General features: G+C 40.0%; 2 protein-coding genes across 4 annotated transcripts; one reads left to right on the forward strand and one right to left on the reverse strand.

Annotated features, from left to right (window-relative positions):
• Positions 1-45,135: 45,135 nt before the first annotated feature.
• PSME3IP1 (proteasome activator subunit 3 interacting protein 1) lies at positions 45,136-83,699 on the reverse strand. Of its 3 annotated transcripts, none has more exons than XM_053700246.1 (7): positions 83,514-83,699; positions 81,458-81,591; positions 62,884-62,982; positions 57,520-57,642; positions 53,671-53,809; positions 51,401-51,462; positions 45,136-46,369 (listed from the first exon to the last, which is right to left on the reverse strand). In XM_053700246.1, exons 2-7 carry the CDS (start codon positions 81,579-81,581, stop codon positions 46,155-46,157), a joined length of 762 nt encoding a protein of 253 aa, XP_053556221.1. In that variant the 5' UTR covers positions 81,582-81,591; positions 83,514-83,699; the 3' UTR covers positions 45,136-46,154. The 3 variants fall into 3 exon arrangements, with proteins under 3 accessions (XP_053556221.1, XP_053556220.1, XP_053556218.1); XM_053700245.1 differs by having other exon boundaries at positions 83,545-83,697; XM_053700243.1 differs by having other exon boundaries at positions 83,447-83,697.
• A 55-nt stretch (positions 83,700-83,754) lies between these two features.
• On the forward strand, positions 83,755-215,965 carry RSPRY1 (ring finger and SPRY domain containing 1). Its single transcript, XM_053700252.1, has 15 exons — positions 83,755-83,884; positions 93,399-93,876; positions 95,896-95,948; positions 96,724-96,836; positions 107,569-107,695; positions 108,120-108,178; positions 116,841-116,907; positions 122,648-122,779; positions 123,239-123,354; positions 125,664-125,807; positions 139,577-139,688; positions 168,942-169,044; positions 170,371-170,523; positions 188,689-188,793; positions 214,611-215,965. The coding sequence occupies exons 2-15, from the start codon at positions 93,530-93,532 to the stop codon at positions 214,705-214,707; spliced, it is 1,728 nt and encodes a 575-aa protein (XP_053556227.1). The 5' UTR covers positions 83,755-83,884; positions 93,399-93,529; the 3' UTR covers positions 214,708-215,965.
• Positions 215,966-288,358: the final 72,393 nt, after the last annotated feature.

Raw genomic sequence — 288,358 nt, forward strand, 5'->3', positions numbered from 1 at the left:
CTAAACCGTCGCTCCCGTACCCCGCCGCCAGCTATATTATATCTATAACCCCCTAAAGTGAGCCCCTAACACCGCCGCCATCTATATTAAAATTATTAACCCCTAATGTAAGCCCCTTACACCGCCGCCATCTCTATTAAAATGATTAACCCCTAATTTAATCTACCTACCCCGCCGCCAGCTATATTATCTATATTAACCCTAAGTATATTATAGTTAATATAGGTATTACATTATATATATTAACTATATTAACCCTAATTATATTAGGGTTAATATAGTTAATATAGTTACTATAGTATTTATATTAACTATATTAACTCTATCTAACCCTAACACCCCTAACTAAATTTATATTAAATTAATCTAATTCATTTATAAACTAAAATATTCCTATTTAAATCTAAATACTTACCGATAAAATAAACCCTAAGATAGCTACAATATAATTAATAATTACATTGTAGCTATGTTAGGGTTAATATTTATTTTACAGGTAAATTGTTAATTATTTTAACTAGGTATAATAGCTATTAAATAGTTATTAACTATTTAATATCTACCTAGTTAAAATAATTACCCAATTACCTGTAAAATAAATCCTAACCTAAGTTACAAATACACCTACACTATCAATAAATTAAATAAACTACAAACATCTATCTAAAAATACAATTAAATTAACTAAACTAAATTACAAAAACAAACAAACACTAAATTACAAAAAATAAAAAAAGATTACAAGATTTTTAAGCTAATTACACCTATTCTAAGCCCCCTAATAAAATAATAAACCCCCAAAATAAAAAAAATTCCCTGCCCTATTCTAAATTAAAAAAATTTAAAAGCTCTTTACCTTACCAGCCCTTAAAAGGGCCTTTTGTGGGGCATTCCCCAAAGAATTCAGCTCTTTTGCATACAAATACAATACCCCCCCCCCATTACAACCCACCACCCACATACCCCTATTCTAAAACCACCCAAACCCCCCTTAAAAAAGCCTAACACTACCCCCCTGAATATCTCCCTACCTTGTCTTCACCACACCGGGCCGAACTCCTGATCCAATCCGGGCGATGTCTTCCTCCAAGCGGGCAAAGAAGAATTCTTCCTCCGGCGATGTCTTCATCCAAGCGGCAAAGAATAATTCTTCCTCCGGCGACGTCTTCCTCCAAGCGGCAGCAAAGTCTTCATTCTTCCGGCGGCATCTTCAATCTTTTTTCTTCGCTCCGCCGCCGCGGAGCATCCATCCCGGCCGACTACTGAACTACGAATGAGGTACCTTTAAATGACGTCATCCAAGATGGCGTCCGCCGAATTCCGATTGGCTGATAGGATTCTATCAGCCAATCGGAATTAAGTTAGAAAAATCTGATTGGCTGATTGAATCAGCCAATCAGATTCAAGTTCAATCCGATTGGCTGATCCAATCAGCCAATCAGATTGAGCTCGCATTCTATTGGCTGTTCCGATCAGCACTAGGGTAGAGACCCTAGAAGAACAAAAAGACACTCTTGTGGAAGATATAGAGATGCAAACACATCAAGTCTCCCATCAACAAACAATAACAGATATTCTAGATAAAATGGAAGACCTGAAAAACAGGAGTAGAAGGTGCAACATACGATTTAAAGGCATCGCAGAGTCTGTATAACTAACTACCTGCAACAACTATTTACTGCTATAACTGGTGACTCCACAGATGAAAAATACTACATTGAGAGAGTTCATAGAGCCCTAAGAGCCTAGCCAAAATCAGATGGACCTCCAAGAGATGTCATTACATAACTTCTTAGATTTCAGGACAAAGAAAAAATAATAAAAGGTGCAATGAAGCACCCTATCTTTAAATTCCAGGGATTTGTGATCCAGTTTTTCCAAGACTTAAGTCTCCGTACGCTACAAAGACGAAGCATACTTCGCCCAATAACCACTTTGCTGCGCAAACACAAGATCCCTTATCGCTGGGGATTCCCATTTGCTCTCTATATCAGTAAAGATGGTAAATCTTATCTCATTAAGGATATCAATGAAGTACCAGGATTTGCCTTGCTTTAGGATTAGACACTCCTGAATTACCAACCACAGCTCCTCAGCAAGAACCACCACCTTCAGAACAGATTTCTATCAAGCCACAAAAATCTAATTGGTCTTCAGTACTAAAGAAAAAACTGAAAAAATAAAAGGGGATCATCCTAGTACCAAAACGACACGATATACTACCAAAGAACTTAAGCTAAGGCTGAATTATATTATATAGTGGCAAATACCACTACCCATTAAAGATCTCTGATATTGCATTAGGAGGATGATATTTCAACCTTTATCAGAAGGACTCTCTGCAAATGTATGGTATCCTGTAGAATACTAAATGATTTATTTTGTTTAACATGTAAAAAAAAATTTTAAAGTTAGGTTTTTCCCTTTGCTCCATTCACAATGCCCATTATAGTGGTAGATAGCATCCCTAATAGATTTTCCTATAGTTGAAAATGACATTCTAGTTTTTACCTTATAGGGGGCCCTCTTCCAGAGACAGAAAAGAAAAAAAGAGAGCCATAGAGAAATGACCCCTAATTAGATATAAAACTAAGAAAAGGTATATGATTGAATTCATATATTTTTGTCCTACTTCGTTAATTTTTCCTATAAAGGGGGCCACTTAGTGGACCACAAGTACAACTCCCTCACAAGAGAAAATGTATTACTCTTTTGTAATGTGTTTATATGTAAATTTACACCTTGATTTTTATTATTTGTTACAGATTTTCTTCTCTCTTTCCTTTCCCTTCTTTAGCCCTGGATTTTTGCTTTTGCCGGATTCCAACATCTTGACGAAGAAACTAAATTTACAAACCAATATGAGATGAATATTGGGAAACAATCAATCAAGAAAACAGCATATGTAAGGTATCTAGGGCTGACCTCACAAGTGGATAACAGACAAGCAATAACTAACATGCATACCCGCAAAATTGCATACACCACACATTAGACTGATCTCTCACAATGTGAGAGGCCTCAACACCAACATGAAAAGTCTTAAAGCAATATCCCAATACACTCACTTAGGAGCTAATTTCTTTTTACAGGAAACACAATTTACTAATAGTGATGTCGCAAACTGTTTGAAGGAGAACAGTTCCCGGCGATCTTAGCTTGTTCGCATTCGCCGCGGCGGGCGAACATATGCAATGTTCGATCCGCCCCCTATTCGTCATCATTGAGGAAACTTTGACCCTGTATCTCACAGCCTGCAGACACATTTGAGCCAATCAGCAGCAGACACTCCCTCACAGACCCTCCCAGCTCCTGGGCAGCAGCCATTTTAGATAAGTGAGAGGAGGGTTAGTGCTGCTGCTGGTGATTTTATAGGGAAATTGATAGCTAGGCTAGTGTATTTAGTGTCCACTACAGTCCTGAAGGACTCATCTAATCTCTGCTGTAAGGACAGCACCCCAAAAAGCCCTTTTTAGGACTAGAACTTCAGCCCAAAAAGCCCTTTTTAGGGCTAGAACGTCAGTTGTTTTTTTTGTTTTTTTTGTTTTTTTTAATTTGTAATTTTATTTGCATTTGCCTGGCTGTCAGCCTGTGTGTGAGGCTCACAGCATATATTGTGATTAGTGCCACCACTGATATCTGCTTAACATTATTGTAAATTTAAAAAAAAAAACTTTTACATCATTTTGCTAGTGTAATCTAATTTCATTTTCTATCAGACCTGTGTGTCAGGCCCACATCATATACTGTGATTAATTGCTCTGTGCCACCACTGATATCTGGTGTAACATTAGTGTAAAATTTTAAAAAAAAAAACTTTTACATCATTTTGCTAGTGTAATCTAATTTCATTTTCTATCAGGCCTGTGTGTCAGGCTCACAGCATATACTGTGGTTAATTGCTCTGTGCCACCACTAATATCTGCTTAACAATCATTAGTTTAAATTTAAAAAAAAAAACTTTTACATAATTTTGCTAGTGTAATCTAATTTCATTTTCTATCAGGCCTGTGTGTCAGGCCCACATCATATACTGTGATAAATTGCTCTGTGCCACCAGTACCACTGATATCTGGTGTAACAGTGTAAAATAAAAAAAATAAAACTTTTACATCATTTTGCTAGTGTAATCTAATTTCATTTTCTATCAGGCCTGTGTGTCAGGCTCACAGCATATACTGTGGTTAATTGCTCTGTGCCACCACTGATATCTGCTTAACAACATTAGTGTAAATTTAAAAAAAAAAAAACGTTTACATCATTTTGCTAGTGTAATCTAATTTCATTTTCTATCAGGCCTTTGTATCAGGCGCACATCATATACTGTGATTAATTGCTCTCTGGCCCCACTGATATCTGGTGTAACATTAGTATAAAATTAAAAAAAAAAAACTTTTACATCATTTTGCTAGTGTAATCTAATTTCATTTTCTATCAGGCCTGTGTGTCAGACTTACAGCATATACTGTGGTTAATTGCTCTGTGCCACCACGGATATCTGCTTAACATTAGTGTAAATTAAAAAAAAAAAAACTTTTACATCATTTTGCTAGTGTAATCTAATTTCATTTTCTATCAGGCCTGTGTGTCAGGCCCACATCATATACTGTGATTCATTGCTCTGTGCCACCACTGATACCTGGTGTAACATTAGTGTAAAATTAAAAAAAAAAAAAAATTACATCATTTTGCTAGTGTAATCTAATTTCATTTTCTATCAGGCTTGTGTGTCAGGCCCACATCATATACTGTTATTAATTCTTCTGTGCCACCACTGATATCTGGTTAACTAGTGTAATCTAATTTCATTTTCTATCAGGCTTGTGTGTCAGGCCCACATCATATACTGTGATAAATTGCTCTGTGCCACCAGTACCACTGATATCTGGGGCGCGATCCAATATTGATCGCAGTTTGCGGCGCAAGCGAGGGAACCGGCGTCGCCCGCAGTTTCAGCTCGCAACTCGAGCTATCCTATATAAGTCGCCGTCAGATGCTAACGTGCCGTAAGTCTGACAAACCAGCGATGTCCAGAAATCTGCGCAAGTACAAATTTCTGGCGTCGCCAGTGACTTGCGGCACGTTAGAAACTGCCGGCGCCTATAAAACCTGACTTAAGTCTAAAACACCCGCACTGTCTAACACGCCTAACAATAAAAAAGCTATTAACCCCTAAACCGCCGCTCCCGTACCCCGCCGCAACCTAATAAAGTTATTAACCCCTAAACCATCGCTCCCGTACCCCGCCGCCAGCTATATTATATCTATAACCCCCTAAAGTGAGCCCCTAACACCGCCGCCATCTATATTAAAATTATTAACCCCTAATGTAAGCCCCTTACACCGCCGCCATCTCTATTAAAATGATTAACCCCTAATTTAATCTACCTACCCCGCCGCCAGCTATATTATCTATATTAACCCTAAGTATATTATAGTTAATATAGGTATTACATTATATATATTAACTATATTAACCCTAATTATATTAGGGTTAATATAGTTAATATAGTTACTATAGTATTTATATTAACTATATTAACTCTATCTAACCCTAACACCCCTAACTAAATTTATATTAAATTAATCTAATTCATTTATAAACTAAAATATTCCTATTTAAATCTAAATACTTACCGATAAAATAAACCCTAAGATAGCTACAATATAATTAATAATTACATTGTAGCTATGTTAGGGTTAATATTTATTTTACAGGTAAATTGTTAATTATTTTAACTAGGTATAATAGCTATTAAATAGTTGTTAACTATTTAATATCTACCTAGTTAAAATAATTACCCAATTACCTGTAAAATAAATCCTAACCTAAGTTACAAATACACCTACACTATCAATAAATTAAATAAACTACAAACATCTATCTAAAAATACAATTAAATTAACTAAACTAAATTACAAAAACAAACAAACACTAAATTACAAAAAATAAAAAAAGATTACAAGATTTTTAAGCTAATTACACCTATTCTAAGCCCCCTAATAAAATAATAAACCCCCAAAATAAAAAAAATTCCCTGCCCTATTCTAAATTAAAATTTTTTAAAAGCTCTTTACCTTACCAGCCCTTAAAAGGGCCTTTTGTGGGGCATTCCCCAAAGAATTCAGCTCTTTTGCATACAAATACAATACCCCCCCCCCATTACAACCCACCACCCACATACCCCTATTCTAAAACCACCCAAACCCCCCTTAAAAAAGCCTAACACTACCCCCCTGAAGATCTCCCTACCTTGTCTTCACCACACCGGGCCGAACTCCTGATCCGATCCGGGCGATGTCTTCCTCCAAGCGGGCAAAGAAGAATTCTTCCTCCGGCGATGTCTTCCTCCAAGCGGCAAAGAATAATTCTTCCTCCGGCGACGTCTTCCTCCAAGCGGCAGCAAAGTCTTCATTCTTCCGGCGGCATCTTCAATCTTTTTTCTTCGCTCCGCCGCCGCGGAGCATCCATCCCGGCCGACTACTGAACTACGAATGAGGTACCTTTAAATGACGTCATCCAAGATGGCGTCCGCCGAATTCCGATTGGCTGATAGGATTCTATCAGCCAATCGGAATTAAGTTAGAAAAATCTGATTGGCTGATTGAATCAGCCAATCAGATTCAAGTTCAATCCGATTGGCTGATCCAATCAGCCAATCAGATTGAGCTCGCATTCTATTGGCTGTTCCGATCAGCACTAGGGTAGAGACCCTAGAAGAACAAAAAGACACTCTTGTGGAAGATATAGAGATGCAAACACATCAAGTCTCCCATCAACAAACAATAACAGATATTCTAGATAAAATGGAAGACCTGAAAAACAGGAGTAGAAGGTGCAACATACGATTTAAAGGCATCGCAGAGTCTGTATAACTAACTACCTGCAACAACTATTTACTGCTATAACTGGTGACTCCACAGATGAAAAATACTACATTGAGAGAGTTCATAGAGCCCTAAGAGCCTAGCCAAAATCAGATGGACCTCCAAGAGATGTCATTACATAACTTCTTAGATTTCAGGACAAAGAAAAAATAATAAAAGGTGCAATGAAGCACCCTATCTTTAAATTCCAGGGATTTGTGATCCAGTTTTTCCAAGACTTAAGTCTCCGTACGCTACAAAGACGAAGCATACTTCGCCCAATAACCACTTTGCTGCGCAAACACAAGATCCCTTATCGCTGGGGATTCCCATTTGCTCTCTATATCAGTAAAGATGGTAAATCTTATCTCATTAAGGATATCAATGAAGTACCAGGATTTGCCTTGCTTTAGGATTAGACACTCCTGAATTACCAACCACAGCTCCTCAGCAAGAACCACCACCTTCAGAACAGATTTCTATCAAGCCACAAAAATCAAATTGGTCTTCAGTACTAAAGAAAAAACTGAAAAAATAAAAGGGGATCATCCTAGTACCAAAACGACACGATGTACTACCAAAGAACTTAAGCTAAGGCTGAATTATATTATATAGTGGCAAATACCACTACCCATTAAAGATCTCTGATATTGCATTAGGAGGATGATATTTCAACCTTTATCAGAAGGACTCTCTGCAAATGTATGGTATCCTGTAGAATACTAAATGATTTATTTTGTTTAACATGTAAAAAAAAATTTTAAAGTTAGGTTTTTCCCTTTGCTCCATTCACAATGCCCATTATAGTGGTAGATAGCATCCCTAATAGATTTTCCTATAGTTGAAAATGACATTCTAGTTTTTACCTTATAGGGGGCCCTCTTCCAGAGACAGAAAAGAAAAAAAGAGAGCCATAGAGAAATGACCCCTAATTAGATATAAAACTAAGAAAAGGTATATGATTGAATTCATATATTTTTGTCCTACTTCGTTAATTTTTCCTATAAAGGGGGCCACTTAGTGGACCACAAGTACAACTCCCTCACAAGAGAAAATGTATTACTCTTTTGTAATGTGTTTATATGTAAATTTACACCTTGATTTTTATTATTTGTTACAGATTTTCTTCTCTCTTTCCTTTCCCTTCTTTACCCCTGGATTTTTGCTTTTGCCGGATTCCAACATCTTGACGAAGAAACTAAATTTACAAACCAATATGAGATGAATATTGGGAAACAATCAATCAAGAAAACAGCATATGTAAGGTATCTAGGGCTGACCTCACAAGTGGATAACAGACAAGCAATAACTAACATGCATACCCGCAAAATTGCATACACCACACATTAGACTGATCTCTCACAATGTGAGAGGCCTCAACACCAACATGAAAAGTCTTAAAGCAATATCCCAATACACTCACTTAGGAGCTAATTTCTTTTTACAGGAAACACAATTTACTAATAGTGATGTCGCAAACTGTTTGAAGGAGAACAGTTCCCGGCGATCTTAGCTTGTTCGCATTCGCCGCGGCGGGCGAACATATGCAATGTTCGATCCGCCCCCTATTCGTCATCATTGAGGAAACTTTGACCCTGTATCTCACAGCCTGCAGACACATTTGAGCCAATCAGCAGCAGACACTCCCTCACAGACCCTCCCAGCTCCTGGGCAGCAGCCATTTTAGATAAGTGAGAGGAGGGTTAGTGCTGCTGCTGGTGATTTTATAGGGAAATTGATAGCTAGGCTAGTGTATTTAGTGTCCACTACAGTCCTGAAGGACTCATCTAATCTCTGCTGTAAGGACAGCACCCCAAAAAGCCCTTTTTAGGACTAGAACTTCAGCCCAAAAAGCCCTTTTTAGGGCTAGAACGTCAGTTGTTTTTTTTGCTTTTTTTAATTTGTAATTTTATTTGCATTTGCCTGGCTGTCAGCCTGTGTGTGAGGCTCACAGCATATATTGTGATTAGTGCCACCACTGATATCTGCTTAACATTATTGTAAATTTAAAAAAAAAAACTTTTACATCATTTTGCTAGTGTAATCTAATTTCATTTTCTATCAGACCTGTGTGTCAGGCCCACATCATATACTGTGATTAATTGCTCTGTGCCACCACTGATATCTGGTGTAACATTAGTGTAAAATTTAAAAAAAAAAAAAACTTTTACATCATTTTGCTAGTGTAATCTAATTTCATTTTCTATCAGGCCTGTGTGTCAGGCTCACAGCATATACTGTGGTTAATTGCTCTGTGCCACCACTAATATCTGCTTAACAATCCTTAGTGTAAATTTAAAAAAAAAAACTTTTACATAATTTTGCTAGTGTAATCTAATTTCATTTTCTATCAGGCCTGTGTGTCAGGCCCACATCATATACTGTGATAAATTGCTCTGTGCCACCAGTACCACTGATATCTGGTGTAACAGTGTAAAATAAAAAAAAAAACTTTTACATCATTTTGCTAGTGTAATCTAATTTCATTTTCTATCAGGCCTGTGTGTCAGGCTCACAGCATATACTGTGGTTAATTGCTCTGTGCCACCACTGATATCTGCTTAACAACATTAGTGTAAATTTAAAAAAAAAAAAAACGTTTACATCATTTTGCTAGTGTAATCTAATTTCATTTTCTATCAGGCCTTTGTATCAGGCGCACATCATATACTGTGATTAATTGCTCTCTGGCCCCACTGATATCTGGTGTAACATTAGTGTAAAATTAAAAAAAAAAAAACTTTTACATCATTTTGCTAGTGTAATCTAATTTCATTTTCTATCAGGCCTGTGTGTCAGACTTACAGCATATACTGTGGTTAATTGCTCTGTGCCACCACTGATATCTGCTTAACATTAGTGTAAATTAAAAAAAAAAAACTTTTACATCATTTTGCTAGTGTAATCTAATTTCATTTTCTATCAGGCCTGTGTGTCAGGCCCACATCATATACTGTGATTCATTGCTCTGTGCCACCACTAATATCTGGTGTAACATTAGTGTAAAATTTAAAAAAAAAAAAAATTACATCATTTTGCTAGTGTAATCTAATTTCATTTTCTATCAGGCTTGTGTGTCAGGCCCACATCATATACAGTGATTAATTCTTCTGTGCCACCACTGATATCTGGTTAACTAGTGTAATCTAATTTCATTTTCTATCAGGCTTGTGTGTCAGGCCCACATCATATACTGTGATAAATTGCTCTGTGCCACCAGTACCACTGATATCTGGGGCGCGATCCGATATAGATCGCAGTTTGCGGCGCAAGCGAGGGAACCGGCGTCGCCCGCAGTTTCAGCTCGCAACTCGAGCTATCCTATATAAGTCGCCGTCAGATGCTAACGTGCCGTAAGTCTGACAAACCAGCGATGTCCAGAAATCTGCGCAAGTACAAATTTCTGGCGTCACCAGTGACTTGCGGCACGTTACAAACTGCCGGCGCCTATAAAACCTGACTAAAGTCTAAAACACCCGCACTGTCTAACACGCCTCCCTAACATAGCCCGACAAGTCTAACACGCCTCCCTAACAAAGCCCGACACGTCTAACCCTCTATCCGATATCCCCCCTCACTATCCTAACAATAAAAAAGCTATTAACCCCTAAACCGCCGCTCCCGTACCCCGCCGCAACCTAATAAAGTTATTAACCCCTAAACCGTCGCTCACGTACCCCGCCGCCAGCTATATTATATCTATAACCCCCTAAAGTGAGCCCCTAACACCGCCGCCATCTATATTAAAATTATTAACCCCTAATGTAAGCCCCTTACACCGCCGCCATCTCTATTAAAATGATTAACCCCTAATTTAATCTACCTACCCCGCCGCCAGCTATATTATCTATATTAACCCTAAGTATATTATAGTTAATATAGGTATTACATTATATATATTAACTATATTAACCCTAATTATATTAGGGTTAATATAGTTAATATAGTTACTATAGTATTTATATTAACTATATTAACTCTATCTAACCCTAACACCCCTAACTAAATTTATATTAAATTAATCTAATTCATTTATAAACTAAAATATTCCTATTTAAATCTAAATACTTACCGATAAAATAAACCCTAAGATAGCTACAATATAATTAATAATTACATTGTAGCTATGTTAGGGTTAATTATCAGCCAATAGAATGCGAGCTCAATCTGATTGGCTGATTGGATCAGCCAATCGGATTGAACTTGAATCTGATTGGCTGATTCAATCAGCCAATCAGATTTTTCTAACTTAATTCCGATTGGCTGATAGAATCCTATCAGCCAATCGGAATTCGGCGGACGCCATCTTGGATGACGTCATTTAAAGGTACCTCATTCGTAGTTCAGTAGTCGGCCGGGATGGATGCTTCGCGGCGGCGGAGAGAAGAAAGAAGATTGAAGATGCCGCCGGAAGAATGAAGACTTTGCTGCCGCTTGGAGGAAGACGTCGCCGGGGGAAGAATTCTTCTTTGCCGCTTGGAGGAAGACATCACCGGAGGAAGAATTCTTCTTTGCCGCTTGGAGGAAGACATCGCCCGGATCGGATCAGGAGTTCGGCCCGGTGTGGTGAAGACAAGGTAGGGAGATCTTCAGGGGGGTAGTGTTAGGCTTTTTTAAGGGGGGTTTGGGTGGTTTTAGAATAGGGGTATGTGGGTGGTGGGTTGTAATGGGGGGGGGTATTGTATTTGTATGCAAAAGAGCTGAATTCTTTGGGGCATGCCCCACAAAAGGCCCTTTTAAGGGCTGGTAAGGTAAAGAGCTTTTAAATTTTTTTAATTTAGAATAGGGCAGGGAATTTTTTTTATTTTGGGGGTTTATTATTTTATTAGGGGGCTTAGAATAGGTGTAATTAGCTTAAAAATCTTGTAATCTTTTTTTATTTTTTGTAATTTAGTGTTTTTTTTTTTTTGTAATTTAGTTTAGTTAATTTAATTGTATTTTTAGATAGATGTTTGTAGTTTATTTAATTTATTGATAGTGTAGGTGTATTTGTAACTTAGGTTAGGATTTATTTTACAGGTAATTGGGTAATTATTTTAACTAGGTAGATATTAAATAGTTAATAACTATTTAATAGCTATTATACCTAGTTAAAATAATTAACAATTTACCTGTAAAATAAATATTAACCCTAACATAGCTACAATGTAATTATTAATTATATTGTAGCTATCTTAGGGTTTATTTTATCGGTAAGTATTTAGATTTAAATAGGAATATTTTAGTTTATAAATGAATTAGATTAATTTAATATAAATTTAGTTAGGGGTGTTAGGGTTAGATAGAGTTAATATAGTTAATATAAATACTATAGTAACTATATTAACTATATTAACCCTAATATAATTAGGGTTAATATAGTTAATATATATAATGTAATACCTATATTAACTATAATATACTTAGGGTTAATATAGATAATATAGCTGGCGGCGGGGTAGGTAGATTAAATAAGGGGTTAATCATTTTAATAGAGATGGCGGCGGTGTAAGTGGCTTACATTAGGGGTTAATAATATTAATATAGCTGGCGGCGGTATAGGGGGATTAGATTAGGGGTTAATAATTTTTATATAGGTGGCGGCGGTGTAAGGGGTCAGATTAGGGGATAGATAAGGTAGATGACAGCGGTGTAAGGGGTTCTAATTAGGGGATAGATAAGGTAGATGGCGGCGGTTTTAGGGGCTCACAGTAGGGGGTTAGTTTATGTAGATGGCGGCGGGGTCCGGGAGCGGCGGTTTAGGGGTTAATAACTTTATTAGGGATTTCGGGGGGGGGAGATCGCGGTTGACAGGTAGATAGACATTGCGCATGCGTTAGGTGTTAGGTTTATTTTAGAAGATCGCGGTTGACAGGGAGATGGACATTGCGCATGCGTTAGGTGTTAGGTTTATTTTAGCAGCCAGTTTAGGGAGTTACGGGGCTCCAATAGTCAGCGTAAGGCTTCTTACGGCTGCTTTTTGTGGCGAGGTGAAAATGGAGTAAGTTTTCTCCATTTTCGCCACGTAAGTCCTTACTCTGCATATTGGATACCAAACTGCGCTGGTTTGGTATACCTGCCTATAGCCCAAAAAACTACGGGCGACGGCAGAAATATACGCACGTAACTTCTAGGTTACGCCGTATATGTGATACCAAACCCGCGCAAATATTGGCGACGATTTTTATCGGATCGACCCCCTGGTGTAACAGTGTAAAATAAAAAAATAAAAACTTTTACATCATTTTGCTAGTGTAATCTAATTTCATTTTCTATCAGGCCTGTGTGTCAGGCTCACAGCATATACTGTGGTTAATTGCTCTGTGCCACCACTGATATCTGCTTAACAACATTAGTGTAAATTTAAAAAAAAAAAACGTTTACATCATTTTGCTAGTGTAATCTAATTTCATTTTCTATCAGGCCTTTGTATCAGGCGCACATCATATACTGTGATTAATTGCTCTCTGGCCCCACTGATATCTGGTGTAACATTAGTGTAAAATTAAAAAAAAAAAAACTTTTACATCATTTTGCTAGTGTAATCTAATTTCATTTTCTATCAGGCCTGTGTGTCAGACTTACAGCATATACTGTGGTTAATTGCTCTGTGCCACCACTAATATCTGCTTAACATTAGTGTAAATTAAAAAAAAAAAAAACTTTTACATCATTTTGCTAGTGTAATCTAATTTCATTTTCTATCAGGCCTGTGTGTCAGGCCCACATCATATACTGTGATTCATTGCTCTGTGCCACCACTGATATCTGGTGTAACATTAGTGTAAAATTAAAAAAAAAAAAAAATTTACATCATTTTGCTAGTGTAATCTAATTTCATTTTCTATTAGGCTTGTGTGTCAGGCCCACATCATATACTGTGATTAATTCTTCTGTGCCACCACTGATATCTGGTTAACATTATTTTAAATAAAAAAAACAAAAAACTTTTACATCATTTTGCTAGTGTAATCTAATTTCATTTTCCATCAGGCCTGTGTGTCAGGCCCACATCATATACTGTGATTAATAGCTCTGTTTTCCACCACTTATATCTGGTGTAACATTAGTGTAAATTTTTTTTTTACATCAGTCCTCTTCTAGTGTTATTTAATTTTAGTTGCCAGGCCAGCTTGGCTGCCACTAGTGCCAGCCTGTGTGTCAGGCTGCCAGCACATACTGTGCTTACTTCTATCCTCAGTGCCACCACTACTATCTGTTGTAACATTAGTGTAACTTTTAAAAAAAAAACTTTTACATCAGTCTGCTAGTGTTATTTAATTGCAGTTGCCTGTCTGCCAGCGTGTGTGCCAGGCCCACCTTCCAACTAGTGCCACGAATCATATTTGTTATAACAGTAGTGTAAATATTTGAAATAAAAACGTTTTTGACTGTGAATCATCAGTCTGCTAGTGCAATTGAATTGCAGTTTCCTCTGCCAGCGTGTGTGCCAGGCCCACTAGCCAACTAGTGCCACCAATCATATTTGTTATAACAGTATTGTAAATATTTAAAATAAACACTTTTTTGACTGTGAAGCATCAGTCTGCTAGTGCAATTGAAATGCAGTTGCCTGCCTGCCTGCCTGCCAGCGTGTGTGCCAGGCCCACTTGCCAACTATTTCCACCAATCATATTTGTTATAACAGTATTGTAAATATTTAAAATAAAAACTTTTTTGACTGTGAATCATCAGTCAGCTAGTGTAATCTAATTGCAGTTGCCTTCCTCCCAGCGTGTGTGCCAGGCCCACTTGCCAACGAGTGCCACCAATCATATTTGTTATAACAGTAGTGTAAATATTTAAAAAAATATATTTTTTGACTGTAAAACATCAGTCTGCTAGTGTAATCTAATTTCAGTTGCCTGCCTACCAGCGTGTGTGCCAGGCCCACTTGCCAACTATTGCCACCAATCATATTTGTTATAACAGTTTTGAAAATATTTAAAATAAAAACTTTTTTGACTGTGAATCATCAGTCTGCTAGTGCAATTGAATTGCAGTTGCCTGCCTGCCAGCGTGTGTGCCAGGCCCACTTGCCAACTAGTGCCACCAATCATATTTGTTATAGCAGTATTGTAAATATTTAAAATAAAAACTTTTTTTGACTGTGAATCATCAGTCTGCTAGTGCAATTGAATTGCAGTTTCCTGCCTGCCAGCGTGTGTGCCAGGCCCACTTGCCAACTAGTGCCACCAATTATATTTGTTATAACAGTAGTGTAAATATTTAAAAAAAAAAGCTTTTTTGACTGTGAAGCATCAGTCAGCTAGTGTAATATAATTGCAGTTGCCTTCCTCCCAGCGTGTGTGCCAGGCCCACTTGCCAACTAGTGCCACCAATCATATTTGTTATAACAGTAGTGTAAATATTTAAAATAAAAACTTTTTTGACTGTGAAACATCAGTCTGCTAGTGTAATCTAATTGAAGTTGCCTGCCTTCCTCCCAGCGTGTGTGCCAGGCCCACTTGCCAACTAGTGCCACCAATCATATTTGTTATAACAGTAGTGTAAATATTTAAAATAAAAACTTTTTTGACTGTGAATCATCAGTCTGCTAGTGCAATTGAATTGCAGTTGCCTGCCTCCCAGCGTGTGTGCCAGGCCCACTTGCCAACTAGTGCCACCAATTATATTTGTTATAACAGTAGTGTAAATATTTAAAAAAAAACTTTTTTGACTGTGAAACATCAGTCAGCTAGTGTAATCTAATTTCAGTTGCCTTCCTCCCAGCGTGTGTGCCAGGCCCACTTGCCAACTAGTGCCACCAATCATATTTGTTATAATAGTATTGTAAATATTTAAAATAAAAACTTTTTTGACTGGGAATCATCAGTCTGCTAGTGCAATTGAATTGCAGTTGCCTGCCTGCCTGCCTGCCAGCGTGTGTGCCAGGCCCACTTGCCAACTAGTGCCACCAATCATATTTGTTATAACAGTAGTGTAAATATTTAAAATAAAAACTTTTTTGACTGTGAATCATCAGTCTGCTAGTGCAATTGAATTGCAGTTGCCTGCCTTCCTGCCTGCGTGTGTGCCAGGCCCACTTGCCAACTAGTGCCACCAATCATATTTGTTATAACAGTATTGTAAATATTTAAAATAAACACTTTTTTGACTGTGAAGCATCAGTCTGCTAGTGCAATTGAATTGCAGTTGCCTGCCTGCCAGCGTGTGTGCCAGGCCCACTTGCCAACTAGTGCTACTAATCATATTTGTTATAACAGTATTGTAAATATTTAAAATAAACACTTTTTTGACTGTGAAGCATCAGTCTGCTAGTGCAATCGAATTGCAGTTGCCTGCCTGCCAGCGTGTGTGCCAGGCCCACTTGCCAACTAGTGCCACCAATCATATTTGTTATAACAGTATTGTAAATATTTAAAATAAAAACTTTTTTGACTGTGAATCATCAGTCTGCTAGTGCAATTGAATTGCAGTTGCCTGCTTGCCTGCTTGCCTGCCTGCCAGCGTGTGTGCCAGGCCCACTTGCCAACTAGTGCCACCAATCATATTTGTTATAACAGTATTGTAAATATTTAAAATAAACACTTTTTTGACTGTGAAGCATCAGTCTGCTAGTGCAATTGAATTGCAGTTGCCTGCCTGCCAGCGTGTGTGCCAGGCCCACTTGCCAACTAGTGCCACCAATCATATTTGTTATAACAGTATTGTAAATATTTAATAAAAAAACTTTTTTGACTGTGAAACATCAGTCTACTATAGTAATCTAATTGAAGTTGCCTGCCTGCCAGCGTGTGTGCCAGGCCCACTTGCCAAGTTAGTGGCACCACTCATATTTGTTGTAATGTGTTCAGAGGCCAGGTGCCAGGGACGCGAAAAGTTCTGAGGAGGACCTAGTTGAATGGCTAACACAGGACACCCAATCTTCTACAGCTTCCGCTCCTAGTCCTAACCTTGACGCACCATCCACCTCCAGCTGTGCTTCGGGCACCTCTCAAGTGAACAGTGCCACTCGCCCGCCTGTTGCCACCACCAACACTAGCACCACAGCCGCTTCACTTGATCTGTCAGAGGAGTTATTGACACATCAGTTGGAAGAAATGAGTGATGCGCAACCATCATTGACAGAGGATGTAGATAACAGTGATATGTCTCAGTCAGGCAGCATTACCGACATGGACATACGGTGTGATGATGATGATGATGATGTTGTACCCGCTGCTGCTTCCTTTGTTGATTTGTCAGATACAAGTGAAGCGGTTGATGATGATTTGTCCGTGGATGTCACGTGGGTGCCCGCTAGAAGAGAAGAAGAAGAGGGGGAAAGTTCAGATGGGGAGACAGAGAGGAGGGGGAGACGAGTTGGAAGCAGGGGGAGGTTGTCGCAAGGAGCTAGTGGCACAGTCAGACAGCATGCATCGGCACCCGGGGTCAGCCAGACAGCACGCCAATCAACGCATGCTGTTGACACCACCAGAATGCCGTCATCGCAGAGCTCAGCAGTGTGGCATTTTTTTTGTGTGTCTGCCTCTGACAACAGCGATGCCATTTGCAACCTGTACCAAAAGAAACTGAGTCATTGGAAGTCCAACACCCACCTAGATACAACTGCTTTGCGAAGGCACATGGTCTCACATCACAAATGCCGATGGGAAGAACACATGAGTAGAAGCAGCACACAAACTCAAAGCCGCCCTCCTCCTCCTGGTCCAGCATCTTCAGCCACGTCAACCACTGCTGTCCTCCTTGCCTCCTCTCAACCATCCTCCACTCAGTCTCTCTTACGTAGCAGTTCCTGGTCATCTGCCCACAGTCAGGTGTCTGTCAAGGACATGTTTGAGCGTAAGAAGCCAATTTCCCAAAGTCACCCCCTTGCCCGGCATCTGACAGCTGGCTTGTCTGAACTCTTAGCCCGCCAGCTTTTACCATACAAGCTGGTGGAGTCTGAGGCTTTCAAAAAATTTGTATCTATTGGGACACCGCAGTGGAAGGTACCCAGCCGAAATTTCTTTTCACAAAAGGCAATCCCAAACCTGTACTCGATTGTGCAAAAGGAAGTAATGGCATGTCTGGCACACAGCGTTGGGGCAAGGGTCCATATGACCACTGATAGCTGGTCTGCAAAGCATGGTCAGGGCAGGTGTTGGAATTCAACACTCCTAATGTTCGACCGCCTGCTCCAACAAGAAAAACCTGTTAACGAGTATTTGTATGACCGGGGTGCTAGGACAGCCTCTGGGGAGCTGGGGATTTTTTTTCCAAATTACTGGACGCTCATGCGCAATGCCTGTAGGCTCATGCGTCCTTTTGAGGAGGTGACAAACCTTGTCAGTCGCACCGAAGGCACCATCAGCGACATCATACCATTTGTTTTCTTCCTGGAGCGTGCCCTGCGAAGAGTGCTGGATCAGGCCGTAGATGAGCGTGAAGAGGAAAAGGAAGAGTTGTGGTGTCCATCACCACTAGAAACAGCCTTATCAACATCGCTTGCTGGACCTGCGGCAACCCAGGAAGAGGATTGTGAGGAAGAGGAGTCAGAGGAGGAATGTGGCTTTGAGGAGGAGGAGGAGGAAGACCAAGCACAACAGGCATCCCAGGGTGCTCGTTGTTGTCACCTATCTGGTACCCGTGGTGTTGTACGTGGCTGGGGGGAAGAAGATACCTTCAGTGACATCAGTGAGGACGAGGAACGGGACATGATTAGCTCTGAAGGAGAATGACCTGTACTGGGTGTCCATGCTACTAGACCCCCGGTATAAGCATAAAGTGACTGAAATGTTACCAAATTCCCGCAAGTCAGAAAGGATGGAGCAGTTCCAAAATAAATTAAAAACTATGCTTTACACAGCGTATAAGGGTGATGTCACAGCACAACGGGAATCTAACAGGGGAAGAGATGAAAGTAATCCTCCTCCTCCCACGACCACGGCGGCAAGGACAGGACGCTTTCCTGACGTGTTGTTGATGGAGGACATGTGGACCTTTTTAACTCCTTTGCATCGCCAGAGCCTTTCGGGATCCAGCCTCAGAGAAAGACTCAACCGACAGGTAGCAGACTACCTAGCATTAACTGCGGATCTCGACACTCTGAGGAGCGATGGACCCCTTGACTACTGGGTGTGCAGGCTTGACCTGTGGCCTGAGCTATCCCAATTTGCAATCGAACTTCTGGCCTGCCCCGCTTCAAGTGTCCTGTCAGAAAGGACCTTTAGTGCAGCAGGAGGTTTTGTCACTGAGAAGAGAAGTCGCCTAGGTCAAAAAAGTCTTGATTATCTCACCTTTATTAAAATGAATGAGGGATGGATCCCGAAGGGACTGACATTGGGCGATACATTTGAGTAAAAAAGGCCTGATGATAAGATGAGCTGCCTTGGGCTACAAATGGTACACACGCTGCCGTATTTTTTCTTCGAATGCCGGATGACTTGCGTGACTTATCCGCCAACAACTAGTGTTCAAGCCGCAAGGTTTTAGGGCACTTTCTAACTGTTTTACAAACATAAATTTTTCTGGCCGCTGCTACAGCAGCGGCTGCAACAATACCTAATTTTTCAGGCATTTGGACATGCCTAATTTTTCTGGCCTCTGGGGCTGCACTGTGGCTACAAAACCAAAACCAAAAAAAAGGCACATGACAGTGATGAAACTGTTAAGAATAGTACTCATTAACACACCACTCATATCTGGTGGCACAGTAGAATTTGAAGTAGGAGGACCGACCAAGCATCTTTTTCCATCTCACGGTTCAAATAAATTATCTCCGGGTTCCTAAAATCGATGCCATACCTGTACTCTATTGTGCAAAAGGATGGCATATGTGGTGTTTCATCCTGTTGTGCCTGTTGAGGGTCGTGGACCATTGTTCCTAAAAATTATCTCCGGGTTCCTAAAATCGATGCCATACCTGTACTCTATTGTGCAAAAGGATGGCATATGTGGTGTTTCATGCTGTTGTGCCTGTTGAGGGTCGTGGACCATCGTATAAAAAGGCTGAAGGAGAACGACCTGTACTGGGTGTCCAAGCATGTTTTTTGTTCAATTTCCCGGTTCCTAAAAATTATCTCCGGGTTCCTAAAATCGATGCCATACCTGTACTGGATTGTTCAAAAGGATGGCATATGTGGTGTTTCATGCTGTTGTGCCTGTTGAGGGTCATGGACCATCGTATAAAAAGGCTGAAGGAGAACGACCTGTACTGGGTGTCAAAGCATCTTTTTCCATCTCCCGGTTCCTAAAAATTATCTCCGGGTTTCTAAAATCGATGCCATACCTGCACTCTATTGTGCAAAAGGATGGCATATGTGGTGTTTCATGCTGTTGTTTCTGTTGAGGGTCCTGGACCCTCGTATAAAAAGGCTGAAGGAGAACAACCTGTACTGGGTGTCCAAGCATCTTTTTCCATCTCCCGGTTCCTAAAAATTATCTCCGGGTTCCTAAAATCGATGCCATACCTGTACTGGATTGTTCAAAAGGATGGCATATGTGGTGTTTCATGCTGTTGTTTCTGTTGAGGGTCCTGGACCCTCGTATAAAAAGGCTGAAGGAGAACGAACTGTACTGGTTGTCCAAGCATCTTTTTCCATCTCCCGGTTCCTAAAAATTATCTCCGGGTTTCTAAAATCGATGCCATACCTGTACTCTATTGTGCAAAAAGATGGCATATGTGATGTTTCATGCTGTTGTTTCTGTTGAGGGTCCTGGACCCTCGTCTAAAAAGGCTGAAGGAGAACGACCTGTACTGGGTGTCCAAGCATCTTTTTCCATCTCCCGGTTCCTAAAAATGATCTCAGGGTTTCTAAAATCTATGCCATACCTGTACTCTATTGTGCAAAAAGATGGCATATGTGGTGTTTCATGCTGTTGTTTCTGTTGAGGGTTCTGGACCCTCGTATAAAAAGGCTGAACGAGAACGACCTGTACTGGGTGTCCAAGCATTTTTTTCCATCTCCCGGTTCCTAAAAATGTTCTCCGGATTCCTAAAATCGATGCCATACCTGTACTCTATTGTGCAAAAGGAAGTAACCTTACTATGGGTCCCACACCGCATGTCTTGTTGTTATATTTTGTCAGGGTAATCGGGCAGGCCATATAGACCTCCCCCGATAGGGGGAGTAACACGTATTAAAGTGCTAAGAATAGTACTACTTAACACAACCTAGTTACCATGGGTCCCAGACCGCATGTCTTGTTGTTATATTTTGTCAGGGTAATCATACAGGCCATATAGACCTCCCCCGATAGGGGGAGTTACAGGGATTAAGTGCTAAGAATAGTACTACTTAACAAAACCTACTTACCATGGGTCTCAGACCGCATGTCTTGTTGTTATACTTTGTCAGGGTAATCATGCAGGCCATATAGACCTCCCCCAATATGGGGAGTAACAGGTATTAAACTGCTAAGAACAGTACTACTTAACACAACCTAGTTACCATGGGTCACAGACCGCAGGTCTTGTTATTATACTTTGTCAGGGTAATCATGCAGGCCATATAGACCTACCCAGATAGGGGGAGTAACATGGATTAAAGTGCTAAGAATAATACTAATATAAACACAACCTAGTTACCATGGGTCCCAGACCGCATGTCTTGTTGTTATACTTTGTCAGGGTAATCATGCAGGCCATATAGACCTCCCCCGATAGGGGGAGTAAAAGGGATTAAAGTGCTAAGAATAGTACTACTTAACACAACCTAGTTACCATGGGTCCCAGACCGCATGTTTTATTATTATACTTTGTCAGGGTAATTATATATCTATCAAATCGATCTATTTATCTTCTATCGATTCTATCTAACTATCAATCTATGTATATCTATCTATCAAATCTATCTATCTCGTGGCCGGACTGATTTGAGACAGCCACTTGTGTTTAGGCCAAATTTGAAGTAGGAGGACAGACCAATCTTCTTCCATCTCCCTGTTCCAAAAATGCAGGCCATATAGACCTCCCCCAATAGGGGGAGTAACAGGTAGTAAACTGCTAAGAATAATACTACTTAACACACCACGGGTCCCAGACCGCATGTCTTATTGTTATACTCTGTCCGGGAAATCATATATCTATCAAATCTATCTATCAATCGTATCTATCAAATATAAATTGCATCTATTGATCTATGTAATTCGTATCTATCAAATGTATATTGCATCTTTTGATCTATGTAATTCGTATCTATCAAATGTATATTGCATCGATTGATCTATGTAATTTGTATCTATCAAATGTATATTGCAGAGTGATCTGTGTACCGGACCAGGCTCCACTGCTGTGGAGGCCATCAGCTACTGTGCTCACGCATGACCTGCAGCGCCTGCATTTACCTCCTCAGCGCTAACTTGTGCTGCTCTTAGCTCCGGAGGGTCGGGGATCCGCTCCGGAGCCCAACAACTTGACTATAGCACTGAGAGAGCTCCTAACTACCGGCTATTTTATACGCGGCAGGGCATTTACATAACCCCTAGACACCATCACTCACCAGACCTCAGGATCAGAGAAAGTGAAGCGTGGGTTACCTGCTCCATTAGCCCCGGGGGCTTGAGGCTGTGGCGGGAAAACCGCCATCTTTTGGACTTCAATAGACATTACGCACTAACCTATACAGGGACCTTTGATGGGAACTGTTTAAGCCCTGTACAGATAATAAGAGACCAAGGCTAAATATTTACAGAATTACAGCCTATTTGCATTTCTCCTACAGTACAACATCAGCCTCATCAGTTGTTACAGCTTTGCTGCCACGTGGGTTCTCTGCCCTCAGCACTGATATCGCTAACTTAGCATGAATATCTGTTAAACAACTGTACAATATCCACACATTGAATCTGTTTCCCCTCAATCCTCCTTGAATTTGAAACTAGTCACTGTGGTAACCTGGATGATATATGCAATACCCCTGAGCTGCTTTTTTTTTTTTTTTTTTAAAGGGGAAGTTAAGAGGAGAAGGGGAGGAAAAGAGCTAAAGAAAGAGAAGTAGCACAAGTTTAATTATACTGCAGAAAATCCATCTACCAGTCCTTGCTGGACTACAACCTTTATATTTAATATAATATGCCTGAATATTGATGAAACTCTTTGTGCATTAATAGCAATTCTGTAACAGGGAAAACAAGGCACACCTGCCAAGACTCATCTTACATTTTAAACATCTACCTGAAGTGAACACACTCTCCCTCCTTTCCTGCTGTACCTAGTTTCAGCAGGTCATACCCACATTCCTTACCCGACTTGGTCCAGTAGTGACAAATCCCCTGGAGAGTGTGTCTATAGTTCTTTCCCTCTGTAATAATCTTGATATGGCTGGCTAGGCGACCCCGCCAGATGAGGGGGGACTAGGGGACACCTGTATAAATGCACCCTCAATTGTGCTACACTTAAGAGAGACTTTGCTTCAATCTGAAGGGAGGGAGAGAGAGGGGAAGGAGAAAAGAAAAAAAATTGCTTTCACTTTACTGTGTGAAATACACGTGAACATTTCAACTTGTGCTAGGTGTATAACACCTCTCTACCTGACTACTAGGGATGTCTCATTCACAGAGAAAGAAGACTGGAAACAAGACTAATTCTGGAATTAAGCGGACAGTAGTGGACCACTTTGGTGCTTCAGGTGATGCTGGCCATGCTTCATTAATGTCGATGGGGGAACCTGGTTCTTCTCCTCCTTCTAGCCCAGAGTCGTCATCCCTGTCTATGGCGGCCATTCACAACCTGCAAACTGGGGATCAATCTCAAACATCTCCAACTTTCATACTTCAATCTTTGAAAACCTTGCTTGATGAGCATCATGCTTCTTTCTCAGAACAGCTGACATCCACTATTGCTGATCTTAAGAAAGATTTACACTCTACTACTGAAAGACTGGATACGGTTGAGAGAAAGCAAGAAGATCTTGCTGTGGAACAATCTAATTTGCTTGGCTATACACAAATTTTGGCGGGCAATATTGCTGAATTAGAAGATAAGATGGCTGACCTAGAAAATAGATCTCGCAGGAACAATCTGCGTATCAGAGGCATATCGGAAGACATTACCAACTCTGAGCTTATGCCGTTTTTACTGGAATACTTTACCCTGCTAGCCAAACCTCAATCTTCTACAGAAAATATGGTTGACAGGGCACATAGATCTCTGAGACCTAGGGGCCTCCCCTCTGAACAGTCGAGAGATGTAATTGTAAGATTGCATTTTTATACATACAAAGAACGCTTACAAAGAGCTGCCTTTCGAAACCCAGAGTTACCTGAAAAATTTGCCAATGTTAAGATATTTGCAGATCTCTCTCCAAGAACTCTTCAACAAAGGAAAACTTTCATTGAAATAACAAAACACCTCCACCAAAATAACATCAGATACAGGTGGGGGTTTCCCACGAAGCTACATGTCACCAGAAATGACCGCACCTTCACTATCACCTCTGTCCCCCAGGGTCTGGCCTTACTCAGATCTTGGGACCGGGATGCTGTTGCTGGGGGGACGGATGAGGATGTGACACAGAAGGATGTAGGAAATCAACCTCCACCTCACTCCCGTGAATTGCCAATTTCATCTTCTGTCCTGACATCTCGGACTCCACTGAGGCCCTCTGCAACATCTTGGAATCCTATGCCTCAACGCAAGAAACGAGACCTTGAACCTTCCCTTTTGGAGGATAATACCTGAAAGACTGTCTGATGTGATGATCGTATTTGGTAAAGTAAAGTAATAGAGACATTGGTTAAGAAGGACTAAATGTTCTGAAAATTTAGTTTAACAAGTTGATTTGTTTCTCAAAATGTTCCTAGAATTGTTATGCATAAGCTTATATTTACAATATGTTCTCTCTTTTCTTTTTTCCTTTTTTTTCTTTCTTTTAAGAGGGCAGGAGATGTTTTCTGTTGCCCCCTTACAAATTACACTGACATACATATTGAGATTATTGTCTTGTAGTATCTTTTATTTTTAGGAGCAATGATTAGATTAGTACCTAACTCAATGATATTCTGCTATGACTAATAACATATGACTTTACTCTCTAAACATAGGCTGGTGATGGTCTTGTGTGATGGTCTTAGATGGAGAGACTGGGAGTGTGATTGTGTGTGTGACTGTGGGTAAGGGAGGGGGGTTTATGGGGTGGGGTTTTTTTTTTTTTGTTTTTTTTCTTCTCTCCTCTGCCTGAGGCCATACTTGTATTGCCTAAGATAATATACAGCCTATGTTTATCTACATATTGCACACGAATATGATTGTTTTGTTATTATTCTTGATAAAGTAAGGTCTATTGTCATTCCAATAATGCTCCAAAATGTTTATTATGTGTTGCAACTATTTACAGTTTACCTATATTCACTTGTGGGACAAGTGTTCTGGTGTCCCCTCCTCGGTCCCCCCTTCTCTTTATTGTTTTTTTTTTGTCTGCTTTCCCTACATTGCCATTTGAACTTGCTACTATTCTATACACAAGTGCCCTGTTTTTCAGGAGAAAAGAGAGCATACTAAGCTAGGGGTTTAGCTTACCATATTGAACCTGCTGTATTATACAATTTAAGAAAAGATAATTATTTCTATATGTTGTGAATCTCTTTGTTCTCCTCTTGTGTGACCTTCCCTCCTTTGGAGCGTAGCAGGCCCCCCCCCCCCCGTCTTCGCAGTGTTTTTTCATTGTCAGTTTTCACATAAAGATGAGATTTTAAACTATCGCATTGGGTTTACTATATTGAACCAATTAAAATAAATATATCTCATCCCCCCTTTTGGCTTATCTTTCATCAAATCCTCATTCATTCAATTACTTAACATCCTACTCCACACCTCATCCCCTTCCCCATTTGACCTTCATTAAACCTTCATCCATTTATCTAATCACCTAACCTCTTCCCCCCTGGCCATATACCCAAACATTCATATGGTTCCCTCACTCCTTCTTGCTTATCAGTTATTTGATTACCAGCCACTCGCATACCTATATATTTCATTCCTTGGCCATTCACTCTACATTCATACATTTCCGCCCTCCCTATCCCTGACCTTTTCCCTGCTTATCCTTCATCAAAATATTTACACGTTCCCCATTGGGTATTAACCCATAACTTGTATAACTTGTCCTTCAATACCCCACCCAGTCATATACCTACCCTGCCAGTGATTAGATTCCCACCGTTCACTCAGTAATTATAGTTCTCTGGTAAATTTGTGTACCAGAGACTGTTAGCGCGGTTAATCCTTGAATATACCGCAAAACTAATTACTTTCCTCAAACCCTCCCCTTCCCTCCCTCCCCTTTCCCCCCCCCCCCCCCCCCCCCCCCCTTCCTTTTTTTTTTTTTTTTTTTTTCTTCTTCTCACGATGTCTATTGTATGTGTCTCACAAAACGTTAGGGGACTTAATTCCCCCACCAAGAGAAGCTTATTATTTCGCTCTTTAAAATACCTTAAAGCAAAAATTGTCTTTCTGCAGGAGACCCATTGGCGGGTTGGGGAACAGATTCCTATTCGTTCTCCCTACTTTCCGGTTGTAGAGACAGCCTCCTTTGTCAAAAAATCTAGAGGCACCGCTATATTAGTTCATAGAGATGTCACCTATGAAAAACTGCATGTGGACGCTGACCCCCAGGGGAGATTTCTTATCTTGGTCTGTAAGTTGGAGGGTAACACCTACACATTAGCTTCTTATTATGGCCCGAATTCTTCTCAAATTAGACATCTTAAGAAATTTTTATCCCGCTTAGACAAAGTAAAGAGAGGCCTTTTGTTACTTGCTGGGGATTTCAACATGGTTATAGACCCGGCAATGGACAAAAGAGCATCTCACGGTAGACCTATAGACAAGGCTACTATGGACACATCCCAAAAATTCTTTACCCTTTTGACCCAGGCTAACCTTTTTGATGTGTGGCGTTCTTTCAACTCCATTAATAGAGACTACACTTATTATTCCCCGGTTCATGATTCTTATTCTAGAATTGACTTTTTTTTCAGTAACCCCTGGCTCTTGGATAGGATAGGAGGGTCATCCATCGGAGAGGTTACTTGGTCTGATCATAACCCAGTGTCTGTATGTCTGAATGGAGTGACCGACCCGTCCCCTAGACCTCCTTGGCGACTAATTGATTCACTACTTTCAGTTCCGGGACAGATCGAGAAATTTGAAGTTGAGATTACTTCATTTCTTGAGCTAAATGACACAGGAGATGTTGACAATTTCCTTCTATGGGGAGCCCTTAAAGCATATCTGCGGGGTTTATTCATTAAACTCCAGGCTCAAACTCGACGGGAATCTTCGATATCTTTGGCCCAACTACATAGGGAGCTCAGGTCCTTGACAAACCTGCACAAGCTAACTCTAGACCCCACTCTTCTACCAAGAATCTCAGTGCAACAACATCTTAGAACACTAGAAAACCAGAGAGTCCAGAATAGATTACGGGAAAACAAGAAACTATTCTATCTTAAGGGGAATAAACCTGACTACTTATTAGCGAGGAAGTTGCGTGAGAGAACGGCTCAGGCCAGAATTCCTTATCTAATTACTGGCAATAGTAAACTAACTAACCCTAATGATATAGGGAAGGAATTTGCCAGATATTATGCAAATCTATATAATCTGCAAACCTTGGGAGGTCAAGTACCCCCTAGGGTTGAAGATATTAGATTGTTCTTATCTAATCTATCTCTGCCCAAACTTTCCGAGGAACATGTGGCTACCTTAGAAGCTCCAATGTCCAGCGAGGAAGTTAAAGATACCATTTTCTCTCTCAAGCCTCGGAAATCCCCTGGCCCGGATGGGTATTCCGACTTATTTTACAAAACTTTTAGTGCTAGCTTAACTCCTCTCCTCGCACGGGTGTTTAACTCAGCAGAACAATTGGGCTACTTTCCAAACAAATTCCTCCAGGCATCCATTGTAACTTTACCTAAGCCTGGGAAATCTTCGGACGCTTGTCCCAACTTTAGACCGATCTCCCTTCTAAATCTAGATGCAAAGTTATACGCCAAGATTCTGGCTAAGCGCTTAAATAAGATGATCCCATGTCTAGTAACCCCTGATCAGGTGGGATTCACTTTGGGGCGACAAAGCCCTGATAATACTAGAAGATTACTAAATATATTTTTTGAAGCGGGTCGGCTCGGTCTCTCATGCGCTGCGGTGTTGCTTGACGCCGAGAAAGCGTTTGACCGAGTCGACTGGCTATATATGAGAGAGGTACTCCTGCATCTTGGATTCACACCTTCTATCTGCACTAAAATGTTTGCGTTATATTCTAACCCTTCTGCCCGAGTGCGAGGATTAGGGTTTTTGTCTCCTGAATTTAAAATTACAAACGGAACCCGGCAAGGGTGTCCGTTATCCCCCCTGCTCTTCGCTCTTATGATGGAACCGCTCGCGGAAGCCATTAGGAGGTCCGATGGGATAAAGGGGATTACACTGCATGAAACTAACCAAAAGGTAGTTTTGTTCGCGGATGACTTAACTGTTTTGGTCACCGATCTGTTGGAATCTCTACCAAGCTTATTTAATTTACTAGAAACCTTTTCGAAAATAAGTATGTACAAACTTAATTACTCTAAAACTGAAGCATTCACTTTAAATATCTCCAATTTAGATTTTCAGGCATTAAAGCGACAATTCCCTTTTGTTTGGTCCTCTACACGGCTTAAACATTTGGGGGTGTATTTATCGCACAATATCTCTACTATTATATCATCTAATTTTAACCCCGTATTGGGTAAGTTTAAGGAATACTTTGTAAAATGGGATTCACCTAATATCTCCTGGTGGGGCAGGATAGCTGCTATCAAAATGAACCTTCTGCCAAAGCTGACATATCTCTTCCGGTGCCTTCCTCTCCCTATTCCTAAGAGTATAATTTCTCAGTTTCAGAGACTGTGCAACAATTTCATTTGGAAAAAGAAACGTCCTAGAGTCGCGATGAAAATTATGTCATATCCAATACTAGCAGGTGGAGCGGCAGCCCCCAATATAGCGGTCTATCATGAGGCATCCAGGTTGGCCCATATCACAGCCTGGGGTTTAGAGCCCCCTGAAAGTAGGTGGGCGGAAATTGAACAGGCGTCCCTACCAAAGGGACTCAGTCTGCGAGATCTAATCTGGATTCCAAGACACTCCAGGAAACCAGAGTTAAGCTTGAATTACATCATAGCTTCTAACCTAAAGTTTTGGGATAGAATTCATCATAAGAGTGGAATTGCTCCACACCCCTCTCCGGCCCACTCTATCACAGGCCTACTGGGTGCTTTAGCAGATCCACATCCTTTAGAGTGGAGAGCGCTTGAGATTCAGTCTGTAAGAGATTTGTTCTCAGATGAGGGCTTGATCCCGGTTACCCTCTTCCAAAATAAATTCTCTCCTTCGCCCCTGATGAGCTTTGAGTTTTTTCGATTGCGAAATTTTTTGCGTTCTTGGGGCTTCACTTCAGGACCCCTAAGATCCCGTACTCTGTGGGAAAAGCTTTGGGATGCAAGATACCTTGCCCCAAGAGTGTTCTCTCTTGCTTACTCTGCTCTGATACAGGCACCCACGTACAACAAGTCTTTTTATATCTCACATTGGGAGGGTGCTCTACATTTTAATGCCCCTGAAGAGGCATGGAGGTCTGCAGCCTTACTAACTAAAAGTACGGTTCATAGTACTACCTATTTCGAACTCTACTTTAAGATCTTGACACAATGGCATTATACCCCCTTACGCTTATTCCAGATTTCCAAAACAAACTCCCCTATGTGTTGGAGGGGATGTGGCAAAGTAGGGTCGCCGGCCCATATGTGGTGGGAGTGTTCCAAGATTCAGAGAATCTGGACTAGGGCATTCTACTATTGCACCAAACTAGGCTTAGTAGATTCTAACCGGCCGGCAGCAGCGCTATTCCATTTATTCACTGACAAGATGCCTCGACATTTAAAATTGCTGTGTGTATATATTTTCATGTCGGTTAAATTAAATATCGCTAAGGCATGGCTCCAATCTAAGGGCCCAAGATGGAGTCAGATTAAGTCCACGATGGTACATATTGAAACCATGGAATGCGCTGTTTTTGCAGCTAATAATAAAATCACGATCCACTGTTTATGCTGGGAAGCCTGGGCGACAAAGCCTAGAAGGGGAGGTCGTTACATGCTAGAAATGTCTTCTACCTCATATGTTGAGATCATTAGTGATATCACTTTTGAGGGGTGAATGCCAATCGCCGGTGGGTTCTCCTGCAGAGACCAAATATTATAGCATCTTTTGGACTTAGTAGTGGGAAGTCATTTTACCGTTCCCTTACCTCCCTCTCCCCCCCTTTTTTTTTTTTTTTTTCTCCTCTCTTCCCCCCCCCCTCCTTCCTTTCCTCCCCCTCCTTCCTTTTCTTGTACTATATGCTATTTATCTGTTGAGTTGCTCTATTTCTCGCCTGATATTCATTAATATCTCGACAATTTATGTCTTTCTCATATATTATTGTTTTTCTTTTTGAATGTTCATAGACCGTTGTGTTATAAAACAAAAAATACGTGAGGTTTGTTTAGCCTTGGTACCCTTCATATGACATACTATTGTTGTTCTTATTCATTTGATGTTAATGGTCACTGATTAATATGCTGTAATCATGCTTCTGTATGACGCTACGTCTTGCTGTTATGTAACAGTTTCATCTGCATATTTATATGTATGTCTTTTTTTTTTCCCCTGCAAAACCTCAATAAAAATTATTTAAAAAAAAAAAAAATGTATATTGCATCTATTGATCTATGTAATTTGTATCTATCATATGTATATTGCATCTATTGATCTATGTATCTATCTTGTGGTTGTGCAAATGGACTTTTTGCAGTTGTTTGCGGTGCGTTACACGGGGAGTTTGGTCTGTCACTGTGAAGCGGGTGTAACCCTTACACTACCTGATCGATACAACATCATACCTGATGTTTTAAAGCACGTTATTCAAAAAATATTTAGGAATGTTAGGTGATTAAGGCCCTTTATGGGTTAAAACCAGACTCTGCATCAACTATGTAATTTTCCTTGGGAGTTTTGCCATGGATCCCCCTCTGGCATGCCACAGTCCAGGTGATAGTCCCCTTGAAACACTATTCATCCATCACTATTGTGGCCAGAAAGAGTCCTTGTGGGTTTTAAAGTTCGCCTGCCTATTGAAGTCAATGGCGGTTCGGCGGTTCGCCGGTTCGCAAACAGTCGCGGAAGTTCGAGTCCGCCGTTCGCGAACCGAAATTTTAAGGTTCGCAACATCACTATTTACTAACCATCAGATCCCCAAATATTGGTTAAAACAATTCCCAACACATTTCCATGCCACTACAGACAGCAAAAAAAAAAAAGAGGGGTTTCTATACTCTCACTCCTCCCTGCATTTTGTAAAGGAGGAACTGATAGCAGATAAAGAAGGAAGGATATGATCTTTTGTAATATTTATGCACCAAATGAGAAGCAAGATCAATTTCTACACCGTATCTCCCCCCTACTCACCAGTTGGACACATGTCAGAACATTCCTAGCATGAGACTTTAATATTCCACTTCAACCTAAACACGCTACTAGAAGAAACCCCTTCACAACATCCCAAATACGCAACAATAAGAAAATTAAATCCATCCTAGAAACATTAAAGGGACATAATCTATTAGATACTTGGACAGTTTTATACAGGGATACTTCAGGCCACAAATTTTATTTAACGGCATACAAAAGCTACTCAAAACTTGATCATCTACTTTAAAGTCAGATTCTTCTGCTCAATCTGGTCTCCTCCTCCATCCACTCATGTGTATGGTCAGATCACTTGATTTTATTAACTACCCTGCAGGGGCTAATATCTGGTAACTTTACCAAACAATGGACATATGACCCATTACTCTTAAATGACCCATTAATCAGAGATTAAGTTCTAAAGGACCTAGTCGAATATTGGCAGATAAACCTAGATACTGCAGATAACCCCATAATAGTTTGGGCCACACATAAGCCCAGGACATGCTTGAAAACAAGAGAAATCTCAATGTATCCTTCCTGGTAAAATATTTTATAAATAAATAAATTAGAGGACTACTTATAAAACATAAATCACAACATAACAAGCAAACATCTACCAAGATACTCCAACTTCAAAGGAAGATAGTCCATCTAGAGAAACTTCACCAAATCTCAAAGTCAAACACCACTTACAATAACCTTCAAAAGCAGCGACAAACTCTAGACTTGATTTTGAACACTAACGCCCTTAGAGCTAGTCACAACTAAAGGCAAAATACTTTTTATATGCAAATAAACCTGACAAATTTCAGGCTCACAAACTAAGAGATCACATGAAAGATATTTCTATACCCCAGTTATACAAACCAGGTGGCTCACTTACATCCCAACCACTAGATATAGTTAATACTTTTGCACAGTACTATAGCTCCCTATATGATGGTCACAAAGTATCCAAATCCCCTCGCATAACAACACTAAAACAACATTTTTTTTAAACATTCCCAAGACCTCACTCGGTGAATTAGATAACCTAAATGCAGATTATAACAGTTCAGGAAGAAAGTTCAGCAATTAAAGACTTAAAACCAGGAAAGGCATCTGACCTGGACGGTTTTCTAGGAAAGTACTACAAGCTTTTTAAAAATATCTTGATCCCTCATTTAGTAAAATTGTGCTATATACTTGGTGGACATGAAGTACCTCCTGAACTCCTTACTGCCAAAATTGTAGTTATCCCCAAACCTGGAAAAGACAAAAACTACTGTAAAAACTATAGACCAATTTAATTAATCAAGACCTGAAAATGTTCACGAAAATCCTGGCAAACCGTCTGAAGCAGATATTACCTAAGTTGATCCACCCAGACCAGGTGGGATTTATTTAGAACAGAGAGGCACCGGATAACACTAGAAGAATGGTTTCCCTAATTAAATATCTGCAGGTCACAAAAATGCCTTCTCTGCTTCTCTCCTTGGATACAGAGAAGGCGTTTGATAGGGTCGATTGGGAATATATGTACTATGTATTAATTTGAATGGGATTTAATGGACAGTTTATCACAGCTTTACGGGGAATATACTCTACACCAACAGGATATATTAGAACACTAAAGCACCAATCCGCTCGCATACCGATAGTAAATGGCACCAGACAGGGCTGCCCACTATCCCCTCTGCTGTTTGCAATCTGTAGTGAACCCCTAGCATTACATATCAGAAACAACACGGATATACGAGTAACACTACATAACAACAAATATAAAATCACATTATTTGCCGATGATGTGCTGTTGTCTCTGTCCAAACCACTGACCTCCCTCCCTATTTTTTCTCTTAACTCGAGATACAAAGTAAATCTAGAGAAATTTGAAGCAATGTCTCTAGCCATCCCACCACACACTAAAAAGCTAATAGAAATCAACTTTGAATTTTGATGGGTAGAAAAACATTTACAAAATCTAGGAATAAAATTAACAAAATCCTATTCAGAACTTTATAAAGCGAATTATAAACCCCTTCTTAATTCGACGAAACAAAATATTATGCAATGGAAAAAACAACAACTTCTCCTGGTATGGTCGTCTTTCTGCAGTCAATATGACTATCCTCCCGTGCTTCCTCTACCTCTTTAGAGCTCTCCCTATAGCAGTAGAAGACAAAGATAGACAATATTCAAAAATAAATCAATAGTTTCATTAGAGGTAACAAAAAAGCAAGAATTCCCCATACATTATTGACCAAACATAGACAACTGGGAGCACCCAAGCTCAGAGACTATTAACAGGCAGCAAGACTTGCTCAAATAATACTCATATTAATCAATTCTTAAGAATCACCTGTACAGCTACAAGAATATGCATTGCAAGATGCTGGAAAGAAAGAGCCCCCACATGGGAGGAAATACTGGGTAGAATAACATTCATCTATAAAATGTCAGAACAAGTAGCTTGGCTACAAAACACTACAGACAACTTTCAAAAGACATGGTTTTATTGGATGCTACATGATAACGATTGACACAATATAATATTATATAGCCCTAAATAAAGAAACTTTCCCACCCTCTTCATTAGACTTTCCATATAGCAGACAACATATGATTTTTGTACATAAAGATAACCATGAGACTTCGGCAAACATATACCCTTTGTTGAGATAACCTGATCATCTGGCGAGACAGCGTCTTCCCCCTCCCCTCTTTTCCTTTCTCTGCTCTCCTTCTCTTAGTTATTTTTTTCTCCTCTCTTAACTTTTGTTAATTTTTTGTTGACATATATCCCATTCTAGACATTGTCTACAATCATACAATTTATTTTGCTATTATAAGAATTGGAGTTAGATATAACTGATAACCTCTCTCTCTCCAAAATAAAGAGGTAAGAATGCAATGTTAACAAAGAATTATAGTGTTCTGCGCCTCGTGACAAGACCGCACAAGCTCACTGGAGGTGAACGATAGCCCAACACAATCGTTCCTAATATAAATATACAAAGTGCCAAGTAGGAGCACCGTCTTCATAAGAAGAGTGACTTAAATGCGGCGTAGAAATGTATTATATATGCAAGTGTAACTTTATATAGAACATGCATACAGTACCTAGCAATATGTCTGACCATGTGCAGTTACAGGATGCAAAAATTATATCAGTTATATTCAATTATAAATTTTATATTCAATTATAAGCAAGAGCACGTGCTTGAGAAACTTATTAAACAAAAAGTTATACACAAATCAACAGAAGGTGCAAAATCAAAACATTTTTAAAAAAAAATTAAACAATAAAGAAATAAATCATAAAGGCTCCACTGTGTGCGATCGTGCACAGTGTGCTAGAAATAATAAGTGGTTTGTGAAATAAATGGGACTAATCTAGAAGTCAAAACATTATAGCTACTTGTATATAAAAAAGTAACATATATAAAATGGAAAGAAAAAAGAAAAAAAAAAGAGTGCCTTAGGGCTACTTTGTAGCAATGTGAAAAAACATAATTTATGCTTACCTGATAAATTTATTTCTCTTGTAGTGTATCCAGTCCACGGATCATCCATTACTTATGGGATATATTCTCCTTCCCAACAGGAAGTTGCAAGAGTCCACCCACAGCAAAGCTGCTATATAGCTCCTCCCCTAACTGCCATTACCAGTCATTCGACCGAAAACATGCAGAGAAAGGAAAACCATAGGGTGCAGTGGTGACTGTAGTTTAATGGAAAAATTACCTGCCTTAAAGTGACAGGGCGGGCCGTGGACTGGATACACTACAAGAGAAATAAATTTATCAGGTAAGCATAAATTATGTTTTCTCTTGTTAAGTGTATCCAGTCCACGGATCATCCATTACTTATGGGATACCAATACCAAAGCTAAAGTACACGGATGATGGGAGGGACAAGGCAGGTACTTAAACGGAAGTTACCACTGCCTGTAAAAAACCCTTTCTCCCAAAAATAGCCTCCGAAGAAGCAAGGTATCAAATTTGTTAAATTTGAAAAAGTATGAAACGCAGACCAAGACTCTGTCTTGTAATCTGTTCAACAGAAGCCACATTTAAAAAAGGCCCAAGTGAAAACCACAGCTCTAGTAGAATGAGCTGTAATCCCTTCAGGAGGCTGCTGTCCAGCAGTCTCATAAGCTAAATGAATTATGCTTTTTAACCAAAAAGACAGAGAGGTTGCTGAAGTCCTTTGACCTCTCCTCTGTCCAGAATAGACAACAAACAAGGTGAATGTTTGATGAAAATCTGTAGTAGCTTGTAAGTAAAACTTTAAAACACGAACCACGTCCAAATTGTGTAATAGACGTTCCTTCTTTGAAGAAGGATTAGGATACAAGAATGGAACAACAATCTCTTGAGTGATATTCTTGTTAGATACCACCTTAGGTAAAAACCCAGGTTGGTACACAGGACTACCTTATCCGTACAGAGAACCAGATAAGGAGAATCACATTGCAACGCAGATAACTCGGAGACTCTATGAGCCGAGGAAATAGCTACCAAAAAGGAACTTTTCAAGATAGAAGTTTGATATCTATGGAATGAAAAGGTTCAAATGGAACTCCTTGAAGAACCTTAAGAACCAGCTTTAAGCTCCATGGCGGAGCAACATTTTTAACCACAGGCTTGGTTCTAACCAAAGCCTGACCAAATGCCTGAACGTCTAGAATACCTGCCAGACGCTTGTGCAAAAGAATAGACAGAGTAGAAATCTGTCCTTTTAAAGAACTAGCTGACAACCCTTTTCTCAAAATCATCTTGGAGAAAAGATAATATCCTGGGAATCCAGACTTTACTCCATGAGTAACCCTTGGATTCATAACAATAAGATATTTACACCATATCTTATGTTAAATTTTCCTAGACACAGGCTTTTATGCCTGTATTAAGGTATCAATTACTGACTCGGAGAAGCCATGCTTTGATATTATCAAGCGTTCTGTCTCCAGGCAGTCCATCTCAGATTAGTTATATTTAGATGGTTGAAAAGACCCTGAGGTAGAGGGTCCTGTCTCAGAAGCAGAGACCGTGGTGGAAAGGATGACATGTCCACCAGATCTGCATACCAGGTCCTGCGTGGCCACGCAGGCGCTGTCAAAAGCACCAAAGCACTCTCCTGCTTGATCTTGTGCAAACCCCTCCGGAGGGAATTCCCACTCCCCCGGATGAAAAGTCTGACGACTTAGAAAATCTGCCTCCCAGTTCTCAACACCTGGGATAGGGATAGCTTTTAGACAAGAGTGAGTCTCTGTCCAGTGAATTATTTTAAGACTTCTAACATTGCTAGGGAACTTTTGTTCCCCCTTGATGGTTGATGTAAGCCACATCAACCATCCGACTGAAATATGATGTACCTCAGAGTTGCTAACTGAGGCCAAGTCTGAAGAGCATGGAATATCGCTCCCAGTTCCAGAATATTCATTAGAAGGAGGGTCTCCTCCTGAGTCCACTATCCCTGAGCCTTCAGGGAGTTCCAGACTGTATCCCAACCTAAAAGGCTGGCATCTGTTGTAACAATTGTCCCATCTGATCTGCGGAAGGTCATACCCTTGGACAGATGGACCCGAGATAGTCACCAGAGAAGAGAATCTCTGGTTTCTTGGTCCGGATTTAACAGGAGAACAAATCTGTGTAATCCCCGTTCCTCTGGCTGCCGCTACCATTAAGCCGATTACATTCATGTACTGAGCCACCAAAGGGCGCGGATGGAATGAAGAACACGGCAGAAATTTAGAAACTTTGACAACCTGGACTCCGTCAGGTAAATTTTAATTTCTACAAAATCTATCAGAATCCCTAGGAGGGAAACCCTTGATATTGGGGATAGAGAACTCTTTCCTTGTTCACTTTCCACCCATGCGATCTCAGAAATGCCAGTACTACGTCCGTATGAGACTTGGCAACTTGGATGTTTGACGCCTGTATCAGGATGTATCCCCTCTGAAGTACCTTACTCCTCAGAATGTGTGAGAACAGCAACTGGATCTTAGTTACGTCTGCTAAGATCATAGAAAAAACGCAGGCAGATTCTTCTTCCAAATACTGCCTGAGATAAACAGCACACTCCGGTGCCATTTAAAAATAACAAACTTTTGATTGAAGAAATAAACTAAGTATAAAAAAACCACAGACTCTCACGACCTCCTATCTATGTTGAGACTTGCAAGAGAATGACTGGTAATGGCAGTTAGGGGAGGAGCTATATAGCAGCTTTGCTGTGGGTGGACTCTTGCAACTTCCTGTTGGGAAGGAGAATATATCCCATAAGTAATGGATGATCCGTGGACTGGATACACTTAACAAGAGAAATGGAACACTGTCTCTATTGTAGATCACTGCATGTGCTAACAAACATATAATGTTATAAGAAATATAATGTTATAGGAAATAGTGGCTAATAAGAGCTGAAATAAGAATAGAAAGTTGAAAAATAATAAGGTGTGATGTCTAAAAGAGTGTAATGTCTCTTGATCTAATATTGAATTGAGAATATCAGTCTTGGCAGATATCTGGTAAACATACAACTAGTAATACAATCGTTTACTCTTAACCCTTTATTGGATAAAATGTAGAATGAGTATGATATATCTCATATAAACATATTGATGTAGTAGAATGTAATAGCATACAGTAATATAACAGAGCATATAAAAATGTGATAACATATGAATGTATTATAACATGTATTAAAACGTGGTAATTGTTGCAGCAATAAAAACGACTCAGAGCGTAAAAAATGAAAAAAAAAAGTATTATAGAAATGCAAATGCAACAATAAAAAATATAAAAATGCCAAATGGAGAGAACAAAAAGTTCTGAACAAATCCAAATGCTGAAGGCTGATCTGTAGTAGAGAATCAAGGGTAATTTGGATCCGGAGACCTAAAAGGAAACAAGAAATACAACCAGAAGTCTGCTACTAGGACAAAGCTTGTAAATGTGCTCACCGTGTGTCAGGCTGGTATGTCGAATGGGGGTCTGTCTACGTGTTTCGGCCTGGAGGGGCCTTTCTCAAGACTACTTAGGATTTTTAGCGTGCCTTGGGGCTCAATAACTTAAAGGGACAGTCAACACCAGAATTTTTGTTTTTAAAAAAGATAGATAATCCCTTTATTACCCATTCCTCAGTTTTGCATAACCAATACAGTTATAATAATACACTTTTTACCTCTGTTATTACCTTATATCTAAGCCTCTGCAAACTGCCCCGTATTTCAGTTCTTTTCACAGACTTGCATTTTAGCCAATCAATGCTCACTCCTAGGTAACTTCACGTGCATGAGCTCATTGTTATATATATGAAACACATGAACTAACGCCCTCTAGTGGTGAAAAATTGTCAAAAGGCTTTCAGATTAGAGGCGGCCTTCAAGTTCTAAGAAATTAGCATATAAAACGTCCTAGGATTAGCTTTCAACTAAGAATACCAATAGAACAAGCAAAATTGGTGATAAAAGTAAATTGGAAAGTTGTTTAAAATGACATGCCCTATTTGAATCATGAAAGTTTTTTGGGGACTTGACTGTCTCTTTAATTGCTCACATATACTATGTATACATAAAATAGCTAAGTATAAGTAAAACATGAAATACTGAGAGCAGCTGCATGTGGTTACCATAGTTGCACTGTTTTCGGGAATGCATGTTTTATTTTGCTCAACAAGTGCCTAAGGCATTAAGTGATTTCCAGGTTTCAATATAATGATATGGGCAAACAGTGTGCAATAAAATAGTTACTCAAGTACCAATTATTTTACTTAACATATGGCTTTAATTATTTCAGTATTTATCCCCAATAGCAGTCTCCTCCTTGTTAGATCTGCAGGTTAATACAAGGTTACTGGATATGGCAAGGTTCTTCCAAACCCCTAAAACACCTACGCTATTAGGTAAATCATGCTATTGTAATATTCAACTGATCATTAAAAAGCTTTTGTGTAACTGACAATGTTGTGTTGCCTGTCATACAACAAAACATATCACTTAAATTGCATTGCAAGGTAGGGTTTCTATTTTGTACATTTCTGATGTACCACAAAAATGTTATCTTAGCCTAAATAATTATGAGAGAGCTCTCTATGTGGTATGTATCCCCAGTTCATGTATTGTGAAGCCCTATTTGAATAACCCACGCAGGACCGTCTTTAACACAGGGCAAAATGGGCAGCTGCCCTGGGCCCAGTCTCTGTTGAGGGGCCCAAGAGTCCTGAGAGACTGCTGATGTGACATGGGGAACACACACATTCAGTCCTAATACTGTCACAGTCAAAAGTACTCTGCTTATATTTTTTTTAAAAACTGTGCCAGACCGTGCCGGTGTCATGTGACATGCCAAGCTAGTGCCATGTGCTGTTTTAGATGTGCACTGTGCAGCACTGAATGCAAAACCCTAACTCGGCATCCAGCCATTTCCCACTGCATCATAAAAGGTCCTACTGGGGTTACCACTGTTACCAGGTAACTGCTCTGGTGGTGGGGATTGTTTCTGGGTAGGGCTGACTGTAGGCGCATGCAGCAGAAAGCTGGAGCGGCAGGCACATGAGGATTTGAGCATCTCTGCAGCTGCATACACTGCTCTCTTCAGTCTTGAGGCTGTGTTACTCATCTCACACTGTATCCATGCAGCCTTGGACAGACAGCATCCAGTCTACTGGTTCCCTTAGCCCTGCTCTTTTTGCTGTGGCCCTAAGATCAACTAACTGAAGTTTGTTAGGGGAATAGTGCTTTGTAGAAAGGTGTCAGTGGGAAGAATAAGTGAGTGCACACACGCCCCTCCCCATGCAGCATTGTCTAGTTCAGGGTGAGAGGGAACTTGTTCCTAGCAAAGAAGCGACATGTGCTGGTGTGGCTGATGTATAGCATCATGCTGATACTTCACACATTAATGTAAGGTTTATTTTTATAGTTTTTATTTTCTCTCTGTGTCAGATTTTACAGCTTCCCATAGTAGTTCTGCTGTTCCAGTCAGTAAACTTATATTTGTCTGCACCTCCATGCTTCCTCCTTTACCTTGCTTTGCTCCTGTTGGCTGCCCTAAATCTCTTTAACCAGCTAACCTCACACCAGAATCACATTCAAAAGAATATTAAATGAATCCACAGTGGAGGAATTTATATATTTATTTACTTATTAGTACTGCTTAGGTCCAGTTTCACATATTGCAATTTTTTTTTTTTTTTTTTTTAAATGATTAGCCCAGCAGTGGATAATCCACCGCTGGGCTAATAATAAAAAAAAAATTGATTTAGTTGTTTTTTGGGATGTTGGGGTGGAGAGCGAAATTGCATGGGGAGGGGGGGCCCAAGAAAATTTTTGTCCAGGGTCCAATCAATATTAAAGACGGCCCTGAACCCACGAGCCGCCACTGTTATAGTTACAAATTAATGTTCATTTTACCATATATTGCAAACAATGGAAATCATAATATCGGTATATTGAAAAAAACAACATTTATGCTTACCTGATAGATTAATTTATTTCATGGTGGTGAGAGTCAATTGGCCATTACTCCTGGGATTCAACTCCTGGTCCTTATGAGGAAACAGAGATATCCTAACATTCTAAGAGCTTTTAATCTCTCCCACCTCTCAGAATATCTCAAGAAAGGAGAAAAAACTGAAAGGTAGGAAAGGATAAAGCAGACTAAATGAGATGTAAACTATAACTGCCACCAATTGAAAATATAAAAGCGGGAGGGTCTTGTGGATTCTCACCACCATAAAAGAAAGAAATTTAACAGTTAAGCATACATTTTGTTTTCTTTCATTAGGTGGTTAGAGTACACAAGCTGTTACTCCTGGGATCTAATACCCAAGATGTGGGGTCCACAAGTAAATGGATGAGACAAAAATTAAGGGAGGCACCTAATTATCAGACACTGAGACCTGTAGAACTTTCCTACCAAAAGCTGCCTCAGAAGTGAAGTGTGTAAAAACAATTAACAGTCAAAATTAAACTTTCATTATTCAGATAGAGCAGCAATTTTAAACAACTTTCCAATTTACTTCCATTATCAAAATATGCAGTCATTTTATATTTACACTTTTTGAGTCACCAGCTCCTGCTGAGCATGTGCAAGAATTTACAGAATAATCCTGTATGCATTTGTGATTTGCTGATGGCTGTCACATGGTACGTGTGTGCATTTGTGATTGGCTGATGGCTGTCACATGGTACAGGGGTAGTGGAAATAGACATTTTAAAATTGTCAGAAAAAAAAATCTGCTACTCATTTGAAGTTCAGACTAAGTGCTATTGCATTGTCTTGTTATCTTGCATTTGTTGATTATGCAAATCTACTGTGTTGACCAGTCCTTTAATTTTTATCATCAAAAATGACTGTTATTTTAAGAAACATTCAATTGGCGCAGACCCTTATACTTTATTATTAAGTGATACTGATTCAAATAGAAGTTGAACCAGATGAACAACATAAATAAAACATTGCTCATAAAAAGACAGGGAATTCAGCAGATCTTTCAATATAGTAAAAAAACTTTATTGCCCAAAATTATTTCAATACAAAAACAAACTTTAGATTGCCTTATACCCAACTTTAGTGCATCAGAAACATTTTATTAAACCCCCAAGCTACTAACACGACACCAAAACTTCAGAGTGCACTCATAAGCAATAACAGAGCACACTACCAACAATAGAGAATGCGCCACTACAGTGTGCCTGCAGCGAGTAAGTCATTAGTGCTGCTGAAAGCCGCGGTGCTCTAAGAGGTTTATAATACGCTATATTGTTTGTTTAAAAAATAATAATAATAAGTAAATAAATTTTAAAAAAGGTGATGGAGAAGTTTGTGACCAATATAGTGCATCACATAATGTCTGCCTGCCCTATAGGTGTATAAAAGGTGGTAAAGTCTGTGATAGGTATAATGTCTATGATATGCATACTAGTGTGATACTGCTACTAGCGTGTGGGCTATGTGAGTTCTGAGGTGCTTACTTGATATACTCCCAATAGAGTTGTGCAGGCAACAGCAGATGATATTACCACGGAGTACAATGATGAGCCAACAGGAGGAGGCTAAGAGACAATTTCCCATGACACCTGTAACAGGCTGACCCAGCCGGAGGAGGCTAAGGGATATGTCCCAGCAACACCTGTAGCAGGCTTGTGACTAACTCCCAGAGGGTGATTTTCTGTCAATACCCCCTCTCTCACCTATTCCTGGTTCTGTGAGGGGAAAAATGTGTCTCAATTTGGTCTGAGAACCCCTGTCCACGAAAAATCTGGAGCACCTCATTTCTTAACCTTTCTCCTGTTGAGACAAAGATAAGACTGAGATACCAGAGAGGTAGGAGAGACTAAAAGCTCTTGGAATGTTAAAGGGACAGTCTACACCAGAATATTTTAATGCCCAATTTTGCATAACCAACACAGTTATATTAATACACTTTTTACCTCTGTGATTACCTTGTACCTTAGCCTCTGCAGACTATCCCCTTGTTTCAGTTCTTTTGACAGACTTGCATTTTAGCCAATCAGTGCTGACTCCTAGGTAACTCCACGGGCTGAGCACAATGTAATCTGTATGGCATACATGAACTAACACCCTCTAGTTGTGAAAAAAATTCAGATAGGAAGTGTCCTTCAAGGGCTAAGAAATTAGCATATGAGCCCACCTAGGTTAGCTTACAACTAAGAATACCAAGAGAATAAAGCAAAATTGATGATAAAAGTAAATGGGAAAGTTGTTTAAAATGGCATGCCCTATCGGAATCATGAAAGTTTATTTTAGACTAGACTGTCCCTTTAAGGTATATTCGTCTCCTCTTAGTGGCCAGGATTTGAATACCAGGAGTAATGGCTTGTGGATGCTCACCACCTTATGAAATAATTTTTTTTTATTTGAAAAAAAAAAAAAAAAAAAAAAAGGTTTAAAATTTAAGTTTGGTTTTAAATGTGTTTTTAGCCTTAATACAGTGGTACTTGTGGCTCTGGCTACATCTGGGTTCTAGTGTGCGCAGTTGCAAGTTGCATTAATATTAGCATCTCTACCAAAAATGGCCTAGTTTCCATTGATGTGGTAAATTGTGAAATCTGATGTTAAAAACATTTATCTCCATTAAAGTCTCTTTAACCCTTTCGTTGCCAAGTCTTTTTCAAACCACTGTGCTAATCTGATTTTTTTAGCTTTATTTTTGGCTGCTATTATCAGTCATATTTTAGTGAGTGACACACACAAATTATATTTTTTTTAGCAGGCCCAGCATATTAAGAATATACCATTATTAAATATTTACATTTCATTGCATGTGTTGCAACAAAAAAAAAATTAAATTTTTTTTATATTTTTGTTAAGAATTTAATAATAAACATTGAAAATAGCCAGGTGACCAATGTTGCTACTGTGATCACCTTACTAAATTGTTATGAAGGGTATCCGCATTTGAAAGAGGGGCCCATACAGGCTTTTGGGGGTCGCAATAGAAACTAGAGGGTCCCTTTGTGCCAGAGTAGAAATAAAGACACACCTAGCTATTCAGACAAATAAAGGAACTTATACACTGCAAAACAAACATGATTGGTGGTCTATAAACATTTTATTATTTGTCCCTAAAGATACCCTCCCTAGTGAAACCCATGTTTTGTATGTTTTAAAGGGACATTCCAGCCAAAATAGGAATCCACATGGATGAATTTCAGTTTTGAATAGAAGCATTATTTTTAAAATACACGTGTTAGCAAAAATGCTTCTAAAAAGAGCTATAGCTGTTTCAAACGTGTATTTAAGTATTTACCGTGCACCAGCATTTTAAACAAAGCACTTGCTCATTGCTCAGAGAGCCTAAGGTGCTTGTATCTTCTGTTAATGATTAATTTGTTAATTGCTGACATGATACAAGCCCCACTGGTGCTTTTGAGTCGCTGCAGTATTTAAAATGCTGGCGCACTGAGAATATCTAGTTATGCTTCACATGCACATGTAGAGAAAATGTTAACACTAAAACAGTGATAACTTTTACTAGAAGCGTTTTTGCCAATACATGTATATTGCAAATATGTTACTATTCAAAGATGTAATTCATCTATGTAAAATTACATTTTGACAGGAATGTCCGTTTAACATTTCTTATTTTTTGGGGGGCTTGGTACATTTCAAGACCATCACCATTTGAAAGAACAGACAATTCTCTTTCAAGTGAGGGGTCACGCACATTGAATTGGATAATTATAATTAATATAGATTCTATTGAGGCAAGTATTCTGCATCTGCTTCTTTTGACTAGTTATAAGGGACAAAAAACCCAAAAAAATTATTTAACGAGTCAGATAGAGAATACAATTTTAAAAAACTTTCCAATTTACTTCTATTATTTAATGTGCTTCCTTCTCTTGTTATCCTTTTCTGAAAGCCTTATCTAGGAAAGCTCAGGAGCAGCAGAGAACCTAGGTTCTAGCTGCTGATTGGTAGCTGCATATATATATATATATATAATGATACCAAAAGAATGAAACAAATTAGATAATAGAAGTAAATTAGAAAGTTGTTTAAAATTGTATTCTCTATCTGAATCATAAAAGAAAAAAATTGGGTTTCATGTCCCTTTAAGCTTTATTCTTCTGCCTTTCACTACGTGCAAACAGAATCCAACCTCTGCTCATCTGCGTTGGTCCAATGTGCTCTGTTACAAATAGTAAGACCATAATGGAATTTGTAAACAGTGAAAAGGTAGAAAACGGTAAAAGGTAAAAACCAAAAACGAGTGAGACTAAGTAGTTGAATTACATAAAAGCAAAAACGTAGTCTCCCGCCTTGTAAGAAAACCCCAGGCTTGAATGTTATAGGAGTAGCAATGTATTTAAAAAAAAATTAAGTTTAATTAACTTTTCAAAACAATGCAGCTGACAAACAATTTATTGAAAAGTTAGGCGCAAAAACAAATAAATACCAAAGTATTAGTTTTTTTTTTTTTTAAAGGGAAATTAAACACCACTTGTTTTTATGTAAAGGGATGCTAGTTCCACCCTCACAAGAGAGTTCAAAAAACAAATTATGTAACCTCAAAATCAAATAGCAAGTTTAAAAGGCACAGTCAACACCAAAATTGTTATTGTTTAAAAAGATAATTAACGACTTTACTGCCCATTCCCCAGCTTTGCACAACCAACATTGTTATATTAATATACTTTATAACATTTACAGGCAGCCTCTTATCACATCCTTTTTTTAGCATTTCACAACAAGAGACTGCTAATTCATGTGTGCAATATAGATAACATTGTGCTCTCTCCCGAGAAGTTGTGGCTGACACTGCACTCATTGGCTAAAATGCAAGTCAACAGATAATAAATAAAAAGCAATATGATAAAGGAGGCTGCAGAAGAGGCTTAGTTAGTTAGATACAAGGTAATCACAGAGGTTAAAAGTATATTAAAATAACCATGTTGGTTGTGCAAATCTGGGAAATGGGTAATATTATTATTATCGGTTATTTGTAGAGCGCCAACAGATTCCGCAGCGCTAATATAAAGGGATTATCTATCTTCTTAAACAATAACACATTAGGAGTTTACTGTCCCTTTAAGGACTATGCAGGAGTTTGAAAAGCTTGGTTACAGATTTATTTTTTTGGCCGATCTAGGGAGCGTGGGACAAGCACAATCTTTAACACAGAAGCGAAAGGAGCTCCTTTAATGATGTCCAAATTGAGCAGTGTTGCAAACAAAACCTGTTGACTTATCAAATTGAATTATTTTAATACATTATATGAATAAAATATACTACACACATATATGTGAATCACCCCATACTTTGCAGTCTGTGTGCACAGATTTTGTCCTTAATTGTTACCCTATAAGCAGAAATTTCCATGTTTAGTTTTCCAAATTTAAAAGATGATTTCACTCAGGAGTTCGTTACGGAGCATTCAGGTATGTTCCTGTGCGAAACACAGAGGAGACTATCTTTCCCATGGAGTTGATAGTGGCTTCACTGTCTGAACTAGATTCGGAATCACTGCTCCCGGAATATGCGCCCAGGCCAGGCAAAATTCCAATACAGACTGAGGCTGAAGGACAATGAAGAAGAGAACCACCGACAGAACTGCTTCCGATGGGGTCCGAGTGACTCTCTGTCAATACATAAAGAGATCAGTTACCTGTCACTAATCACACAGACATGGACATGTTTATAGACAATAAAAGGGAAAGTATTTTCTTTATATACACACACAGATCTAGATTACAAAACACCTATATAAATTTATGTTTTAGAATTTAAACTATTTCTTTGTTAGAAAAATTGCATTATTTTGTAGTCCTGGAACATATTCCATGATATGTTTATCTCATCTCTATTGTGGTTGACAATTACAAACAAACATGAACGAGCTCCTGCACGGATCAAACAGTCATTGTGTAGCATATTGCAGGATAAACTTTCTGAATCAGGGGGCGGAGCCAGCTGTCCTTGAGGACAGACACGTTTTATTACAGCTCCTACATATAGCCATATTATTATTCTTTTTTACTGAGATTTTTGCCAAAATCTATACTGAAGCACAGACCATGGATTGCTGGGATCGTTAGGATTGACTTATTATATAAACTTGATGGGAAGGAATCTTATATAACTCTCCTTTATGAAGCAGGCCTGACAGTATACAGCACCGGACAACTACTTCAGACCTACTCCTCTGATTAAGTGCAATACCAACGTGCAAACACCATTATGAGGGGGATTGATCAGTTACAACTGCTTCTCATAAAGCTGGAACAACGGATGGATAGACATTTTATTGATCTTACACATATTATCAGAAATCCATGCGGGAGTGAAGACCTGTACAAGCCCAAAATGGCGGAGAGAGCGACTGCCGCTTCGCATGATATGCAGTCACAGACTGGTACAGCTGATTCTGATGCGGAGACACAGCGGAGCAGACCTCGCATTGATTCTTCTTTTGCCAACATACAGGACAGCACACTGGGCCTCCAGCCATCTCCTAGCAATATTACTAAAGCAAGGAAGGCGTACGATCAGATTATCACAGCACATAGACCACTGGAGAGCTCCCAGCAACATGTTCGAGACCGCAACAGACAAGGGGTGTTTGAGCGGATGCAGCCTCTCTATTGGCTCCACCACTCTGAATCTAACTCTAACTACCACAGCTATGAGCTTGCAGACAAGATGGGGGTTGACTCCGCGCAGCAAGAGGAAGTTAGAGAGAGTGAATACCTTCCACACATATCTGAGATGTCGGCTGTGCAAAGACCTACCCCTGCTAAACCTACACATCAGAAGCGAGGTGAAGCGTTCAGCTCCTTCATCACTATCCTAGATGTCAGCGAGGATTCGATCGCAGCTACCTTCGAGTATGATGGGGCCGGCTTTTTGCTGAGTGACAACGCATCCAGATCCCTGAGTAGCAGCAGAGAAGGAGGCACACGTTCTACCACTACAAGAGTAGTGAGACAGTCTCCTATAAAATACAGATCACTCACCAACGTAAACAACTTGTTCCTGCGACCAGATTCTGTTCTCCTCATGTGGCATGTACTCTTCAGATTCGCTTGGATCTTTATGGCTTCTGCTTACGATCTGGCCCATTTGCAAAATCGGAGAGTAAGTTACTTCCTGGACTGCCATATAACTCTGAGGTCTGGAGTGGGGTAGGGAGGATTTAGAGACTTTGCTGTAAAAACCCCAAAACTGACATCGGTTTCACTTGCAGGAATATGTTTTTGATCTTTTGTTATCAGGATATGCTTAATATTAGCCTAACCTTCCCCCAATATATTAGAAAGTAGATAAAGATAGCTGGCCATCTCTTTTTAACCTGGGTGTGGTAACGGTCTCTGGGACTTATTAGCAAGACGTTGCATTGTTACTCTTTTTTCATGCTCCAATACTTTTGAGTAATAAGTCTGCTGGTTCTATAATTCTCTTGTGTCAGTATGTCCTCATTAGCCCATTATTGCTAATATACTCTCTATTTGTTTTGCATTGTTAGTGTGAGGGTTGATTACATGTTATATGCTCAAATGACTCTGCTTATCTATTTAATTATTTTATGATTGGTTAAAAATGTTTAGTACTAAGCTCATAACTTGTTAGTTAAGTATTACACAGGATGCTAGCTTGTTTCTTAACCCCTCAAGTGATGCAATATATGTGAGGATATAGAAAGCCCCACTATAACATGACTTCAATCACCTCATTTAATATGCAGGACTGAGTTGTATTCAACTACATACTAATGTCATGTTTAGTTGTGCCTAGCCGCATAAATATACATTTACCGCAACTGTTAACAGATCTCCCCAATAACAGCCTAAATGATGGTCCTTCAAGGTGCCTAAGAATATGGCCGTACACCACTGGATTGTCGCTCATTTGCCTATGTCTGCCTGTTTCACGGCTCTATAACCTGTCCAGCTCTCATTACTCCCACTGTTATGACCCCTCTACACGATCTATGAAAGAACATGTGGCACATTTCCCTAAGACATAGAGAGGTTTATGTGATTTGTGCTGATAGGTGACTGTATGCATGACAATACTACATGCTAATTTGTATATATGTTACATCCATTGAGAGGACTTATTATGTTTTAATTTTGGGATTTATTTGATGTGTGTTCTTACAAGATCCTTATCTTTTCTATTATCTATATCTTACATATATGTTTTTATGATAGGCTGTATGTGGTCTTATGGTGAGCACAGTCATGATATGGTATATGAGTCATATGTCATGTAACCCCTTAGCTGACATATACTCTTTAGTATTTAATGTTCAAACACAGGGTAACCACCTATAGTGTAAGTCTCAAAGAGATACAGGTTCACTGCTCTATATACCATAATTAGGATGTTGGTACAGTTGCTAACCCGTTATGGGAATTATCTCTGATATTACACTTGCTTCTAAACCTAGCTTTATATTTAAGTATGTTCTATTCTCTGTTTAGTGTTGTATAGACTTAATTCTATTAGAAATTTGCACTCAAGACAATAGCTACTAGCCCAAACAATAAAAAATCTGCTTTGAAACCCACAACAACCTGCCTGCTAACCATCTACTCCTTAATCTATATGCAACCTCAGGAGACTTTAGTAGCCTCCCCACTTAGCCCCATGCATATTGTAAGGTACAATGACAATACTTAAACTCTAATAATACAAGATCTCTACGATCAGGCACTTCTAAGTTCATTCCAGACACCCTAAGTTACCCGCATTTATACTAGGCTCCGCCCCCCCCCCTCCCACCTCCTTTTCCTATAAACATAGCGGTGCTTACCCGCTGAATATCCCCCTCCCCCCCTATATAGCTCGGCCCAAGAGTGGCTGATACTCATAATAAATCTCCACAAGTTGATATGTTGGTCTTAGGTAATATACTATTAGATTGTGGAGCTCATACGCTGATAATACAAAATGAAGTTCTAATTCATCTCGCCTAAGATATTGTATATTCTAATATCCAGATTTGAAATATATATATGCATATTGCTTACTTAATAACGCCTTTATATAAACAATGTATTATTGACTTTGTTGTAACTTTGGCCTTAGGGCGAGTTTTTGTTGTAATGATATATGCTTTAACTTCAATAAAAAAAATATTTTCAAAAAAAAAAAAACTTTCTGAATCAATCAGGATGCACTACAGCATCTCTAAGGGAAGATAGAAAACCACGATATTCAAGGTTAAAAGGGAAAATAAAGTGAAGATTCATTTTTTTTATATATATATAATTCAGACAGATCAAGCAATTTTAGACATCTTTCCAATTTACTTTGATGATCTAATTTGATTCATTCTCCTGGTATCCCTTGTTGAAAAGCATACCTTGGTAGGCTCAGGGACAGCTATGCACTACTGGGAGTAAGCTGCTGATTGGTGGCTGCACATATATGCCTCTAGCCATTTAAAACACCAGATGTGTTCAGCAGGCTCCCAGAAGTGCATTGCTGATCTATCAACAAAGGATACCAAAGAGAATGAAGCAAATTTTGATAATGGAAGCAAAATCTGAAAGTTGTTTGCTCTATCTGAAACATTTTGGGTTTCGTTTCCCTTTAAAGGGACATGGAGGTCAAAATCAAACTTGAATGATTCTCATAGAGTTTACTATATATTTATACACACACACTTTATGGCCAAAAGTATGTGAGCAAAAATTTTAAAATATCTCTTTAATAAATCTGTTTCCTTTTCTCTTGGTCTAACATAGAAATGTAGTAATAAAAAGATGCAGTGCTCTTACATTTAGAATAAACAGACTGGGAAATCTCTGAGAACCAGTCAACAAGAAATGTGCTGCTGCTTTGCAGAGCTAATGCATATTTGACTGCTCACTTCAAACAGCACTTTGCCCTGGATGAACTGTGTCAAGGAAAATTGACACAGTGCAGCCAGAGCACAGCTCTGTTTGAAGAGAACTGTCTAATGTGGAGCAGCACTACAAAGTTAAAGCGCTAACAGTTCCTGCATGTGTCCTGTTCTTTCTGCAGACATGCTGCATTTTCTGCGATGACATCTCACATCAATGTATGTTCTGCCTTGGGGGGCCAGACCAATCTCCAGGTCACAAGCCATCAAACAAAGCTGAGCCGTTTGAGTTTTCGCACCAAGAGTGGCATAAAGTCACCCAACAGCAATATGAAAGACTGGTAGAGAGCATGCCAAGACGCATGGAAGCTGTGATTGAAAATCAGGGTTATTCCACCACATATTCATTTCTGAACTCTTGCCAAGTTAAAACATTAAGTTCAAAAATGAAAATGAACTTGTTTCCTTTGCATTATTCGAGGTCTGAAAACACTGCATCTTTTTTATTTTGACCAGTTGTCATTTTCTGCACATAAATGCTCTAAATGACAATATTTTTTATTTGGGATAAATATTGTCAGTAGTTTAAAGAATAATACAAAAAAATTAATTTTACTTATACCTATAAATAGTAAAACCAGAGAAACTGATCATTTCGCAGTGGTCTCTTAATTTTTCCCAGAGCTGTATATACATAGATACACTTTATGGCCCTTTACAGATCTGGCCACTAATATATATGATATAATCAGACATTCTCTATAGCTTCAGTAAAGAAGTTCCCTATTACTTTAGGTTGAAATTATTATGGATACAAACCTTTAAATTTCTCATGTTCTGGTTCCAGTTTGATTTTCTTAGCACTAGAACTTTCAGAATTGCTAGAAAGATAAAAACAAAAACTATTTTGATAACAAAGCTTGAAAAAAATAAAGATCTATCATCTATCAATAAGTATAAAAAATATCTCGCATAAAACTATCATCCAAATATCAGTATACAAAACCTCCTTCTTTTATTCAATTCTAATTAATGCAGTAAAGATGTAGCTCCTTCCCCTACATGGTCTAGATATTTAGTATTAAACATGAATCAGTACAGGTTAGCAAGTGAACAGGTAATAGGTAAAATTTAGGGGTTAAAGCCCCCCCCCCCCCCCACACATCTCATTACTGGCTCTCATTTATTTATTTTAACCAGTTTTGAGGGGGTTCCTCTGTAAACATAAATATAGAAGTAAAGATATTAATAAAATAATCAACATTTTAGTTTATCAAGAGTTTTCTGTAGTCTTGTAATAAACAAATTATAATTAACATACCGGGAATGTAAAAACGTATTGAATATATTAACATCCTGTTGCTGCAACTGTGTTTGAATGGCCAAACTCTGTTTGCTATTTGCCTAATTTGGAAAAACCAATCCAGGCTACTTTTTGGTTCAGCACAATCACAATAGTTTGTTTTTGGCTGATTCACGCACTTGCAAATGGGTTTTCCGATCCTCAATAAATGTCCTATTTTCTATATGAGGCTGAAACGTTATTGGCGGTCACAATACGTTTACCAGTCACTTTTCAAGGCCATTTTTGGGTTTTCAAATAACATCTCTAGGCACTTGAAAAATCCTTGAAAGGGTATATTGGATGTCTTTAACAATATTTTACAGCTCTTAGCAAACCGTCTATTATCTTGCACATATGTAAAAAACAAATGGCCAGAGGTTAATTAACGTACATGGTATTGATTCATTAAAGCTACATTCATCCCTATTGGAGAGGCTGTATACAGTAAACAGGGCACACATTTACATCTGTATAGGGATATATACATATATATGTACATAACTGTACATATCATGTACAGCTAAGGGGATCAGCAGAAAAAGTCCCTTCAGGACAACATCTACAAATGGCACGTTTTTATCTTTTATTGTTAATATTTGATAGTAAGTCAAACTCGCACTGTCAGGATTATATATACTATATACAGGCATACCTTATTTTATTGAGCTTCACAGATATTGCTCTTTTTACAAACTGAAGGTTTGTGGCAACACTGTGTCGAGCAAGTCTAGCGGTGCCATTTTTCCAACATATATAAAAACACATAAATACACATGTATACACCTATATACACAAAACCAACAAAAAACATAACTAGCTGAAGGCTCAGATGATGCTTAGCATATTTTTTTAGCAATAAAGTATCTTTTAATTAAAGCATGTACATTGGTTTTTTTTTTAGACATAACGCTGTTGCACACTAAATAGACTAAAGTATAGTGTAAATATAACTTTTATATGCAATGGGAAACCTAAAAATTAGTATGACTCCCTTTATTGCGGTGGTCTGAAACTGAAACGCGAAATATCTTCACGTTACGCCTGTTTATAGAAATATGTATATATGAATAAATAGAACCTATTCTTCTATGTGAAGAACACTGAAATGTGAAATATTAAATTATTTCATGTTGGTTAGCGCACTTGAGAAAATGCGATCGGGTTTGCACGACTTGCTGGGTATTGAAGTCTATGGGAGAATATATTAACGCGGCTGCGATATTGTAACCTCAGATAATTTTCATGCGATCGGTTAGCACGCGGGGCGAAAACTTGTAATACGTGCAGTACCCAACACGCTAAAAGCCAAATACAATTGGCGTGCAAGCGGGAGCGTTAAATAGAGCTCCACTGGTAATCTAGCCCTAATTCGGAAAGTAAAAGCCTTTTAGGGGGCAAATTAATGACAGGTTGTAATCAAGGCCTTTGTTAGCAAAACTTGCACTGTTTTGCACTATGTTATTGTTTGTTCGCCTTTGAAGAGTCCAATTATATGTAACAGGGTTACACCTGCAGTATCCACTTCCAATTCTCAGAAGTGTTAAATTACAAGACAAGGGGCAAAATATATAAAGCACTAGCATTTTGCTAATTATTTTGTTACTTTGTAATATAAAATGTTTAATTATGCATTCTCAAAGTGTTTAATGTCCCTTTAAGTTGAAAATAAAGCAGCTGTTGATTCATTAAACTTTAATTTCACTAAGACTGATATAAAGACAACACAGTAGAAGTCTGAACCAACCTTCTGTGCCTGACTGCTCCTGCCAGCAGCTTTGACTGTGAAAATTTAGTCTTGGTTTCAACAGGTTTACCAGCCGGCTTCTTATCTGCTTCTCTCTTTTTTTGGTCTGTGCTTGAAGATGCCACTTTGGAGCGGGCATTGTAAGCTAACAATTAAGGATATAAAGCAAAAGAGAAACAAAGGAGGGTAATCAAAGCATAAACTGTATCTTCGCATAGGGATAAAGCCAGCAGTAGACTTGCTCTTCACTGTGGTATGTATTGCTCATATAAAGTTATTTATTCACACACATAACAGGGACAGTAAAGCCAAAATTAAACATGATTCAGATAGAACATGCAATTTTAAACAACATTCCAATTTACTTCTATTATCTGATTTGCTTTGTTCTCTTAGTAATCTTTGATGAAGACAAAACCTAGATAGGCTGATAAGCGCTTAGGAGTCTTTAGCAGTTTTGTAACTATGACTAAGGCTGCTAAAACCAATGTAGCAAACACTGCTGCCAGATGGCTTAAGACATGTGCACCCTCCTGAGCTCACCTAGGATTATGCTTTATCAAAGGATATCAAGAGAACTAAGCAAAATTGCTAATAGAAGTAAATTGGAAGGTTGGTTAAAGGGATATCACAGCCCAAATTTGACTCTACGTAGATGCATTTCAGTTTTGAATAGAAGCATTTTTGTAATATACATGTATAAGCAAAAGTTCTATAGCCGTTTGAAAAGTGTATTTAAGTATGCACCATCATTTTAAACACAAAACAAAAAGAATGCTGACTGCACCAACCAAAAAATGTACTCTCATGAGTGAGAGAATAATAAGTGCAATAACCCCTATATAATAATAGGTACAATACCAAAAACAGTAGTGCAATATATAAAAATAATAGTGAAACAATAGTGTTTCACAAACTAAAGTCTGTGAATGGAAATGCTGATGCACATAGAGTGTCAAGTCTCATGAAAGCTGGATCAATCAGTCCCATATGTGATCACAATACGGTCAAATCCCAATAGGCTGATATCTAAGGACGGCTGCAAACTTCTTCAAGTACGTTAGGTCAGTAAAATTGTCTACAACGATATAAAGAAAAGAAGGCGCCGCTATGGTGCAATAACACTGACAATCAGGTGATATAGTACAAGACAGTGGTGTTATACTGACAAATAGAGTGGCACTATTAAAAGTGCTTGAATCGCCTTCTAAACCTTAAGAACCGTTCAGCAAGCTCCCTCAGTCTGGTCACGTCTCTCCCAGAAAGAAAACGACCCTCTGATACACGATATCGTCTTGGGGTGCTCCTTAGTATACTGGAAGCTGTCCAACTTTGAATTTAGCCGTGGCGTTCTAATACCCCGTATACTTTTTTTTTTTTTTTGAGATAATGGTTAGCTCAGGAAAAAAATAAGTATACAGGGTATTAGAACGCAACAGCTAAATTCAAAGTTGGACAGCTTCCAGTATACTAAGGAGCACCCCAAGACGATATCGTGTATCAGAGGGTCGTTTTCTTTCTGGGAGAGACGTGACCAGACTGAGGGAGCTTGCTGAACGGTTCTTAAGGTTTAGAAGGCGATTCAAGCACTTTTAATAGTGCCACTCTATTTGTCAGTATAACACCACTGTCTTGTACTATATCACCTGATTGTCAGTGTTATTGCACCATAGCGGCGCCTTCTTTTCTTTATATCATTGTAGACAATTTTAAACACAGAACTTGCTTAGAGAGCCCAAGGTTCTTGTTCAATCTGGTAATGGCGCTCTGAGCATCTATAGTATTTAAAATGCTGGTGGACTGAGAATATCTAGCTATGCCTCACATGCACGTGCAGAAAAATATTAACTCTAAAACAGTTATAACTTTTACTAGAAAAGGAATGTCCCTTTAAAATGTCATGTTCTATCCAGTCAATAAGTTTCATTTTACTCCCCCTTTAAAAGAAATATGCTAAATATGTCTTCAACTATAATGGAGTTAGAGCCAAGCATTTAGTAAATATAAACCACTCAAACTACCACTTATGTTACATTACCTGCACATCTCTGAAAGTTTTAGTAATCAATGCCATAAAACAGAGAAGTAGACAGTCACAGAAAAATATTAAGCGTGTTTAGAGGTAAATTCTGTATAAAAATTACAAACATTGCATGCTTGTTTAATCCTAAACCATGCACATTTGTTTGTCCTTAAAGGAATATAAAACAGTCTGTTTCATTGTAATAAAAAAGCACTAAACTTTGGGTTATACTTAATAGACATCATTGCAATATGTATTATTCATTATTTTAAAAGGATTTTACCTTTTATTTATTTTTTAAAATTAATTTGTGCAGGGTCCATTACTTCCTGTCACAGCCCCACAAGGAGGCTGTGGTTTTCAATGGAAGGTAAAGGAGTTTGCCACCAGTAGTGCCATTGATCTTGTGACCAAACTTCCAATACCATATTATATATTGCTAATTATCTGAGATGACAAAATTATGTCTCTTAATTTGTTTCAATCTTATTACAGAGGTGTTGTGTATTAGGTTAACAAATACAATATGAGAAAAGGGGATCCCAGAACAAAATAATAACCTAAATATCATTAATTAACAATACTATATGATGAAAACTGACATATATTATAAAACATTAGAATTATTAAACAATGTAAAAATCATGGGAATTAATTAAAATCCTCAGAGTAATAAAATTTACAACAATTAGAATACTGTCCCAGCACTACACTACCTGAATATAGTAAGGTGTTTAATGAAATGATCATCATCACCAACATATCAATGTAAAAGAGAATGTAGCAACTATTAGTGAAGCAGTGTAGGTGTTGTGAATATTATAGTGTAAATAAAATGCTTCAGTTAAAGGGACATGAAACCCACATTTTTTTCTTTCATGGTTTAGAAAGAGCATGCAATTTTAAACAACTTTCTAATTTACTTCTATTATCTAATTTGCTTTATTCTCTTGATATTCTGTACTGAAAAGCATATCTAGATAGGCGCAGTAGCTGCTGATTGGTGGCTGCACATAGACGCCTCTTGTGATTGGCTCACCCATGTACATTGCAATTTCTTTAACGAAGGATATCTAAAAAAATGAAGCAAATTAGACAATAGAAGTAAATTGGAATGTTGTTTAAAATTGTATTCTCTACCTGAATTTTGAAAGAAAAATGTTGGGTTTAGTGTCCCTTAAAAGAGGAGATACTGCATTACATACTGTACTGAACATAAAATCATTCCATTCGTTCTATGATTTAAACATTTTTCAGCTTCCAAAAATGATCTATTGGATAGGAATTTATTCATGTTATGATATTGTCCACGTCACACCAATAGGTAACATCAGACCCCGATTTAATATTCTTAAAACGGCCTCCTCCTGACACATTTCACAGAAAATGGCTCTCTCAAATCTCCCTGCAGGCAGTTAGCTACTTTGCAAGAAAACAAGTTGTTTGCTGTTTAACATAAATCAAAGTAAGCATAAAAAGATTAACTTTTTTTTTTTTTTTTTTTTAACTAAAGGAGCACTGTTTTACATCCCTTAAAATGAGCCTCAACTCTTTGTAAGTTAAGTGCATTTCTGTCTTGACTCTGCTACGCCTTTGCTAAAATTACAACAACAAAAAATGATTGCTATATTGCATCAAGAAATAGACACTTAGTCTATCACACACACGGGTTAAACATGCTTATATGTGATCTTCCTACTCAAATTATTTTCACAGCACATTTATCTGATCACAAAACATACACAAAAATGTACACACATCTGCAGCACACATAGTTGTGGACAATAAAGTTTAACATTTAAAGTGATCAACATCAAAAAAGGATATTCTGAATTCATTCAATTCTTTCATTTCCTCGTCTCTTCTCTGCTTTTCAATCAGTTCTTGTTTTCTTGAAACCTCATCAAGAAATTTGGTTTCATCTTCATCTAAACCTCTCACCATATTCTCTGGGAAATTTTCAAAAGGAGCAGAGTTAGAAATTAAATATACGTTTGATTATTTAAGAAAAAGAAACAATTCTGTTTTGTTCACTATATATGGGTGAAATTATATATGAATTATGTGAGGGTAGATCAGGTACTGTATGTAATAATGGAATAAGCCTTAAGAACAAGTCAACATTTTATCCCATACAAAGTAGGGGTCCAGTTCTAGACCCCCCCCCCCAACAACATAGATAAGGATTTTATACTACTTAAACTTAATCAGGGCACTATGTTACAAAACTTAACAAGGGAGGAAAGACCGGCACTTTTGGAATTACAGGCCAACAATGAATTAGTTATAAGAGATGCAGACAAAGGAGGCTCGGTTGTGTTGTTGTATAGAGATGACTATGTAAAAGAAGCAATACGTCAGCTGTAGAACACTGTTAATTATACTATATTAAGTCATTATCCTTCTAAGATAATTCAGAAAGAGGTGAGTGATGTATTGGATGCCGGTTTTGAACAAGGGTTCCTAGATAGAGATACTGTAGAATATATTTTTGTTAAACACCCTAGTGCATTGCTGCTCCTTCAACAAAGGATACCAAAAGAACGAATCTTAATAAATTCACCTCTAACGAACTCGAAACAGAAATAATCTCACCATTTTCTCTCAAGGTGATTCTGTACTTTTTAATAGGGAATCTCCCTAGTACTCTATCAAATCTAATAACCTTTAAGAATGTTATCACTGCATGGCAGAAGATTTGCTCCAATTTGGGAATAGACTTTAAATGCTCTTCCCTTCTTCCAATATGTCGGAATCCAGAATTTATACCAGGAATCCAACAAACAGTTTTTAAATCATGGTCTCAAAAGGGGTTGATATATCTGGATCAATTGTTCTCTTCGACCGGACATCTATTATCTTTTAATAATCTTATTCACACGTTCCAAGTATCTAGAAACGATTTGTTCGCATATTTTCAGATACGTCATTTTATTAATTCTAAAAATTGGAAATTTGAGCTATTGTGTTGATGGTCCGAGATCAATATATGCATCAGGAAATTTTCTGTAGGCAAATGTTCTATTTCGTTATTGTATGATATTCTGCTTTCTAAACAGGGTCAGTTATATTTAAATAAAATTCAAGCTTTTTGGGCAATGCATTTTCCAGCAGTAGACTCTATTATTAATATTATTATGTTAATACAAAAGCTTACAATTCCTATCGGTTGGAAGGAATCACATGTCAAACTGATTCACAATGTCTATTTCTCTCCCTCTGAATTGGCAAAATTCTTTCTAAACAATGATTTTTACTGTTCTAAATGCCATCTAGATAAAGCAGATATTCTACATATATTTTGGAAATGTCCAAAAATATCACAATTATGGTCCAAATTAAATTTTTGGTACAACAAACTTTTTTCGGATCATTTTAAGATCAATGGTAGCTATATTTTTTTTCTGTCGGACTTGGCAATTATTAGACCGAACTACTATCATAGTTATTGTACAATGATAATGCGGTACATGATATTGAAGAAATGGAAGGATACTTCTCCTCCTAGCTTTTCTAGTTTCATAAGTTCCCTCTTACAACACATTAGGTTTGAGATTCAGAATATTAATTTATTAAATGATAATAAGATACAGGAATGTTGCCACTAATTAAAGCTCAAACATTGGTGATTCAAAAACAGTTATCTCCATTACTTAACACCAAATCATTTATGTCGGCGGCTAAAGGTGGGCTGTTCCCTCTTTCCTGGATGCCAGCTTCATTTGTAGTATAGCAGCAACTGGATTCCACAGCACCAATAATAAGGAAAAAAGTTGTTAAACTTTAAAGCATTTATTGATCCTTTTAGCTTTCATAAAGCATAGGCACACAGCAGCAAATGCAACGTTTCGGGATGTTAACCCTTACTCATGCTAATCAACTGTCCAATTAACCCTTACTCATGCTAACAGCCCGAAACGTTGCATTTGCTACTGTGTGCCTATGCTTTATGAAAGCTAAAAGGATCAATAAATGCTTTAAAGTTTAACAACTTTTTTCCTTATTATTGGTGCTGTGGAATCCAGTTGCTGCTATCTTACAGAGAGGTGTTTGCAGTGGCCCTCTACCACGTGCATCAGGTGTGTGCTTTTTGCCAAATGTGAACGGTTTCATTTGTAGTATAATAATCCGAAGACTATGTTAAAATGAGTAGTGTTATAGAGGGATGGAGCGATTTATTTATTTATTATTTATGGGTTTTTTTGTGGGTTTTTTGTGGGGCTAAAATGAAAAAATTTGCATCGGTTCACAGGCATGATAGTACCAAAAGATTTAGGGATAATATATATATATAGGTATTGCCCCTTATTGGTTTTGGAAATTAGGGTAATCTAAGTAACTTGAGATCAAGTTTTAGAAGATATGTGGTATTCATTTATTTTTCTGTGGTTTATGTATCTACCTATTATTTTTGTATTAACATATCATAATATGTCATTTGTTTTATGGATATGAAATGTATGTAACTCCCTATCGCATGTCCGTCATGTGAACTGGTTTAATAAAAGATTAAAAAAAAATCAAAAAAAAAAATCATAGTGCTTGCCACTGCTCTTTGTTCTGTAACTTGTAAATTCTACAATAGCTGTTTTGGGTCATTTGTAAGCCTAGATTTTGCTTTTTGTCCACTTTAGGGAGTGGAAGAGGAAGTACATTTTTTTTCCACAAACTAGGAAGTGTTTAATGTCCCTTTAAATGTTAAAGGGACACGAAACCCAATTTTTTTCTTTCATAATTCAGATAGAGCACACATCTATCTAATTGGTTTTGTTCTTTTTGTATCATTTGTTGAAAAGAATACCTAGATAGGCTCAGAAGCTGCTGATTGGTGGCTGCACATATATGTATCTTGTGATTGGCTTTTAGCTAACTCCCAGTAGTGCATTGCTGCTCCTTCAACAAAGGATACCAAAAGAACAAAGCAAATTAGATATAAGTAAATTGGAAAGTGGTTTAAAATAAAATGATCTATCTGAATCATGAAAGAAAAATTTGGGTTTCATGTCTCTAAGTAAAAGCAATGAATATATTAATGCTCAAATGAATTTTTAGTTAAAGGGATATACAAGAGCAAAAAAAAAGCTCTAATATGTTAGAGCATTTTATCATTTCACTATTAGTTGTATATAACTTTGTATTTAACCCCCCAAAGGGATTAAACACATAGCCAAAGTCAGAACCAAAGCAGCAATGCACAACTATGAGACAAATGTGTGTAGTCACCAATCACCAGCTAGCTGTCAACAGTGTAGGATATATGAATATTTATTTTAGTAAAGGATACCAAAACAAATTAAAGGGACAGTCAAGTCAAACTAATAATAAACTTTCATAATAGGGCATGCAATTTTAATCAACTGTCCAATTCACTTTTCTCATCAAATTTGCTTTGTTCTCTTTGTATTGTTTATTGAAAGCTAAACTTGGGTAGGCTCATATGCTAAGAGGTAAAAAGTGTATTAAGATAACAGTGTTGGTTATGCAAAACTGGGGAATGGTAATAAAGGAATTATCTATCTTTTTAAACAATACAAATTCTAGTGTAAACTGTCCCTTTAAGTTTGATAGTAGACGTGCTCTATCTGGTTCATAGAAGTTAATTTTGACATCCCTATTCCTTTAAAAACATAATGTGCTCCAGCTACTAATATACTATTAAAGCTGTAAAGAGGAGCATAAAAGCTATTCCTACAAGTGCATATCAGGAGCATATCTGACCATTTTGTTGCATAACATTGGTATTTACAATACAATATGGTACTGAACATCTTTGTTCTCCTATTCATGGATGTGTTCAAATTTAAAGTGAAGGTAAACTTTGATGAATGAAAGCCCGTTTTTTTAAAAATACTATTAAAAACAGGGGCACTTTCATTCATCAAAGTTTACAAAGCAGCCGTTTTGATTAAAAACTTACCTTTTTTTCTTTTCACAGCCAGAGCAGCTTCCCCCCTCCTGGAAATCCTCTCTTCACACGTCAGCAATGACTAATCTGGCTTCCTCCAATCACAGCATGGCCTCAGGCAATGACTACCCTGGGGGGAAAGCTGTGATTGGAGGAAGCCGGATTAGTCATTGCCGACATGTGAAGAGAGGATTTCCAGGAGGGGGAAGCTACTCTGGCTGTGAAAAGAAAAAAAAAGTTAAGTTTTTAATCAAAACGGCTGCTTTGTAAACTTTGATGAATGAAAGCGTCCCTGTTTTTAATAGTATTTTTTTTAAAACGGGCTTTCATTCACCAAAGTTTACCTTCACTTTAAAAAGAATAAAAAATAAAAAAAAAAACCAATTTGTCTGAAAACTGATCCAATTATATTCAGAGCATATATAAAAAAATGGTTTTGAACACTGCAATAATTTATCATTAAAATAAAAAAATGTTTCCCCTATTATTGATAGCTAACTTTACCCAACCCGTATTTTGTTTTTTTTTAATAAAATGCGTTTTTTTTTTAAATTCTACCTAAAAACATAGCTTTCTATTTCAAATACATTACAATCCCAAGGTTATTCATCTTGAAATAGATTTTAATTATGTAGCACACAGCTGTATACTGGTGGCTTTAAAGGACCAGTCAATCCAAAACATGTTCAAATGTATTTAGATATTTTTTGCAACAATTAGTACTGCAAACAGTATCCCAATGTTGATATAATTATGTTGTGAAAGTTAAATTACTTACAAGTTCACCTTCGGCCGTTTTGAAATGGCCGCCTGAGCCCTCCAACCCTGACGTCATCCTGAGCTTGTACACATCGCCCACTAAATTAAACGAATCGATCCTGCGCATACCAGTGATTTGCACATGCGCAATGCGCCATTTATGCTGAAGGGGGCTTTATTCAGTAAGGAACTAAAAACAACCGCTCAGTATCATAGCAGTTCTTGAATGCGGCGGACCAGTGTGTGCATTCAATGTAATGCAATGCACTCACTGGTCCTTTACTTGATATATATATTCAAAAGAAAACGTGAGTCAATTTAAAGCTGAACATTCCACTTACCCACAACCCTATTTGTTCATTTCCCAATTATATCGGTAACTAATACATTATTTGGAGGCTCTTTTTTGTCTGAGCTGATCCATCATTATCTACAATGTCTGTGATGTAATTATACCTAATGCAACATCTCTGCAATAAGTAACTTAATGACATTTTAGAAATTGATTGTAGCAATACATTCTTACTGAATTTAAACTGTTCTTCATATTCCAACTGCTTCTTATCTTTCTGCTCTTGAAGTTTTTCATATAACGAACGAGGGTCATAGACTTCTTCTGGACACTCTATTGTATTTAAAAACAATGATAAAATGTAAAGGTCATTCTTTAGCTCAAAAATATACCAGTATGCATACTACAGAAGCACACATTTCATACACACACGCACAGAACCACAGGTGGCCTTATAAAGTGGCCGGGTGGCAGCAGTGTAATACTTTGCAATATTATAACAACATTTTCTGATATTTATAAATATTACTTAAAGGGACAGTAAATACCTTGAGGTCTTAAAATAAAATGTTTAGTCATACATAATTAAAAAAAAAACCTGCAAATTGTAATTTAGTTCTAAAAATAGATAATTTTTATAATTCACAAAACTTGAAATGCACCTGGCTGACAGCTCAACACTAACCCTGCCCTAATTAGATTTAACTGATAACAACTGCAAAACAATGCATTTATACTAACAATATGACTATGGCTAGCCTTGTTGCCTGCAGACTAAATCCAGGTTTCATCCTATGTAAAAAGGTAAATGGTGGTTGGCATTTGGTAATTGAAAAATAATTGCATTAAAATGTCTGCTAATTTTCTTTTACACTTGGTTGATATGTTATTCTATAGCAACACAACATAAGTGTTTTGCAATTACAGGTGTTTACTGTCCCTTTAAGGTATCCAAAGCACAAATTAGTTACATTATTTAACATAAATTGATTTAATTATAAAGTGTGCAAAAATATTGAAAACATTTATTATTAGCAGCTCATTTAAGCTTAATAATGGCTTAAATTTTAGCTCGGGGGTCAGTAAAATTAGCTGTAGGTTTACTCAATGAGGGCCGGATTATAAGTGGAGTGCAAAATATTGCTTTTCACAAAAGCGATATTTGCGCTCCACTTTGTAATGCTAGTGCACTCAAATGGTATTACAAGTGAGGTGTAATGTGAACGCAAGCTTGCGATCCCTTTGCACAGAAGCATTGTGTTCACTAGTAGAACTAGCACAGCGAAGGGGTAAGTCACAAAGCGATGGGCAGAAAATATAAAATATGTATATATACTAGGGCTGCACGATTAATCAGAGATGCGATTTAAAACCACGATTAAAAAAAAAAAATGCAAGAGTACGCTATTTTTTGTAAAAACAAAATTTCTCGTTTCTGCCTGAAAACGGAGGCGGAGTCCTCCAGGCTTCCATTGTATGAGGGAGGCTGTGGGGGGGACCTGAGAATGCCTGCGAAACAGCCATTATTGCAGAGTGTGTGGGAGCAGCGGCAGAAACAAAAGCCCTTCATTTGGGAGTGGTGTGGCGGTGGTCAAGTGGTTGTGTGGCGGTGGGACAGGCGCTCAAAGTTGTGAGCAATAAAGTGAGTAGTAGTGTACAAAAAACTTTAGAGTGCCTTTTTTATTTTTTTTATTAACTTCTGTGATGCATAACATTGATTCCATTCCCTGTCTGGGTCAATTTTAATTATATATGTTCAGCTGCTTGTAGGATGTTCGAATCTTAAATAATGTATTCAATTATTGATATAATAAAAATAAATACTAGATAGATGATGATATGAGATAGATGATAATTATTATTATAGATTTAACCCCTTGAGTGCTAACGACGGCTCTGAGCCGTCGCAGAGTTTCCCACTCTGGCACTAACGACGGCTCAGAGCCGTCGCTTGCACTCTCCCACCCGCTCCTACCCCGGCGATCGGCCTGCATAGTGACAGACATCGTCGGCGCTTCACGTTTTGCGTAGTGACGTCACATGCAATGACGTGATGACGTCACCACGCAACTTTATTACAAATTTACAATACAAAGTATAGGGAAAGGGGGCATGCTGCTTTGACGCCTGTATCTCAGGCATCTAAGCAGCTACAGACCCCCAAGACCCACCGTTGGAAAGGTAATTGCCTAACCTTTCCAACTGTTTAAGTCTTGGGGGGAGGAAATTGCCTAACCTTTCCAACTTTGTAAGTTTTTTGGAAAAAAAAATTCAAAAGTTAAAAAAAAAAAAAAAATTAAATCACCTTAGCACCAAGGTGGGAAAGTGCTTAGCACTCAAAAGGGTTAATATATAATTGAGTTGAGTGTAGATAGATCATCAATCATCATACACAGTGGTGCAGTGCACAACAATATATATTCTTAAAGGGACAGTCTAGTCAAAATTAAACTTTCATGATTCAGATAGGGCATGCAATTTTAAACAACTTTCCAATTTACTTCTATTATCTAATTTTCTCAGTTCTTTAGATATCCTTTGTTGAAGAAATAACAATGCACATGTGTGAGCCAATCACACAAGGCCTTTATGTGCAGCAACCAATCAGCAGCTACTGAGCATATCTAGATATGCTTTTCAGCAAGTGATATCAAGAGAATGAAGCAAATTAAATAATAGAAGTAAATTAGAAAGTTGTTTAAAATGACATGCTCTTTCTAAATCACAAAAGAAAAAAATTGGGTTTGATGTCCCTTTAAGTTTGGTATTTTTTACTCTAAGTCTTAATTTTTAAATCACACGTTACCATTACCCTTATTATACCAGTTTGTAGTCCAGTAGTGTACCATACCACAAATATTTTTTTCTAATTAATATCAAAGATGATCTATTCTAATCTGTTCCCAAAAAAGTAATTTTGGTTAAGTAACATTTTTAATTTTGTCATTCTTTATGGTGGATGTTGCTGCAATGCAAGTCAGTTTTTAAAATATTTTTTTGCAATAAAATAAATGTTTTATCATTTTTTTATTGTAAGCTGCAACAATAAAAAATCATTAATGCATTTTGGTGAGCCAAAATAGCATGAGACTTAAACGTGCAACACTGCAATGCATTCATTGTGTCAGGTGTGCAATGTCCTATAAACCTGTGCATGTGCATTGCAGCCACAAAATAGCAGCACTAAGAATGCCTAACCAATTGTGTTTAAGAAATAATAAAATAGCTAAACTAATAAAAGTTAATTCAATTGTGAATGTTGTTTAAAAGTGCATGCTCTATTGCTCTTGATTCAGAACAGAAATTAAATAATTTAATGAAGAAAAAAAAAGTTGTTTTTTTTTTTACTTTTTAGGATGTCCCTCCTCCCAGTCCCTTACCGTTTCTGTGTGTGTTTGTTGTTTTTCCAAAAAGTAGAACTTGTCTCCCCTGCCCCCCCCCCCCCACCATTCTATGTCTATTTTTTCCTCCGTGCCACCACCTTATTTTATAACTCTTTTATGTTCAACCAACAGCAAAGACTGCATGTGTGTCATCTCCTAGTATCAAGTTCAACAAAGTCAGCCAACAGCTGTGGTTCCAGATTGCAGCCTGTTTCTTCTTTTACAACAGCAAGATCATCCACAGCCTGAAGCCTGTTTCTTCTTCTACAACAACAAAGTCATCCTGCAAGTGCATTGCAAGCCTGTGTCTTCTACAACAGCAAGGTCAGCCATTCAGCCAGTGTCTTCTACAACAGCAAGGTCAGCCATTCAGCCAGTGTCTTCTACAACAGCAAGGTCAGTCATCCAAAGCCAGTGTATTCTACAACTGCAAGGTCAGTCTCCTCCAGCGAAAGCCAGTGTTGCCTCTGTCTCAAATAAACATGATAATGAGCAAGCCCATTGTTGCCTTCTTTATATTCAATTCATTTCAAGTGTAAGCCTATGGTTTCTTGTCTCTCAATCAAGGTGACTGCATCATCAAGCCCATTGTTGTCTTCTTTATATTCAAGTGCAAGCCTGTGGTCTCTTGGCTCTCAATCCAGGTGAATGCATCATCAGGCCCATTGTTGAATTTTTTATATTAAACTAGTGCAAGCCTGTGGTCTCTTCAATCCAGGTGACTGCATCATCACACCCATTGTTGTCTTCTTTATATTCAAGCGCAGCAAGCCTGTGGTCTCTTCAATCAAGGTGACTGCATCATCAAGCCCATTGTTGTCTTCTTTATATTCAAGTGCAAGCCTGTGGTCTCTTCAATCAAGGTGACTGCATCATCAAGCCCATTGTTGTCTTCTTTATATTCAAGTACAAGCCTGTGGTCTCTTGTCTTAATTGCAGCAGAAGCAGATAATCCTCCTTCTTGATCCAAAATAATTGAGATTCAAAAATCTTTACGAAGCTTTTTCAAGACTGCTTCTGCTGCGTCATCTCTGCAACTTGAAGAAGCTATACTAGAATGATCAGAGCTAAGAAAAAAATGGAGAGCGCCACTGATACTATGTGAACACTGTGTGTGAATGTGTATAATTAGTGTGAATAAAATTGTATAAGCAGCTGTTATAAAAAACAAATGAATAACAAATGGTAACAGCGCTAACAAATAATTGTGCAAAACAGCCTGGTGATTTCAATACTAATGTTTATTTAAATATATAAAACACAATGTGCAAACAATGCAAACATAGTTGCAACCTCTATACAGAGTGATTAATCACAGCTTGATTAGCAGTACAAACACTTAAGAATGTGTTACAAACACTTGAGAATGTGTTGCAAGTGAAATGTATCCTAATACATCAATGCCTAATTGCAAACTTATGATGTATCAATACAGTGCAAAGGAACTAGACATGATGTTATAATGTATCACAATAAAAACAAATACATACAAAATAAAAAATATATGTCAATAAAAATGAACAAATATTAACAGCAAGTCACAAAGTACTGGTCTGGCCAGACAACTCAAACGATATACTCACATCACTCTGTATAGAGGTTGCAACTATGTTTGCATTTTTTGCACATTGTGTTTTATATATTTAAATAAACATTAGTATTGAAACCACCAGGCTGTTTAGCACAATTTGTTAGCGCTGTTACCATTTGTTATTTATCATCAGAGCTAAGCTAACAGCTAACTGCATAACCAAGCCCATTCAATTGTTGTCTTTCTATTCAAGTGCAAGCATGTGGTCTCTTGTCTCTCACTGTGCCACCCTACTGATCCTGTGTGCGGTAGTATAAATCTCATTTTTTGTGCCAGCTGGTAGTGTGTGCGGTAGCTAAAATTCAAGATGAGTTCTGATTCAGAGCTGTTTGTATATGATGATGAATGATGAATGAATGATGAATGATGATGAATGATGATGAATGATGATGAATGATGATGAATGATGATTTGTTGGTGCCAAAGAAAAATTCAACATCAGTTGTTTGGGAATATTTTGGTTTTTAGAAAAAGATGATGCGACACAGAACCAAGTAATCTGCAAGATTTGCGGAATGAGTGTTGCAACAAAACAAAGTAACACAACAAACCTATTCTAGCACCTTAAACAGCGGCATAAGGAAATCTTTGAACAATGTATGGCAAAAAAAAAAAAAAAAAAAAATAATAATAATAATAATACATACAGAGAAAAGACAACACAAAAAAGCTGTGAAGGTAAAGTTGAGCTGCAACAATCAAAGGCATTTGCAAGCACATCACCATATGCGAAGACCTCAAAAACAGAATCTATGCTTACCTGATAAATTACTTTCTCCAACGGTGTGTCCGGTCCACGGCGTCATCCTTACTTGTGGGAATATCTCTTCCCCAACAGGAAATGGCAAAGAGTCCCAGCAAAGCTGGCCATATAGTCCCTCCTAGGCTCCGCCCACCCCACTCATTCGACCGACGGACAGGAGGAAAAATATAGGAGAAACCATATGGTACCGTGGTGACTGTAGTTAGAGAAAATAATTCATCAGACCTGATTAAAAAACCAGGGCGGGCCGTGGACCGGACACACCGTTGGAGAAAGTAATTTATCAGGTAAGCATAAATTCTGTTTTCTCCAACATTGGTGTGTCCGGTCCACGGAGTCATCCTTACTTGTGGGAACCAATACCAAAGCTTTAGGACACGGATGAAGGGAGGGAGCAAATCAGGTCACCTAAACGGAAGGCACCACGGCTTGCAAAACCTTTCTCCCAAAAATAGCCTCCGAAGAAGCAAAAGTATCAAATTTGTAAAATTTGGCAAAAGTGTGCAGTGAAGACCAAGTCGCTGCCTTACATATCTGATCAACAGAAGCCTCGTTCTTGAAGGCCCATGTGGAAGCCACAGCCCTAGTGGAGTGAGCTGTGATTCTTTCAGGAGGCTGCCGTCCGGCAGTCTCATAAGCCAATCGGATGATGCTTTTAAGCCAAAAGGAAAGAGAGGTAGAAGTTGCTTTTTGACCTCTCCTTTTACCAGAATAGACGACAAACAGAGAAGATGTTTGTCTGAACTCTTTTGTAGCTTCTAAGTAGAATTTTAGAGCACGGACTACATCTAAATTGTGTAGCAAACGTTCCTTCTTTGAAACTGGATTCGGACACAAAGAAGGTACAACTATCTCCTGGTTAATATTCTTGTTGGAAACAACCTTTGGAAGAAAACCAGGCTTAGTACGCAAAACAACCTTATCTGAATGGAACACCAGATAGGGCGGAGTACACTGCAGAGCAGATAACTCAAACTCTTCTAGCAGAAGAAATAGCAACCAAAAACAAAACTTTCCAAGATAACAACTTAATATCTATGGAATGTAGAGGTTCAAACGGAACCCCTTGAAGAACTGAAAGAACTAGATTTAGACTCCAGGGAGGAGTCAAAGGTCTGTAAACAGGCTTGATCCCTTGGATTCACACCAACAGATATATCTTTTCCATATTTTATGGTAAATCTTTCTAGTTACCGGTTTTCTGGCCTGAACCAGAGTATCTATCACAGAATCTGAAAACCCACGCTTTGATAGAATCAAGCGTTCAATCTCCAAGCCGTCAGCTGGAGGGAGACCAGATTTGGATGTTCGAATGGACCCTGAACAAGAAGGTCCTGTCTCAAAGGTAGCTTCCATGGTGGAACCGATGACATATTCACCAGTTTTGCATACCAAGTCCTGCGTGGCCACGCAGGAGCTATCAAGATCACCGAGGCCCTCTCCTGTTTGATCCTGGCTACCAGCCTGGGAATGAGAGGAAACGGTGGAAACACATAAGCTAGGTTGAAGGTCCAAGGTGCTACTAGTGCATCCACTAGAGTTGCCTTGGGATCCCTGGATCTGGACCCGTAGCAAGGAACCTTGAAGTTCTGACGAGACGCCATCAGATCCATGTCTGGAGTGCCCCATAATTGAGTCAACTGGGCAAAGATCTCCGGGTGGAGTTCCCACTCCCCCGGATGGAATGTCTGACGACTCAGATAATCCGCTTCCCAGTTTTCCACACCTGGGATGTGGATCGCAGATAGATGGCAGGAGTGATCCTCCGCCCATTGTATTATTTTGGTCACTTCTTTCATCGCTAGGGAACTCCTTGTTCCCCCCTGATGATTGATATACGCAACGGTCGTCATGTTGTCTGATTGGAATCTTATGAATCTGGCCTTTGCAAGCTGAGGCCAAGCCCTGAGAGCATAGAATATCGCTCTTAGTTCCAGAATGTTTATCGGGAGAAGAGACTCTTCCCGAGACCATAGTCCCTGAGCTTTCAGGGATTCCCAGACCGCGCCCCAGCCCACTAGACTGGCGTCGGTCGTGACAATGACCCACTCTGGTCTGCGGAAGCTCATTCCCTGGGATAGATGGTCCAGGGTCAGCCACCAACGGAGTGAATCTCTGGTCTTCTGATCTACTTGAATCACTGAAGACAAGTCTGTATAGTCCCCATTCCACTGTTTGAGCATGCACAGTTGTAATGGTCTTAGATGAATTCGTGCAAAAGGAACTATGTCCATTGTTGCAACCATCAACCCTACTACTTCCATGCACTGAGCTATGGAAGGACGAGGAACAGAGTGAAGAACTTGACAAGTGCTTAGAAGTTTTGACTTTCTGACATCTGTCAGAAAAATCCTCATTTCTAAGGAATCTATTATTGTTCCCAAGAAGGGAACTCTTGTTGACGGAGACAGAGAACTTTTTTCTATGTTCACCTTCCATTCGTGAGATCTGAGAAAGGCCAGAACGATGTCTGTATGAGCCTTTGTTTTGAAAGGGACGACGCTTGTATTAGAATGTCGTCCAAGTACGGTACTACTGCAATGCCCCTCGGTCTTAGAACCGCTAGAAGGGACCCGAGTACCTTTGTGAAAATCCTTGGAGCAGTGGCTAACCCGAATGGGAGGGCCACAAACTGGTAATGTTTGTCCAGAAAGGCGAACCTTAGGAACTGATGATGTTCTTTGTGGATAGGAATATGTAGGTACGCATCCTTTAGATCCACGGTAGTCATAAATTGACCTTCCTGGATAGTGGGTAGAATCGTTCGAATGGTTTCCATCTTGAACGATGGTACCCTGAGAAATTTGTTTAGGATCTTTAAATCCAGAATTGGTCTGAAGGTTCCCTCTTTTTTGGGAACTACGAACAGATTTGAGTAAAATCCCATTCCTTGTTCCGTCATTGGAACAGGGTGTATCACTCCCATCTTTAACAGGTCTTCTACACAATGTAAGAACGCCCGTCTCTTTATTTGGTTTAAGGATAAGTGAGACATGTGGAACCTTCCCCTTGGGGGTAGTTCCCTGAATTCCAGAAGATAACCCTGAGAAACTACTTCTAGTGCCCAGGGATCCTGAACATCTCTTGCCCAAGCCTGAGCAAAGAGAGAGAGTCTGCCCCCTACTAGATCCGGTCCCGGATCGGGGGCTACTCCTTCATGCTGTTTTGTTAGCAGCAGCAGGCTTCTTGGCCTGCTTACCCTTGTTCCAGCCTTGCATAGGTTTCCAGGCTGGTTTGGGCTGTGAGGCATTACCCTCTTGCTTAGAGGATGCAGAATTAGAGGCCGGCCCGTTCCTGAAATTGCGAAAGGAATGAAAATTAGACTTATTCTTGGCCTTGAAAGGCCTATCTTGTGGAAGGGCGTGGCCCTTTCCCCCAGTGATGTCTGAGATAATCTCTTTCAATTCTGGCCCAAAGAGAGTTTTACCTTTCAAAGGGATGTTGAGCAATTTTGTCTTGGATGATACATCCACTGACCAAGACTTTAGCCAAAGCGCTCTGCGCGCCACAATTGCAAACCCTGAATTTTTCGCCGCTAATCTAGCTAATTGCAAAGCGGCATCTAAAATAAAAGAGAGTTAGCCAACTTAAGTGCGTGAACTCTGTCCAAAACCTCCTCATATGGAGTCTCTCTACTGAGCGACTTTTCTAGTTCTTCGAACCAGAACCACGCTGCTGTAGTGACAGGAACAATGCACGAAATGGGTTGTAGAAGGTAACCTTGCTGTACAAAAATCTTTTTAAGCAAACCTTCCAATTTTTTATCCATAGGATCTTTGAAAGCACAACTATCCTCGATAGGAATAGTAGTTCGCTTGTTTAGAGTAGAAACTGCCCCCTCGACCTTAGGGACTGTCTGCCATAAGTCCTTTCTGGGTTTGACCATAGGAAATAATTTCTTAAATATAGGGGGGGGAACAAAAGGTATGCCGGGCTTCTCCCACTCCTTATTCACTATGTCGCTCGGGTATAGGAAAAGCGTCGGGGTGCACCGGAACCTCTAGGAACTTGTCCATCTTGCATAATTTCTCTGGAATGACCAAGTTGTCACAATCATCCAGAGTAGATAACACCTCCTTAAGCAGTGCGCGGAGATGTTCTAATTTAAATTTAAATGTCACAACATCAGGTTCAGCTTGTTGAGAAATTTTTCCGGAATCTGAAATTTCCCCATCTCACAAAACCTCCCTCATGGCCACTTCAGATTGGTGTGAGGGTATGACAGAACAATTATCATCAGCGCCCTCCTGCTCTTCAGTGTTTAAAACAGAGCAATCGCGCTTTCTCTGATATGCAGGCATTTTGGATAAAATATTTGCTATGGAGTTATCCATTACAGCCGTCAATTGTTGCATGGTAATAAGCATTGGCGCGCTAGATGTACTAGGGGCCTCCTGCGTGGGCAAAACTGGTGTAGACTCAGTAGGGGATGATGTAGTATCATGTCTACTCCCCTCATCTGAGGAATCATCTTGGGCAATTTCATTATCTGTGGCAGTACTGTCCTTACTTTGTTTGGACGCTATGGCACAATTATCACACAATTTTGAATGGGGAGACACATTGGCTTTCATACATATAGAACATAGCTTATCCGAAGGCACAGACATGTTAAACAGGCTTAAACTTGTCAATAAAGCACAAAAACCGTTTTAAAACAAAACCGTTACTGTCTCTTTAAATTTTAAATCGAGCACACTTTATTACTGAATATGTGAAAAAGTATGAAGGAATTGTTCAAAATTTACCAAAATTTCACCACAGTGTCTTAAAGCATTAAAAGTATTGCATACCAATTTTCAGAGCTTTAACCCTTAAAATAACGGAACCGGAGCCGTTTACAAATTTAACCCCTATACAGTCCCAGCAACAGCCTTTGCTGTGACCTAACCAAGCCCAGAGGGGAATACGATACCAAATGACGCCTTCTAGAAACTTTTCCAACTACTTTCAGGTCCTCACACATGCATCTGCATGTCTTGCTCTCAAAAACAACTGCGCAGTAATGGCGCGAAAATGAGGCTCAGCCTACAACTGGGAAGGCCCTCCCTGACTGGAAAAGGTGTCTAACATAGTGCCTGACGTTAAAAAACGTTCCTCAAGTTTATAAGTGTGAATTATTCAGCATAAACATGTATAAAATGTCCAAATAAAGCAATCGATTTAGCCCATAAAAGTGTCTACCAGTTTTATAGCCCATATTAAGCCCTTTATTCTGTTTGAAACTAAGAAAATGGCTTACCGGTCCCCATGAGGGGAAATGACAGCCTTCCAGCATTACACAGTCTTGTTAGAAATATGGCTAGTCATACCTTAAGCAGAAAAGTCTGCTAACTGTTTCCCCCAACTGAAGTTACTTCTCTCAACAGTCCTATGTGGAAACAGCAATCGATTTTAGTTACTGTCTGCTAAAATCATCTTCCTCTCACAAACAGAAATCTTCATCCTTTTCTGTTTCAGAGTAAATAGTACATACCAGCACTATTTTAAAATAACAAACTCTTGATAGTAGAATAAAAAAAACTACATTTAAACACCACATACTCTTAACCATCTCCGTGGAGATGTTGCCTGTGCAACGGCAAAGAGAATGACTGGGGTGGGCGGAGCCTAGGAGGGACTATATGGCCAGCTTTGCTGGGACTCTTTGCCATTTCCTGTTGGGGAAGAGATATCCCACAAGTAAGGATGACGCCGTGGACCGGACACACCAATGTTGGAGAAAAGGCATAGAGAAATAAACAACGCTATTGCATATTATATATTTAAAGACATGGGGCCTGCATACACGGTTAGTAACGAAGGCTTAAAAAAAATGATACACACACACACTCGACAAGAGATACCAACTGCCATCTCGCAAATACTTCTTAGTAGTTGCAATCCCAGAAATGTATGCAAAACTGTAGTTGAATCTGAGATAAAACAATTGGAATACTATATGCAACAACAACAGATATGTGGTCAAGCCAAACAATGGAGTCATATATGAGTTTAACCGTGCACTTCATCAAAAAGAAGATGGCATTAACTCAAGCCCAGGAAGAACTTCAACTGCCGTCATTCACTTATAACAAAAAGTGCCCAACAAGGTGGAGCTCAAGACAACAGATGATAGAGAGAGTTTTAGAGCAACAGGGTGCATTGACTCAGGTTCTCTCTACAGACAGAAAAAACAGATAACTGGTTCCACAATGGCAGGACACTGATGTTCTTGAATCTGTAAGTAAGGCACTGGGTCAAGTTCAAGATTTTATTGATGCCCTTTATGGAGAGAACTACAAAGAAACTGGCTCTGGAGGAAGATGATTCTGACCTGACCAAGTCACTGAAATCCAAAATTCTTGAATATATGAATAGAAATTATGAAGATACTCAAGATCTGCTAGATATGGCATCATTCCTTAATCCACAATTCCAGCCAAGCTACATAAATGTGGATAAAATTCCAAGCATCAAGGCCAGGGTGATGCCTGATATGGCCATTGTGTCTGAGCAGCAAGTCGTGCAGGAGCCAAATGAAGCAATCGGTAGTCCCCCATGCAAAGTAATTGATGTAGAAGACACAGTGCCAGCAACTGCAGCAGATGGTCCTCCTCCCACAAAGAAATCAAGAAAGACTTAGGAAGCTTTTTCAAGACTGCGTCCGCTGTGCCATCTCTGCAACTTGAAGAAGCCATAGCATCAGAGCTGAACAGCTACCTGCTTTCTCCCTCCATTGATAGTGAGAAAAATGATATGCAATGGTGGAAAAACTAAATCAGAATAACTTTCCCAAATTGAGCAAGCTTGCACAAAAATATCTTTGTGTTCCTGCAACTAGTCCACCATCAGAGAGGGTGTTTAGCACAGGGGGAAATGTGGTGACCTGTCAATGTTACGATTACCATTTTGGATTTCACACATTAACCTTAACCAGTCCCCCACCAGCAGTAATGCTTGAAATCCAAAATGTTTTAAGTTATATATTTATGTTAGTCTGACACACACACACACACAGTAGGGCAAAAAAGTATTTAGTCAGCCACCAATTGTGCAAGTTCTCCCACTTAAGAAGATGAGAGAGGCCTGTAATTTTCATCAGTGAGCAAACATCCCAGAACCACACGGGGGGACCGAGTGAATGACCTGCAGAGAGCTGGGACCAACGTAACAAAGGCTACAATCAGTAACACACTATGCCGCCAGGGACTCAGATCCTGCAGGGCCAGACGTGTCCCCCTGCTTAAGCCAGTACATGTCCGGGCCCGTCTGAAGTATGCTAGAGAGCATTTGGATGATCCAGAAGCGGACTGGGAGAATGTCATATGGTCAGATGAAACCAAAGTAGAACTGTTTGGTAGAAACACAACTCGTCGTGTTTGGAGGAGAGAGAATGCTGAGTTGCAACCAAAGAATACCATACCTTCTGTGAAGCATGGGGTGGCAACATCATGTTTTGGGGCTGTTTCTCTGCAAAGGGAACAGGACGACAGATCCGTGTACATGAAAGAATGAATAGGGCCATGTATCATGAGATTTTGAGTGCAAACCTCCTTCCATCAGCAAGGGCATTGAAGATGAAACGTGGCTGGGTCTTTCAGCATTACAATGATCCCAAACACACCACCCGGACAATGAAGGAGTGGCTTTGTAAGAAGCATTTCAAGGTCCTGGAGTGGCCTAGCCAGTCTCCAGATCTCAACCCCATAGAAAACCTTTGGAGGGAGTTGAAAGTCTGTGTTGCCCAGTGACAGCCCCAAAACATCACTGCTCTAGAGGAGATCTGCATGCAGGAATGGGCCAACATACCAGCAACAGTTTGTGACAACCTTGTGAAGACTTACAGAAAACGTTTGACCTCTGTCATTGCCAACAAAGGATATATAACAAAGTATTGAGATGAACTTTTGATATTGACCAAATACTTATTTTCCACCATAATTTGCAAATAAATTAATTCCAAATCAGACAATGTGATTGTCTGGATTTGTTTCCACATTTTGTCTCTCATAGTTGAGGTATACCTATGATGAAAATTACAGGCTTCTCTCATCTTCTTAAATGGGAGAACTTGCACAATTTGTGGCTGACTAAATACTTTTTTGCCCCTCTGTGTGTGTATGTGTATGTATATATGTATGTATATATATATATATATATATATATATATATATATATATATATATATATATATATACACCCACAGTATCCCACAAAAGTGAGTACACCCCTCACATTTTTGTAAATATTTTATTATATCTTTTCATGTGACAACACTGAAGAAATGACACTTTGCTACAATGTAAAGTAGTGAGTGTACAGCCTGTATAACAGTGTAAATTTGCTGTCCCCTCAAAATAACTCCACACACAGCCATTAATGTCTAAACCGTTGGCAACAAAAGTGACTACACCCCTAAGTGGAAATGTCCAAATTGGGCCCAATTAGCCATTTTTCCTCCCTGGTGTCATGTGACCAGTTAGTGTTACAAGGTCTCAGGTGTGAATGGGGAGCAGGTGTGTTAAATTTGGTGTTATCGCTCTCACACTCTCTCATACTGGTCACTGGAAGCTCAACATGGCACCTCATGGCAAAGAACTCTCTGAGGATCTGAAAAAAAAAGAAAAGAATTGCTGCTCTACATAAAGATGGCCTAGACTATAAGAAGCTTGCCAAGACCCTGAAACTGAGCTGCAGCACAGGGGGCAAGATCATACAGCGGTTTCACAGGACAGGTTCCACTCAGAACAGGCCTTGCCATGGTTGACCAAAGAAGTTAAGTGCACGTGCTCAGTGTCATATCCAGAGGTTGTCTTTGGGAAATAGATGTATGATTGCTGCCAGCATTGCTGCAGAGGTTGAATGGGTGGGGGGTCATCCTATCAGTGCTCAGACCAAATGCTGCACACAGTATCAAATTGGTCTGCATGGCTGTCATCCCAGAAGGAAGCCTCTTCTAAAGATGATGCACAAGAAAGCCCGCAAACAGTTTGCTGAAGACAAGCAGACTAAGGACATAGGTTACTGGAACCATGTTCTGTGGTTCGATGAGACCAAAATAAAGTTATTTGGTTCAGATGGTGTCTAGCGTGTGTGGCAGCAACCAGGTGAGGAGTACAAAGACAAGTGTGTCTTGCCTACAGTCAAGTATGGTGGTGGGAGTGTCATGGTCTGGGCCTGCATGAGTGCCGTCGGCACTGGGGAGCTACAGTTCATTGAGGGAACCACAAAGAACGAAGACAACCACAGCCTTGCTAAAGAAGCTGAGGGTAAAGGTGATGGACTGGCCAAGCATGTCTCCAGACCTAAACCTAATTGAGCATCTGTGGGGCATCCTCAAACGGAAGGTGGGGGAGCGCAAGGTTTCTAACATCCATCAGCTACGTGATATTGTCATGGAGGAGTGGAAGAGGACTCCAATGGCAACCTGTGAAGCTCTAGTGAACTCCATGCCCAAGAGGGTTAAGGCAGTGTTGGAAAATAATGGTGGCCACACAAAATATTGACACTTTGAGCCCAATTTGGACATTTCCACTTAGGGGTATATTCACTTTTGTTGCCAACGGTTTAGACATTAATGGCTGTGTGTGGAGTTATTTTGAGGGGACAGCAAATTTACACTGTTATACAGACTGTACACTCACTACTTTACATTGTAGCAAAGTGTCATTTCTTCAGTGTTGTCACATGAAAAGATATAATAAAATATTTACAAAAATGTAAGGGGTGTATATGTATATATATATATATATATATATATATATATATATATATATATATATATATATATATATATATATATGTGTGTGTGTGTGTGTGTGTGTGTACACACACCGATGTATATATTATGTTATTATTACATATTACTAAATTATTTACTAGTACTACAAATAACAAATCATCAGAATTTCTTCCTGGGCCCTCCTGTTACAAACTCTGCATCTTAAAGTTTTTAGCAGTACTTAAAGGGACACTGAACCCCAATTTTTTCTTCTGCGATTCAGATAGAGCATGAAATTTTAAGCAACTTTCTAATTTACTCCGATTATCAAATTTTCTTCACTCTCTTGGTATCTTTACTTGAAATACAAGAATGTAACTTTAGATGCAGGCCTATTTTTGGTGAACAAACTGGGTTGTTCTTTCTGACTGGTGGATAAATTTATCCACCAATAAAAAAGTGCTGTACAGAGTTTGAACAAAAAAAAAAAAAAAAAAAAAAAAAAAAAAGCTTAGATGCCTTCTTTTTCAAATAAATATAGCAAGAGAACAAAGAAAAATTGATAATAGCAGTAAATTAGAAAGTTGCTTAAAATTGCATGCTCTATCTAAATTAAGAAAGAAAAAAAATTGGGTTCAGTGTCCCTTTAATGTGTCACTCACTATGACTAACTAACCCATTGTGATATTGTCAGGTCAAATTACTTATTGATTCACATTTCCCTCCTGTGTGAAACTATACATGCACTTTGTGCACTGACTGCAATCTGGCTGTAGGGATGGCCAATGCCTGGTCGGGTTCCACTTCAATGTTTAGTATTGTATTCTCTGTTTTATTTTTGAAAAATGTACTCTTACTGTAATATGCATGGATGTTAAAAACAGGTTGCAGGATTGACCTGGGCAATGCCACATCCCTCATGTTTTCATGGACGGTCAATCAGCTAAATGACTAACTGCACTTAGAAACACAAATCATGCTGCTAGACAGTCAGCAGTTTTCAGGTTTCTCCATGCATACACTGCTTCATATGTTCCTCATACCACAGCTAGACTGACTGCTCAAGAAAACATGGACAATGTGGTACTACAGCTGTAAATTAATGTAATATGACAGGCTGCAGGATATCAGAAATGACCTTGTCAATGCTACATCCCCATGTTTGCCTAGACAGTCACTCATCTAAATAAATAACACATGCAGCAGTGTGTGCATTGTACTACCTTTACTGCACTTATACACAAATCATACTGCTGTAAAGTAAGCACTTTTCAGGTTTCTCCATGCTTACACTGCTTCATAGGTTAATCATACCACAGCTAAACTGACTGCCCAAGAAAACATGACAATGTGGTGTGTCAGAAGACCTAAGAACTGGCTAGTGGCTAGTTGTAACCACAGCACAAGCAGCTAATTTTATTTTAACTATTTTGTGGTTTGTATTGTTATGCTCCCAGAGTGTATTGGCCATTGAGAAACATGTACATTAAGATTCTGTAGTGTTAAATAAAATTTTAATTGAAAAATTAAGGTGTTTTAGTCATTTTTAAGAAAATCGATTAAAATTTGCAATCGCGTTTCTTTTGGGTCCAAAATTGCGATTCGCCCAGCCCTATACATATATATTCATATTTTGCATAAATAAAAAGAGAGAAGCGCTCAACCTGGGAACGAACGAACAATAGCTTGTTCTATGGCTAGTTACCACCCAAGAAGTAGCCTCTAAGTGTGATGCGGGAATCCAGACGTGGACCCGTTGCTCAGCGTGTGAAAGATAAAAAAAGAAGGCGCCACCATGGTGCACAATCAGATGATTCAAACACGCCAAATGTACAAGTAAGACCGTACTTACAAGCTGTATGACACTTGAGAAGTGTCACAAATGCCTTCTGAACTGTTGGGAGTCGTCCAGCTAACTCACACTGATGGATGTCAGAGCAGCTCTGAAGCGTGGGAGCGGCGACAGGCTAACAGCATGCAGTGACTAGCCACAAGCTCAGCGCCAAGCCGGATCGTTCACTGGTGTTAATGGATGCACCAGTAAAAGTAGATACACTCTTGGATACAATGTATCAAAATGAATCCAAATGTTGAATAAAATTGTAGATAGTATGATTAGAAAAAGATGATGGTTCGTGGCAAAAGTCTAGTAAAAACAAACAGACTTTATTTGAAGTATAGCTCAGCGTGCCTAGAGGGATATGGCTACACCTCACTGACGAGGCCCACACTTGGCCGAAACGTACGTCTGGGGTTTTACCGTTTCTCTCGTTAAGAGAGGGATTGCCTGGTATTTCGGGGCTGGACTGTACTGTGAAGTCAGGATCAGACTGATATGCTTCAGGAAAGTTCTTCTCTGTGAAAGGCACATGTTAAGCAAAAAGAGGCTGCTTCTTGGGTTATTAACTAGCCATAGAACAAGCTATTATGCTATTGTTCGTTCCCAGGTTGAGCGCTTCTCTCTTTTTATTTATATATACATATTAACACATAAATATATATGTATATAAGCATAAACATATATATTTACAGGAACACACAGTTCCATAGAGAGCTATGTAAAGGCACTTTTAAACAGAGTTAATTGAAATGATTTAAAATAAATGGAACATTTTGCAGTAATTACCCTTACACACTGTTTATATGCTTTCAATTAAAAATTAAGTGTCCTTTGAAGTTTTATTTGGTAGAACGAATCTTTCAGCAGCCCTGACATTCTCAAGTCAAGTTTTAGCATTTTTACACAAGTCGATGTTAAAGGGACAATAAAGTCAAAATTAAACTTAATTGGATTTGATAGTGCATGACATTTTAAAAAAGCATCTTTCAGATTAATTTCTATGATGAATTGTGCCTAGTTCTGTTGGTATTCTTTGTTAAAGAGTAACCCTAGGTGAGCTTGGGAGCATGCACGTGTCTTCAGCCATCTGGCAGCAGTGTTTGCAACAATGTTTACAGCAGTTATACATAGTAGCAAACAATTCTGCCATAGAAAGCTAAAAAGAGAAGTGCACACTCCTACATTCCTATCAGTCGACGTAGCTTTACTCTTCAACAAAGGATACCAAGATAACAAAGTTGTTTAAAATTGCATACTCTAACTGAATCAGGAACGTTTAATTTTGACTTTACTGTCACTTTAACTATGTAAACAGTAAATTAAAGTAAAAATAGTAAATATAATTAAAGTAAAAATAGTTATATAATTGTATAACTATTGACTCTGCAATCCTATGTATTTTAACCTACACAAAGGGGCTAAACAAATAGTTAAGGTCACGCAGAGTATGGCTGGTCCTGAGCACAAACTGCCAGTGAGCCAATTAGCAGCAGTAATCATACAGCTGGGTCGTGCAACTACCACGTACCTTCTGGGTCTTCTGGTTTTCTCACTTTCTCCCATTCCTCTTGCCTTTTCTTTCGTATTTCTTCTATTTCTGATTCTGTCACAAATTTTTTGTTTATCATAAGATCCCCTTCATGTCCTTCCATGGCTAAGCACCTAAAATAAGAAAGGTATAGAAAAACGTGCAAAGAAATTACCAAAATGCTCTTCCTTTAATACTAAACTATCTAACATCTTACACCATAGACTTTTTAGTAAGTATAAAGAGAACTAGGTACATAAGGTAATATATTCATATGAATATACTACAGGTTTTAGAAGCCATGGTGATGGGAGTTATAGGATATATATATTTTTTTTGCATACAAAGAGAGAAGCGCTCTACCAGGAACAAACAACAGCTCATTAGCTAGTTCTATGGCGATTTACCACCCGGAAGCAGCCTCTTTTAGACCAGTGTGCTTTTCACAAAGGAAAACTTTCCTTAAGTATATCAGTCTGATCCCACCAAGTAAGGTCAGTCCAGCCCCGTAATACCAGGCAATTCTCCTCTGAACAAGGAACATGACAACCCCAGACGATCGTTCCGGCCTCCTATGGGCCTCATCAGTGAGGTGCATTCACATTCCTCTAAGCACACTGGGCAAGGAGTCCACGTCTGGTTTCCCCCATCACCCATAGAGAGACTTCCCCAGGGTGATATTAATATGCATACAAAGAGAGAAGCGATCTACCAGGAACGAACAACAGCTCATCAGCTAGTTCTATGGCGATTTACCACCCGGGTTGTCATGTTCCTTGTTCAGAGGAGAATTGCCTGGTATTTCGGGGCTGGACTGACCTTAATTGGCGGGATCAGACTGATATACTTCAGGATAGTTTTCATTTTTGAAAAGCACACTGGTCTCAAAGAGGCTGGTAAATCACCATAGAACTAGCTAATGAGCTGTTGCTCGTTCCTGGTAGAGCGTTTCTCTCTTTGTATGCAAGTTAATATGACCCTGGGGAAGTCTCCCTATAGGTGATGGGGGAAACCAGACGTGGACTCCTTGCCCAGTGTGCTTAGAGGAATGTGGCTGCACCTCACTAACGAGGCCCATAGGAGGCCGAAACGATCATCTGGGGTTGTCATGTTCCTTGTTCAGAGGAGAATTGCCTGGTATTTCGGGGCTGGACTGATCTTAATAGGCGGGATCAGACTGATATACTTCAGGATAGTTTTCCTTTGTGAAAAGCACACTGGTCAAAAAGAGGCTGCTTCCAGGTGGTAAATTGCCATAGAACTAGCTAATGAGCTGCTGTTCGTTCCTGGTAGAGCGCTTCTCTCTTTGTATTCATATTTATTTATTTTTTATTAACCAACAATTTAAGTGGGCTTAAAGGGGGGTACTCAAAACCACCAATCTCAGGCAGCATTATCCCTCCTCCAGAGTGGTCTAAAAATTCAACAAGGCTCCTTGCTCAGAGGGAGACCCAGCCACAAAATTCCTAGTCCAAGGGATCACCAAGAAGAGGGATCCACAACAATGTTAATTACATTAAGACCCAGCTCCCTTCGGTACCCTGCAATGGTGATTCCAGAAAGTACCAGTATCAATCTTAAAGGTAACCACAATAACTAGAATACCAGGGTTGAAATACTTTTTGGGTTAGTACCCAATAAACAACCGATGGAAGAACAGTTCCACCATTTACTCCTACAATAACTCCAAGATGACAATACCCCACTCCCCAAAGGTTCCCCAGTTAGTTACAGACTGTCCTCGTTACTAATAGAGATACCCAATAATAAATCTGCATGGTTTTAATTGTGACAGCTCTAATAGCTAGAGCTACAGGCAACTTCAGGGATATTATTCCCGAAATTGCAAGACCAAAGCACCCTTACAGCACCAGAGTAGATCCCAGATAAGTTTAACTGAGACACAATAATTCCGATTGAGGGGTTCATGACAGCAATAATATCAGGCAAACCCCAGTGCCAGTCCCCAAAACAATATCAGGAACCCACCATAAAAGCCTTTAGGAGCTACAATTATATGGAATACCGTTCCACCATATTATCCCAACATTTATACCCTCTGCTTAATTTCACGGAGATGCCCTCACTTTCACTGTTTGCTCCCCACTCTTCTTGTTAAAGCTCAATATCCAACACAGATGCTGGCCGACCAAAACGCCACCAACCAATTAACAGACAGTTTGCTATTCCTTTGTAGCCAATCGGCAAACTGTTCTTTTGCCACATAGAAAGATGGCCGCCAAAACTTCCTTTCGGGTACGAGTGAAACAGGATAAGGAAATAGTGTTTGGCGCATGCGCAAAACTCAACCGTGAGGAAAACCATTTCCGTGAATTTTGTAATCGATTGGTTGTAGTTTACAGCTTGGGTAACTGGGCGAGGAGAAGGAAACAGGAAGTGCGCGTTATACCGAGCAAGTCCAAGTCGGTAAGGCTGCCCTTAAATTGGATTTTGTAATGTAGACATATGTGCTAGAGAATATATACACATAAACACGTTCGCACAACATAACATATGCTAATCAGTACTCATATTTACGTGTTTGTCTGTAAAAATACATATATAAAGTGATCTGTGGTTCAGCAATACATATTGCTTGGTCCCGAGCTGAACATAGCCATTGAGTCAGTCACGGGCAGAATATTTGCATAGCTGCGTTCAGTTTAACGTATGCATTGCATTGGAAATCTGGACATGACTTTATGTTTTTGGTCTTTTTTACACACATGTATAGTCAATCAAAAGTATAATGCGTAGTAAAACTTATATCCCTTTAACATTTGCACTTATGCTGTTCAAAAGATGCATAAACCTGCTTATGCTTTGCATGTTTGGGCAAAAGTACAGCGTTTGTCCCAATTTGGCTGTAGAAATAATCAGAGTGTAAAGCTTTGCACAAATATCCTATAGAAATAAAGTGTGAGTTTTTACAAATTGCCTTTGTCACTTACTATACATTTCTTTGCTCATTTACTGCAATGACATTCTTACACCATTTAGCACTGTCTAGTCTTACTACATTTGGTTTTTACGTGACCAATCATCCATTCACTATTATTTAACATAAGGGAGACCTATAATTTAGAAGAGCAACATGTGACGGATCAGCCCTGAAACTTATTCAGATTTGCCTGCTTTAATCCACCGATGTAAACCAATAAAGACATAAAACCCTTATTTACAACAGTACTGTGAATTCACCCAGTCTGAGACACTGTGTGTCTGGACTCACAGCCTGGTAGGGGCTGTTCCAGCACAAGCACATATGTTTTGTGTACATAGCTCCAAGTCTCAAAATTCCACATCCTCTGTCTACAATACAAATCCCTGAGTACAGACTGGCATGTGTATGTAGTGGCTGCAAGCAGCTGTTGCACCACCTACTTGAATTTTTGTTGTCCTACCCCAGCTGCTGTGGCCCACCAGGAAAACTCTTGGTGTCCCAGTAGGCCAGTCTTTCCCTAGTTTGCAATGTATCATATATTTTCTGGCAAAGCCAAACAATGAAGAGTTTAACTCAATGCCAGTGGCAGGTGCTGTAATCGTTTGGCTGGATTGACTTCTCCAAACAAGGATAGTAGTGCGTTGTTTCACAACTTAAAAACAATTGCAGAAAACAAGGTGTACTTCTATCATCATTAAAATTCTGCTGATATATTAATATTTTGGAAGACTGTGAAAAATATTGTAATATTTGTTTACGGTTCCTTTAATTATGACATTTAAACATTTTTTCTTTCTTGATTACCGTTTAAATTTGAGCTTTTGCATAAAACGTCGGAACAAAAATGTCTGCTAGATTGAACTTTGTTTTGTTATGAAACAGATATACATGCAAACAGGTGTATAATATGTATTAATACTTTCCCCTTCTGGTGAACCGCAGCCGTCCCACAGTCTCTCCCAAGGTCTGTGTGAATATATCAGGTGTGCTAGCTGGAGGCGCTGGTTCAGCTTGTATCAGTCGTTGGTATCTTCCTTTCCTTCCTCGGTTGTATAACTCTAGGTGCAAAATAGTGGTGCTGAAATATCAGACAATACACCATACAAAGGTGAATATCTACTCACAGTGTATATTGCAGGTTACTGGCTGCTTCCCAATATGAAAAGACAATATCACAGATTCAGTAAAAAAGTTTGTCTTTATTTGGCTCTATGAAAAGACAATATCACAGATTCAGTAAAAAGGTTTGTCTTTATTTGGCTCTATGAAAAGACAATATCACAGATTCAGTAAAAAAAGTTTGTCTTTATTTGGCTCTATGAAAAGACAATATCACAGATTCGGTAAAAAGGTTTGTCTTTATTTGGCTCTATGAAAAGACAATATCACAGATTCAGTAAAAAAGTTTGTCTTTATTTGGCTCATATGAAAAGACAATATCACAGATTCAGTAAAAAAGTTTGTCTTTATTTGGCTCATATGAAAAAGACAATATCACAGATTCAGTAAAAAAGTTTGTCTTTATTTAGCTCTATGAAAAGACAATATCACAGATTCAGTAAAAAAGTTTGTCTTTATTTAGCTCTATGAAAAGACAATATCACAGATACAGTAAAAAAGTTTGTCTTTATTTGGCTCTATGAAAAGACAATATCACAGATTCAGTAAAAAAGTTTGTCTTTATTTGGCTCTATGAAAAGACAATATCACAGATTCAGTAAAAAAGTTTGTCTTTATTTGGCTCTATGAAAAGACAATATCACAGATTCAGTAAAAAAGTTTGTCTTTATTTGGCTCTATGAAAAGACAATATCACAGATTCAGTAAAAAAGTTTGTCTTTATTTGGCTCTATGAAAAGACAATATCACAGATTCAGTAAAAAAGTTTGTCTTTATTTGGCTCTATGAAAAGACAATATCACAGATTCAGTAAAAAATTGTGTCTTTATTTGGCTCTATGAAAAGACAATATCACAGATTCAGTAAAAAAGTTTGTCTTTATTTGGCTCTAATTGGCTAATTGGCTCAATATACACTGTGAGTAGATATTCACCTTTGTATGGTGTATTGTCTGATATTTCATCACCACTATTTTGCACCTAGAGTTATACAACCGAGGAAGGAAAGGAAAGGAAGATACCAACGACTGATACAAGCTGAACCAGCGCCTCCAGCTAGCACATTTGTTATGAAACACCCTGTTTATTGAAAAAAATATATACATCCGCTCAATGTTATTTTGATGTATTTCTTGATAAACAAGATAACCAGACAGGCTGAGTACCTGTCAAGGCACATACATGGTATGCTTTAAAACAGGGCTCGACAAACCCAGGAGCCTGGGAGCCACTGGCTCCTAGAATTTTACCCCTGGCTCCTAACTTTTTGGGTTATTCTCCATATATCTATATACAAATGCAACTGTCTGGCTCCTAAAAAAATGCCTGGCTCCTAAATATTCTTACTGGCTCTTCATTTTTTAACATATTCGTCATCGTCAAGCACTGCTTTAAAAGGGAAAAAATTGACAACTTCATACTGTAAAATTATCTGAATCATGAAATAAAAAATTTGGGTTTCATATCCCTTTAAAGCAGGGCTTGACAAACCCAGGAGCCAGGGGTCCACTGGCCCCTAGAATTTTACCCCTGGCTTCTTAATTTTGGGTCTATTCTCCATAGATCTATATACAAAAACCACTGTGTCTCTCCTAAACATATATATGGCTCCTAAATATTCTTACTGGCTCCTAAATTTTACACAGATTTGTCGACCCCTGCCTGAAAGTATAGAAACTTTCAGTATAGGTGGGGATAACACAGGCTAAATGAGCTATTTCAAATGCCAAAATAAGGCTAAATGAGCTATTTGTAAACAATTGAATACACTCCAGCAGGTAAAATGGAACATTTGGAACAAATTAAAGGGGAGAACATTTTTTGGGTAATTTCCGCTAGTCCTGGACTAATGAGAAGTTACAGCAATCTTTATTTTTCTCCTATTTAAATTAAAGTGAACTAGTAACCTATGTATATACCACACACAGTTGAAAGATCAATAGAGGAGGTCACTGCAGCACCCTGGTAGCATGCCATAGTCTCCTTTTAAGAACAATGCAGCGTCCATCATCAGGTAATTGTAGATTTCATGGATGGTTTATTGTGAGGCAGCATCATTTTAGGAGGATGAAGTGAGCACTTTGCCCATTATAGGCAATGCATGTAGGGGGGAGGGCATGCCTGGGGTATATAAATGAGGATGTGAGTTTGCATATGTCATAAATGTTCCAAGTTAGTTGACACTGTTACCTTGTGGAAGTTGATTATACAACATCATAGCAATAGACACTTGCAGGATTTAAAACCATAAATTTAAGAAGTACAGGTAGAAATCCCCAAATCCAGAAATTCAAAAATCCAAACTCATTCTGAAATCAACTTTTTAATTAATATTTTTTTAAAAATAAAAGGATCCAAAATATCTTTTCCTCTGCCAGTAAGTCACAATTTTGTGTTCTAAAATGCAAATAGTAGTCTATATTTATTTAAAACAACAAAGGTTACCTTTCTGATTACAGTACTGTACTATCTTTCTGATTGTACTATGTATACAGAATTATTAAAAATGATATCAGTTACAATTATTGCCTATAAAACACACAGTACTATTTAACTCATTTGCAATACTCATACAGTAGTTATTTAGCCCTTTGTCTATAACACTTGGCAGTTAATAGCTTGGTTTCCCCATTAACATTAAACAACACAAAATTACCTTTTAGAGAAGCCACTCTTAACCCCTTAACGACCAATGACGTGCAGGGTACGTCCTACAAAAACTGGTAGTTAATGACCGCGGAAGTACCCTGCACGTCCTCAGGGGTTTCAAGCGCTGGAAGCGATCTTGATGTCTATTTTTGAATAAAGGGTACCCCAGAGAACATTTGCAACCATTTGTGCCATAACTGCACAAGCTGTTTGTAAATAGTTTCAGTGAGAAACCTAAAGTCTGTGTCAAAATTAACGATTATTTTTATTCGAGCATTTTGCGGTGAAATGGTGGCATGAAATATACCAAAATGGGCCTAGATCAATACTTTGGGTTATCTACTAAAAAAAATATACATGTGAAGGGTTATTCAGGGATTTCTGACAGATATAAGTGTTACAATGTAACTATCGCTAATTTTGGGGGGGAAATGGTTTGGAAATAGCAAAGTGCTACTTGTACTTATTGCCCTATAACTTGCAAAAAGGCAAAGAACATGTACATGTTGGATATTTCTAAACTCAGGACAACATTTAGAAACTATTTAGCATGGGTGTTTTTGGTGGTTGTAGATGTGTAACAGATTTTGGGGGTCAAATTTAGAAAGTGTGTTTTTTTTTTTCATATATATATATATATATATATATCTCTATATATATATATATATATATCTTTTTATAATAAATTTATAATATATGATCAAAATAATGGTATCTTTAGAAAGTCCATTTAATTGCGAGAAAAACGGTATATAATATGTGTGGGTATAGTAAATGAGTAAGAGGAAAATTACAGCTAAACACAGCAGAAATGTAAAAATAGCCCTGGTCCCAAACGGTAAGAAAACTGAAATATCGTCCGGTCACTAAGGGGTTAAGAAATGTATCCCTTTATCTCTTGATAATATATTTGCAACAAACAAAAAGCTAAAAAGCTTTCTTACAATAAATACACATTCTGAAAATGACAGAAAATGTTATTTTTATTCCACAAAATTGTATTCTAAAAACATCTTATATTTATAATAGATACAAAGATAAATATCCATCAGTGGATAAGTTAAAATGTTCATAAATTATTCCTTTTAAATGAGCATAAAAAACAAAGCTGTTTGCAGGCTTTCTTGTGCATTGTCTTTCGAAGAGGCTTCCTTCTGGGACGACAGCCATACAGACCAATTTGATGCAGTGTGCAGCGTATGGTCTGAGCACTGACAGGCTAACCCCCCACCCCTTCAACCTCTGCAGCAATGCTGGCAGCACTCATACATCTATTTCCCAAAGATAACCTCTGGATATGACGCTGAGCACGTGCACTCAACTTCTTTGGTCGACCATGGCGCAAGGCCTGTTCTGAGTGGAACCTGTCCTGTGAAACTGCTGTATGGTTTTGCCCACCGTGCTACAGCTCAGTTTCAGGGTCTTGGCAATCTTCTTATAGCCTAAGCGAACTTTATGTAGAGCAACAGTTCTTTTTTTCAGATCCTCAGAGAGTTCTTTGCCATGAGGTGCCATGTTGAACTTCCAGTGACCAGTAAATGAGTGTGAGAGCGATAACACCAAATTTAACACACCTGCTCCCCATTCACACCTGAGACCCTGTAACACTGACGAGTCACATGACACTGGGGAGGGAAAATGCCTCAGTTTGGACATTTCCACTTAGGGGTGTACTCACTTTTGTTGCCAACGGTTTAGACATTAATGGCTGTGTGTTGAGTTATTTTAAGGGGATAGCAAATTTACACCGTTATACAGGCTGTACACTCACTACTTAACATTGTAGCAAAGTGTCATTTCTTCAGTGTTGTCACATGAAAAGATTATTATTATTATTTACGATAAAAGACAACATTTTACAGACAAATACAGGGGGGGGGGTTGAGGGCCCTATTCCTGTGGGAACTTACAATCTAGATATAATAAAATATTTACAAAAATTTTTACTTTTGTGAGATACTACTGTATGTGTGCAAATAGTCTTGTAATAATAGCTTTGGTCTGTGGAATGTAGTAATATCCAAAGTCACTATTAGTATACTGGCAGATGCCTAGCATACTCACCAGAATACGAAATCCATCCTGGGTTTCTCTGCTATTTCTCATTTTTTGTTAACCACAGTGTTATGTTCGGAGCGGCTCAGCATTTTCTTAGCCAAGTATGGATACCACTAACTTTAGCTTGCCGTCATGTGACTGTGTCCAATGAGAATAGCAGATTCCCTCGTGAGATATAATGGCGATACAAAAGTAAAAATAGTTCCACACACTCGAAGGGCTTTAAAACAAACAGTATAGCCTACACAGGACACTCTTTATCAACGCGTTTCAGCAGGTGTGCATTTTTCAAGATAAGCATTAACATTGTCTTGCCACTGGCACACCGCTTCCCCTGCCTGTTGTTGCACCTCAGCTAGGTAATTTAAATGAGGGGCGCAGTACTCTTAAAGCAGCTAGGTGGAAATGATAAGCAGCTGAGTCTGTTCTTTCCTCCTATTCGGAGGCAAGCATCATTTGAGTCTTGGACCTCATGGTGACTCCCAGCGCTCTTCCACAACTAACATGACTTAAAGGGACAGTATACACCAATTTTCATATAACTGTATGTAATAGACACTACTAGAAAGGAGAATATGCACAGATACTGATATAAAAATCCAGAATAAAACCTTTTAAAAACTTACTTAGAAGCTCCCAATTTAGCACTGTTTATGATATTAGGCTGGCACACCCACTGTAATGGGCTTGGAAAGCAGGAAGAGCAGACCCCCCCCTTCCCTGCATATGAAAAACCCTGATTAGACAAACAAGAGCTAGTTGGAATCTGTATACATCTAAAACTTAAGGGCTTGGTTAGGAGTCTGAAAATTAGCACAATGTTATTTAAAAATAAGCAAAACTATACATTTTTACAAAAATACTCCCAGATGGGCTAATAAATGGATCATCTACAAAACATTTTATGCAAAGAAAAAGTTGGTGTACAATGTCCTTTTAACTCCTTAAAGTGAAGGTAAACTTTGATGAATGAAAGCCTATTTTTTTAAAAACTATTAAAAACAGGGGCACTTTCATTCATCAAAGTTTACAAATCAGCCGTTTTTTATTTAAAATTTACCTTTTTTTCTTTTCACAGCCAGAGCAGCTTCCCCCTCCTGGAAATCCTCTCTTCACAAGTCAGCAATGACTAATCCGGCTTCCTCCAATCACGGCTTTCCCCCCCAGGGTAGTCATTGCCTGAGACCATGCTGTGATTGGAGGAAGCCGGATTAGTCATTGCTGATGTGTGAAAAGAAAATAAGTTATGTTTTTTTAATCAAAACGGCTGATTTTGATGAATGAAAGTGCCCCTCTTTTTAATAGTATTTTTTAAAAACGGGCTTTCATTCATCAAAGTTTACCTTGGCTTTAAGGACCAGCAACGTATTAGTTTTGCATTACTGATAGTGCTGTATCACCGCCAGCTATTTTCGGTGACCAGAAGGGTAGAGGGAGGGTATACTAGCGCTGTCCCGCCTTAAAAACCGGCGACATACATTTCAAATTGCGATCAAATAAGGGGTTAATGGCAGTTTAGAAGGTACCAGTTCATATTTGTAAAACACCATGGTGACTTGCTGCCTAGTACTTGTTGATTCCTGTTGTAAGTGTATATTGCTCTGGGGCTAAGTTGCAGGCAGACCATTTGTTTTTAGTGGGCATCAATGCATGTAGCAAGTAGGCAGGTAATACCCTTTCTGAGTAAGAACATTGTAATGTGGGGAGGACCCCAAAAATGTAGTGTTTGAATAATCTGTAATTGTATATTTCACTTGACGGTTTTTTGAAAGGTCCATTGACAACATCTTTTAATGTGTAGGGCATTTATTCAAGGTTCTAACACACTCTATTACTATGTTGTATTTTCATTGTGTAATAAGTCACAGTAGCCTACACAAAACTTAGTTTGTCACAGGGAAGGTCAGGGTTTTTTAAATACTGCTTCTCCCACATTTTAAAAAGTAGCATTCTCCCCTGTCTTTTAAGCTTTCGTTTGTGATAAAGTACTATTTATAACAAAACAATGTAAAATAGTTATAATTATTCAGAGGAAGCTAACAAAACCACAGATCTTCTGCAATTCCATTCTGTTATGCCTAAAAAAAAGAATCTATACATACAGAAGGCTGATAAACGCAACTGAGTTTACCTGGATAAGTAACTGTGATTGGCTTCAAAGTCCCCATTTACTTAAAACCTATTGATGAACAAATAAATAAAAAAGAGCAGTGCTATAAATGCACATCTAAGTTGTTTGAATCACCTGAATATATTGTCATAGATAATCTTGTGTTGTAATGTTATTTATTTGGGGTCAAAAACTTATAATATTTAAATTAGTATTTAAGAGATTAAAAACATATTTTACCGGAGTATAGATGAGGAGTTGAATTGTGAGTTTGGGTATTTTCCTTTCACCACTTATTAAAGGAATAAAAAGGTAAAAAATGAAATGTGCATGGGTGCGTTTCAAAATGAAATAGAAGCATTTTTTCAATATACTTCCTTTAGCAAAAATGTTTCTAGTAAGAATAATTAGTGTTTTTTCCCCCTGCAGCATACACACATATCCTGTGAGGGCCTGTGCACCAGTATTCTAAAACCACACCTTCTCAAAGTCAGCTGTGGCTTGTATGAAACAAATTTACGTTTTCACAGTTACAATGCACACCCGCTATCTCTCTGAACTTGAATTCTGGTGCACGGCCCTCACAGGATGTGTGTATGGTGCAGAAAAAGAAGTTTTACTAAAAGTAAGTTGCAAAAATGCTTCTGTTTCGTATTCAAATGCACCTGTGCACATTTCAATTTTGACCTTTCTATCCCTTTATGAGCTTCATTGTCCACAATAAAGCATAAAGCCACAATTTTTTTCTTTTTAAAAATAAGATTAATTTTAAATAACACTTATTTTGAGTTTTATTCTAACCATGAACCTTTAAAGTACATGCTACTATTACTATATGATAACATTATTTGTATTAATATTGCAAAACAATGTACATACAAAAAACATTTAGAAGTATATGGGACATGCTAAATAAGGAAAGTACAGTAAAACGTTTTCTTTATAATTAAGCATTTTATTTTAAACCACTTAATCAAGACTCATATTCTTGCCTTGTGATGTTGCTGTTTATGCTGATCTGAATTTTCAATGAGTATTGATTCTATCTTTCTCTCGTTCTAGATGTTATGGAAATGGAGGCTTGTTACAGATGATGCTGGCTGTTGTTAATATATGTGCCTGAATATTTGGACAAAAAAAAAATGAAGAACAGCATTGAGGATCATGAACCCAATAAACAAATGACTCTCTAGATGATTGTACTTGTTCTTATTGCATTCTATACCAGCAGAAGCCTTATACAAGGTCTTCTGTTAACATTAGCTCACCATCAAGTGTGTTTAAATGAACAGTTTGGGACCACTAATATGGGGAACAGTTGTGTGTGCAGAGATGATAGCGGTGTGGAGGACAATGTTGATTCTCCAAGTCAGCAAACAGAAAACCGCATTACACCTGTGCATGAAACACGGAGCCGCCCAAGAGACCCTGTAAGACCTCCACGAAGAGGTCGTGGACCACACGAGCCAAGGAGGAAGAAACATAACGTTGACAGTCTAGTGCTGGATACTTTGGCTGTGATCAGAACTTTAGTGGACAAGTAAGCACACTTTGCTTTTGGAGTGTACATTAGTGCAAAAATAAAGTATTTATTTAAAATGTATTGTAAAGATTGCTGCAGAAAGTAAATCAAATGGTCCTGATGCTTTGAACTGATGTACAAATCAGACAGTGGGTAATGTTGAATAAGGAAAGTGTGAGTAGAGAGAATGAAATCAAAATCCAGGGACATGATTCAGTATTATCACTTTGCACGCATGAGCAGAAATATAAGCTCATACACAAGAAACCTTGCTGTCATCATTTGTGAATCTTGTAGTCTGGCTTTTCTTTTGTCTCTGAAAGACTCGCATCTTTTTATTGGACTTTCATCAGTTAAAGGAATAGGCTAGTCAAAATTAAACTTTCATGATTCAAATAGAGCATACAATTTTCTAGTTTACTCCTATTATCAATTTCTCTTCGTTGGTATTTATTTGAATGTAGGCTAAGGAGCCGGCCGATTTTTGGTTCAGACCTGGGTAGCGCTTGCTGATTGGTGGCTGCGTTTAAACACCAATCCAATCAGAAAGCGCTACCCAGGTGCTGAACCAGAAATGGGCCAGCTCCTATTCTTACATTCCTGCTGTTTCAAATAAAGCTACCAAGAGAACGAATAAAAATTCATAATAGGAGTAAATTAGAAAGTTCATTGAAACTGCCTGCTCTATCTGAATCCTGAAAGTTTAATTTTGGCTAGACTATTACTTTTAAAGGGGCAGTCAACACCAGAATATTTTTGTTTTAGAAGATAGTTAATCCCTTAATTACCTATTCCCAAGTTTTTCATAACTAACAGTTATAATTATACACGTTTTACCTCTGTAATTACCTTGTCTCTAAACCCTTATTCCAGTCCTTTTGACAGACTTGTATTTTAGCCAATCAGTGCTCACTCCTCAGTAAATTCATGTGCATGAGCTCAATGTTATCTATATGAAACACATTAACTAACGCCCTCTAGTAGTGAAAAACTGTAAAAATGCATTTAGATTAGAGGCGGCCTTCAAGGTCTAAGAAATTAGTATATGAACCTCCTAGGTTTAGCTTTCAACTTAGAATACCAAGAGAACAAAGTAAAATTGGTGATAAAAGTAAACTGGAAAGTTGTATAAAATTGCATTCCCTATCTGAATCATGAAAGTTTTTTTTTTTTTTTGTTTTTTTTTTGACTGTCCCTTTAAGTTAAAATCTAATATTTGTGTTTAGGAAAACTCAGTGGATGTGTTAAGTGAAGGGAATATTTGGGCATATTTATGGTATTGTAAGTGTCACAAGAATTTCTAAAGTCTATGGAAAATATAGGATACTCCTGGGAATACTAAGATTTGGCTGTCGCCCCAAAGCAGACTGTTGCACACAGAATTTGTGTGTCTATCACTTATTTATAGACAATTATTTTTTTTATTTTTTTTAACCCTTTAAGGACACAGCTTTCAGTTTGCTCAATTGTTTTATGACGGAAAAATTCCGTCATATGTCCTTAAGAGGTTAAATACTCACTTTAACACAAGCATATCAGATTTCTATTCTGGTGCTGATGGCCACTTCTTAAAGAGAACTAGTATACCACACTGTATTTGAAGCAGCTGGTGCTGACCAATTGATCTATAATAAGATTAGTTGACAACTATTTTCATTATCGATTGTATTGATGCGTTATTGCAGCTCTACTAAAAGCATTTTGTGCTATACACATGTATTGGCAGAAATGATGCTAGTTAAAACTTTTACTGTGCATGGATATATTGAGTATACCTAGATATGCCAGCATATTAAACAGCACACCTGCTCAGACTCCTGCTGGTGCCCACAAACCACTTGACAGCAACCCCCCCTTATGTATTTGTGTTACAAAATATTCTAATATGAAATGCAATGGACTGTCCTTTTAATGTTGGGTTATTTGTTTGCTAAATATATCATTCTGGTTTGCTAATACTAAAGATTTGATGGCTGAGGTGAAATACTTTGAGGTTCTCCCTTTACTTACTAACTACTGTAATGTATTTCCTTCTAGTGACCAGGAACCTCCTTATTCTATGATCACCCTACATGAGATGGCAGAAACAGGTATGAACTATATACAGTAAGAGAAGGTGAAAGTGTCAAAATGGAAAGCAAGCTATAGCTCTGGCATCTTTCCATTGTATCAACTGCAGAAACTTATTGCGGGGAAATAATGGTATTTCATAGCGTTGGATATAGCACAGTATAAACAAGGGTTATTTTACACATTTAAACAGATGCAATTTTCCTTATCAGCCAGTAAGAATTAGAAGTAAGTACAAAACAAGTACTGCATTATTAGTTTGAGTTGAACTGGCTTTTCACTTAAAGGAACAGTCTGCTCCAGAATTTTTATTGTTTAAAAAGATAGATATCTATAATTCCCCAACACAGTTACATCAATATACTTTTTACCTCTGTTATAACCTTGTATCTAAGTCTCTGCAGACTGCCCCCTTATTTCAGTTCTTTTCACAGACTTGTGTTTTAGCCAATCGGTGCTGACTCATAAGTAACTCCACGGAGGGAGCACAATGTTATTTATATGGCACACATGAACTAGCTTTGTCTAGCTGTGAAAAACTATCAAAATGCTCTGAAATAAGAGGCTTTCTTAAAGGGAAATTAGCATATGAGCGTACCTTGGTTTAGATTTCAACAAAGAATACCAAGAGAACAAAGCAAATTTAATGATAAAATGAAATTGAAAAGTTATTTAAAATTGCATGCCCTATCTGAATCACAAAGGTTTTTTTATTTTGACTAGACTATCCCTTTTTATTTATTTTTAAATTATAGTTGTAATAATGTCTGATGCCCACTTTAATTTCCTTGACAGATGAAGGATGGCTAGAAGTTGTCCAGTCTTTGATTAGAGTCATTCCATTAGAAGATCCTCTTGGTCCAGCTGTGATTACATTGCTACTGGATGAGTGTCCACTGCCAACTAAAGTATGTTGTGTTTTGTTCATCAGTATTCTAAGCTATACACAAGCCATTAACACATTAGGTTACAAAAGATTGATTCTAAATGTTATCATATGTTAAGTAATATACACCGCTTCTTTGTAAATGTCTCAAAGGAATTTTAAATGTGTTATATTTAAAGGGATAGAAAGGTCAAAAATAAAATGGTGTATTTCAATCTGAAATATAAGCATATTTGCAATAAACTTTCATTGACTAAAATGCTTCTAGTAAAAGTTATTGCGGTTTTTCACCGTCATACACAGATATCCTGTGAAGGCCCTTGCATCATCATTCTCAGATAGTCAGCAGTGGTTTGTATGACACAAATGATGTCTTCAGAAGCAATACACACCTCTCTCTCTGAGCAGACTGGGTGTTTGACACTGGTGCATGGGCCCTCACACGATATGTGGATATGCCACAGAAAAACAGTAATAACTTTTACTAGAAGCATTTTTTGCTAATGAATGTTTACTTAACAAATGCTTATTTCAAAATGCAATGCTTCCTTACACATTTAATTTTTGAACTTTATATCCCTTTAAAGAATGAATGCAGAAGTGTTTGACCCACTAAATAATGCACCACCTGCGTCCAACTTAATTTTGAAACAATTTTACTATGGGATTCAATGAAAACTAGAAAGAGCTTTGTGTATTCACACAGACGTTGGGGTTCTGAACACACTAGATCCCTGCTAATTCATAATAATGCCAATATGTTAGGCAAATACAAGTACACAACAGAAATATGCGGTTTGTTCTACTGTGTGCCGGGTAAACCTAGTTTATTTGGCATACACCATATTTTAGAATATTTAAGCCCTTTAAAGACAAAAGTTGGTCTTAAATACTAAGAAATGAAAAGAAAATGTATTTAAGTCATTTCTACAAAACTAATGTAGCTAATGAAAAATACCTAAAAAAAAAATAGATTCATTATTTTGTTATTATTTTAGGAATACCCCATATGTCTAGGTGCCCTTTAAAGTTTACAGTGCCTGGATTGTAAGCTTAAAGGGAATACTGAACCCATTGTTTCTTTCATGATTCAGATACACCGTGCAATTTTAAGCAACTTTCTAATTAACTCCTATTATCAATTATTCTTCATTCTCATTGTATCTTTATTTTAAAAAGGAATGTAAAGCTTACGAGCCTGCCCATTTTTGGTTCATTTAGCCACCTATCAGCAAGCGCTACCCAAGTGCTGAACCAAAGATGGGCCAGCTCCTAAACTTACATTCCTGCTTTTTTTTAAAAATAAAGATACCAAGAGAACAAAAAAATGGCGATAGGAGAAAATTAGAAAGCTGCTTAAAATGTCTCTATCTATATCTATATCTCTATATCTATATCTCTATATCTATATCTCATATATATATATATATATATATATATATATATATATATATATATATATATACACCAAGAGAACAAAAAAATGACAATAGGAGAAAATTAGAAAGTTGCTTAAAATTGTGTGCTCTATCTGAATTATAAGAGGAAAAAAATTGAGTTCAGTATCCCTTTTCTCCAACATTGGTGTGTCCGGTCCATGGCGTCATCCTTTCTTGTGGGAATATCTCTTCCCCAACAGGAAATGGCAAAGAGCCCAGCAAAAGCTGTCCATATAGTCCCTCCTAGGCTCCGCCCACCCCAGTCATTCTCTTTGCCGTTGCACAGGCAACATCTCCACGGAGATGGTTAAGAGTATGTGGTGTTTAGTTGTAGTTTTTTATTCTACTATCAAGAGTTTGTTATTTTAAAATAGTGCTGGTATGTACTTTTTACTCTGAAACAGAAAAAGATGAAGAGTTCTGTTTGTGAGAGGAAGATGATTTTAGCAGCAGTAACTAAAATCGTTTGCTGTTTCCACATAGGACTGTTGAGATGAAGTAACTTCAGTTGGGGGAAACAGTTAGCAGACTTTTCTGCTTAAGGTATGACTAGCCATATTTCTAACAAGACTGTGTAATGCTGGAAGGCTGTCATTTCCCCTCATGGGGACCGGTAAGCCATTTTCTTAGTCTCAAACAGAATAAAGGCCTTAATATGGGCTATAAAACTGGTAGACACTTTTATGGGCAAAATCGATTGCTTTATTTGGGCATTTTATACATCTTTATGTTTGAAATTCACACTTACAAACTTTGGGGAACGTTTTTTAACGTCGGGCACTGAGTTAGACACCTTTCCAGTCAGGAAGGGCCTTCCCAGTTGTAGGCTGAGCCTCATTTTCGCGCCATTACTGCGCAGTTACTTTTGAGAGCAAGACATGCAGATGCATGTGTGTGGATCTGAAAGTAGTTGGAAAGGTTCCTAGAAGGCTTCATTTGGTATCGTATTCCTCCCTGGGTTTGGTAAAGTCGCAGCAAAGGCTGTAGCTGGGACTGTAGAGGGGTTAAAACTGTAACCGGCTCCGGTTTCTTTATTTTAAGGGTTAAAGCTCTGAAATTTGGTGTGCAATACTTTGAATGCTTTAAGACACTGTGGTGAAAATTTGGTAAATTTTGAACAATTCCTTCATACTTTTTCACATAGTAACGTTTTTGTTTTAAAACGGTTTTTGTACTTTATTGACAAGTTTAAGCCTGTTTAGCATGTCTGCACCTTCAGATAAGCTATGTTCTATATGTATGAAGATCAATGTGTCTCCCCCTTCAAAATTGTGTGATAATTGTGCCATAGCGTCCAAACAAAGTAAGGACAGTACTGCCACAGATAGTAAAGTTGCCCAAGAGGATTCATCAGATGAAGGGAGTAGACATAGTTCTACATCATCTCCTTCTGTGTCTATACCAGTTTTGCCCACGCAGGAGGCCCCTAGTACTTCTAGCGCGCCAATGCTTATTACTATGCAACAATTAACGGCAGTAATGGATAACTCCATAGCGAATATTTTATCCAAAATGCCTGCATATCAGAGAAAGCGCGATTGCTCTGTTTTAAACACTGTAGAGCAGGAGGGCGCTGATGATAATTGCTCTGTCATACCCTCACACCAATCTGAAGGGGCCATGAGGGAGGTTTTGACAGATGGGGAAATTTCAGATTCAGGTAGAATTTCTCAACAGGCAGAACCTGATGTTGTGACATTTAAATTTAAATTAGAGCATCTCCGCGCACTGCTTAAGTAGGTGTTATCTACTCTGGATGATTGTGACAATCTGGTCATTCCAGAAAAATTATGCAACATGGACAAGTTCCTAGAGGTCCCGGTGCACCCCGACGCTTTTCCTATACCCAAGCGGGTGGCGGATATAGTGAATAAGGAGTGGGAGAAGCCCGGCATACCTTTTGTCCCCCCTCCTATATTTAAGAAATTATTTCCTATGGTTGACCCCAGAAAGGACTTATGGCAGACAGTCCCTAAGGTCGAGGGGGCAGTTTCTACTCTAAACAAGCGCACTACTATTCCTATCGAGGATAATTGTGCTTTCAAAGATCCTATGGATAAAAAATTGGAGGGTTTGCTTAAAAAGATTTTTGTACAGCAAGGTTACCTCCTGCAACCCATTTCGTGCATTGTTCCTGTCACTACAGCAGCGTGGTTCTGGTTCGAGGAACTAGAAAAGTCGCTCAGTAGAGAGACTCCGTATGAGGAGGTTATGGACAGAGTTCACGCACTCAAGTTGGCCTTTTATTTTAGATGCCGCTTTGCAATTAGCTAGATTAGCGGTGAAAAATTCAGGGTTTGCAATTGTGGCGCGCAGAGCGCTTTGGCTAAAGTCTTGGTCAGCGGATGTATCTTCCAAGACAAAATTGCTTAACCCCTTAATGACAACTGACGTACCAGGTAAGTCATGCAAAAACTAGCAGTTAATGACAATGGACGTACCTGGTACGTCAGTTGTCTAACAGAGTGCTGGAAGCGATCACAAATGCTTCCAGCAGCTCTGAGGGTATTGCAGTGATGCCTCGATATGGAGGCATCCTGCAATACCACTTTACAAGCCTCCGATGCCCCTCTCTGCACCGGTAGCGATGGTGCCAGTGTCTGGTAGTGCACTGTCCGGGTGTGAGAGTGAGCGCGCGCGTGCACAATGCGCGTGCACAAGGGTGCACGTGAACGGGCGCGGGTGCACGTGCACACAGCCACACTGACACCAATGAATCAGGCAGAAAGGGAGAAAAAGTAAAAAAAAAAAAATTCAAATATAAAAGGATCTGGGAGGGGGTGGGGGTATTGTGGGGGGCTGCTACACTACAGAAATAGTTTTAAAGTTAAAAAAATTAAATAAAAATACTTTTTGGGGGGGGGTTTGGGGCCAAACTGGGTACTGGCAGACAGCTGCCAGTACCTAAGATGGAGGTAATTAGGTAGGGGAGAGGGTTAGAGAGCTGGAGGGGGGGGGGGTCAGGGAGGTTGGGGCTAAGGCAGGGGTCCATCACAGCTAAAATATTTTATTTTTATTTAAAAAAAAACAAAAAACTCTTATTTAGTACTGGCAGACTTTCTGCCAGTAATTAAGATGGCGGGAACAATTGTGGGGTGGGGGAGGGAAGAGAGCTGTTTGGGAGGGATCAGGGGGTGGGATGTGTCAGGTGGGAAGCTGATCTCTAAAATTAACCCTGCAAGCTCCGTACAAGCTACCTAATTTAACCCCTTCACTGCTGGGCATAATTAACGTGTGGTGCGCAGCAGCATTTAGCGGCCTTCTAATTACCAAAAAGCATCGCCAAAGCCATATAAGTCTGCTATTTATGAACAAAGGGGATCCCAGAGAAGCTTTTACAACAATTTCTGCCATAATAGCACAAGCTGTTTGTAAAAAAATTCAGTAAGAAACTTAAAATAGTGAAAAAGTTAGCGATTTTCTTTTATTTGCTCGCATTTGGCGGTGAAATGGTGGCATAAAATATACCAAAATGGGCCTAGATCAATACTTGGGGTTGTCTATTACACTACACTAAAGCTAAAATTAACCCTACAAGCTCCCTACAAGCTCCCTAATTAACCCCTTCACTCCTGGGCATAAAACACGTGTGGTGCGCAGCGGCATTTAGCGGCCTTCTAATTACCAAAAAGCAACCCCAAAGCCATATAAGTCTATTTCTGAAAAAAGGGGATCCCAGAGAAGAATTTACAACCATTTGTGCCATAATTGCAGAAGCTGTTTATAAATAATTTCAGTGGGAAACCTAAAGTTTGTGACAAATTTTGTGAAAAAGTGAACTTTTTTTTTTTTGATCGCATTTGGCGGTGAAATGGTGGCATGAAATATACCAAAATGGGCCTAGATCAATACTTTGGGTTGTCTTCTAAAAAAAAATATATACATGTCAAGGGATATTCAGGTATTCCTGACAGATATCAGGGTTCCAATGTAACTAGCGCTAATTTTGAAAAAAAGTGGTTTGGAAATAGCGAAGTGCTACTTGTATTTATTGCCCCATAAATTGCAAAAAAAGCAAAGAACGTGTAAACATTTGGTATTTCTAAACTCAGGACAAAATTTAGAAACTATTTAGCATGGGTGTTTTTTGGTGATTGTAGATGTGTAACAGATTTTGGGGGTCAAAGTTAGAAAAAGTGTGGTTTTTTTCAATTTTTTCCTCTTTTTTTTTTTTTTTTTTTTTTTTTTTTTTTTTTTTTTTAGTAAATTATAAGACATGATGAAAATAATGGTATCTTTAGAAAGTCCATTTAATGGCGAGAAAAACGGTATATAATATGTGTGGGTACAGTAAATGAGTACGAGGAAAATTACAGCTAAACACAAACACTGCAGAAATGTAAAAATAGCCATTGTCATTAAGGGTAAGAAAATTGAAAAATGGTCCGGTCATTAAGGGGTTAATATCCCCTTCAAGGGTAAAACTCTCTTTGGGCCAGAATTGAAAGAGATTATCTCAGACATCACTGGGGGAAAGGGCCACGCCCTTCCACAAGAAAGGCCTTTCAAAGCCAAGAATAAGTCTAATTTTCGTTCCTTTCGCAATTTCAGGAACGGACCGGCCTCCAACTCTGCATCCTCTAAACAAGAGGGTAATGCTTCACAAACCAAACCAGCCTGGAAACCGATGCAAGGCTGGAACAAGGGTAAGCAGGCCAAGAAGCCTGCTGCTGCTAACAAAACAGCATGAAGGAGTAGCCCCCGATCCGGGACCGGATCTAGTAGGGGGCAGACTCTCTCTCTTTGCTCAGGCTTGGGCAAGAGATGTTCAGGATCCCTGGGCACTAGAAATAGTTTCTCAGGGTTATCTTCTGGAATTCAAGGAACTACCCCCAAGGGGAAGGTTCCACATGTCTCACTTATCATCAAACCAAATAAAGAGACAGTCATTCTTACATTGTGTAGAAGGCCTGTTAAAAATGGGAGTGATACACCCAGTTCCAACGGCGGAACAAGGAATGGGATTTTACTCAAATCTGTTTGTAGTTCCCAAAAAAGAGGGAACTTTCAGACCAATTCTGGATTTAAAGATTCTAAACAAATTTCTCAGAGTACCATCGTTCAAAATGGAAACCATTCGAACGATTCTACCTACAATCCAGGAAGGTCAATTTATGACTACCGTGGATCTAAAGGATGCGTATCTACATATTCCTATCCACAAAGTTCATCATCAGTTCCTAAGGTTCGCCTTTCTGGACAAACATTACCAGTTTGTGGCCCTCCCATTCGGGTTAGCCACTGCTCCAGGGATTTTCACAAAGGTAATCGGGTCCCTTCTAGCGGTTCTAAGCTACAAAAGAGTTCAGACAAACATCTTCTCTGTTTGTCGTCTATTCTGGTAAAAGGAGAGGTCAAAAAGCGACTTCTACCTCCCTTTCCTTTTGGCTTAAAAGCATCATCCGATTGGGAATCACAGCTCACTCTACTAGGGCTGTGGCTTCCACATGGGCCTTCAAGAACGAGGCTTCTGTTGATCAGATATGTAAGGCAGCGACTTGGTCTTCCCTGCACACTTTTGCCAAACTTTACAAATTTGATACTTTTGCTTCTTCGGAGGCTATTTTTGGGAGAAAGGTTTTGCAAGCCGTGGTGCCTTCTGTTTAGGTAACCTGATTTGCTCCCTCCCTTCATCCGTGTCCTAAAGCTTTGGTATTGGTTCCCACAAGTAAGGATGACGCCGTGGACCGGACACACCAATGTTGGAGAAAACAGAATTTATGCTTGCCTGATAAATTACTTTCTCCAACGGTGTGTCCGGTCCACGGCCCGCCCTGGTTTTTTAATCAGGTTTGATGAATTATTTTCTCTAACTACAGTCACCACGGCACCCTATAGTTTCTCCTGTTTTTTTTTTTCCTCCTGTCCGTCGGTCGAATGACTGGGGTGGGCGGAGCCTAGGAGGGACTATATGGACAGCTTTTGCTGGGCTCTTTGCCATTTCCTGTTGGGGAAGAGATATTCCCACAAGTAAGGATGACGCCGTGGACCGAACACACCGTTGGAGAAAGTAATTTATCAGGTAAGCATAAATTCTGTTTTTAATTGCAGTCATTCGATTCAAAACTGTTATACAAAAGTGTGTATTTGTAGTATTTAGACATCCAAGGGTATTTATCTAGAAACATTTTAACACTTTATTTAACCTATTTATCACAAACGGCAGTAAATACAACTTGGAGATTAAAAAACAAAACGCTTAATTCAAATAAACTGCATTTTTTTTTTTTTTATTAAAATTTATGAAAAACAAAAATTACTTTTTTTTTTTTTTTAAATAAATTGTAACTATTTGCTTGACATGATGCCAGTGTGAGAAGAGGAGTTAACAAGACAAGCCTTTTTACAAACAATAGCTTGTCGTTTATGAAATGGGATCACTGTGACTGGCTGTAAGTGGTCACATGACCATTAGGGGGCACTTTTTTGGGCATCACTTGACTGCATCACTCCTGCTGCATCCAGTGATAGCCTACAGAGCCTCATACCAGCAAGTGTGATCTCAGCTTGTATCTCATGTAATGGAGGCACCCCATTGACAGGCATAGGATCACTGTGACACCCTGTCCCTGCTATGGCTTACTTGGGGTGGCTTTAATAACATTATTTATACACTGCCTCACTGCTGTCTTTTAGTGATCTACTGTACAATATTTCAGTGCTCTTTAGAACTTGCATGGACTGCTCTCCAGCTTAGTTTTTCACAAAATAGAACATAGACAGGCCCCTATCCTTTCTGTCCTTGATTGTCTCTGTTCTTGAGAAGTATTTTTGTATTCAAAGATTTGTTGGTGATGCATTGTGTCAAGCCCTCATAGCATTTTGCTGAGTGATAAGGCAAGGCAGCTGTTAAGCGATTATATTTTTAGTGCCAACTTCAGACATCTGAAATTTAAAGTAAAATTGTCACAAAATTAAAATTTGCTGAGAATGTCCATGAGTCACATGTCCATAAATCCTTTAGAGCACATTGATTTCATTCTGACACAACCTAACTTATAAGTTGGCTTACTCTATACTATTGAATTATTTTTGTTTAATAATGTTTTGTAAAGTGTTAATCTCAGAACATTTTCATAGTAGTTGTCTCCAAAATAAGGGAATATGTCCACTTAAAGTGAATGTAAATTTTGATGCCTAAGTGCCCGGTTTTTAAAACTTTGATTAAAAACAGGGGCACTTTAATTCATCAAAATTTACATTTCACTCCTGTTGTGACAAAAAAAACTTACCTTTTAAACTTGACAGCAGCTCCAGCTTCCTTTGGTCTCACAAGCCATTTCTGATGTCAGAAATGATTGATAGGTCATCCTCCAATAACAGCCAATTGGATATATGTTATGCCTATTCATTTTTTATTTTTTTTACCCATAGCAAAAAGAAACCTATGTTAAGGCTAGTTAAGTCCCCACTCATACATCAAAGCATAACAATTATACTGATCTCTGGTACAGAATTGCTACTGTGCATGTCTTGACCACCCCTCACAAAGGCTATACACTTTATAACCATGCATGTTGATTCAGTAGCCTCTGCTGGCTTTGTCACTAGAGGAAAGCAGTGCTGAACAATAGAAAGGAAAATACAATATCCATCCTAAATTTTGTGAAGATTGGAGCAGCTGTTTGTACTTTTAGCAATGCTGATTGTTTTCCTAACATTGTAAAGCATGTTACTTTTTAACATTTAAAGGGACAGTATAGGCCAATTTTCATATAACTGCATGTATAAAACCTTTTGAAAACTTATATGCTTCCAATTTAACACACTTGGTGAGGTTAGGCTGGGACACCCACTGAAAAGGGATGAGAAAGCAGAAAGAGCAGACCCCTCCCCTGCATATGAGAAGACCCATTAGACAAACAGGAGCAAGCAGGAGTCTGTAGACATCGGCATACATCTGATACTTTGGGGTTCGGTTAGGAGTCTGAAAATCGGCATAATGTCATTAAAACAATTAAGTAAAACTATACATTGTTACAAAAACTCACCTAGATGGACTAAATAAATAGATCTACAAAACATTTATGCTAAGAAAAATCTAGTGTACAATGTCCCTTTTAATAACTCCAGAAATACTCAACCAAATTATCATCATTTTCAATCACAGAATGGGACCAAGTAAACAACCAATCCAAAGCTACAGGCACAGATTAACAGTTTTTATCACTGAACAGTATGGCTAATTAAGTGCATCTATACTAATATAATATGTATACAACTATACATACATAATATATGTTTAGAGTGTCATTGATACAAGACATACTGTTAATTGCCACCAAGCTGTCTGATAAAGTCTCAACAGAATGACATAGCTATAAAATTAGACACCACAGAAAGAAATTCTGTCACAATTATTAATAATTTAATGTGCACATCACATATTAAAATAAGATGAGAATATATTTGCAAATTATAACAACATTTTCACTTCCTGTGTCTATGTAAATATTATACTAATAAAACATAAAGCTCAAATATAATTCACAGAATAAAAAACAAACGCTTGAATAAAAACTAAATTAATTCTGATTGGATATACAATGGGCTTGGTGGTTTTATTCCCTCAATAAATTATAACGGTTTGCACTTAGTGTCCAGGTAAATGCTTTTGGTGATTTTGTGTTTATTTGTGTGGTTTCTATCTTGTGAATTATTATATTTGATCTTTCTTTGTTATTATGCAAGATGCTACATTGACATTGGAAGCAAATTTGTTATAATTTGGGAATATTTGCATCTTCTTTTTTTTTTTTTTTTTTTTTTTAATACGGAATGTGCACATAGAAATGATATCACAATTTTTATTAAATTTCATTTGTAGTTTCTGTCTTTCTGTTGAGAATATTTCTACTTATCTTGCTGTAGGCATCTGCTGATACAGTTAGTTTATTAGAAATACAAATATATAGTTTCTCTAGGTGGCACTCTCTAACAGATTTTTTTTTTTTTTTTTTAATACATTTTTAAAATTTAAAACGATAGATAATCCATTTTATTATCCATTACCCACTTTTGAATTACCAACACGGTTATATTATAGCATATTTTACCTCTGATTACCTTGTATCTAAGCCTCTGCAGACTGCCCCTTATTTCATTTCTTTTGACAGACATGCATTTTAGCCTATTAGTGCTGTATCATAAGTAACTCCACTGGAGTGAGCATAATGTTATGTATATGGCACACATGAACTAGCACTATATAATTATGAAAAACTGTCAAAGTTGTTTTAAATTGTATGCTCCATCTGAATCATGACATTTTAATTTTGACTTGACTGTTCCTTTAAACTATCTGATGTTTTATAGGATGCCCTCCAGAAACTGACAGAAAAATTGCATTTAAGTGGTGCAACAGCGATTCAAGATTCTTGCAATCCTGCAAAACATCGGAATACTACAGCTGTATTAGGATGTTTGGCTGAGAAACTTGCTGGTTAGTGAATAACAACCTTTAATATTCTCAGAATAAATTGTATAATTGGTATTAATCTGTAGCATTCTCAATAACAAAAAAAATGTGATTTGGCCATTCTGTGGTGTCCTATGGTGCACACAATGTTTATCCTAGATATTAAAGCTTAACCTCAAATAAACTTAAGATTTAAAATACCACTAAGACACCTATAAGATAACTAAAGTAGACGTGCTAAGTTGCTCATCTGTTACCCAAGTAATTATCATAATTTTACATCCCTTTCCCCATCTGGTGTTCCTTCTCTATAGACAGGCAGGACTAGCTGTGTGTGTTAATGTGTATGCTCCTAAATATCTAATGGTTCTTAGGTAGGTAGAGAAATAATTCAAATGCTGTTAACCACCTTCTACATATTCTAATTCCAAACATACATTTTTTGCAGGACCTGCTAGCATTTCTTTATTATGCCCTGGAATATTGGAGTATTTATTAGAGAGCTTGGTGAGTATACTTGTTACTTTTGAGAAAATAATCATTCTAGGCCGGGATCAGACTGATATACTACAGGAAAGTTCTACTCTGTGAAAAGCATTACTGGGCTAAAAGAAGCTGCACCCAGGTGGTAAATCGCCATAGAACAGGCTAACAATGGTATTGAGCCAGTTGTTTGTTCCTTTGAGTGCGCTTCTCTCTGCATGTGTTACTTTTAAAACATTTTTGTGGTTACTTTTATGATGCTAATGTGTTTAAAATGTAACTTTCCTTTTGATAGATTGGGATACATTTTCAAACTTAAATGGACAGCAAACCTAAATGATTTATTTTATGATTCAGACAGAACGTGTGATTTTAAACAACTGGCCAATTTTTACTACTTTTGTTTAATGTGCTTCATTCTGTTTGTATCCTTAGTTGAAAAGAATGCCTGGGTTGGCTCAGGGAGCACCAATGCATTACTGGGAGCTAGCTGCTGATTGGTTGCGGCACATATATACCTCCATTGATTCACCAGGTGTGTTCAGCTAACTCCCAGTAGTACATTGCTGCTCCTTCAACAATGGATACCAAGAGCATGAAGCAAACGTGATAATATAAGTAAATTGGAAAGTTGTTTAAAATCACAGGATCTATCTGAATCATGAAAGAAGAAAAAAAATGGGTTTCATGTTCCTTTAAAGCCATTACGGTTTGAAAACAAATGAGATATCTACTTATATTTTTACTTAGATTCAGAATTTGCAAACCTGTTCTCAGTAGATACTTCAAAGTTTGTATAGTGTATTTCTGTGTATGCAGGGAAGTTTTATTTCTATAACCAACAACAATCCTAAGGCAGCAAATTGTAATTTACCTTATCCAGAAAGCATGTCTAGCAATGATGTTTAAAGGGACAGTCTTCAATAGAATTTTTATTGTTTTAAAGATAGATAATCCCTTTTATTACCCATTCCCCAGTTTTGCATAACCAACTGTTATATTAATATACTTTTTACCTCTGTGATTATATGGATGCAAGTATTAGTCCTATGGGAATATGCTTGTGGGTGTAATGTGAATGAGTCTTTAAATTTAGTATACATACATTTATAAACTTCAGCACTTCAACCCGCTCTACTTGAACAAAAAATCAATTTATAAATAGCAGGTACTGTGGGTCAAAAAGTGTTCCTCTTTCCCTTGTACACAACTGTAACCTTAATAAAACGGGGACCGGGAAATGCTCCCTCCTACCCCTAAGAACAGTACTTTCAGAGCAATGTGAGAAGTTTAGTAAGCAATATGTGTATCCGCTCTGAGCGGTATTGTCTCAATTCACCCGCTGTCCGCTCTGTATGTCTGCTCTGAGAATGGTGTCGTCTACACTCACCCGCTGGGGTTTCTGCCGGGATGAAGGAGACATGCTTTAATCAGGAGGCTTTCAATAGGAGACATCCCTTTGTACCCGCAGCACTTCCAGCAATCAATCCTTCCCTTCTCGCTCGCTTGGTCGGTAAATCCTCGCACCTGTGAGACTCCAGTTTGGGAAACCAGGCGTAATGATGTCACAGGCGCAATGCGTGGCTAGCGATAGGCTGCTTGGCTGGGGAGGCGTGGTCGATCGGGTAGGTAAAGGAGCCCCAGTGCTCCATGATATACTTGAAAAACCAAAAAGATCCAAAAACGATCCAGCCTCCGAGTAAGAATTAAAAGGTGAAATTTTCACCTTTTTCTGCCTTTTTAACTTTTACTTGGAGGCTGGATCATTTGTGGATCTTTTTGTTTTTTCTTTTTACAAGTATCTCTGTGATTACCTGGTATCTAAGCATCTTCTGACAGCCCCTGATCACATGACTTTATTTATTATCTATTGACTTGCAGTTATTACGGTGTTGTGCTAAATCTTAAATAACTCCCTGGGTGTGAACACAACGTTATCTATATGGCCCACATGAACTAGCAGTCTCCTGTTAAAAGCAAATAAAAAAGCATGTGGTAAGAGACTGTCTGTAATGGCTTAGAAACAGGCAGAAATTTAGAGGTTAAAAAGTATATTAATATAACAATGTTGGTTGTGCAAAGCTGAGGAATGAGTAGTAAAGGCATTGTCTATCTTTTTAAACATTTACAATTTTAGCGTAGACTGTCCCTTTAATGATTTCTATCAAAACTACTGCTTACTTTTACTTCTGTCTCTAGTGTTTTTGGATTGCTCTACATCACTGGTTTTCCCTAACAGGCCATCTTTTGAGGATACCTGAACTAGAGCACAGGTGAAATAATAAGCTGATTAGTAAACATGGTTATTTCTCCAACATTGGTGTGTCCGGTCCACGGCGTCATCCTTACTTGTGGGATATTCTCTTCCCCAACAGGAAATGGCAAAGAGTCCCAGCAAAGCTGGCCATATAGTCCCTCCTAGGCTCCGCCCACCCCAGTCATTCTCTTTGCCGTTGCACAGGCAACATCTACACGGAGATGGTTAAGAGTTTTTTGGTGTTTAAATGTAGTTTTTATTCTTCTATCAAGTGTTTGTTATTTTAAAATAGTGCTGGTATGTACTATTTACTCTGAAACAGAAAAGGATGAAGATTTCTGTTTGTGAGAGGAAGATGATTTTAGCAGACGGTAACTAAAATCGATTGCTGTTTCCACATAGGACTGTTGAGATGAAGTAACTTCAGTTGGGGGAAGCAGTTAGCTGACTTTTCTGCTTAAGGTATGACTAGCCATATTTCTAACAAGACGATGTAATGCTGGAAGGCTGTCATTTCCCCTCATGGGGACCGGTAAGCCATTTTCTTAGTCAAACAAACAGAATAAAGGGCTTATTATGGGCTAAAAAACTGGTAGACATTTTTATGGGCTAAATCGATTGCTTTATTTGGGCTTTTTATTCATATTTATGCTGACAATTTGCATTTATAAACTTGGGGAACGTTTATTAAACGGCAGGCACTGTGTTAGACACCTTTTCCAGTCAGGGGGCCTTCCTAGTTATAGACTGAGCCTCATTTTCGCGCCATTACTGCACAGTTGTTTTTTGAGAGCAGGGCATGCAGATGCATGTGTGAGGATCTGAAAATTGCTGGAAAAGCTTCTAGAAGGCGTCAATTGGTATCGTATTCCCCTCAGGGCTTGGTTGGGTCTCAGAAAAGACTATAGCTGGGACTGTATAGGGGTTAAATTTATAAACTGCTCCGGTTCCGTTATTTTAAGGGTTAAAGCTCTGAAATTTGGTGTGCAATACTATTAATGCTTTAAGACACTGTGGTGAAATTTTGAACAATTCCTTCATACTTTTTCACATATTCAGTAATAGTGTTTTCTGTTTAAAATTTAAAGAGACAGTAACGGTTTTGTTTTAAAACGTTTTTTGTGCTTTGTTGACAAGTTTAAGCCTGTTTAACATGTCTGTACCTTCAGATAAGCTATGTTCTATATGTATGAAAGCCAATGTGTCTCCCCATTTAAATTTATGTGATAATTGTGCCATAGCGTCCAAACAAAGTAAGGACAGTACTGCCACAGATAATGAAATTGCCCAAGATGATTCCTCAGATGAGGGGAGTAAACATGATACTACATCATCTCCTACTGTGTCTACACCAGTTTTGCCCACGCAGGAGGCCCCTAGTACATCTAGTGCGCCAATGCTTATTACCATGCAACAATTAACCGCTGTAATGGATAACTCCATAGCAAATATTTTATCCAAAATGCCTACTTATCAGAGAAAGCGCGATTGCTCTGTTTTAAACACTGAAGAGCAGGAGGGCGCTGATGATAATTGTTCTGTCATACCCTCACACCAATCTGAAGGGGCCATGAGGGAGGTTTTGTCAGATGGAGAAATTTCAGATTCAGGAAAAATTTCTCAACAAGCTGAACCTGATGTTGTGACATTTAAATTTAAATTAGAACATCTCCGCGCACTGCTTAAGGAGGTGTTATCTACTCTGGATGATTGTGACAACTTGGTCATTCCAGAGAAATTATGCAAATGGACAAGTTCCTAGAGGTTCCGGTGCACCCCGACGCTTTTCCTATACCCAAGCGGGTGGCGGACATAGTAAATAAGGAGTGGGAAAAGCCCGGCATACCTTTTGTTCCCCCCCCCCCTATATTTAAGAAATTATTTCCTATTTTCGACCCCAGAAAGGACTTGTGGCAGACAGTCCCTAAGGTCGAGGGGGCAGTTTCTACTCTAAACAAACGCACTACTATTCCTATCGAAGATAGTTGTGCTTTCAAAGATCCTATGGATAAAAAATTGGAAGGTTTGCTTAAAAAGATTTTTGTACAGCAAGGTTACCTTCTACAACCAATTTCGTGCATTGTTCCTGTCACTACAGCAGCGTGGTTCTGGTTCGAGGAACTAGAAAAGTCGTTCAGTAGAGAGACTCCATATGAGGAGGTTATGGACAGAGTTCACGCACTTAAATTGGCTAACTCTTTTTTATTTTAGATGCCGCTTTGCAATTAGCTAGATTAGCGGCGAAAAATTCAGGGTTTGCTATCGTGGTGCGCAGAGCGCTTTGGCTAAAGTCTTGGTCAGCGGATGTGTCATCCAAGACAAAATTGCTTAACATCCCTTTCAAAGGTAAAACTATATTTGGACCAGAATTGAAAGAGATTATTTCAGACATCACTGGGGGAAAGGGCCACGCCCTTCCACAAGATAGGTCTTTCAAGGCTAAAAATAAGTCTAATTTCCGTTCCTTTTGCAATTTCAGGAACGGACCGGCCTCTAATTCTGCATCCTCTAAGCAAGAGGGTAATGCCTCACAACCCAAACCAGCCTGGAAACCGATGCAAGGCTGGAACAAGGGTAAGCAGGCCAAGAAGCCTGCCGCTGCTAACAAAACAGCATGAAGGAGTAGCCCCCGATCCGGGACCGGATCTAGTGGGGGGCAGACTCTCTCTCTTTGCTCAGGCTTGGGCAAGAGATGTTCAGGATCCCTGGGCGCTAGAAATAGTTTCTCAAGGTTATCTCCTGGAATTCAAGGAACTACCCCCAAGGGGAAGGTTCCACATGTCTCACTTATCCTCAAACCAAATAAAGAGACAGGCATTCTTACATTGTGTAGAAGACCTGTTAAAGATGGGAGTGATACACCCAGTTCCAATAAAGGAACAAGGAATGGGATTTTATTCCAATCTGTTCGTAGTTCCCAAAAAAGAGGGAACTTTCAGACCAATTTTGGATTTGAAGATCCTAAACAAATTTCTCAGGGTACCATCGTTCAAGATGGAAACCATTCGAACGATTCTACCCACTATCCAGGAAAGTCAATTTATGACTACCGTGGATCTAAAGGATGCGTACCTACATATTCCTATCCACAAAGAACATCATCAGTTCCTAAGGTTTGCTTTTCTGGACAAGCATTACCAGTTTGTGGCCCTCCCATTCGGGTTAGCCACTGCTCCAAGGATTTTCACAAAGGTGCTAGGGTCCCTTCTAGCGGTTCTAAGACCGAGGGGCATTGCAGTAGTACCTTACCTGGACGACATTCTAATACAAGCGTCGTCCCTGTCAAAAGCAAAGGCTCATACAGACATCGTTCTAGCCTTTCTCAGATCACACGGATGGAAGGTGAACATAGAAAAAAGTTCTCTTTCTCCGTCAACAAGAGTTCCCTTCTTGGGAACAATAATAGATTCCTTAGAAATGAGAATTTTTCTGACAGAGGTCAGAAAATCAAAACTTCTAAGCTCTTGTCAAGTGCTTCATTCTGTTCCTCGTCCTTCCATAGCGCAGTGCATGGAAGTAGTAGGGTTGATGGTTGCAGCAATGGACATAGTTCCTTTTGGACGAATTCATCTAAGACCATTACAACTGTGCATGCTCAAACAGTGGAATGGGGACTATACAGACTTGTCTCCAATGATTCAAGTAGATCAGAAGACCAGAGATTCACTCCGTTGGTGGCTGACCCTGGACCATCTGTCCCAGGGAATGAGCTTCCGCAGACCAGAGTGGGTCATTATCACGACCGACGCCAGTCTAGTGGGCTGGGGCGCGGTCTGGGAATCCCTAAAAGCTCAGGGTCTATGGTCTCGGGAAGAGTCTCTTCTCCCGATAAACATTCTGGAACTGAGAGCGATATTCAATGCTCTCAGGGCTTGGCCTCAGCTAGCAAAGGCCAGATTCATAAGGTTCCAATCAGACAACATGACGACCGTTGCGTATATCAATCATCAGGGGGGAACAAGGAGTTCCCTGGCGATGAAAGAAGTGACCAAAATAATTCAATGGGCGGAGGATCACTCCTGCCACCTGTCTGCGATCCACATCCCAGGTGTGGAAAACTGGGAGGCGGATTTTCTGAGTCGTCAGACATTCCATCCGGGGGAGTGGGAACTCCATCCGGAGATCTTTGCCCAAATAACTCAATTATGGGGCATTCCAGACATGGATCTGATGGCATCTCGTCAGAACTTCAAGGTTCCTTGCTACGGGTCCAGATCCAGGGATCCCAAGGCGACTCTAGTAGATGCACTAGTAGCACCTTGGACCTTCAACCTAGCTTATGTATTTCCACCGTTTCCTCTCATTCCCAGGCTGGTAGCCAGGATCAATCAGGAGAGGGCCTCGGTGATCTTGATAGCTCCTGCGTGGCCACGCAGGACTTGGTATGCAGACCTGGTGAATATGTCATTGGCTCCACCATGGAAGCTACCTTTGAGACAGGACCTTCTTGTTCAGGGTCCATTCGAACATCCAAATCTGGTCTCCCTCCAGCTGACGGCTTGGAGATTGAACGCTTGATTCTATCGAAGCGTGGGTTTTCAGATTCTGTGATAGATACTCTGGTTCAGGCCAGAAAACCGGTAACTAGAAAGATTTACCATAAAATATGGAAAAGATATATCTGTTGGTGTGAATCCAAAGGATTCCCATGAAATAAGATAAAAATTCCTAAGATTCTCTCCTTTCTACAAGAAGGTTTGGAGAAAGGATTATCTGCAAGTTCTCTAAAGGGACAGACTCTGCTTTATCTGTCTTACTACACAAGACTGGCAGCTGTGCCAGATGTTCAAGCATTTGTTCAGGCTCTGGTTAGGATCAAGCCTGTTTACAGACCTTTGACTCCCCCCCTGGAGTTTAAATCTAGTTCTTTCAGTTCTTCAAGGGGTTCCGTTTGAACCTTTACATTCCATAGATATTAAGTTACTATCTTGGAAAGTTTTGTTTTTGGTTGCAATTTCTTCTGCTAGAAGAGTTTCAGAGTTATCTGCTCTGCAGTGTTCTCCGCCCTATCTGGTGTTCCATGCAGATAAGGTGGTTTTGCGTACTAAGCCTGGTTTTCTTCCTAAGGTTGTTTCTAACAAAAATGTTAACCAGGAGATAGTTGTACCTTCTTTGTGTCCGAATCCAGTTTCAAAGAAGGAACGTTTGTTACACAATTTGGACGTAGTCCGTGCTCTAAAATTCTATTTAGAGGCTACTAAAGATTTCAGACAAACATCTTCCTTGTTTGTTGTTTATTCTGGTAAAAGGAGAGGTCAAAAAGCGACTTCTACCTCTCTTTCCTTTTGGCTTAAAAGCATCATCCGATTGGCTTATGAGACTGCCGGACGGCAGCCTCCTGAAAGAATCACAGCTCACTCCACTAGGGCTGTGGCTTCCACATGGGCCTTCAAGAACGAGGCTTCTGTTGACCAGATATGTAAGGCAGCGACTTGGTCTTCACTGCACACTTTTGCAAAATTTTACAAATTTGATACTTTTTCTTCTTCGGAGGCTATTTTTGGGAGAAAGGTTTTGCAAGCTGTGGTGCCTTCCGTTTAGGTAACCTGATTTGCTCCCTCCCTTCATCCGTGTCCTAAAGCTTTGGTATTGGTTCCCACAAGTAAGGATGACGCCGTGGACCGGACACACCAATGTTGGAGAAAACAGAATTTATGCTTACCTGATAAATTACTTTCTCCAACGGTGTGTCCGGTCCACGGCCCGCCCTGGTTTTTTAATCAGGTCTGATGAATTATTTTCTCTAACTACAGTCACCACGGTACCATATGGTTTCTCCTATATATATTCCTCCTGTCCGTCGGTCGAATGACTGGGGTGGGCGGAGCCTAGGAGGGACTATATGGCCAGCTTTGCTGGGACTCTTTGCCATTTCCTGTTGGGGAAGAGAATATCCCACAAGTAAGGATGACGCCGTGGACCGGACACACCGTTGGAGAAAGTAATTTATCAGGTAAGCATAAATTCTGTTTTTACCTGCTCTCCTCCAAGGTTATCCTGAAAATCTGGCCTGTTAGGGAGGCCCAAGGACGGGTTTGAAAACCAGTGCCCTACATGAATCTGTATATAGAAAAACAAAGTCTTTTACCTAAGAAGTGTGTGGTTCATTCTTCACATTATTTTCTCTCTTCCAAATCTGAAATAATGCGTGAACAATGGTCTGTTGGCTAAAGGAAAGAGATCTGCCCCACAGTGAAACCTTAGGTGCTGAGAATACACAATCATGGTGCCTAACCAGCGGCAAAACTGCATTCAACAAGTCCATATTTGGCTGTCCTCTGTGTTGCAGGATTTTAAGCCTTGTTATCTTTCTGTGTAAAAAGGTTGGATAATAGAAATAGAAGCCTTCAATAGAAATGTATTTTTAACTGTCCTAGCAACTGATAAATGAATATGTGTGCTATATTTTGAGTCTCTTCTCTGTTACAGAATTTCCGATTCCATCCCATGGTCATTCTATTTGCACTTATAGCGCTGGAAAAGTTTTCTCAAACAAGTAAGTATATGTCTGTGTAACTCACGAAAGACTACTTGTAGTAATGCAGTGAAATAGGTCAAACGCTGATGCATTGGTTGCATATTTGTTTGTTTTTTATTTTTACAAGATGTTAGGGATATGTACCTGAAGTGGGCAAGTAAGTCAAAATGAAATTTTAAACAACTTTCCAATTTACTTTTCTTTTTAAAGACACGATGAGTCCATGGATCATCTTCATTACTTATGGAACTACACCACCTGGTCAGCAGGAGGAGGCAAAGAGCACCAGAGCTATATATAATCTCCTCCCTTCCCTCCCACTCCAGTCATTCTCTTTGCCTACGTTAGTGATAGGAAGAGGTAAAGTGAGGTGTTAGTATAGATTCTTCAATCAAGAGTTTATTATTTTTAAAGTAGTGCAAGATTGTGCTGCTTTGTTCTAGGGTGTAGCTGTAGTCCATATCAGTCTCTTCAGTAGAGCTTTTTGGTGGCTTTAGAGCAATAGGAACTGGTGGGACATAATTCTCACTGCGCCTCCTATACATTTATGCTGCCCTAATCCTTATAGCCTAAGCACATTTAACTCGGGCTTATGTTATTTCACAGGGCTATGGGAGGGAGAGGACTTCTTAAACCTGCTGGACTGTCCTGCTGTCGGACAGCAGACTCATTCAAGGCTTCTTATGTTGGGACATTAATCCCTCTTATATGGAGGGTTTTGTTTGGACAGCCATGAGTACAGGCACTGGGGCTGGGAGAAGGCTTGTAGTCTCTTGCCGAATTTTTCAAATTTTTGTAAGCCTGCAATAGATAAGCAGGCTGAAAAGGAGTTTTGTCATTTTATTATAGATGTCGGTTACGGTTCCTAGTTTACTTTTACTCCGATGTCGGGTAATGTGTTTGGGAAGTTACACCCACGATGGGCAGGGCTATAGTTTCGCTCGCTGCCTTTAGATTATTGCGCAGTCCTCAGCCGACAGAAGTGGACGTCTGCACACGTGGCTCTACTACCGCATATCTTTCTGAATAATCTGGCAAGCGGTCGTATCGTTTTTGTGCCCCTGAGAATCCGGATCGTTTTCATCTATGCTACAAGTGTTCCGGTCAGGGAGTGAGTCTGTTGGTAAGTAGGCACCTCAGCAAAGTTGCTGAGGTGTATGGGTGTCTGAATTTACTTTTGTTTAACTGCTGGGGTACGTTTTTCTATAATGCAGTAAAAAAGTTGCTGTTTAAAATTTAAAGGCACAGTATTGTTTTTGTTTTTTCCTTTTTTTTTCTGTCATCAAATTTTTTTCAGAACAATTTGATTGTCTTTGAGCATATGTTTCTTATATAATATAAAAGGTTACTTTTGTAAACTCTTAAAGAGACAGTAATTTATAAAAAAAGAAGAGATTTTTGTTTTTTATTTTAGTATGGACATAGGAGCCGTGCAAAATGTTACTTGCTCCATGTGTTTGGATGCTAATGTGGAACCACCAATCCCTTTCTGTCCCTCATGTATTGAGAGGGCTTTAAGTTATAAGGAAAAGGATTTTTCATGAGCAAAATTTTTCAATGGCGAATGCTTCTCAGGAGTCTAATGATGAGATTCAGAGTATGCTGCAGCTTTCTCCCCAAGCATCCCAAGATTTAACGCCCGCACAAGCAGTGCTCTGTACTTCTGCTCTAGCGCCTGCTGGAGTTACCTTAAAAGACATGGCTGGGCTTATGTCTTCCACAATTTCTGATGCGTTGTCTTCTTTTCCTATGCTACAAGGCAAACATAAGAGAAAGGACAATCATGTTGTCAGTGAGGTTTCTGATGCAATGGTGGCAATCTCGGATGTACCCTCCCAGGGAACTGAGTTGGAGGGTATGGAGGTTCTATCAGAAGGCGAAATTTCAGATTCAGAGAGTTCATTACCTTTGACTGATTCAAAGGTTGTATATTTCAGTTTCAAACTAGAACACCTCCGCCTGTTACTCAGGGAGGTTTTGGTGACTTTAGATAACTGTGATTCTACAGTAGTGGTCGCTCCTGCGAAGTTGAGTAAATTGGACAGATATTTTGAAGTTCCTTCTTACTCAGACGTATTTCCAGTACCAAAACGAACGGAGATTTCCAAGGAATGGGAGAGACCAGGTATTCCCTTTTCCCCATCTCCTATTTTCAAAAGATGTTTCCTATAGTGGATGCTATCAAGGAAACTTGGCAGATGGTTCCTAAGGTGGAAGGAGCTATTTCCACCCTAGCCAAGCGAACTACTATTCCCATTGAGGTTAGTTGTGCTTTTAAAGATCCCATGGACAAGAAGTTGGAGGGTCTACTTAAAAAGATTTATGTTCACCAGGGTCTGCTGTTGCATTGCTACGGGCACTAGTGCAGCAGCTTATTGGTTTGATGCTCTGTCTGAGTCTCTCATCAGACCACTTTAGAGGAGATCCAAGATAGGATTAAAGCTCTAAAGTTGGCTAATGCCTTTATTCCAGATGCTTCTCTGCAAAATTACAAATTACTAAATTGGCAGCTAAGAGTTTGGGGTTTTCTATCCTAGCCCGCAGAGCCTTATTGTTAAAACCCTGGTCTGTGGACGTATCATCCAAGTCTAAGCTTCTGGCAATTCCTTACAAGGGGAAGACCTTGTTTGGACCGGGCCTGAAGGAAATTATCTCTGATATCACGGGAGGCAAGGGTCCTCTCCTTCCTCAGGATAAGAGAAGTAAACAAAAAGGACGACCAAGTAATTTTCGTTCCTTTCGAAATTTCAAAGTAAATTCTTTCTCTTCCTCTTCTAAACAGGAAGGGAACTATTCGCAATCTAAGCCTACTTGGAGACCCAACCAGTCTTGAAACTAGGGGAAAACAATCCAAGAAGCCTGCTGTTGAATCCAAAACAGCATGAAGGGCATGCCCCCGATCCGGGACTGGATTTGGTATGGGGCAAGCTCTCATTCTTCGTTCAGGCTTGGGTTCGGGACGTTCAGGATCCCTGGGCGGTAGAAAAAGTGTATCAGGGATACAAACTGGAATTCAAGAATTTACCTCCCTGTGGAAGATTTCTTCTTTCAAGATTATCTGCAAACCAGATAAAAAAAAAAAAAGAGGCATTCTTACATTGTGTAAGAGACCTCTCCTCCCTGGGAGTAATTGTTCCCGTTCCAGTACAGGAACAGGGGCAGGGTTTTTATTCAAATCTGTTTGTGGTTCCCAAAAAAGAGGGAACCTTCAGACCTATATTAGACCTCAAGAGTCTAAACAAGTTTCTCAGAGTTCCATAATTCAAGATGGAAACTATTCGTATCATTCTTCCATTGATCCAGGAGGGTCAATTTATGACGACAGTGGATTTAAAGGATGCATATCTACATGTTCCTATCCACAGAGATCATCACAAGTTGCTGAGGTTTGCTTTTCTGGACAAACACTTTCAGTTTCTGGCTCTTCCTTTTGGGTTGGCCACGGCATCCAGAATTTTCACAAAAGTTCTGGGGTCTCTACTGGTGGTTCTAAGACCGCGGGACATTGTGGTGGCGCCCTATCAGGACGATATTCTAATCCAGGCGCCATCTTGTCAACAAGCAATATCTCATACCAACATTGTGCTATCCTTCCCGAGATCTCACGGGTTGAAGGTAAATCTGGACAAGAGTTCCTTAATCCCGAAGACAAGGGTAACTTTCTTGGGAACTCTAATAGATTCTATTTCTATGAGGATTTTTTTGACAGAGGTCAGGAAATCAAAGATTCTAGATTCCTGCCGAGCACTTCAGTCCAATCCTTGGCCGTCAGTGGCTCAGTGCATGGAAGTAATCGGACTGATGGTGGCGGCAATGGACATCACCCCGTTTGCTCGTTTTCCCCTCAGGCCTCTGCAGTTAAACATGCTCAGGCAGTGGAATGGAGATTATGCAGACTTGTCTCCTTGAATAACCCTGGAACAGGAGATGAGGGATTCTCTTCGATGGTGGTTGTCTCTGGATCATCTATCCCAGGGAGCCTGCTTTCGCAGACCTTCCTGGGTGATTGTGACAAGACGCCAGCCTTTTAGGGTGGGGAGCTGTCTGGGGTTCCCTAAAGGCTCAGGCAGTGTGGACTCAGGCGGAGTCTGTTCTTCCTATCAATATCCTGGAACTGAGAGGGATCTTCAATGCTCTTCTGGCCTGGCCTCAGTTGACTTCGGCCCAGTTCATCAGATTCCAGTCGGACAACATAACGACAGTGGCTTACATCAATCATCAGGGAGTAATGAGGAGTTTCTTCGCGATGACCGAGGTAGCAAAAATAATTTGGTGGGCAGAAGCCCACTCTTGCCATCTGTCAGCGATCCACATCCCAGGGGTGGACAACTGGGAGGCGGATTTTTTGAGCAGGCAGACTTTTCATCCGGGAGAGTGGGAACCCTATCCGGAGGTGTTCTCCACCCTATTCTCAAATGGGGTCGACCGGAGTTGGCTCTCATGGCATCTCGTCAGAATGCCAAGCTCCCAAGATATGGATCGAGGTCCAGGGATCCCCAGGCAGAACTGATAGATGCTCTGGCGGTTCCTTGGTCCTTCAATCTTGTATACCCATTTCCTCTGTTTGGGCTTCTTCCTCGGGTCATTGCTCGAAACAAGCAGGAGAGGGCACCGGTGATCCTCATTGCTCCTGCTTGGCCTCACAGGATTTGGGGTTCTATCTAGATTATGCAGATCTGGTGGACATGTTATCCCTGCCACCTTGGAGACTTCCGTTGAGGAATTACCTTCTCATTCAAGGGCCCTTCCTTCACCCAAATCTAGTTTCTCTGAAGCTGACTGCATGGAGATTGAACGGTTAATCCTGTCCAAGCGGGGTATTTCTGATTCGGTCATAGAAACCATGATTCAGGCTCATAAGCCTGTAACTAGAAAAATTTACCATAAGATATGTCGTAAATATCTTTATTGGTGTGAATCCAAGAGCTACTCATGGAGTAGAGTAAGGATTCCCAGAATATTGTCTTTTCTCCAAGAGGGTTTGGAGAAGGGTTTGTCGACAAGTTCCCTAAAGGGACAAATTTCTGCCTTATCTATTTTGTTACACAAACGTCTGGCTGAGGTTCCAGATGTACAATCTTGTTGTCCAAGTATTGCTTGCTGCTCCTTCAACAAAGGACACCAAGAAAATAAGGAAAATGTAATCATAGAAGAAAGTAATTTAAAATGTCAATCTCTAACTGAATCATGAAAGAAAACTTTTGGATTTCGTGTCCCTTTTAAACCTGGGTTATTCTTCTGCACGTTAATGTTTTTTTTGTTTTGTTTTGTTTTTTTTTTTAACTAAGTATCTTTCATCCTGGTGTATTTTCTTTTAAGCCCTTTCTACCAGATGTCCCATTTCTCCATGTATATTAAGTTAGTTAATAATTTTAAAGACAAAGTTCAAAAATATTAAAATAATATAACTCAACTGCCTCAGAGAAGCTGCAATGCATTCTGCAGCAGCTAGAATTCCAAACCCTATAGCATTTCAAATAGACATATGCTTTATTTTTGGACATATGTAGAAATTAGCATTATATTTTCAGATTTGTTGAATTCATCTTAAAATGAAAAACAAATTGCCCTTTACCAGAAAAAAAATTAACAAAACAAATGCATGTGAGGAAAGAAATTGCAGTCAAATGACCATTTTAAATACTTTACAACATTTATTTTTTATGCATATCTTGTGGAATAAACTGCTTTGCTGATACATACTATGTATTGTTTTTTAATGTTCTTTTAAATGTAACCTTTCCTTTTTTGTCTTCAGGTGAAAATAAGATGACTGTATCTGAATCACAGATTAGTGATCGTCTTCTCCTCCTGGAGACTTGGACACATAATGCAGACTTCTTAAAGCGTCAAGTTGGATTCTGTGCCCAGTGGAATTTGGACAACTTGTGTAAGCTCAGTAATTTGTTTGTGCAGTGCTGCTTTTTATCATTTCCATGCATTGTTTTGTGTAATTCTATTGCATTTTACTAACATAATAAGTAGTAATTTTTTTCCATATTTTTTATGTAAGAAATAAGAAACTACTTTGTTTCCTGTATCTATTTGTAGCTTTGCTCTTGGTTGAGGTAACATACATGTTGCTTAAAGATTGTGAGAACTAAATCCTAATTGTTCCTGACCTTTGCAGAATATTTAATGCCATAGCAAACATTCAATTCAGTTTACTTTGAGTTCTTTATTAGTTGCCTTATACTATTAAATATGACTACAGTAGAGTAAACTGTAGCCAGTGATGTACCCTGTACTACTTAGGTTAATTTGGATAATTTAAGGGGGATTTTATTATATTTGATTGTGAGTATATGCATGTATGTAAGCATGTGGTTTGTTTGTTCTTTTCTTGTAGTTTTAAAAGAAGGTCGACAACTAACTTATGAGAAGGCTGACTTAACGCATATAAATGCCATGCTCAACAGTAATGATGTGAGCGAGTACCTCAAGATATCCCCATATGGATTAGAGGTAAGCAGTATGCACATTAACCAACCTTCTTTTATCTCTCATCTGTTTCACTTTATTTTAAATAAAGGCGCTTGATATGTCATTTTTATATTCCGCTGAGGCCACCAATCATTTTGGAAGACTTTCCATAAGATTTTGGAATTTGTGCCTATTTAGCCAACAGAGCATTTGTGAGGCCAGGTACTGATAGTATACTAGAAGGTCTGGCTTGCATTCAGTATACCAATTCATCCCAAAGCTGTTCAATGAGGTTGTGTGCAGGCCACTTTAGTATCTCCATGTCAAACTATGTCTTCATGGACCTCTGCTGGACAAGGCCCTCAAGGGTTTAGAAATTAGGTTTAGCATTCAAGAGAAAATACCAAGAGAAGAAAGTAAATTTGATGATAAAAGTAGATTGGAAAGTTGTTTAAAATTGCATGTCCTATCTGAATCGTGAAACTGTAATTTCGACTAGACTGTCCCTTTAAATTGTGTCTATATCCATCCTCTTATTTAAAGTATTTGTCAGGATAAAGGGAACACAAACTGCCAGCACTGTGGAAGAAGCCCCTTTCCTGGACATTTTTAAATAAAGACCTACTTGTTCATACTAGCATGTGAACACTAAAATCTCTAACTTAAAACTATCTTATGTAAATGAAACATGTGTAAAGCGTTTGGGGTCCAGTCATGAGAAATGAACTATATAAGTTGTTGTTGTTTTTAATTATGATTATTATTAAGCCACAATTGAGCCATGAACCAAGAGAATTTTAAACACTGAAATAAGAGGAAGAAAAGGCACCTCATGGTGCAGTAATCAAACACACACAGGAACACAATAAAAATATTCCAACTGAATACTCACAAACAGGAGTATATATACATTATCATTAGGTTCCTTAATAAAGTCCCACAGGTTTCAATATCATTTGTATGCTGATGACACACAAACCTGCCTCTCTGCACCAGATCTATCCCCTTCTTTGCCGACTTGTGTCACTAACTGTCTTTCTAATATTTCATCTTGGAGGTCCTCTTGCTACCTTAAAGGGACATGAAACCCATTTTTTTTCTTTTCATTAAACAGGTAGATCATACAATTTTAAACAACGTTTTAATTTACTTCTCTTAGGTAATTTGCTTCATCCTTTGTTGAAGAAGCAGCAATGGACTACTGGGAGCTAGCTGAATGCATTGGGTGAGCCAATAACTTGATGCATACATGTGCAACCACTAATCGGCAGCTCCTGAGTCTATCTAGGTGTCCTTTTCAACAAATGATATAAAAAACAAATTAGGTAATAGAAGTAAATTGTAAAGTTTATTTAAAATCACATGCTCTATATGAAGCATGAAAGAAAAAAATTGGGGTTTCATGACCGTTTAAGTTAAATCTTTACAAAACTGGGCTTCTTATTTTGCCCCTTCTTCCAAAATCTGTCCCACTTATCTTTCTATAACTGTTGATAACATTATAACCCCCAACTCGCAGTTTGAAGATTTCTATTGTGTTCCTCTGGTGGATTACTGCACCATGAGGCGCATTTTCTTCCTCTTATTTCAGTGATCTACTCCTTTGGTGAACCGAGCCAGTTTGAGAGCTGCCTACATTTGATGATGACTGGAAGTTTGAAGTATATTTAAGATTCTGACTTTGCAAATTTATTATTGTGCTTTTGAATCTTTGTCTTAACTTGAAAGTTAAGATTATTATCTGTACAACAATTTCTACTTGTCTTTTGAAAAATTTAATTGCACTTTTTAATGCGAAATAAGCTAGTCAGTTTCACAAAGTGGGAGGAACATGGGAGTTACCTGGGTGTGTCTGAAGCTCTCTCACAACTCTTATTATATTCTCTAAGCATGTTTCACCAACATGCCTTACTGATTTATCTATCCTGCTGTATGCTGGGGACGTTTCTTCAAAGGCAAACTGTAGGGGAAATATACAATTTGTATGTGCTGCAAACTAAGAATTTATATCAGTGCTAATTGCTCTCCTGTTAACCAGTGGTGGCATAACTCTACTCAACATGCACTGTGGGTTGCTTCAAAACTAAAGCTAATTTAAATAAAATAACTTAAACATAATTAGTTAGAAACTTCAAACTACCAAACGTCATTTGATCAAGTCAAATGCTATCAGTATGCTACATTTTGTTTGCGTGTATTATATATATATATATATATATATATATATATATATATATATATATATATATATATATATATATATATATATATATATGAAATACACACACACACATACTGTGCGTTTATGTGTGTGTGTATATATAAATTTGTTGCTGTTCCTTGTTTGTTAGGCTCGCTGTGATGCTTCATCTTTTGAGAGTGTTCGATGCACTTTCTGTGTAGACTCTGGAGTCTGGTACTATGAAGTTACAGTAATTACCTCTGGGGTCATGCAGATAGGGTGGGCAACCAAGGACAGCAAGTTTCTCAACCATGTAAGTACCTGTTTGGTGAGCTGTTTCTTAACATCCTATATACACTTATAAGAGTAATACATTATAAAATGTAAATGCCTGCTTAAATAGATTTTCACACAGTTCGAAAACATGGTCTGTGTAAAACATTTATACTTAGAATTATTTCAAAGATGGTATTTATATATAAAAAAAAATCTCTACACAAAGGCACTCTAATTGCTCAGTGTGCAGACCTTTCATATTAACCCCTTCGTGACAGAAAAATAGTGTTCACATTGGAACAAAGTTCTGATGTAAACACTATTTGTAAAAATAAAAAAAATCACGCCATCGTCAATGCGATTGCATGATTTCAAGGCTGGGATCGGATCATAGGGGACTGCCTAAGCTGCTAGGCATGCCCCCCAGGCCGATCCTTGCCTACGTCAGAGGGAAGCTGCAGGACGCCATAAATGATAGGATGTTCCATGCTGTCTTAACGGCGTTAAAGCTCAGCACTGTTAGGACAGCATGGAACGTCCTAACGGCGTGAAGGGGTTAGAGAGTCTGTAAACACCTTATTATTACACAATATGTCTTATGCTGTAGAATGATATATTAACCAAGGCTAAACATTTTTTTTTAAATAGATTAACATGCTTTTTTCATTAATTATTTTTCAATAGGTAAACTCCATTCACAACTTGCTTTATTTAGAGGAGCCAATCTGAGCTTCAGTCTGTAGCATTGTTTTTGCTATTCTTGTCTGTTAAAGCCAGTTAGGGAAATGGTTTTTAGCAGGGGTAGCCATGAGAAATAGTCTGTTTTTTTCACTAAAATTAGAAAAGCAACAATATTCAGAGCTAAATTACATGAAAATACAGCAAAATTAGTTAAATTAGTAATGAAAGAAGAATTCAGAGTTGTTTTATGCTTAACCAAGCATTTTATATTAAGATTTCAAGGTATTTACTGTCCTTTTAACTGTTAATCGTCCACTGAATAATTTATTATGCAACTTGATTTATCAACTGTAAAATGATGATAGAAGCCTGAGTTGGTCCTGATATGATTTGAACCTACAGCACAGGTTGACAGTGTATACATAGTTAAATGTTATAACCAATAACATGATTAACAAAAATCAATGGGTTGTTAAACCTGTTACAAATAGGCCTGAACAGGGCTAAGTCCTTGATAGCTCTCAAATGGAAGACACAAGAAATACCAACAAAGAGACTGTGGACAGACAAGGTATCTGACCTATTAACATTGGCAGAGCAGGGGTTCCTAAAGCAACAGAGATTTATTTCCTTTCATTATATGAAATTCTTATGGGAGGAATCCATTCATTAAACATAAATACATACACAGGACCGAGACTAATGCTCGAGACATAATATACTAAATTAAACTTCACACGGTTGGTATTAGGACATTAACCTGGACACCCGAACATAGAGACTATAGAAATAATAGGCAAAATAGAGAAACGAATAGATAGAAAGAAATAGCATTGGGAATCCCTTTGGGTAAAGCAATCTGTAGGAAACGTATGGTGAGTCCACGGCATCATCTATAATTACTGTTGGGAATATCACTCCTGGCCAGCAGGAGGCGGCAAAGAGCACCACAGCAAAGCTGTTAAGTATCCCTTCCCACAACCCCCAGTCATTCTCTTTGCCTTTGGTGCAAGGACGAGGTGGAGTTTTTAGTGTCTGAAGATATTTCACTTCAATCAAGATATTATTTTTTTGAAGCCCGAGTAGGTTTCTCTGAACTTCCTCTCAAGATTGGGTCTAGCCGTACTCCACGTTAGTCTCTTCAGTAGGGCAGTGGTGGCTATTAAGCAGTTGGGAAACTTGTGGAGGGGGTTTCACTGCGTTTTCCTAACATGTTTCTGCCCTGGTATAGAAAGCCTTAGTAGGTTTACTCTGTTCTTTCTTTGTTTACAGGTCTCTATGAGGAGTGGCATCCTCTCATACTGGGTAAGTCGTCCTGCTGCCGGACGACCAGACTGCAGGTAAGTGCCTTATTTTTTTCTATGGCTAGGAGGCTGGCACTGAAGGGGTTAAGTGCCCTCTGCTTTTAATATGGGAACAAAATCCTTAATGAAGGATAGTTTATGGCAGTGAGCAGGCATTTTAATTGCATGTGACTAGGGAGACTTAGGGGTTAATCTCCTTAACGGAAAGGAAGGGGTTAGCCATCTATTGGGGTTCAAACTATAATTTTAATCGCTCTTTGGAAATAATTTGTGAGCAATCTCTGGTAAACCTTTAGTTCCAGTTCCAATAATTCGTTTAGAAGAATTATTCTCTGAGAACGGTCTTTAGGGGTTAATTATTTATTTTATCTGCTGCGTGTCTTTAGGTCTACCGCTAAGCTGACAGACCTATAGTATGTTTGGAAGCCCCTCTAGGTCCCTTATATTGAACAATCTGTTTTATTATGTTGGCGGTGACCGTTAGGAGAGCGCGGTCTTCCATAGTGGTGCTACTCCTACGGGGCTGGAGACGTGTTCCGCTTTTTAAAAAATGTAATTATAAACTTTGCCCTGCAGGAACTCCACTTGTAAGGAGCGGAGTTTTTAGAGGAGAGCTTGGGCTTCATGTTTTATGCTCCTCTCAGTGGAATAAAGCGCTTCATGCCATGCCGATTTCTTGGCCCCGCCTCCTTCTCGGAAACGGTGCAGTGCCATTTTTAGAGCTTGCCGGGCTTGGTTAGGTGACTCTGCCTTGTTCTCCGGCTGAGAACGGAGCGGAGTCATTTTTTCTGGCTATTTAGATTAAATATAGTCAGATATTGTAATGGGAATATTAATTTTGTCCCAGTCTGAGTTATAGCTCGGTTTGTAGTAAAGAACAAAGCTCTGCAGTGGCTAATCCTTCTCTCTGTTTTTGTACCATTAAAAAATGTTTATTGGCTCTGTTTTATAAGCACATCTGTCCTTCATACTTTGAATATATCTTTAAAAAAAATAAAGATGTTCTTTGTTAGAGCCTTGCGCATCTAAGCATTTTCTTAGACAGTTTTAAATGTTTTCTGTACCTCTGGTTTAGCAAATGCTATTAAATGTACAGATAGGTTTGAGCCTCATGTCTCCCATGATGATGCTGTTAAGGCAATGCCACAGCTTTCTCCTTAAATGTCCCAAGCCTTTATGGCGTCACATGCAGTGCCCTGCGGTTCCTCTCAATCTCCTCGAGTGTATTTGCTTACAGATGTTGCAGCTCAGGTATCCTCTGTGATATCTGCGGCTTTATCTGTTTTTCCTTACCTACAGGGAAAAGGCAAGAGGACATTTTAAAGATCAGATAGTAAGGTTTCTGCTACGCAAGTCGTTCTCTCTCCTAAGCCTGATGAGGGAGATTCACCTGTAGTTTTTGAGAGTGAAATCTCAAACTTGGTCAGTATAATTCCTTCATCTGATGCTGAAGTAATCTCCTTACTCGTGTACGGTTATAGAACTTGGACATCATCGATACCCCTGTCGTTGTCGACCCTTGGAGTAAACTTGCTAGTTTCTAGGAGGTTCCTTTCTTTGAGGAAATGGTTCTGGATGTGCTATGGAAATTTTCACAGGTGTAGGAGATCTAGGGATACCTCTCTCCCTGTCTCCAGTCCTTTAAAGTATTTACCTGTTGCTGACTCCATTAATATGCACGGTGCCCTAAGTATAAGGAGATTTTCTACTATGGCTTAGAGAACTTTGATCCCTATGGAGGGTAGCTACTCCTTTACGGATCCATGGATAAGAAGCTGGAGGTTTAATGGTTCATTTAGAGCAATGTTTGGTCTTAGTAGACTTGATGTGCTAGCCCTTTGGGCATTGTGCCTGAAATATTGGTCAGATGGGAACCTACCTATCTCATCCTTCCTTCGAGCAAACTCTCTTTCAAGAGATATTGTTCAGTTTTCCTTCCCATGGATGAGAAATTAATCTGGAGAAGAGTTCCCTTGTTGCATCTATTTGTTGGGTCTACCGCCACTATGCCCTGAATGCAGACCTTAAATGGACACTGAACCCAATTTTTTTCTTTCATGATTCAGATAGAGCATGCAATTTTAAGCAACTTTCTAATTTACTCCTATTATTAATTTTTCTTCATTCTCTTGCTATCTTTATTTGAAAAAGAAGCCATCTAAGTTTTTTTTCTTGGTTCAGGACTCTGGAGAGCACTTTTTTATTGGTGGATGAATTTATCCACCAATCAGCAAGGACATCCCAGGTTGTTCACCAAAAATGGTCCGGCATCTAAACTTACATTCTTGTATTTCAAATAAAGATACCAAGAGAATAAAGAAAATTTGATAATAGGAGTAAATTAGAAAGTTGCTTAAAATGTTATGCTCTATCTGAATCACGAAAGAAAAAATTTGGGTTCTGTGTCCCTTTAATTGTTTTCTATCTAGGAGAAGATGTCTAACAGAGGTCAGATAATCAAGGATTTATTCCTTTTCTTCTCTCTGCAGCCTTCTGTCCGGCAAGCTCTAGTGGTACGGTAGATACGGTGTCTCTCTTATGGAGGGTAGTACTCTTCGCAGTGGGACTGGAGTTTTAAGTAGTCCTGTCAGCCTCTTAGTGAGAGCCTGGGTGAAAGTTAGAGTCTGGAGATGCAGGCAGAGTCTTTCTGCAAAACCATCCCGACTCATATTAACAGCTCCATAAGCAATCGCAACGAGTTTCGCTGCCTGCTTTCTTCACTCAAATCCATGTCAGGAGCGAGGCTACTAACCTGTCACACCTGAAGGGCTGTGTTCCTGTTCCACGGCGTAGATTCTGGTAAGATCGTTTCATTTTTTATTAATAATAACATAGAAGACAGGGTCACAGTGTGGCACCTTTTATCTTTACAGAATCAATGGTTAATATTCCTGGAAGGGGGATTATTGAACCGGGGGGGTTATACGTGATATTGTTTGTGTCATTGCTGCGTTATGTGCGAGATGAGGCTCTGGCAATGTGTGGAACTTTCAGGTTACTTGCGGAAGCTATGCGCGGCCATTTTTTTTGATCATTTTTCCCTAGTGCAGGGGCGGTCCTGCCAGGCATTCCATGTAACTTGTTGTGGCTATCCTTTCTGTTGATCTGTGGCGCAGGAGAAGTAGCGGTTTCTGTAGCCGGGTCCTAGGAGGTGGTGAGTGCCCCGGTCATTGGTGGTATAAAGGTGCCTTTTTAATAAATAAAGTTAGTCTAACCAAATGCGCAAGCGATTTACGACTGACGCGTTTGGAAGGCTCTCCTTCCTTAATAAAGTCTTATTCCTGTGTTTATTGTGAGGGAGGTTCTGGTAGATCAGCCTGCAGAACTATGTTCCACATGCCTTGATAAAGTTTCATCTAAAAGTAAACAGATGTCTAGTACTACTGAGCCGTCCACCTCTGAGGGTTCTTCGTCCCGAGAGGTGCGTTCCCTACATTCATCTCCGATTGCACATGCAGCGCCCCGGGGTCCAACCGTTACTCCTTCGGGAGAAATTTGTTGGCCGTCGGACCAACTGAAATCGGCGGTTTCGAAAGTGATCCATGCCTTACCACCTTAAGCGTAGGGTTTATCATAGCGGCCCGGCCCAGGGTTTTTCCTCGCCGATGAAAAATCCAGAGGTTCTATACGATGACGAGGCCCAATCCGACTCTTCGGAGGAGGCCCCTTCTGGGTCGGAGTCCGTGTCATCTAAACCTCCGGCGGCGGAGAAGCCTGGTTATAGGTTTAGGATGGAGAATTTGCACTTTCTGCAACGGCAGGTGCTGGCTACTCTGGAGGTTCCCGGAACCAAAGATACCGGAGGAACCTGCGATTCCTAAGTTTGACAAGGTATACGATGACAGAGTAGTACCTCAGTCTTTCCTGGTTCCCGTTAAGATGGCTAATATTATTAAGAATGAATGGGAGCGATTAGGTTCTTCCTTTTCCCCTTCTTCCTTTTCCACATCCTTTTAAAAAACTGTTCCCCGTTCCGGAATCTCACCTTGAGCTCTGGGGGACCATCCCTAAGGTGGATGGGGCTATCTCTATGCTCACAAAGCGGACGACCATTCCCCTCGAGGATAGTTAGTCGTTTTAGGAGCCCATGGATAACAATCTGGAAAACCTGTTAAGAAAGATGTTTCAGCACACAGGGTTTTTTTTTTCAGCCAGCAGCGGCCGTTGCGGAGGTCGCTGGAGCTGCGACATATTGGTTTGAATCCCTGTGTGAAATGGTCGAGGGGGAGTCTTCCATCGACGATACAGGAGAAGATTAAGGTGCTGAAGATCGCCAATTCTTTCATCTGTGATGCCAATATGCAAATTATTCACCTGAATTCTAAGGTGTCAGGTTTTTCTGTTTTAGCGTGCAGGGCTCTGTGGCTAAAATCTTGGTCTGCGGAAATTACCTCTAAGGCAAAACTGTTGTCCCTGCCTTTTCAAGGAAAGATCCTGTTCGGTCCAGGATTGGAATTGATTTTATCCACGGTTACGGGAGGCAAGGGAGCTTTCCTACTGCAGGATAAGAAGGCAAAGCCTAAAGGATCTACTTTTCCCTCCCTTTCGTGCGGACAAGGCCCAGCGTCCGCAACCCGCCACGAAAGCGGACCAGTCAAAGTGATCTTGGAGGCCGGCTCAATCTTGGTACAAGTCTAAGCAGAGCAAGAAGCCCGCCGAGAATCGGCATGTAGGAGCGGCCCCCGACTGGCCTCCGGATCACATAAGGGGCAGATTATCTCTGTTCTCAGACTCATGGTTGCAGGACGTTCAGGACCCTTGGGTTCTAGATGTGGTCTCCCAAGGTTACAGGATAGGGTTCAGATCCCATCCGCCCGAGGGCAGATTCCTCGTGTCAAACCTGTCTTCAAGACCAGAGAAGATAGGCCTTTCTAGAGTGTGTGAGAGATCTCGCCTCTCGGGGTTATCGTACCAGTACCCCTAGCAGAAAGGGGTCTGGGGTAGTATTTCAACCTTTTTGTTGTTCCATAGAAGGAGGGCACATTCTGCCCGATTCTGGACCTAAAGTGTTTAAACAAGTTTCTGAGTGTTCCATTGTTCAAAATGGAAACTAACGGATCTATTGTGCCCCTAGTTCATGACTATAGACTTGAAGGACGCCTACCTTCTTGTGCCAATCCACAGGGACCACTTCAGGTTCTTAAGATTTGCATTTCTGGACCAGCACTTCAAGTTTGTGGCTCTTCCTTTTGGTCTGGCGACGGCCCCGAGAGTCTTCACAAAGGTTCTGGGGGCGCTGCTTGCAGTGGCCAGATCCGGTGGCACCTTACCTGGACGACATACTAGTTCAGGCGCCAACGCTCGGCCTCGCAGAGAATCATTCGAGGGCTCTTCTTTTTCTGCTCCAATCTCACGGTTGGTAGATCAGCTCAGGAAAGAGTTCCCAGCAACAGGGTGGAGTTCCTGGGCATGATAATAGACTCTGTCCATGAAGATATTTCTCAAGATTGCGTCCACCTGTCTTGTCCTCCTCAAGTCTGTCGTTGGCTCAATGTATGGAGGTCTCATGGTGTCAAGCATAGATGTCATCCCATTCGCCAGGTTCCATCTCAGACCTCTTCAATTTTGCATGTGGAGACAGTGGAACGGCGATCATTCAAATCTATCACAGCTGATATTCATTCTCGGACTCAGAACTCCCTCTCTTGTTGGATTTGTCCGGAGCAACTTTCCATGGGGACATCCTTCTTGCGACCGTCCTGTCAGATTGTGACCACGGACGCCAGTCTGGCAGGATGGGGAGCTGTTTAAGGTATATAGAAGGATATATAAACTGGCACTACACTAGTGTAGAGTAAGATAAAGAATCCGTAGATTCCGGTGCTACCCCTTTATACCAATTGATATTCATAGAAAAAGAAGGGAAAGATAGGGGCTGTTATAGCACTCATACTTACTTAAATGGATATGGAGTTAGTTAAAAAACTATACTTTAATTAATTATATTAAAAGACATGGGGTAAATACCCCTACCGTTAACCACAACCCACTACCAAACAGCAATTAAACTAAAAACAAGCCAACAGTCACTTCTCTGTTTCCTGGCCGATAGCAGGAAACATCGGCATCAGGTGGCTGAAGTCACTGAGCGGCAAGAATACAATTATATAGAGCAAACTCGTTTCGGCTATGACCTAGCCTTTCTCAATGCTATACTTTACACTGACATTTAGTAAAACCCGAGGCTACCGGATGCACGGACTTAAATAATCATTTGCAGGCCACAGTTAACCAATCACATGGATTACATTGAAGACGCCCTATTAACATCCAATGGTTGCGCTTAGGGGACAACAACTACTAATCCGATTGTGCTGTGTGGCTGAAAAATGCAAATGATGTGCCGCGCATGCTCAATGATCCACAGCTAGCGTGTAGAGAGTTATTCCTTGTAATAACACTGCTAGGTTAGAAATAAGTATTTACACATTAAACGGACGATGCCTTATCCAATAGGAGGATCTTACATTTATAAGAAGTGGATACCATAAACTTAAAACTTAAAGGTTTCTATTTGATAGGTTCCAATGGATCGATTCCCTATATGGCGATACTTACTAGAGTAGAAAAGTAAAAAGGTCTAAAGACTTTGACAGCACTATTATTTTGTATGTCCATATATTAACCTGCAATACGCTTGACACTGTACAAGTAACGCCGTGCTATTGTGATTAAGGGTTTTGATATAAATATCAAGTAGTTAGTAAAGTAAGTTATCAACTTACACCTCACTATTATTATGTATACCTATGAAATCACACGTAATACGCTTAAACATGTACAGGTAACGCAGTGTTAATGCAATTTAGGGTTATGATATGATCATTTAAAAGTATAGGTTACAATTCTTCTATTTAGAGCATCATTATAACTATTACTGAATCGATTACTATGAAACCAAGGAACTTTTCTACTCTAGTAAGTATCGCTATATAGGGAATCGATCCATTGGAACCTATCAAATAGAAACCTTTAAGTTTTAAGTTTATGGTATCCACTTCTTATAAATGTAAGATCCTCCTATTGGATAAGACATCGTCCGTTTAATGTGTAAATACTTATTTCTAACCTAGCAGTGTTATTACAAGGAATAACTCTCTACACGCTAGCTGTGGATCATTGAGCATGCGCGGCATATCATTTGCATTTTTCAGCCACACAGCACAATCAGATTAGTAGGCGTTGTCCCCTAAGCGCAACCATTGGATGTTAATAGGGCGTCTTCCCTGTAATCCATGTGATTGGTTAACTGTGGCCTGCAAATGATTATTTAAGTCCGTGCATCCGGTAGCCTCGAGCTGTTTAAGGTGCCAGGATGGCACAAGGAAGGTGGTCCAGGGAGGAGTCTCTCCTTCCGATCAACATCCTAGAACTAAGAGCGATTTACAATGCTCTGTAGACATGGCCTTCTCTGGGGTCTGATTGTTGCATCATATTCCAGATCGACAACATTACCTCAGTGGCTTACATCAACCATCAGGGGGGTACGAGGAGCTTCCTAGCGATGAGGAAGGTGTCTCGGATTCTGGAGTGCAGCACTAAATAAGATCCCCACCTCATAGAGAAGGGAGGTTGTGGGGGCAAGCGGCCAGGTGCTGGGTGTTCACCCCTCTCACAGAGCGGGGAGGCGGGCTGTGTCTGAGCTGGCTGACGTGCGCTGCTTAGAAGTGGCCCAGGGAAGTGGGAACATCCGGGATGGGGTAGTGGGAGCTGCTGTGTTTCTCTGTGAGCTTCCGTGCAGCACTAAATAAGATCCCCCCCACCTCTTTCTGTAGTGAAAGGAAAAAGACACTATGCGTATGCGTTTGGTTAAACGCTCGTCATAAAGTTTGGCGGGCACGATAAAATTTGAAACGAGTCACGCCTGAGGCGACCCTTCTGTTTAATTTACCAGAAGTAAAAACACAACATACGCGAGCTCTGATGCTTATAATGCTCACAGGAGCTAAAAAATTAATACCGAGGAAATGGAAGTCGGGAATTGTCCCGTCACTTGAGGAGTGGAGTCACACAGTAGATGAGCTACTCATATTAGAGAGATTCCACTACTTTAAAGTCAAACAAATAGAGATACACGAAATGATGCTGGCCACGTGGAGAGGCACTGGTCTCTGAGCAAAATAGATCTAGCAAAAGCAAATTCAAAACACACTTCCCAACCTTCCTTCCCCTTCCCTCCCCTATCCCTCCAACACACATGAACCCTCCCCCCCCCCCCTTTTTTTTTTTTTTTTTTTTTTTTTTTTTTTTTGTAGTTATTTTAGGTAGATAAGTTAGGAAACTGTGAAAGGAGGAGAGTATAAAAAAAAAAAGGAAAAAAAAATATAGCAGACTTGGTAAGCAAAGATATTTAAAATACTATGCATGCATGGAGTTACAGATTATACTCAGATATATCCTTAAATAATATATAGTAGAACACAATTGTTAAAACGCAAGCAAAGGATGTGTGTAATGATATGTCTTTTACTGTATGCACAATTTTTGTTTTCAATAAAGCTTGTTTAAAAAAAAAAAATTTGAAACGAGCTCTGGGGAAGAAGACGATGGGAGGAGGAGTTATGGAGCCATGTTTTTTTTTCAAAACGGCTCGAATTTACTTTAAAAATGTGTGGCATATTCATGTGGCAAGTAAATTATTACAGCAAGTTTATTTTGGGTGTTGACTGTCCCTTTAACCTTGTTCTTAAAGTTTTGCAGCAGGTTCTGTTTGAGCCTTTTACATTCCATAGATATATATCTTGGAAGGTATCTTTTTTTTGCCATCTCTTCTGCTAGGAGAGTCTCGGAACTCTCAGCTTGCAGTGGGATTCACCTTAGCTTATCGTTCTTGCTAATAAGGCGTTTTTTTAATACTAAGTTAGGAAATTGTTGTTCCTTCTCTATGTCCTAATCCTTCTTATCATAAGGAACGTTTGTGGCACAACATCGGGGTTGTGCGTGCTCTTATTTTCTAGCTACAGACCACTAAGGATTTTCGCCAGTCTTCTGTTTTTCTTTGGGAAACGTAAAGGTCAGAAAGCTAGTCTTCTCTTTCTCTTTGGTTGGAAGTATAATTCGTTTAGCTTATGAGACTGCTGGACTGCAGCCTCCTAAGAGAATTACAGCTCATTCCACTAGGCCTGTTTCTGCTTCTTGGGCTTTCGACAATGAATCTTCTGTGGAACAGATTTGCAAGTCTGCAACTTGGTCCTTTCTGCATATTTTTTCAGAATTTTTCAAAATTATGGGGTAGTATTTTTGCCTCGGATGAGGCTTCTTTTAGGAGAAAGGATCTTCAAGAAGTGGTGCCTTCTGTTTAGGTTACCTGTCTTGTCCCTCCCTAATCATCTGTGTACTCCAGCTTGGGTATTGAACCCAACAGTTATTGAAGATGCCGTAGACTCTCCATATCTTAGGAAAGAAAACAAAATGTATACTTGCCTGATAAATGTCTTTCTTTCCGTATATGGTGACTCCACGGCACTCCCTTTATTTTAAGACAGTTATTTTTTTCACTGAGAATTCAGGCACCTCTACACCTTGTGTTGCTTCTTTTCTCTATTTACCTTTGGTCGAATGACTGGGGGTTGTGGGAAGGGAAGGGATACTTAACAGCTTTGCTGTGGTGCTCTTTACCTCCTCTTACTGGCCAGGAGTGATAGTCCCAACAGTAATTGAAGAAGATGCCGTGGACTCACCATATCCAGAAAGAGAGAAATTTATAAGGTAAGCATACATTTTTTTTGTTTTGTTTTTGATTTTCATTTGGTTATAGAGTCTCATGTTGAACATGGTTTAAGCTTAATTTTTATATAATGACCATTCAGTATAACATAACCATTTGTAAAATGGATAACAACGGAAATGGTAACTTAAACATGATGAATAACTTTGCATGGACTGACATTGCACATGTTTGAGACAACACGGAAAGGTCAACAATGGTTAGGACATTAACCCCTTAGGACCAGACCATTTTTTAGTTTCTTACACTTAAGGACTAGGGCTATTTTTATATTTTTTGCAGTGTTTGTGTTTAGCTGTAATTTTCCTCTTACTCATTTTTTGTACAGGAATCCCTGAACATCCCTTGACGTGTGTGTGTATGTGTATATGTATATGTATATGTGTATATATATATATATATATATATATATATATATATATATGTGTGTGTATGTATTTATTTTTTTAGTAGACAAAGCAAAGTATTGATCTAGGCCCATTTTGGTATTTTTCATGCCACCATTTTACCGCCAAATGCGATCAAATAAAAAAAGTTGTTAACTTTTTTTACTAACTTTAGGTTTTTCACTGAAATTATTTACAAACAGCTTGTGCAATTATGGCACAAATGGTTGTAAATTCTTCCCTGGGATCCCCTTTGTTCAGAAATAAGACATATATGGCTTTGGCATTGCTTTTTGGTATTTAGAAGGCCGCTAAATGCTGCTGCGCACCACACTTGTATTATACCCAGCAGTTAAGGGGTTAATTAGGTAGCTTGTAGGGTTAATTTTAGCTTTAGTGTAGAGATCAGCCTCCCACCTGACACATCCCACCCTCGGCACCCTCCCTGACCCCCCTCAAAAAGCTCTCTTCCCTCCCCCATCTCACAATTGTCCCCGCCATCTTAAGTACTGGCAGAAAATCGGCCAGAATAAAAATAAAGGTGTGTGGGTTTTTTTTGGTTTGTTTTTTAATATATTTTATATAAAGTGTAGGACCCCCCCCCCCCCCCCCCCCCAACAGCTCTCTAAGCCTCCCCCCTTGACCTATTGGCCACCATCTTAGGTACTGGCAGCTGTCTGCCAGCACCCAGTTTACAAACAAATTTGCCTTTTTCTTAAAAAAAATATATAAAAAGTTAATTTTCTGTAATGTAGCTTTTCACCCTCAATACCCTCCCAGATCCCGTTCCAAACATTTTTTTCCCTCTCCCTCCAAACATTTATTCCCTCTCCCTCCGTCGGTAATTGATTCCTACCGCACACTCCTGAGCCCGCCTCCTTGCACGCTCACGTCTGATACGTGACCGATCAGGAACGTGCACCGGCGATGGAGCTTCCAGAAATGGCTCTCACCCACTAACGATCGGCACCACTGCTGTCCGATGCAGAGAGGGCCCTCTCTGCACCGGTAACTCTGCAAACCTATTTCTGCAGTGCCCCACTCATGGGGCATGCAGAAATAGTGCGATCTCGCTAAAAATAACGAGATTGCGGCAGAGAGAAGCCCAGGACTGCAGCGATATACATTGCTGGTCCTTAAGGGCATAACGACTAGCGGCGTACAGAGTGCAATGCTGGTCCTTAAGGGGTTAATACCAAATCTATGTAAATTGACACTTGTCAATACAATGCATATGTATAAATGTTATATATTTCCTCAATTAAAAAAAAAAATTACATAAATGAAAAACAAATATTTACAGCAATCCAAAATATATTGATCAATAAAAAACAATGGGTTGGGTTACTCATAAATGTTACCTTGTAGATGATTCAGAAACATAAATAACTGTACATAAGTACAATCCTTATTACATAAGCAATAATAGCTTTTAAAAGAAGATTTGTTGTGACTATATTGAAAAAAATACTTTTTTGATTTAAAATGCATAGAAGTATGCATAATTATCAGCTAAATAATGTTACTCAATTTATCAACTTCTAAGGGATGTAAACCTGTGTGGGCTCTGCCTTATCTGAACCTGCATCACAGGTTTAAAAGGCATTGCAGACACTTAAAGGGATATAGTATAGACCTGTATTGCAATTAGGAATTTTGTATTAATAACATTTGGTTTTGATATTCCTGTATGATTTGTATTATTTAGGAAGGATACGGTATTGGAGATGATGAGTTTTCCTGTGCTTATGATGGCTGCAGGCAGCTGATTTGGTACAATGCCAAAAGTAAAGCTCATCAACACCCATGCTGGAAAGAAGGTAAGAGAATATTCAATATAGCTGGGTTTCCCCACAACAATACACACCAGAAATATCCTTAGCCCTTAAAAGAGGAATTGACAGAACCAGACTTCTCATTACAACCTTTAAAGCCACTCTCTCTTTACCAGACCCCTCATTCTTATGTCTAGCCATGTATAGAGTGGGCAGCACTGAGATGTTCTCTATAGTTTTTCTGTCACAATGCCATGGTTTGTTTGTTTGTTTTGGGAGTTGCTGGTGCCTTTTCAGAACTTTGTGCTTTTTTGGACTGGCGCATTATTCTATATTCTCTGTTACTTAAAGGGACATAATACTCATATGCTAAATCACTTGAAACTGATGCAGTATAACTGTAAAAAGCTGACAGGAAAATATCACCTGAGCATCACTATGTAAAAAAGGAAGATATTTTACCTCACAATCTACTCAGCTCAGCAGAGTAAGTTCTGTGTAAAAAGTTATACTTCACCTGCTCCCAGCTGCAGGTAAAAAAAAAAAAAAAAAACAATGAAGAAATGAACAGCAGCCAATCAGCATCAGCAATGCTGAGGTCATGAACTCTTACTGTGATCTCATGAGATTTGACTTAACTCTCATGAGATTTCATAGTAAGCTTCCTTTACCTGATTGGTGAAATAATATGAGAGTGCACGAGGCTCATCCTTTCAGCTGTCCTAGGACAGGCACACTAAAATGCTGCTTAGAAATCCTTTACAATGGGAGGTGGCTACTGAGGAACTTTTGAGGTAAAATATCTTTCTTTTTTACATAGAGATGTTCAGGAGATATTTTCTAGTCAGCTTTTTACAGCTATGCTGCATCACTTTCAAGTGTTTAAATATTTGGGTATTATGGCCCTTTAATGGTGTTATCATATGGAGTGTGAAATGTGGTGCTCTTGTGGAGTCTTCTGTCTATCAGTAGGGATTTTCCTGATGTCTACTGAGGTATACTGCTTTTACTTTTGGGAAGGTTTTATATATATATATATATATATATATATATATATATATATATATATATATATATATATATATATATATATATATATATATATATATTAGGGGTGCCTAAAATAATCGATTCTGCGATGCATCGCGATGCAGCCTGTTAACGATGCTGCATCGATGCAGTGCAGATCAGAATCGATTCAGGGGTGACATCATCGCGCAACGTCACGTGACCCCGCCTCTCTCACATAGCAGACGAGCCGACAGCATTTGTGTCAGGATTAATCTGGTTACAGCCCCCAGCTACACCACATCAGGACTTCCTGTGCACACTGCGCAGATACCTGACCCAGAGAGCATTACCAATAGACCTCCTCTCACATGTTCCGGTCAGGAATTTTTATGACACCTATCCTAAAGAGCCGACAGCAGCCTCATGTAAACAGTGAATCTTTTCTTGTATTATAGATTCACTGTTTACTGTTGCGGTCTCTGCTGCATGTTTCCTCTCTGTCAGACCCCTAGCCCAAAGGAGCATTTGAGGGTTGCTATTAGATACAGCAAGTCAAAAGTTTTACAGCAACCCTCAAATGCTCCTTTGGGCTAGGGGTCTGACAGAGAGGAAACATGCAGCAGAGACCGCAACAGTAAACAGTGAATCTATAATACAAGAAAAGATTCACTGTTTACATGAGGCTGCTGTCGGCTCTTTAGGATAGGTGTCATAAAAATTCCTGACCGGAACATGTGAGAGGAGGTCTATTGGTAATGCTCTCTGGGTCAGGTTTCAGATGTCTGCATGTACTCCGTGAGAATGTTTGAGTGAGTACACTGCTGCTGGTTTTCCTTTGTAAAATAAATCTACACATACATATCTGTGCATATTGTAGCATTATGTTTATAAGTGCTCTTCCATCTTACACAGTTGTTTAAAAGATTATTATATATACACACACACACTATATATATATATATATATAATATATATATATATATATATATATATATATAGTGTGTGTATGTATAGATCTCTCTCTCTCTCTATATATATATAAATAAATGTGTGTATGTGTATATATATATATATATATATATATATATATATATATAAGTGTGTGTGTATATATATATATATATATATATATATATATATATATATATATATATATATATATTAAATATGGAATAGAACAAGATCATGAAAATCATAGGCAGTAATCGTGATGCATCGCGATGCATCGTAGAATCGAATCGTATCGAATCGTTACGATGATAATCGTAATCGAATCGAATCGTGAGACAAGTGAAGATGCGCAGCTCTAATATATATATATATATATATATATATATATATATATATATATACATACACACACACACTTTCTTAGACCTTGAAGGCCACCTTTTTTCAGAATGCATTTTAACAGTTTTTCACCACTAGAGGGTGTTAGTTCACATATTTCATACAGATAACACTGTGCTCTCGTGCACGCAAAGTTATCTGGGAGCAGGCACTGATTGGCTAAACTGCAAGTCTGTCAAAAGAACTGAAATAAAGGGGCAGTTTGCAGAGGCTTAGATACAAGATAATCACAGAGGTTAAAAGTATAATATTATGACTGTGTTGGTTATGCAGAACTGGAGAATGGGTAATAAAGGGATTATCTATCTTTTAAAACAATAAAAATTCTGGTGTAGACTGTCCCTTTAAGCAACAGATAAGTAGGCAAAAAAGAATGATTCTTAATTCACATACATTGCACGGACCTCCCGAGGTTGCCATGGTAACCACAGTAACAACACTACTGACAGGCAAGCGGAGGGGAGAACAAACTCCCTAATCACCGTATGTACAATATATGGGAATCTAAAGAAAGCCGAATAGACACCAGAATATCTGCAAACACATTATATAATAACGTAGAAGCCTATAGTAAGTAGCAAACATCTATGCACCGTGCTAACATCTAAACATATAGACATATAAGCGGCTACCTAAATACGGCATGAGCTGAACCATACAATGCAGAAGAATTATATTAAAACAGGGCGAACACAATGTGTTCTGTGTGCATGCAGTTACTCCAAACCAGCCTCACATAACGGTTGTCATAGCAACTACAAACCCATATAAGAGGGAGAATAGTCTGGATATTACACTGCACACCCAGAGAACAAGAATAAAGAAAACAATACAGATAAACAGAAAGCAGACACATTACTGCTCTAACCACTATCTATAAATTAATCTAAACTAGCACCAATATCTATGTTGTAAGCATGCAAAATAATTAAACAATACATATTAAAAAAATCGATCTGTATTCTACAGGCTATATGCGCATTGGAGAGGCAGCACCAGGTAACCCCCTGGGACGCCTCTCTTTCCACACAACTTAGACAGCACAGAAACGAACTGAATCAGCTGCTCTATGCAGAAGCTCAGACTAGAGCTCTCTTTCTTAAGAAACTACACTTAGCCAGATCAAATAAAATAGGCCCCTCACTTGCTAAAACCCTCAGGGAACGTAAACTTAATTCGTACATTCATAAAATACTGGATGAGTCAGGGAACCAGGCGGTAAGCAGTATGTCGATTGCTGAGAACTTTCAGAAGTATTACAGTAATCTCTACAACCTTCCCCCTCCACAATTAGCGAATACCCCTTTAGCAACTGAACAATATATCTCTGCTGCTAAACTCCCAAATATTCCCAAAGAAATAGCCGAGACTCTAGATAATCCCATTTCACCCCAGGAGGTTTTGGTAGCTATAAAATCCTTGTCGTCACACAAAAGCCCAGGCCCAGATGGCTTTTCCAACATATATTATAAGCAATTTAGTAATCTACTAACCCCTCACCTGACTTCCTATTCCAATCTATCGATGAAGGCATACATTGGTCCAAGAGTTTCTTAGAGGCTCATATCTCTGTGATACCCAAGCCCGGTAAAGACCCTACAGCAGTTAGTAACTATAGGCCAATATCCTTATTGAATTCTGACCTGAAAATCTACGCCAAAGTCCTCGCCACTCGAATTAATCAAATACTCCCACAAATTATCCACGCTGACCAGTCAGGTTTTATACCAAAAAGAGAAGCCCGAGACAATACCATCAGAGTTTTGCAGCTGATTGAACAGTCCAGCCGGTCTGACGTCCCCTCTATTTTAATCTCCACAGACGCTGAAAAAGCGTTCGACCGGCTGGATTGGAACTTTCTGAAGCATAGTCTTGTGGGTTTTGGCTTCGGCCCTGTCATGATCCAAAGAATCCTTAGCTTATATACTCTCCCCTCGGCTAAGGTTAGAGTGAATGGAACTTTATCAGATTGCTTTAATATACAAAATGGTACGAGACAGGGGTGCCCCCTGTCTCCTCTCTTATTTGCCATCTCTATAGAAGTTCTGGCGTCCCACATTAGGAACAACCCTAAAATAACAGGCATACAATTAGGCACCAATACTTATAAACTCACCCTCTACGCGGATGATGTCCTCACCCTACTCACCCAGCCAGCTGAATCCCTGCCCCATTTACTTGAGGAGTTTGAGGCCTTTGGCAAGCACTCAAACTTCTTAATAAACACCCAGAAATCGGAAATCCTTAACCTTAACATGCGAAGAGGAGAATTCGAGACCCTTCAGACCCTTTGCCAATATAGGCTCCTACACGACAAAATTAAATATCTAGGGATCTACCTAACTCCATCTGTAGATAAAATATTCAAACATAATTATCTACCTCTCCTAAAGAAGATTAGGAAAGACTTTGACACATGGCAAAACAAACCAATATCCTGGTGGGGAACCACCCTCCCTCAGATCCTATTTGTCCTCCAAGCAGCCCCAATACATCTACCTGAATCATACCTGACTCAACTTCAATCGACAATAAACACTTTCATATAGGGGAGCATTAAGCCCCGCATCAGCAAAAGAGTCTTATTTAAGCCAGTGGGAGAAGGGGGCATGGGGGTCCCTTTTATTTCTCAATATTACAAAGCAATTGTTTTACAGAGGGTATGGGAGTGGCATGACCGCTCCTCCACAAAGACCTGGGCCTCTATCGACTCACACTTACTAGATACTGTCTCCATTGGCCCGCTCTGTTGGATCAAACACAACTGCAGACCCACAATTGCCAGGACATCACTGACATACTCGCACATCTTTCGGACATGGGACTCAATTAGGACTAAAAATAAGGGAATATCTACTTATGTCTCACCAATGATCCCGGTACCAATAAATGCGGAGCTCAGTGGGGGGGATATTACCTTCGGAAGCAGGCCAAATAGAAATAGACCAGACAATTCCATTCACATGCCTGACTGACAAGGGAACCCTGAAACACAGATCCCAATTAAAAGACACTAAAGGGGGGGTTTTCTCTCACTGGTTAAAACATGTGCAGCTGTCTCATTTGTTGAGCTCCTCACCCCACAAGAGGGACCTCCTGAGAGAACTCTCTCGTTTCGAGAGGTTTTGTTATGAGGGGATAGTACCCAGGGGTGCCCTATCGATTACTAAAAAGTTATTGGATTCTACCCTTAATTTGCCCCCCTTATCCTATGTTACCCTCTGGCAAGAGGACCTTGGCCTCCCTGTCTCTAACGAACAATGGGAAAATATATTTTATCAATCCTCCAAATCCTCATCCTCCCCTAGGATTTTAGAAATGAACCACAAAATCCTGTACCGTTGGTACCTCACCCCAGATAGGCTCAAACAAATTTACCCGAATACTAACGCGACTTGTTGGAGGGGTTGTGGGGGAGGGGTTGTGGGTCCCCTGGCACGATGGCCCATATATGGTGGCATTGCCCTAAGTTGCTCCCTTTCTGGAAAGACATAACAAAGCACTTGAAACTTATTCTAGGTGACCAATTCTGCCTATCTCCTCTCGCAGCTCTATTTAGTTATAAACCAGATAAGGGGTATAAATTCAGATGGAAACTCCTCCAATATTGCCTAAATAGTCCCAGGCTGCTTATTGCTCGTAAGTGGAAATCTTCAAATGTGCCGACTGTGCAGGAGTGGCTACACAACACATCTGAACTCCTTTTAATTGAGAAATACTCATATTATAAAAACAACTCCCTGTCGGTTTTTCATAATATCCAGTTCTACTGGGACTCTCTCTTCCACTCACTAGCTACTTTGGATAAATAGATAGAAATTTACAGCTCCCTATAGCCCAGGCGGACCTTCCCCCCCCCTCCCTCCCTAACACTCTTCCCCTCCCTTACTTAACCCTATGCAATAGCTGGAATGGATGATAGGTTGTTAGATAATTTATTTTAACCCGTCTGTTTCAATTATGTTGATATAACTTTTCTTTTGTTGTGTTACTTATAAGTATCAAAGGTATGATGAGAATACCTATACAGATTGAATGCATACCACCCATCACTTGACCACGCTTGTGGCATAACCGCCTGTTGGCTATTGTACTACCTGCAACCAATTGTACACTTTTTCTATTATTGCTTAATGGTATGACATTCTGTATCGCAGTTTATTTTTCCTTATAAAGCTTATTTAAAACTCAAAAAAAAAAAATCGATCTGGACTCTCAAAAAAAAAAAAAATATATATATATATCTATATATATATCTATATATATATATATATATATATATATATATATATATATATATATATATATATATATATCTCTCAAAGGACTCTCAATAAGTGATTGTTACTGCTCCCCGGACCATCTCTTCAGAGAACAATCAAAGGAACTGTTTAAAGAAATGCCTGCCAGTCCAAATGGGTACTAAAGGGACATTATACACTCATTCTTTCTTTGTATATATGTTTTGTAGATGATCTATTTATATAGCCCATAAAGTTTTATTTAAAAAAAAAAAATGTATAGTTTTGCTTATTTTTAAATAACATTGCTCTGATTTTCAGACTCCTAACCAAGCCCCAAAGTTTTATGTGAATACCGTCAGCTACCTTCTCCAGCTTGCTTCTGTTTGTGTAAAGGGTCTTTTTATATGCAAAAGGAGGGGGAGTGTCTTATTTCCCACTTGCAATGGGCTTTCCAACTACCTTTTCAACAGAGCTAAACTGAAAGCTCTAAGTAAGTCTTTAAACAGTTCTATACTGGATATTTATATCAGTATCTGGGCATCTTGTTCTTTATAGTAGTGTCTATTACATGCAGTTATATGAAAATTAGTGTATACTGTCCCTTTAAGGCCTTTGGGGACCAGTGTTTGCAAATGATATGTCCATTTTGCCTCTCTTCGCAATAAAGGTCTATTCCGGTCACCCCCTCTGGGCATAGGGGGGATGTGGTCGATAATGGTATTTCTTTCATGTAATTAGCAAGAGTCCATGAGCTAGTGACGTATGGGATATACATTCCTACCAGGAGGGGCAAAGTTTCCCAAACCTTAAAATGCCTATAAATACACCCCTCACCACACCCACAATTCAGTTTTACAAACTTTGCCTCCCATGGAGGTGGTGAAGTAAGTTTGTGCTAGATTCTACGTTGATATGCGCTTCGCAGCAGGCTGAAGCCCGGTTTTCCTCTCAGAGTGCAGTGAATGTCAGAGGGATGTGAAGAGAGTATTGCCTATTTGAATACAATGGTCTTCCTCTAGGAGATCTATTTCATAGGTTCTTTGTTATCGGTCGTAGAGATTTCTTCTCCTACCTCCCTTTTCAGATCGACGATATACTCTTATATACCATTACCTCTACTGATTCTCGTTTCAGTACTGGTTTGGCTATCTACTTTATGTAGATGAGTGTCTTAGGGTAAGTAAGTCTTATTTTATTTATGACACTCTAAACTATGGTTGGGCACTTTATATGTAAAGTTCTAAATATATGTTTTAAACTTATATTTGCCATGATTCAGGATATTCAGTATTCCTTCTTTCAGACTGTCAGTTTCATTTTTTGGGAAAATGCTTATGAATTAATATTTTTTCTTACCTGAAAAATATTCAAATTGACTTTTTTTCCTTGCGGGCTGTTAGGCTCGCGAGGGCAGAAAATGCTTTAATTTATTGCGTCATTTTTGGCGCAAAATTTGTCATTTCCGGCGCCATAGTTGACGCCGGAAGTTTGTTCATGGTTGCGTCATTTTTTGACGCATGTGTGTTAGACGTTTTTTGCGCCAAAAAATGTGGGCGTCATTCTTGGCGCCAAAAAATGTGGGCGTCATACTTGGCGCCAAAAAATGTGGGCGTTATTCTTAGCGTCACTTTTTTTCACATTATTTAAGTCTCATTTTTTTGTTGCTTCTGGTTACTAGAGGCTTGTTTGTTTTGCATTTTTTTTCCCATTCCTGAAACTGTCATTTAAGGAATTTGATAATTTTGCTTTATATGTTGTTTTTTTCTATTACATATTGCAAGATATTTCAAACACTGTTCCTATATCAAGAAATGCTGAGGGATTCCAGTTGACTGATATCAGTCCTACCAAAGCTAAGTTCATTTATTTTAATGTTATGAATGTTTATCTTTAGCTATGGTTTGTAATAAGTTATCATGATAAACTTTTACATGCAGAATCCATTAGTATTTATGCTTTATATATTGCTATTCTTTTTACATCTTGTGTACAAGATATACTTAGAAATTTATAAGAATATTTTTCTGATTCTATTTTAAAGGCTTTGTCTGACATCCCGACTTCTAATAACATTTTTAGGTCTTTTTCAAACTTCTTTTTTAGTTGATGAAGTTTCAAATGACCAACTACATAATAAATTATCCTTCTCTGATGGTGTTTTTTCTCATTCAGAATTTTTCTTCATCAGATATTGACACTAACAAATCTACTTTTTTATTTTTTAATAGAGTACATTTGTTCTTTGTTCAAAAGGTGTTGATTATTTTAGATATTGAAGTAACTAGTTCTTTTGCTTTTAAAGACTAGCTAACATTTAAATTCTGCTTATTTATCTTCTGTGATTTCTTCAGAGGTTTTTTTTTCCAGTTCCTGATGGAATGGAATAGGCTGAGAATTTTCTTTTAGTCCTTCTTTAAGGTTTTTAAATTCTATTCTTTGCCGGCAGTTAGATTTAAGGAAAGATTCCCCAAGTTAATGGGGCTATCTCTACTCCTGCTAAATATACTACTATTCTTATAGCAAATAGTATTTATTTATTTTCCTTCAGATGGTTGTATCTTATTTAAGAAAAACTATTTTCAGGTACTTTTTCTTAGACCTGTAATTTATTTGGCTGATGTTGCAATTGCTTCATCTTTCTGGTTGGATACTTTAAGATCAAGTATTGGATTATGATTTGTTTAGCATTGTTAAAAGGACAAAATCTACTACTCATTTGAAGTTCAGACTAAGTGCTATTGCATTGTCTTGCTATCTTGTATTTGTTGATTGTGCAAGTCCAGTGTGTTGACTGGTCCTTTAACTTGATTAACATGCTAATAATTTCATTTTTGTTGTCATTTTATTAAATATGCAAATGAGGTTTAATCTATGTCTTTAGCTATTTCAGCTAGAAGAACTTTGTGATTTCAATCTTGGAATGCTAATTTGATTTCTAAAATCCAAATTTCTTTTTTTCCAAGGTAATCAATTATTTGGTTCATAATTGGATTCAATTCTTTAACTGTTACTCTGGGCTTCAAGATTGAGTTCTAAGACTAAAACTTTAAGCTTATATTAGTTTTCTGTTCTTACTAAGGAACGGAATCCTGAATTCTTCCCCAAGTAACATGTTTATCATTGGAAGTTTTTTTTCTTCATTTAATTAAGCCTTTTAAAAGTTCAAAGTCAGCTCCCCAAATTTGCATGTAGGTGCGGTTCTTACTCCAGCTTGGCTGGTAAGGGGCAGGTTAAGACTTTTTTTTGAAATTTGTTTGGTTCTATTCGGCCCAAACTTCTTAGACTTTGGGTACAGAATAGGATTCAGAGTAAAACAGTCTGTGAGAAGTCTTTTTTTCTCTATCATATTCCAGCTATTCCAGTAAGACTAACACTTTCCTGAAGTGTGTTTCAGACCTATATGTTTTGGGTACTGGTGAAGTGCGGCTGGTCACCCGTTGGGGCTCAAGCGCTGCTCAGACCTGGAGTTTTCTGGGGTATTTATTCCAGTTTCATTTTAGGAACTGGGTTTTGGGGTTTTATTCAAGACTATTTACTGTTCCAAAGATAGAAAATCTTTTTGAATTGTCATATAAGTGTACCATCTTTTAGAATGGTGTTTATATGGTCTATTCTGCCTTTTTGGTCAGTGATGGCATTATTTGTTTACAATAGATACAATAGATGCATATCTTCATTTTCTGTTTTCATTCAGATTATTTTTATTTTCTGAGATTCTCTTTTTTTGACAAGCATTACCAATTTGTTGCTTTTTTCCTTCTGGTCTAGCGACAGCTCTGAGAATATTTTCAAGGTTCTCAGTGTTCCTTATTTGGACGGTATCGTGGTACTGGCTCAGTCTTTTCGTTCTGCGGAATCTCATATGATTCAACTTTGTTGTTTCTTCAAGACATGGTTAGAGGATCTTTATATCAAAAGCTCCTTGATTACTCACACAAGGGTCACCTTTTTTAGGTTTCCAGATAGATTGTGTCAATGTTTTTGTCTCTAACAGACAAGTGACAAGTTTATTGGGTTCCGTTTGTCGGAACCTTCAGTCTCTATTATTTCCTTCAAGTTGCTATATATACATGGAAGTTTTAGGTTTCATGGCTGCAGCATTGGATTAGTTTCCCTTTGCTCATTTCATAGGAAACCTTTCCAGTTTTTTATGCTGAATAATGGTGCAGGGATTTTAGGAAATCACTTTTTATATCTTTGAATCCTAATGTTTAACTATCTTTGTTTCGGTGGTTAAGATCACCATCATTTAGTTCTACAGGTCTCTTCGGTTTCAACCTGGAACATGATCTCTACAGATGCAAGTCTTTTAGGTTGGGAGGCTGTCTGAGGATCTCTGTCAGCACAAGGGGTTTGGAAATCTCAGGAGGCGAGATTACCATTTGATATTTTGGAACTCTGTGATTTCTCAGAGTTCTTCAGTTGGTTTCTTTTTGAAGAAGAGACGGTTATTGTTTTTTCAGACAGACAATGTCACAACTGTGGCGTATGTCAATCATCAGGGTGGGACTATCAGTCCTTAGGCTGTGACAGAAGTATCTCGGATATTTGCTTGGGCTAAATCCAGCTCCTATCTAATTTCTGTGGTCTTTTTCACAGGTATAGACAATTGGGAAGCGGATTATCTCTGTTAATCAAGCTTTACATCCGGGAGAATGGTCTCTTTACCCAGATATGTTTTTCAATTTTTCAGATGTGAGGGCTTCCAGAAATAGATCTGATGGCATCTCATCTAAACAAGGAACTTCCCAGGGGCCTATTCAGGCCCGGGGATCCTCAGGCGGAAGTAGTGTATGCATTGACACTTCCTTGGAATTATCTATATTTTTTCATCTCTTCTTCTTTCAAGAGTGATTTTCAAAATCATCAGAGAGCTATCTTTGGTGTGGCTGGTGGCTCCAGCATAGCGACACAGGTTTTGGTATATGGTTCATGTTCGGATGTCAAGTTGCCAATCTTGGTTACTTCCATTAAGGCCAGACCTTATATTTTAACATTCGTTTTTTTCATCAGGAATTCAAATGATTAATTTGATGGTATGAAAATTTAACGCTTAGTACTTAGTCATAGAAGTTTCTCTGACTCAGTGATTAATACTATGTTGCAGGCTCGTAAATCTGTGTCTAGTAAGATTTATTTTCGAGTTTGGAAGATTTACATCTCATGATGCTCTTCTTATGAATTCTCTTGGCATTCTTTTAGAATTCCTAGGATTTTATAGTTTCTTCATAAGGTTTTGTCTGCATGTTCCTTGAAAGGAAAAATCTCTGCTTTTCCTGTGCTGTTTCACAGGAAGAATTGCTAAATCTTTCTGATATTCATTGTTTTGTTCAGGCTTTGGTTCGTATCAAGCCTGTCATTAAGCCAATTTCTCCTCCTTGGAGTCTAAATTTGGTTCTGAAGGCTTTACAGGCTCTTCTGTTTGAGCATATGCTTTCTTTGGACATTAATTACTTTCATGGAAAGTATTGTTCTTTTTAGACATCTCTTCAGCTAGAACAGTTTTTGAATTATCTGTTCTTTCTTGTGAATCTCCTTTTTCTGATTTTTCATCAGGATAAGGTGGTTTTTGCTGTCCTCATTTCAATTTTTACCTAAAGTTGTGAATTCTAACAACATTAGTAGCGGAATTATTGTCCCTTCCTTGTGTCCTAATCCTAAGAATTCTTTGGTAAGATTCTTACATTCTTTGGATGTGGTAAGAGTTTTGAAATATTATATTGAAGCTATTCAGATTTCAGACAGGCTTCTAGTCTATTTGTTATCTTTTCTGGTTTTAGGAAAGGTCAGAAGGCTTCTGCCATTTCTTTGGCATCTTGGTTAAAGCTTTTGATTCATCATGCTTATTTGGATTCCGGTTAATCCCCGCCTCAGAGGATTACGGCTCATTCTACTAGGTCAGTTTCTACTTCCTGGACTTTTAAGAATGAAGCTTCTGTTGATCAGATTTGCAAAGCAATGACTTGGTCTTCTTTGCATACTTTTACTAAATTCTACCATTTTGATGTTTTCTCTTCTTCAGAAGCAGTTTTTGGTAGAATAGTACTTCAGGCAGCTGTTTCAGTTTGATTCTTCTGCTTATATTTCAGTTTTTTCATTATAAAAATTGGAACTTTTGATTTGGGTAGTGGATTAATTTTTCAGCGGAATTGGCTGTCTTTATTTTATCCCTCCCTCTCTAGTGACTCTTGCGTGGAAGTTCCACATCTTGGGTATTTGCTATCCCATACGTCACTAGCTCATGGACTCTTGCTAATTACATGAAAGAAAACCTAATTTATGCAAGAACTTACCTGATAAATTCATTTCTTTCATATTAGCAAGAGTCCATTAGGGCCCACCCTTTTTGTGGTGGTTATGATTTTTTTGTATAAAGCACAATTATTTCAATTCCTTATTTTTGATGCTTTCGCTCCTTTCTTATCACCCCACTTCTTGGCTATTCGTTAAACTGAATTGTGGGTGTGGTGAGGGGTGTATTTTATAGGCATTTTAAGGTTTGGGAAACTTTGCCCCTCCTGGTAGGAATGTATATCCCATACGTCACTAGCTCATGGACTCTTGCTAATATGAAAAATGAATTTATCAGGTAAGTTCTTACATAAATTATGTTATTTCAGATCAGACCCCTTATGTTGTAGTTGTTGAAAGTGTCTGGCAACTGGTTGTTCAGAGCCCGAATTCTGGATAGCCATCCTGATGGCCGAACGATGGTTGGCCATGCCTGTACGCAAGTTATCCACAGTCTTTCCGACATAAAATAGGCCACATGTACAGTGATGTAAATATACAATGTGTGTAGTAGTACAGGTGAGCCTGTACTTATGTCTGTAAACCTTTCTCCTGTAGGGATGCGTGAAGGAAGTACCGGTAATCAAACAAACAAAACAAAATGGCTGCTTTCTAAACTTTGATGAATGAAAGTGCCCCTGTTTTTAATAGTATTTTTAAAAACCGGTCTTTCATTCATCAAAGTTTTACCTTCACTTTAAGACACGGTGAGTCCACGGAATCATCAATTACTGTTGGGAATATCACTCCTGGCCAGCAGGTGGAGGCAAAGAGCACCACAGCAAAGCTGTTAAGTATCACTTCCCTTCACGCAACCCACAGTTATTCTCTTTGCCTTCAGTGCAAGGAGGAGGTGAAGTTTTAGGTGTCTGATTAAGATTCTCCTATCAAGATTTTTTTATTTTGCTCTGATCTTTCCTTACAAACTGGGTTTAGCTGTACTCCACGTTAGTCTCTTCAGTTGGGCTGTGATAGCTTTCAAGCAGTTAGGAACTTGTGGGGTGGGCCTCACTGCGTTTTCCGGACAGGATTGCTGCCCTCAAACAGAATGCCAGAGTAGGCTTACTCTGTTAATTTCTTCTATCCACAGGTCTCTGTGAGGAGTGACTTCCTCTCATACCGGGTGGGCTGTCCCCCTGCTGGACAGCTGGATGTGCAGGTAAGTGCCATTTTTGTTTACCTAAGGAAAGGACTTAATAAGAAATTCTGCACTTATTATGGGACTTCGTCCTGCATCATTTGACTTATTTGGCAGGCAGCAGGCACTGGTACATGTGAATGGGAGACGTCATTTCAAATAAAATGCAAGTTTTGCAATAATTGGTGGTTCAGGGGTTAATGTTTATTTTTGGGCTCTGGATCAGTGGTCAAAGGACACAGATTGAGAGAGAGCTATGCGCTTGTACTTATAGTGACACAGAGTCGCAGATTGCCATTTTGGAGCCGTCTCCATTAATTTGGAGGTGGGTACTTCTCACTGGTGTTTTGCTGAGGAGGGATTGCTCCTCTGACTAAAGCGTGCGCTTTCTCTGTAGCGCACCTTCTCTATCTGTCATGTGTTGCGCTTCTCAATACAGTCTGAAGCTGTTGCGCAGCGTTAGGAGACCTGCTTTTGATGGAGAAGGGCTTGTTATTATGATCTGTCTAAAAGCTGCTCTGTGGGATCGCAATTGCTGTCCGTTTGGCAAAGGGACAGGTAGGCATCTAAAGCAGAGTATCAAATTGTCCCATATGTGACAATTGTCTTCTCAAGCCAAATGATTTGCATATTTTGTAAGATTACCTTAGGAACACAGATAGTCCTTTGGGGACTACTGTGCTTAATATAAAGGCACAGTTTAATTATCCTTAAAGGTACAGTACGGTAAGGTTTTTGTAAGATTGCTTTAAGGACAGGTAGTCCTTTGGGGGACTACTAAGTTTAATTAATTAAGGCACAGTTTATTTAATTATCCTTAAATGTACAGTACAGTTCATGTTAAAATTTAAAGGTACAGTACCTGCATATTTTATATTATTTTTTGAGACTGTTAATCATAAAGATAGACTCCTTGTTTCTGAGCCATCAGTCTCCCAGGTTGATGCTGTTCAAGCTATGCCACCGCATTCTCCTCATATGCCCTGCGGTTCCTCTTAATCTCCTGGAGGAGTTTTTTTGCAAGCAGAGATTGCTGCCCAAGTATCCTCTGCGGCATTAGCTGTCATTCCCATGCTACAGGGTAAACGCAAGAGGAAAATTTAAAGATTCAAATAGTAGGGTTTCTTCTCCGACTTCCGTTACCCAAGTTATCCTTTCTCATAAGTCTGATGAGGAAGATACGTCGGTAGCCTCTGAGGGTGAAAGCTCAGATTCGGACAGTATAATTCCTTCATCTGAGACGGAAGTTGTATCTTTCAGATGTAAACTTGAACACCTCCGTGTACTGTAAAAGGAGGTTTTTGGTTACTCTTGTCGACTGATACTCTTACTGTTGTCATCCCTAGGAAATCTAACAAGCTTAATACATTCTTTGATGTCCTTCTGCTGTGGAGGTCTTTACTGTGCCAGACCGTGCCACGGAGATTATAGCACAGGAATGGGAGGGAATTATCCCCTGTTTTTTTAAGGAGACATTTCCTGTTGCTGACTCCATTAAGGAGTCGTGGAAATCGGTGCCTAATGTAGAAGGGGCCATTTCTACTCTGGCTAAGAGAACTTCTATTCCTATTGAGGATAGCTTTTCCTTTATGAAAAGCCGGGGGCTTATTTGAAGAAAATTTATGTTCATCGGGGTCTCCAATGGCAACCTGCAGTGTGTATCACCACTGTGACAAGTGCTGCAGCCTAATGGTTTGGCACCTTGTCTGAGTCTCTTTTGGTAGAGACTGCTTTAGAGGGAATCCAAGATAGGATTACGGCTCTTAAGTTGGCCAATTCCTTTATTACTGATGCTCCCTTGCAGGGCATTAAATTTGGTGCCAAAATATTGGGCTTTGCTGTGTTAGCGTGCAGAGCATTGTGGCTGAAATCTTGGTCAGCCGATGTTTCCTCTAAGTCTAAGCTTCTAGCGATTCCTTACATGGGTAAAACCTTGTTTGAACCCAGTCTGACAGAATTTGTTTCTGATACTACGGGTGGGTAAAACCCGCAGGTGACTCTAAATCTCTAAACAAGGGGAAACAATTCAAGAAACCCGCTGCTGATTCTAAGTCAACATGAAGGGTCTGCCCCCGATCCGGAATCGGATTAAGTGGGAGGCAGACTCGCTCAGTTTTCGCAAGCTTGGAATGGAGATGTCCCAGACCCATGGACATAGTTTCCCAGGGTTACAAGTTAGAGTTCAAGACTTTTTTTTTTCCAGGGGCAGGTTCCACCTCTCAAGATTATCTGTAGACCAAATAAAAAGAGAGTCGTTCTTGAAATGTGTACAGGATCTTTCCCTCTTGGGAGTAATAGTTCCTGTCCCAATACAGGAACAAGGTCTCGGGTTCTACTCCAACCTGTTTGTGGTTCCCAAAAAAGAGGGAACTTTCCGACCCATTCTAGATCTAAAATTACTCAACAATTTTCTCAGAGTGCTGTCCTTCAAGGTGGAGACTATCCGTTCCATCCTTCCTCTGGTCCATGGACCTAAAGGATGAGTACCTACACATTCCCATTCACAGGGATCATCTCAAATTTCTAAGATTTGCCTATCTGGACAAGCACTTTCCATTTGTAGTGCTTCCGTTTGGCCTTGCAACAGCTCCCAGAGTTTTCTCAAGTCTTGGGAGCTCTATTGGTAGTAATTGGTCCGGGAGTTGCAATGGCGCCCTCTCTGAATGACATTCTGGTCCAGGCGCCATCTTTACAACTAGCAGAATCTCATACAAAGATCTTATCTTTTTTTTTCATTCCCACAGTTGATCAACATGGAGAAAAGCTCTCTTGTTCCGGCTACAAGAGTGATCTTCTTAGGAACCATCATAGATTCCCTATAAACGAAAATATTTCTGACGGAGGTCAGAAGCGCCAAGATGCTTTCCGCTTGCCTGTCCCTACAGTCTGCGGTACCGCCATCAGTGGCCCAATGTATGGAGGAATTGGTTTGATGGTAGCTTCCATGGACATAGTTCCTTTTGTTCGGTTCCACCTGAGACCTCTACAGCTATGCATGGTCGCCCAATAGAACGGGGATTATGCAGATCCATCTCAGAGGATAGTACTGGATCAACCAACAAGAGACTTCCTTCCGTGGTGGCTGTCTCAAGAGCATCTGTCCCAGGGAACATGCTTTCAGAGACCCTCTGGGGTACTTGTGACCACGGACGCCAGCCTGATGAGTTGGGGAGCAGTCTTTGATTCGTTGAAGGCGCATGGACTTTGGTCTCAGGAGGAATCGGCCTTCCCCATAAACATTTTGGAGTTGAGTGATCTTCAACTCCCTTGATGGCTTGGCCTCAACTGGCTCTAGCCCTGTTTATCAGGTTCAAGTCAGACAACATAACCTCAGTGGCTTACATCAACATCCTGGGGGGAACTCGGAGTTCCTTAGCCATGAAGGAGGTGGCGCAAATCTTTCAGTGGGCGGAGGCTCACATTTGCTGTCTATCTGCCATCCACATGCCAGGAGTGTATAATTGACAAGCGGATTTCCTGAGCAGACGGACTTTCCGCCCCGGGGAGTGGTAACTTGGTTCTCAAGGTTAACGACCAAAAGGGGTTTACTGGAATTGGATCTGATGGCGTCTCGTTAGAACGCCAAGCTCCCAAAGGTCTGATAGAGACCCTCAAGCCTGATAGATGCTCTGGCAGTTCCTTGGAACTTCATGTTGGCATATCTCTTTCCTCCGTTTGCTCTCATTCCACAAGTCTCTGAAGCTGACTGCTTGGAGATGGAAAGCTTGATTTTGCTAACCGTGGATTTTCCGAATCGGTCATTGAGACCATGATTCAGGCTCGTAAGCCTGTCACTAGAAAGATTTACCATAAATGTGTTTTTTGGTGTGAGACTAAAGGATATTCTTGAAGTAGAGTCAGGATTCCAAGAATCTTATCTTTTCAACAGGAAGGCCTGGAGAAGGGGTTGTCTGTCAGTACCCTCAAGGGTCAGATTTCTGCTCTATCTATTTCTTCTACTAGATACGAGTCCACGGATTCATCCTTACTTGTGGGATATTATCCTCCTGCTAACAGGAAGTGGCAAAGAGAACCATAGCAGAGCTGTCTATATAGCTCCTCCCATCAGTGGTGCAGTGTATGGAGGTCATTGGGTTAATGGTAGCGGCAATGGACATTGTTCCATTTGCTCGCTTGCATCTCAGACCACTGCAGCTGTGCATGCTCAGACAGTGGAATGGGGATTATGCAGATTTATCTCCTCGGATAAATCTGGATCTAGAGACCAGAGACTCTCTTCATTGGTGGTTGTCGCAGGATCATCTGTCCCAGGGAATGTGCTTCCGCAGTCCAGCATGGGTCATAGTGACGACGGACGCCAGCCTCTTGGGCTGAGGTGCAGTCTGGAATTCCCTGAAGGCTCTGGGTGTTTGGACTCAGGAGGAGTCCCTACTACCAATAAATATTCTGGAACTGAGAGCGATATTCAACGCGCTTCAAGCGTGGCCTCAGCTGGCTTCGGCCAAATTCATAAGATTCCAGTCGGACAATATCACGACTTTAGCATATATCAATCATCAAGGGGGAACAAAGAGTTCTCTAGCGATGATAGAGGTTTCCAAGATAATTTGATGGGCAGAGACTCACTCTTGCCATCTATCAGCAATCTATATCCCAGGAGTGGAGAACTGGGAAGCGGATTTTCTAAGTCGTCAGACTTTTCATCCGGGGGAGTGGGAGCGCCATCCGGAGGTGTTTGCGGCATTGACTCATCAATGGGGCACACCGGAATCGGATCTGATGGCATCTCGTCAGAATGCCAAACTTCCTTGTTTCGGGTCCAGATCAAGGGATCCTCAAGCAGTACTGATAGATGCTCTAGCAGTACCTTGGTCGTTTAACCTGGCTTATGTGTTTCCTCCTTTTCCTCTCCTACCTCGTCTGATTGCAAGAATCAAACAGGAGAGGGCTTTGGTAATCATGATAGCGCCTGCGTGGTCACTCAGGACTTGGTATGCAGATCTGGTGGAAATGTCATCTCTGCCACCGTGGAAACTGCCACTGAGACAGGACCTTCTCATTCAAGGTTCCAACATCCAAATCTAATTTCTCTGCAACTGACTGCCTGGAGATTGAACGCTTGATTTTATCTAAGCGGGGGTTCTCTGACTCGGTCATTGATACCTTGATTCAGGATCGAAAGCCTGTCACTAGGAAAATTTACCATAAGATATGGTGTAAATATCTTTATTGGTGCGAATCCAAGGGTTACTCATGGAGTAAGATCAGGATTCCTAGGATTTTGTCTTTTCTCCAAGAAGGATTGGAGAAGGGATTATCAGATAGTTCCTTAAAGGGACAGATTTCTGCTTTGTCAATCTTACTGCACAAGCGTCTGGCGGACGTCCCAGACGTTCAGTCGTTTTGTCAGGCTTTAGTTAGAATCAAGCCTGTGTTTAAACCTGTTGCTCCGCCATGGAGTTTGAATTTAGTTCTAAATGTTCTTCAAGGGGTTCCGTTTGAACCCATGCATTCCATAGATATTAAACTTCTGTTTTAGAAAGTTCTGTTTTTAGTTGCTATATCTTCTGCTCGAAGAGTTTCTGAGCTTTCTGCGTTACAATGCGACTCGCCTTATCTTATATTCCATTCTGATAAGGTAGTTTTGTGCACTAAACCTGGAGTCCTTCCTAAGGTTGTTTCAAATAAGAATATTAATCAGGAAATTGTTGTTCCTTCTCTATGTCCTAATCCTTCTTCTAAGAAGGAGCATCTGTTACATAACTTGGACGTGGTTCGTGCCTTGAAGTTTTACTTACAAGCCACTAAGGATTTTCGTCAGACATCTTCTTTATTTGTTGTGTATTCTGGAAAGCGTAGGGTTTAAAAAGCTACGGCTACCTCTTTCTTTTTGGCTGAAAAGCATCATCCGTTTGGCATACGAGACTGCTGGACAGCAGCCTCCTGAAAAAATTACAGCTCATTCTACTAGAGCGGTGGCTTCCACATGGGCTTTTAAAAACGATGCTTCTGTTGAACAGATTTGTAAGGCTGCGACTTGGTCTTCCCTTCATACCTTTTCCAAATTTTACAAATTTGATACTTTTGCTTCTTCTGAGGCTATTTTTTGGAGAAACGTTCTTCAAGCAGTGATGCCTTCTGTTTAGGTATCTGTCTTGTCTCGCCCGTTCATCCGTGTCCTGTAGCTTTGGTATTGTATCCCACAAGTAAGGATGAATCCGTGGACTTGTCGTATCTAGTAGAAGAAAAGGAAATTTATGCTTACCTGATAAATTGATTTCTTCTACGATACGACAAGTCCACGGCCCTCTCTGTCAATTTAAGACAGATTATATTTTTGTGTTCAAAACTTCAGTCACCTCTGCACCTTTTGTTTCTCCTTTTTCTTCCTATACCTTTGGTCGAATGACTGGGGGGTGGAGTCAAGGGAGGAGCCATATAGACAGCTCTGCTGTGGTTCTCTTTGCCACTTCCTGTTAGCAGGAGGATAATATCCCACAAGTAAGGATGAATCCGTGGACTCGTCGTATCGTAGAAAAAATCAATTTATCAGGTAAGCATAAATTTCCTTTTTGTTGCACAAGCGTCTGGCGGACGTACCGGAAGTGCAATCCTTTTGTCAGGCCCTGGTCAGAATCAGGCCTGTGTTTAAATCTGTGGGTCCACCTTGAAGTCTTAACCTGGTTCTTAAGTTTTGCTACAGGCTCCGTTTGAGCCTATGCATTCCATAGATATTAAGTTATTATCTTGGAAGGTTTTGTTTCTTACTACTAGTTCTCTGCTCTGAGGGTTTCTGAACTCTCAGCTTTGCAGAGTGACTCCTTATCTCATATTTCATGCAGATAAGGTAGTTCTTTGTTCCAAGTTTGGTTTTCTTTCTAAGGTTGTTTCGGACAGAAATATTAATCAGGAAATTGTTGTTCCTCCTCTCTGTCCTTATCCTTCTCATGACGAACGTTTGTTACACAACCTAGATATTGTGTGGGTCCTTAAATTTTATTGCAGACTACTAAGGAATTTTGTCAGTTTGATTGTTTGCTTTTCTGGAAAACGTAGAGATCAGAAAGCTACTGCCACTTCTCTTTCTCTCTGGTTGAGAAGTATTATTCATTTGGCTTGTGAGTCTGCTGGACCGCAGCCTCCTGAGAGAATTACAGTTCATTCCACTGGGGCTGTTTCTTCTTCTTGGGCTTTCAAGAATGAGGTTTCTGTAGAACAGATTTGTAAGGCTACGACTTAACCTTCTTTGCACATTTTTCTTTTGGGAGATAGGTTCTTCAAGCGATGGTGCCTTCTGTTTAGGTTTCCTGTCTTGTCCCTCCCTAATCATCTGTGTTCTCTAGCTTGGGTATTGATTCCCAACAGTAATTGATGATTCTGTGGACTCACCGTGTCTTAATAAAGCAAACAAAATATATGCTTACCCGATGATAAATTTAATTTATTTCTTGACACGGTGAGTCTACGGCCCTCCCTTGTTTTCAGACAGTTTTTTTTTTTTATATACACCTCAGGCACCTTTACATCTTTTGTTATTTCCTTTCTCTCCTTTTCCTTCATTCGAATGACTGGGGGTTGTGGGAACAGAAGTGATACTTAAAGGGCCAGTAAACCTATATAATAATTATATTAGTGTTATCGTTATAAAACCCAACCGCGCCATTACATTAAGTGCAGCTCGCTCCTGCTCTGTCTGACAGCGGGAATGAGATGCACTGAGAGTAATGGCGCGGTCGGGCAGGGCTGTGACTATACAGCTGGCCCGATGCGCTGTGTAATAAAAACAGACCCGCTCAGAAGAGCACAGTGAGCGGGTCTGAAAAACAGCCATATTTTAAAAAAATTCAATGGGAATATTAAGTTATATAACGATAACACTAATATAATGTTATATAATTCTGCACTATGTGCAGAATTATATAACATTATTTCTTTCATGTAATTAGCAAGAGTCCATGAGCTAGTGACGTATGGGATATACATTCCTACCAGGAGGGGCAAAGTTTCCCAAACCTTAAAATGCCTATAAATACACCCCTCACCACACCCACAATTCAGTTTTACAAACTTTGCCTCCGATGGAGGTGGTGAAGTAAGTTTGTGCTAGATTCTACGTTGATATGCGCTCCGCAGCAAGTTGGAGCCCGGTTTTCCTCTCAGCGTGCAGTGAACGTCAGAGGGATGTGAGGAGAGTATTGCCTATTTGAATGCAGTGATCTCCTTCTACGGGGTCTATTTCATAGGTTCTCTGTTATCGGTCGTAGAGATTCATCTCTTACCTCCCTTTTCAGATCGACGATATACTCTTATATATACCATTACCTCTGCTGATTCTTGTTTCAGTACTGGTTTGGCTTTCTACAAACATGTAGATGAGTGTCCTGGGGTAAGTAAATCTTATTTTCTGTGACACTCTAAGCTATGGTTGGGCACTTTGTTTATAAAGTTCTAAATATATGTATTCAAACATTTATTTGCCTTGACTCAGAATGTTCAACATTCCTTATTTTTCAGACAGTCAGTTTCATATTTGGGATAAATGCATTAGTTTCAATCATTTTTTCTTACCTTAAAAAAATTGACTTTTTCCCTATGGGCTGTTAGGCTCGCAGGGGCAGAAAATGCTTCATTTTATTGCGTCATTCTTGGCGCTGACTTTTTTGTCGCAAACATTTTTTTCCGTTTCCGGAAGTTGCGTCATTTTTTGACGTTTTTTTGCGTCAAAGATGTCGGCGTTCCGGATGTGGCGTCATTTTTGGCGCCATAAGCATTTAGGCGCCAAATAATGTGGGCGTCTTTTTTGGCGCTAAAAAATATGGGCGTCATTTTTGTCTCCACATTATTTAAGTCTCATTATTTATTGCTTCTGGTTGCTAGAAGCTTGTTCACTGGCATTTTTTTCCCATTCCTGAAACTGTCATTTAAGGAATTTGATCAATTTTGCTTTATATGTTGTTTTTTTCTTTTACATATTGCAAGATGTTCCACGTTGCAACTGAGTCAGAAGATACTTCAGGAAAATCACTGCCCAGTGCTGGAGCTACCAAGCTAAGTGTATCTGCTATAAACTTTTGGTATCTGTTTCTAAAGCTGTTGTTTGTATTGCATGTCATGTCAAACTTATTAATGCAGATAAAATTTCCTTTAGTACTGTTACATTACCTGTTGCTGTTTCGTCAACATCTAATTTTCAGAGTGTTCCTGATAACATAAGAGATTTTATTTTTTTAAAAATCCATTAAGAAGGCTATGTCTGTTATTTCTCCTTCTAGTATACATAAAAGTCTTTTAAAACTTCTCTTTTTTCAGATGAATTTTTAAATGAACATCATCATTCTGATACTGATAATGGTTCTTCTGGTTCAGAGGTTTCTGTCTCAGAGGTTGATGCTGATAAATCTTTGTATTTGTTCAAGATGGAATTTATTCGTTCTTTATTTTAAAGAAGTATTATTTGCATTAGAAATAGAGGATTCTGGTCCTCTTGATACTAAATGTAAACGTTTAAATAAGGTTTTAAATCTCCTGTAGTTATTCCAGAAGTGTTTAATCTCCCTGATGCTATTTCTGAAGTAATTTCCAGGGAATGGAATAATTTGGGTAATTTATTTACTCCTTCTAGACGTTTAAGCAATTATATCCTGTGCCATCTGACAGATTAGAGTTTTTTGGGACAAAAATCCCTAAGGTTATGGGGCTGTCTCTATTCCTGCTAATGAACTACTATTCCTACGGCAGATAGTACTTCATTTAAGGATCCTTTAGATAGGAAAATTGAATCTTTTCTAAGAAAAGCTTACTTATGTTCAGGTAATCTTCTTAGACCTGCTATATTTTTAGCGGATGTTGCTGCAGCTTCAACTTTTTGGTTAGAAGCTTTAGCGCAACAAGTAACAGATCATAATTTTATAGCATTATTATTATTCTATAACATGCTAATAATTTTATTGGTGATACCATCTTTTGATATCATTAGAGTTGATATCAGGTATATGTCTCTAGCTATTTTAGCTAGAAAAGCTTTATGGATTAAACTTGGAATGCTGATATGTCTTCTAAGTTAACTTTGCTTTCCCTTTCTTTCCAGGGTAAATAATCATTTTCGTTCCTTTCCTCGCAACAAGGAACAAAAGCCTGATCCTTCATCCTCAGGAGCGGTATCAGTTTGGAAACTATTTCCAGTTTGGAATATATCCAAGCCTTATAGAAACCTATAGCCAGCTCCTAAGTACCTATGAAGGTGCGGCCTTTATTCCAGCTCAGCTGGTATGGGGCAGATTACGTTTTCTTCAAAGAAATTTGGATCAATTCCGTTCTCAATTTCTGGTTTCAGAACATTGTTTCAGAAAGGTACAGAATTGGCTTCAGTTAAGGCCTCCTGCTAAGAGATTTTTTTCTTTCCCGTGTCCCAGGTAACACAGCAAAGGCTCAGCATTTCTGAAATGTGTTTCAGATCTAGAGTTGGCTGGAGTGATTATGCCAGTTCCAGTTCTGGAACAGGGGCTGGGGTTTTATTTTATCTCTTCATTGTACCAAAGAAGGTCAATTCCTTCAGACCAGTTCCGGATCTATCATTATTGAATCGTTATGTTAGGATTCCAACATTCAAGATGGTTACTGTAGGACTATCCTGCCTTTTGTTTAGCAAGGGCATTATATGTCTACAATAGATTTACAGGATGTGTATCTGCATATTCCGATTCATCCAGATCACTTTTAGTGTCTGAGATTCTCTTTTTAGACAAGCATTACCAGTTTTATGGCTCTACCGTTTGGCCTAGCCTCAGTTCCAAGAATTTTTTTCAAAGGTTCTCGGTGCCCTTCTTTCTGTAATCAGAGAACAGGGTTTTGGTATTTCCTTATTTGGACGATATCTTGGTACTTGCTCAGTCTTCTCATTTTCGAAGAATCTCATACGAATCGACTTGTGTTGTTTCTTCAAGTTCATGGTTGGAGGATCAATTTACCATTCAGTTCATTGATTCCTCAGACAAGGGTAACCTTTTTAGGTTTCTAGATAGATTCAGTGTCTATGACTCTGTCCTTGTCAGACAAGAGAAGTTTTAACATTGATATCAGCTTGTCAAAACCTTCAGTCACAATCATTCCCTTTGGTAGCCTTATGCATGGAAATGTTAGGTCTTAGGACTGCCGCATCAGATGTGATCTCCTTTGCTCGTTTTCACATGCGACCTCTTCAGCTCTGTATGCTGAACCAATGGTGCAGGGATTACTCAAAGATATCTCAATTAATATCTTTAAACCGATTTTACAACACTCTCTGACATGGTGGACAGATCACCATCGTTTAGTTCAGGGGGCTTCTTTGTTCTTCCGACCTGGACTATAATCTCAACAGATGCAAGTCTTACAGGTTGGGGAGCTGTGTGGGGGTATCTGACGGCACAAGGGGTTTGGGAATCTCAGGAGGTGAGATTTCCGATCAATATTTTGGAACTCCGTGCAATTTTCAGAGCTCTTCAGTCTTGGCCTCTTCTAAAGAGAGAGTTGTTCATTTATTTTCAGATAGACAATGTCACAACTGTGGCATACATCAATCATCAAGGAGGGACTCACAGTCCTCTGGCTATGAAAGAAGTATCTCGAATTTTGGTTTGGGCGGAATCCAGCTCCTGTCTAATCTCTGCGGTTCATATCCCAGGTATGGACAATTGGAAAGCGGATTATCTCAGTTGCCAAACGTTGCACCTGGGCGAATGGTCTCTTCACCCAGAGGTATTTCCTCAGATTGTTCAAATGTGGGAACTCCCAGAAATAGATCTGATGGCTTCTCATCTAAACAAGAAACTTCCCAGGTATCTGTCCGGATCCCGGGATCCTCGGACGGAGGCAGTGGATGCATTATCACTTCCTTGGAAGTATCATCCTGTCTATATCTTTCCGCCTCTAGTTTTTCTTCCAAGAGTAATCTCTAAGATTCTGAAGAAATGCTCGTTTGTTCTGCTGGTAGCTCCGGCATGGCCTCACAGGTTTTGGTATGCGGATCTGGTCCGGATGGCCTCTTGCCAACCGTGGACTCTTCCGTTAAGACCAGACCTTCTGTCGCAAGGTCCTTTTTTTCCATTAGGATCTGAAATCCTTAAATTTAAAGGTATGGAGATTGAACGCTTGATTCTTGGTCAAAGAGGTTTCTCTGACTCTGTGATTAATACTATGTTACAGGCGCGTAAATCTGTATCTAGAGAGATATATTATAGAGTCTGGAAGACTTATATTTCTTGGTGTCTTTCTCATCATTTTTTGGCATTCTTTTAGAATACCGAGAATTTTACAGTTTCTTCAGGATGGTTTAGATAAGGGTTTGTCCGCAAGTTCCTTGAAAGGTCAAATCTCTGCTCTTTCTGTTCTTTTTCATAGAAAGATTGCTATTCTTCCTGATATTCATTGTTTTGTACAAGCTTTGGTTCGTATAAAACCTGTCATTAAGTCAATTTCTCCTCTTTGGAGTTTGAATTTGGTTCTGGGGGCTCTTCAAGCTCCTCCGTTTGAACCTATGCATTCATTGGACATTAAATTACTTTCTTGGAAAGTTTTGTTCCTTTTGGCAATCTCTTCTGCCAGAAGAGTTTCTGAATTATCTGCTCTTTCTTGTGAGTCTCCTTTTCTGATTTTTCATCAGGATAAGGCAGTGTTGCGAACTTCTTTTGATTTTTTACCTAAAGTTGTGAATTCCAACAACATTAGTAGAGAAATTGTGGTTCCTTCATTATGTCCTAATCCTAAGAATTCTAAGGAGAAATCGTTGCATTCTTTGGATGTTGTTAGAGTTTTGAAATATTATGTTGAAGCTACTAAGTCTTTTCGTAAGACTTCTAGTTTATTTGTTATCTTTTCCGGTTCTAGAAAAGGCCAGAAAGCTTCTGCCATTTCTTTGGCATCTTGGTTGAAATCTTTATTTCTTCATGCTTATGTCGAGTCGGGTAAAACTCCGCCTCTAAGGATTACAGTTCATTCTACTAGTTCAGTTTCTACTTCCTGGGTGTTTAGGAATGAAGCTTCGATTGATCAGATTTGCAAAGCAGCAACTTGGTCCTCTTTGCATACTTTTACAAAATTCTACCATTTTGAAGCAGTTTTTGGTAGAAAAGTACTTCTGGCAGTGGTTTCAGTTTGAATCTTCTGCTTATGTTTTTCATTAAACTTTATTTTGGGTGTGGATTATTTTCAGCAGGAATTGGCTGTCTTTATTTTATCCCTCCCTCTCTAGTGACTCTTGTGTGGAAAGATCCACATCTTGGGTAGTCATTATCCCATACGTCACTAGCTCATGGACTCTTGCTAATTACATGAAAGAAAACATTTATGTAAGAACTTACCTGATAAATTCATTTCTTTCATATTAGCAAGAGTCCATGAGGCCCGCCCTTTTTTGTGGTGGTTATGATTTTTTTGTATAAAGCACAATTATTCCAATTCCTTATTTTTATATGCTTTTGCACTTTTTTCTTATCACCCCACTTCTTGGCTATTCGTTAAACTGAATTGTGGGTGTGGTGAGGGGTGTATTTATAGGCATTTTAAGGTTTGGGAAACTTTGCCCCTCCTGGTAGGAATGTATATCCCATACGTCACTAGCTCATGGACTCTTGCTAATATGAAAGAAATGAATTTATCAGGTAAGTTCTTACATAAATTATGTTTTTTTAGGTTTACTGACATTTTAACAGCTTTGCTGTGGTGCTCTTTGCCGCCTCCTGCTGGCCAGGAGTGAAATTCCCAACAGTAATTGATGATTTCTGTGGACTCACCGTGTCAAGAAAGAAATAAATTTATCAGGTAAGCATCATTTATTTTTTCAACAACTAGTACACTTGGTGATAGCAGGCGTCACCAGGGTACTTGCTTGTAAGAGGCGCCTAGAGGCAAATAAAATTACCACAAAGTAAATGTGGGTGACGAGCAGTATGTTAGGATAACTAGATGATTCAGTTAACCAACAATAAAGTAACAACAATGTGTGAAAATATAAAAATGCAATAGGAAACAGCAATAAAAGCAAGTAAAAGCCAAAGGGCAGATATATATGAATATACAGACTTTATAGTCCAATGAGTAATTGGTTAAGGAAGTCCTCTTATATGCAAATCCAGAGGGTATAAAATGGGGTACATCCAGGAAAAGTAGGCCGCTCCTCCAGGGTGTCTTGCCAAAACACAGGAAAGAGAATCTAAGTGGAACAGAATAGAGGGCGCCACATAGTGCAGATAAAAAACAACTTTAAATGGCGAGCGATAAGATCAGTAGAATCCTACTCATACAATGTAAAGCACAGATGTGCAATACCAGCAGTCCGGAACCACACGTCATCCGGTAGACCAACGGAAGATGTCACCAATGGGAGTCCTCGTCTCACCAGGGAGAGTCCAGAGATACCCAGATTGGAGTGGTCAGAATAAGCCAATGGAGCAGGAATCAGCGGGGATCAACCAGCAGGTCCAGAGACACAATGCAAGATGTTGAGAAAGTCCAGAGGATATTTCACCAAGGACAAATATAATGTCAGCAGCAGATGGAGAGTTAAAAAAGATTAAAATTTATTGTAATAAGCTGAGAGTTGGTTTGTATAGCCTTATGAAACAGTGTGTAGCACTGAGAAACGCGTTGCTGTTTTTATTACAATAAATTTTAATCTTTTTTAACTCTCCATCTGCTGCTGACTCATTATATTTGTCCTTGGTGAAATATCCTCTGGACTTTCTCAACACCTTGCATTGTGTCTCTGGACCTGCTGGTTGATCCCCGCTGATTCCTGCTCCATTGGCTTATTCTGACCACTCCAATCTGGGTATCTCTGGACTCTCCCTGGTTAGACGAGGACTCCCATTGGTGACATCTTCCGTTGGTCTACCGGACGACGTGTGGTTCCGGACTGCTGGTATTGCACATCTGTGCTTTACATTGTGTGAGTAGGATTCTACTAATCTTATCGCTCGCCATTTAAAGTTGTTTTTTATCTGCACTATGTGACGCCCTCTATTCTGTTCCTCTTCGATCATTTATTTTTTATTTTCTATTAAATTCTGTTATCTACTAGCTCTAACATAACTTTAGATTTCCATGCCCTCTAATGCAACTGAGTTTTGATTAATTTGTTGTTGGAACATTTACAGCTCTGTAACTGGTTTCTGGAGTGTATTATTGTAAGTGGTGGGTGGGTGATATTGAGTGCAATTATGAAAATATTACCCTGCAAAATGGTGGCCATGCATCAGTAGACAAGTGTATTCTTTTTAATAAAATGGTAGAATTAATTAATTAATTAATATATTTCTTTAATTTCAGGAGATACAATAGGTTTTTTATTGGACCTGCACAAAAAGCTGATGATTTTCTATTTAAATGGAAATCCACTTCCTCCTGAAAAGCAAGTCTTTTCATCTGCCACGTAAGTAGGGGGATTTATCTTGTAGTATCTCATATTTTACTTTGATAGAAGATGCCTTTAATAGTTTCAAGCGCTTGCTTGTTTAGAGTTAAAGGACCATTAACACAGTAGATTTGCATATTCAACAAATGCAAGATAACAAGACAATGCAATAGCACTTAGTCTGAACTTCAAATGAGTAGTAGATTTTTTTTCTGACAATTTTAAGTTATGTAAGGAAAAAATAAGTACTTGTAAACATCAAAAATTATTTTATAGTTCCTTTTTTTTTTCTTGTAAAAAATGCTATAAAGTTTTCAGATACTATTTGAATAGCCAACACCTCTTAGTGTGGCACAAAAACATCACAAATAAAGCAAAGGACCACTTCTCTACTTTGTATTTTTTTTCCCATACATTGCTGTCGATTTATCAGTGTCTGTCTGACATGATACACTATAGCGTATCATGTCCGACAGACAGCGCTAAATGCAGACGGTATACACTTTAGGCATTTATCATTGCACAAGCAGTTCTTGTGAACTGCTTGTGCAATGCCGCCCCCTGCAGATTCGCTGCCAATCAGCTGCTAGCAGGGGGTGTCAATCAGCCTGATCGTATAGGGTCGGGCGGATTGATGTCCACAGCCTCAGAGCAGACGGACCAGTTAAGGAGCAGCGGTCTTAAGACCGCTGCTTCATAACTGCTTTTTCCGGGAAGCCTGAAGGCTCGCACTGAAACAAGGGGCATCAGGGGCCGTTCTGCCCTTGATAAATCGTCCCTTTTGTGTCTTCTAGATTACTTTTAATAGTAAATGGAGGTACAGAGGGACACATTAGTGATAAAGGAAACAAAGAAAAACCAATGGCACTACTTAAAAATTAGTTATTTAGAAGTTTTAACACATTAGTGATAGTCTTGTCTGTATGATGTAACCACAATTTTATTGTTCTCGTAACTTTTGGAGAAACAGACTTGTATGGTTCAGCTTTTCAGAGATATTGAAGGAAGACGGGCATCTTGCTGAGAGCATTCCCCGTCTTCATGTAACATCCTATTTGATGTACACATGCCAGTCTAAGCATTACTGTCGGGTCTTTTTTTTTTTTTTTCTTTTTAAAAGCTTTTATAAAATTTTGAGATTCAAATGGGATACCAACTGAGAGCATTCTACATTGCTCACATATATGTCTATTGTATCCTTTTAAAATATTTGACTTGTTGCTGATCTGTTTTAGCTGATTGTTAATTACAATATTCAGATGTGAGAGAGAAAGTTGCAATTGCATATTCTATGAATTGTATTGTAGGCATTTCTGGTTTTGTGATTTTGCACCTCTGTTGCAGGTCTGGGTTTTTTGCTGCAGCAAGTTTCATGTCTTATCAACAGTGTGAGTTTAATTTTGGAGCCAAGCCCTTTAAATTTCCTCCTGCAAGCAAATTTAGCACTTTCAACGACCATGCGTTTCTGGCACCAGAAGAAAAAGTCATTTTGCCCAGGTAAAATTAATATGCGTCTGTATTTTCTGTATACTGGAGTCTTAAAACAAACCAAATATATAATGAAGTAATATTTAATCTTGCACTGAGGATAACTTTGGAAACTTCCAACAGGCTAAATTAATCAAAGTTTGCACCAAATAGCCATGGTTTAGTACAAAATAAATGTATTCAAATGTATTTCAACGAGGCAGCCATGAGCAGCAGAAAGAGAAAGCTATATGGAGCAGAGGCTGGAGGATCATGGGACAACCTCTGTTTTTCATCAAATGTTTAAGTTTGAGAATCTTTGCAGGCCCCAGAAGGGACAATACAAGTCATTGGTAAATACTTGTAAACAATCAGCCAAAACATATTGTATATAGGGAAAAATCCATTGCATTTCTCTTGAAATATTCTTCTCCCACCAATAATCCTACATGAGACCCCAAAGCAAATCAAATAACCTTTATAAGGCCACATTTTGTGTCTCTTCTACCTGTTCTCTCCTTTATTATCTTAATTAATTAAATTACTATTTGATCACATTTGACAATATATTGAAATAAATACATGTTCTCCCCATAAGCATTTATCACTTAAAAGGACGTAACGCAGAAATTAAAATGTTCTTATTCATTAGAGCATGTGATTTTTGTTTTAATATCCTTTGCTAACAATGTGTTTAACACCCACAATGGGAGCCAGAACACAGTTTAGAACAGCATACTCAGCCGTCAGTCAATGTAAAGTCCAAGAATAGGCAGGACTACCTTTGCTTTGCAGAAATTCTCTTTTCTTTCTAATGACACAATGAGTCCACGGATCGTCTAATTACTATTGGGAATATCACTCCTGCCCAGCAGGAGGTGGCAAAGAGCACCACAGCAAAGCTGTTAAATATCACCTCCCTTCACTCCAACCCCAGTCATTCTCTTTGCCTACGTTAGAGCAAGGAAGTGGTAAAGTTAGGTGTTAGGAAAAGATTCTTCAAGCAAGATTTTATTATTTTTTAGGATTCCTAGAATTCTGTCTTTTCTCCAAGAAGGTTTGGAGAAGGGCTTATCGGCAAGTTCCCTAAAGGATACAGAAAAAAGTGTATAGAAATATACACAACAGGGCGCTAATTAATTTAAAAAATTGCTAAATATATGTGTACCAGTTACCATAAACTAACTGCAAATTTTACAAAATTCATAAATGAATATCAAAATAAATATTCAAAATGGTTATAAATCAGCGTTGTAATGTCCATACATTTTAAAAAGTTATAGTCCAAAATGTGAATGAGATCATGTACTCGCAAATAAAGAGTCCAAATGATACAATGTATCAAGGCAAATCGAGGCCTCTACATATAGTCACGCTGCTCCTCCCAAGAAAGGTAGACTCCAACATTCCCAAAAACGATAACTATAAAATGCAAAAGGAGAGAAGCGCGGACTCAAGTGCAGCAATAAAGTTTATTATTTAAAAACATACGATCTTAGGAACTCACAAGATGATCACAGGGTATATGCACATCAAAGCCGACTGCTATGTGTGGCCTTTAAACAGCTCCTTGTTCCCTGATGTGTATATTCTCCAATAGAACCAAAGGACCTTATCCGGGGCACTCACGTTGTAAAAGTTACTCCGGGGGTGAACCAAACAAACCCGCTCTGCAGTCGTGGGATAATGACGTCCTTAGGGGTTGCCAGTATGTCTCTGCGTGTGCTTAAGGATTACGGCTCCCTCATAGGGTCAAATGAATGCTTGCAAACTGTAACCTTCTACGCGTTTCGTCCCGATCGACGGGACTTTGTCAAGAATACCAGTACTGCTCAGCTGTGTTCCTTATATACCGGGGGTTTTAATAGCACCCTAATTATTTAAAATTTGAAATAAATATATTACAATCCTAATAGAATATAAGGAGCATAGTGTTGAGCAGAGTTTGCAATATATGATACAAATAAGTAAAAAAATAGACACCCTATATATTAATACAAATTCATGAACTAAAATTACTGTATATACCGTAATACATAAAAATAGACCAATCATCCAAAATTAAAATACACATTACGTGAAATATTCATACAATCAATTTGATTAGAAAACCTTAAAAAGACCTGCTTGAATAAAAGATTAACTGCATAAATATGAGATAAAATAAATTCATAAAAAAGCCTGGATATCTAATTCAATATTTAACCCTTTTGGTTCCAAACAATCCAAAGTTTTTATCCAAAAGGTTTCTCTTTGTCTCAATTTCAGCAGTTAGTATCCCATTTATCTGGAGCTACCCATTCAATAATTTTGATACTAAGGTCCATAGGATTTTGATTATGAAAAATCTTGAAATGATAGGCTACACTGTGGTTATCAAAGCCTGATTCTATGTTCTTAATGTGCTATCGAAGTCTATACTTGATTTTTCTTTTTGTTCTTCCTACATGGATTTTGACACATTTACAGATTAATTGATATACTTCATAATTAGTATGGCAAGTACACCTGTATTTACATTTATATGAGCGACTGCCATCATGATTAGTAAAGGTAGTGTGGTTCGTATCTATTCAAGGGCACATAACACATTCCAAAACTTTACATGGATATAGACCTACATGCCCCCCACACCAATTAGAGTTCCACTCTGTGTTTGTTGTCTAAGTTTAGTGGGTGCTATGTAGTTTTTGAGATCCTTGTTTTTCTTAAAAACAGCTTCTGGTTTATCACTTAATACACTATTTAGTACAGGATCAAGCTTCAGCACTTTCCAATGTTTGTTAAGAATTTTTTTGATTTGGTGGTGCTGGTTGTTATATCTAGTAATAAATGTAACATTCCCTTGTTCTGAAGCCTTTTTGTTTTTATTTTTATTTCCATATTGATTAGTGATAAGTTGTGATCTATCCATATTTACAACTTTTGTTCTGGCAACATCCAGTAATTTAGTATCATATCCTTTCTCTAAAAATTTCTTTGTTAAATGGTCAGCTTCCTTATTAAAATACTCTAGATATGTGCAGTTGCGTCTGATTCTCTGATATTGTCCTAGTGGCACATTATTTTTCCACTGTTTATAGTGTCCACTCTTAGCATTTAATAGACCATTTCTATCTGTAGGTTTGTGATAATTTTTCACACATACCTTATATGTATTGGCATCACAATATAGAACTAAATCTAAAAATGAAATCGATTCAGGGGAACTTTCATATGTAAATTTTAGATTAAAACTATTATGATTAATATGGGATATAAAATCCCCTATTTTATCTTTAGGACCTTGCCAAATAATTAAAATATCATCTATGAATCTAAAATATTTAAAAATGTTCTTTAAAAAGGGATTATTATTCCAGATAAAACTATTTTCAAATAGGGACATATATATGTTTGCATATGATGGGGGCAAACGTAGTCTCCATCGCAGTGCCCTGTACTTGATGGTAAAAAAAAAATTCCTTCAAATAAAAAATAATTATGTGTAAGAACAAAATGTATAGCCTTTTCAATAAATTGTCTCTGGGATTCAGGTAGATGACTAGTAGTTAAAGATTCCCTAATAGCTGCTAGACCCTTAGAATGAGGTATACTAGTATACAACGCAGCTGCGTCACAAGTTATCCATATATAGTCGTTACTCCATATAGTACCCTCCATTTTGTTTATGACATCAATTGTGTCCCTGAGAGAGGCTCTCGTTGATACAACAATAGGTTGTAAAAAAGAATCAACATATTTTGACAAATTGTCACATAAAGAGCCTATCCCAGAGACAATTGGTCTTCCTGGGGGATTTATAGGGTCCTTATGGACCTTAGGTAGGTGGCAAAAGCAGGCTATTCATATAAAAATTTGAATTCTTCCATATTTAAAACCTTCATGGATTTCGCTTCATTTAAAAGTATATACTTTCTTGAATTTATCAGTGGGATTAAACGTTAGTGGTAGATAAGTGTTTTTGTCTCTTAATAGACGGTGTGCCTCTTCTAAATTGTCCCTCTTGTTCTGCACAACTATACCGCCACCTTTATCTGCGGCTCTGAAAATAATGTCATTGTCTACACTAAGTGTTCGTAGTGCTATCCTTTCTTCTTTTGAAATGTTGTCCCTACTAGGTTTTAATCTGTATGGTTTTATTTAGATAGTGCCTCTATATCCTGACACACTAGCCTATTGAATATCTTTATGTATTCCGTTTGGCTGTGAATAGGATAAAAGATGGATTTACGTTTCAGAGAACAATGCGTGACTGAAGGGTCAAGCATTGACCTAAAGGGTAAAATATCTGCCTTGTCTATTTTGTTACATAAACGTCTGGCGGACATCCCAGATGTGCAACCGTTTTGTCAGACTTTGGTCAGGATCAGGCCTGTGTTCAAGCCAGTTACTCCTCCTTGGAGTCTTAATTTAGTTCTTAAAGTTCTTCAAGGGGCTTCGTTTGAACCTATGCATTCATTAGATATTAATTTGCTATTTCATCTGCTCGTAGAGTGTCAGAGCTCTCAGAATTACAGTTTGAGTCTCCTTGCCTTATTTCTCCTACATTGGTGTATCCGGTCCACTGCTTCATCCTTACTTGTGGGGTATTCTCAATCCCTACAGGAAGTGGCAAAGAGAGCACACAGCAGAGCTGTCCATATAGCTCCCCTCAGGCTCCGCCCCCCAGTCATTCTCTTTGCCGCTCTAACTAGTAGCATCTCCACGGGGGTGGTAAAGAGTATGTGGTGTTAGTTGTAGTTTTTTATTTCTTCTATCAAGAGTTTGTTATTTTAAAATAGTGCCGGCTTGTACTATTTACTCTGCAGCAGAAAGTGATGAAGATTTCTGCTAAGAGGAATATGATTTTAGCACCAGTAACTAAAATCCATTGCTGTTCCCATGCAGGACTGTTGAAACCAGAGAACATCAGTTGGGGGGAACAGTTTGCAGGCTTAACTGCTTCAGGTATGATTAGTCATTTTTCTAACAAGACCATGTAATGCTAGAAGACTGTCAGAAATTCCCTCTGGGATAGGTAAGCCATTTTTCTTAGACTCTGTATAAAATGATGGCTTATATTAAGGGCTCTATGCTGGTTGACACTATTGTGGGCTTAAAAATCGATTGCTTATTAGCATGTTTTTCACTATAAATAAGGTGTTTTTTCAGACTTTAAAACACTTTTGGGGTTTAATTTGCGCCTGGCACTTATTTGGACACCTAATCTAGTCAGAAAGGCCCCTCCACTCTGGAATGAAGAGGGAGGAGGCCTCATTTTCGCGCCTCAAGCGCAGTTGTTTTGCCTAGGCAGTTCATGCAGCTTCACGTGGGGAGTCCAGAGGCATCAGAAAAGACTCCAGAGAGGCTTATTTCCTACTAAAATAATCCCTAAGGAAGGTAAAGGCCACAGTGGAAGCTGTGGCATAGTACTGTAGTGTGTTAACCGGTTAATAACTGTTATTAGCTCCGGTTTGGGCATTAAGGGGTTAATTGGTCTGAAAATTTGTGTGCAATCTTTTCAAAGCATTAAGACACTGTCTTAAAATCGGATGTTTATTTGATGGTTTTTTAATGTTTCAGTAATAAAGTGTGCACTTTTATTATTTAAAGAGACAGTAACGTTTTTGTCAAAAATAATTTTTATTGCATTGAAGTTCTGTTTAAGTCTGTCAAACATGTCTGAATCTTCAGATAGCCTACGTTCTGTATGTTCAAAGGCCAAGGTGGTTCCCCCATTAAATTTATGTGTGAAGTGTGCCATAGCGTCCAAACAGCTTAAGGACCGTACAATCACACTTAAAAATATAGCCCAAGATGATTCTTTAGCTGAAGGTAGTGAAGATAGCTCGCTATCCTCTCCTGTGTCAACACCAGCTATGCCCGCGCAAGCGATGCCCAGTACATCTAGCGCACCAATTGCGATTACTATGCAACAATTAGCGGCAGTAATGGATAATTCTCTCTCAGCATTTTTATCCAAACTGCCAGCTTTTCCTAGGAAGCGTGATTGCTCAGTTTTAAACACAGACAATGAGCAAGCAGACGCAGAGGATAATTTATCTGTAGTGCCCTCACATCAATCTGACTTGGCGGTGAGGGAGGGCCTGTCTGAGGGAGAAATTTCTGACACAGGAAAAGTTTCTCAGCAGGCAGAGCTTGATACCATAGCATTTAAATTTAAGCTACAACACCTCCGTGCCCTACTTAAGGAGGTCCTAGCTACACTTGATGATTGTGATCCTTTGGTGATCCCAGAAAAATTGTGTAAAATGGACAAATTCTTAGAGGTCCCAGTACACACTGATGCGTTTCCGATACCTAAGAGGGTGGCGGATATCGTGACTAAGGAGTGGGAGAAGCCAGGTGTACCTTTTGTTCCCCCTCCTATATTTAAGAAAATGTTCCCAATTGTTGACCCTAGAAGGGACGCGTGGCAGACGGTCCCCAAGGTAGAGGGGGCAGTTTCAACGCTAGCTAAGCGCACGACTATACCAATAGAAGACAGTTGCGCTTTCAAAGACCCTATGGATAAAAAATTAGAAGGTTTACTTAAGAAAATTTTTGTTCAACAGGGTTTTCTTCTTTAACCAATTTATTGCATTATTCCTGTAACCACTGCAGCGGCTTTTTGGTTTGAGGAACTAGAAAACTCGCTACAGAAGGAGACTTCTTATGATGAAGTCATGGACAGAATTCACGCCCTGAAGTTGGCTAATTCTTTCATTACAGATGCCGCTTTCCAATTAGCTAAATTGGCAGGGAAAAATTCTGGTTTTGCAATCATGGCGCGCAGAGCGCTTTGGTTGAAATCTTGGTCGGCGGATGTGTCGTCCAAAACAAAATTGCTTAATATTCCTTTCAAGGGTAAGACCCTATTCGGGCCTGAGTTGAAAGAAATTATTTCAGATATCACTGGGGGAAAGGGCCATGCCCTTCCACAGGATAGACCTTTCAAAGCTAAAAATAAGTCTAATTTTCGTTCCTTTCGCAATTTCAGGAACGGACTGGCTTCTACCTCTACAGCCACTAGGCAAGAGGGTAACGCACCCCAGCCCAAACCAGCATGGAAGCCATTGCAAGGCTGGAACAAGGGTAAACAGGCCAAGAAGCCTGCTGCTGCTACCAAGACAGCATGAAGGGGTAGCCCCCGATCCGGGACCGGATCTAGTAGGGGGCAGACTTTCTCTCTTTGCTCAGGCTTGGGCAAGAGATGTTCCGGACCCCTGGGCACTAGAAATTGTGTCTCAGGGGTATCTTCTAGAGTTCAAAGACCTTCCCCCAAGGGGAAGGTTCCACATGTCTCGCTTATCTTTAGACCAGATAAAGAGACAGGCATTCTTACATTGCGTAGAAGACCTTTTAAAAATGGGAGTGATACACCCAGTTCCGACAGCAGAGCAAGGACTGGGTTTTTACTCAAACCTGTTTGTAGTTCCCAAAAAGGAAGGAACTTTCAGGCCAATTCTGGACTTAAAAATTCTAAACAAATTCCTCAGAGTTCCATCATTCAAAATGGAAACCATTCGGACAATTTTACCAATGATCCAGGAGGGTCAATATATGACTACCGTGGACTTAAAGGATGCGTACCTGCATATTCCTATCCACAAAGATCACCATCAGTTCCTGAGGTTCGCCTTTCTGGACAAGCATTACCAGTTTGTGGCTCTTCCCTTCGGATTGGCCACTGCTCCCAGAATTTTCACAAAGGGGCTAGGGTCCCTTCTAGCGTTGCTAAGGCCAAGGGGCATTGCAGTAGCACCTTACCTAGACGACATTTTAATACAAGCGTCGTCCTTTCACAAAGCAAAGGCTCATACAGACATTGTCCTAGCCTTTCTAAGGTCTCACGGGTGGAAGGTGAACATAGAAAAAAGTTCTCTGTCCCCGTTCACAAGGGTTCCCTTCCTGGGAACAATAATAGACTCAGTAGAAATGAAGATCTTTCTGACAGAGGTCAGGAAGTTAAAACTTCTGAACACTTGTCGAGTTCTTCAATCAATTCCTCAACCCTCCATAGCTCAGTGCATGGAGGTAATAGGACTCATGGTCGCAGCAATGGACGTGGTTCCATTTGCTCGAATTCATTTGAGACCATTGCAACTGTGCATGCTCAAACAGTGGAATGGGGATTATGCAGATTTGTCTCCCCAGATTCAAATGGACCAGAAAACCAGAGACTCGCTCCTCTGGTGGTTGTCTCTGGATCACTTGTCTCAGGGAATGAGTTTCCGCAGACCGGAGTGGATCATTGTCACGACAGACGCCAGCCTCCTAGGCTGGGGCGCGGTCTGGGAGTCCCTGAAGGCTCAGGGTCTTATGGTCTCGGGAAGAATCTCTTCTCCCGATAAACATTTTGGAATTGAGAGCGATATTCAATGCGCTCCAGGCATGGCCTCAACTAGCGGAGGCCAAATTCATCAGATTTCAGTCGGACAACATGACGACTGTAGCGTACATCAATCATCAGGGGGGAACAAAGAGTTCCCTGGCGATGAGGGAGGTATCCAAAATCATCAAATGGGCAGAGGATCACTCCTGCCATCTATCAGCAATTCACATCCCAGGAGTGGACAACTGGGAAGCGGATTATCTGAGTCGTCAGACTTTCCATCCGGGGGAGTGGGAACTTCACCCGGAGGTTTTTGCCCAGTTAACTCAACTATGGGGCATTCCAGATCTGGATCTGATGGCGTCACGTCAGAACTCCAAAGTTCCACGTTACGGGTCCAGGGATCCCAAGGCGACATTGGTAGAGGCCTTAGTAGCGCCTTGGTCGTTCAATCTAGCTTATGTCTTTTCACCGTTTCCCCTTCTCCCCCGGCTAGTAGCCAGGATCAAACAGGAGAAGGCTTCGGTAATTCTGATAGCTCCTGCGTGGCCATGCAGGACTTGGTATGCAGACCTGGTGAATATGTCATCGGTTCCACGATGGAAGCTACCTTTGAGGCAGGACCTTCTAATTCAAGGTCCATTCGAACATCCAAACCTACTTTCTCTGCAACTGACTGCTTGGAGATTGAACGCTTGATTCTATCTAAGCGTGGGTTTTCGGAATCAGTTATAGATACCCTGATCCAGGCTAGAAAGCCTATGACCAGGAAAATTTACCATAAGATATGGCGGAAATATCTTTGTTGGTGCGAATCCAAGGGTTACTCATGGAGTAAGATTAGGATTCCAAGGATTCTATCTTTTCTCCAAGAAGGATTGGAGAAAGGTTTGTCAGCTAGTTCCTTAAAAGGACAGATATCTGCTCTGTCTGTTTTGTTACACAAGCGTCTGGCAGCAATGCCAGATGTTCAGGCGTTTTGTACAGGCTTTAGTCAGAATCAAGCCTGTCTATAGACCTGTGGCTCCTCCATGGAGTCTAAATTTAGTTCTTTCAGTTCTTCAAGGGGTTCCGTTTGAACCTCTACATTCCATAGATATCAAGTTACTATCTTGGAAAGTTTTGTTTTTGGTAGCTATTTCTTCTGCTAGAAGAGTTTATGAATTGTCTGCTTTGCAGTGTAATTCACCTTACCTGGTGTTCCATACAGATAAGGTCGTTCTACGTACCAAACCTGGTTTTCTTCCAAAAGTGGTTTCCAATAAGAATATTAACTAGGAAATAGTTGTTCCTTCTCTGTGTCTTAATCCAGTTTCTAACAAGGAACGTCTGTTGCACAATCTTGATGTGGTTCGTGCTTTAAAGTTCTATCTAAAAGCAACTAAAGACTTCAGACAAACATCGTCCTTGTTTGTCGTCTATTCTGGCAAGAGGAGAGGTCAAAAGGCGACTGCGACCTCTCTGTCCTTCTGGCTGAAAAGCATCATCCGGCTGGCTTATGAGACTGCTGGAAGGCAGCCCCCTGAACGAATTACAGCTCACTCTACTAGAGCTGTGGCTTCCACATGGGCTTTCAAGAATGAGGCTTCTGTTGAACAGATCTGTAAGGCAGCGACTTGGTCTTCACTGCATACATTTGCCAAATTTTACAAATTCGATACTTTTGCTTCTTCGGAGGCTATTTTTGGGAGACAGGTTTTGCATGCAGTGGTGCCTTCCGTTTAGGTTACCTGACTTGTTCCCTCCCTTCATCCGTGTCCTAAAGCTTTGGTATTGGTTCCCACAAGTAAGGATGAAGCTGTGGACCGGATACACCAATGTAGGAGAAAACAGAATTTATATTTACCTGATAAATTTCTTTCTCCTACGGTGTGTCCGGTCCACGGCCCACCCTGGCATTTTAGTCAGGTTTAAATTTATTTTTGTAAACTACAGTCACCACTGCACCCTATGGTTCTCCTTTTTCTCCTAACCGTCGGTCGAATGACTGGGGGGGCGGAGCCTGAGGGGAGCTATATGGACAGCTCTGCTGTGTGCTCTCTTTGCCACTTCCTGTAGGGATTGAGAATATCCCACAAGTAAGCATGAAGCCGTGGACCGGATACACCGTAGGAGAAAGAAATTTATCAGGTAAACATAAATTCTGTTTTTTCATTCGGATAAGGTAGTTTTGCGTACTAAGTTAGGGTTTCTCCCTAAAGTAGTTTCAGATCGGAACATTAATCAGGAGATTGCTGTTCGTTCCTTGTGTCCTAATCCTTCTTCAAAAGTCAATGGGACAGAAATAAGTAAGAAGACCGGTACACTAACCTAACCGTATTGTCCAGATATGAATTTAAAGAATAAAAATGAGGAAGCAACTCGGATTAGGCTTATGTAACATAAGCCTCATCCGAGGCGCTTCCTCATTTTTATTCTTTAAATTTATATCTGGACAATACGGTTAGGTTAGTGTACCTGCCTCCTTACTTATTTCTGTCCCATTGACTTTTGGACTATTTTATTTCTTTATTGCACTATTAGTGCATTTATTTATATTGTATCTCTCTTATCTGTTTTACTATTAGCAGCTGTACATTTTTATTGATATATATCCATTTGTTAGATACATATTTTAAAGTATACTTAAGCCTCATCTGAGGCGCTCCCTCAATTTTCATTTTTTAAACTTATATTTGAACAATACGGTTAGGCTATTGTTCCTCCCCCCCCCCCTCGAAGTGAGCTTGCATACACTCATTTTCTCTTTGGCGCTGTCCTCTATGCATTCCTTCTAGTCCTAATCCTCCTCCTGCACAATCTGGACATGGTGCGTGCATTAAAATTCTATTTACAGGCGACTAAGGATTTTCGTCAGTCTTCTGCTCTGTTTGTGGTTTTCTCTGGAAAACGTAAGGGGCAGAAAGCTACGGCTACTTCTTTCTTTTTGGCTGAAGAGTATCATTCGCTTTGCCTATATAAGATTGCAGGACAACAGCCTCCTGAGAGAGTTGAGGCTCATTCTACGAGGGCTGTTTCCTCTTCCTGGGCATTCATAAATGAAGCTTCTGTGGAACAGATTTGCAAGGCTGCAACTTGGTCCTCTCTTCACACTTTTTCAAAATTTCACACTTTTGCCTCGGCTGAGGCCTCTTTTGGGAGAAAGGTTCTTCAAACAGTGGTGCCTTCCGTTTAGGTTCCCTGTCTTATCCCTCCCTTATCTGTGTACTCTAGCTTGGGTATTGATTCCCAATAGTAATTAGATCCGTGGACTCATCGTGTCATTAGAAAGAAAACAAAATTTATGCTTACTTTAGAAATGTATTTCTTTCTTGACACGATGAGTCCACGGCCCGCCCTGTTCTTTTTGGACAAGTTGTTGGTATGTTATAAACTTCAGACACCTTTGCACCTTGTTACTTCCTTTCTCTCCTTTGCTTCGGTCGAATGACTGGGGTTGGAGGAAAGGGAGGTGATATTTAACAGCTTTGCTGTGGTGCTCTTTGCCGCCTCCTGCTGGGCAGGAATGATATTTTCAATAGTAATTACATGATCCGTGGACTCATCGTGTCAAGAAAGAAAGAAATTTAGCAGGTAAGCATACATTTTGTTTTTCTTTCTTTAAGCAGGAGTGGTACAAAAGAAAAGAAGACTACGTTTCGGGTTACATGCCTATTCTTGGACTTTACATTGTTGCTACAGATGAGCAGTGACCTGTTGGGGTGCACACCTTGCTACTCTAGTGCTGGATTACAATTGTTTTTAGAGCCATCAGTCAATGTCCGTATTCGGCACAGGAACTGAGAGTGAGACTAGTTTGTAATAATCAGCTGTTTTGTGTTAATTGTTAATAAAGAAAAAATACCAGCGCTCTAGTTGGATCTCAATATCCAGACTCACTGATGTAAAGTGTGGAATAAAACTGTGTGTGTCACTATGTACACTCCTGGGAGGTGTATATACTCCCTTCTATTCAGATATTCCCTGGTTAATTAGAATACCAAAAACCAATATTAGTGTCGGGAATAGTGCAGCAAGAAGGTAAGATGCCAGTGTACCCCTTACACTGTGAAAAATGGAATACAAAGAGAACAAATCATATGTACTTCTGCGCAACAAAATGGATTATCGAAAGAACAGAGAAATAAATCTTTAAACTGTCTGTTATAAACAATTAAAGTTCAAGTAGATGTTAAATGAAGTATATCCAAGCAAGAATAAGGTATAGGTGTCCTCTTACCGGATATTACCTCAATCATATGAGGTAATGCATGGTCACGTAGGTATTATGGTGGGTAGGCGATCTGTGGTTCAAATCGTGTCACTGCTGAGGTTAATGACTTCGATGCTGACTTGTGTATGGTATTCTCCTTTAGGAAACTTCCAGGATCTTGTATAGTAGACTTGGTACCTCTTGTTGGTATGGTATTTTTCGTCAGCCGGTCCTTTCCAGATTTCTCAGTGGGAGGTGTTGAGGAAGGAAAGAAGAAGAAAATACATAGCGTGATACTGTTTAAAAATTATATTTATTTACACTATAAAAGATAGGAATTGCACTCACATGAAGTACCCTCAATCATGTATGAGGTAAGTATTGTCACATCAAAATATATATAGGCAAGGAACACTTCTGGGTAGTTGCATGAAGAACTCACTCAGTTAGGGTAAGTACAATCCAACCATGTCATAGAGTCAATGTCCTTTACAAAAGGGGTTTAGGAGCTAGGTAATCTGATGTGGCGATAAGCCAAAAATATCTCACTAAAAAAATCTTAATGATATATCAAATAAAAACAAGTGTTTATCTCCTGATTATTGCGGCAATAGATGTTGCAGGAAAGAACAGAAGTGTGCTTTTATTCAGTAACGATAGTCGCAAAGAACTTGGTAACGATAGTACTGGAAATACTAAGTGTCTGGCTGCTATAAATGTGGGTCACCACTAAAATCCAAATAGTGTACCTGATGTGCTGTGAGTAATCTGACCGTCTGCAGCAAGTCGGATGTGTGACTACAGCACCACTGCACGGCTCTGATAGAGCGAGTGAGGTCCCACTGATGGAGTGTGCGCGGGAGCGGTGAGAACAAAGGAGGCCGGTTTGCGTTTCCAATGAGCGAGAAGAAACAGTACTGCCACACCTGGGATGCCTTACGCGTTTCAAAGTTTTCAAATACTTCTTCGTCGGAGGCGATGTGCAGTACTATGAAGCCGGCAAACTTTTAAACAAGCCAGGTGGGCGTGTTTCCTCTCGCTTACGTATGACGCGTAGCGTGTACTGATTGGCCAATAGCGGAGTCTGTTTTCCGGTTTCTAATGGTAACGGGTTCTGCATTCTCAAATAGAACAGTGACCTGAATATTGGTAATATTAAGTGTAGTGGTAACCTCGGAATATATCCTGATTGAGAGGCAAGACAATTACATGGATTGATCATAAAAATAAATATAAACGTTATGAACTACACGTTCGTGTATTAAGTATAAAGGAAATGTCTGGGTTCAACATAACTCAAATTGAACAAAAATGGATTTGATGTGAACTATAACACATAAGACTTGACTTGTTACGTTGGCTTATGCGCCCACATCGGGCAAATTACCCACATACCAGTGGTGACTTAAAATAGAGTGTACAAACTTGTCCTATTAGATAGAGATCACATATATGTCAAGGTCCCTTGTATTTTCTGCTGTAGTGAGATAACTGACAGTTATATCAAAATGCCTTCTATTATGGACGACATGTGAGATTGATACTGGGAAACCAATCAAGGAAAAGAAACATAAATTGGACGAATTACGTTCGTCTCTATCTAATAGGACTAGTAGGATAAGTTTGTACACTCTATTTTAAGTCACCACTGGTATGTGGGTCATTTGCCCGATGTGGGCACATAAGCCAACGTAACAAGTCAAGTCTTATGTGTTATAGTTCACATCAAATCCGTTTTTGATTAATTTGAGTTATGTTGAACCCGGACATTTCCTTTATACTTAATACACGAACGTGTAGTTCATAACGTTTATATTTATTTTTATGATCAATCCATGTAATTATCTTGCCTCTCAATCAGGATATATTCCGAGGTTACCACTACACTTAATATTACCAATATTCAGGTCACTGTTCTATTTGAGAATGCAGAACCCGTTACCATTAGAAACCGGAAAACAGACTCCGCTATTGGCCAATCAGTACACTCTACACTTTGCGTCATACGTAAGCGAGAGGAAACACGCCCACATGGCTTGTTTAAAAGTTTGCTGGCTTCATGGTACTGCACATCGCCTCTGACGAAGAAGTATTTGAAAACTTTGAAACGCGTAAGGCATCCTAGGTGTGGCAGTACTGTTTGTTCTCGCTCATTGGAAACGCAAACCGGCCTCCTTTGTTCTCACAGCTCCCACGCACACTCCATCAGTGGGACCTCACTCGCTCTATCAGAGCCGTGCAGTGGTGCTGTAGTCACACATCCGACTTGCTGCAGACGGTCGGGTTACTCACAGCACATCGGGTACACTATTTGGATTTTAGTGGTGACCCACATTTATAGCAGCCAGACACTGTTAGTACAGGGAGTGCAGAATTATTAGGCAAATGAGTATTTTGACCACATCATCCTCTTTATGCATGTTGTCTTACTCCAAGCTGTATAGGCTCGAAAGCCTACTACCAATTAAGCATATTAGGTGATGTGCATCTCTGTAATGAGAAGGGGTGTGGTCTAATGACATCAACACCCTATATCAGGTGTGCATAATTATTAGGCAACTTCCTTTCCTTTGGCAAAATGGGTCAAAAGGACTTGACAGGCTCAGAAAAGTAAAAAATAGTGAGATATCTTGCAGAGGGATGCAGCACTCTTAAAATTGCAAAGCTTCTGAAGCGTGATCATCGAACAATCAAGCGTTTCATTCAAAATAGTCAACAGGGTCGCAAGAAGAGTGTGGAAAAACTAAGGCGCAAAATAACTGCCCATGAACTGAGAAAAGTCAAGCGTGCAGCTGCCACTTGCCACCAGTTTGGCCATATTTCAGAGCTGCAACATCACTGGAGTGCCCAAAAGCACAAGGTGTGCAATACTCAGAGACATGGCCAAGGTAAGAAAGGCTGAAAGACGACCACCACTGAACAAGACACACAAGCTGAAACGTCAAGACTGGGCCAAGAAATATCTCAAGACTGATTTTTATAAGGTTTTATGGACTGATGAAATGAGAGTGAGTCTTGTTGGGCCAGATGATGGGCCCGTGGCTGGATTGGTAAGGGGCAGAGAGCTCCAGTCCGACTCAGACGCCAGCAAGGTGGAGGTGGAGTACTGGTTTGGGCTGGTATCATCAAAGATGAGCTTGTGGGGCCTTTTCAGGTTGAGGATGGAGTCAAGCTCAACTCCCAGTCCTACTGCCAGTTTCTGGAAGACACCTTCTTCAAGCAGTGGTACAGGAAGAAGTCTGCATCCTTCAAGAAAAACATGATTTTCATGCAGGACAATGCTCCATCACACGCGTCCAAGTACTCCACAGCGTGGCTGGCAAGAAAGGGTATAAAAGAAGAAAATCTAATGACATGGCCTCCTTGTTCACCTGATCTGAACCCCATTGAGAACCTGTGGTCCATCATCAAATGTGAGATTTACAAGGAGGGAAAACAGTACACCTCTCTGAACAGTGTCTGGGAGGCTGTGGTTGCTGCTGCACGCAATGTTGATGGTGAACAGATCAAAACACTGACAATCCATGGATGGCAGGCTTTTGAGTGTCCTTGCAAAGAAAGGTGGCTATATTGGTCACTGATTTGTTTTTGTTTTGTTTTTGAATGTCAGAAATGTATATTTGTGAATGTTGAGATGTCATATTGGTTTCACTGGTAAAAATAAATAATTGAAATGGGTATATATTTGTTTTTTGTTAAGTTGCCTAATAATTATGCACAGTAATAGTCACCTGCACACACAGATATCCCCCTAAAATAGCTATAACTAAAAACAAACTAAAAACTACTTCCAAAACTATTCAGCTTTGATATTAATGAGTTTTTTGGGTTCATTGAGAACATGGTGGTTGTTCAATAATAAAATTAATCCTCAAAAATACAACTTGCCTAATAATTCTGCACTCCCTGTATTTCCAGTACTATCGTTACCAAGTACTTTGTGACTATCGTTACTGAATAACAGCACACTTCTGTTCTTTCCTGCAACATCGATTGCCGCAATAATCAGGAAATAAACACTTGTTTTTATTTGATATACCATTAAGATTTTTTTTAGTGAGATATTTTTGGCTTATCGCCACATCAGATTACCTAGCTCCTAAACCCCTTTTGTAAAGGACATTGACTCTATGATATGGTTGGATTGTTGAATTGTACTTACCCTAACTGAGTGAGTTCTTCATGCAACTACCCAGAAGTGTTCCTTGCCTATATATATTTTGATGTGACAATACTTACCTCATACATGATTGAGGGTACTTAATGTGAGTGCAATTCCTATCTTTTATAGTGTAAATAAATATAATTTTTAAACAGTATCACGCTATGTATTTTCTTCTTCTTTCCTTCCTCAACACCTCCCACTGAGAAATCTGGAAAGGACCGGCTGACGAAAAATACCATACCAAGAGGTACCAAGTCTACTATACAAGATCCTGGAAGTTTCCTAAAGGAGAATACCATACACAAGTCAGCATCGAAGTCATTAACCTCAGCAGTGACACGATTTGAACCACAGATCGCCTACCCACCATAATACCTACGTGACCATGCATTACCTCATATGATTGAGGTAATATCCGGTAAGAGGACACCTATACCTTATTCTTGCTTGGATATACTTCATGTAACATCCACTTGAACTTTAATTGTTTATAACAGACAGTTTAAAGATTTAATTCTCTGTTCTTTCGATAATCCATTTTGTTGCGCAGAAGTACATATGATTTGTTCTCTTTGTATTCCCTGTTCTGTGTTAATACTTCCATAAACCTCACTTATGCTTCTGAGGTCCACACTATGTGTTTCTTCCTGCTGCCACGATAGATGAACTCCTGACACTAAGAAGGTTCTCGTGTTGAATCATGTAAGGAGAAGTCGGCACTGTGAAAGCTCACTGGTTATTCTGAGAGCTGTTGTCACTGGCCTGACATTAGGGTACTAAGGATTGAGCTGAGCATTTTAACCCTTTGAGTGCTAATGACGGCTCTGAGCCGTCAGAGTTTCTCACTCTGGTGCTAATGACGGCTCAGAGCCGTCATGAGCACTCTCCCACCTTGAGGGAGATCTGGGGGCTCCTTACTGCTCCTACCCCCGCGATCGTGCCTGTAGAGTGACAGGCATCGCCAGGGCTTCACGTGATGCACGGTGATGTCATGCGCAATTACGTGATGACGTCACCGCGCATTTTTATACTTAACAATGTTAAGTATAGTAGCAGGGGGCATGCTGCTTAGAAGCCTGTATCTCAGGCATCTAAGCAGCTACAGACCCCCAAGACCCATTGTTGGAAAGGTAGTCACCTAACCTTTCCAATAGTGTAAGTCTTGGGGGTCTGTAAAAAAAAAAAAGTTAAAAAAAAAAAAAAATGTTTTCAAAAATAATAATAAAAATAAAAAATATTAGCACCCAGGTGGGAAATGACTTAGCAGCAAAAGGGTTAAAAACAAGTACTGGCCATATATATATTATATATATATATATATATATATAATCCAGTGCCACCAGCCAGGATGACGGAAGTCAAGTTTTCCCCTTTATATAGTAAAAGCAATATAATAAATGGTCACCAGTCTAGAGAAAGTTGATGGACTAATAGCAATATCCACTGTACAGTATTTCCTTACTTATTACTTGCTGTAAAAGTAATGTTGACATATATTCTAATATTTATTTGTACTTTTAGACATAGGCGGTTAGCCTTGTTAAAGCAAGTGAGCATCAGAGAAAACTGCTGTACTCTTTGCTGTGATGAGCTAGCAGACACAGAACTTAAGCCATGTGGACACAGGTAAGAGGAGAGGTTTGACTAAAATCAATGATTTTGAAGGGATAATATCACTTTTTTCTTATGTTTTTAAAGTTGTTTCATACAGATCTAAATTCTTTATCAGAACCGGTACTTTATATAAAAATAGTTTAATATTTTGTTTAAACATGCTTTCTGAATTCTGTGACTGAGATAATCTCTGACTTCACCTACTTCATTTATTTACTATTCTGAGTGAGAAATTGATACTAGTCTAGTTGTCTCAGCATTAGCGGATCTACTCCACAAAGGGCCCTGGTGCAGAGGGCCCCCCCACAAATGTTACTCAGTAGTTAGTAATAGTAATTATATAATGTACATCCTGCTCTGTTTTATCATCTTGAGGATAGGTAGATGGACTTGCAACCTGCACTAATTAGAGGTTCCCTTGCATTAGTTTTGTATACACACCTATGTATAGACCAGAAGGTATTGCCCCTCCCCAGAATTTGGGCCCTGGTGCCACTACACCTGCTGCACCAATGGTAGTTCCGCCCCTGTGTCTCAGGACAAGAGGTGAATATTTTGCTCTAATTTATTACTTTATTAATGTATAGTAGCTGTAGACTTTAAGGATAGAAAACAAACTGTAGAAGTCAACCAGTCAAAGAAGAGTTCTATTTTCAATATAAGCAGTGTAATACCAATTAGGTCCAGTTGCTTGATGAAAAATAAAGACTGTTAATTTTATATATTAATAATGCTCAGAAAATCTGAGACTCAAAGTTAGTGGAAGTTGCAGAATCAGGAAGAGGTCCAGAGGAGGAAAGAGATAAATTAAACTTAATTACTTTGCAAGTCCTATTAGCAATCATACAATGGCCACTCTGGTAAGACAAAATAGAACAATGCAAGAAAAGGTTTGTGAATATGAAAGATACAGTACATAAGAATTAACTGAAGGTCATGTTTTAAAGTGACACTTAAAGGGAGAGTCTACAATATAATTTTTATTGTTTTAAAAGATGCATAATCCCTTAATTACCCATTCCCCAGTTTTGCATAACCTTTTACCTCTGATTACCTTGTATCTAAGAACCTTCTGACAGCCCCCTGATCACATGACACTGACTATTATCTATTGTCTTGCATTTAGTATTGTGTTGTGCTAAATCTTAAATAACTTTCTGTGCCTGAACACAGTGTTATCTATATGGCCCACGTGAACTATCAAGTCTCTTGTTGTGAAAAGCAATTTAAAAAGCATGTGATAAGAGGCAGCCATCAAGGGCTTAGAAATTAGCATATGAGCCTACCTATGTTTAGTTTAAACTAAAAATACCAAGAGAAAAAAGCAAATTTGATGAGAAAAGTAAATTGAAAAGTTGATTAAAATTACATGTCCTATCTGAATAATAAAAGTTTATTTTTGACTAGACTGTCCATTTTTAAGTGATTACATTTTAAAGCAAACATTTCTTAAAATATAAAACCAATATGTACGGCTTAGAAAAGCATCTGGTGTTTTTCACTGCCTTCCAAATGCACACTCTTATAGATATTTCTAATGGATTTGCTGTAGACACACCGCAAAATATTTTTTCTCAATTTTAAGTGGTGTATTTATCATTTTAAAATGTGTGCTTTTAAAATGCTGTAATTTTTTAAAACTGACTGTATATTTTGAATTTTTGTGTAACGTATTTGTTTCATAAGATGTTGAGAGTCCACGAGCCCTCACACGTGGGATTAAAATCCAGTTCTACAGGAGGATGCAAAACACCCCACACAACAGATAATTAATCCCTCCTACTTTCCCATGATTCCTTAATCATTTTTTGCCTCCTGCAAGGAGAATAATGAAACTTTAAGTGTGGATCTACACATCAATTGAAAGGGGTTCTCAAACTGATGTGGAACCCTATATCCCCCTCAGAGAGCCAGGAATAGGACAGATGGGTGTAAAGGAGCACATTGGCAGTGACAGTAATTCTCCTGTGGGAGTTTGTCACGTGCCTGCCACAGGTGTCACTGGGACTGGTCCTGCAGCCTCCTCCTGTTAGCCTCGTCAGAGTACTCCTTCCTTCGATCCTGTTTCAGTGTATGCTACAAAAGATGGACTTTTCTACTTGAACCAGGTCCCCTGTAGCTTCATAAGAACGGTAGTGAGGGCTTACAAGTAATTAGTTACTTGCAATTTCTTTCATGTAATTAGCAAGAGTCCATGAGCTAGTGACGTATGGGATATACATTCCTACCAGGAGGGGCAAAGTTTCCCAAACCTCAAAATGCCTATAAATACACCCCTCACCACACCCACAATTCAGTTTTACAAACTTTGCCTCCTATGGAGGTGGTGAAGTAAGTTTGTGCTAGATTCTACGTTGATATGCGCTCCGCAGCAAGTTGGAGCCCGGTTTTCCTCTCAGCGTGCAGTGAATGTCAGAGGGATGTGAGGAGAGTATTGCCTATTTGAATGCAGTGATCTCCTTCTACGGGGTCTATTTCATAGGTTCTCTGTTATCGGTCGTAGAGATTCATCTCTTACCTCCCTTTTCAGATCGACGATATACTCTTATTTATATACCATTACCTCTGCTGATTTTCGTTTCAGTGCTGGTTTGGCTTTCTACAAACATGTAGATGAGTGTCCTGGGGTAAGTAAATCTTATTTTCTGTGACACTCTAAGCTATGGTTGGGCACTTTATTTATAAAGTTCTAAATATATGTATTCAAACATTTATTTGCCTTGACTCAGAATTTTCAACATTCCTTATTTTCAGACAGTCAGTTTCATATTTGGGATAATGCGTTTGAATCAATCATTTTTTTCTTACCTTAAAAATTTGACTTTTTTTTCCCTGTGGGCTGTTAGGCTCGCGGGGGCTGAAAATGCTTCATTTTATTACGTCATTCTTGGCGCGGACTTTTTTGGCGCAAAAAATCTTTTCTGTTTCCGGCGTCATACGTGTCGCCGGAAGTTGCGTCATTTTTTGACGTCCTTTTGCGCCAAAAATGTCGGCGTTCCGGATGTGGCGTCATTTTTGGCGCCAAAAAGCATTTAGGCGCCAAACAATGTGGGCGTATTATTTGGCGCCAAAAAATATGGGCGTCGCTTTTGTCTCCACATTATTTCAGTCTCATTTTTTCTTTGCTTCTGGTTACTAGAAGCTTGTTTATTGGCATTTTTTCCCATTCCTGAAACTGTCATTTAAGGAATTTGATCAATTTTGCTTTATATGTTGTTTTTTCTCTTACATATTGCATGATGTCTCACGTTGCATCTGAGTCAGAAGATACTTCAGGAAAATCACTGTCTAGTGCTGGAACTACCAAAGCTAAGTGTATCTGCTGTAAACTTTTGGTAGCTATTCCTCCGGCTGTTGTTTGTATTAATTGTCATGACAAACTTGTTAAAGCAGATAATATTTCCTTTAGTAATGTACCATTGCCTGTTGCAGTTCCCTCAACATCTAAGGTGCAGAATGTTCCTGATAACATAAGAGATTTTGTTTCTGAATCCATCAAGAAGGCTATGTCTGTTATTTCTCCTTCTAGTAAACATAAAAAATCTTTTAAAACTTCTCTCTCTACAGATGAATTTTTAAATGAACATCATCATTCTGATTCTGATGACTCTTCTGGTTCAGAGGATTCTGTCTCAGAGATTGATGCTGATAAATCTTCATATTTATTTAAAATGGAATTTATTCGTTCTTTACTTAAAGAAGTACTAATTGCTTTAGAAATAGAGGATTCTGGTCCTCTTGATACTAATTCTAACGTTTAGATAAGGTGTTTAAATCTCCTGTGGTTATTCCAGAAGTTTTTCCTGTTCCTAATGCTATTTCTGAAGTAATTTCCAGAGAATGGGATAAATTGGGTAATTCATTTACTCCTTCTAAACGTTTTAAGCAATTATATCCTGTGCCGTCTGACAGATTAGAATTTTGGGACAAAATCCCTAAAGTTGATGGGGCTATTTCTACCCTTGCTAAACGTACTACTATTCCTACGTCAGATGGTACTTCGTTTAAAGATCCTTTAGATAGGAAAATTGAATCCTTTCTAAGAAAAGCTTATCTGTGTTCAGGTAATCTTCTTAGACCTGCTATATCTTTGGCTGATGTTGCTGCAGCTTCAACTTTTTGGTTGGAGACTTTAGCACAACAAGTAACAGATCATGATTCTCATAATATTATTATTCTTCTTCAGCATGCTAATAATTTTATCTGTGATGCCATTTTTGATATTATCAGAGTTGATGTCAGGTTTATGTCTCTAGCTATTTTAGCTAGAAGAGCTTTATGGCTTAAAACTTGGAATGCTGATATGGCTTCTAAATCAACTCTACTTTCCATTTCTTTCCAGGGTAACAAATTATTTGGTTCTCAGTTGGATTCCATTATCTCAACTGTTACTGGTGGGAAAGGAACTTTTTTACCACAGGATAAAAAATCTAAGGGTAAAAACAGGGCTAATAATCGTTTTCGTTCCTTTCGTTTCAACAAAGAACAAAAGCCTGATCCTTCATCCTCAGGAGCAGTTTCAGTTTGGAAACCATCTCCAGTCTGGAATAAATCCAAGCCTTCTAGAAAGGCAAAGCCTGCTTCTAAGTCCACATGAAGGTGCGGCCCTCATTCCAGCTCAGCTGGTAGGGGGCAGGTTACGTTTTTTCAAAGAAATTTGGATCAATTCTGTTCACAATCTTTGGATTCAGAACATTGTTTCAGAAGGGTACAGAATTGGTTTCAAGATGAGACCTCCTGCAAAGAGATTTTTTCTTTCCCGTGTCCCAGTAAATCCAGTGAAAGCTCAAGCATTTCTGAATTGTGTTTCAGATCTAGAGTTGGCTGGAGTAATTATGCCAGTTCCAGTTCTGGAACAGGGGATGGGGTTTTATTCAAATCTCTTCATTGTACCAAAGAAGGAGAATTCCTTCAGACCAGTTCTGGATCTAAAAAAATTGAATCGTTATGTAAGGATACCAACGTTCAAAATGATAACTGTAAGGACTATCTTGCCTTTTGTTCAGCAAGGGCATTATATGTCCACAATAGATTTACAGGATGCTTATCTTCATATTCCGATTCATCCAGATCATTATCAGTTCCTGAGATTCTCTTTTCTGGACAAGCATTACCAGTTTGTGGCTCTGCCGTTTGGCCTAGCTACAGCTCCAAGAATTTTTACAAAGGTTCTCGGTGCCCTTCTGTCTGTAATCAGAGAACAGGGTATTGTGGTATTTCCTTATTTGGACGATATCTTGGTACTTGCTCAGTCTTTACATTTAGCAGAATCTCATACGAATCGACTTGTGTTGTTTCTTCAAGATCATGGTTGGAGGATCAATTTACCAAAAAGTTCATTGATTCCTCAGACAAGGGTAACCTTTCTGGGTTTCCAGATAGATTCAGTGTCCATGACTCTGTCTTTAACAGACAAGAGACGTCTAAAATTGATTTCAGCTTGTCGAAACCTTCAGTCACAATCATTCCCTTCGGTAGCCTTAGGCATGGAAATTCTAGGTCTTATGACTGCTGCATCGGACGCGATCCCCTTTGCTCGTTTTCACATGCGACCTCTTCAGCTCTGTATGCTGAATCAGTGGTGCAGGGATTACACAAAGATATCTCAATTAATATCTTTAAAACCGATTGTACGACACTCTCTAACGTGGTGGACAGATCACCATCGTTTAATTCGGGGGGCTTCTTTTGTGCTTCCGACCTGGACTGTAATTTCAACAGATGCAAGTCTCACAGGTTGGGGAGCTGTGTGGGGATCTCTGACGGCACAAGGAGTTTGGGAATCTCAGGAGGTGAGATTACCGATCAATATTTTGGAACTCCGTGCAATTTTCAGAGCTCTTCAGTCTTGGCCTCTTCTGAAGAGAGAAACGTTCATTTGTTTTCAGACAGACAATGTCGCAACTGTGGCATACATCAATCATCAAGGAGGGACTCACAGTGAAAGAAGTATCTCGAATTCTGGTTTGGGCGGAATCCAGCTCCTGTCTAATCTCTGCGGTTCATATCCCAGGTATAGACAATTGGGAAGCGGATTATCTCAGTCGCCAAACGTTGCATCCGGGCGAATGGTCTCTTCACCCAGAGGTATTTCTTCAGATTGTTCAAATATGGGAGCTTCCAGAAATAGATCTGATGGCGTCTCATCTAAACAAGAAACTTCCCAGGTATCTGTCCAGATCCCGGGATCCTCAGGCGGAAGCAGTGGATGCATTATCACTTCCTTGGAAGTATCATCCTGCTTATATCTTTCCGCCTCTAGTTCTTCTTCCAAGAGTAATCTCCAAGATTCTGAAGGAATGCTCGTTTGTTCTGCTGGTAGCTCCGGCATGGCCTCACAGGTTTTGGTATGCGGATCTTGTCCGGATGGCCTCTTGCCATCCGTGGACTCTTGCCATCCGTGGACTCTTCCGCTACGACCAGACCTTCTGTCGCAAGGTCCTTTTTTCCATCAGGATCTCAAATCCTTAAATTTAAAGGTATGGAGATTGAACGCTTGATTCTTAGTCAAAGAGGTTTCTCTGACTCTGTGATTAATACTATGTTACAGGCTCGTAAATCTGTATCCAGAGAGATATATTATTGAGTCTGGAAGACTTATATTTCTTGGTGTCTTTCTCATCATTTTTCTTGGCATTCTTTTAGAATTCCAAGAATTTTACAGTTTCTTCAGGATGGTTTAGATAAAGGTTTGTCCGCAAGTTCCTTGAAAGGACAAATCTCTGCTCTTTCTGTTCTTTTTCACAGAAAGATTGCTAATCTTCCTGATATTCATTGTTTTGTACAAGCTTTGGTTCGTATAAAACCTGTCATTAAGTCAATTTCTCCTCCTTGGAGTTTGAATTTGGTTCTATGGGCTCTTCAAGCTCCTCCGTTTGAACCTATGCATTCATTGGACATTAAATTACTTTCTTGGAAAGTTTTGTTCCTTTTGGCAATCTCTTCTGCCAGAAGAGTTTCTGAATTATCTGCTCTTTCTTGTGAGTCTCCTTTTCTGATTTTTCATCAGGATAAGGCAGTGTTGCGAACTTCTTTTGAATTTTTACCTAAAGTTGTGAATTCCAACAACATTAGTAGAGAAATTGTGGTTCCTTCATTATGTCCTAATCCTAAGAATTCTAAGGAGAAATCGTTACATTCTTTGGATGTTGTTAGAGCTTTGAAATATTATGTTGAAGCTACTAAGTCTTTCCGAAAGACTTCTAGTTTATTTGTTATCTTTTCCGGTTCTAGAAAAGGCCAGAAAGCTTCTGCCATTTCTTTGGCATCTTGGTTGAAATCTTTAATTCATCTTGCCTATGTTGAGTCGGGTAAAACTCCGCCTCAAAGGATTACAGCTCATTCTACTAGGTCAGTTTCTACTTCCTGGGCGTTTAGGAATGAAGCTTCGATTGATCAGATTTGCAAAGCAGCAACTTGGTCCTCTTTGCATACTTTTACTAAATTCTACCATTTTGATGTATTTTCTTCTTCTGAAGCAGTTTTTGGTAGAAAAGTACTTCAGGCAGCGGTTTCAGTTTGAATCTTCTGCTTATGTTTTTCATTAAACTTTATTTTGGGTGTGGATTATTTTCAGCAGGAATTGGCTGTCTTTATTTTATCCCTCCCTCTCTAGTGACTCTTGCGTGGAAAGATCCACATCTTGGGTAATCATTATCCCATACGTCACTAGCTCATGGACTCTTGCTAATTACATGAAAGAAAACATAATTTATGTAAGAACTTACCTGATAAATTCATTTCTTTCATATTAGCAAGAGTCCATGAGGCCCACCCTTTTTTTGTGGTGGTTATGATTTTTGTATAAAGCACAATTATTCCAATTCCTTATTTTATATGCTTTTGCACTTTTTTCTTATCACCCCACTTCTTGGCTATTCGTTAAACTGAATTGTGGGTGTAGTGAGGGGTGTATTTATAGGCATTTTGAGGTTTGGGAAACTTTGCCCCTCCTGGTAGGAATGTATATCCCATACGTCACTAGCTCATGGACTCTTGCTAATATGAAAGAAATGAATTTATCAGGTAAGTTCTTACATAAATTATGTTTTTTTAAACTGAATAGCACATTTAGATAAATGTGCAAATAAAGATTGCTGTGCCTCTTATTTTATATCTACATATACAATAGTGTTGCTGAAATTCACATACTCACTCTACATTCATACTAAGTTTATTAGATAATTTCCAAACAGGCACAACACACACATTTGTTTTAAAATTACTTGAACTCTTGGGTTTATATTAATTGAGTTACTGCCTCGACTGAAATATATAGTACAATTTATTGTGGCTTTCTGCAATTTGTAGTCACTTGTCTTAATTTTATAGGTTTTTATATATGAGTGGCTGACTGTTTATATTAACAAGAGCTGCAGATATCGTGGTACAAATAATGGTACTTCTGCTATAGTGGGTTGCTTATGGCTATTCCCAACTACCTGTCCGTAGTGTAAGTATTTTTAACTGTCTGATTACTGGATTCCTGTTGCTGCTACAGCTACAGTGATCTTGTGAATTATATGCAAGTTCCTGCTATCAAAATTTACTTGTGTTGATTACTAAGCCAAATCTATCTGTGACTGGGCTTTCTACTATTTGTAGTCACTTATCCCAATATAGTGAGATTTGATGTATGAATGACTCAACATTTATGTTAGCAAGAGCTTCAGATATCGTTACATGAATGCAAGCGTTTCTGCTGTAGTGGGTTGCTTTCCGTTATTCTGTTATCTGTCCGTGGTGTAAGTATTTTGTCTGTCTAGTTACTAGACCTTATTGCCACTGCGGTTATATTTATAGACTGTATGCAAGCTCCTGTTAGGGGAATTCACTAGTATTAAAGGGTTAGAAATCTTTAAAAAAATTGATACCTGAAAATCACTGTATTATCAAATTTAACATAGCATATAGTAAAAGCACTTATTTGTAATCCAAAACGAACGTTCTAAATAACTTTAAATCTTATATTTATTTCTACATAAACCCACAGCAAGGACCGCCCTTAAATGTAGGCTGATCATTACCGTACTTTTGCATTGCATGTGCAATTTAGAAAATAAGAAATCGCATGCGCACTTTTAACAAGCCTTTCTTTCAGACATCTTTGTTTCTCCAACATGCACAGTTGTAGTGCCCACCGCCTACATTTAAATGTAGAAATTATTAAACTTAGACCATGCTCGTAGTCTAGGGGTGATTGAGATACTTACCTCAATATATATATATTGCTGCTACTCCTTCTCCTCCTCCGACAGCTTCCTCAGCAAATTCTGTGCTCTGTTGCACCCCCTCTCACAATGCACATGTTCGCTCTGTATCCGGCGCTTTGATGTTGATGCGCCTCAAGACGGAGCACAAATGTGATCCACTATGCGCATGCTTGAATCCACAAAGGGCTACAACTGGGCATGCGGGCAGCCATGATGATTCTACCTAGGTAGACTATCATTATAGGGCTGGCATAATGAAGATAACAGTGGGTTTGGCAGAGTTAATAGTTTTGAAGATAAAATACTGGTAAACAGCAGTAAACATTTAATAACTATTAATTGCAAATAGTATTGATATTTAATAATGTTTAAAAATAGATTATAATAATATTTGAGTTTACTATCCCTTTAATTACTAAGATAATTCTATCTGTGACTGGACTCTTCCTTCTATAGCGGGAGCCACAATTATATTTGTACTGGCTATAATTACAAAGGCATAATTTCTTGGACCCAAGGAGTAAGCCAAAAAAGATTAAAAAGAGGAGACTATTGCGCCCCTGACGTGTGTTTCACTAAACACTTCTTTAGAGGGGTACGCACGGGCCGTGTTCGTGACTTTTTTTGTTTGTATAAATCCTGCCGTCTTTGTTGGATAGGTTGTTCTGTGAGGCGGCAGCGGTGTTTGATTGGATCTGTCTCTCTGCTGTTATTTGTGAAGCTACCTATTACATGTTTGCTACATCTCAATCCATATCTGTCAATACAAGTCCTGTTACTTCCAGATTCATTGTGATTGTCTGATTAGGTTAACTTTGTTACAGAATCATTTTGTGTTCCTTACTTTGTATTCATGATTGTTAATATGTTTGGATTTGATTGTTATACAAGTTTCGTGTACTTTTTTTTTTTTTATCAGCTTTCCTATGTGTGCATTGAAGATTTCTATTTCTATGTAAGAAAAACTTTCATCATATTTTTGTAAGCTATTTTGTAGCAATGGTGGAGTATGTTATATCGAGTTAATGTATTTCTTTCCTGTACTATGAATTATATCGTTGTTGTTGTTGTTGTTTTTTTTTGTTACTGTATTTTAGTTCATCATGATTTTTTTCTGTATGGCACTTTTGGTTATATGCCATAATTTATCTCGGTTGATTTTATCTTCTAATACTATTTGACCCATGTTTCTATGTCTTGTGCGTGGGTATATTATTGATAACTCTAAAAGTTAAATAATCGATTTTAAATTATATAAAGTTATAAATAAAATACTGATGCACAAGACATAGAAACATGGGTCAAATAGTATCATAATAAGATAAAATCAACCAAGATAAATTATGGCATATAACCAAAAGTGCCATACAGAAAAAAATCATGGCAAACTAAAATACAGTAACAAAAGTAATAACATAACGGTAAAATAGAGCTGCAACAACTAATCGATAATCGAATATGAAAATAGTTGTCAACGAATCTCATAATCGATTAGTTGGTTTGCAATTAGTTGGTTTGCACACGGCACCAGCTGCTTAACTCCAATGAGCTCCTGCACATGGTATTGTGTTTTATGGTTATGTCCTTAGCCTAAACTTAGGATGTCTACAGATGTTTACTTTTCACTTTTTATCCACATAAGTTTCTTTTTAGGTTTACAAATACTCCTGGCTTATGTGCAACCCAGAAATAATAGCAGTCATCATTTGGATTGTTTATATTAAATCCAGTGATTTGGGACTATGCTTTGCATGATAATAGTGCACAGCTTGATATTTACACCTAGCCCTAGATTGATGGGAGTTATTTGAATTGATTTGCACCATTATCTGTGTGCACAATTATTAGCGGATCGCTTGCTATTGCTGATTTTAGGTAATCTATAGATAAATATGCAAGGCTTTGTCCTGTTAATAATAGTCCTTAGCGCTTTTCCCTTTTTTTTTAATATATATATATTTTTAATGTACAAAATTCAACCTCTAGTTATATATCTGTTATTTTAAGAGCGGACTAGATATTTTTTCTCTTACCTTGTAGCTGATTGTTTACCATTGCGCATATATATATATCTATCTCACGGAAGGGAACTGCACTCCAAGACTGGACCAGGTACACATCCAGTGACTCAGCAACATCCCAGCCCTGGATGCTAAAAGCTGTGATGTCACCAGAGCCACAGGCAGTTAACCCCAATCCGGAATGGGTGCAAGAAACAAGGGAGATTACAAACAAAAAGTAATACAACACATAGAGACACCAGCACTCACCAGCTAGCTCACAGCCAAGATAAAATCACAACTGGAAAGGTTAGTTACCGCATCTGGCCAAATGGGAAAAGCTTAGGCACCACATCAAGGGCCTTTCCACTGCCTGAGTCCCTAACACAGCCACACCATGCGAGCTCACAAAGCCAAACAAACTGAGAACAAAGAAGTGGTGCACAGGTGTATTTAATCACCCAGAGAAATACAAAACACGGAAGGGAACTGCACTCCAAGACCGGACCAGGTACACATCCAGTGACTCAGCTTATATATACATACATATATATATATATACTGTATATATTCAAGATATTTTTATGTTAGAATGAAGTCCAGGCTTTCTTTGTTAAGAGGCCACTTGCATTTGTGGAGCTAACAAAGATAATTAATCCCACCTTGGTGAAATTGGCAAAAGCCTACTTATGCATTTAACACCAACTAAGCGTCTCTTCTCTGCTGCAGGCAAAATAGCTTCGATTTTATTTTAAATATAGGGAAAAAATTATTTTTTAACTTTTTTTATCCGATTAATCGAAAAAATAATCGGCCAATTAATCGATTATGAAAATAATAGTTAGTTGCAGCCCTAGGTAAAATACTATGTTTAAAGAAAACAACAATATAATCAGGGGTCAGGTTGGGTGGGAACGCATGGGAACAGAGTTCCTGCACTATTTTTGCAGGAGGAACAAAGTTCCCTCTGGACAGAGAACAAAAATGCTTCAGTAAACACTGCTGGTGGAAGGAGCTAGAGCACAGTCTGGTTAGCCCTCTAGTGAGATCCTCTAGTAATGGGCAATAACACTTCCTACAATACACTAAATGCAAGCCTGTCAGCGGTCTTGCTGTGTGATCACCCCGCATTGTGTGGAACACATGGTACTTACATTTCTGTGTGGCTTGCTCTGGGGTTATTTAGCTCTCCTCAACAGAAACAGGACTATTGCACCTTAATGGGTGAAACTCTGTGACAGGAGGAGTGTCAGGCAACCCTTCCTTGGATTTAATTTGCTTTCATTAACCAAAGTGTATAACTTATATCCATATAAATACAGTCTGTGTAAGTGTGCATATATAAAATAATATTGTAAGAGGGGGTGGAATTCTTGGTGAGTTCCCACACTTTTTTTTTTTTGTAGGACTTGACCCCTGAATATAATAGATGTAATTCATAGTAGAGGAAATACTCACTTGATATAACATACTCCACCATCGCTACAAAATAGCTTACAAAAATGATAGGTTTTTCTTACATAGAAATAGACGTTGCACACATAAGAAAGCTGATAAAAAAGCACACGAAACTTGTATAACAATCAAATCCAAACATATTAATAATCATGAATACAAAGTAAGAAACACTAAATGATTCTGTAACAAACTAAACCTAATCAGCCAATCACAATAAATCCGGAAGTAACAGGACATGGATTGAAATGTTGCAAACATGTAATAGGTAGATCCAATCATACACCACTGCTGCTTCACAGAACCACCTATCTAACAAAGAGGGCAGGATTTATACATATAAATAGTCACGAACACGGCCGGCATGTACCCTCTGAAGAAGCATTTAATGAATAGTCTTTATAATCTTTTTGGCTTACTCTTGGGTCCGAGAAATTATGTCTTTGTAATTATAGCCAGTACTGTATACATATAATTGTGGCTCCCGCTATAGGAGGAGTCCAGTCACAGATGGAATTCACTAGTATTAATTACTAAGATAACAGGAGCTTGCATACAGTCTATAAATATAACTGCAGTGGCAATAAGGGTCTAGTAACTAGACAGACAAAATACTTACACCACGGACAGATAACTGAATATTGGAAAGCAACCCACTACAGCAGAATCGCTTACATTAATGTAACGATATCTGAAGCTCTTGCTAGCATAAATATTTAGTCATTCATACATCAAATCTCACTATATTGAGATAAGTGACTACAAATAGTAGAAAGCCCAGTCACAGATAGATTTGACTTGGTAATCAACACAAGTGAATTTTTATAGCAGGCGTTGTATACAATCTATAAAGATAATTGTAGCTGTAGCAATAACAAAAGTCCAGCAAATAAACAGACTTAATACTTGCATTACAGACGGGTAATATGTTAAAAGCTAAAAGTAACCAACTACAACTCTTACTAATATAAATACTTTGAAATTTTCTAACTTACAATATTAGGATATGTGACTACAAATAGTAGAAAGCCCAGTCACAGACAGATTTGGCTTAGTAATCAACACAAGTGAATTTTGATAGCAAGAACTTGCATATAATTCACAAGATCACTGTAGCTGTAGCAGCAACAGTGGTCCAGTAATCAGACAGTTAAAAATACTTGCACTACGGACAGATAGTTGGGAATAGCCGTAAGCAACCCACTATAGCAGAAGTAGCATTATTTGTACCACGATATCTGCAGCTCTTGTTAATATTAATAGTATGAATGTAGAGTAAGTATGTGAATTTCAGCAAAATACACCATTGCACTTGTAGATATTAAAATGAGGCACAACAATCTTTATTGGCACATTTTATCTAAATATGTTTTTGTTTAAATTTTTTTTACTCATTTGCTGGTAAACTTCTTAAGTAAATAATCTTCACAAATTATCAAGTGTTCTAATAGGATTGTTTCTCATATTTTACATTAAAGTGCAAAGTCCCAAATATTTGTTAAGAAATGTAATTAGTTACTTGCATTCAACTAGCCAGCAGGCTATTATCATGAACATGTAGACATGATTTACATAGCCTGGGCACATAGTTACATACGCCAGATGACACTACATACTGTTTTAGGCACTTTTACACATTTACAGTAAAATGTAGGTACTTTCTCTATTTAAATGTTTCTAGTAATTAGTACATACCAGAGCTCTGCTCCTCATTTTCAGCAGACTCAGATTATCAGGAATTTTTCTGAAGCTGGAGAGCTCATTTTCAGAAGTTTCTATGCTTCCTTCTGTTCAGAGCCCTGGAAGTTAACTTTTTCCTGCCAAAACTGTGCTCTGTTTTCTCCATTTGATGAACTTTTGATTTTTTTTTCACCTTCTCAGGTGAGGATTATTCTGAAACCCAGGTCCCCCTTCTGACAAAGTAGCAGAATATGTGTTTCAATTTCAAGTTGGAGCACATAAACACTCTACTGCAGGAAGTTTTTACTTGCCTTGCAGATTGTGGACCCTCCAACTGCAGATAAACTATCACTGAGATTGATAAATTCTTTAAGGCAGCCCCAAAAAAGGCAATCTACCTTCCTGGTTTCTGATGCAGTTTCTGAGCTAATTAGCAAGGAATGGAACAAACCAGACATTCCCTTTGCCAAATTAAAAAACATGTTTTCTTTATCCTCTGAAAAATTGGAGGTATGAGAGACTATTCCAAAGATGGACACTGCTATTTCTACTTTGCCAAGGCGGTCTACCAGTACTTTTAAGGATCCGATGGCCAGAAAAGGTTTCCTCAGGGAGGTCCTTTTAGGTGGCAGGCTATGTTTCCTCCAGCTGTTAGTGTAGGCTGCGTATCTGCAGCTACTGCAATATGTGACATTGCTGACCTTATTTCTCAAGAAGCTTCCCTTGATAAATTTCAGGATTGCTTGAGGTTGGTCAAGACTGAAAGGAGTCTCATTTGAGATGCAGCTGTTGAAATAACTTGCATTAATGCAAATAGTGCTGCTATGACGGTTCTGGCTAGAAGAACCTTGTGGATGAATCCATGGTCTGCTAAAATATGTAAATGCAGACCTCTTTCCCTCACATTTCAGGGAAAGATCTTGTTTGGGCCTGCACTGAATTGCTACAGTCACTGGAGGCCAAAAAAAAGACTGTCCCTCCCTCCAAATCCGCAAGAAGGTGCAGCCCCCAACCCAGACTCAATTCTGGTGGGGGGAAAGCTGAACTTTTTTTCAGGGTGCTTGGAGAAAATTTTATCCAAGTTCCTTGGGTACTAAATCAGCTTTTGGTTTCTTTCATGTAATTAGCAAGAGTCCATGAGCTAGTGACGTATGGGATATACATTCCTACCAGGAGGGGCAAAGTTTCCCAAACCTCAAAATGCCTATAAATACACCCCTCACCACACCCACAAATCAGTTTTACAAACTTTGCCTCCCATGGAGGTGGTGAAGTAAGTTTGTGCTAGATTCTACGTTGATATGCGCTTCGCAGCAGACTGGAGCCCGGTTTTCCTCTGAGTGCAGTGAATGTCATAAGGATGTGAAGAGAGTATTGCCTATTTGAATTCGATGGTCTCCTTCTACGGGATCTATTTCATAGGTTCTCTGTTATCGGTCGTAGAGATTCATCTCTTACCTCCCTTTTCAGATCGACAATATACTCTTATATATACCATTACCTCTACTGATTCTCGTTTCAGTACTGGTTTGGCTTTCTACTACATGTAGAGGAGTGTCCTGGGGTAAGTAAGTCTTATTTTCTGTAACACTCTAAGCTATGCTATGGGAGTGATTATTCCGTTCCCCTTGGGAACAGATTCAGTGGTTCTTTTCAAGCCTTTTTCATTGTTTCAATGAAAGAAGTGACTTACAGGCTAATCTTGGATCTCAAATCTCTGAACAAATTTCTGAAAGTTCTTACTTTAAAATGGAAACATTTAGCAATATATTAACTTTAGTGCAGAAGGGTCAATTTAGGTTTGCCATAGACTTGAAAGATGCCTATTCACAGGGTCTGGCACCAGCACCAAGATTATTTTTAAAGCATCACAGAGCTCGTTTGTCCATAGTAAGAGCTCACGTCTTGGCAATAGCTCCTTACCTAGACTACATTCTGGTATAGGCTGCTTATTTCAGATGACTCGGAAACATACAAACACAGTTTCTTTGTTCCCACGGTTGGAAAATCAGCCTCCTGAATAGCTCTCTACTGCCACATAGAGTTGCTTTTCTGGGCTTTATCATTAACTCTCTAACAATGAGACTGTCTCACAGATGCTTGCAAACTGATGCAGAAGAGCATAGGTCTTCTGCAATTTGAAACTCTTCTCCCTACACTGCTTCAATGCATGGAAGTAGTTGGTAGCGACTTCAGATACTGTTTCTTTTGCCAGATTCCATGTCCTTTACAGCTTCAAATGTTGCAACAGTGGAATGGCGTTTTCAGTAGTCTGTCTCAGAAGATCTCTTTAGACTTCAAAAAATTCTCTATCTTGGTTGTAAACTCACCCATTTTGATTTAGCGAGTCTCTTTCCTACATCTGAATTGAGAACTATTATTGTGGACTCCAGCCTGCTGGGTTGGGACGCAGTCTGGCATTCTCAGAAAATGCTGGAAGTTTGGTCTCCTCAGTATGTGAGGTTTCCAAATCTTAAAGCTCCATGCAATCTTCAGGGTTATCCAGAGTTGTCCCCTGCAGAGACAGGAGTCTTTTCTGAGGTTTCAGTTAGACAGTGTCACAGTAGTGGCTTACATCAATCACCAAGGTGGTACTTCAAGTGCCTTAGCAATGAAGGAGGTAGCCCGCATTCTGACTTTGGCAAATCACCATCATTGCATGATTTCAGCTATTCACATTCGGTTGTGGACAATTGGGAAGTATACTTCCTCAGTCATCAGTACCTTCACCCTGATGAATGGTGCTTGAATCAGGAGGTATTTTGTGAATTGTCCTGGAAGGCCAGACATAGACCTTTTATAGCCTTTGACTTGAATTACAAGCTACTTCAGTATTATTGAAGATCTTGGGATGCGTAAGAGACTCTATTAGATGCACTAGTAATTTCCTTGTCATTCAGTCGGAGTAACATCTTTCCTCCTTTTGTTTTCCTTTGGAGGATAATAGCCAGGATAAAACCAGAAAGGACCTCACAGGACTTGGTACGCAGATTTGGTACAATTCTCCTCAAGCCAGCCTTTGTTTCTTCCTCTCAAGGAGGACCTTCTCTCTCAAGGTTCCTTTTTCTATCAAGATCTCAAATCTCTCAATTTGACAGCATGGAGATTGAACATCTGATTATTTTTTTTCTGGAAGGTTTTTTTTCCTTTCCTGTTGTTAGTCTAAGAATTACAATTGGAACGTTTTCAGATTTTTTTTAATCCTTTTATTTTTTTTATTGTAGGATGATCTTGATAAGGATTTATCAGCCAGATCCCTTAAATTTCTATCCTCTTGTCTTGTATCACAAGAAGACTTTGATATTTCCTGGCATTCAAGTCTTTCTTCAAGATTTGGTCAGGGAAAGACCAGTTATCAGGCCTGATTCTCCTCTGTGGGACCTTTAAAGGGATACTGAACCCAAATTTTTTTTTTCTTTCATGATTCAGATAGAGCATGCAATTTTAAGCAACTTTCTAATTTATTCCTATTATCATTTATTTTTTTCGTTCTCTTGCTATCTTTATTTGAAAAGGCAGGAATGAAAGCTTTGGAGCCGGCCTATTTTTTGTTCAGTACCCTGGATAGGGCTTGCTGATTGGTGCCTGCATTTAGCCATCCAATCTGCAAGCGCAACCCAGTTTCTCAACCTAAAATGGGCCAGTTCCTAAGCTTTTATTCCTGCTTTTTCAAATAAAGATAGCAAGAGAACGAAGAAAAAATGATAATAGAAGTAAATTAGAAAGCTGCTTAAAAGTGCATGCTCTATCCGAATCATGAAGAAAAAAGGGCTTCTTCATGCTCAGCTGTTTTGAATCTATGCATCGTCTGGACATTTGAACTATTGTCTTGAAAGGTTCTTTCTCAGCCATTTCCTTACCCAGAAGAGCAAGAGCGATTTTGTGATTCTTATTTTATTTTATTTATCAGATAAAACAATTTTAAAGGGATAAAAATGTCAAAATTAAAATGTGCATGGGTGCATTTTAATTTGAAAAGAAAGCATGTTTGCAATATACTTACATTAGCAAAAATGCTTCTAGTAAACTTTATTACGTTTTTTTTTGTTTTTTTTTGCAGCATACGCGCATATCCTGTGAGGGCCTGTGCAGAAGTATTCAAATGCTACACCTTTCTCTCCTTACTTTCACCTTACTCTTAAAATCTTATGAATGAAAACTAAATTTATGTTTACCAGATGACAAATTAATGTCTTTCATGATGGTGAGAGTAAATGAGACCTGCCCTTTTCCCCCCATATGTTAGCTATGGTACCAGTTTATACTTATTTTACTCTGCTTTTCCTTTCCTACTTTCTTATTTTATCGTGTCTCTTGGCCATATGTATGACTAAGGAATCATGGGAAAGTGGGAGGGATTAAAGCTCTTGTGTTTTGCATCCTCCTGTAGGACTGGACTTTAATCTCACATGTGATAACTCATGGACATTCTCAATCATGAAATTAATTAATTTATTAGGTAAGAATACATTTTATTTCCATGTGTGATGTATGCAGTAAAAGTATACAGTGGAGAAAGCACTTTTTGCAAAAATAAATTACATAAAACGTAGGCAAAATAACCCATGAACATATACCACTTTTTTAAATTTTGCTTGATTCAACATTTTATGGGGTTACTTTTGAGTTTACTGTCCATTTTTAAAAGGAAATTATTTTAAATGAATTGCTCATGAAAGAAACAATGGGATCTTTAACTCCTTCACGCCCTTAGGATGTTCCATGCCGTCCTAACAGCGCTGGGCTTGGATGGTATGGAACATCCTAACTTTTTTAGGCATCCTGCAACCCTCTGCTTTCATGTAAGTAAGCATCTGACTGGGAGACTTGCCAAGCATTGTGGGCAGTCCTCCAGGATCCGATTCCCGCATTGGAATAGTGATCACAGCAACTATCGCGTGACTTCCTGTTTCCTCTTAATGTTTGTCAGAACTTTTTTACGATAATTAACACTTGCCCACACTTGATAGTAGATGGGTATAGCTTTTCGTGATGTGGTTATTGTTTAGCAAGAGAGAACCCCAACAAAGTATGGTATAAATCTTAAAGGGACACTATAATCAAATGATTCAGATACTATAGCGCATATAATTTTAAACAACTTTCTAATTCACTTCCATTATCAAAATGTGTGCAGTCTTTCTATTTGCACACTTTCTGAGGGACCAGCTCCTATTGAGCATGTGCAAGAATTTGTAGCGTATACCTATATGCATTTTGTTATTGGCTGATGGATGTGTCATGATGCAGGGGAACAAATTTTTTTACTAAATTTGAAATTCAGACTGTTTTTGGCATTGTCTTTTTCCATCCATAAGGCAGGGAGAGTCGACGACTTCATTCCTTACTGTTGGGAAATACAACAGCTGGCCACCAAGAGGAGGCAAAGACACCCCAGCCAAAGGCTTAAATATCCCTCCCACTTCCCCTACCCCCCAGTCATTCTTTGCCTTTTGTCACTATAGGAGGTGATCGAGAAGTGTCAGAAGATTTGGATAGTCTTGTAATGGGTATGTTCCCTTCAAGAAAAAACTGGAGTTTTTCAAGTAATCATGTCAACCTCTCAGTGAGAGTATTGATGAAAGTTAGAGTCTGGAGTTGCAGGGAAAGTTTTTCTGCGAATCTATCCAGACTGTCGCCTAACAGCTCTTGAGCAATCAGTGTTGAGTGTGTAACAGCAAGCAGTGAAACTCGTCAAGTCCATGTCAAAAGCGTTGCTGCAAGACTGTCACACTTGAGAGGCTGTGCCTGTTCCACAGCATGGATCCTGGAGTGTAAGACCGTTTTTATATATTCACTTTTTCTATACAGGGTCACAGTGTGCCTCCTTTATACCTCAATAGGATTATATCTCCTTCAGAGAGATTATTTGAACAGCTAGGGTTTATTTATAACTGCTTTAATGTGAGAGTTTTTTGGGCTCATAGACTGTGTGCTTTTGTCTTGGAACAAACAGGTTTTACTTTCGTTTTTGAGTGTTGCGCATCTCATTATAGCTTAGCGCCTTTTTCATAGCAGGGGAAGTCCTGTCCTACGCACCACGTGACCGGGTGCGGTCTTTTTTATTTTTCTACCATCCTGCTGCGGACATCTCTCCTAAGGAGAGCGTTTTCACTGTTGGCTGTCTGGGTCTAGGAGGTGGTGAGTGCCCCAGCCATTGGGATTATAAATGTGCCGTTTTTTGAATAATTTTTGTCTGTCCTTCTGTAAATATATCTTGGCTATGGAGGACTCTGATACTACATTAGAAGGTTCCACTCCTTCTGTACTGATTAATAATTCCTGTTTATATTGTGAGGAGGCCGTAGTTTGCCCGTCTGCTCAATTTTGTTCTATTTGCCTAAGCACTGTCCTAAAGTCTAAGAAGGGAGATAAGCCTGCTAATACTCATAGCGCTATTAGCCCCTCTGAGCCGTCTACCTCTCAGGAATCTGTGTCTCGAGAGATTACTACCCTTTCTACACTACCCGCTCCACATGCAGTTCCCTGCGGCTCAACTAATCCTCCATCTGGAGGGGGCTTTGTTCCGGCTGACTTTACCGCACAGTTGCAGTTGGTAGTGTCAGCAGTCCTGAGTGCCTTACCTCACTCTAGCAAACGTAAGAGAAAGTTTAAACCTAGTTCTCCTGACCTAGAGTCATCTAAATATTTGTCGGATTTAGCTACTATGTCCCAGCTATCCGAGGATGAGTTAACCTCTGTAGCTTCAGAGGGTGAACTTTCTGAGTCGGAGACTTTAGTTACTAAACCTCCTTCAGTGGAGGAACTCTCCTTTAGATTTGAAATTGAGCATCTGCATTTTTTATTAAAGGAGGTTCTGTCTACGCTAGAGGTTCCAGAGGCTACACTCCCTGAGGAACCTAAGATCCCTAAATTAGACAGGGTTTATGAAGACAGGAAGGTCCCTCTGACTTTTCCTGTGCCAGTTAAGAACATTATTAGTAACGAATAGGAAAGAATAGGAACCTTTTTTTTTTTTTTCCCCTAGTCTCCCTTTAAAAAATTATTCCCGGTCCCTGACTCTCAACTGGAATTGTGGAGCTCCATCCCTAAGTTGGATGGCGCTATTTCTATGCTGACTAAGCGTACTATTATCCCTCTGGAGGATAGTTCTTCTTTTAGAGAGCCTATGGATAAGAAAATGGAAACCTTTCTGAGGAAGATGTTTCAACATACAGGGTTTTTTTATTTCAACCGGCGGCATCTGTAGCTGCGGTTGCTGGAGCAGCTACCTACTGGTGTGACACTCTGTCAGAGCTCATTCAGGTGGAGACTCCCCTCGAGGATATTCAGGAGAGAAGTAAGGCTCTGAGAATTGCTAACTCCTTCATCTGTGACGCGAATATGCAGATTCGCCTAAATGCAAAGGCTTCTGGCTTTGCGGTCCTAGCCACCGGGCTCTCTGGTTGAAGTCTTGGTCTGCGGATATGACTTCTAAATCCAGACTCCTTTCTCTTCCTTTCAAGGGGAAGATTTTATAGGGTCCAGGGCTGGACTCCGTTATTTCTACAGTTATGGGAACCACAGGATAAGAAAAATAGGCCTAAGGGACGGCAATTGTCTAATTTTCATTCTGACAAATCAAGACGGCAATCCTCATCCAAGTCCAAGCAGCCCAAGAGTACTTGAAAGCCGTCTCAGTCCTGGAATAAGTCCAAACAGACTAAAAAGCCCGCCGAGAACAAATCGGCATGAAGGGGTGGCCCCTGATCCGGGATCGAATTGACTAGGGGGCAGACTGCCTTTTTTTCAGACGCTTGGCTCCAGGACGTACAGGATCCTTGGGTCCTGGAGGTGGTATCTCAAAGATACAGGATAGGATTCAAGTCTCATCCGCCCAGGTGCATATTCCTACTCTCCAGTCTATCTACAAGACCAGAAAAGAGGGCTGCCTTCTTAGGTTGCGTACGGGATCTCTCCTCTCTAGGAGTAATTGTCCCGGTACCTACAACAGAAAGAGGTTTGGGGTTTTATTCAAACCTTTTTGTGGTTCCAAAGAAGGAGGGAACTTTTCATCCAATTCTGGACTTAAAGTGCCTAAACAAGTTTCTGAGTGTTCCATCTTTCAAGATGGAGACAATACGGTCAATCCTTCCTCTTGTTCAGGAAGGACAGTTTATGACCACCATAGACCTGAAGGATGCATACCTTCACGTTCCGATACACAGGGAACATTTTCAGTTCCTAAAGGTTTGCCTTTCTGGACCAGTTCATAGCTCTTCCATTTGGCCTTGCTACTGCTCCAAGGATATTTTCAAATGTTCTGGAGGCTCTTCTAGCCGTTGCCAATACACAAGGTATTGCAGTAGCGCCTTACCTGGACGATATCTTGGTGCAGGCACCATCTTTTCGTCTAGCGGAAGAACATTTGGAATCCCTTCTCAGTCTTCTTCAATCACATGGATGGAAGATAAACTTGGAAAAGAGTTCAATTACTCCAAGTACAAGGGTGAATTTCCTGGAGACAATAAAAGACTCCATATCTGTGAGAATATTCCTCACAGATCAGGGACGTTGCAAGCTAACTACTGCATGTCTTGCCCTCCAGGCCTCCTTGAGACCCTCAGTGGCTCAGTGTATGGAGGTGATCGGACTGTATGGACATCATTCCTTTTGCCAGATTCCATCTCAGACCCTTACAACTATGCATGCTGAGACAATGGAACGGCGACCATTCAGATCTGTATCAACAGATTGTGCTGGAAAACCTTTCGAGACTTGCAATCTCTTGGTCGCTCTGTCCAGATCATCTGTCCTAAAGCACGTGCTTCTTGAGACCGTCCTGGGAGATTTTGACTATGGACACAAGCCTTTCCGGCTGGGGAGCCATTTGGGGTGCCAAGAAGGCACAAAGACTGTGGACTAAGGAGGAGTCCTCCCTTCTGATCAATATATTGGATCTCTGGACAATCTTCAATGCCTTGAAGGCTTGGCCCCTTCTGGGTTCGTCCCAGTTTATCAGATTCCAATCAGACAATATATCCTTGATTGCCTACATCAACCATCAGGGGGGAACAAGAGTGGGCGGAGGCTTACAGATGTACCTTGTCAGTTATCCACAATCCGGGTGTGGACAACTGGGAAGCGGACTTCCTCAGCAGGCAATCCTTTCACCTAGGGGAATGGTCTCTCCACCCTGAGGTGTTTGCAGAGATTTGCAGCGAGTGGGGGACGCCGGAGATAGATCTCATGGCATCCCGCCTCAATTCCAAGCTACCCAGGTACGGGTCGAGGGATCCTCAGGCAGAATTGATAGATTCCCTATCAGTACCATGGAGGTTCAGACTCGTATATCTTTTTCCTCCATTACCACTTCTCCCTCGTGTGGTAGCTCACATGAAGCAGGAGCGAGCATCAGTGATTCTGATTGCTCCATCGTGGCCGGGAATGACGTGGTTTGCGGATCTGGTCGGGATGTCCTCATCTCCTTAGTGGAGGTTACCTTGTCGCAGAGATCTGCTGATACAGGGTCCCTTCGTTCATCAAAATCTAGATTCTCTGAGGCTGACTGCGTGGAGATTGAACGCTTAGTCTTAGCCAAGAGAGGGTTCTCTGAGAGTGTTATCGCCACTCTGGTTCAAGCTCGTAAGCCAGTTACTCGTCGTATCTACCATAAAGTTTGGAGGACTTGTACTGGTGTGAAGAGCGTGGCTTTTCCTGGCATAAGGTTAAGGTTGTCAGATTTTTATCTTTTCTCCAGGATTGACCGGAGAAGGGTCTACCTGCTAGTTCCCTGAAGGGACAGATATTGGCCCTGTCGGTGTTAAGGCTGTGACACACTGCAAGCGATGTGGGTGGCGCGAGTCGAAGCAACTGCTTCGTACCGCATCACTTCTGAAGTTAAAATATTTAATCTCTGAGCACTCTGCTACGTGATCTGATGCAGCAGAGTGCTCAGAGATGAAAAGGCAGGGCACACTAAGCGCGCACAGCCGCATCTACTCGCTGTGCGCCGCTCCGCTTGCAGTGTGTCACAGCCTTTACTGCACTAGAGATTGGCTGAACTTCTGGATGTGCAGTCCTTTTTTAAGGCTCTGACTAGGATCAGACCTGTGTTTAGATCTGGGGCTCCGCCTTGGAGCCTAAATCATCTTCTTAGTGTTTTGCAGCAGGTTCCGTTTTAGTCTATGCATACTGTTGACATTAAATTGTTTTCTTGGAAGGTTCTTTTTTTGCTGGCTATTGCCTCTGCGCGCATAGTTTCTGAGATCTCTTCTTTGCAATGTGACGCCCCTTATCTTGTTTTCCATGCTGATAAGGCGGTTTTACGTACTAAATTAGGGTTCCTCCCTAAGGTGGTGTCGGATCGCAACATTAATCAAGAAATTTGTTGTTCCTTCCTTGTGTCCTAATCCTTCTTCAGCAAAGGAACGCTTGCTTCACAATCTAGATGTGGTTCGTGCCTTGAAGTTCTATCTTTAGGCTACTAAGGAATTCAGACAATCTTCCTCTTTGTCATCTATACAGGGAAGTGTAAGGGGCAGAAGGCTACTACGACTTCCCTATCTTTCTGGTTGAGGAGTGTCATCCGCTTAGCTTATGAGACAGCGGGACCACAGCCTCCTGAGAGGATAACGGCTCATTCCACTAGAGCAGTGGCTTCCTCCTGGGCTTTTAATTGTGAAGCCTCTATGGATCAGATTTTTTAAGCGGCTACCTGGTCCTCACACCCTTTTTCTAAATTTTAAAAGTTTGATGTGTGTGCTTCGGCTGAAGCAGCTTTTGGAAGAAAAGTTTTGCAGGCTGTGGTGCCCTCAGAATAGGGTACACCTTTTTTTTTTTTTTTTTTTTTTTGGGTGTGTTCCCTCCCGTTATTCGGTGTCCTCTGGAGCTTGGGTATAATTTTCCCAACAGGAAGGAATGAAGTTGTGGACTCTCCATGCTTTATGGAAGGAAAACATAATTTATGCTTACCAGATAAATACCTTTCCTTCCTGGCAGGGAGAGTCTACAACCACGCCCGTATTTTATTTTTTGTTGGGCGGCACCCTTTTAATATTTCTTCTGGCACCTTTATACCCTGATGTTTTTTACTTTTCCTTGTTCCCTCGGTAGAATGACTGGGGAATAGGGGAAGTGGAAGGGATATTTAAGCCTTTTGCTGGGGGGGGTGTCTGCCTCCTCCTGGTGGCCAGGTGTTCTATTTCCCAACAGTAAGGAATTAAGTCGTGGACTCTCCCTGCCAGGAAGAAAAGGAATTTATCTGGTAAGCATAAATTGTGTTTTTATTTTGCAGTTGTTGATTAAGCAATTCTACTTTGGTCCTTAAATGAAACACGTAGGTTGCTTGTTTTGGAGTGTTATTATGCTTTAATTGCTGTAAAGGTTTTATTGTTATTATTTTACGCTACTTTGATGTATTTACTTTTTTTCTGCTGCTTAGCTAGATATATTTAAAAATAAATGTAATTACAGTGTTCATACTTTGCTACAATTCTATACATTTTCTCCTGTAATCTATTTTTTTCTATTTTATTGCCAGTGATCTCTGCATGGAGTGTGCTCTGCAGCTTGAGACATGTCCATTGTGCCGACAAGAAATTAAGACTCGGGTCCGACAGATATCTCATATTTCTTGACATTTGTGGAGTATAAGCAGATTTTTGTTTGTTATTTTTTTTATATGTATAAATTGCAAGTTATTGCAAATATTTTGTATCTGCTTAATATGACAAATTGAAAATGGCCATATTTTATAGAAAAGTATGAATGTGAATGAAACCACTCTGTTCTCAGCCTCACATCTTTCAGAAATGATAACTATTCGGCAAGGTTCTAATTCAACTGATTAAACACCCAGGGGAATTTAATTTGTTTTGCTCATTTAATATTGGGGATAAGTTTTTTGCACTACTATTATGCATTGTTATATTTGCCACATGTACAAAAAGTTGTAACATACTTAAAGTGTTTATTTTTGGCAGACAAAATACAGTATTTGCCTAATGTTTTCTATTCATGCAGCCTTCCTGCTGGTCAGTGGTTTTTCTTTATCAGATGTGGATAGAAAGTTATTGTGATAAGTGGAGACAACACCTTTTTTTTTTTCAATTTTAATTTATTAATTCCAAAGATCACTCTTTGTTAAATGTACAAATACTGCAAAATATTAATTGTAAATGTTAATATTTTTTTTTTATTATGCATTGGTGGTATGGTGACCTATTTTTTGCAATATTTATAAATGTTTTATTCAGATAAAACATTTTTCACATTGTGACCAATGATAAATATTCATTTGTATTATGAAATGCTCTGTAAAATCAACAAATACTTGAAGGTACTAATGTTTCAAAGAATACATGTTGTGCAAAACCTTTATTTACGATTCATTAATGATTTTAGTACAAAAGGTAATATGTTTACAAAGGGAAATCTGTAAAACGTATAAAATATGTTACCAGAGGCCTCTTGCAAGTCAAGCTACTTTTTATAAGACCTTTGATACTTGCCCAAATAAATACCTTCTTCAGTCGACTTAAAACACATTTACATAGATAAAAGTGATTTGTTTCTATGTAGTAACTTTTAAAATGATCAAAAAAATATACACTTAAAAAATTTGTAATAGCTTACAAAAATGAAGGAAAAAAATTACCACAGGAAAATGCATAATGGTCATGCCAATAAGTGGTCCGAAATATTTTCTACATTCCAGTTGAATATGCCATTGACTGCTTAAAATGATGTAATAAACTTTGTACAAAAAAAGAAACGAGAACAAAAGAGAGCCTATTTCCAGTTGTGTTTAGTAAGAGAAATGCAAAAATAAAAATGAGAGACGAAGTGTGTTCTATTTTAATGTAAATTACATCTAAATAAAATGAATCAACCGCCTTTGAAAACCTCAGTGATTCCGTACACTTTGGGCCGATAGCATGTGCTGCGTAACCTCATGCCCTCTTATACAGATTTTAGACTTGGTGAACTTGCTGAGATTTTAACTACAAGTGGAGCATATGCAGGACCTGCCAAGCATCATGGAGGTGAGTATTGGTCATAGCACACACTTCCATGTAGGAGTGATTACTTCTTGCTTCTTACTTATTGTCCCTCACCTCCACTAACCCTGCCAGGTTCTGCATGTGCTCTACTTGAAGGGACAGTATAGTGAAAAATAGACTTTCCTTCGTAAGATAGGGAGAGTCCACGGCTTCATTCCTTACTGTTGAGAAATAAAACACCTGGCCACCAGGAGGAGGCAAAGACACCCCAGCCAAAGGCCTAACTATCCCTCCCACTTCCTCATTACCCCAGTCATTCTTTGCCTTTTGTCACATTAGGAGGTGGCAGAGAAGTGTCAGAAGATTCAGAGAGTCCTGAAAAAGGGTATCTGCCCTTCGAGATAGGACTGGAGTTTTAAGTAGCCATGTCAACCTCTCAGTGAGAGTATTGATACGTTAGTCTGGAGATGCAGGGAAAGTTTTTCTGCGAAACCATCCAGACTACTGCTAACAGCTCCTAAGCAATCAGTGTTGTCGAGTTTCACTGCCTGCTTTCTCTCACTCAAATCCATGTCAGGAGCGCTGCTATTAGACTGTCACACTTGAGAGGCTGTGTTCTATTCCACAGCATGGATCCTGGTGGTAAGATGGTTTAAATTTTTACTCATAAAATGCTATAACAGGGTCACAGTGTGACTCATTTATACCTTGATAGGCTCCAGGGTTAATATCCTCTAAAGGGGGTTTATTGAACAGTTGGGGGTTAAATAATCAGTGTATTCATTATTTACATGCTGCTTTGTGTGTTTTTTTTTTTTCCTGGGCTGATAGACTGTGTTTCTCTTGTTAAGTGTATCCAGTCCACGGATCATCCATTACTTGTGGGATATTCTCCTTCCCAACAGGAAGTTGCAAGAGGATCACCCACAGCAGAGCTGCTATATAGCTCCTCCCCTAACTGCCATATCCAGTCATTCTCTTGCAACTCTCAACAAAGATGGACGTAGTAAGAGGAGAGTGGTGTATTATAGTTAGTTTCTTAACTTCAATCAAAGTTTGTTATTTTTAAATGGTACCGGAGTGTACTGTTTTATCAAAGGCAGCATTAGAAGAAGAATCTGCCTGTGATTTCTATGATCTTAGCAGAAGTAACTAAGATCCATTGCCGTTCTCACATATTCTGAGGAGTGAGGTAACTTCAGAGGGGGAATGGCGTGCAGGTTTTCCTGCAATAAGGTATGTGCAGTTAACATATTTCTAGGGATGGAATTTGCTAGAAAAATGCTGCTGATACCAGATTAATGTAAGTTAAGCCTAAATGCAGTGATTTAATAGCGACTGGTATCAGACTTATTAACAGAGATACATACTCTTATAAAAGTGTAATATAAAACGTTTGCTGGCATGTTAATCGTTTTTATATATGCTTTGGTGATAAAACTTATTGGGGCCTAGTTTTTTCCACATGGCTGGCTTTATTTTTGCCTAGAAGAGGCTTTCCACTGTTATAGTATAAAAGTTACAGTTGGTGCAGTTAAAATTACAAACTGTGACATTCAGCTTCCCTCAGCAGTCCCCTGCATGCTATAGGACATCTCTGAAGGGCTCAAAAGGCTTCAAAAGTAGGAGCTGTGGCAGTTGTTATGACTGTTTAACAAAACGAAAAATATGTTTTTTAATCTGTTTTTTGTATTAAGGGGTTAATCATCCATTTGCAAGTGGGTGCAATGCTCTGCTAACTTGTTACATACACTGTAAAAATTTCGTTAGTGTAACTGCCTCTTTTCACTGTTATTTCAAATTTTGCCAAAATTTGTTTCTCTTAAAGGCACAGTAACGTTTTTTATATTGCTTGTTAACTTTGTTTAAAGTGTTTTCCAAGATTGCTAGTCTCATTGCTAGTCTGTACAAACATGTCTGACACAGAGGAAACTACTTGTTCATTATGTTTAAAAGCCATGGTGGAGCCCCATAGGAGAATGTGTACTAAATGTATTGATTTCACCTTAAACAGTAAAGATCAGTCTTTATCTATAAAAGAATTGTCACCAGAGGGGTCTGTCGAGGGGGAAGTTATGCCGACTAACTCTCTCCACGTGTCGGACCCTTCGCCTCCCGCTCGAAGGACGCACGCTAATATGGCGCCAAGTACATCAGGGATGCCCATAGCGATTACTTTGCAGGACATGGCTGCAATCATGAATAATACCCTGTCACAGGTATTAGCCAGATTGCCTGAATTGAGAGGCAAGCGCGATAGCTCTGGGGTTAGACGAGATACAGAGCGCGTAGATGCTGTAAGAGCCATGTCTGATACTGTGTCACAATATGCAGAACCTGAGGACGGAGAGCTTCAGTCTGTGGGTGACGTCTCTAAATCGGGGAGACCTGATTCAGAGATTTCTAATTTTAAATTTAAGCTTGAGAACCTCCGTGTGTTACTTGGGGAGGTATTAGCTGCTCTGAATGACTGTGACACAATTGCAGTGCCAGAGAAATTGTGTAGGCTGGATAAATACTATGCAGTGCCGGTGAGTACTGATATTTTTCCAATACCTAAAAGGCTTACAGAAATTATTAGTAAGGAGTGGGATAGACCCGGTGTGCCCTTTTCCCCACCTCCTATATTTAGAAATATGTTTTCAATAGATGCCACTACACGGGACTTATGGCAGTCAGTCCCTAAGGTGGAGGGAGCAGTTTCTACTTTAGCAAAGCGTACCACTATCCCGGTTGAGGACAGTTGTGCTTTTTCAGATCCAATGGATAAAAAATTAGAGGGTTACCTTAAGAAAATGTTTATTCAACAAGGTTTTATTTTACAGCCCCTTGCATGCATTGCACCTGTCACTGCTGCGGCGGCGTTCTGGTTTGAGGCCCTGGAAGAGGCCATCCATACAGCTCCATTGACTGAAATTATTGACAAGCTTAGAACACTTAAGCTAGCTAACTCATTTGTTTCTGATGCCATTGTTCATTTGACTAAACTAACGGCTAAGAATTCCGGATTCGCCATCCAGGCGCGTAGGGCGATATGGCTTAAATCCTGGTCAGCTGATGGGACTTCAAAGTCTAAATTACTCAACATTCCTTTCAAGGGGCAGACCTTATTCGGGCCTGGTTTGAAAGAAATTATTGCTGACATTACTGGAGGTAAGGGTCATACCCTTCCTCAGGACAGGGCCAAATCAAGGGCCAAACAGTCTAATTTTCGTGCCTTTCGAAATTTCAAGGCAGGTGCAAGATCAGCTCCCTCTACTTCAAAACAAGAGCGAACGTTTCCTCAATCTAAGCAGGCCTGGAAACCTACCCAGTCCTGGAACAAGGGCAAGCAGGCCAGAAAGCCTGCTGCTGCCTCCAAGACAGCATGAAGGAGCGGCCCCCTATCCGACAACGGATCTAGTAAGGGGCAGACTCTCTCTCTTCGCCCAGGCGTGTGCAAGAGATGTTCAGGATCCCTGGGCGTTGGAGATCATATCTCAGGGATATCTTCTGGACTTCAAAGCTTCTCCCCCACAAGGGAGATTTCACCTTTCAAGATTATCTGCAAACCAGATAAAGAAAGAGGCATTCCTAAGCTGCGTGCAAGACCTCCTTGTAATGGGAGTGATCCATCCAGTTCCGCGGACGGAACAAGGACAGGGGTTTTATTCAAATCTGTTTGTGGTTCCCAAAAAAGAGGGAACCTTCAGACCAATTTTGGATCTAAAGATCCTAAACAAATTCCTCAGAGTTCCATCATTCAAGATGGAAACTATTCAAACCATTTTACCCATGATCCAAGAGGGTCAGTACATGACCACAGTGGACTTAAAGGATGCCTACCTTCACATTCCGATCAACAAGAATCATCATCGGTTCCTGAGGTTTGCCTTTCTAGACGGGCATTACCAGTTTGTAGCTCTTCCATTCGGGTTGGCTACAGCCCCAAGAATTTTTACAAAGGTTCTGGGCTCACTTCTGGCGGTTCTAAGACCGCGAGGCATAGCGGTGGCTCCTTACCTAGACAACATCCTGATACAGGCGTCAAACTTTCAAATTGCCAAGTCTCATACAGAGATAGTTCTGGCATTTCTGAGGTCGCATGGGTGGAAAGTGAACAAAGAAAAGAGTTCTCTATCTCCTCTCACAAGGGTTTCCTTCCTAGGGACTCTGATAGATTCTATAGAAATGAAAATTTACCTGACGGAGTCCAGGTTATCAAAGCTTCTAAATGCTTGCCGTGTTCTTCACTCCATTCCGCGCCCCACGGTGGCTCAGTGCATGGAAGTAATCGGCTTAATGGTAGCGGCGATGGACATAGTGCCATTTGCGCGCCTGCATCTCAGACCGCTGCAATTATGCATGCTCAGTCAGTGGAATGGGGATTACACAGATTTGTCCCCTCTACTAAATCTGGATCAGGAAACCAGAGATTCTCTTCTCTGGTGGTTATCTCGGGTCCATCTGTCCAAAGGTATGACCTTTCGCAGGCCAGATTGGACCATTGTAACAACAGACGCCAGCCTTCTAGGTTGGGGTGCATTCTGGAACTCCCTGAAGGCTCAGGGTTCATGGACTCAGGAGGAGAAACTCCTCCCAATAAATATTCTGGAGTTAAGAGCAATATTCAATGCTTTTCTAGCTTGGCCTCAGTTAGCAACACTGAGGTTCATCAGATTTCAGTCGGACAACATCACGACTGTGGCTTACATCATCCATCAAGGGGGGACCAGGAGTTCCCTAGCGATGTCAGAAGTCTCCAAGATAATTCGCTGGGCAGAGACTCACTCTTGCCACCTATCAGTGATCCATATCCCAGGGGTAGAGAACTGGGAGGCGGATTTTCTAAGTCGTCAGACTTTTCATCCGGGGGAGTGGGAACTCCATCCGGAGGTGTTTGCTCAATTGGTTCTCCATTGGGGCAAACCAGAACTGGATCTCATGGCGTCTCGCCAGAACGCCAAGCTTCCTTGTTACGGATCCAGGTCCAGGGACCCAGAAGAGGCACTGATAGATGCTCTAGCAGCGCCTTGGTTCTTCAACCTGGCCTATGTGTTTCCACCGTTTCCTCTGCTCCCTCGTCTGATTGCCAAAATCAAACAGGTGAGAGCATCGGTGATATTGATAGCGCCTGCGTGGCTAAGCAGGACCTGGTATGCAGACCTAGTGGACATGTCATCCTTTCCACCATGGACTCTGCCTCTGAGACAAGACCTTCTAATACAAGGTCCTTTCAATCATCCGAATCTACTTTCTCTGAGACTGACTGCATGGAGATTGAACGCTTGATCCTATCAAAGCGTGGCTTCTCCGAGTCAGTAATTGATACCTTAATACAGGCACGAAAGCCTGTCACCAGGAACATTTACCACAAGATTTGGCGTAAATATCTTCATTGGTGTGGATCCAAGAATTACTCATGGAGTAGGGTTAAGATTCCTAGAATATTGTCCTTCCTCCAAGAGGGTTTGGACAAAGGACTATCAGCTAGTTATTTATAGGGACAGATTTCTGCTCTGTCTATTCTTTTACACAAGCGTCTGGCAGAAGTTCCAGACGTTCAGGCATTTTGTCAGGCTTTAGTTAGAATTAAGCCTGTGTTTAAACCTGTTGCTCCCCCATGGAGCTTAAACTTGGTTCTTAAAGTTCTTCAAGGGGTTCCGTTTGAACCCCTTCATTCTATTGATATCAAACTTCTATCATGGAAAGTTCTTTTTCTGATGGCTATTTCCTCGGCTCGAAGAGTCTCGGAGTTATCTGCCTTACATTGTGATTCTCCTTATCTGATCTTTCATTCAGATAAAGTAGTTCTGCGTACAAAACCTGGGTTTTTACCTAAGGTGGTTTCTAACAAGAATATCAATCAAGAGATTGTTGTTCCATCATTATGCCCTAATCCTTCTTCAAAGAAGGAACGTCTTTTGCATAATCTAGACGTAGTCCGTGCATTGAAGTTTTACTTGCAGGCTACTAAAGATTTTCGCCAAACATCTCACCTGTTTGTTATTTACTCTGGACAGAGGAGAGGTCAAAAGGCCTCGGCAACCTCTCTTTCTTTTTGGCTTCGGAATATAATCCGTTTAGCATATGAGACTGCTGGACAGCAGCCCCCTGAAAGAATTACAGCTCATTCTACTAGAGCTGTGGCTTCCACCTGGGCCTTTAAAAATGAGGCCTCTGTTGAACAGATTTGCTAGGCTGCGACTTGGTCTTCGCTTCATACCTTTTCAAAATTTTACAAATTTGATACTTTTGCTTCTTCGGAGGCTGTTTTTGGGAGAAAGGTTCTACAGGCAGTGTTTCCTTCCGTTTAAGTTCCTGCCTTGTCCCTCCCATCATCCGTGTACTTAAGCTTTGGTATTGGTATCCCACAAGTAATGGATGATCCGTGGACTGGATACACTTAACAAGAGAAAACATATTTTATGCTTACCTGATAAATTTATTTCTCTTGTAGTGTATCCAGTCCACGGCCCGCCCTGTCCTTTTAAGGCAGGTCTAAATTTTAATTAAACTTCAGTCACCACTGCACCCTATGGTTTCTCCTTTCTCGGCTTGTTTTGGTCAAATGACTGGATATGGCAGTTAGGGGAGGAGCTATATAGCAGCTCTGCTGTGGGTGATCCTCTTGCAACTTCCTGTTGGGAAGGAGAATATCCCACAAGTAATGGATGATCCGTGGACTGGATACACTACAAGAGAAATAAATTTATCAGGTAAGCATAAATTATGTTTTTTGATTGGAACAAACAGGTTTCACTTTTACGTTTCACTTTCGTTTTTGAAAGTGTTGCACAGCTCCTATTACTTGCTGTACTTGTAATAACTCTATGTTCATTTCCTCCATTCTGGCTGAGACTTGAACCTGAGGAGAGCGTTTCCTCTGTTAACTGTCTGGGAGGTGGTGAGTGCCCCAGCCATTGGGAGTATAAAGGTGCAGTTATATATATATATATATATATATATTGTAGCCCTCAGTTTACGCTGGGGTTAGGTTCCAGAAGGAATGGTTATAAATTGAAACCGTTGTAAATTGAAACCCAGTTTATAATGTAAGTCGATAGGAAATGAGGCAGTTAGGTTCCAGGACCATCTCAAAATTGGCATAAGTAACACCTGATACATTATTTTTAAAGCTTTGAAATGAAGACTTTAAATGCTAAACAGCATTATAAACCTAATACATTAAGCACACAACACAGACTTTACTTGCATTTTTCTGCAAACAGTTCTTTCTATGCATTCCAATCTGGACTGATTTATAGACAGGAAGATCTTGTTCCTTTGCAAGCTACTCGATAGCTCAGATCTGGTTGAACTGATTAATTTCAGCTTGCTTGGCTTGCATATCTTTGCTGCAACACAAGCGGACTTCTCCACCTACTAGCTATTTTAATCAATGCACTGCTTCTCAATGCTTTTTAATAGCAGTCACATGACTGAAAAAAAAGGTTGTTCTGAAACGGTGCAAATTGAACCATGTAAACCAAGGGCCACCTGTATATATTTTTGTCCTTCTGTGGGTATAACCTGAGCTATGAAGGACTCTGACATGTTAGAAGGTACTTCTTCTGTACTAAATCATACCTGTTTATATTGTGAGGAGGCTGTGGTTTTCCCGCCCACTTAATTATGTTCCACATGCCTTATTACCGGGTTTTATTCAAACCTTTTCTTGATCCCAAAGAAGGAGGGAACTTTCTGTGCAATTCTGGACCTAAAGTGCTTAAACAAATTTCTCAGCGTCCCTTCAAAGATGGAGACGATGAGGTTCATCCTTTCTTTAATTCAGGAAGGCCAGTTTATGACCACTATAGATCTAAAGGACACTTACCTTCATGTTCCAATCCACAGGGATCACTTTCAGTTCCTGAGGTTTGCATTACTGGACCAGCACTTTCAGTTTATTGCCCTTCCGTTTGGCCTAGCTACTGCTCCAAGAATCTTTACAAAGGTTCTGGGGGCTCTTCTAGCCGTTGCATGAACTCAGGGTATTGCAGTAGCCCCATACTTTGACAATATTCTGGTGCAAGCACCATCCTTCCAGCTTACGTAAGAATTCTCGGAGTCCCTTCTCAGTCGTCTTCGATCACATGGATGGAAGATAAACTTGAAAAAAAGTTATCTTATCCCAAGTACCAGGGTGGAATTCCTGGGTACTATAATAGACTCCATATCCATGAGGATATTTCTAACAGACCTGAGACATTGCAAGCTAACTTTGGCATGTCTTGCCCTCCGGACCTCCTTGAGATCCTCTGTGGCTCAGTGTATGGAGGTGATTGGTCTCATGGTGTCCTGCATGGACATCATTCCTTTTGCCAGGTTGTGTCTCAAACCTTTACAACTGTGCATGCTGAGGCAGAGGAACGGCAATCATTTAGATCTGTCTCAACAGATTGTATAAGACATCTGGTCGAGAGAATTGCTCTCTTGGTGGCTCTGTCCAGATCCATGCTTCTTAAGACCATCCTGGGAGATTGTGACTATGGAAGCAAGCCTATCTGGATGGGGAGCGGTTTGGGGTGCCAGGAAGGCACAGAGGTTGTGGACTCAGAAATCATCCTCCATCCCAATCACTATTTTTGAATTATGGACAATCTTCAAGGCCTTGAAGGCTTGGCCACTTCTGGGTTCGTCCCAGTTTATCATATTCCAATCGGACAATATAACCTCGGTGACTTACATCAACCATCAGGGGGGAACGAGAAGTTCCTTGGCGATGAAGGAAGTATCTCAGATTCTGGAGTGGGCGGAGGCCTACAGCTGTTCATTGTCAGCGATCCACATTCTGGGTGTGGACAACTTCTAGGGGAATGGTCTCTCCATCCCAAGGTGTTTGCAGAGATATGCAGCAAGTGGAGGACGCCGGAGATGGATCTCATGGCGTCCCGTCTCAATGCCAAGCTACCCAGGTACGAGTCGAGGGATCCCCAAGCGGATCTAATAGATGCACTAGTAGTGCCCTGGAGGTTCAAACGCATATCTTTTTCCTCCATTACCGCTACTTCCTCGAGTGGTGGCCCGCATCAAGCAGGAGCAGGTATCAGCAATCCTGATTGCTCCATCATGGTCGTCAAGGACGTGGTGGGGATGTTCTCATCTCCTCCGTGGAAGTTACCTTGTCGCAGAGACCTGCTGGTACAAGGTCCATTTGTTCATCAAAATCTAGATTCTCTGAGGCTGACTGCGTGGCTTGAATGCTTAGTCTTGGCCAAGAGGGGCTTCTCTGAGAGTGTCATTGATACTCTTATTCAAACTTGTAAACCAGTTACTCAGCGTATCTACCACAAGGTGTGGAGGACCTACTTATTCTAGTGTGAAGAGCGTGGTTTTTCCTGGCATAGAGTTAAGGTTGCCAGGATCTTATCTTTTCTCCAGGATGGGCTGGAGAAGGGCCTTTCTGCTAGTTCCCTGAGGGGACAGATTTCGGGCCCTGTCAGTTTTATTGCACAAGAGACTGGCTGAGCTTCCAGACGTAGTCCTTTGTTAAGGCTCTGATTAGGATCAGACCTGTGTTTAGATCTTGGGTTCCTCCTTGGAGCCTAAATCTTGTTCTTTGGGTTTTGCAACAGGTTCCTTTTGAGCCTCTGCATTCCATTGACATTTAATTTGTTATCTTGGAAGGTTCTCTTTTTATTGGCTATTGCCTCTGCGTGCAGAGTTTCTGAGATCTCTGCTTTGCAATGTGAGCCCCTTTATCTGAGTTTTCATGCAGGTAAGGCAGTTTTACATACTAGATTAGGTTTTCTTTCTAAGGTTGTGTCAGATCGCAACATCAATCAGGAGATTGTGGTTCCTTCCTTGTGTCCTAATCCTCCTCCATCGAAGGAACGCTTACTTCAAAATTTGGATGTGCTTCGCGCCTTAAAGTTTGTTCTATCTTCAGGCTACTAAGGAGTTTAGACAATCTTCCTCTTTGTTTGTTGTCCATGGAAGTGTAAGAGGCAGAAGGCTACTTCGACTTACCTATCTTTTTTTGTTGAGTGTCATCCGCTTAGCTTATGAGACAGCAGGACATCGTCCTCCTGAGTGGATAACGGCTCATTCCACTAAAGCAGTGGCTTCCTCTTGAACCTTTAAGAAGGAAGCCTCTATGGATCAGATTTGTAAGACGGCTACCTGGTCCTCCTCACATACTTTTTAAATTTTTTACAAGTTTGATGTTTTTGCTTCGGCTGAAGCAGCTTTCGGGGGAATAGTTTTGCAGGCTGTGGTGCCCTCAGAATAGGGTCTGCCTCTTCCTTTTTGTTCCCTCCCGTTATTCATTCAGTGTCCTCTGGAGCTTGGGTATAGTTTTCCCAACAGTAAGGAATGAAGCTGTGGACTCTCACTATCTTAGGAAGGAAAACCATAATTTATGCTTACCGGATAAATTCCTTTCCTTCTGGATTGGGAAAATCCACGGCCCCCGCCCGTTTTTTTCTTGTCTATGGGCGGTCCCCTATTTATTTTATTCTTCTGGCACCATTTATACCCTATACAATAAATATACCAAATATCACAATAAAAAATAAGTGCAATAAATGTGATAATCGAATAAAAAAGTGAACCATAAATTAAAAGTCCATATATAAGGATATATTTATTCTTTTGGGATGTCTCCTCACTCCTCTGCGATCCTCTGTGTGTTCTCAAGGAAAAGGAAACAAAACATGCAACATAGTGTAACTCTGTCACCACTTGAGATAAAGTAGTTCTGCTTGTTTGATGAGTGATTACTCACATTTGTTGGAGCTTATGACCAAGGTCAGGGAAATGCGCACTCCCACTTTATACTGGTGGGAAAACAGTACTCTCAGGCAAATCTCTTAAAATGGATATTTATTAAAATACATGAAAAGCGTCACAAATGCCCCCAAAACACCTATTACAAAGGGTAAATGAGCAATAATAAATGTAAAATTACTCAAAAGAGCCGATGCAAGTCCTGGATGGAGATGGATGGAAAAGCAGAACCTTAACCGCTAAATCCACCACCTCACAATACCAGTAGAGAACGCTCTTCCCCCAGGTGTACAGGCAGATGTAAAGACGCACAAGAGTGTGTCAATTCCTAATTGAATTGACACTCTCTTGTGCGTCTTTACATCTGCCTGTACACCTGGGGGAAGAGCGTTCTCTACTGGTATTGTGAGGTGGTGGATTTAGGGGTTAAGGTTCTGCTTTTCCATCCATCTCCATCCAGGACTTGCATCGGCTCTTTTGAGTAATTTTACATTTATTATTGCTCATTTACCCTTTGTAATAGGTGTTTTGGGGGCATTTGTGACGCTTTTTATGTATTTTAATAAATATCCATTTTAAGAGATTTGCCTGAGACTAATGTTTTCCCACCAGTATAAAGTGGGAGTGCGCATTTTCCTGAGCTTGGTCATAAGCTCCAACAAATGTGAGTAATCACTCGTCGAACAAGCAGAATTTGTTGCATATTTCTTTCATGTAATTAGCAAGAGTCCATGAGCTAGTGACGTATGGGATATACATTCCTACCAGGAGGGGCAAAGTTTCCCAAACCTTAAAATGCCTATAAATACACCCCTCACCACACCCACAATTCAGTTTTACAAACTTTGCCTCCGATGGAGGTGGTGAAGTAAGTTTGTGCTAGATTCTACGTTGATATGCGCTCCGCAGCAAGTTGGAGCCCGGTTTTCCTCTCAGCGTGCAGTGAATGTCAGAGGGATGTGAGGAGAGTATTGCCTATTTGAATGCAGTGATCTCCTTCTACGGGGTCTATTTCATAGGTTCTCTGTTATCGGTCGTAGAGATTCATCTCTTACCTCCCTTTTCAGATCGACGATATACTCTTATATATACCATTACCTCTGCTGATTCTCGTTTCAGTACTGGTTTGGCTTTCTACAAACATGTAGATGAGTGTCCTGGGGTAAGTAAATCTTATTTTCTGTGACACTCTAAGCTATGGTTGGGCACTTTGTTTATAAAGTTCTAAATATATGTATTCAAACATTTATTTGCCTTGACTCAGAATGTTCAACTTTCCTTATTTTCAGACCGTCAGTTTCATATTTGGGATAATGCATTTGAATTAATCATTTTTTTCTTACCTTCAAAAATTTGACTCTGTTTTTCCTGTGGGCTGTTAGGCTCGCGGGGGCTGAAAATGCTTAATTTTATTGCGTCATTCTTGGCGCAGACTTTTTTGGCGCAAAAATTCTTTTCCGTTTCCGGCGTCATACGTGTCGCCGGAAGTTGCGTCATTTTTTGACGTTATTTTGCGCCCAAAATGTCGGCGTTCCGGATGTGGCGTCATTTTTGGCGCCAAATAATGTGGGCGTCTTATTTGGCGCTAAAAAATAAGGGCGTCGCTTTTGTCTCCACATTATTTAAGTCTTATTTTTTCAGTGCTTCTGGTTGCTAGAAGCTTGTTCTTTGGCATTTTTTCCCATTCCTGAAACTGTCATTTAAGGAATTTGATCAATTTTGCTTTATATGTTGTTTTTTCTCTTACATATTGCAAGATGTCTCACGTTGCATCTGAGTCAGAAGATACTACAGGAAAATCGCTGTCTACTGCTGGAGCTACCAAGCTAAGTGTATCTGCTATAATTTTTGGTATCTGTTTCTCCAGCTGTTGTTTGTATTGCATGTCATGACAAACTTATTAATGCAGATAAAATTTCCTTTAGTACTGTTACATTACCTGTTGCTGTTCCGTCAACATCTAATTTTCAGAGTGTTCCTGATAAACATAAGAGATTTTATTTTTTAAATCCATTAAGAAGGCTATGTCTCTTATTTCACCTTCTAGTTTACATAAAAGTCTTTTAAAACTTCTCTTTTTTCAGATGAATTTTTAAATGAACATCATCATTCTGATACTGATAATGGTTCTTCTGGTTTAGAGGTTTCTGTCTCAGAGGTTGATGCTGATAAATCTTTGTATTTGTTCAAGATGGAATTTATTCGTTCTTTATTTAAAGAATTATTATTTGCATTAGAAATAGAGGATTCTGGTCCTCTTGATTCTAAATCTAAACATTTAAATAAGGTTTTTAAATCTCCTCTAGTTATTCCAGAAGTGTTTAATCTCCCTGATGCTATTTCTGAAGTAATTTCCAGGGAATGGAATAATTTGGGTAATTCTTTTACTCCTTCTAAACGTTTAAGCAATTATATCCTGTGCCATCTGACAGATTAGAGTTTTTTTGGGACAAAATCCCTAAGGTTATGGGGCTGTCTCTACTCCTGCTCAATGTGCTACTATTCCTACGGCAGATAGTAATTCATTTAGGGATCCTTTAGATAGGAAAAATTGAATCCTTTCTAAGAAAAGCTTACTTATGTTCAGGTAATCTTCTTAGACTTGCTATATTTTTAGCGGATGTTGCTGCAGCTTCAACTTTTTGGTTAGAAGCTTTAGCGCAACAAGTAACAGATCATAATTTTATAGCATTATTATTATTCTATAACATGCTAATAATTTTATTGGTGATACCATCTTTTGATATCATTAGAGTTAATGTCAGGTATATGTCTCTAGCTATTTTAGCTAGAACAGCTTTATGGATTAAACTTGGAATACTGATATGTCTTCTAAGTCAACTTTGCTTTCCCTTTCTTTTCAGGGTAATAAATTATTATTTCAACTGTTTCTGGAAGGAAGGGAACTTTTTTACCAAAGGATAAAAAATCTAAGGTAAATTTAGGTCTAATGATCATTTCGTTCCTTTCCTCACAATAAGGAACAAAAGCCTGATCCTTCATTCTCAGGAGCGGTATCAGTTTGGAAACTATTTCCAGTTTGGAATATATCCAAGCCTTTTAGAAAACCTATAGCCAGCTCCTAAGTACCCATGAAGGTGCGGACCTTATTCCAGCTCAGCTGGTATGAGGCAGATTACGTTTTCTTCAAAGAAATTTTGATCAATTCCGTTCTCAATTTCTGGTTTCAGAACATTGTTTCAGAAAGGTACAGAATTGGCTTCAGTTAAGGCCTCCTGCTAAGAGATTTTTTTCTTTCCCGTGTCCCAGTTAACACAGCAAAGGCTCAGCATTTCTGAAATATTTTTCAGATTTAGAGTTGGCTGGAGTAATTATGCCAGTTCCAGTTCTGGAACAGGGGCTGGGGTTTTATTTTATCTCTTCATTGTACTAAAGAAGGTCAATTCCTTCAGACCAGTTTCGGATCTATCAATATTGAATCGTTATGTAAGGATACCAACATTCAAGATGGTTACTGTAGGACTGTCCTGCCTTTTGTTTAGCAAGGGCATTATATGTCTACAATAGATTTACAGGATGTGTATCTACATATTCCGATTCATCCAGATCACTTTTTGTGTCTGAGATTCTCTTTGTAGACAAGCATTACCAGTTTTGTGGCTCTACCGTTTGGCCTAGCCTCAGTTCCAAGAATTTCTTTCAAAGGTTCTCGGTGCCCTTCTTTCTGTAATCAGAGAACAGGGTTTCTTCTGTTAAGTGTGATCAGTCCACGGGTCATCATTACTTCTGGGATATTACTCCTCCCCAACAGGAAGTGCAAGAGGATTCACCCAGCAGAGCTGCATATAGCTCCTCCCCTCTACGTCACTCCCAGTCATTCTCTTGCACCCAACGACTAGATAGGATGTGTGAGAGGACTATGGTGATTATACTTAGTTTTATATCTTCAATCAAAAGTTTGTTATTTTAAAATAGCACCGGAGTGTGTTATTACCTCTCTGGCAGAGTTTGAAGAAGAATCTACCAGAGTTTTACTATGATTTTAGCCGGAGTAGTTAAGATCATATTGCTGTTTCTCGGCCATCTGAGGAGAGGTAAACTTCAGATCAGGGGACAGCGGGCAGATGAATCTGCATAGAGGTATGTAGCAGCTTTTATTTTCTGACAATGGAATTGATGAGAAAATCCTGCCATACCGATATAATGTCATGTATGTATACTTTACACTTCAGTATTCTGGGGAATGGTACTTCACTGGAATTACACTGTAAGAAATACATAAAACTTTTTAATAACTAAGAAATTATGTTTAACGTTTTTGCTGGAATGTAAAATCGTTTTCATTTGCTGAGGTACTGAGTGAATAAATGTTTGGGCACTATTTTTCCACTTGGCAGTTGCTTGATCTTTTTTCTGACAGTTTCTGTTCTCTCTCACTGCTGTGTGTGAGGGGGAGGGGCCGTTTTTTGGCGCTTTTGCTACGCAGCTCATTGTATTTCCTGCATGATCCGGTTCATCTCTACAGAGCTCAGGGGTCTTCAAAACTTGTTTTGAGGGAGGTAATTTCTCTCAGCAGAGCTGTGAGATTATAGTTGACTGAGATAAAAAAACGTTTATTCTGTAATTTTTTTCTGCTTTCAGAATTAGTTGTCTTTTGCTAATGGGATCAAACCTTTGCTAAAGTTGTGTTGTTTACAAGGATTGAGGCTATAACTGTTTCAATTTATTAATTTTCAACTGTGATAAATCTTCTGTGCTTCTTAAAGGCACAGTACGTTTTTAATAATATTCTAATAGAATTGTATTCCAAGTTGCAAGTTTATTTGCTAGTGTGTTAAACATGTCTGATTCAGAGGAAGATACCTGTGTCATTTGTTGCAATGCCAAAGTGGAGCCCAATAGAAATTTATGTACTAACTGTATTGATGCTACTTTAAATAAAAGTCAATCTGTACAAATTGAACAAATTTAACCAAACAATGAGGGGAGAGTTATGCCGACTAACTCGCCTCACGTGTCAGTACCTGCATCTCCCGCTCGGGAGGTGCGCGATATGGTGGCGCCCAGTACAGCTGGGCGGCCATTACAGATAACTTTACAAGATATGGCCACTGTTATGACTGAAGTTTTGGCTAAATTACCAGAACTAAGAGGCAAGCGTGATCACTCTGGGGTGAGAACAGAGTGCGCTGATAATATTAGGGCCATGTCAGACACTGCGTCACAGGTGGCAGAACATGAGGACGGAGAACTTCATTCTGTGGGTGACGGTTCTGATCCAAACAGACTGGATTCAGATATTTCAAATTTTAAATTTAAGCTGGAAAACCTCCGTGTATTACTAGGGGAGGTGTTAGCGGCTCTGAATGATTGTAACACAGTTGCAATACCAGAGAAAATGTGTAGGTTGGATAAATATTTTGCGGTACCGGCGAGTACTGATGTTTTTCCTATACCTAAGAGACTTACTGAAATTGTTACTAAGGAGTGGGATAGACCCGGTGTGCCGTTCTCACCCCCTCCGATATTTAGAAAAATGTTTCCAATAGACGCCACCACACGGGACTTGTGGCAAACGGTCCCTAAGGTGGAGGGAGCAGTTTCTACTTTAGCTAAGCGTACCACTATCCCGGTGGAGGATAGCTGTGCTTTTTCAGATCCAATGGATAAAAAATTAGAGGGTTACCTTAAGAAAATGTTTGTTCAACAAGGTTTTATATTGCAACCCCTTGCATGCATTGCGCCGGTCACGGCTGCAGCGGCATTCTGGATTGAGTCTCTGGAAGAGAACATTAGTTCAGCTACTCTGGACGACATTACGGACAGGCTTAGAGTCCTTAAACTAGCTAATTCATTCATTTCGGAGGCCGTAGTACATTTAACTAAACTTACGGCTAAGAATTCAGGATTCGCCATTCAGGCACGCAGGGCGCTGTGGCTAAAATCCTGGTCAGCTGATGTTACTTCTAAGTCTAAATTGCTTAATATAGCTTTTAAAGGGCAGTCCTTATTTGGGCCTGGTTTGAAAGAAATTATCGCTGACATTACAGGAGGTAAAGGCCACGCCCTGCCTCAAGACAGGGCCAAACCTAAGGCCAAACAGTCTAATTTTCGTTCCTTTCGGAATTTCAAAGCAGGAGCAGCATCAACTTCCTCTGCCCCAAAGCAAGAAGGATCTGTTGCTCGCTACAGACAAAACTGGAGACCTAACCAGTCTTGGAACAAGGGCAAGCAGGCCAGGAAACCTGCTGCTGCCCCTAAAACAGCATGAATTGAGGGCCCCCGATCCGGGATCGGATCTAGTGGGGGGTAGACTTTCTCTCTTCGCCCAGGCTTGGGCAAGAGATGTCCAGGATCCCTGGGCGCTAGAGATAATATCTCAGGGATACCTTCTGGACTTCAAATACTCTCCTCCAAGAGAGAGATTTCATCTGTCAAGGTTGTCAACAATCCAGACAAAGAAAGAGGCGTTTCTACGCTGCGTACAAGAGCTCTTGTTAATGGGAGTAATCCATCCAGTTCCACGGTCGGAACAGGGACAAGGGTTTTACTCAAATCTGTTTGTGGTTCCCAAAAAAGAGGGAACTTTCAGACCAATCCTGGACTTAAAGATCCTAAACAAATTCCTAAGAGTTCCATCGTTCAAGATGGAGACTATTCGGACAATTTTACCTATGATCCAAGAGGGTCAGTACATGACCACTGTAGATTTAAAAGATGCTTACCTTCACATACCGATTCACAAAGATCATTACCGGTACCTAAGGTTTGCCTTCCTAGACAGGCATTACCAGTTTGTGGCTCTTCCATTCGGATTGGCTACAGCTCCAAGAATCTTCACAAAGGTTCTGGGTGCTCTTCTGGCGGTACTAAGACCGCGGGGAATCTCGGTAGCTCCATACCTAGACGACATTCTGATACAAGCTTCAAGCTTTCAAACTGCCAAGTTTCATACAGAGTTAGTACTGGCATTTCTAAGGTCACATGGATGGAAGGTGAACGAAAAGAAAAGTTCACTCGTTCCACTCACAAGAGTTCCCTTCCTGGGGACTCTTATAGATTCTGTAGAAATGAAGATTTACCTGACAGAGGACAGGCTAACAAGACTTCAAAGTGCTTGCCGCACCCTTCATTCCATTCAACACCCGTCAGTGGCTCAATGCATGGAGGTAATCGGCTTAATGGTAGCGGCAATGGACATAGTACCCTTTGCACGCTTACACCTCAGACCACTGCAACTGTGCATGCTAAGTCAGTGGAATGGGGATTACTCAGACTTGTCCCCTTCTCTGAATCTGGATCAAGAGACCAGAAATTCTCTTCTATGGTGGCTTTCTCGGCCACATCTGTCCAGGGGGATGCCATTCAGCAGACCAGACTGGACAATTGTAACAACAGACGCCAGCCTTCTAGGTTGGGGTGCCGTCTGGAATTCTCTGAAGGCTCAGGGACAATGGAGTCAGGAGGAGAGTCTCCTACCAATAAACATTCTGGAATTGAGAGCAGTTCTCAATGCACTCCTGGCTTGGCCCCAGTTGACAACTCGGGGGTTCATCAGGTTTCAGTCGGACAACATCACGACTGTAGCTTACATCAACCATCAGGGAGGGACAAGAAGCTCCCTAGCAATGATGGAAGTATCAAAGATAATTCGCTGGGCAGAGTCTCACTCTTGCCACCTGTCAGCAATCCACATCCCGGGAGTGGAGAACTGGGAGGCGGATTTCTTAAGTCGTCAGACTTTTCATCCGGGGGAGTGGGAACTTCATCCGGAGGTCTTTACCCAAATACTTCGACGTTGGGGCAAACCAGAGATAGATCTCATGGCGTCTCGTCAGAACGCCAAGCTTCCTCGTTACGGGTCCAGATCCAGGGATCCAGGAGCAGTCCTGATAGATGCCCTGACAGCACCTTGGGATTTCAGGATGGCTTACGTGTTTCCACCCTTCCCGATGCTTCCTCGATTGATTGCCAGAATCAAACAGGAGAGAGCATCAGTGATTCTAATAGCACCTGCATGGCCACGCAGGACTTGGTATGCAGACCTAGTGGACATGTCATCCTGTCCACCTTGGTCTCTACCTCTGAAACAGGACCTTCTGATACAGGGTCCTTTCGAACATCAAAATCTAACTTCTCTGAAGCTGACTGCTTGGAAATTGAACGCTTGATTTTATCAAGACGTGGGTTTTCTGAGTCAGTTATTGATACCTTAATACAGGCTAGGAAGCCTGTTACCAGAAGGATTTACCATAAGATATGGCGTAAATACCTATATTGGTGTGAATCCAAAGGTTACTCTTGGAGTAAGGTTAGGATTCCTAGGATATTGTCTTTTCTACAAGAAGGTTTAGAAAAGGGTTTATCTGCTAGTTCTTTAAAGGGACAGATCTCAGCTCTGTCCATTCTGTTACACAAACGTCTGCCAGAAGTTCCTGACGTCCAGGCTTTTTGTCAGGCTTTGGCCAGGATTAAGCCTGTGTTTAAAACTGTTGCTCCACCATGGAGTTTAAACCTTGTTCTTAATGTTTTACAGGGCGTTCCGTTTGAACCCCTTCATTCCATTGATATAAAGTTGTTATCTTGGAAAGTTCTATTTTTAATGGCTATTTCCTCGGCTCGAAGAGTCTCTGAATTATCAGCCTTACATTGTGATTCTCCTTATTTGATTTTTCATTCGGATAAGGTAGTTCTGCGTACTAAACCTGGGTTCTTACCTAAGGTAGTCACTAACAGGAATATCAATCAAGAGATTGTTGTTCCTTCTTTGTGCCCAAATCCTTCTTCGAAGAAGGAACGTCTACTGCACAACCTGGACGTAGTCCGTGCTCTAAAATTTTACTTACAGGCAACTAAGGAATTTCGACAAACGTCTTCTCTGTTTGTCGTTTACTCTGGTCAGAGGAGAGGTCAAAAGGCTTCTGCTACCTCTCTTTCTTTTTGGCTTCGTAGCATAATTCGTTTAGCTTATGAGACTGCTGGACAGCAGCCTCCTGAAAGAATTACAGCTCATTCTACTAGAGCTGTGGCTTCCACTTGGGCCTTCAAGAATGAGGCCTCTGTTGAGCAGATTTGCAAGGCTGCAACTTGGTCTTCGCTTCATACTTTTTCCAAATTTTACAAATTTGACACTTTTGCTTCCTCGGAGGCTATTTTTGGGAGAAAGGTTCTTCAGGCAGTGGTTCCTTCTGTATAAAGAGCCTGCCTATCCCTCCCGTCATCCGTGTACTTTTGCTTTGGTATTGGTATCCCAGAAGTAATGATGACCCGTGGACTGATCACACTTAACAGAAGAAAACATAATTTATGCTTACCTGATAAATTCCTTTCTTCTGTAGTGTGATCAGTCCACGGCCCGCCCTGTTTTTAAGGCAGGTAAATATTTTTTAAGTTATACTCCAGTCACCACTACACCCTTGGCTTCTCGTTGGTCCTTGGTCGAATGACTGGGAGTGACGTAGAGGGGAGGAGCTATATGCAGCTCTGCTGGGTGAATCCTCTTGCACTTCCTGTTGGGGAGGAGTAATATCCCAGAAGTAATGATGACCCGTGGACTGATCACACTACAGAAGAAAGGAATTTATCAGGTAAGCATAAATTATGTTTTTTTGGTATTTCCTTATTGGACAATATCTGGGTACTTGCTCAGTCTTCTCATTTTCGAAGAATCTCATACGAATCGACTTGTGTTGTTTCTTCAAGTTCATGGTTGGAGGATCAATTTACCAATCAGTTCATTGATTCCTCAGACAAGTGTAACCTTTTTAGGTTTCTAGAATAGATTCAGTGTCTATGACTCTGTCCTTGTCAGACAAGAGAAGTTTAACATTGATATCAGCTTGTCAAAACCTTCAGTCACAATCATTCCCTTTGGTAGCCTTATGCATGGAAATTTTAGGTCTTAGGACTGCCGCATCAAATGCGATCTCCTTTGCTCGTTTTCACATGCGACCTCTTCAGCTCTGTATGCTGAACCAATGGTGCAGGGATTACTCAAAGATATCTCAATTAATATCTTTAAACCGATTATACGACACTCTCTGACATGGTGGGCAGATCACCATCGTTTAGTTCAGGGGGCTTCTTTGTTCTTCCGACCTGGACTATAATCTCAACAGATGCAAGTCTTACAGGTTGGGGAGCTGTGTGGGGGTATCTGACGGCACAAGGGGTTTGGGAATCTCAGGAGGTGAGATTTCCGATCTATATTTGGAACTCCGTGCAATTTCAGAGCTCTTCAGTCTTGGCCTCTTCTGAAGAGAGAGTTGTTCATTTGTTTTCAGATAAGACAATGTCACAACTGTGGCATACATCAATCATCAAGGAGGGACTCACAGTCCTCTGGCTATGAAAGAAGTATCTCGAATTTTGGTTTGGGCGGAATCCAGCTCCTGTCTAATCTCTGCGGTTCATATCCCAGGTATGGACAATTGGAAAGCGGATTATCTCAGTCGCCAAACGTTGCACCTGGGCGAATGGTCTTCACCCAGAGGTATTTCCTCAGATTGTTCAAATGTGGGAACTCTCAGAAATAGATCTGATGGTTTCTCATCTAAACAAGAAACTTCCCTGGTATCTGTCCGGATCCAGGGATCCTCGGGCGGAGGCAGTGGATGCATTATCTCTTCCTTAAAAGTGTCATCCTGCCTATATCTTTCCGCCTCTAGTTCTTCTTCCAAGGGTATTCTTAATATTCTAAAGGAATGCTCGTTTGTCCTGCTGGTAGCTCCAGCATGGCCTCACAGGTTTTGGTATGCGGATCTTGTCCGGATGGCCTCTTGCCAGCTGTGGACTCTTCCGTTAAGATCAGTCTTTCTGTCTCAAGGTTCTTTTTTCCATCAGGATCTCAAAACCTTAATTTTAAGGTGTGGAGTTTGAACGCTTGATTTTTGGTCAAAGAGGTTTCTCTGACTCTGTGATTGATACTATGTGACAGGCTCGTAAATCTGTATCTAGAGAGATATATTATAGAGTCTGGAAGACTTATATTTCTTCAGGATGGTTTAGATAAAGGTTTGTCCGCAAGTTTCTTGAAAGACAAATCTCTGCTCTTTCTGTTCTTTTTCATAGAAGGATTGCTAATCTTCCTGATATTCATTGTTTTGTACAAGCTTTGGTTTGTATAAAACCTGTCATTAAGTCAATTTCTCCTCTTTGGAGTTTGAATTTGGTTCTGGGGGCTCTTCAAGCTTCTCCTTTTGAACCCATGCATTCTTTGGTCGTTATATTACTTTCTTGGAAAGTTTTGTTTCTTTTAGCCATCTCTTCTGCCAGAAGAATCTCTGAATTATCTACTCTTTTTTGTGAGTCTCCTTTTCTGATTTTGCATCAGGATAAGGCGGTGCTGCGAACTTCTTTTGAATTTTTTACCTAAGGTTGTGAATTCTAACAACATTAGTAGAGAAATTGTGGTTCCTTCATTATGTCCTAATCCTATGAATTCTAAGGAGAAATCATTGCATTTTTTGGATGCTGTTAGAGCTTTGTATTATTATGTTGAAGCTACTAAGTCTTTCCGAAAGACTTCTAGTCTATTTGTCATCTTTTCCGGTTCTAGAAAAGACCAGAAAGCTTCTGCCATTTCTTTGGCATCTTGGTTGAAATCTTTTATTTCATCATGCCTATGTTGAGTCGGGTAACACTCCGCCTCAAAGGATTACAGCTCATTCTACTAGGTCAGTTTCTACTTCCTGGGCGTTTAAGAATGAAGCTTAGGTTGATCAGATTTGCAAAACAGCAACTTGGTCCTCTTTGCATACTTTTACTAAATTCTACCATTTTGATGTGTTTTCTTCTTCTGAAGCAGTTTTTGGTAGAAACGTACTTCAGGCAGTGGTTTCAGTTTGAATCTTCTGCTTATGTTTTTTCATTAAAATTTTATTCTGGGTGTGGATTATTTTCAGCAGGAATTGGCTGTCTTTATTTTATCCCTCCCTCTCTAGTGACTCTTGTGTGGAAAGATCCACATCTTGGGTAGTCATTATCCCATACGTCACTAGCTCATGGACTCTTGCTAATTACATGAAAGAAAACATAATTTATGTAAGAACTTACCTGATAAATTCATTTCATATTAGCAAGAGTCCATGAGGCCCGCCCTTTTTTTGTGGTGGTTATGATTTTTTTGTATAAAGCACAATTATTCCAATTCCTTATTTTATATGCTTTCGCACTTTTTTCTTATCACCCCACTTCTTGGCTATTCGTTAAACTGAATTGTGGGTGTGGTGAGGGGTGTATTTATAGGCATTTTAAGGTTTGGGAAACTTTGCCCCTCCTGGTAGGAATGTATATCCCATACGTCACTAGCTCATGGACTCTTGCTAATATGAAAGAAATGAATTTATCAGGTAAGTTCTTACATAAATTATGTTTTTGTTTCCTTTTCCTTGAGAACACACGGAGGATCCCAGAGGAGTGAGGAGACATCCCAAAAGAATAAACATAGCCTTATATATGGACTTTTAATTTATGGTTCACTTCTTTATTTGATTATCACATTTTATTTCACCATTTATACCCTAATGTTTCTCCTACTTTTCCTTGTTTCCTCTGTAGAATGACTGGTGTAATGAGGAAGTGGGAGGGATATTTAAGCATTTGGCTGGGGTTTCTTTGCCCCCTCCTGGTGGCCAGGAATGAAGCAGTGGACTCTCCCTATTTGGAAGAAAAGGAATTTATCCGGTAAGCCTAAATTATGTTTCTTTGCTTAGATATTGTGAGTCCACGACGTCCACAATTACTTTTGGCAATATCATTCCTGGCCAGCAGGAGGAGGCAAAGAGCACCACAGCAAAGCTGTTGAGTATTACTTCCCTTCCCACAAACCCCAGCCATTCTCTTTGCCTCTGTCAATGGAGGAGGTGAAGTTTTGGTGTCTGAAGAAAATTGGATTTCTTTTGCAACAAGCAAGTTTTTTCGGTCTTGCCGTACTCCACGTTAGTCTCTTCAGTAGGGCAGTGGTGGCTTTTAAGCAGTTAGGAAAACACAGCAAGGCCCACCTTACAAGTTCCTAACATATTTGTTGCCCATGGTATAGAAAGCCAGAGTGGGTTTACTCTGTTAGTTCTTTTTCCACAGGTCTCTGTAAGGAGTATGTGTCCTGTCATACTGTGTAAGCTGTCCTCTTGCCGGATGGCTAGATACAGGCAAGTGCCTTTTTGTCTTCTAGGCGTGGAGATAGGCACTTAAATTAATAAAAGCAAATAAAAAGAGCTGCATCTTTATGGGACCTAAATATATCCTTTATTCGGGGTATTTATATAGACAGGAAGCAGGCACGTTGGTGACTTAAGGAGACTAAGGGGTTAATGATTATTATTATTCCCTTGGATAGATGATCCAGAGACAACCACCATTGAAGAGAGTCCCTCGTCTCCTGTTCCAGTGTTTTTCAAGGAGACAAGTCTGCATAATCTCCATTCCACTGCCTGAGCATGTTTAATTGCAGAGGTCTGAGGTGAAACCGAGCAAACAGAATGATGTCCATTGCTGCCACCATCAGTCCGATTACTTCCATACACTGGGCCCCCGATGGCCGAGGATTGGACTGAAGGGCTCGACAGGTATCTAGAATCTTTGATTTCCTGACTTCTGTTAGAAAAATCCTCATAGATATAGAATCGATTAGAGTTCCAAAGAAAGTCACCCTTGTCTTCGGGATTAAGGAACTCTTTTCCAGATTTACCTTCCACCCGTGAGTTCTCAGGAAGGAAAGTACAATGTCTGTATGAGACCTTGCTTGTTGACAAGATTGCGCCTGGATTAGAATATCGTCCAGATAAAGCACCACCGCAATGCCCCGCGGTCTGAGAACTGCCAACAAAGATCCCAGAATCTTAGGAAGGAAAACCATAATTTATGCTTACCGGATAAATTCCTTTCCTTCTGGATTGGGAAAATCCACGGCCCCCGCATGTTTTTTTCTTGTCTATGGGCGGTCCCCTATTTATTTTATTCTTCTGGCACCATTTATACCCTATGCAATAAATATACCAAATATCACAATAAAAAAATAAGTGAAATAAATGTGATAATCGAATAAAAAAGTGAACCATAAATTAAAAGTCCATATATAAGGATATGTTTATTCTTTTGGGATGTCGCCTCACTCCTCTGCGATCCTCTGTGTGTTCTCAAGGAAAAGGAAACAAAATATGCAACATAGTGTAACTCTGTAACCACTTGAGATAAAGTAATTCTGCTTGTTTGACGAGTGATTACTCGCATTTGTTGGAGCTTATGACCAAGCTCAGGGAAATGCGCACTCCCACTTTATACTGGTGGGAAAACAGTACTCTCAGGCAAATCTCTTAAAATGGATATTTATTAAAATACATAAAAAGCGTCACAAATGCCCCAAAACACCTATTACAAAGGGTAAATGAGCAATAATAAATGTAAAATTACTCAAAAGAGCCGATGCAAGTCCTGGATGGAGATGGATGGAAAAGCAGAACCTTAACCGCTAAATCCACCACCTCACAATACCAGTAGAGAACGCTCTTCCCCCAGGTGTACAGGCAGATGTAAAGACGCACAAGAGTGTCAATTCCTAAATGACATAAACGGGTTTAAAAGAGCTTTGAATAGGAATATGGCTGCTCATACTTAAAACCCCGTATGTACAAATAGAATATATCACTGTTTATAATACAAGGCTAAAATCATAAGGAAGAGGAAAATTTCCTTAACGTTTAGCGGGTTTATTCTAATTAGTAGAGGAGTGGCCCGCATTTGTTTTCTCACATCTGCAGCTCCTCTTGGACTAACCACGTGACCCGCTTTCGCTTTCTTAGCTAAGTGGAGTGGCGTTTTCTCTCTGATGCCGACTTCTTGTATGTTTTACTTGATCGGCAGGGGAGAGTTCCTTGATTGTTTGGTCCTTTTACTCTGCACTTGAGTGTTGTGGTTTCAAAGGGAAAGGCTACCAGTTAGCGACATGAAGCGCTAATATTTTTCATGCGATGTTGAATTAAAGGGACAGTTTACCCAAAAAGTTTTCAATTTTTAAACACAATAGCAGGAATAGTTTAGTATAGTGGTGCTGAACATTCTGTTTAATCAAGCTCTGTATTTAGAAATATTTTTTTAGAAATGTCTGTTTACAATGCACTTTGCCCCTTAGAAAATGGCCTTGGGGACAGTCTGCTGTTACTCCCCTCAGTGCATTGCGCATGTGCTGTCCTCTCCTAAAGCTATTGGAACAAGCTGCCTGATGAGCTGTGCCTGATGTCCTGAGCACACGCTTTATTTCAATACATTGTATAGCTGTTTACTTGCTCAGATGCCTTGGCTGCCCTGCATTGTCTGCTAAAAATTCCTTTGTGTAATAAAAGTCAGAGCTTTGACTGCAGACATTGGCTCTGTAAGATTGATGACACTGGGACAGGCTGTAGAAAGACAAGACAAGCAAAGAGATCACTTCAGCTAAACTTCTCACAGCGTGTAGTAAGCATATCAGGAGAACTACGTACTTGTAACAAAACATTCTCACAGCAGAAAAGAAAATTTATGCTTACCTGATAAATTTGTTTCTTTTTAGACACGATGAGTCCACGGATCATCATCCTTGTGGGAATTCACCTCCTGGTCAGCAGGAGGAGGCAAAGAGCACCACAGCAGAGCTGTTAAGTAGCACCTCCCTTCCCTCCCACTCCAGTCATTCGACCGAAGTTAGGAAGAGAAAGGAAAGTCAAGGTGCAGAGGTGTCTGAAGTTTACAAAAATTAATGACCTGTCTTAAACTAACAGGGCGGGCCGTGGACTCATCGTGTCTAAAAAGAAACAAATTTATCAGGTAAGCATAAATTTTCTTTTCTTTTTAAAGACATGATGAGTCCACGGATCATCTTCATTACTTATGGGATACAATACCCAAGCTAGAGTACACGGATGATAAGGGAGGGACAAGACAGGGAACCTAAACGGAAGGCACCACTGCTTTCTCCCAAAATCAGCCTCAGCCGAGGCAAAAGTATCAAATTTATAAAATTTAGAAAAAGTGTGAAGAGAAGACCAAGTTGCAGCCTTGCAAATCTGTTCTACAGAAGCTTCATTTTTGAATGCCCATGAGGAAGCAACAGCCCTAGTGGAATGAGCCGTAACTCTTTCAGGAGGCTGCTGTCCAGCAGTCTCATATGCAAAGCTAATGATACTCTTGTTGCTTGTAAATAAAACTTTAAAGCACGGACAACGTCCAAATTGTGTAGAAGACGTTCTTTCTGAGAAGGATTAGGACACAAGGAAGGAACAACAATCTCCTGATTAATGTTCCTATCTGAAACAACCTTAGGAAGGAACCCTAGTTTAGTACGTAAAACTACCTTATCCGAATGTAAAATAAGGTAATTTGAATTGTATTGCAACGCCAAAAGCTCAGACACTCTTCGAGCTGAAGAAATAGCAACAATTAATAAAACTTTCCAAGATAACAACTTAATATCTAAGGAATGCATAGGCTCAAACGGAGCCCCTTGAAGAACTTTCTGAACTAAATTCAGACTCCATGGAGGAGTAACTGGTTTGAACAAAGGCCTGATCCTAACCAAGGCCTGACGAAAGGATTGAACATCTGGGACATCTGCCAGACGCTTGTGTAACAAAATAGATAAGGCAGAGATCTGACCCTTTAACGAACTTGCTGATAAACCCTTCTCCAATCCTTCTTGGAGAAAAGACAAAATTATGGGAATCCTAACTCTACTCCACGAATAGCCCTTGGATTTACACCAATACAGATATTTACGCCATATCTTATAGTAAATATTTCTAGTTACAGGCTTACACACCTGAATCAAGGTCTTTTTGACCGAATCAGAAAAACCCCGCTTGGATAGGATTAAGCATTCAATCTCAGAGCAGTCAGCTTCAGAGAAATTAGATTTGGATGAAGGAAGGGTCCTTAAATGAGAAGGTCCTTCCTCAATGGCAGTCTCCAAGGTGGCAGGAATGACATGTCTACCAGATCGGCATACCAAATCCTGTGAGGCCACTCAGGAGCAATGAGGATCACTGATGCCTTCTCCTGTTTGATTCGAGCAATGACCCGAGGAAGAAGAGCAAACGGGAGGAAAAGATAAGCTAGGCTGAAGGACCAAGGAACTGCTTGAGCATCTATCGGTTCCGCCTTAGGATCCCTGGACCTTGCCCCGTATCTCAGGAGCTTGGCATTCTGCCGAGATGCCATGAGATATAACTCCGGCCAACCCCATCTGAGAATCAGGTTGGAGAATACTTCCGGATGGAGTACTACAAACAGATTCTACTATCCTCCTCAGGGTTCTTAGAGAGAGACCCTTCTATACTTGGCATTAGGGTTGATATAAGCGCCAATTCTCACCTATCCTTCTTGGATTGCTTACCCTTGTTCCAAGACTGGTTGTGCCTCCAAGTGGGCTTAGATTGCGAATAGTTTCCTTCCTGTTTAGAGGAGGAAGAAAAGGAATTGCCCTTGAAATTTCGAAAGGAACGAAAATTACTTTCTTGTCCTTTCTGTTTACTTCTCTTATCTTGAGGAAAGAGATGACCCTTACCTCCTGTGATATCAGAGATAATTTCCTTTAGTCCAGGCCCAAACAAGGTCTTTCCTTTGTAAGGAATTGCTAAAAGTTTAGACTTGGATGATACGTCTGCAGACCAAGGTTTTAACCATAAGGCTCTGCGGGCTAAGATAGCGAATCCTGAACTTTTAGCTGCCAATTTAGTAATTTGCAGAGAAGCATCTGTAATAAAAGCATTGGCTAATTTCAGAGCTTTAATCCTATCCTGGATCTCCTTTAAAAAAGTCTCAGTCTTAAGATATTCGGACAAAGCATCAAACCAATAACCTGCCGCACTAGTGACAGTAGCAATGCACGCGGCCGGCTGCAATAGCAGACCTTGGTGAACATAAATCTTTTTTTTTTCTTTTTTTTTCAAATGCTTTATTGATGTGATTAATCGGTACTGTCAGCCGCTCTGGAATCAATCCGGGATGTAACCCAACTGCTAGCGTGAATTGAAAAGCACACGCTAGCACACTGAGAAATATCCAGGACGTGACCCACTCAGGAAGCAGATTAGAAGAAAACAAAAATGAATATTGTTCCAGAATGCAGGAAAGCCACAAAGGATAAAACGTCCCTTTAAGTAGTAAAAAGAACAAAAAGGAAATGCTCTTACTTGAAGCTTCTGAAATAGGTCCTCTTTAACAGGCTTGAAAAACAAAGGAAAAGTTCTCTTTTGCAGCTTGTAAAAGTAAAAGTTCCTTTTAAGCAGGTGTATAACAAACAGAAAGGTAAAGTTCTCTTTTGCAGCTTGTAAAAGTAAATGTCCCTTTTAAGCAGGTGTATAACAAACAGAAAGGCAAAGTTCTCTTTTGCAGCTTGTAAAAGTAAAATGTCCCTTTAAGCAGGTTTATAACAAACAGAAAGGCAAAGTTCTCTTGTGCAGCTTGTAAAAGTAAAATGTCCCTTTAAGCAGGTTTAAAACAAACAGAAAGGCAAAGTTCTCTTTTGCAGCTTGTAAAAGTAGAATGTCCCTTTAAGCAGGTTTTGTTTATCAAAGATAAGGTTTAAAGGTAAAGGCAACAGCAAGGTCAGGCAGGCAGAAGTCGGCATCCAAATATCAGCAAAAGGTATAGGCAAAAGACAAGGTCAGGCAAGCAGAAGTCGGCATCCAAGTATCAGCAAAAGGGTAAAAGCTACAGGCAAGGTCAGGCAGGCAGAAGTCTATATCCAAATATCAGCAAGTAGGGATTAGGCAAGAGGCTTGGTCAGGCAGGCAGAAATCGGTACACAAAAGATCAGAAAGATACGGTACTCACAATCCAAAGGGTAGCAAACAAACGGGCCCAGATTCAGATCTCCCGCCGTTGTTTAAAGGGCAGGAGCGTAATCGTCATCAGAGGGGTGTGTTGAGAAAGCGTCATGTTGCTAAGCAACATGACGTCAGACACACAGAGAAGTTCCGGGAGCCACGGCGATGAACGGATGCAAACATGACAGCACCCCCCTCCTCAAGGACCCCTCCGGGGGACAGGACCAGGTCTATCAGGATGAGTCTTGTGGAAGGTCTTGACCAAAACAGGAGCATTTACTTGATGAGCAGGTTCCCAGGAACGTTCCGTGACTGGATAACCCTTCCAATGAATGAGATAATACAATTTCTTGCCCCGCAACTTGGAATCTAGAATATGGCTGATTTCAAACTCAGGATGTCCATGCACCAATAACGGTGGAGGTTTAGAAAAAGGCTTAGAATACCTGTTAATCATCACAGGTTTTAAAAGAGAAACATGGAATACCGGATGGACTTTGAGAGACTTGGGTAAAGCTACCCGATAAGCAGTGGAACACACCTGACCCAGTATTCGGAAAGGACCCACATATCGTGGTCCCAATTTGTTAGAAGGTTGTTTCAGGCGAAGAAATCGAGAGGAAATCCAAACTTTATCACCAGGGCGATATTTGGGAGCCTTCTTCCGTCGAAGATCTGAAAAGAACTTGTAACGTCTAGAAGTTACAGAAAGAATACGATGTATCTTCTGCCAATGTCGAGTTAATCTTCGGGCTGTAAGATCAGAAGCAGGATTCACTGTGGAGGAAGTATGCAAAGGGAATGTCCTAGGCTGATATCCGTAAGCTGCATGAAAAGGAGAAGTCTGAAGGGAGGAATTGTACCGGGCATTATGAGCCAATTCAGCCAAAGGAAGGTAAGAAGTCCAGTTAGAGTGATAATGATCCACATAATGTCTAAGATATGTTTCAAGACACTGGTTTACTCTTTCAGTCTGACCATTCGATTGTGGGTGGTGAGAAGTAGAGAGAGATATAGTAGTACCAAAATGTTTACAAAGTGACCTCCAAAATCGTGAAACGAATTGTACCCCTCTATCTGACACAATATCTAGAGGAAATCCATGGATTCTTACAATATGTAGAATAAAAAGTTCAGAGAGTCTTTTGGCAGATGGTAATCCTGGCAAGGGTACAAAATGAGCCGTCTTAGTGAACCTGTCGACCACCACCCAGATAGTATTGTTCCCAGTGGACAAGGGAAGATCAGTAATAAAGTCCATGGATACATGAGTCCAAGGCTGGTGAGGTATAGGCAATGGTTGGAGTAATCCTGAAGGAAGTTGGCGTGGAGTTTTGTTCATGGCACATTGTGTGCATACTGAGACGTAATCCTTCACATCTTGAGAGAGTGTAGGCCACCAGACATGTTGTTTGAGGTTTCGAGTGGTAATACTGATGCCAGGATGTCCAGAAAGGGGACTATCATGAGCCCAAAATAAAATCTTGGAACGAAGGCGTTCAGGAACAAAGAGTAAACCATCGGGAGGTTTACAGGACAAAGGAAGATGCTTTTGAGCGGACTGTAATTCTTGTAACCAAGAAGTTGTTAACTGGGCAATGACTTCATGAGGTTGAAGAATGGTACCAGACTCAGGAACTGGGGTATCTTGAAATTGTCTGGAAAGTGCGTCTGCTTTAATATTTTTTGAACCAGGTATGTAAGACAAATTATAGTGAAACCGAGAGAAGAATAATGACCAGCGTGCTTGCCTGGAATTTAATCGTTTGGCTGTTTGGAGATACAGAAGGTTCTTATGATCAGTAAGTATAGTAAATGGCAAAGAAGTACCTTCCAGCCAATGTCTCCATTCATCCAATGCCATTTTGATGGCAAGCAACTCTTTATTCCCTACGTCATAGTTAAATTCGGAAGGAGTGAATTTTTTAGAGAAAAAAGCAACAGGATGAATCCTTCCAGTCTCTGGTATTCGTTGAGACAGAACAGCTCCAGCAGCAACAGAGGAAGCATCTACCTCCAGAATAAATTGAAACTCAGGATTTGGATGACGAAGGATAGGAGCTGAGGAAAAAGCTTCTTTGAGAGATCCAAAAGCTTCTATAGCCTCAGACGGTCATACTTTACAGTTTTGTCCTTTTCTAGTGAGAGAAGTAAGAGGAGAAGTAATAGTAGCAAAATTCTTGATGAACTTTCTGTAATAATTGGCGAAGCCTAGGAAACGTTGTAAAGCCTTCAAAGAATCAGGTCTAGGCCAATCCAATATGGCAGAAAGTTTAGTAGGGTCCATTTCGAATCCAGATGCCGATATTACATAACCCAGAAAGGGTATGGATTTTTGATGGAAGGAACATTTCTCCAATTTAGCAAACAGATGGAATTCTCTTAGACGTTGAAGTACTTTCTTGACGTGATGCACATGATCTTGATGGTTCTGAGAAAAAATTAAGATGTCGTCCAGGTATATGATAACAAAAATATTCAAAAAATCACGAAAGATCTCGTTTACAAAATGCTGGAAAACCGCCGGAGCATTGCATAGCCCGAAGGGCATGACCAAATATTCATAATGCCCAAATCGAGTGTTAAAGGCAGTCTTCCACTCATCTCCTTCGCGTATACGGATCAAGTTGTATGCACCACGTAGGTCGAGTTTGGTGAAAATGGTGGCTCCCTGAAGATAAGTAAAAAGTTCAGGAATAAGGGGCAGAGGATAACTGTTCTTGATGGTAATCTGATTCAATCCACGATAATCAATACAGGGTCTTAATCCGCCATCCTTTTTTCCCACAAAAAAGAAACCAGCCCCTACGGGGGAAGAAGAGGGTCGAATAAATCCTCTAGCCAGATTGTCTTTTATATATTCTTCCAGGGCCATGTTTTCTGGTTTAGAAAGTGGATATGTCTTGCCACGAGGATAGGCAGCCCCAGGAAGGAGATCAATGGGACAATCAAAAGGGCGATGAGGAGGAAGACGTTCAGCTTCTTTTTTGGAGAAAACATCCACAAAGTCATGGTAATGCATAGGTAAGGATTCCGGAGTTTCAACTGTGAGAGCAATAGTGAGTGGTAACTTAGTAATCTTTTGAAGACATTTAGTCTGGCATGTAGATCCCGTGGAAATGAGTTCACCGAAAGTCCAAGAAAAAATGGGATTGTGAATCTGGAGCCAGGGTAATCCCAAGATAATGGGAAATTGTGGAGTGGGAATGACATCGAAACAAATTGTCTCGGAATGAAGTATTCCTACGGTGAAGAGTAAGGGTTGAGTAGAAAACTGAATGTATCCAGAACCCAAAGGATCTCCACTGACCGTAGAGACTGAAATGGAATACTCCTTCTTTAGTAAGGGTATAGAATGAGTAGAAACAAATGTAGAGTCAATGAACACACCTCCAGCACCAGAATCAATTAGAGCTTGGGTATAGATCTTCTTATGTCCAATTAGAAGAGTTACTGGAACAAAGAGTTTCTTGTATAGGGAATGACCACTATTTTGGCTTAACTCAGTTCCCTGGACTAGAGTTAAGCCCTGGCTTTTACTGGCCTAGTAGGACAATCCCTTAATAAATGCCCTTTAAGGCCACAGTACAGACATAAGCCAAGAGTCCGTCTTAAGCCTGTCATTAAATCAATCTCTCCTCCTTGGAGTCTTAATTTGGTTTTGAAGGTTTACAGGCTCCTCCTTTTGAGCCTATGCATTCTTTGTATATTAAACTACTTTCTTGGAAAGTGTTATTCCTTTTGGCCATCTCTTCTGCTAGAAGAGTTTCCGAGTTATCTGCTCTTTCTTGTGAGTCTCCTTTTCTGAATTTCCATCAGGATAAGGCAGTATTGCGGACTTCATTTAAGTTTTTACCTAAAGTTGTGAATTCTAACAGCATTAATAGGGAAATTGTTGTTCCCAATTTGTGTCCTAATCCTAAGAATTCTTTGGAGAGATCCTTACATTCTCTGGATGTTGTAAGAGCTTTGAAATATTATGTTGAAGCTACTAAAGATTTCAGGAAGACTTCTAGTCTGTTTGTTGTCTTTTCTGGTCCTAGGAAAGTTCAGAAAGCTTCTGCCATTTCCTTGGCATCCTGGTTAAAGCATTTGATTCATCAGGCTTATTTGGAGTCAGGTCAGGCCCCGCTTCAGAGAACCACAGCTCATTCTACTAGATCAGTTTCCACTTCGTGGGCTTTTAAGAATGAAGCTTCAGTTGATCAGATTTGCAAAGCTGCAACTTGGTCTTCTTTGCATACATTTACTAAATTCTACCGTTTTTATGTATTTGCCTCTTTGGAAGCAGTTTTTGGTAGAAAAGTTCTTTAGGCAGCTGTTTCAGTTTGATTCCTCTGCTTATGTTTTAATTTTTTTCTTTTCAATTATGAGAAAAACTTAATTTTTTTGGATGTGGATTTAATTTTTTCAGCGGAAAATGGCTGTTTTTATTTTTATCCCTCCCTCTCTAGTGACTCTTCTGTGGAGTGCCACATCTTGGGTATTACTATCCCATACGTCACTAGCTCATGGACTCTTGCCAATTGCCAACGAAAGAAAACATAATTTATGTAAGAACTTACCTGATAAATTAATTTCTTTCATATTGGCAAGAGTCCATGAGACCCACCCTGTTTATGGTGGTTATGCTTTTTTGTGTAAAGCACAATTATATTTCCAGTTCCTTTTTTGATGCTCTCTACTCCTTTTTCTATCACCCCACTACTTGGCTATTCATTAAACTGAATTGTGGGTGTGGTGAGGGGTGTATTTATAGGCATTTTGAGGTTTGGGAAACTTTGCCCCTCCTGGTAGGATTGTATATCCCATACGTCATTAGCTCATGGACCAATGTAAAAGAAATGAATTTATCAGGTAAGTTCTTACATAAATTATGTTTTTGTGTGCCACTAATGATTGAAATAAATTTTAACTGTGTTATCAGACATAGTGTACTCCTGATATGCGGGGTTAAAGGGATACTAAACCCACATTTTTTTTTCTTTCATGATTCAGATATAGCATGCAATTTTAAGCAACTTTCTAATTTACTTCTATTATCTATTTTCTTCTGTTATGTGTGATCAGTCCACGGGTCATCATTACTTCTGGGATATTATCTGCTCCCCTACAGGAAGTGCAAGAGGATTCACCCAGCAGAGTTGCTATATAGCTCCTCCCCTCTACGTCACCTCCAGTCATTCTCTTGCACCCAAAGACTAGATAGGAGGTGTGAGAGGACTATGGTGATTATACTTAGTTTTTATAACTTCAATCAAAAGTTTGTTATTTTACAATAGCACCGGAGCGTGTTATTACTTCTCTGGCAGAGTTTGAAGAAGAATCTACCAGAGTTTTTCTTATGATTTTAACCGGAGTAGTTAAGATCATATTGCTGTTTCTCGGCCATCTGAGGGAGGTAAAAGCTTCAGATCAGGGGACAGCGGGCAGTTGAATCTGCATTGAGGTATGTAGCAGTTTTTATTTTCTGAATGGAATTGATGAGAAAATCCTGCCATACCGTTATAATGACATGTATGTATACTCTACACTTCAGTATTCTGGGGATGGTATTTCACCGGAATTACTCTGTAAAAATACATTAAACCTTTTAATAGGTATTTAATTCATGTTAAACGTTTTTGCTGGAATGTAGAATCGTTTGCATTTCTGAGGTACTGAGTGAATAAATATTTGGGCATTATTTTTCCACTTGGCAGTTTACTTGTTTTGATTATGACAGTTTCGTTTCTCTCTCACTGCTGTGTGTGAGGGGGAGGGGCCGTTTTTGGCGCTCTTTGCTACGCATCAAAAATTTCCAGTCAGTTACTCTTGTATTTTCTGCATGATCCGGTTCATCTCTAACAGAACTCAGGGGTCTTCAAACTTCTTTGAAGGGAGGTAGTTTCTCTCAGCAGAGCTGTGAGACTTATGTAGTGACTGTGTTTTAAAACGTTGCTCTATGATTTTTATGTTTAAAATTTAATTAGTGTTACTTTACTAATGGGAACAAACCTTTGCTAACAAGTTGTGTTGTTTTTAAAGAGTGATGCTATAACTGTTTTTCAGTTCATTATTTCAACTGTCATTTAATCGTTTAGTGCTTCTTTGAGGCACAGTACGTTTTTGTTAACTAAGATTGTAACCAAGTTGCATGTTTATTGCTAGTGTGTTAAACATGTCTGATTCAGAGGAAGATACCTGTGTCATTTGTTCCAATGCCAAGGTGGAGCCCAATAGAAATTTATGTACTAACTGTATTGATGCTACTTTAAATAAAAGCCAATCTGTACAAATTGAACAAATTTCACCAAACAGCGAGGGGAGAGTTATGCCGTCTAACTCGCCTCACGTGTCAGTACCTGCGTCTCCCGCCCGGGAGGTGCGTGATATTATGGCGCCTAGTACATCTGGGCAGCCATTACAGATAACATTACAAGATATGGCTACTGTTATGACTGAAGTTTTGGCTAAATTACCAGAACTAAGAGGCAAGCGTGATCACTCTGGGGTGAGAACAGAGTGCGCTGATAATTCTAGGGCCATGTCTGATACTGCGTCACAGCTTGCAGAGCATGAGGACGGAGAGCTTCATTCTGTAGGTGACGGTTCTGATCCAAGCAGATTGGATTCAGATATTTCAAATTTTAAATTTAAATTGGAAAACCTCCGTGTATTACTAGGGGAGGTCTTAGCGGCTCTTAACGATTGTAACACTGTTGCAATACCAGAGAAAATGTGTAGGTTGGATAAATACTTTGCGGTACCGGCGAGTACTGACGTTTTTCCTATACCTAAGAGATTAACTGAAATTGTTACTAAGGAGTGGGATAGACCCGGTGTGCCGTTCTCACCCCCTCCAATATTTAGGAAGATGTTTCCAATAGACGCCACCACACGGGACTTATGGCAAACGGTCCCTAAGGTGGAGGGAGCAGTTTCTACTTTAGCTAAGCGCACCACTATCCCGGTGGAGGATAGCTGTGCTTTTTCAGATCCTATGGATAAAAAATTAGAGGGTTACCTTAAGAAAATGTTTGTTCAACAAGGTTTTATATTGCAACCCCTTGCATGCATCGCGCCGATTACGGCTGCGGCAGCATTTTGGATTGAGTCTCTGGAAGAGAACCTTAGTTCCGCTACGCTGGACGACATTACGGACAGGCTTAGAGTCCTTAAACTAGCTAATTCATTCATTTCGGAGGCCGTAGTACATTTAACCAAACTTACGGCTAAGAATTCAGGATTCGCCATTCAGGCACGTAGGGCGCTGTGGCTAAAATCCTGGTCGGCTGATGTAACTTCTAAGTCCAAATTACTTAATATACCTTTCAAGGGGCAAACTTTATTTGGGCCCGGTTTGAAAGAGATTATCGCTGACATTACAGGAGGTAAGGGCCACGCTCTGCCTCAAGACAAAGCCAAAGCTAAGGCTAGACAGTCTAATTTTCGTCCCTTTCGGAATTTCAAAGCAGGTGCAGCATCAACTTCCACTGCACCAAAACAGGAAGGAGCTGTTGCTCGTTACAGACAAGGCTGGAAACCTAACCAGTCCTGGAATAAGGGCAAGCAGGCCAGAAAACCTGCTGCTGCCCCTAAGACAGCATGAACCGAGGGCCCCCGATCCGGGACCGGATCTAGTGGGGGGCAGACTCTCTCTCTTCGCCCAGGCTTGGGCAAGAGATGTCCAGGATCCCTGGGCGCTAGAGATCATATCTCAGGGATACCTTCTAGACTTCAAATTATCTCCCCCAAGAGGGAGATTTCATCTGTCAAGGTTGTCAACAAACCAAATAAAGAAAGACGCGTTTCTACGCTGTGTACAAGATCTATTATTAATGGGAGTGATCCATCCGGTTCCGCGGTCGGAACAAGGACAAGGGTTTTACTCAAACCTGTTTGTGGTTCCCAAAAAAGAGGGAACTTTCAGGCCAATCTTGGATTTAAAGATCCTAAACAAATTCCTAAGAGTTCCATCGTTCAAAATGGAAACTATTCGGACAATCTTACCCATGATCCAAAAGGGTCAGTACATGACCACAGTGGATTTAAAGGATGCTTACCTTCACATACCGATTCACAAAGATCATTACCGGTATCTAAGGTTTGCCTTCTTAGACAGGCATTACCAGTTTGTAGCCCTTCCATTCGGATTGGCTACGGCTCCAAGAATCTTCACAAAGGTTCTGGGTGCCCTTCTAGCGGTTCTGAGACCGCGAGGAATTTCGGTAGCTCCGTACCTAGACGACATTCTGATACAAGCTTCAAGCTTTCAAACTGCCAAGTCTCATACAGAGTTAGTTCTGGCATTTCTAAGGTCGCATGGATGGAAAGTGAACGAAAAGAAGAGTTCTCTCTTGCCTCTCACAAGAGTTCCATTCTTGGGGACTCTTATAGATTCTGTAGAAATGAAGATTTATCTGACAGAAGACAGATTAACAAAGCTTCTAAATGCATGCCGTGTCCTTCATTCCATTCAACTCCCGTCAGTAGCTCAATGCATGGAGGTGATCGGCTTAATGGTAGCAGCAATGGACATAGTTCCCTTTGCACGCCTACATCTCAGACCGCTGCAATTGTGCATGCTGAGTCAGTGGAATGGGGATTACTCAGATTTGTCCCCCACTCTGAATCTGGATCAAGAGACCAGAAACTCTCTTCTATGGTGGCTTTCTCGGCCACATCTGTCCAGGGGGATGCCGTTCAGCAGGCCGGACTGGACAATTGTAACAACAGACGCCAGCCTTCTAGGTTGGGGCGCTGTCTGGAATTCTCTGAAGGCTCAGGGACTATGGAGTCAGGAGGAAAGTCTCCTGCCAATAAACATTCTGGAATTGAGAGCAGTTCTCAATGCCCTTCTAGCTTGGCCCCAGTTAAAGACTCGGGGGTTCATCAGGTTTCAGTCGGACAACATCACGACTGTGGCTTACATCAACCATCAGGGAGGGACAAGAAGCTCCCTAGCAATGATAGAAGTATCAAAGATAATTCGCTGGGCAGAGTCTCACTCTTGCCACCTGTCAGCAATCCACATCCCGGGAGTGGAGAACTGGGAGGCGGATTTCTTGAGTCGTCAGACTCTTCATCCGGGGGAGTGGGAACTTCATCCGGAGGTCTTTGCCCAAATACTTCGACGTTGGGGCAAACCAGAGATAGATCTCATGGCGTCTCGCCAGAACGCCAAACTTCCTCGCTACGGATCCAGATCCAGGGATCCGGGAGCGGTTCTGATAGATGCTTTGACAGCACCTTGGAACTTCAGGATGGCTTATGTGTTTCCACCCTTCCCGCTGCTTCCTCGATTGATTGCCAAGATCAAACAGGAGACAGCATCAGTGATTCTAATAGCGCCTGCATGGCCGCGCAGGACTTGGTATGCAGATCTAGTGGACATGTCATCCTGTCCGCCTTGGTCTCTACCTCTAAGACAGGACCTTCTGATTCAGGGTCCATTCAAACATCAAAGTCTAGCTTCTCTGAAGCTGACTGCTTGGAAATTGAACGCTTGATTTTATCAAAACGTGGTTTTTCTGAGTCGGTTATTGATACCCTGATACAGGCTAGGAAGCCTGTTACCAGAAAGATTTACCATAAAATATGGCGTAAATACCTATACTGGTGTGAATCCAAAGATTACTCCTGGAGTAAGGTTAGGATTCCTAGGATATTGTCTTTTCTACAAGAAGGTTTAGAAAAGGGTTTATCGGCTAGCTCATTAAAGGGACAGATCTCAGCTCTGTCCATCTTGTTACACAGGCGTCTGTCAGAAAATTCAGACATCCAGGCCTTTTGTCAGGCTTTAGCTAGGATCAAGCCTGTGTTTAAAGCTGTTGCTCCGCCATGGAGTTTAAACTTAGTTCTTAACGTTTTACAGGGTGTTCCGTTTGAACCCCTTCATTCCATTGATATAAAATTGTTATCTTGGAAAGTTCTATTTTTAATGGCTATTTCCTCGGCTCGAAGAGTCTCTGAGTTATCAGCCCTACATTGTGATTCTCCTTATCTGATCTTTCACTCAGACAAGGTAGTTCTGCGTACTAAACCTGGTTTCTTACCTAAGGTTGTCTCTAACAGGAATATCAATCAAGAGATTGTTGTTCCATCCTTGTGTCCAAATCCTTCTTCTAAGAAGGAACGTCTTCTACACAATCTGGATGTAGTTCGTGCCCTCAAGTTCTACTTGCAGGCAACTAAAGATTTTCGCCAAACTTCTTCCCTGTTTGTCGTTTATTCTGGGCAGAGGAGAGGTCAAAAAGCTTCTGCTACCTCTCTCTCTTTTTGGCTTCGTAGCATAATACGTTTAGCCTATGAGACTGCTGGACAGCAGCCTCCTGAAAGAATTACAGCTCATTCCACTAGAGCTGTGGCTTCCACTTGGGCCTTTAAGAATGAGGCCTCTGTTGAACAGATTTGCAAGGCTGCAACTTGGTCTTCGCTTCATACTTTTTCCAAATTTTACAAATTTGACACTTTTGCTTCTTCGGAGGCTATTTTTGGGAGAAAGGTTCTTCAGGCAGTGGTTCCTTCTGTATAATGAGCCTGCCTATCCCTCCCGTCATCCGTGTACTTTTGCTTTGGTATTGGTATCCCAGAAGTAATGATGACCCGTGGACTGATCACACATAACAGAAGAAAACATAATTTATGCTTACCTGATAAATTCCTTTCTTCTGTTGTGTGATCAGTCCACGGCCCGCCCTGTTTTTTAAGGCAGGTAAATATTTTTTAAATTATAATTCAGTCACCACTACACCCTTGGCTTCTCCTTTCTCGTTGGTCTTTGGTCGAATGACTGGAGGTGACGTAGAGGGGAGGAGCTATATAGCAACTCTGCTGGGTGAATCCTCTTGCACTTCCTGTAGGGGAGCAGATAATATCCCAGAAGTAATGATGACCCGTGGACTGATCACACAACAGAAGAAAGGAATTTATCAGGTAAGCATAAATTATGTTTTTATTCGTTCTCTAGGTGTCTTTATTTGAAGAGCAAGAATGTAAGCTTAGGAGCCGGCCCATTTTTCTTTAGCACCTGGGTAGCGCTTGATGGATGATTGGCTCCTAAGCTTAGATTTCTGCTTTTTCAAATAAATATAGCAAGAGAACAAAGAAAAATTGCTTATACGAGTAAATTAGACCATGCCACTTTCTATCTGAATCATGAAAGAAATAATTTGGGTTTAGTATCCCTTTAGCTTCTCAGGAGAGTGTTATGCAATTTTTCCACGCCTTGTAGTGTTTTTTGCGGCTTTCATTCCTTTACTTATTTTTCCAGCAACCACTGTGTGTTTTGGATGCTTGGCTCCTCTTTGCCTTGTGGTATCCGAAGGCGGTGAAAGCCTTGTTCATAGAGCACGGGGTTATGCTAAGGACTAAGCCTTGAGGTAAGGTTGCTCAGAAAAGGTTTTTGGCACACGTTTTAAAACTTTTAATATTTACAAACAAACAAAAACCCTGACACTCTTCATTTTTATTAAGTAAATAGATTGGAAATATTTTAACAGTCATCATCTGCATGCTAGGGGGATAAATGAGCTTTCATTTGAAAGAGGGGAATCTACCCTTTCAAATGAGTGTCAATTGTCTGTCTAGCATAGTAGTTTTCAAAGTGTGAGGCAGGGCTCCCCAGGGGGGTACTAGAACATTTAAGGGGAGGCGTGGGAGCAGTGACACTTCCTATAGACTTCACAAGCAGTAGCTGACTTTGCAAAAACATAGAGCGGTTTTTAAGAGCCGAAAATAACACCATGTCATGGTGAAATAAGACAAAAGGGTGGGATGTAGGTGGAATAAAGGCACTGAGGTAAAAATTGCGCAGACATCTTTGCGTTTATCTTGGTTAGTAACTTGTGTTTAACACAGAAACAGTGCAAATTAAAACATGAGTGAAGCACTCTTTTAGTTGAGCACCATGGATCAGATGTAAATTGGCCAAATTAAAACTAAAAATAAATATTAAGGGAAGAGTAAAGTTGCCTCAATTATGGAGTGGGGGCTGCCTTATAATTTTTTTCCAGAGCGGGCACCCCACCACCTAAGACTTTGAAAACCACTGCTCTAGTAGAAACAGCAACGGTTCTATAAGAGCTTCCTTTTCCCTGTGGCTAAACAATATTTAAAGTGCTGCTGCAGGATTTCCCTATTTTTACAGTGATCACTTGCATTTTACAGGAGCATAACATTTTTCAAGTGAGGGGTCTTTTGTCCCAGTAAGTTTGGGAACTGCATTACCAGGGTTTCTCTGCCCCTTGTGCCATCACTACGCCCCAAATGGTAATGTAATTAGGTTTTCCAACAAGAGCTACAGTGGGTATTGAAAAGAATCACCCCCCTTGAAAATAGTCACATTTTCTTTTTAAAAGGGAAAAGTCCACAGCTACTTTCATTACTTTTGGGAAATACAGAACCTGGCCACCAGGAGGAGGCAAAGACACCCAAAAAAAAGGCTTAAATACCTCCCCCACTTCCCTCATCCCCCAGTCATTCATTGCCTTTCGTCACAGGAGGTTGGCAGAGAAGTGTCAGAAGTTTGAGATAGTCTCTTATGGAGGGTAGTACTCTTTGCAATGGGACTGGAGTTTTAAGTAATCCTGTCAGCCTCTCAGTGAGAGCATGGATGAAAGTTAGAGTTCGGAGATGCAGGGAGAGTTTTCCTGCGAACCCATCCCGACATATTAACAGCGTTGACGAGTTTTGCTGCCTACCTTTCTTCACTCAAGTCCATGTCAGAAACGAGGCTACTATCTGTCACACTTGAAGGACTGTGTTCCTATTCCACGGTGTAGATTCTGGTAAGATTGTTTCATTTTATTTCGATATGTGAATGTGATGTTAACGAAACAAGGTAGGGTACGAGTGGGACTCCTTTTATCTTAATAAGGAATCATGGGTTAATATCTCCTGAGGGGGATTATTGAACAGGGGGGACTTTTAATCATGTTTGTTATATGGTTCTATCTGCAAATGTGTAGCTATACTTAGGCTCACGGCCTTCTTGGGAACATAATGGCCTTCTTTTCATGACGCAAGATTGCGCGCCTTTTTCGTAACTGGCATGGTGCACCTTGTGACGGGTGCGGTTACGTTGTTTTTCACTTCCGTATCCTGACTGTGTGTGACCGAAAGAGTCTTGCTCGTTCACAGGAGGTGGTGAGTGCCACATGGTGAGTGCTACAGCCATTGGGGGTGTTAAAGGGTGCCAGTTAGTCTTTTTTGTCATTTTTGTAATCCCAAGTTTATGGAGGATTCTGTTATGCGCGACACGGATGACTCCGATACAGAGGATGTGTCTTGTGATGAATATGAAATGGCCTGGGTAATCAATGCCCATCAGTTATGTTACGATTGCCGTTCTAGAGTACTCTCTTCTCCCAAAGCAGGGAGCTTAGAGAGCATTGAGCCCTCCGCCTCCGAGGTTTCCATGACCCATGAAGTGAGTGCACTAGTCCATTTCCCGGATACGCAAGCAGGTGTCCCTATGGCCTTTACTCCTCCGGAGGGTGGCTTGTTTCCCCCAGAGGTTACGGCATGGTTCCGCATGGCCATCTCTATGGCGCTGAATCATTTATATCTCCAAAGTGAAGTATTTCTAAGATACTGTCCGTGTTCCGTTAACCAGGGCCCGTCGAGCATGGGATCGCCCGATTCAGTTCGGCCTTCTGGGGAAGCGTTGGCCCCTGAGGCTTCAGGGGCCCCTATCTTGGAGCCAGTTGATCCGGTGAGGGATGATTTTCCCTTCCATTATAGACTGGCTCGCCTTCGTGCTCTTTTAAGACATGTTTTGGCAATGTTGGAGGATCCCAGTCCTAGCGGGCTGAGGGATCCAAGGCCTTAGAAACTGGATGGCAAAATGGATATGACGTTTGGGGATGAAGCCAATCTCCTTAACGTTGCCGTTTTTCTTTTGCTTTATGTTTTCGGTTCCAGCTTGGTTGAATTGGGCTTTTAATCGTCTTGTTCCGTTTTCATCCTCATTCTCCTTGGGCGTACACCCGATGGGTGCTGCCTTCATTTTATTTTTTGATCCGGATTGATGTGTTTAATTTCTTTTTTCTTCAGCTCATGTCTGTTAGATTTTCATTTTTATGAACGTTCTTCTCTGGAACCGATACCTGCGACGGTCGCGTGGGCACTTTTCTTTATAAATGGAAAGAGTCCACAGCTGCATTCATTACTTTTGGGAAAAGGAGAACCTGGCCTTCAGGAGGAGGCAAAGATACCCCATTCAAAGGCTTAAATACTCTTCCCACTCCCCTCATCCCCCAGTCATTCTTTGCCATTTGTCCCAGGAGGTTGGCAGAGAAGTGTCAGAAGTTTAATTAGTCTCTTATGGAGGGTAGTACTCTTCGGCATGGGACTGGAGTTTTAAGTAGTCCTGTCAGCCTCTCAGTGACAGCATGGGTGAAAGTTAGAGTCCGGAGATGCAGGGAGAGTCTTTCTGCAAAACCATCCCGACTCATATTAAGAGCTCCACAAGCAATCAGCGTTGACGAGTTTCGCTGCCTGCTTTTTTCTCTTGAGTACATGCCAGAAGCGACGCTACTATCTGTCACACTCGAAGACCTGTGTTCCTGTTCCACGGCGTAGATTCCGGTAAGATCTTTTCATTTTACTTTCACCATGGATGTATTGTAATTACAAATGTTTATCCGAGAGGGGCTACAACCTTTTCGGGGATAACTTTAACATAGGGTCTCAGTGAGGCTCCTTTTTGTATCTCGGAATCAAGGGTTAATATCGCCTGAGGGGGGTTATTGAACAGGGGGGTTTATAATCATGTTTGTTATGTGATTCTGTCTGCTACTGTGTAGTGTTGCTTCTGCTCATTGCTATTTTGGAACATAACGGCCTATGTCTAGTGACGCAGCCTTTATGGTCGGGCACGCTTTTGCATGGCTCTCCATTTCCACATTCCTGACCGTGTGGCGACGGAGAAATCCTGGTTCGCTGGTGTCTGGTTCCCTGGAGGTGGTGAGTGCCCCTGCCATTGTGGGTGTAAGGATTCTGATTTTGTGGAGACGGATGTCTCTGATTCAGACTCTACTTCTTGCGAAAAATATGGATTGGCCCGGGTGATACATGCCCATCAGTTATGTTCCGAATGCAGGTTTAGCGTGCTCTGTTCCTTGGGATCGGGGAATCAGGTGCCCACTGAGCCATCCACCTATGGGGATTCTATTTCCCACGAGGCGAGTTTCCTACCACCAACTCCAACTACGCATGCAGGTAACCCAAACGCTACTTATCCTTCTATGGAGTGTGGCCTGTTCCCATCGGAGGTTACGACACGGTTCTGCATGGCTATATCTTTGGCACTGGTGCATCTGCACCTCCCAGGAGTGTGCTTATGATATTGACCGTATTCCGTTAACCGGGGCTCGTCAGGTGTGGGATTGCCTGGTCCAGTTCAGCCCTCCGGGGGAGTGACTCCCCCTGAGGCTTCAGGGGGTCAACTTTCAGGGCCAGTGTTTTCTTTTGTCCCGGCGGAGGTATGTTGCGCCTTTCGTTATAGATCGACGTGCCTTCGTGTTCTTCTGAGGGAAGTGTTGGCGTTGCTGAAGGATACCACTCTTAATGGGTCTGGGGATTCTCAGTCTTACTCTTCGACTGGCTTGCTTGCATAGACATAAGGGAATGAAGTAATCTTCTTATAGTCTTTGCTATTTGTGTATCCTTTTCCAGTTCTGAGCTTGGAAGTCTCTGACCCCTGTTGGGCTGGTCCTGCGGGTCTGTCTGTTCTTCCTGGGCGATAACCTACAGGTTGCCTTATCTTTTATTTTCTCTTGTAAAGGTGTATCCAGTCCACGGTTTCATCCATTACTTGTGGGATATTCTCCTTCCCAACAGGAAGCTGCAAGAGGACACCCACAGCAGAGCTGTCTATATAGCTCCTCCCCTAACTGCCACCCCCAGTCATTCTCTTGCAGCTCTCGACATGAAAGGAAGTATCAAGAGAGATGTGGTGACTTAGTGTAGTTTTTACCTTCAATCAAAAGTTTGTTATTTTTAAACGGTACCGGCGTTGTACTGTTTTTACTCTCAGGCAGAAATTGGAAGAAGACTTCTGCCTGGAGGTTTGATGATCTTAGCGGTTTGTAACTAAGGTCCATTGCTGTTCTCACACATAACTGGAGTATGGAAAGAAAACTTCAGTTGGGGGGACGGTCTGCAGATTGCCTGCTTTGAGGTATGTTCAGTATATTTTTTTCTAGAGAGATGATAAGGTCTAGAAAATGCTGACAGTGCCTCGTATATTTAAGGTAAGCCTGATACAGTGATTTAACAACAACTGGGATCATGCTTGCAAAAAGGGATAATATTCATGTTAATACCTATATTACTTAGTGTAAAAAACGTTTGCATGATTTATAAATAAAAACTTTTTTTCTCTGAGTGAGATAAATCTTTATTTGGGGCCTAATTTCCACATGGCTTATTAGATTACTCCTAGGAGTACTTTTTTAAGGCCCTCTGACTTTGAGTGCATGGTGGGAAGGGCCTATTTTCGTTTCAGTCTGAGACATCCAGCTTCCCTGAAGGAGTCCTCTGGCTTATAGGACCTCTATAGAGGGTTTTGTTCCTGCAAAAATCGTATTTGAGGGCAGGTAGGAGCCACAGCAGAGCTGTGGCAGTGTGTTTGACTGTTTGTTAACAGGTTTAAAGTTTTTCTAATTCGTTTTTGGGCCTGAGGGGTTAATCATCCATTTGCAAGTGGGTGCAATGCTGCTTTAGTCCCTTATACACACTGTAAAAATTTCGTAGAGTTTACTATTTTTTTTTCACTGTTTTGCAGTTTATGTGGTAGTTTTTTCTCTTAAAGTCACAGTACCGTTTTTTATTATTGCTTTTTTCACATTTATTTAAGTGTTTTCCAAGCTTGCTGGTCTCATTACTAGTCTGTTAAACATGTCTGACATAGAGAAAACTCCTTGTTCATTATGTTTTGAAGCCATTGTGGAACCCCCTCTTAGAATGTGTACAAAATGCAGAAAAGGTTTCCTATAGACTGACCTTTCTATAAGTTATAAAGACCATATTATGGCTTTTAAAGATTTATCACCTGAGGTTTCTGAGACTGACAAAAGGGAGTTATGCCATCTAGCTCTCCCCACCAGTGGCGGATCCAGAGCCTGGTCTCGGGAGGGGCACTTCCAGATAAGATCGCAGATCACACTGGCCTAGATTTGGAGTTCGGCGGTAGCCGTCAAAACCAGCGTTAGAGGCTCCTAACGCTGGTTTTGGCCGCCCGCTGGTATTTGGAGTCAGTGATTAAAGGGTCTAACGCTCACTTTTCAGCCGCGACTTTTCCATACCGCAGATCCCCCTACGCCATTTGCGTAGCCTATCTTTTCAATGGGATCTTTCTAACGCTGGTATTTAGAGTCGTTTCTGAAGTGAGCGTTAGAGCTCTAACGACAAAATTCCAGCCGCCTGAAAATAGCAGGAGTTAAGAGCTTTCTGGCTAACGCCGGTTCATAAAGCTCTTAACTACTGTACCCTAAAGTACACTAACACCCATAAACTACCTATGTACCCCTAAACCGAGCTCCCCCCACATCGCCGCCACTCGATTAAAATTTTTAACCCCTAATCTGCCGACCGCCACCTACGTTATACTTATGTACCCCTAATCTGCTGCCCCTAACCCCGCCGACCCCTGTATTACATTTATTAACCCCTAACCTGCCCCCCACAACGTCGCCGCCAGCTACTTAAAATAATTAACCCCTAATCTTCCGACCGCAAAGCGCCGCCACCTACGTTATCCCTATGTACCCCTAATCTGCTACCCCTAACACCGCCGACCCCTATATTATATTTATTAACCCCTAATCTGCCCCCCTCAACGTCGCCGACACCTGCCTACACTTATTAACCCCTAATCTGCCGAGCGGACCTGAGCGCTACTATAATAAAGTTATTAACCCCTAACCCGCCTCACTAACCCTATCATAAATAGTATTAACCCCTAATCTGCCCTCCCTAACATCGCCGACACCTACCTTCAATTATTAACCCCTAATCTGCCGAGCGGACCTCACCGCTACTATAATAAATGTATTAACCCCTAAAGCTAAGTCTAACCCTAATACTAACACCCCCCTAAGTTAAATATAATTTACATCTAACGAAATTAATTAACTCTTATTAAATAACTTATTCCTATTTAAAGCTAAATACTTACCTGTAAAATAAATCCTAATATAGCTACAATATAAATTATAATTATATTATAGCTATTTTAGGATTAATATTTATTTTACAGGCAACTTTTTAATTATTTTAACCAGGTACAATAGCTATTAAATAGTTAAGAACTATTTAATAGTTACCTAGTTAAAATAATAACAAATTTACCTGTAAAATAAATCCTAACCTAAGATATAATTAAACCTAACACTACCCTATCAATAAATTAATTAAATAAACTACCTACAATTACCTACAATTAACCTAACACTACACTATCAATAAATTAATTAAACACAATTCCTACAAATAAATACAATTAACTAAACTATCTAAAGTACAAAAAATAAAAAAGAACTAAGTTACAAAAAATAATAAAATATTTACAAACATAAGAAAAATATTACAACAATTTTAAACTAATTACACCTACTCTAAGCCCCCTAATAAAATAACAAAGCCCCCCAAAAAAAAAAATTCCCTACCCTATTCTAAATTAAAAAAGTTACAAGCTCTTTTACCTTACCAGCCCTGAACAGGGCCCTTTGCGGGGCATGCCCCAAGGATTTCAGCTCTTTTGCCTGTAAAAAAAAACATACCATACCCCCCCCAACATTACAACCCACCACCCACATACCCCTAATCTAACCCAAACCCCCCTTAAATAAACCTAACACTAAGCCCCTGAAGATCTTCCTACCTTGTCTTCACCATACCAGGTTCACCGATCCGTCCTGGCTCCAACATCTTCATCCAACCCAAGCGGGGGTTGGCGATCCATCATCCGGTGCTGAAGAGGTCCAGAAGAGGCTCCAAAGTCTTCCTCCTATCCGGCAAGAAGAGGACATCCGGACCGGCAAACATCTTCTCCAAGCGGCATCTTCAATCTTCTTCCATCCGGTGCGGAGCGGGTCCATCTTGAAGCAGGCGACGCGGATCCATCCTCTTCTTCCGTTGTCTCCCGACGAATGACGGTTCCTTTAAGGGACGTCATCCAAGATGGCGTCCCTCGAATTCCGATTGGCTGATAGGATTCTATCAGCCAATCGGAATTAAGGTAGGAATATTCTGATTGGCTGATGGAATCAGCCAATCAGAATCAAGTTCAATCCGATTGGCTGATCCAATCAGCCAATCAGATTGAGCTCGCATTCTATTGGCTGTTCCGATCAGCCAATAGAATGCGAGCTCAATCTGATTGGCTGATTGGATCAGCCATTCGGATTGAACTTGATTCTGATTGGCTGATTCCATCAGCCAATCAGAAAATTCCTACCTTAATTCCGATTGGCTGATAGAATCCTATCAGCCAATCGGAATTCGAGGGACGCCATCTTGGATGACGTCCCTTAAAGGAACCGTCATTCGTCGGGAGACAACGGAAGAAGAGGATGGATCCGCGTCGCCTGCTTCAAGATGGACCCGCTCCGCACCGGATGGAAGAAGATTGAAGATGCCGCTTGGAGAAGATGTTTGCCGGTCCGGATGTCCTCTTCTTGCCGGATAGGAGGAAGACTTTGGAGCCTCTTCTGGACCTCTTCAGCACCGGATGATGGATCGCCAACCCCCGCTTGGGTTGGATGAAGATGTTGGAGCCAGGACGGATCGGTGAACCTGGTATGGTGAAGACAAGGTAGGAAGATCTTCAGGGGCTTAGTGTTAGGTTTATTTAAGGGGGGTTTGGGTTAGATTAGGGGTATGTGGGTGGTGGGTTGTAATGTTGGGGGGGGGGGGGTATGGTATGTTTTTTTTTACAGGCAAAAGAGCTGAAATCCTTGGGGCATGCCCCGCAAAGGGCCCTGTTCAGGGCTGGTAAGGTAAAAGAGCTTGTAACTTTTTAAATTTAGAATAGGGTAGGGAATTTTTTATTTTGGGGGGCTTTGTTATTTTATTAGGGGGCTTAGAGTAGGTGTAATTAGTTTAAAATTGTTGTAATATTTTTCTTATGTTTGTAAATATTTTATTATTTTTTGTAACTTAGTTCTTTTTTATTTTTTGTACTTTAGATAGTTTAGTTAATTGTATTAATTTGTAGGAATTGTGTTTAATTAATTTATTGATAGTGTAGTGTTAGGTTAATTGTAGGTAATTGTAGGTAGTTTATTTAATTAATTTATTGATAGGGTAGTGTTAGGTTTAATTATATCTTAGGTTAGGATTTATTTTACAGGTAAATTTGTTATTATTTTAACTAGGTAACTATTAAATAGTTCTTAACTATTTAATAGCTATTGTACCTGGTTAAAATAATTAAAAAGTTGCCTGTAAAATAAATATTAATCCTAAAATAGCTATAATATAATTATAATTTATATTGTAGCTATATTAGGATTTATTTTACAGGTAAGTATTTAGCTTTAAATAGGAATAAGTTATTTAATAAGAGTTAATTAATTTCGTTAGATGTAAATTATATTTAACTTAGGGGGGTGTTAGTATTAGGGTTAGACTTAGCTTTAGGGGTTAATACATTTATTATAGTAGCGGTGAGGTCCGCTCGGCAGATTAGGGGTTAATAATTGAAGGTAGGTGTCGGCGATGTTAGGGAGGGCAGATTAGGGGTTAATACTATTTATGATAGGGTTAGTGAGGCGGATTAGGGGTTAATAACTTTATTATAGTAGCGCTCAGGTCCGCTCGGCAGATTAGGAGTTAATAAGTGTAGGCAGGTGTCGGCGACGTTGAGGGGGGCAGATTAGGGGTTAATAAATATAATATAGGGGTCGGCGATGTTAGGGCAGCAGATTAGGGGTACATAGGGATAACGTAGGTTGCGGCGGTGTACGGAGCGGCAGATTAGGGGTTAAAAAAAATATGCAGGTGTCAGCGATAGCGGGGGCGGCAGATTAGGGGTTAATAAGTGTAAGGTTAGGGGTGTTTAGACTCGGGGTACATGTTAGAGTGTTAGGTGCAGACGTAGGAAGTGTTTCCCCATAGGAAACAATTGGGCTGCGTTAGGAGCTGAACGCTGCTTTTTTGCAGGTGTTAGGTTTTTTTTCAGCTCAAACAGCCCCATTGTTTCCTATGGGAGAATCGTGCACGAGCACGTTTTTGAGGCCGGCCGCGTCCGTAAGCAACTCTGGTATCGAGAGTTGCATTTGCGGTAAAAATGCTCTACGCTCCTTTTTTGGAGCCTAACGCAGCATTTGATTAAACTCTCGATACCAGAGTTAAATTTATGGTGCGGCCAGAAAAAAGCCTGCGAAGCGTTAACAGCCCTTTTACCGCCGAACTCCAAATCTAGGCCACTATGTTCTGCCATGGGGAGGGAAGCCCTCTCTCCAGTGGCGTATTTAGGTTTTGTGCTGCCCTAGGCACTCAAAATTCTGCTGCCCATCAACCCCCTCCCTCCTTAGATTTTAGGCTTTTTTGGTGTCAATATTTTTTAGTCTGGGAGTAATGGGACTTTTTTTATGGCATTGCAAAACACTTGAGTATACTCAGGTAATATATATATATATATATATATATATATATGTATATATATATGTATGTATGTATGTACCATTTACGAGTGTGTGTGTGTATATATATAAAAGCGCTATAAAAAACATCTGTTATTGCTATAGGGGACTCCAAACATACAGGGAATGAAATAGTGAGAGACATTGTACACAACAATTTTGTTTTTATTTTGTTTGTACAGTCTATGTGGGTACCATTTTAAATACTGAGTAGTTTTTCTTATTATTTTTTTTGGAGTTTATATATTGACTTCATTGCAAAAATAGGTTGAAATTGCCTTAAGGACAGCCAAAACAGCAACATATTCATAATATTTCCTTATTTAGTGGACTGTCAGTGACTGTCACTGTGGATGCATATACCTTAATGTGATTATACATGCAGCATGGTGAGATGTACTCCTCTCCCCTGAATGCCTGATTGATAGAAGCTGTGAACAATGAGGGCCAGTAAAGTCCCTGCCCCCGTGCACTCATGATCAGTAAGTTCTGCATACCGGTGTTCCTCCTTCCTCACTTCCTTGGCTTATCCTCAGTCACTTCTCGAGCTTCCTGGTTTCCATGGGGATAAGTCACTAGCTGTCAATCAAAAGGGCAGCCCGGCAGTGCAAACATATATAGAGAAAAACACACCCCCACCACGGCACCAGATGGAATGTGCAGATAGGCTGTCCGTGATTTATTCCTCTGCTGTAACAGCACTAGTTTTGTTAGTTGAATGAGGAACAAGTACAGCAGACACTGTATCTTTCTCAGGCTGTCAGCATCTCACAGCATTTTAATTTAAGCGCTGTTTTTATCGAGGAGGAGCTCATTACGGCAGCTTTATTTCATTTGAATGTTTTGTCTGGCAGGGGTGTGTACTAGTCTCTACAGTCATGTTCGCACTGCCCTTTTCAAAGAGCGTCTTGGTAAATCTGTAAGACACGCTCTAACATGGCACAGCAGTTTGAGACAGTGACATTACTCAGATTCAGATTGAAGTAACATACTAACACCGCTCCGCTCCTACTGAGGCTCCAAAAAGTGCCTGCCTCTCTCAGTATATTCTCGGGGGGGGGGGGGGGGCAATTGCCCCGTTGCCCCCCCCCCCCCTGGATCCGCCAGTGCTCCCCACGTGTCAGCACCTATAACTCCCGCTCAAGGGACGCCAAGTACATCTAGCGCGTCCAATGCGTTTACTTTACAAGACATGGCGGCAGTTATGAATCATACCCTCACAGAGGTATTGTCCAAACTGCCAGGGTTACAAGGAAAGCGAGACAGCTCTGTGCCTAGAACAAATACAGAGCTCTCTGACGCTTTAGTAGCTATGTCTGACATACCCTCATAATGTGCAGAAGTTGAAGCAGGAGAGCTTCTATCTTTGGGTGACTTCTCTGATTCAGGGAAGGCGTTACTTCAGTCTGTCTCTGAAATGACAGCATTTAAATTTAAGCTTGAACACCTCCGCGTGTTGCTCAGGGAGGTTTTAGCGACTCTGGATGACTGTGACACCATTGTAGTCCCAGAGAAATTGTGTAAAATGGACAAATACTTTGCAGTGCCTGTTTACACTGATGTTTTTCAAATCCCTAAGAGGTTTTCAGAAATTATTTCTAAGGAATGGGATAGACCAGGTGTGCCGTTCTCTCCCCCTCCTGCTTTTAAGAAAAGGTTTCCTATAGATGCCGCTACACGGGACTTGTGGCAGACGGTCCCTAAGGTGGAGGGAGCAGTCTCTACCCTAGCTAAGCGTACAACTATTCCTGTCGAGGACAGTTGTGCTTTCCTAGATACTATGGATAAGAAATTAGAGGGTTTCCTTAAGAAAATCTTTATACAACAAGGTTTTATTCTCCAGCCTCTTGCATGCATTGCCCCAGTCACTGCTGCAGCAGCTTTCTGGTTCGAGTCTCTGGAGGAGGCTTTACAGGTAGAGACCCCGCTGGATCATATCCTTGACAGGCTTAAAGCTCTTAAGTTAGCCAATTCATTTATTTCTGACGACATTTTTCATTTAACCAAGCTAACGGCTAAAAATTCAGGTTTTGCCATTCAGGCACGTAGGGCGCTATGGCTTAAATCCTGGTCAGCTGATGTCACTTCAAAGTCTAAACTTCTCAATATCCCCTTCAAAGGGCAGACCCTATTTGGGCCTGGACTGAAGGAGATCATTTCTGATATTACTGGAGGAAAAGGCCACGCCCTTCCCCAGGATAGGTCCAACAAGTTAAGGACCAAACAGACTAATTTTCGTTCCTTTCAAAACTTCAAGAGTGGCGCAGCTTCATCTTCCTCTTCTACAAAACAAGAGGGAAATTTTGCCCAGTCCAAGCCAGTCTGGAGACCTAACCAGGCTTGGAACAAGGGGAAACAGGCCAAAAAGCCTGCTGCTGCCTCTAAGACAGCATGAAGGAGTAGCCCCCGATCCGGGACCGGATCTAGTGGGGGGCAGACTTTCTCTCTTCGCCCAGGCTTGGGCAAGAGACGTCCAGGATCCCTGGGCTCTGGAGATTGTTTCCCAGGGATATCTTCTGGATTTCAAAGCTTCATCTCCAAAGGGGAGATTTCATCTCTCACAATTATCTGCAAACCAGATAAAGAGAGAGGCATTCTTACATTGCGTTCAAGACCTACTAGTTATGGGAGTGATCCACCCAGTTCCAAAGGCGGAACAGGGGCAGGGCTTCTATTCAAATCTGTTTATAGTTCCCAAGAAAGAGGGAACTTTCAGACCAATCTTGGATCTCAAGATCCTAAACAAATTTCTCAGGGTCCCATCCTTCAAGATGGAGACTATTCGAACCATCCTACCTATGATCCAGGAGGGTCAATATATGACTACCGTGGATTTAAAGGATGCTTATCGACATATTCCGATACACAGGGATCATCATCAGTTTCTCAGGTTCGCCTTCCTAGACAGGCATTACCAGTTTGTGGCTCTTCCCTTCGGGTTAGCCACGGCACCAAGAATCTTTACAAAGGTTCTAGGTTCCCTTCTGGCGGTTCTAAGACCGCGGGGTATAGCAGTAGCCCCTTACCTAGACGACATCCTGATACAGGCGTCAACTTTTCAAATCGCCTCTCACGGGTGGAAGGTGAATGAAGGAAAGAGTTCTCTCTCACCTCTCACAAGAGTTTCCTTCCTAGGAACTCTGATGGATTCAGTAGAAATTAAGATTTATCTGACAGAGGTCAGGTTGTCAAAACTTCTAACTTCCTGCCGTGCTCTTTATTCCATTTCTCATCCATCAGTGGCTCAGTGTATGGAGGTAATCGGATTAATGGTAGCGGCAATGGACATAGTTCCGTTTGCCCGCCTACATCTCAGACCACTGCAACTTTGCATGCTCAATCAGTGGAATGGGGATTACACAGATTTGTCCCCTCTACTAAATCTGGATCAAGAGACCAGGGATTCTCTTCTCTGGTGGCTATCTTGGGTCCATCTGTCCAAGGGAATGAGTTTCCGCAGGCCAGAATGGACTATAGTAACGACAGATGCCAGCCTTCTGGGCTGGGGTGCAGTCTGGAACACCCTGAGGGCTCAGGGTTCGTGGACTCAGGAGGAGGCCCTCCTTCCGATAAACAATTTGGAACTAAGAGCGATATTCAATGCTCTTCAGGCTTGGCCTCAGCTAGCTGCGGTCAGGTTCATCAGATTTCAGTCGGACAACATCACGACTGTAGCCTATATCAATCTTCAGGGGGGAACAAGGAGCCCCCTGGCAATGTTGGAGGTTTCAAAGATAATTCTATGGGAAGAGGTTCACTCTTGCCATCTCTCAGATATCCATATCCCAGGAGTAGAGAACTGGGAGGCGGATTTTCTAAGTCGGCAGACTTTTCATCCAGGGGAGTGGGAGCTCCATCCGGAGGTATTTGCCCAGTTGATCCAACTTTGGGGCAAACCAGAACTGGATCTCATGGCGTCTTGTTAGAACGCCAAGCTTCCTTGTTACGGGTCCAGGTCCAGGGATCCCAAGGCAGCGCTGATAGATGCTCTAGCAGCGCCCTGGTCCTTCAGCCTGGCTTATGTGTTTCCACCGTTTCCTCTGCTCCCTCGTCTGATTGCCAAGATCAAGCAGGAGAGAGCTTTGGTGATGTTGATAGCCCCTGCGTGGCCACGCAGGACTTGGTATGCAGATCTGGTGGACATGTCATCCTTTCCACCATGGTCTCTGCCGCTAAGGCAGGACCTTCTACTTCAAGGTCCCTTCAAACATCCAAATCTAATTTCTCTACGTCTGACTGCTTGAAGATTGAACACTTGATTCTATCAAAGCGTGGTTTTTCCGAATCGGTCATTGATACCTTAATTCAGGCTCGAAAGCCTGTCACCAGGAAAATCTATCATAAGATATGGTGTAAATATCTTCATTGGTGTGAATCCAAGGGTTACTCATGGAATAAGGTCAGGATTCCTAGGATATTATCTTTTCTCCAAGAAGGATTGGAGAAGGGACAGATTTCTGCTCTGTCTATTCTTTTGCACAAACGTCTGGCTGAGGTTCCAGACAATCAGGCGTTTTGTCAGGCTTTAGTTAGAATCAAGCCTGTGTTTAAACCTGTTGCTCTGCCATGGAGTTTAAATTTAGTTCTTAAAGTTCTTCAAGGGGTTCTGCTTGAACCTTTGCATTCCATAGATATTAAGCTTTTATCTTGGAAAGTTCTGTTTTTAGTAGCTATATCCTCGGCTCGAAGAGTTTCGGAGTTATCTGCTTTACAATGTGATTCCCCTTATCTCCCCTTATCTCATTTTCCATGCAGATAAGGTAGTGTTATGTACCAAACCTGGGTTTCTTCCTAAGGTGGTATCTAATAAGAATATCAATCAGGAGATTGTTGTTCCTTCACTATGTCCTAATCCTTCTTCAAAGAAGGAACGTCTATTACACAATCTTGATGTGGTTCATGCTTTAAAGTTTTATTTACAAGCTACGAAAGATTTTTGTCAAACATCTGCTTTGTTTGTTGTCTACTCTGGACAGAGGAGAGGCCAAAAGGCTTCGGCAACTTCTCTTTCTTTTTGGCTAAGAAGTATAATACGTTTAGCTTATGAGACTGCTGGCCAGCCGCCTCCTGAAAGAATTACAGCTCATTCTACTAGAGCAGTAGCTTCCACATGGGCTTTTAAACATGAGGCCTCTGTTGAACAGATTTGTAAGGTGGCAACTTGGTCTTCGCTTCATACCTTTTCTAAACTCTATAAATTTGATACTTTTGCTTCTTCGGAGGCTATTTTTGGGAGAAAGGTCTTACAGGCAGTGGTGCCTTCTGTTTAAGTTTCTGCCTTGTCCCTCCCTTCATCCGTGTCCTAAAGCTTTGGTATTGGTATCCCAAAAGTAATGGATGAACCCGTGGACTGGATACACCTTTACAAGAGAAAACAAAATTTATGCTTACCTGATAAATCTATTTCCAGTCCATGGCCCGCCATGTCATTTTAAGGCAGGTGTTTTTTATTTTTAAACTACAGTCACCACTGCACCCTATAGTTTCTCCTTTTTTTCTTGCTTGTCTTCGGTCGAATGACTGGGGGTGGCAGTTAGGGGAGGAGCTATATAGACAGCTCTGCTGTGGGTGTCCTCTTGCAGCTTCCTGTTGGGAAGGAGAATATCCCACAAGTAATGGATGAACCCGTGGACTGGATACACCACAAGAGAAATAAATTTATCAGGTAAGCATAAATTTTGTTTTTATCCGGTGAGGATGATTTTTATTTGGTCTAAAGCTTGTTGTGTGATGTTTCCTATGGGAACTTTCTTCTCTGGAATTGATACTTGCGATTTTGTGGTCGCACTGATTCTTTTACAAGAGTGAGGACGTACTAGTCCTATGTTCTATCTGACTGTTCTTTATCCCAAAATATGAAAGGATGAAGCAGTAGTCTTCCAAGTATGAATAAAAAGTCCAATCTTTATTTCATAGTTAAAACATCACAGCAAGGGGTAAGAAGGTGCAGGCTGGTTGACTAGTTTCGGCTGTGTGCCGTAATCATAATCCTGCAGCCACTTAAAATTGTACATATTTAAAGGGGTTTCCAAACACAGTGATTGGTCAATGTTAATGGGAGTGTAAATCCACCCCCTCACATAATTTAACCTCTTACTGAACTTTTATCTGGGCCTGATAGGAGATTTGACCTTGTTAACATAGAGAAAGACTATAGGAAATAATGATCACAGATAATCAATGCATTTATGCAGGCTCAAAAATATGTTTAGATATATATATATATATATGTATCTAGTGCATATGAAGAGATATACAGCACATATTCATATGTTTATAACTATGTCATAGATATAGGTAATATAATATAATATAACCCAGTATGCACAAATTTATAGAGAATGTATAAAATCTAAAATATAAAATATAATATATAATATATATATAGCATCAGTATGTAGATGATCTGTATTCATGCTAGTATAATTATATATACAGGCATACATGGTTATAACAATAATGGAAAGATACAATATGCTATTTGAATTGTTAAATAACATACATACTATAATAAACACATTTCCAAGTCATATATTCCTATACCTAAAGAATGCTTAGACCCTAAACAGTTTTAGTTCAAAACTCACAACTGATAGTCTATAAGCTAAATATTCCATTATTTTGGCTATGGAATTGAACTCATATAATGTGCCTAAAGTATGTTGTGCAAATAGTACGGTATTAAACCCAAAATCTATAGACATATGTGTTAGTAGACAAAATACTAGTGTATATTTGAGAATAGTGCATAAGTACATATCCCTAAATACTAGGATGTATGTGAAGTGGCCCAGATATATATTTCCCTAAATACTAGGATGTGTGAAGGGTAGTGGTGTTAGGTTGATTGGATACCAACCCAGCATGAGAAACAATATGTAAAGGGTACCAGTGTGGCATTTATGGGACAGGGAAAAGGCCCATAGGAAAAATTAATTAAATCAAATGAAATAAAATAAAATAAATAAATCGCATTGTCACGAACCATATATCAATGCCAGTGGTTGATGAGATCAAATTCTGAATTGAAGCCCTTTGGTACCTGAGTTTGAAGTTTAAAGATCCAAAAGGCTTCCTGTCTGGCCAGAATTTCCTCTTTATTCCCACCTCTGAATGGTTGCTTAACCTGTTCAATTGCCCTCCAATTAAATGCTCTCACATCTCCATCGTGTACCTCAATGAAATGTCTTGATAGTGCTGAGACTGTTTTCTCATTTTTGATGTAACCCAGGTGTTCTCGTACTCTCGTACGGACATCCCTGGTAGTCATGCCCACATACTGTCGGCAATGCTCACTACATTCAATGAGGTACACGACGAAATGAGTAGAGCATCTAATACATCCTCTAGTCTCAAATGTTTGATTAGTGACATGAGAATAGAAGTTTCTTCCCTCTGCTATGTAGTCACAGGCTTTGCATCTACCATTGCTACATTTATATGTTCCATTAATGGCCAGCCATGTAGCTGATAATTCCTTTTGTGGTAAAAGGGAGGGCGACAAGATATTGCCTAAGGTGACACCTCTAGAATAAACACATTTAAAACCTTTGTCCACAGTTCTTTTTAAAGCCTTGTCTCCACGCAGTATTGGGAAGTATTTTCTTATAATATTACAAACTTCATTGTATTCCGATGAATATTGTGTAATAAAAAGAGTTCTATTATCATCCCCTTTGTTTGGCCTAGGTATGAGAGTGTCCTGTCTATCCACACTGCCCACTTCCTTAGCCACATTCTTAATCATGCTGGGCTGGTATCCCCTCTCAATCAGTCTGTCTGCCATGTGTTTACTCTCTTTCTTGAAGTCTATTTCAGTGTTGCAAATTCGTCTAGTCCGTAATAACTGTCCTTTGGCTATTCCCCTGAAAACATGTTTCGGGTGAGCACTCTTACTGTGCAGGAGTGTGTTACCAGAGATAGGCTTCCTGTACAGACGAGTGATTACTTTTCCTGTATCAATCTCTCCCTCTAGGGAGATATCCAGGTAGTTAATCGTCTTTCTGTTCCATTCACTGGTAAAATTAACCCCATTGTCACTCTCATTGAGGTAACACACAAACCTTTCAGCTTCCGTTTCACTAGATGTCCATACCAAAAGCAGGTCATCAATGAAACGTTTATATAGGCTAATGTGTTTCCTATATGGGTTACTATCTGAATAGACAAAGCATCTTTCAAGCCAACCCATAAAAATGTTGGCATATGAGGGGGCAAACTTAGCCCCCATTGCTGTGCCTTGCCTCTGCAGATAGTAAGTGCCCTCAAAATAGAAATAATTATGTTGCAACAGAAAAGATGTGACTTTAAGTATATATTCCATTACATATTCCTCAATATTGTAGTGTAACTCTAGAAAGTACTTAATGGCCTTAATACCCAAATTGTGAGGGATACTGGAATATAAAGATATCACATCCACAGCTAACCAACTGTGGTCAGCTGTCCATGTAAAATCATCAAAAAGTTGCAAAACATGAGTAGTGTCCTTGATATGACTATGTAGATCAAGGACAATGGGTTGCAAAATGGCATCCAACCATTCGGACAACGGCTCCAAAAGGGAGCCGATGCCTGAAACGATCGGGCGCCCCTTTACATTCGTCAATCCTTTATGTACTTTGGGTAAGTGGTGAAACACTGGAGTAATAGGATTAGCCACATTAAGATACTTCAGTGTTTCACCATCCATAATGCCATATTGTACACCATCATCCAATAGACTATACAGATCTCTTTGGAATCTAGAGGTGGGGTTACATGTCAGTATAGTATATGTACTTGTATCCTCAAGTTGCCTTTTGGCCTCTGAGATATATGATACCTTGTCCATAATGACAACACTTCCGCCTTTATCAGAGTTCTTTATGACAATAGACTCATTACTTTTAAGACTATTTAATGCCAATTTTTCATTTACGGTTAGATTGTGTTTTTTCACACTTTTAGACTGATGTAGTGATGTGAGATCCTCCACTACTCGTTTGTGGAACAGTTCAAGGGATTTCCCTCGACTATGTATGGGATAAAAAGTAGATTGTCCCTTGAATCTAGGAAAATTAATATTGTTAGAATTTTCACTGTTATAGGCCTCTGACTGCAGACTTTCCAGAGTAATAATATCGCAAGTGTCCGAAAAATTAAGATTTTCCTTTAGATCACTTAATTTCGCATTAGCAACCTCTTGTGTAGTAGGACTACTGGCGATATTATTCTCTGTCTCCAAAGAGAAATGTTTCTCCAAAGTAAGCTTTCTAATGAACTTATTTAAGTCAATGATAGTGTTAAACAAGTTAAAGCTGTTATTAGGACAAAACCCTAAACCATAGTTTAACACTTTGTACTCTGCTTTTGTAAGTATATGTTTTGATAAATTTACTACATTACCTACTTGGGCTTGCTGCCATTCTTGTTGTCCCTGAGGGTATATCTGTGTTGTACATGTTTGGGGCCCTTCCCTCCCCCTGTTTTTTGTTTTAGGGCTGGCCGAAAAACCTGAGTGTAATTCTCTGGGGTCACTCCTGTTGTGATATGTTCCCTGGAACTGATGGTATCTGTTACTGTAGCACCAATTGGTGGTCTGTGTACTAGAGAGCTACTGGTCTTAGGCCTAGCGCCTTTTTTTACCATGCTATTTGAGTTTTCATTAGCATTTATCATGCTTACTTGTGTAAGTATTTCAGGGGTTGGTAACATTAAAATACCCTCCCCATCTGATCCTGAATTGTCTTCACCAGATGTAGAAGCAGCAAAAGAAGACTGATCATCATCTGTTGTGTCAGTTGTCACAAAGGTAACCTTTTTCTTTTGTTTATTCTTTCTGTGTTTATTAGAGGGACCACTTTTTACCTCCCTGGTCTCAATATCTGACTCAGGGTTGTTTTTATCAATGCTTTTATTTTTATTTGATCTATTTCTAGATCTCCTAGGTTTGTGCCAAATGTAAACCTTATTCTCATGGTAGTCCCTCTGATCCCGCAGAAATTTGGTATGCTTTATATTAATAAGTTCTTTCCTAGATGTTTCAACTACTTCAACTAACATTCTGTCAAATTCACAATACTCACTCGCTTCTTTAAATTTACCAAGCTCTATTTGTAATGCAGTAATTTCATGTCTAACTATTTGCAGCTGCTCATGTTCTTTATCCCTCCATCTCGGGAGAGATTCTATGTGGCCTTGACAGTGCTGGGGCCCTTGGGTTCAGGCTGGTCCTGACTGGGTACATATCCTTCTGTCTTTGATGCCTAGTTCTGACACGTGGCGCCTTTTTTTGTCCAGAGCAAATATAAGATATTCAGGATATATCCTGAGCTGGTAGGTAGGTCTGTAAGTGAATAAAGACTCAAATTGACCAAAAGTTGTCCAGTGCATAAAGAAAAACAAAGTAGTAACTTACTCCATATAAAGGAGAATCCGGCTTGTCACAGCAGAGAAGAATATCAACAGTCTTCCAACTATGATAAAAAGATATATTTATTGGCTCAACACGTTTCAACTCTTAACAAGTCTTTCTCAAGAGCAGAATAAAATTAGTAAAAGCAAGTAGCTGAGTATAGTTGCTGTGTTCACAAGCCGGTTTATATACAGAGGTGATGCTCTCCTCCACTGCAACTAAGATTTTAATCCACTCTCTCATTCTTTCACGCCTTGATTACTGCAACTCTGTCCTCTCTGATCTCCCCACCTGCCGCCTAGCTCCTTTACAATCCATAATGAATGCCTCTGCCAGACTCATCTTCCTTACACGTCGCTCTTCATCTGCTGCGCCTTTCTGCCAATCCCTTCACTGGCTTCCTCTTGCCTCTAGGATCAAACACAAAACTCTCACTCTTACATACAAAGCCCTCAACTGCACTGCTCCCCCCTACATCTCAGACCTTGTCTCCAGATACTCTCCCTCCCGTCCCCTTCGCTCTGCTCATGACCTCCTACTCTTCTCCTCTCTTGTCACCTCATCACACTCCCGTTTACAGGACTTCTCCAGACTGGCTCCCATCTTGTGGAACTCTCTGCCTCGCTCCACAAGACTCTCTTCTAGTTTTAAAAGCTTCAAGTGCTCCCTAAAGACTCTACTGTTCAGGGACGCATACAACCTACGCTAACCTTTCCTAATACCAGTTCCTCTCCTCCACTGCAATCCCCTGAACCCTCTTAGCATGTAAGCCTAAAAGTCCAGCTGTTTGTAGATCACCTTCTTAAGAGCTGACTACAACAGTGCAACTCTTGGCAGGGCCCTCTACCCTATAATTGTTTTGTTGTACTCCCCCTTTGTTAATAGCGCTGCGGAATCTGTTGGCGCTCTACAAATAACCGATAATAAATAATAATAATGCTATCCAATTTCCTGTATGAAACAGGAAGTTGGATTTACAATGTACACTGTGTTAAAAATAAAATAAAACAATAATATGAATTGGTGGCAGACTAATTACATTGTACAAATAATATAGAATCTCAAATGCCGTTTTTTCAAAATTCTCTGTAAATTTATAATTAAAAAGCATAGTCTGGCACCAATTCCGTTTTTTAACCAATCAAAAAGAGTATCCATTAAATTGTCCAATCCGGAATAGTTAAAAAAACAGTCCTCAAACAAGTAGTTTACGGTGTATGAGTTCCATTTCAGGTCCGGAGTGGAATCACGTGCGTGGAATAGCCAATCCGTATGAAGTTGTGAGATGAACGGAGCGGCCGTTCTGTATAGTTAGGAATAGAGAAGGTGTCTACTTATTGGAGAGGGGGTACAATAGATAAACAATTAGACAAAAGAGAATTGTGGTGGATTCACACAATGAGAACATACAACAATTGGGGCTTAAACAAAGATATTAAAATAGCAGCATTCATACAATAAAAACATGTTTTAACATATTTACAAACATATCTTTTTCGCAATCATGAGCTTTAAATATTTAAAATGTTACACCAATCTCTATACCAATGTTTGGTACCACATTTATTACACAACACATTTTTCACCACTGAGCTTATAGATTTAAGTTAAATATTGAACACTTTTATTCTCACTAAATGGAATATTCTAACACCACAATAAATACATGTTATTCTCTCACACACAATTTTAACACTTAGTATTTTAGTTTCATATTGAATATTTAATTTAAACATTTGGAACTCCACAACACTAGAATTACTATATGTCTTTCTAAGTTACCCACACACTTAATTATTATCACGTATATTTCATACTTATATTTACCCTTTCTCAACAACTAAACATTATTATTCATTATTTAGGCACAAGTTTAAATTTCAGATGATAATCCGTCACCCCTATTTTATATACGTTTAGTCATTATTCTTTAGACACATCCCCTCTAAAAATGGAAATTAGCATTATATCACATTTTAAATTTTCTCTATCTTATTCAAAATAATAACTTGTAACCACCAATTATGAATTTGGGAAGCCTTTGGTTGGATAAATGAATATTAAAAGTTTCCCATAGGGATTAGATATCTTTTTTATGTATTTATTAGTATGTACGATTTTATTGTGGAATGATGTTCTTTATTGTTATTTTCACTTCCATTTTTGTAATTAATGGTTTTCAATGGCCACCTATGCAATATAAACTGTATCATTGTTCGCCACATTAAAATGTCATTCTGCTATATTTATCTTATCATTTGATCTGTCCTTTACGTTTTTTTCATGACCATAGTTTGTAACACGTATTACAAATTTAAAACTAGTGTAATACAACTGCGAAATGGTATAATATTGTATGACAAAAGCATTCCTTTATGTTACAAACATGAGTGAGAAAAATACTGTTCACTTCTTTTTTCGCTTTTCTTTTAGACTATGCAATTTTATTTTATTCCGATAAGAGTCAGAGTAAACCTACGTCACAAGACCATCCTCCTACCAGTATGGACCTATCAATAACTCCCTCACAACTTGCAAACTCTATACAGAACGGCCGCTCCGTTCATCTCACAACTTCATACGGATTGGCTATTCCACGCACGTGATTCCACTCCAGACCTGAAATGGAACTCATACACCGTAAACTACTCGTTTGAGGACTGTTTTTTTAACTATTCCGGATTGGACAATTTAATGGATACTCTTTTTGATTGGTTAAAAAACGGAATTGATGCCAGACTATGCTTTTTAATTATGATAGGAGGTGTTGTCTCTTTTTCCAAGATTTCTGCTTAGGGGATGTTTTTCTGCCTGGGTTTGGGATGCTTTGCATTCTTCTCCTTATGTGTGGTCCTCTGGAACATTTATCTGAAAGGATTATGGAGACTAGCCTTCCTTTCTACTCTCTCTTTCGGGTGACTCTGTTCTCGTTCTCATTTCCCTTGTGTTGCCCTTGGGGCTTTTGGGCTCTAGAGAAATTCTGTGACTTTGTCACGGCCTAGCACCTTCTTGGGGGGTTGTTGACCTCCGGCCAAGGGTATTCTCTCCCTTTGGGCTGGGAATTACGAGTGAGTCCTGTACCTGTTTTCCGGGCTCCCCGGTTATCATCCCCTGTGAGGTCTGATTGCTTCTGACGGGGTATTTTGTGTTCCCTGGGGGATGTCTTCGTTCTAGGATGATTCTGGGTCCAGGGTTCTTGTCCTGGATCCTTCTTGGATGTCTAGAGACTTATGATCCTGTGGACTGGTTCGGGATGACCCAGTTTTTTTCATGGACCCTATGTTGCATCATAGGGACTAGCTCATTGGGCTTGCAACAGGAAGGCCAGAGTTCACATCCACCTTTGGGTACTGGTTATAAACTTTAAGGCCTGGCTTGTCCTTCGGACTGAGTGTGCTCCTTTTCATGGGGAGTTTTTTCTCTGTTGGGTCAACAGTGGTGTCTGGATATTTTATTCAGTCCGTGTTTTGATCATACTATGGCTTCATGTCTTGTGGTCATGTACGCTGTTCTTATCTGTGTCCTTCCCTTTTTAAGGGGATAGTGTATCTTCCTTATGAGCTGGGGTTTCCTCTCTCTGGAGGGTCATTGTCCTGCCCTGTGTGTAGGAGGTTGGATCAGGTGGCTTATTCTGTAAGCATCTGCTGCTCTGTGGGCTCTGTTCCACCTGTTGGAAATTGATCTCTACGTAGAGACTGTCTAAGAGAGTTGTCACAGGTCTCCTTACGGATCTATTGCACTTTTCTCTGTTCAGGTCCTAGGGGGTAGGGGGTTCTCCTTGGGAGTGCCTTATTTTGGAGGAGCGGATTGGGTTGGCACCCAAGCTCTGTTGGGGTGGGTGAGTCCCCCCTTTTTTCTTCCATTCCCTGGGGGCTTGTGGTTGGGGTCTTTTTGTCCCCCCTGTCTATCGGACATGTCTGTCGCTTGGGCTGGTCCGGTGTTGGAGCAGGATCTGAGATCTTTTGCTCTGCTATTTTGTCCATGGAGCATTCAAGGTACGGTAAACCTCTTTGACGTTTCTCCTTTCTCCATCAATATTTGTGGGAAGGACTGGCAGCTCTTAAATAGCCTGCGACGTTACCAGCTGGTTAGTGGATACTTCGCAATATGAAGTATTCTATCTTCAGCTGCTTTCTACTTGCCCTGCAAGTGTCATATCCCTATGTTATGTATCTATGTACCTTTTAGATGATGTCTCCTCCTACACATCTACCTTTAAAAGGATGTTCATTCCCCTTCCTCTTTGCTTGATAATTAGTGTTTATTCAGTGCATCTGTTTCTCATTGTTCTCTGAGCCGAATGCCACTACTTTAAATCCGGAACTCTTTGAGACGTTTGGCTCCCTGCTTCGTGGGACACTTCGCTATTACAGGTTTGCCTTTTCAACTTGAATTGTTTTATGCTTTGTTCATCATCATATGTGCTTACTTACCTCTAGATTTGGATTTTTGTCGGTAACGACCCGAAAAACTAACGCTGGCTTTTTTCTAGCCGCACCATAAAAATAACTCTGGTATTGAGAGTCCACATAAAGGCTGCGTTAGGCTCCAAAAAAGGAGCGTAGAGCATTTTTAACGCAGCTTCAACTCTCAATACCAGCGGTGCTTACGGACGCGGCCAGCGTCAAAAACGTGCTCGTGCACGATTCCCCCATAGGAAACAATGGGGCTGTTTGAGCTGAAAAAAAACCTAACACCTGCAAAAAAGCCACGTTCAGCTCTTAACGCAGCCCCATTGTTTGCTATGGGGAAACACTTCCTACGTCTGCACCTAACACTCTAACATGTACCCCGAGTCTAAACACCCCTAACCTTACACTTATTAACCCCTAATCTGCCGCCCCCGCTATCGCTGACACCTACATTTTATTTTTAACCCCTAATCTGCCGCTCCGTAAACCGCCGCTACTTACATTATCCCTATGTACCCCTAATCTGCTGCCCCTAACACCGCCGACCCCTATATTATATTTATTAACCCCTAATCTGCCCACCACAACGTCGCCTCCACCTGCCTACACTTATTAACCCCTAATCTGCCGACCGGAGCTCACCGCTATTCTAATAAATGTATTAACCCCTAAAGCTAAGTCTAACCCTAACACTAACACCCCCCTAAGTTAAATATAATTTACATCTAACGAAATTAATTAACTCTTATTAAATAAATTATTCCTATTTAAAGATAAATACTTACCTGTAAAATAAATCCTAATATAGCTACAATATAAATTATAATTATATTGTAGCTATTTTAGGATTAATATTTATTTTACAGGCAACTTTGTAATTATTTTAACCAGGTACAATAGCTATTAAATAGTTAAGAACTATTTAATAGCTAAAATAGTTAAAATAATTACAAAATTACCTGTAAAATAAATACTAACCTAGACTTCCGGTGGGCGGAGCAACGGACTGGCAGCAAACACAGAGAGCTCTGCACACTAAGCTCTTAAAAACGCCGATATTTGCTGCCAACACGTTCCCCACACGTATTGACCTTGTTGGAGGTAACTGTACACCTCAACCCCAACAGATACAGAAGTGTGAAGGGCTATTACATCGCCCTTGCCCCCAGAAAGGAAAAACTGCGCGTCGCGCAACGGAGTGCAAGGGGTGAGCGCCATCTTGGACCGCGGCCTCCTCTCTCCTCTCCCCAGTACACACAGCAGGAGAACTAACCCCATTGCGAGGACATCGCTGCACGCAACAGGAAACCGGAGGTGGTGAGAAGGCTAAGGTTCTTGACCGATGCCTAACACTTTATTTTTCAATAAGGGAGCGGTGGAGACACGGAGGTGAGGGGGGCCAAGGCGGGATAATATAACTCCCTGGGCACGGAAAGAAAGCAACAGCACAGCGCTTTGCCATAGACGAAAAATCCCTCCAAGTATCATCTGCAAAAGGGTATGTTTTGGACTGTTTCAAACTACAGGTGCTTCAGCTGATACCTGATAAAAAAGTGAAAGCTATCTTAAAAGGCTTACTAACGCACTGCAACAGCAGACAGCCACTACACTAAAGACCCTCTTCACTTAATTTTCACGTGGCCTGTCCCCCCCCCACCCCCTCCCCCCCCCCTCTTCATAATACAAAGCAGAGGGACCTATGTATACACTATAAAAAATGGGCAAAAGATGTCAACTGACTTCGGTCAAACACACACAGAGATTCACTCTCCATTAAGCCCTTGAATGTTACTAGCACTAGGGAGCGAAGACTCAGCAAAGCCACCCATACACGGAGTGTAAAAACCCTCCCTGTTTAAACTGGACATTAACATATCTTCAGAGAGAAGGGGAATAGTGTAAAACACTGCATGGTGAAAACTTTGTGCATTTAACTGTTGGGTGTTGTTTTTGCAACTACTGAGACCTTGTCCTGCACTGCCACCTATGGGACACTAGAAGTTATAACATCTGGCTATCCTTTACTACTCAGTTAAGACGCTGTTCTATACAAGAGGTGCTGTGCACTAGAAGAACACTTTTAACTATTTGGCACTGCGGTTGCGCCCATTGACACTGTCACTCAGGCAACGCGAATAGCCGTAACATCCAATACAGTCACTTATACTTTGCTCAGGCTGGACTCTGACTTGCTGAAGCATCATCAAAGAGGGGAGGAAAGGTGAAGTGCGACAAAATTGAAAAGCTTTTATACCTTCAATCACTACAGCTTGTGCCTCTTATTCCCAAATCTTATATCCTTTATTCTAAGGACTGGGGGACACCCACTGTTGTAACGAATAAACACCAATAACACTGCAAACGACTAGTGAAGATCTTGTATGAAGCTTGACCATTATTTTACACCTGTTCCTCACTCGTCTACAGGGAAAATGGCCTCTAGGGGCAAGCACGCAGAAAAGAAAAGACAGACGACAGACCAACCCATGGAACCCCCACCCTCCCCTAGGTCCTCTCAGGGGATCACTACAGATTCAGCTGCCCTGCTTCAAGAGCTTAAATCATTTTTCTTACCTAAAATGGAATCCCTCCAGGCAGGGGTTGACACCCTCACTAGTGAGGTGCGCCAATTTTCCACCAGGCTCACTCATGCTGAACAACGCATATCGGATGTGGAGGACAGACAGGCGTCCACTTCTACCGCAGTAAGACAACTTCAACGCCAAAACCAGGCACTTCAGGAGAAGGTTGATGACCTCGAAAACCGCAGTCGAAGGAACAACCTTAGGGTGGTGGGGGTCCCGGAAACGATAAAAAACAAGGATCTACTGGAATTCACTGCCTTGACCCTCCCTAAGCTGCTTAAGATGAATGCAGACCACTTGCCTGATAAAGGCCTGGAGACCCTTAACGCCCATCCGAGGCAAGTAATCTTCAAATGCCTTAATTACCAAGAAAAGCTTGCTCTGTTGAGAGCATATCGAGCCCACTCCGGGGATCTAGTTTTTGAAGGGAAACGACTGCTACTTTTCCAGGACTTCTCTGCTGAAGTGACTAAATTGCGCAGGGACTTTGCCCCACTTTGCTCCCGTTTACATAAAGAAGGAAAACAAGCCATGTTGCTATACCCGGCAAAATTGAGACTACAAACACCTGCTGGGCCTAAATACTTTCGCACTCCACAGGAACTGCAGTCATATCTAGACAAAGATATTCAAGATGCAGCACGCTGACTACAGATACTTGAACACTATGCTCCTTTTCCTTTTTCCCCTCCTTCTTCTGTCTTTTCATGGAGAGACAGAGATATGGGGAACTTGTCTGTCCTGGAGGAACCATGGATACAGACCCTCTGATAACTGACAGGCTCCAATGGGCCCTGACCTGCTGTCTACCCCATCTAGCAATGAAGGAAAAAAAGACTCTTGTCATCTTTAGTCTTTTGTGTGGGGTGACCGAGATTATAAGTTATGGAAGGTTTTCACTTTTGCCTTTTACTGTTGTAGCTTACTATGTTGCATGTTATGCTATGTCACTGTGTGGTCAGGCAAGAGCTATTGTTCTATCTATTTTGTTGTCTTTGCAAGTATGTGTTGCTGTTTTAGGTTCAAGAAAAGGTTCATACTTGTCTTCTCGTTCAATGGCACCTGTGCCAGGAAAATATCTGCCTCTATACGCCTGTAGTGGTAGATACACATTATTACAGCTAGGCACACCTATATTGTCCATTTCACCCATACAGGTCCTTTTAGATCTTGACTTGACTGCTAGGGTTCTATACCACTTATTGCTATCCCCTTTCTACTTGCTTTTCCCCGACGTTATGGTGCACTGTTTTTCCAAATACCTGACCCTAGAGACAATAGACACACAACCTCCTCTATACACACACTACCTAGATATTAACCAGAGCACTGGGAAGCGCGGGACACATTTCCATAGCCATATGAAGATTGACTCGCCTGACCGACCACATCTGCTACCTTTTACCTTTACTGTTCTCCACTATCATAGGTTACACTTAGGAAGCCTTAATCTGCCTCCCACACCCACCAGGGAACAACAGAAATCATCCGACTGTTTTGACACACAAGCTCAAACCTCCAAACCCCAGACTACCCTCATCACCACATATACCACTAGGTACCTGGTTGTACTTGATCGCTATGCACCTCTCCACTGCTTCAAATAAGTGCCTCAAAACATACTTGATAAAGGTCTCTTACTCACATAGGAGCATTATGCCGATGGGCACCAAGGGAGTGTCTTGTTTGGGTGGGGTTTTTTGGGAGATATTACCTTATGTTCCGTTAATACCAATGTTTTTATATCCTCAGCAGCAACCACACCTCCACTCCAGGGAACCTTTGCCCCAACAACAGCCTGAGACTCGGCGGCTATGTGGACTGAGCCTTGGGCCTCCTCTTCCTCCCCCTCCTAACCGTGAGTACAGCACCCTGGCACAGGCTACCAAGATTTTTGCTAAGTTGACCCCCCAATATGCAGAACATACCATGCATGTTCCCAAATCAGTAGTCCCCTTTTTAGAAAACCAAAACATGTTCAGGCCAATTTATCTTTCCCTGCCTATCTTATGGCGTTACGGTGTAACATAGTTTCATGGAATGTTGGAGGTATCACCTCTCCCGCTAAACGCAGTAAAATACTACATTTCTTAAATTCAATACATACTGATATAGCTCTTTTGCAAGAGACTCGCTTAACCCAGGAGGAACACGATAAACTCAAGATTAGATGGGTGGGACAGGTCATAAACACGCCCACAGAGGGTAGGAAGAGGGGGGTGGCTATCTTGGTCAGGAAGGGACTTAATTTAACTTTCAATGACACATACTTAGACACCAAAGGCCGCTACATACTTACTAACCTGTGTATGGCAACTAAGACGTACCTACTTTGTAATGTCTATGGCCCCAATGCTATTTCACCCCAGTTCTGGCACCAGCTAAAACTTAAGCTAGCAAAAAAGAGTGGGCTCCCAATTATCATGGGGGGGGATTTCAACATGAGACAACTCATACCGATTGACAGATTCGTAGAACCCCCAGCCCTCCCGACCTTACGTGCTGTATCTCGCAGACAAAAAGCTGAAACAAAAATCACTAGGAGTCTTAGGGAGGCCTTGGGACTGGTAGACTTATGGAGGTTACGTAATCCTACAGAAAAAGACTATACTTGCATATCTAAAACACATCACACAATCTCGAGGATCGACTACTTTCTGACACATCCTGCTCTTACGCCACACATTCCCCATACTATGATATACCCTGTTACCATCTCAGACCACGCACCCATCAGACTGCTACTAGACCTGGCCCCCCCACATAGCCCACAGAGGACATGGAGATTTCCCTCTTATCTTTACAATAACGCTGATTTCCGTCAGCAACTGCGCTCGTATTGGATAGACTATAGTACAGACAATGCGCAGCACCAGAATAACCCAGACCTCTTCTGGCACACATCAAAAGCTGTCTTGAGAGGGAGAATTACGGCTTATACGGCACACCATAGACTGAAGGCCAAAAAGATAACTGACCAGATGCTAACAAATCTCACAGAAGCATATAACTCTTACTTGTCTCATCCCACGCACCATACTAGACAGCGTTATTATGATCTCAAACAAGAGAGGGACACACACATCCAGATGGTGGATAACACATATGCGGTACATAGGCAGGGAAAATTCTATAGGTATGGGAATAAGGCCGGAAAAACCATGGCCAATATGGTCAGAGTTGTCACGCCCAAATCCTTTATACCGGCATTGGCTACAAAGGGAGGACTTTGTACGGACACCCCTGCAATTATGCAGGAGTTTGTCTCCTTTTACTCTAACCTATACAATAGCCAAGAGATCTCAGAGCCAGACAAACGCTCGTTCTGGAGCAATATAACTGTCCCTACCCTAACGCCCGACCAGCTGTCCTCCCTAAATGCCCCTATCCAGCAACAAGAAGTAATGAACACTATTAAGCGTATCAAACTTGGCAAAGTGGCAGGACCTGATGGCCTCCCCGTGGAATATTACAAAATTCTGTCTCCCGAAATAGCCCCTACATTGGCGACACTATTCTCTGAATACCTTTCAGGAGCATCAATCCCCGACTCTAGATTTTCGGATGCAAACATTTGCGTTATCCCCAAGCCCGATAGAGACCCTACTATACCCTCGTCCTACAGGCCGATCTCCTTATTAAATGGAGATTATAAATTGCTGACCAAGATCTTGGCTGATAGATTGGCAGAGGTCTTACCCCTCCTGGTCCACCCGGACCAAACAGGGTTTGTTAAACATCGCTCATCAGTAGTCAACTTGAGAAAAACCCTTGCAGTTATTGACCATTACCA

This window comes from Bombina bombina, chromosome 1, assembly GCF_027579735.1.
Source record: "Bombina bombina isolate aBomBom1 chromosome 1, aBomBom1.pri, whole genome shotgun sequence".
Lineage (NCBI taxonomy): Eukaryota > Metazoa > Chordata > Amphibia > Anura > Bombinatoridae > Bombina > Bombina bombina.

Bases quoted from the DNA above. Each gene is read 5' to 3' on its own strand.
- PSME3IP1 (XM_053700246.1), bottom strand. From the start codon at position 81,581: ATGGAAGGACATGAAGGGGATCTTATGATAAACAAAAAATTTGTGACA. The intron at 51,463-53,670 runs GTTGGTTCAGAC...TTATCTTTCTAG, and splicing joins GGAGCAGTCAGGCACAGAAG to CAATTCTGAAAGTTCTAGTG. The intron at 46,370-51,400 runs GTTTGTATCCAT...ATGTATTGACAG, and splicing joins AGAACATGAGAAATTTAAAG to AGAGTCACTCGGACCCCATC.
- RSPRY1 (XM_053700252.1), top strand. From the start codon at position 93,530: ATGATTGTACTTGTTCTTATTGCATTCTATACCAGCAGAAGCCTTATA. The intron at 125,808-139,576 runs GTAAGTACCTGT...TGTATTATTTAG, and splicing joins ACAGCAAGTTTCTCAACCAT to GAAGGATACGGTATTGGAGA. The intron at 139,689-168,941 runs GTAAGAGAATAT...CTTTAATTTCAG, and splicing joins ACACCCATGCTGGAAAGAAG to GAGATACAATAGGTTTTTTA.